Here is a 288,358-nt window from a genome sequence, read left to right as displayed (position 1 = left end):
ACCCACCAAGGAAATCTAAGACTCTTATCTTAGGCAGATTAGCTGAGCTTTTTAGAAGCATGTCAACGCCTAAGGACCTGTGACAAATTGCATCCAAGGAGCTGCTTGGATCTGAGGCCTGCGGGCTGTGATTGATGTGTGTGCTGTGTGAGTGGCAGGGAGGAATGAGATAGAGCCGTCATGGCCTTCCTCTCCACCATGTTGCCTTTGTTTGAGGGGTTTTCTCTGGGGAGAGTGCTGTCCAGTGAACAATATGGCAGAAGCTCCTTGGTGTGCAGGTTTTGTTAACTGGCCATTTGTAAGTGCCCATTTGGCATGGTGAGAACTGGTGGCTGGCAGCTGAAGCAGATTTCATGAAATTGAGTGCACCGCTAAGATGGACCCAGATGTTTATACAGCCTCATACACATTTCAGATAACCTTTGCACCAATTTGAAGTAAAACATCTTTTTACTACAGTTACTACCTTTTTACTATAATCAGTATCTGTAGAGAGGGCACTGGGCATACAAGTGATTTGCTCATGTCATGAATAGTAACTGAAAAACTTTAATTCCCATGTGTGAATGCTACCTTTTCCTGCCACAGGCAGCCTGCTGGGCTGCTGGCAGCCTATCAGCCGCGGTCTGACAGGTGATTGACATTAAAGAACTAAGGGATTCTGAGGTAGTTGTGAGGCAATGGTCTGAAGCTTTTTATGAAGCTTTTGTGAGATATTTTTGTGACATTGCAAGCAAGCAAACCTGTTTGGGTCTGTCTTGTCTATGTGAGTCTGTGTTTGGAGCCTCACAGCCTGGTTGGTGGGAGGATTAATTGGTAAGGCTCTGCATGCATCAGTACGATCTAATTTACCTCCATCAGTTGATACACAATAGTAAAGGTCCCTAAACAGGCAGTGGTGAAACACATCTGAAGGTCTTGTTCCTGTTCAATGTCTGGTCTGGTTAGTACAAGTGCAACCTGGCGCCTCTACTCAAGGCTGTCACTGAGGCCAGAGCAAAAACATCCTGCTATCTGACTGGAATCTAACACTTTCTTCATTCCATTTTAAATGTCAGGCCCAAAAGACAACATGGCTGAGTATTTGCTCGTCTACGCTCCAGATCCATACCATTAGCATAAATGGAGAATGAATTATTTCAGCCCTGATGGAGCTGATTATGCAGAGACAATAAAGGCAGAAGGAACGAGTCATAATTACAAGATGACCTATGTCGCTTTTGCACCATCACCAGTGTACCAGCTCTATGTTGGTATTTCAAGGGTGAGCCGGTAATTACCTGATAAGAACTGCTGGAAAAGTGGGAAAGCAGATTGGCCCCTTTTGCACATCTCTTTGAATACAGCACACTTGCATTGCAACATGGACAAACTCTGTAACTGATGCAGCCATGCTCCTACTACCCACTCACATGTCCTCTCTCAAAACACAAACAACACACACTCATCCTTCACAGCCACAAAAATGTTGACTCCACAATTTACATTTGACGTCAAATTTAACCAGTGTGTCAGAGTCTTCGTACTGCTGCCCATTTGATGATAATATCCAGCGTAGCGCTCTGTGGGCTGAGGAATACAATTCAAATGGCCCTATCTCCTGAGGCAGGGGTGCTGTGATGTGCCAGCCACTCAGCAGCACAGCCCACAACCAGCTAGTGCCATAGAAGTGGGGTTTGCCACTTCCATGTCAGAATGAGAGAGGGGGTAACAGAGAGGCAATGGGGAGGAGGGGTGAAGGGACCTGCTTCAAGGTTTATCTCCAGTATCTCTGCTGAATAAAAACCCAAGCTCATAAAATAATCTTTGCTGGATGCCAGAGGAAATGTCACAGAAGTAATATTAAAGAGCCACAACTGACAGTTTGAGAATTGTGCCCACGTCTTATATGTCGATTAAGACCAGAAGCACCCTCTGATCCATTAACCCTTCTGCTAAAATCAGCCAGCAGTCCCATCCCCCATCTTTGAATCAGTAGTGCTTTCTAGCGGACCACCAAGTCATTAAAAGCAGAATAATACTTTTTGCTTTAACTTTAAAAGACCCACAGCCTGCTGGAGTCATAGTGGGAAAAACACGGGGTAGCCCACTGAATTACGACTGAATGATATTAGCAAATGTGTTGCAAGATGTTATGAATTATTTACGTTGCTGGAAACACAGCATCCTCTTTTGAGGACGACTTAAAAGGCTCTCCTCTTCCTTACCCTCACAATAATGTTGACTATATTAGTGTAAGCAAGGAGCATGCAAGTGTGTGTGAGATCAGACACCTCTTCGTCATTTCTGCTCTGCCATCCCACAGCTTGCTTTGAAGGGCCTGGCTGCAAAGAATAATGAGAATGCAAGGTCATTTAGGATGGCTTGGGTACCAGCCCACACACACACACACACACACATAGACATAGAGAGAGAGCGAGAAACACCTCTCACCATAGAAGATCTAGAGAAATAGCTACAGAAGGAAGGTCTGAAAGTGTGTGTGTGCTGTGGAGGTAGAAAAAAAGATAGAAAATTAAACATTATATGGAGATAAAGGCAGAGAGCAGGTAGAGTCAAATAAAATTAGGTATATTATGACTGGTATTTGACATAATCACAATTGCAGGCCAAAACACTTGAAATGTATGAAAACACAGTGCATATCACACCTAAATGAAAGGTTGGATCCACAAGCATGAATGGGGTTGCTGAGTGAAACACAGTGCTGTAAGAGGGAGTCATAGCTGTTAATACAGTTTTCTATTCTTTTATAATTCAACCGGTGGAGGTTGTGCAAATTGAAGGTGGCATGCTTGTTTCCATGACGGACATAAGAATAAATATGACCTAATGGTATACCGTCCAATTGTTGGAAACTGACTTTTCTTCTTGCACATCTCCAACCAAAAAATGCCATTCAAATCATGCCACATTGCTGCCACCTTTCGAGACAGCTGGGAACAATTGTGTCTGGCAGATGTCAAGGCATCCTGGCAAAGCAACACAAATCTGGGACAGTTGGACTCAGGCAACAAACAGACGGGACATCTTCTAAATTCATGCCGCCACAAGAGGACACTGTTGATGTGTCAGCCCAGAGGCTTGTTTATTAATATTGATGTCCCCACCTTTTTTTTATAATTTCAAACTACTTGAGTTTAACATAACACATTCTAGATGAAAAGGTAAGTGGGAATATGTTTTCATCATCATCGGTAAATTGGGTTATTAAATAGTTGAGAGGCCTCTTATTTCATACTCTATCTGAGAGCGGGTGTGTGCGTGGAATAGTGTGGGGCTATATGGCTAGCTATTTCACTCTCTAATAACCTCTGTTGAAATGAGAGTTTTGGGGATTGAGATAACAGCCGATTATCACTCTGTGTTATTGTGATAAGCATGCACAGAAAACTACACAGAGACACAGGGCATAGCCAATTATGAATATGAAAACCTATTCATTGAGTCAAGCCCTATTCTTTTCAGACTGTAACCGCCTGACACAATAGATATCCTCTGCTGATTCCCAAATGACTTCCTGTCATGTTGATACAGATACAGGTTTAGTTTAAGTCCATGGGTGTGGTGAGTCATAAATATGGATGCCTAATCATTGAGCAAACACTATCAGGTTACAGTGCATTATTCTCTCATTCCCATAAACATTCAGTCATATTCGTACTCATTCATGCTGCATGAATGTCCATGAGGATGTGTAATTATGAACGAGGACACCTGGTAAATGGGAAAAAGGGAAACAGACTTCTCTGTTAAAGCTTTCTCATATATGCTGACACCTTGTTTTACTGTATTCCAGTCAAACAGATGCAAATGTCAGTCTAATGTATTTTTAAGGTGTCGTTATAAGCACGTGATGACTGAAAGTAATGAGCAACAGCACTTTGAACTCTATATTTCCATAAATATCCTATCATATTGATACACAATAAGGTTTAGTTGATGTCTGTGATTGTGGTGAGTTATCAGTGTGGACACTTAAATACAATGTCTTCTCCCAACAGTCCTATTAACTTACATTTATGTTAATGCAGACACAGGTTTATTGGGTATTTGTGGGTAAGGTGAATTATCACTGTGGACAGTTAAATACAGTTCTTTCTCCATATATTTCTCATTCATACAGGAACAGCTTTGTGTGGGGGGTTTTGAGTGTGGGGTATAATAACTCATAAATCCCACTTCCATACAATATACTAATTATACATGTTTGTCTATATACAGTATAGGTACTATTCTCATGGTACACTGTTTTCACATTAGTATACAAGAGGTCAATATACTTTTTTTTGTTTTGTACTAACAGGAAAAGATACAATACAAGCACTGACATACAACAATCATCCGGCAACAACAGAGTGCCATTGACCAATTGGAGCCTCTGCTGGTTGCCTGGCAACCTGATGGTGATGACAAGATTAGGGAGTCACTGCACCTGGCCAAGATACAGTCTGGCACATAAACTCCATAAAAACCACAACTTGTCTTCTTTACACTTCAGTTTTTGTAAAAATGAAACAAACCAGTTACCTTTGGACAGAAATATAAATATAAAAAGCAAAACCTTTCCAAAGATGTTTTACCACCATCTGCAATTATTTTATCTATTTTTTCAGCTGTGAATAGCTCTCCATTCATTGCATTGTATTGTGGAAGAGCAGCGTAGATTAACAGCAATTTAGCATTTTTTGCATACTGACTTTTTTGATTTATATACTCTAAACCTGTTTAGAAATAGTGTGTAGTATGGAACTTGGACTAAGGTATTAATTACAAAAAAAAACAGTGGGTTCTTAAAATGGGTTCTCATTTGTAGTACAACATCCAAATGAGAACATTTATAAATGAGAAGCCATTTACATTCCCATCAGGATAGGGAACTTCTACTGCTGTATTATTCTGCCGTTATGGTTAAGGTTATGGTTACTTCTATTATCTGCCATAGGAGACAATTGTCCCAGATTAAGGGAATTGCTGCATCAAAATCAAACATCACAATAAAACACATTAAATAAGAACACACATGCAAACCCTAGCCTGTGATAAAACAACCAAGCAAATGAGTCACAGAGCCATTCACTCAGTTAAGCAAGGTGTGCAGGTGAAGTGTTAAATACAAAACGAAATGAATAAAAATCAGTCTGGAATATACAACAGAACTTTCTAAGCGCTTCAAAAAAAGGTATAATATTGCAAAAATGGCATCATTTGTGATTTCTTATGTCAGCAACTTGGTTGTGATCTAGGATTGATCTAGGGATTAATCTATGGATTGATCTAGGGATTGATCTATGGATGGCTCCACCTACGTAGTTCCTCTGTCATGATCCCCTCCCAGGATTTCATGACATTGGAAGTTAAAGCCACTGGCCTATAGTCATTGGCTTTACCAGCCAGCTAGCCCGATCCAGACACTGTGCTTTCTCCCTGCATTCCCATCAACTTCCCCTCACATTAATGTCAATCCTGAAATTAAATGTCAGGATTCACCAGATATCTATTGCCGTCTCCACTGAGGTAAAATAGTGGGATGTGTTACATGGTTGCTCTTTAACCTCCAAATGCTTCCAATCCACTTTCCTAGAGCTAGTGCTCCCAGCTTCTTTTCTCTTCATCACAGAGCAGGTTCCCATGAATGCATGCTGACCCCACATGCTTCCTCAGTATGCAGGAGGTGTGTGTGTGTGTGTGTGTGTGTGTGTGTGTGTGTGTGTATGTGTGTGTGTGTGTGTGTGTGTGTGTGTATATCTAGATGGGTGTTGCTTTCTTACAGATTTTCTGAAGGCTGATTCATGACAGTGATATCAGTAAGCTGAAGCTGCTGATAGCTGATATTTGTACTTGTGTTATGCATTTCTAAATGTGACATTTCATTCTGCATTTTCTTTTATTAGTCCATTTGTAGGAACATTTGAAATTAACACAGTGCCACTTGAAGTGGTGGCAAACAGAATGAAGCACTGATGTTCTTTGTTGAGAGAGTATAACTCCTGTCCCTAGTTAGGCTTTCCCGAGAGACTAAACCAATTAAAGATTAAAATTGGTCAGTGCCTCCTCCAGACTTCTATTCCCTGAAGCAGCATTGACACTGTATTCGAAACTACCTACTACATACTACTGACAAACACAGTAATACTGCATACTACTGTGAAAAGCAGTATGCAGTATGAAACTGTCAAATCAATTAATATATAGCCGGTGCACAGTTTTGGAAAGTGGAAGTAAACAATAACACGGCTAATGACAAACCACCACTACAGTGTAGTATCCCCTGATGGACAAAGAAAAGAGAACTGGATCAAGGCTTACGTTATGGCTTTGTTATGGGTAGTAGGACAAATGTATTCGTTCGTTACAGATAGGCTGTAGCCTAATCACAATTATGACTTGTTCTCCTTACAGGAGATTAAATTAGAAAACAATGTTGTAAGTGATACTTACGTGTATATTCTTAGACACAGTAGGCGAGGTAGACTGATCTGATGCATCCGTGTATTTTTGGCATACTGTAGCTTTTTCTTTTGTTTGCATACTGCATGCTACATTTTGGCCACATTAGTATGTAATGCTAGTATAGTAGGTGGTTTCAAATACAGTATCCTACAGCAAACCATCACTAGAGCTATGTCCCAAATTAGTTCCATGTTTGCTCATTTGCTAAGCCATATATCAGTGGTTCCCAACCTTGGGGTCACGACTCAATCATGGGCTCCCAAGATAAATCTGAGGGGTCAAGACCATTGAACCGATGTAAAGGGAAAAAAAGTCTGTTTATTTCTTACTTTTCTCAAATTTTATTTCTTGTGAAATCCTGAATCCTTTAACCTCTTCAGACCTCTAAAAACCCTTCAAATGAAAAAAGGTATATTTATTTTTACAACTTATGTCTACAATAACCTGTGATGTGGTGTCAGATGTGAGGTCACAAGCGAAAAAGGTTGGGAACCACTGCCCTATGTCACAGACACTCAGTTTACTCAACAGTGTGCAGTAAATACAAATTTGGACACTTATCCTGTAAATCCCTGTCATTGCTGGCAGGTGCAGCGTCACACAGCTGTAATTTTCGCATGTATCTTGTTGTGTTAAGTTGCTCACAACAATGATGCTACTAGTACTTTTCGTTTCATTGTGGGATTTTTAAAGGCACTTTATAGTTCTCACTTTGGACTTTGAATTTGACTTGAATTTGGACATTTTTTTCAGCTTGTTATTCTAAGCAATAGGGATCCAACATGCACATACTATTTCCATAAATCTTTCCATAAAGATGAGAAATATCTGTATTTGTGTTTTTGCCAATGCTCTTTTTACTAGTCTGAAGTGGGCAGCCTAAAGTGGGAAAAGGTGATGTGACACACTGCCATGCACCGAGCAGGATTTAGCAGTATTTTTGAATCAAAATGTGATGACAGTTGTGGGGATGTTGTTTACGTATGTTGCCTCCATCTATCAAATCTGATCAAACCACACCCACACAATCCTGATGAAGCAGATTAGCTGAGTTTTTGAGTCTTTAATTCTTAATAAAAGACAACTAAGGATGTTTTTATGTATATATGAAGTTTGTAATGTTTTGCAGTGTGAGTTTATGCAGCTTTCAGTGTAGGTTTTGCAGACTGCAACCTCTGAAGCTGATGAGTAAACTCACTAAATCACATCCTCACCACAACCAGCTGTCTACTGATTTTCATGCAAGCCAATAAGTTCTGCGTGTATAGTATAGGTGGAACCACATACATTGTATTGCATTGCATTTTATTGTATTGTCCTGTGTGTGTATGTGCAAGTGATTTCTCTCTGGCTTATCATTTTGTGTGTGTGATTTTGAGTACTTGCATGTTTGTGTGTGTGTGTGTGTGTGTGTGTGTGCGTGCGTGTGCGTGTGTGTGTGTGCAGCGCCACTGACATGGCTGTCAACTTGGCCCAGGCCCAGGAAGCCACATCCAAACATTCACAGCTGTTGCGACTGTCCTCTGTGGCAATCCTGACACACTTTCATTCTGAAATACACACTCACAATTAATTCAGATTCTATTATGAGCTAACTCCATATCATGTTGGTTATGTGGAGGAAGAGCAGGAAACGCTGAACGTTAGAGAGCGTTAGTTCCTCCCCACATCTCCCTCTCATTACAATGCCTTTGATGAGTTCATCACATCAGGGCTGGCTAATGAGTTTGAAAGGAGAGTGTCTGCTTTGCTCAGGGCTTGCTGACAGCAATAAAAGTCTGTGAGTCCTCTGTGGTGATGCCTTAGATGTGGAGTGGCCTTGTCAGGGTTTGACAGCCCTGCACGATTGAAAAGCCACGCTGAATGCACTCTTTGTTATGAGCTAATCAATCTGAAACTGATCAATAATTTAGTTTCAGTCATTTTAGATGGTCTGATGGCTCTTTTTTTTCCACCCCTCTTCTCTTTTGTCCCATGTGTGTGTCTGGGTACAATATTTATATATGTATCCCTGCCACCTGCTCTTTGTATCTCTACTCTTTCCTTGCTTCTCTGTCTGTCTGTCTCTTGTCATATCTTTCTGCTTGTTGTTGTTGTTGTTTTCCATGCTGGGATGCTCCTACATGCAAAATGTTATTGGATTTTCATTAATAAATATGATACATGGCAAGTTTTATGGATAACATATCACATATTATATCATATCATAAAACCATTATGACTACATACTCATTTGACTATGTGTGCACTTCATTGCTAATCTGAAATGTGTTAAGGGCATTAGTCTTGAAAGGGAGGTTGGTCTGAGTCCAGAGAGGTGGTTGGGTCACTTTGACACATTTCAATCTGGGGCACTTGATTGCAGTAAACCAAGCAATCCCCATGGAAATAATCTAGGATTATCCTGTTGCAATGCTTATCCCCCACATCTCTGAAATGGATTTCCCCAAGACATCAACAAGCACATGGCTGCATACTGCTTAGACTGCAGCGCCTCATCTGTGATGCCATGTTTGTCCATATGTGAGAGTGAGATCTCAGAGGATTGGTTTATGCCAATACAGCCCCTGATGATCTCCCCTGTCTTTCAAGACCAGAGGCAATGGGCAGTGGCTCCACGCCAGTCACCATGGCATATCATTATGTCCATGTGTGAGTCCTCAGAGGGTTGTCTGCCAAAGGGCACACACTGCGGGTAGTGGGTATCTTCATCACAAAGCCCTAACACAAATCCAACTACTGCCTGCTTCCCTCAGACACTGGACCATGCCAGGCACTGCCAGCCAGCGCCTCTGTTGCTAGGCAGGGCTCAAAAGGTGCAGCACTTAACTCTTGAATTGACTTAGCTGACTTTGGCTTTACGTTGTATGTGTAAAAATAATAATCAACCAATTTGATTAAGTGATAACCCTTCCATTTGCCACAAACTGGCACATTTGATGAACAGTTATTTGGACTATGCATGACTATTGTTTGGCAAAAAGTAATTCACAAACAAACAAATGTAGAATATGTTATCCTGCTTAGTGACATTACTTATATGTGGGATCCCAGAGAGGTCCAACTCCTAAACCTCTCTCACAATCAAACAGTTACAAAATGTCAGTAACAAAAATCCAAATACACTGGGTGGTATGACAAATATGACGCATATGAAAATCCATTACATTTAACCATGTTTTACAGCAGATTGTGGATTTTCTATAGTGGACTTGAAACATGCTGTTAGTTCAAAATCATGTTGAAAAAAAAGCAAAAGTCACAAATTGCAGTGTACAAATTTGCTAAAGCATAGTGCAGTGGGATGTTAAGTGTGAAGCTGCCACTGCTTGAGGGATCCTATACCTCACACAGTCTGTGATTTACATGAAAAAAGACGCTATCACTCTGAGCTGTGTGAAAATCACATTCAATATATACTAGTTACACTCCAGAGAGACTTGAAGGGTTTAAATAAGCCCCGGAAATATTTGCAATTTTCTATCGGCCAACTCTTAAGAGGGGGGAACAAAACCATTTTTCTCTAACCACAATGATTAGAGAATCAGGCAGGTACAGTGCCAAGATAGACAGAAGAAATCTTTATGAAGTGTGAAAATATGAAAGCAAAGGTGTTCAAGTCTATCTATCTATCTATCTATCTATCTATCTATCTATCTATCTATCTATCTAAACAGAAAGTCTCAACCTGTCTAAGTGGCCAAACAAACGGTGGGACTGTTTGTGCTGCCCCTTGAATGACAAGTCAGAGTCGAGTGACCAGTGGGAACAGATGGATCGGGTTTGGAGGGGGCCCTGATGAACTCTGGCAGTGTCTCCGTCCCTCACAGTGTAACGTTGTCCTGGCAGTCGTGTGGGGTTTGTTCAACGTGCGTCATTGGTTCCGTGTGGAGAAAAGGGGCGTGGATGTAAGCAAACTTGACTCCCTACAGTACAAAATGTCTGACCTGCATTGGTTCTGCCGGATTGATTGGTGTTGTCTGCTACCTCTCACGAACCTGTTTGCGACGGGCCTTTTACAATCACGCTGAGAGTATCAGGCCTCTCTGCCTGACACAGATGAGCTCTGGAGCCCAGCCCAGGTAGAGGATGATGTAGGCTAGCCACAGGCCATCGATGAGCAGCTCTTGCTCCCAGTTCTTTCCTTCCATGCTTTCCATTTTTCCCTTCCTCCCTCTCTCCCGCACACTCCTCCCTCCAAGTCTCCTAGGCATGCTGCACCTGTCCCTGCACCAAAAATACCCAGGGATGCCAGCAACCCTGCAATCTGTCACCTCCAGGGCCTCACTGACATTTTTAATCAGAAAGTGATAGGATCACTGGTATAGACGATATTTACCCCCTTAGCAAACACACTCCCCATACTCAAGGCTTACCTAGGAGTGTGATTTGTGGGGATCATTGTTGTGAGAGTAGTACACACTGGTTTTGGAGAGAGGTAACAAAAACAGGAGCTGTGTTTCCATCTGAAGGCTTTTTGTCTCTGCACGGTCTGTGGGGTAGACGCAGCTTTGTGGTTACCAAGACAGAAATACATCAAAGGATACATGTGATGGAGTCCAATTATTGGAGTGTCGGGATTAAAAGCCAATATGTAAAACACACTTTGCACTTTCCCACCCTTTCATGCTTTCTTAGTCTCACACCAAGGGGGATAATGATTTCTCCACTCCAAAGAGAGGCTGTTTATGAGTAATGCTGTGAAAGCAATACAACAAACAGAGCATATTAGCAGCATTTAATAAAAATAGTAGATTTTGTGCTTAATCAGGCTCCAACATTGTTCATGCGAGTACCAAAGAGTGCTGTGTGAAGTCTGATAAGAAATGTTTTGTTCACACCTACCATACTGTATCTGTAACTGTATCTGTGCCAAAAAGTTTGCTACATCCCATTGGCAGTTTTTTAAAAAAATGTGTGCTGAAGGCAAATTTCCCTGGCCCCTCACTATGAAGCATTTCTTTTGTATCACGGGACGCTGCAGCCTCGGGAAACATAACAAAGAATCTCTTGAGCAAGGTATTCTAAATAAATCACAAATGGAAAATGCATCTTATTTTTTTTACCTCAGTGATGCAAATAGATAATTAATGCAAGAGTGAACAGGAGAATTGTCCTATATAGTCATTGTCAGGACGCAGCTGAGGAAAGGACTCACACACACAGGCAGATGTTACCCTTGGGCGACTGATCTACAATAGGATTTCTCTCTCCGCCCCCATCTTACCGTGGACAATAGGAAGCAAAATTATAAAATCATCTCTGGATCTGTGAGAGGAACAGTGTGCACATTCATTAGAGCAGCTGTGGGCTGTTGAGGCAGACAGGTGAACAGGGCAAGTAATCAAATAAGAAGTTCAAAAATCCACCAACCCCACCAGAGAGATAAGCTGTGCTCCTCAGTCGAACTTAGCTGCTGTATAATTAAGGGTTATGGAGTGTCTCTCATCTCACTATTTTCTATTGCTCTTTGTCAGAGGCAGCCTATATAGTCTGCTGTGGCTGTGTCCCATTTCCCAGATAAAAAATGGCTGGGTAAGGGAATGGCTGCCATTCCCTCTATGGTTGAATAATGGTGTGATGCCCTTGCCGCGCAGCCCCTTGGGGATTATGTTTCAACAGTAACCTGCCAGAGTAAAGGTTGTGGCAGTAATTAAAACCAAATATTTAAGAGTTGGCCAGCAGTCCGACGCTGAATTTTCAGATCAATGTGGGCCAAGCCCAAGGACCTTGTTGCCTGCCCAGGGCTCCATGTGCCCCACAGAGAAAGTCAAACAGATTGAGTCAGCTCAACTGCGGCTAACTCACTGAGCTGAAAGGCTACATGCCTGCTGGGACCTCTTGTTACAGAGCTGTATTCTTTTTCTCAATGTTTACTAAGGAGAAGAATGCGACACGCTGCTGACAGCTCTGAGCACTGGGCATGTTCACTGCACTGAGTTAAAAACATTTTTAACTTCAGCATAAAAGCAGGAGAATTTCCTCACAGATCTCTTGATGTGCTGTCTAAAAACACTTCTCATGTTGCACCTAGCCTGAGGCTAAACGCAAGCTAGAGCTTTTAACACTGTCCCCACCTAACCCAGACATTGGAAAACTGACATTTGACATACCAATTTGGGATATGATTGCATGTCTGCTGCGGAAAGGTGTGCGTTCTAACTACATTCAAGACTCATTCACACCAGACAAAACACAGCGTTATCCCTGGTCCTCACAGGTCACTCAAGATCCAGGTCTGCATCTGTAGTTCCATACATCACTGTGTTTACACATGTTTACGCCTAACATGGCAGAGAGGTGTAATTTTATTTGATATGTCTATTTGGTGACATTGTAGAAACTCAAAGCAGCAACCTACAGTGTGCAATCATTAAGTGCCTCTGAATGAAGAAGTCAACAACAACATTTGCTACATAATTACAGTAATTACTTAATAATTCTATTGTAACCTTATAGTAATCCTACAGTCATTATAGAAGCTTGTGTTCTCCCTTTTATCCAGAGCGGCGCAGCGTGAAAAGGTCAGGAGCAGGGTAAAGGTCAGGGTATGCTCAAAAAGAGCTAATTTGTATGAAGAAAAAAGTTTAGCTGTTACACACTGCCACGGTCGAAGGTGGGGTGAAAAGCTGGTCGTCATAGAGAGGGGCTGAAGGAGGATTGTTCAGATTTGGGGGGTAAAGGCGCACAGTCTCTTCTGGAAGGCATTCATGGTGTTGTACTCAGTTGTTCACATGAAAAGTGAAAGAAATAGTTGTGTAACAAATGACAACAGAGAGCTTGAGAGAGAAGTTCAAACCCTGGCTTCTTTCTTCTCGCCCCACAGCTGGCAAATTGCTGCTAAAATGGTCATGAAAGTCGGGTTGTCGGTTTTGGAAAGATGTCAGATGCAGCCCAACCAATTCTGACATCAGATAAATGTAGGGGGAGGGGGTCTCAGACGTTGTTTGACCAACCGACAAGCACTCCTGTTGGACTATACTGGCATCTTAACGAAGCGAGGTTGGAATCCAGATCGTCCCCTAACACAGGTTAATCCAACTGCATTGGACTGACAGTGTAAAAGTCACTCCAGCACAGAGCCTTCTATCTGTTAACCCAAATAGTTCCAGTTATTAACAGACTCATAGAGCATAATACCCAGCAAAGCCAGCATGAAAAAGTGCTTAATTGTCTTGTGAGATGATAAATATTGTGAAAAACATCCCATGGGATTTCCCCAGTAGCCGAATGGTTACAGCACATGCCACATAACCACAACGTCTCCCTCTCTGACCCCATGCTTCCTGTCTGCCGCTTCACTGTTGACTGTCCAATAAGGGAAAAATTGCCAAATAATTATAAAAAATCTCCCCAGCATCCCATTAAACTTCAATAGCTTCAGGGACACACTAATCCAAGTCTTGCAGTCCCTCATGAATTGAATTGGTCTTTTGATTCACTCACCTTAGTCAAAAATAATTCAGAAACCAAAAATCACAGGACGACTGCCAACTCAACTCCCTGGCAGCCTTCTCCTGAAGGCTGTTAGTGGGCTGGCAGATAACATCCTTTGAGGATCATCACATCCTCTCTACTTTTTCTTCAAGATGCTTCCCTTAGGCCAGAAAACTTAAGACTGCAACAATTCAAAATATATTTTTTTTCAATAATTTATACCCTCGGCAGTCACACATCTCAACACCTACAGGTTTAGAATAATGTACGTTACAGCAAAGCAGCTTTAACACACTTTGTTGCACATTGTTTGTTACATTTTCAGTATGTTTGTTGTCCTAATTTTGTACTGTTTGTCCATCGGCTGAGCATTTTTGATGTCAGCAAAACAAATGTTGACAATGTGTAACAAGATTCTTGATGAAATAATATCAATTTTTACAAGCATGTCTGCAGTTTGAGTGTGGAGTCAACATGGCATGTGCTGTTAGAAGAACAAATACTGTTGGTCATAATACCATAAAAATCAGCATTTAAAGCTGATGCAGGGAAGCGGGGTGTAGGAGTGGATTTGTGGAGAAAATGTAAACAATTACAACTCCTTTGTTGTGGATGGGCTTTTGAGCCCTGTGTTCAAAGTCTTCCCACCAAAGGAAATCCATACACACACACACACACACACACACACACACACAAACACAAACACACACACACAAACACACACAGGCTGGAAGTTCAAAAACAATAGCCCATGCATTCATTTACTTTATAATTCAAACAGCTACAGTTACAATAATAGCCTTAAGAATTTGCCCAACTAGTCTTTTGATTACAATTCCTTTTAATAGACTGCAGTTACAATAACTGTTTGATCATTCTTTTCAGCACAGTCACAGTTTCTCTTTAGCAAAACATAGATCCATATTACTGTGTGTACAAATGTTGACACATTTATTTAGCACCAGTGAAAGGTATTATTTACTTTTTTGTGCATGTTTGGAGCTTGGAGTTTTGGATGCTTTTCCTCTGATGAAGATGCCAGTTTTGCTTCAACTAGAGGATAGCTTATGAGGGGTGGAAGTAACAAAACAGATGGGTAAAATTGGATGTAAAATGAAAACTAGAGTGAGAAATTATCAATTGATTTGATAAACTTGATTGACATTATATTTCAAACAGTGTCTCTCTGATAATTGGTCTGTGTTACTGCCTACTGTCTGCCATTCATCATTCACAATACCCAACTGACATTTATCGTTTAAAACAAGCAATTCTTGTTATTTATGGCCAAAATGTCTATCAAAAACTACGCCCACTGACTAAGTGTGAGTTTTTAGGCCTGGCCTGCTTGTGAGCTTTTATCTTGACACGGCAGCGACAAATTGAGAGAGGGTAGTGAGAGTATTCATCCTACAAAAACTTTGATTTTGCTGAAACTTCTTAGATAGCCGTTCTACTACTAACCATGTGGTTCTCTATTACGTTGACTGGGGCGAAAATCTGCACTGATAGAAAAAGTCAAAGGCCACTTTCCTTAAATGATAAATGACAGTTTTGTGTTGTGAATGATAAATGTAAGAAAATTATGAGACATGGCTTTGTTTTCATCGCGAGTGTTTTAATCAAATTGGCTTTAAATGAATCAAATCACTTGATGATTTATCACTCCATTTTTCGATTCACATGCATTTTCATCACCTCCATTTTTATCAGTTAATTGTTGCTACTTCCACATAGATGGCTTGCCCTGATGTTGAATGTAATCAGCCATATCTTTCCTGTCTGGCTTCCATTTTCTTGACAACTGTCTTGTTGTGCCTACAAGAGAAGCAGCATCTCCTGCATCTTCATTCATCTACACTTTGCAGGAGAGAGCCTTGGAGAATTGGGTTCTTCAAAAATGTTTTTGTATATCCAGTCAAGGTCTGTTCCCCACCTTTGCTGCATACAGTCTGGGCGAAGTACTGCTTTCCCCTGAGTCATCTTAGTGTTTGCCAAAACTGTCTTGAGGACAACCAAAGGGCTCTCTCTTTGGCTTCCTCCCACACCACAGCTTTTGCTTCTTCAGCCATAGAAGTAGCAGTTCTTAGGACTGCGTGACACTTGGTCCATTTATAAACTTAAAAACAGTCCCCTTTTTTTAGATGCATGAAAAGACAGGCATGATGCTAAAGCCAAACAGCTGTCATCAAATCCTGAGCCAGAGAAGCCCATTCAGTTATTGTTGAATAGGACACACTGAGCAGTTCCTGTCAAAGTATTTCTATAGTCAGTCCAATCAGCAACTTTACTATGTTAGCTGCAGCATTGAGGACCACAAAGTGGCCTAAAGAAACACTGCTACACCTCTACTGACCATTAGCTGAGATTGTAATAACACCACAGTATATGCAAATCAATGTAAGGTCTGTCCAACTACTATTAACAAATGTTTACTCAACAATGATTTGATCTTTTAATGTTTTACTGTACTGGCTGCCTGTCTTTGCCATTATACAGGAACTGGCTGCGGTGAGACGCAGATCCAGACAGAGGCACTTGGCTGTAGCTGTCTGTTAGCGGTGATCGGCTGGGAGGAGCCAGACTGACCTGATTTAATTTGATCTAATGGGAACAGTGGTGTACATAGATTCTCTGAGGGACAGTGCCTAAAAAGAAAAAAGGTTGCCTCTTTTCCAGTGGTCTCGGGTCAGGGCTCATTTTGGTAATTTCACAGCAGCAGTAAAGCTATCCCGAGAGTTCAACAGGGCATCTGGACCGACCAGAGGGGCACTTAGGGAGACACTTAGGGCTGTACACAGAGGCATTTGAATTGACAAACATAACGCATCGAAGTGTCCTACATGACCTACTGTATATCATGGTTAATTAAATGCTTTTATTAAACAGGCACTCAAAAAGACAACCCTACTGAATGGGAATTGGAGCAAATATATAAGAATTGGTGTTAAAACAACAGCTTTAATGTCAGCACTCAAGCTTTTTTCAGAGCATTGTGTACTGCATGAGCCTAATTTTATTACATGACATTATTAACATAAAATCTGGGTCACTGTCATAAATATGGGGCAATTCATTGGTTTGATTTTAGGTCTCAGGAAGCAGACCCAGACCTGAAAAAAACAACAACAAAAAACCCAGGATGTATGGCTCTTCCACTGGGGCGACACCAAATAGAAATAAAATAACCACTGTGGGTTGAGATGCTTCAGGCTACACTTGAGTCTTGGGAGAGCATTTGAAAGGACAATATAAGTGCGCTTTCATTCAGCTAGCAACTTGATAAATTAGTCACAGGAGGTCCATTATTTTTTTCATCAACAGACAAATCTCCTCTGCTGTTTATATTTGTACAACAAACGTGCTACTTGTCTGAAAAACAAAGGTATGATACGGATACGTTGATTCATTTTGCCTTTAAATTTTAACCTTCAATGAAGACCACTGTAATAAACATCTTCATCATTCATTATAGTCAATAACGGCATTTACATGATCATTCAGTGTTTGCACCTGTGAAAGCATTTATCATTTAAAAACTGCATAGACAAATGTGTCAATCATATTGTAGGTATTGCATACAACCTGTACAAATCTGCTAAACTCCTCTTGTGCTGTCTGTACACCCAATGTGTAAAACCAGTCCATGTGATAGTGAAGTATATTGTAATTAGAGGGCTGACAAGCAACAAAATCTCTGCTTATGTTCATTTTTTTGTAGGATAAAGTTGTTCACAGCTCTCTCTCTTATTTATTTGTTTGTTTGCTTCACAGTGCAGCAAACTTTAGAGCAATGTTTTGGGCAACATCCAATTACTACAAATAGTACTGCTACATATCCTGCCTATTGCATGCAATTTAAAGCTTGTAATTAGCACTAAAGCTTGTAATTACAACATTGATTGGCCATTGGCCAGTAGCACGTCAATATTTGTGTTGGTGATGTGATTAAAGTAGTGTGGTAGTGTTGCTGGATCACCTGCTCTAAATATTGGTGCGTAAAGGGATTTGTGACTTAATAACATGTATAATTTTACTTTACGCTATTAATCTCATTCTCACTTGCTGCTAAAATGTTTTCCCATATCACATCTTGTGATATATGTGACAGTTTGCAGACAATTTTTGACTTTGACTTATTTCACACATTGCATACAAGTATTTATATTTTAGGGATTAACTTGATGTGCCTATCTATACAGTACAGTATTAGAAAATATTTAACTGCTTTATTCAATCGTAAGGAACCAATAGCAGGAGAACAGTACCCAGGTAGTACATGAGATATTTTTGTATTTGTGTGGTATTTTTGTATAATTTGGGTACCATGTGACACTAGAATATAAAATATTTGTATAGTAACTTTGCTTTTGGCTGTGCGTAATTGTGTGTGGCCACAGCACATCCAGTTTCCCAGCAGAATTACTGCATGCAAATGAAGTGAAAGTTTTACTGCTAATTGCTAACTCTGTTTATGTTGATTATTTCCTCTCTCAGTGAACTGATAAGAGCTATCTTCTATTAGAAAAATAATAAGGGGTGTGAGTTGTGGCATGGTTTGGGAGGGTGGCAAAGAAAAGGAAGATAGAATGGCAACTGTCTTGTGAATGCAAAGCCTGCGCCAACTACACGCGGATATAAGTCGAGGCAGAGTTTATCGGTAGCTTATGTCACGCATGGACAGTAATATGAAAACAGCATAATTTGAAAAATGTCTGGGACAGGAGCACGGAGTGAACACAACAAGCTAATGGCTTACATTTAAACGAAAGGTCCCTAAAATTGCACCCTTTCAGACTTAAAAGCTTTATATAAAATCACATGAAGACATAGCATTTGTAAATGCTAGAAAAGCGCAAGAAAATCTGTGTGTTTCATTTTTTTTTCTCTGGGGTGAGACCCAACCCCAAATCTATCTTTGTAGTATCAATAGTGTAGTAATGCTCACTCTATGCAGACTTTAAAGGTGGCTGTTAAATGTTCATAGTTTCCTCCTTCACAGAGAACAGCAGATTCAAAATGTATTCCTGTGGCAACAAGTGTTTATGACAAAAAATGTAACTATGGAGCGTCATGGTGGTCTGGTGGTTAAGACGCATAAATTATAAATGTTCCCAATTCAGTTCCCGCTGGGGACATTTGCTGGATGTCATTCCTCTCTCTCACCGTTTCCTGTCTACATCTCTACTGTGACCTATGTAAAAGTAAAAAATAAAACATCAAAAAATAGTGTTAAAAAAGTAACTATAATCACCATAGAAACTCCTCACACGACTCATGCAGCACAGTCCACTTCTTGGCTGAATACACTGCTTTCATCCACATGTGCAATCATGAAAGGGTATTTTTTAAAGAAATCATTCAAATAAACTTGTCAAATAGGTTGTTTCTCTGTTTCCTTAGTCTGCACAGAAAAACATTTACATTATCAGGGATTTCAATAGACGCACTTCCATGTAGAAACACTTATCATAGAAATCTGTAGGCCAGGTGATGGCTAATTTGTATTCTTTGACAGGTTGGGGAAAATAAATAAATTGGGATTGTGCCTTTGGTTTCAAGATTGTCTGAAGTCTGTTCATTGACACAAACTCTATGCAAGTGCAGAAAGTCTAGCAGAAAGTATCGAAGTGCATTTACTGTGTGCCCTCAGGAAGCTTGCAACAGTTTTTTTTAATTACAAAACAAAGTCTCTTTAAATCAATACTTTTTCATAGTTAATGATATCAAATGAGAAGTCTTTGAGTATTGAAATATTGAATCCTGTGGTCTTGAAACAGAGGAAAGTTCATGTTAAGACACCTATAAAAACAAATCTGAGACAAAACTGTCTTGACGCTGCAGTCGACGAAGAGACCAGTTTCAAGTACTGCAGCCCTCTCGTAATCATCTGACCCAAAGAAATAAACAGAAATCAAAATGCTTTTCTGTACAGTACATTTGATTGTCTTGGCAAGACCCGCAATTACTGTCACCTCGGGGGAGCACTAAAGTTGCTTTCTCACTGTTTGCTGCAGTCTGGTCACTACATGCCCAGTCTGGAGGAGCCAGGAAACAAGGGCAAATCAGCACCTCAGCCGATGACTCAACGGGAGGGGGCATCATGGCCTGATGAGACCCGCTTCCTGGATGACCATTCATTTACTGGGCCATCACAGAGACCTTGTACCCTCCAATCCTTCCTCCACATTATCCCATACGAGCAGGAAAACATTCTGAATCCTTTTCTTATTTCCCCTTTGTGTTTCTGTTCTGCAACAAATTTGGTGGTTGGTAGATTGCAGACTTAAAAAGGACGGGGCAGAGCTTTGAGGACACAAGGATTTTGAATAGAGAGCATGCCAGGAGTGTGTTGTGATTCATCCTAGGTAATCATCGAGGCTTTGTGCTGGAGCTTGGCAGATTGGTGTCCCGTTGATGTTTTTTTTTTTGTCTGATAATATGCATGGGTGCTGGGCCTAGAAGTGGAGCACAGAAATGGTCTGCTGAAAGGACTTATGTAGAGGTCATTAAGAACAGCATGAGGGTACGGCTCAAACAGTGAGCTACGCTGTTCTTCAGCCACTGATAAGTTCTTCACATCTTTCCAGTTTTATCTCCAACTTGACGCTATACATGTACCATTGCCTGTTGGGTTCAATGAGATGAACAAGGCACAAATAATGCTAGGGGGAGAATCGTGACCACCCCTGGGGCTACCAGAATTATACCTTTTTTTGTTACCGTTATTGGCATCTGGTGATGACAGGTGTTTTCTCCAAGTAAAACAGACTTTTGTGTTTGTTACTGGAGGATCAAGAAATACTGGGCCTCTCGGAGTAAGCAGATATTTAGTGACATAGTTGATGAGACAAATCTGCAGTAACTGAGAAAATATACAGATTATTAACTTAAACCTGCATTCATTTCTGGTAGCTGGTTGAGGTAAAGCTAGTTTTAACTACGTTATATACTTTTGAGTAGTTTCCTCTGCAAAAATGCATCATATTTTATAAAATAATTGTTGTCAAATCTGAATCTGCAAAGTAACTCTTACCTACATTTGCCAGTATAATTTGGTGACGAAGTACAATGTAGCATAAAATGGAAATACAGTAGATAACCTAAAAAATACACTGAAGTTACTTTCTACCACTGCATACAGTACATGATTTCTTGTATATGATTCCTGAATTAGGCCCTTGACATTATATAAAGCGATCTACATGGAACTGGACTAAAGCTGAATCTGACCGGTGTGACAGTGACAGGAGACAGTGGGGGTCCTATGCTCTCGCCCTTGCTCCCTGCCACCGACTCTACAGATAAAAGGGGCAGGGGGGGGGTGAGTGAGTCCTGTTGCTAGGATACGGAGCATGGATCTTAAAAGGGAGCAAGAAGAAAATGGTGAAGCGAATGATTCTCCCCACAAACAAACCTGGCTTTTCAGGCATTGCAAATATGTCACTGATCAATGACACCATCCACTTTGAAATGTGTGTCATCGGCACTGCCGGTGGCAACGACATTACCAGGTTCATCTTAGGCAAGGGGAGCAAATGATCCGTAGAAATTAAGGAATTCATTTATAATTCAAAAGGCATCAGTGATATTGACACATAGGGCCTATCAGAGGCACAATCATTAATTCTCCATTTTGTATTCTTTCATTGAATGCATTAAAAAAGCATTAAAGCTTTGTCTCGGTGCATCAAGCAACACCCTTTGTGCTGCAGCCAGGTGGTTGAAGTTCACGGCACTTTGTTAATGTGACTTTTTCTTCCCATCAATCAACAGCACTACTGACCCTAAAACCCCACGCCGTAATTGCCTTCAGGATTAAAATGGATTGGAGCCTCCGCTGAAATCCCGCATGCATTTTCCATTAGTTTTCACGAGCAGGAAGTTTGCAGATTCAGGCTGAAAGTAGGCACGCAAGGAAAATCTTGGATTAGTTTTTTTCCCTCTTTTTCATCTTTATGAATATTCAAAACACTTGTCAGGGAGTGTAAATAAAGCAGTACATGCCCCTATAAGCTGTTTACCATGCAGAGTATATAGGGCAGTTTTTTTGCTTAGGTAAAAAAAATGGCTGTCAAAACTCCATGTGATTTTTCACGTGTTTAATATTGTAATAGCCCTCTATTCGGAGATATGATCATTCCCTGCTTTGTGTTGTGTCTAGAGCGAGCAATAGATGTAATTACATCAAACATTAGATTACATAACATTAGATTACAGCTTGGTCCCTATTTTGAATACAGAGAAGGTCAAATGATTCACTAGACTGCCTGTAACATGATTACAGTTGAGTCAATGGAGGATAAGAATCCATGAAAATATGTTATCAAGTGCATGTCACAGAGGCAGTGACTTGTCGTTATGTACGCTGTGAAAGCCAATTTAAGAGATGCACTGTAAAAACAAGCAGTATCAAATGACGGACCATTTGCATATTTACGATACAAAGAACCCTAAGAATATTGTTCACACAGTAATTGGGGCTGAGCTTACTTGGCCATAAATAGAACACACAAATTACATGCAGCAGCTAAACATGTTCCACCCTTACATTAATGAATGTTTACTCCCCTCCCTCCGCCCGAGCTCATTGTTTATTTATTTCCACACAGAGTAAAGCAAGTCCTCGTGCAGCGCTGGGGAGGCAATGCAACCTGCTCCCATTAGGAGACAATGATGTGCTGAGCTGTGTTCTCCTCCAGTGACGGCTGTAGTTAACCTTGTGTGTGTGTGTGTGTGTGTGTGTGTGTGTGTGTGCTCATTATAGACAGGCTTTAGCATATGCCCTCAATCTATAGTTTACTGTGTACAGACCTGCCCCGAAAGAAAGCAGCAATGTGCCTCTTTCTATCCTGTCCGTCTATTACTCTCCCCCGTCCTCTCAGTCTGACTATTGCCATCTCTTTGACTCGTCCTCCAGGTCTAACCCCCTCTTTTCTTGACATCTCCATCAGCAACGCTGGATCGATAGATGTATGGGACCAGAAGGAACTGCATTTCTACTGAGACAACAGCAAAGTGCATTCAAAAACTGCTTGTTAGTCAAATGTTCCACTCTGCTGCCCTTTCCAGCTGATTCAGTCTTGTTTTCCTGACTCCCTCTCTGTCTTTCTCTTCTGTCTTGCATTAATTTCAGCAACCCCAAATCAATGTTTCTTTATTTCACAGAGAAAGAAAAAAATGTATCAGATAACTGTGTGGCAGAATATCTAAGCTCCACAAAGGCACATCTTGATTTCAGTTCTCTCAGTGGACTTGTGACTGATATTGACTGATATTTGTTATTGAAATCAAATGATCACATGCCACGGGACGAGGCTTTCAAACACACTGCCCTTGATAGGAAAGCGTTTACTCTAATCCCTCTCACCGAGTAGAGAAGATGTTTGATGTGGGTGTTGTGTCCAGCCAATCCTCACTGGGCCACTGAAGTCATATCTGTAAAAGCTGCTTGATGAATAACGTTTATGTAAAGTCTGTCTGCCGGGGCTTCAAACAGCCTGGTTTAGTGACCCGAACGTGCATCAGACTCTGCACACACTGCTCTGCGTGTCATTCCCCAGTCTGACAGGAAACATGAAAATACATTTTCTGCCTGTAATCACATAGCTTGGTCTGATTGCGTTGCAGTGTTGTGGTGTGTTTTTGCTGTTGTTGGCGGAGGGGTGTGGTAAGGTGAAAGGAACAAGCTGAAAGAAGCAATTTGATCCCCTGTCAGTTAGCTTCATGCATATTGCTCCTGTGGGAAAAACTGAAACAATTTGTTTTTGTGTTATTGAGCGGCGGCTGTAATGCCTGCATTTCTCGGCTGGTTTGACACTGAAATTTGTGTGTGGCAGTTCAACAGTGGAGTGCTGATCCAAATTGTTTTCATCCATAAACCAACATACATGCAGGACATTTTGAACCCGACACGGTTTCATAATCAGCATTCTTTTGTACCGCCATTGATCCTAACTCCAGAGTTTCTCCACTTCGGGTCATGAACCCACATGGGGTTGATTGATATGCAGGTGGGGTCCTGGGAGATTTCTAAGATTGATACATTGGTATGTGATTGATGTATTTTGGGCTCCCTAACCCTAACCCTAGAGATGGCAGTGTTGGTCAGTTGGCCTGTCGGTCCAACACTTTGATCCAGACTGACACATAGGGCATCACATGTAGCCATTGTAGCAAATGTTAGCATGCTAACATGCTAAACTAAGATGGTGAACATGATAAACGTCATACACCTGCGAAACATGAGCATGTTAACGTTGTCATTGTGAGCATGTTAGCATGCTGATATTAGCATTTAGCTCAAAGCACTGCTGTGTACATTACAGCCTCAAATCGAGTTAACTGATTTAAAATATATTTATTTCATGGTGGAGCTCATGTATTTTTCTCCTTCCTTTCAAACAGATAGAAGGCATGAGAGAAAGAAACATAAACAAACTTCTGGAGATTGAAAGTTCATTGTTGACCTGGAGTTGTCTAGGAAAGTAGATTTTCAAATTTAAATTTTTCCGAGCAATTTAAGGACTTCCTGTTGGCTTAAAAGGTGAGCTTCAAAGTTCATTCTTGACCTTGGAAATAGTAATGGACAAAACAATCTCACCTCAAGGTCTTCAATTTCATTACAACTGGGCAAACTCCATCACTGTGATGCAATCAAAAGCTCCAGAACAGCTACTAAATGGCCTCACTAATTATGTGATTATTGCTGCCTATAGCGTACCACCACTTAGCGACTGTGGAATTTTTGAAACAGTACATGTCAAAGTTTTCATTATACAGTGGAAGTGAATGTTCCTATCAACCACCTGCAAATGCCAAAGAATGTCCCCAAAGTAACTCGAAGTAATGGTCCTTCCTTTCCCATTCTGTACAAACGGCAACCAAAACAATGGCTGTGCTCACACCAGTCAATATATCATACAATGACACGTAGGCCTACTGTACAGGACAGTGCACCTATTAGCGTGTACCTAATGTGTCTAATCTATCACGGTGGACGTTCAATCGTTTCCTCTGCAGCTGTAGACAAAACATCACCTTAGTTAGCCGTCTTTTGTTCTCTCTTTTTGTCTTCCAGCTTTGACAGTATAGTGTGTGTCTCTTTTAGTCATATTTGATGACAGTGGAGTTAATGTGACAGGTGCCAATTCCAGCTTTCCTAGAAAACAGAGAGGCAGGCAGCCAGGCAGGCCACAGTGATTTAATTGGAATAATGTATGAAATGAGTCAGAGTCGCAGGCAGGGAGTGTTAACTCTCAGCTGTGCCAGCTTCGACAGAGATCAATGCACCTAACCTCAATTCAAGAAAACATTCTTTAATGGATCCCCCCGGGATCTGCGCAGAGCAGCCTCCCTTCTTCTCACTTATTTATTTATTTTAATCTTTTTTTTTTTTCCTTTCGACTGTGGCACACACTTTTTTAATTATCCGCCTGAGGATTACCAGGCCAGTGGGAGAGGATGATTTTTTATCCTGTCACACCAAACAATACAGTTTTTACCACGTTTCTTTTATTCAGGGTGCATACTCCTCTCCTCGTCTTATAAGGGTGTATACTCATGAATGTTTCACCTGACAGCATGTTAAGGTTACTCTTTGATCCTCTGCTGCCTTTACCTTGACCTCATGTTTTAGCATAAAAGTAGCACTAAAATATAATAAACCTTTTATGGGAAAATTGTAAAGCAATTCCGTATTTTTGTATGCGTGTGTGTCTTCAAGTTAAAATCCTTATCCTGTGTTTCATCACCACCATCATTTTCTTGCTTTGCTGTCCATTTCCTCTCTAACAATCACAAACTTGTGCAAAACTGAAACAAAATCAGACAAAAGGCCATTTTACAACATTTTATTGACTTATCACAGCCATTTGCTTCACACAGTTGCGGCAGCTCTCGTTGGAAAAAGAAAATGCTGTTATATTAGGTCTGCTGTTGGTTTAGTGCTTTTCTCGTGTGCTGACCTTTCAGCTGTATTTCTCCATGTCGTCGGGTGCATGGGAAGGCACATAGGAAAGTGAACATCAGAAACCACAAGACTTGAGTGACTAAATATTTGCAGATGTGACACAATGTGATGTGCTGCTCACTCACAGAGAAACAAATATGAGATAGGAACTGTCTTATAGTTTACATCTCGACTTTTTGTCCTCTTGGGAGTTATCAATTATTCATTGGAGTGATTTACTTACCAGTCAGGGAAAAGATCCCAAACAATGCCTGGATTTGACAAAGCTCCTCTACACAGTCACATTGCATCAGCGCTGTTTTTTCTCTTTTTTTTTCTCTCTGGTGTCTTTGACCATCAACACATTTAAAGTGAAATGCCAGAAGCGACTGTCCATTCAGGAGCTTGTGTGTCTCTTTTATGCCTTCTTTCATTACCAAAGACATCGCAATGCTTTTAGAGAGGAAAACAATTACAACACTTTTGACATTTACAACAATTAGACGCCTGCGGCTGTCAGAGATTGAATGAAACGATATAATAGTCTGTCGCGTTTTATACATTTCTTTGCAGACGTGCATACATTATGACATTGAGTTTGATCCGCCCTATTTGAAACATTGGATTTATAATATAATTATATAATATATAATATCATTGACACTTTAAACAAAATGTTAATGTGTCTTTCAGTTGCATGTTGGATGTTTCTATTTAGTGTTTCTCATCGAAACATATTGTGTGTATCCTTGAGGCCTGACAGATATGTTGAATGCATTTCCTTCCTCATAAAAAAACGTCAAAACCAGTTATGTGAACATTTTGAAACCTGCATTGTTTACATCCATGTCCATTGCAACGTTTGTTAAGGCGCTTATAGACTGTGCAATAACAACAGCCTTACCTAAGCTCACTGCATGTCATACTGTGCGAGGTGCGTCTAATAAAGTCACAATCTGAGTCAGACTGTTTTGAGGCATGTCATATGGTGCGTTGAATGCCTGGTGAATCGCAGCGCTGTGGTGTAACTAGAATAACAGATGCAAGCAGAGAAATGCCGTCGACTCGCACCATCTATCTCTGCTGCTCTCATGTTTCGAAAATGTAGCAAAACAACAGACAAGCTTTGATGATAGTGCTGGATTTTAGCCAGGGAGAAAAGCGCAAAACATGAACTCCTGATTTGCATGAGACACAAACAAAATGGTGACCCGCTCATCAAAACATTGCTCCATAGCTCCACTAGTGGTAAGAAGAACTCCTCAGGGTATTGTTAATTGGAATCTAATTCTCATCATATGATGACCGTAGAATTTACTGTATTATAAGTATGACATTGAACACCATCTTTGTTTTTAGTGGTCCTGATTGGCTGTCAGCTTAGGAGGAGAAGCCTTGTCTTGTTTGTTGACTCGGTGGTTTCTCGTTGAAGTGACAGTGTGTCCGGCCATCCCTGATGAACCGGTGTTTGTGACAGTGAAGGTGTCCTTTTCACACGTTTGGCTTGTGAAGCCGTTTGGTGGTGTCGCAGGACCAGCGACATGTCCAGGCAGGAAACAGGAGGCAAAGTTCGTACAGACTCTTTTATCGCCCGACAGCTAAACACAAGAAGAATACATTAAACAAGATGCTATATGAACAAGTTCCATCATGTTTCACTTCCTTGAATTTGTCAGCTTGGTTACATGTGACATAATCATCATTTAAACTGTGCTATTGCAAGTCACAATATATGGCTCACGTTGTTGCCACACAATAAATAAACAAATATATAAACAAATATATAAATAAACGTCGTACATGATGTGATGTTTTCAATATATTCATGCACCAGTGAACAGCCAGTGTACATGCTGACAGGAGGGCTGCGAGTAACAGATGTGACAAAGCCTTTCCTCGCTGTTCCTGTATGCATGGATCTCTTCATGTCACTCCAGTCCCACATCATCCACTGGCCACAACATGCCACACTGAGATGCGCTGATCAAAAGCCCGAGCTGTCACCATAACCTGACATTCCCATTCCTGTTTCCTCCCTCCCTCAGTGCCTTGTGAAAAAGAAAAAATCACAGACTGCTTTCTTCCAATAACAATATTAATAGTAATAACTAGAAAATAGAATTTCTCCTCAAAGCTTCTTTTTGTACTTTTGTGTTTTTTCATAGTCTGAGTTAAACCAAAAATAAATGCATACATACTGTACATAACTGAGAGAAGGAAGGACAGCAGCAGCAGGCTCCTTACATTAGCTCAGCGCAGCATAACTTAATTTGAACTACAATACCCATAATTCTATTCAGGTAACGTCTCATTGCTTAAGTCAGATTCACCCTCTGCGGAACAAAGCATAAATGACTGCTTTGTCCTCGATAAATTGAGGAGCCGAACTTCTCTCACATCTACTGCTACACGTGGCTGACTCTATTGTTGCTCAATTGTGATTTTCTGAATACTTTGATTACACCAATCTTGCCAGCCGAGGTATCTGCCCTCTGCTGATCCATATGGGACTTTTATTATAGTGCGACTTCACTTTCAGCTCATCTTGTCTTTCTTCTTGTAACGTTTTAAATCATACAGCGGGGATGGTTAGAGGAGAATGGAAGTGACATCATCTTGTGAAAAAGCATACAATTATCTCAACAATTTGAATCATTTAAGGAGAAACAATATTTAAATCACCACAAAATACTAAAGTTTTCCCTTGTAGCACAGCCCAGTATCCCTATGAATTATGTTCACACCATCTCATGATTTATGTGCAATGCCAACTTTCAGTGCCAAAGCAGGAAGTAGTGTGTCCCTTGTGTAGCAAGGTGGGAAGTGAGGGTGTGTGGTGGATGAGCATGTAGCACATTCGACTTTGCTGTTGGAGAGCAGAGTTTGCATCCTTGCACTGGCTTGCAATCAATGTTCCCTTCTTTGCGTGTGTTAGTTGCCTAACTTTAACTATAGTATAGTTTCCATGCACATATTTTGTGGAAAAGGCTTTTAAAAACATCAGCATTGAACAGTAATAAACATTTTCACTGAATATAATCCAGGGCTTTGCAAATTCCTTGTCTGGTGAGAAAGTTTCTGTAGCAAGGCCAAATGTATTGATTTAAAGATCCCCTCCAGGCATGTTCATGACATAAAAAATACCGCTACCCCTTCTCTCATTTAAAAATCCAGAATCTATGAATATGCAAATATTTTTTTCCACACTTTTATAAATTAGATGATGGACCATGATTGGCTTCCAAACTAGAAATCTAGAAGATAACTTTTTGTCATTTATTTTAGAAAATATAAACATTAAACAGAGGCCTGTTGGCTGTAATTCTTACTGTAAAACTTAACATTGGCATATGGTCCATATGAAAAAAGGAAACAAATGTTAATCTGCCAGTAATGGTTTAACTGTAAGATATCAACCTGCGTATTCACAAGTCTGAAGTGAAAAAAAAGTTTTAATGAACTTAAATCTTCAGTTGGTGCTAGCAGTCCACTTTAAGGGTTTTTACAATTCAACAGTTGTTGCTGGGATTATTCATGATTCAGTTGAGACTCACTTTATTTTCAAGTTTTATACTGTCTGGTAGTTGTTGGGCCCTCCATTTGCAGTGAGAGTGAGTGCTGTGGCTGTGGATAATTCCTGGATGACTCCAGCTTGTGCTCATTTATACAGGGTGGGCACAACAGACTGACATGTGACGCTCAAACCCTGTAATAGATTCGAGTGATGCTGTCGCAAATGGTTCAGCATAGACGATTGTTTCTGTTTCCAGTTACCCAACTTCAGTTCAACTGATAGGCAGACCGTTTTTATCTCTTCCACTTTTTGTCCAGTGTTGCAGTAATTCCCTGGGAGGCCATAATGTTTCCAACGCCATACTCGTACTTACTATAGGGTATAAGTGTTTAAAAGTATATGTAGCATGGCTATATCCTTCAAACCAGTTTTCCATACATACAGGGGGACCTGGTATATTGTTTGTAATAAAGCAGTTGCAGTGTCTCTGTCTTGAAATGGCACATTGTGAACATACTCCATGCACAATACATCATTTCAGTCATTTCAATGCTTGACACACAAAAATATAGTGTTATGTATTCATGCATATAGCAGAAAGATGGACAGCAGTATGTGCATGGATACATTTCTATTTCTGTCAAACATCTATCGCGCTGCATGCCTCATTCATTAGGCTGCATTGTTTTGGCTTTCCACTTATATCAGCCTCCACAGAGCATACCACTACGTCTAACTCATTTTGATTATTTACTGTCTGAGGCTTAAGAAGCACCACGGGCCAGCAGATCATTTGTAGCTGTTCCTTCTCCCCTAATTGAAAAGCAATGAGAAGCATGAGTAATATACACCCAGGTACCTCCTGGAATAAATTCACTTTACAGAGTTTCATATTAACAAGGTTTAAATATAGTTTGTGCTCTGTAACTGAAGATGGAGAGGGGTTGTGAATATTTTGATAGCAGCACTGGAGATAAGTGAGAAGGACGATGCTTCTACAAGAGTCAACCTAAATTAAGATTGAGCACAGCGCTTGCTCTGTTTATTGTAGTGTGAGCAAGGTGAACTGATGTGGGAGGTCTCGTCCGATGAAATGCCAAACAAATGGTTGGGCGTAAAAGCGTAAAAAAAAGCTCAAATAGAGAGATCTATGTGCAGAGACGCTGTGAGCGTGACGCAGTTGGCTTGTTAGCAGCAGAAGTGCCTCGATGCCTCTCATTAAAACATCTGGGGAACTTGTCTAGACAGTTATGTCGGATGATAGGGCAAAATGCCAGCCCATCTAGTCCATTTGTTTGTGCGCTGTTATTGTTTTCAATCACACCTACAAACATTATCCATTGTCCTCAGTGCTTTAAACTGGCCAGAGCTAAACCAATTATTATGGGCGACTATGAATTATGCTGTCAGTCAGCAGCTTCCTGCCAGGTTCTACAGGTCAGCCCGTCCTGGGGTTAAAATACAGTAGAGGACAGCGAATGAAAGAGATTGCTGAAGTGCGATTAACTGCAAGGCGCTGTGGACGAGCCGAGGTGAGGCCGGGAGGTCATTATTTATTTTACGCATCCGCCCTGAAATCATTAACGAGCCTCTGACTCCGCAGGCTGTAAAATAACAAACAAAAAAATTAACTCAAAGCATGAAATGGGGAGAGCAACAGCAAGCTCAGTGGTAACTGTCTGTTTAATTATGCAGCTATCGTTTCATTATGACTATAAAACTGAAACCCTGCTTCTGCACCGGTTCTGGTTCCACATGTAAATTTCCTGTTTATAGAAACCTTGTTATTCTCTAAGACGTTTCCTATAAATGTTCCTATCAGAGTGAAATGACCTGTAAACAGATACTGTAAGTGGTAACCACGATACAAGCTGATCCAACATGAAGGGAAGGTGATTCATTGCTTCCTTTCGTTTAGTCCTTTAGTCATATTTTTATGAAAGGAGTGTAGATATTGCAATCCCACAATCTTCTGCTTCATCTCTCCAGCTGTTTTCTACCTGTACAGTGAATGTGGTAACATCTTATAATGATCGGTTATTCTGTAACTTATCTGTAAACCAATTCATGATCAACAGTAAAGTTAAAAGTTAAAACTACTCATCAAAAAGTAATTTACAAAGAGTTGTAAATTATCAATGTATTGTTACTATTGTATGTATGTTAATATGTAAATATGTTTGATTATTATTCTTTGCATTGATAATATACTCATGTAGGTACAGCACAGTCCAGGCAACAGAAGCACATATCAATGCTCATAGCTTAGAGAAGAGGCTTTGATCTGAGGGACAAAGACCTCCCTTGGGACACGTTGTTAGCAAATATGTTTCATTCCTTAGACCATCTGTTTATTCATTTTAAACCCTGTCAGTGACTACAACAAAACCTTGTCACCAATTTTTACGTGAAACAAATACAGAGGTTTATTTGTAATATGGTGCAACTAGTGAAACATGCTGGGAAGCAACAAACAGTTGGTGTGAGAGTGCTCATCTCTTATCTAAAGGTAAAGGCCTCTGAAGTTTTGCCAGAACTGACTGCCAAGGCCTCACTATACAAAAGCGCTGAATGAAAAGCAACTGTTGCTTAGTGGCCTTACTGCCCCCCCCCCAAAAAAAAAACCCCACATAGAACATCTTTTAGAACACTTGCAAATCATACTTTATTCACAAAAACCCATTTAATTAATCATACATAAATAATAATTAAAAATGTTATCATAATATTTGTTTGTATATAAGTAATAGTAATCATTACAGCATTAATTAAGGGAAAGAAAAGTCCCTCCTGTTTCTCTGAGCTTTGGGAATACCCAGACTGAAGGCACCTTAGTAGTGATCACAAATGACTCCTATCAATTTGAACCAAACTTAATCTAATTTTCCATATAATTGTTTTCACTGCCTGTGAACATAAATGCGGCTCATCTCTGTATCCGAAAAACCAGAAACTTGATAAAGATCTTGTAAATATGATAAAAGGAATTCATATCTTTGAGGGGAAATGTCAAACGTTGCACCTTTAAATAAACTCAACTAAAAGCTTACAGTGTGCAGGAAGAATGACCCTCCATTTTTATAATGAGAAGCTCTCTCTGATCTACCTGAGTTTTCTCCAGCAGGCTACAACCAGTTGCAGCTCCTGGAGATAATTTCTCTGTTTCAAACACTGTGCTGTAAATGGGTCCGAGTTTACATCCCGTTGCCGTGTTTGTTAATGTCAACAGCTGGCAGGAAGTAAACCCTTACTCAAGCTGTTTCCTAGCAACAGAATGAGGATTCAATGGAACGGTCACCAGCAGCGTTTTGACTTTCCACTTAACGTTGATCCACAGATCCCTTTCTCCTCATTACAAGGCATTTCATTACATTTTGACTTACATTACATCACTTTAAAAGCCAAATGAGCAACATCTCATTACTAATTCATCACCTGACAAAGTAGTTTCTTCATGGTCTTCTGAATTTATACTGTAACCTTAATTTCACACGGTCCTTGCCCCATGTGTATATCTAGGCATGACTGACAAAGTAGTTTTAATTTGATCACCCCGGCAGAACCACTTTCACTCAGAGACTTTTGCCTTTTTGCACTTTGCCATTTTCCCCGTGTGTGTCCTCAGGGAGCATTTGTCAAGACAGCCAATTTATCAGATAATAAAATAATGATAATGGTAATTAGATTAATTCTCCTGATCATGACCCGTGCACTTTGAATGCCAATTCCCATGTAAACACAATCTCTGTGTGATTTTCCGCGCTGATAGCTGTGTGCCCAAATCAGAGCGCCACACATGTCTGTCCCAAGGTTTAATGAAATAATAACTTTGGCTGCTCAAGCATAGTCAAGTTTTACTTCTCCTTTTCATGCTACTGCACCACTAACAACAACTCTCCTGACTGCTACGAAACATTAGCCATCAATTATGTTGTAATTAAGAAATATCTAAGCTTTGGCACCTACGACCACATTACAAATTCTCCACAGCTGGCTGCCTTCAGAGTATCGAAAAAAGCAAATGCAAATAGGTTTTCAATTTGGAAAAGGGATGTAGGCTAATTGAGTTGACCTTAAAATTGTCTTTTATTTCAAATAAACACCAAAATGCGAAGCAGTGACTGTTTCATTGACAGTTACTCTTGCTAAATATGCTGCTATACTTCACCACAGCACCGACTTCTGCAATCTAGTCTTAGCACAAACATTTATTTTTCATTTCACGGCAAATAAACTACATGAGTAGACTACAACTGACATAATATTTGTTGCTCTGTCAGTTTTTGTTTGTGTCTTACAGCGCTGGCCTAATACTGGAAAATATCAACCTGAACAATTTTCTCTATGCAAATGCACATTTGTACAACACAGATTTCAAGTAGTGCACATGTTATAAAAGTTGACAGCAGGTTCACGAATGCACGGCCAGCTCGAGGAGGCCACCGGCATCAGAGTGAGCTCTTCATCTGAAGCAGGTGCACACACGCCTGGTCTCACACAGAGTTGCCCCTCAATCTAGCCACATTAGCTCAGCTGTTTATGCATTTAACACCAGCTACAGCTATACATGCAGCATGCCATGAATCACCGAGAGGACTTTTGGGTGGTATAAATCATTTATATTGTTAAGCTTTCAAGAGGACACAGTCATTTATCCTCCGTTCAAGGAGACACAGGCAACTTAAGACACTTGTCAATGACGTGTTTGGAGAGAGCTCATAACAGGCTGTCAAGCAGAGATGAGATGTATGCCGTGTACCAAGACGATGCTAAAACCAACATCTTCTTGCTTATCTGTGCCATAAAGGGATGCACACACACAGATGTAATGGATGGAGATTGTGCCAGCACTCCGCCCTGCAGCTGCCGTTGTAAATTATCACCTGTCACATCTGTGACATTTCAGCAAAGACACTTGATGTGGTGCTGGAGATATCAACTTTGGGGGGTTGTTCTGGGGGGAGTTTTAGACCCTGTGCAAGCATCTTGCATTTCAGGCGTTTCTCGCTGTTATCAGTCTATCTTAAGAAGATAGATCAAAACATGCAAACAGTGGCAGTATGTTGCCTGAACAGAGATAAGAGTAAGGATAGGTTGATCTGTAATTCACCATGCCTAATCTGCACCAGGAGAGATGTGTTTGTTGAAAAAAACAGCTCTCTGTGTTTGTGAGACATGAGTGCTGTTAACACTACACACAGGCAGTGCAGCTTCCCATATGTCCAGGTGGAAAGTTAAAACAGAAGCATATCCACGCAGGCCTTACATGAAAGTCTCAAAGTAATTAAATGATGCTTTATCTTTAAACATATGCCAGTGTCAAGAGAAAAGAGCCTCAATTCAGACGGCCAATAATGAGAAACACCTGTAATTACTTGGAAATGTCAAGTTCTGTGACAAAGCAAGGGAGCGTATGTGTTGGAGACGGTGGAGAGTTACAGCTCGTATAAAAGCTCACGTCTGGAGGTAAACTGCATGGTGAGTCATTTTGTATTGCGGGTTGCTTTTCTAATCGCCTTGTTTTTCTGTTGAAGTTTCTCCTGAGGGAGAGCTGGCCGAGTTCTGAGATGGAGACGACAGAGGGGGAGGACACACTATTCCCACATGGGATTGTTCTGTCTCTGCAGCGGTAGCAGGGAACCTTTCAGCCCACCAGCTCCACACGTTTCCACCGAATCAAATGCTGCCCACAAAATGCCAGTTAGCGTTCTGAGGAAAGCTTTCTGTTTTAACAAAGAGAAACGAGAGAGATCATGTGAGGTCCGTGTTTTTGAAAAACACTGAGCTCCATAATGAAAGGGTTTTTTTAAGGCAACACTTGCAGGAACATTTGAAAAAACATCAGTCCAGGTTGCCCTCAAACTTTGGGTTCTACCTTGCATTGTCTCCGCAAGTTCTCAAACCACAATGACAAAATATGGCGCTTGTCAGTATCTTCCAAAATGATCCAAATGACCTTTACTAGCAATGACTTCTGATCTGCCACCTCTATGGTTAAGGTCTGATTAAGATTATGGAAATAAAGCTACCATTGTTCACTGTTAGTGAAGACGGGATGGGAGCTGTTAAAATCACAGGCTTTGTTGAGCCAATCATCAACCTGCTTAACAGTTTCTCTGAGAAAAGGTCACATTACTTCCACCTTTGTTTCTAAAAGGGACAGTAATCTCTCTTGTGCCACAAGAAGTCACCCGTCAGGAAAGTGTAAACGTGTGTGTCATTTTGAGTATTTTGAAGTGTTTTGTACGTGTTTAAGTGTTAAAAGTGCTTATTCACTTTCTGGCAGAGAGTTAGATAAGAAGATTGATACCACTCTGTTGTTCTGTTTGTCCAGTAAATATAAGGCTATAGCCAGCAGATTTTAGTTGAAAGACTGTTTTTCGTTTTCTTTGATAAGCTAACAGGCTGCTGGTTGTAGCTTCATATTTACTGTACAGACTTGAGAGTGTTATCAACCATTTCATCTAACTCTCTGCAAGAAAGCAAATAAGTGCATTTCCTAAAATGTCAAAAATTCTTTGAGATTTGGGAATTAAAACTAGCTCTGATGAGCTTGGAAAAAGTTGTTCTGGTTAAAAGAAACCAATGTTGACTCTTGGTACTTGCATGAACTTTGAAAGTTACGTGCTTCGTTGAGCAAACCATCCACCCTGACCTTCTCTTTAGGATGTTTTGCAACAATTTAACGACACGGTACTTCCACCTTTTCTGCTTAGAAAGGATCGCACTTATGACGGCAAGTGGTCACTTGTCTGGAAAGTGTAACCACAGGTCATTTTAATGATCAATGCTGTCAGTCTCCTCTGTGGCTATATGTCTGAAAGTGCACATGAAGCTCTAATTTGCTTAAAAACTGCACATAACCTGCAAATTGCCACATTTGAAATGTATTAGACGTGCATTTTAAGAAAAATAGATTCTGGTTTTGAGTCAGTCAGATCAAAAACAACACCTGAAAAATCTTTTAGTAACTTTTGTCAAATGGTTTTGCAGAATGTTTGGGGATCTCACAAGGGCAGCTCTTATACTGATAAAAGCAAGTCATGGATTTGTTCAGAAAGTGCTGGTCTTTGCGACGCTTCACAACAATGAGCCACAAGCTCAAGTTTCGAAGGCCAGTCTTTATAGATTGTCATCTGTTTTGAAACAAAACACTACAGAAAAAAAACATTAACACTAATAATGAAAATAGAATATTAGGTTAGGTATCATAATTATGAAATACTAATAACTATTAAAAATCATGCCCTTGGAGGCTTGGTGGTGAGCAGGCAAGTGGACACGGGCAACTTGTTTTCTATGTAAGCTGACACTTTGCCATGCGTCGTCACAGGTTGACTGAGTTGTACTTCGACCTCAATTCTCCAGAAGAGCATCAATTTTATCACATTCGCTCCCTGGATTATTACATCCTGGCTACTGCACTTTGACCATTTCTTCTGCCTGTATGACGGGTTTGTTGAGTGCTACGGATGTCATTTGATGCGTGTGTGTCAAAACACGATGCTGCTTGATACAGTCGGTGTGTGTTGCACTGAAGGATGGATAACATAAGAAAACATAGGAATGAAATCCCAATTCAATTGTTCATCACAAAAGGCCTGCTGTACTGGAGCAGCAAAATGGGTGTCTAAAAATTAACCAACTTTTAGCTAATACAATACTAGTTTTGACACGTTTTTAAAAACGTACTCACTGTGAGCAGCATGCTGAGAAGATTGCAAAACTCCATATTTCAAACCTTTATATGTTGGCATGTTTTTTTCCTTCCTTTGTTTTGTTACTTTGAGCTATTATTTCCACTTTAATAGCATGCCATTCATTTGGGTACCATTTTCTTGTATAGAGAGGTGCCTAGTTAACAAAGGGAGAGGAAAATCCATTAAAATGGATGGCTTTCTAATCAACAGGACGCTACCAAAGCACAGAGGCACAAGTTGTTCTCTGAAACCTTCTTAATCATCCAACAAACACAATTATTCAGCATTATTATCAGCATTGTTTCCCTGTGAGCCGAGCTCATGTCGTTTGACATCTGAAGTCACATTTTCTACCAACTTGAATTCATGAATTAATTTAAAGTAGGACACCGAAAGATAAATCTAAACAAAAAGCTTTCAAGATGCGGAATGGCTCAGTTTGATCAATGATAGGATTGTCTCATATGTTTACTTGCATTTGTCTGTCTGAAATACAGTCCTGTGGTTGTTTTGTTTTTGCCACTTTGCTGCTATGAGAGAAGAAGAGAAGAAAAAAACTCATGACAGAGAAACTTGTGTTATCTCAGCAGGACGTCGTGCAGCAAGCTTCCTCTCTGTCGTATTTGTTCCCAGACCAGCAGATTCCACTTAGTTCATCTTCATTTAGAAATCTGGATGCTTGCTGAAGACGTGGTATGTCTGAGCCAAAGCGAGGGTTGTGTTTTATTATTTTTAATTCTTGGTGTTTATGAGAGATTATACATCACTGTCAAACCACAAATCTGCAGCAGCATATAGCTGGAAGCTGTTGCTAAATGAATGCCTCCATTTTCTCAACATACTCTATGTGCGTGTGCGTGTGTGTGTGTGTGAGGGGTGGGCTATGAAGGTGCACAACAGACATAACGTTACGATACATTCAACACTTCTGAGATTATATGAAGCTTGAGCAGTGCTTTTACAATTTAGGATCATATTATATGTGCACATTCAGTTCCAGGATTCGTGTAATTACCCCCTCTCATGGGCTGCCAGTTCATGGAAATGTGTGACAGTGTCGACAGTTCTGAAGCTATTCAGTGAAGTCCAACCGCTAGCTGTTGAGGACAAAAAACAAGACTTGATTAGCGACGCCTCTGCGGGGAATCTACTCTGTACAGCTGTACAGTTGTTCTGACAGCAAGGTATCAGCCAGATTCAAGTTGTCGAGGAAAAACAAGAAACTTAAGAGACGGAGAGGCATAACAAGGGAACCAGCTCAGCTCCACTTCTTTTTTAAGATGATTTTTTATTGTATTTTTTATTGGATGGTGACATTGACAGTGACACTGGAAAGGCAGGGTTGGATTCGAACCCAGGCTGCTGTGGTAAGGACAAAGGTGCCCTGACTCTGCTGCGCTCTTGTGCAAGCACCAGTCCTGCAGCTCCCTAGACAGCTATATTAGAGCTAATGACTACTCTGCGCTGGTGTTACTCTGTGGCACAGATGCACCTGGGCTGCACGACAGAACAATGGCTGGACCAGCGTGAAAGCATGTCGAATCACAATGAAGCCTTTTCACAGGAAAATTATACTGTACAAATACTTCTAATAAAGAATAAAATATTGCTGGGGTTAAAAATTAACAGTTTGATCTCCAGCCATTTCACAGACCTCTTTTTGCACTTACCCGACCTGTTGGTACCTCAAGTAAGATACCTCGGAAGATAATCTCATCACAAGGTCCTATTAGTATCTTTTCTGGAGTTATAATCCTTCAGATTTACATGAAATCAAACCTTCTTCATGATACTATTTATGGTAGTAGCCATTCAGTGTATTTACAATGTGTAATTTCTCTCTATAGTAGTTTTCATTGTTTGTTAGTTTCTTTATGTGTTTGATACTTGTACTTTACTTGAGCAATTCTGTTTTACTTTATTCTTTGACTCCACTATATTGTAGAGAGAAATATGGTATGTTTTATTCCACTAGATTAAGCTACACAGCAGCATTTAAAGTAACAGACCCACCCCACCTTTACCAGCTGCAACATTAAAGTGATGCGTACATTAATCTATCAATGATTATAATCCAATAATAACATTCCACTCATTTGGGGCATTTTGTCACAGTTTTAATCATTGACTGACTTCTTTATTAAACAAAGTGAGTTTGTTTGGCTGCGCTGTAAACAGATACACCAGTTGCTCTTCTGCTGTATTTCTGACAAAGTAGCTGCTCAAGTAGTGTTAAATTGTACTTACTGTTACCACGGTAACCACAAGGGTTGTAAATTCAACTTACATTTTAAGAGTGAATTTTAAACATATACATGGCCAAACTCAATTGAAGGCTCCAGAACAGCTACTTATTTATTTTGAGTTTTACTGCTGTTTCCAAGTTCAGGAAAGTTTAAGCTCATCTCTCAATAAAGATTCTGCCACTTCCAATTCTTCCATCAAATGTTGATTTTAAGTGCTGCAGGTGTGACGATTATTTGATGCTAAAATAATAAGTGACATTAATACTTTCGGCATCTAGATATCACCTGCAAATGTATTTAATTAAACTCTAAATGTCACCATCCGAGGAGGCGGTCTGAAGCCGACTTTGGGACTAAACACAGGCTTTAGTCGGTGGATAGACTCGTGAAATACTTTTGTGCTGTTGTTGAAATCCAGAGTGGGATCATATTGATATGATTTACAGAAACTTTAACTTTATGTGTTGGCTGCATATACATGATTCATATACATTATTTATATACAGGATTCATTGCAAGAAATGTTGTTCTATTCACACTTTTATTAAGAAATGAAATAGTGTAAATCCATGTTGTTGGAGGCACAGGTTATATAGCATTCGGAGCTCATGCTTTGACTCAATGTATGAATTTATTAATATTAGGGCTGCCCTGTAATAGTTGACCAAAATATTAGTCGATGAGAAGAGTCTAAGTTGATCCCGTTTTCATGGGTCGGTTAGTCACAGCTTGAGGTGGAGTCTGCAGCCAAAAATCACCCCAATCCGATCAGATTTGCCAAAGTTTCAGTAGAAAAACATATTTTTCACTTGGTAAGTAAAAAAGCAGTAAACCGACATGTGTTTTCTGTTTTTAGGGTAGGGTAAGGTAATGTTTATTTGCTGAAGACTGTAAATGTATATCATCTGTTTATAGAAATAAATGATTAAATTAATATCATATGCGACGACTTGACGACTAATGGCTTGAACTAACAACTACTAGTTGACTAGGAAAATGTTTGGTTGGGGGCAGCTCGAATTAATAATAGAGGAGAGCACAAAAGGAACCATTTCGTCTTAAAATATATGGACATGCTGGTCAATTTGAGGGGGTCTCGCACGTCTCCAGTTCTAAAGCACTGTTGGTTTGTAATGACTGCAAGAATCTATACAGCTTTTTATTAATTTAGGCCTACCACCATGGTGCGCAGGCACCACTGACAAGAGGCATTCGGGAAAATATGAAAACATTTCTATGAATAACACAATTTATTCCATAAATGATAGGCTGTGAAATATGGTGCACACCACTTCAGAGCCATCAAAAGGAAGCTTCAGGGAGAAACTGCATGAGGAGGCATTATCAGGCTTGTCAGCACGGCCTGTCTAAAATAAATACCATTTGCATCTTTCTTCTATTTATCATCTGTTGCATTATGCCTGCTGTCCTCTCTCGTTGCTGATTAAATTTCCATTAGCCATGCTTACTAGTTGTGCTGGGGAGGGAGCTCCTGAAAAATGCTCTTTGAATGTGATTGCTCTGAGAGAGTCGAGGTTGGGTAATGACATGGTGGCATGATTTTTTTTTGGGGGGGATATGCACCGTGTGACAGTGTGTCTTTTTCCAGTGCATTTCTGGCTTCTGTCTTGGAGGCTGGCAGCCGGAGAATGGAAATGCAAAGAAGGAGACTCTACAAGATTGAAGGGGTGGAATAGAGGGAAGATGGACGTTTCAATCGGAATGAAAACATCTTTTTGCGTACACCATTCTTGTATTAAGATGAGAACCACTGCTTGAGGGTGTTTCATAAAAAATAATCTCCCAGGAAGTGTGTGAGAAGTAATGCTAAGCCCTGCTTCTGCGTTTAAACATGAACATTAAATGTACCCAAATAATCTGTTTATGTCAACAATGTCATATAAATACTGTCGATGTGGATTCAGTTAAGGTCAAGTTATTTATTTATTTACCCCAAACCATGAATGTGTCTTATCTTAGACCCTCAATAAATGAATGAGTGTTATATGACAAATAATTCAGCTAATACCCAGGTTATGAAAACTCCTTCCTCTGGTCACGAGGAGTTCTGGGTTTTATGCTTTTGGTTCCAACAATAGCTTGTTTGGACTAAAAAGAAGGCGAAAAGGAGAGTTAATTTTAGCTGTAATAGGCTGGAAATGTGACAGAAATGTAATCAACAGGAAATTGAAAAGCCACAGATGTGGTCTGTGGGATGTGCAGCGTAAAAGCAAAAAAACATCTTATAGAAACAACAGATGACCACTTTCAGAAAGCAGACAGAGGTTTATGGAGGCATGAAGATGCAACTTTCTCTAACTAGCTGCAATCCTCCTCGGTTCCCTTAATGGCGAGCTGGATTGATTAGTGCAGGGAGGATGGGCGGCCGAGCGGCCTGCTGCCTCATTACTCTCAGTTTGCAGGTGTTCTCGATGCTTCGGTGCCCCTGTTGCCTTGGCACAGAGAAGACAGAGGACAGAGACCAGACCCACCTCGTTCATCTTGCACGCTGTGATGGAGGTCATGCAGGAAAGCACTCTTGCTCAGAATAAGTCGCTGGGAGTGACAGATGGAGTTGCAGAACGGGAGGGGAATCAGCTCAGCCTCAAAGTGTTTCATTTGTTTTTCATCTCAGGAAGGCGGCTGCAGGCACACTTTTGATGAAAGCCCCCGCCAGGCTTACTTTATGGTTATGTAAGGCACCCTGACTCTGTGTGTTTGAATTTTACTACATCTTGATGAAACTGCGAATGTGTGTACTGATTGCGTGTTTATTGTAGGTTCAGAACAGCACAATATGTCTGCGCTTTGGTATGTCTACTTTGCGAGAGCATGGCGACAGAAAAGCTGTGGTCGCCACATAATGAACATAAAAATGATGCATTCATGTCATTTTATCAAGATGTATTGAAGTGTAGAAGAATGCAAAATACACTCATGAGCACACACATGCTGGAGTCTAGAAATATGAGTCTAGGAGGTGACAAAGAGCTTTGATGAAGATTGACGATTTTACTGTTCAAGCCAAACCTGTGTCCTAGAAATTATGTTCATATTCTACTAATTTGTTTTGCCAGAATCAAAAAGTACAACCACTGGGTCTGCTGTTTAAACGCATTAAGATGAGGTAATACATCTCTTAGGGTGTTACAGATGTCCTTCTTTCGCAAGATACCTGATGGTTGGAGTCTATTTTCATTCGTAAGCTTGCCACTGTGTTTTCCATGACATACAGTGCACAGTTGAGTCTTGAGTCTTGGTTTTGTAACCAGAAAATAATATTCCTCTTTCTTACAGTAACATGTATTCATTGTTACCACAAGGACCATCAGCTGGTACATCTCTCAGTATAAAGCAGCACATCAATGTTTAAAATGGTTTTGATCTCAGCATGTATGCCTTGGTAGTACAAGCCAGCCAATTACAAAACATATGGGTGTGGTCACCAATTTGCCCACCGCCTCTCCTCTCCTCTGATGAATGTCACTACAGGTCTAAAATATCTTTTCTGTTTTTCGAGAGATTTTTGAAGAGTTTGCTAACTCATTGCACCACAGAGAGACCACACAGGAGAAGAGTTTGGAACGAGGTTATTAACGTTTCGGGGTCTTGGCAGACACGTTCATTAGCCGCATTTCCTCATTATGTGATAAAAAACCTAATCCGGGCTGCAATACGTTTCTATCAAAACGTATTTGCTGCTGCAAATTAGCAGTATATACTCGTAATTTCTCGGAGACAGGGTTGTTAAAGTACCTATTTGAATGTCATCAGTAGAGATATTTGAAATGAATGCAAAACAACAGAGATTTGTTCTTACAAGCTGCCTCGTCAAGTGACAAAATCTGAGGGCATAACATCAGCCAAATGGCCATCTAGCCTGTCACAGTTGTCCTAATTGCCGTGTTAGAGCAGGGATACGGCTGAGATGCAGGTCTCATTATTCTGACTTTCATTTCACGACTACTTTGCAAATTCTTTATTCCTGACTTCAACTGCCGTCACTTATTGTTCCATTTCTGAGCAGAGTAGTTCTGGATCATAAACTCCATCTCCTCACATTTGCATATCCTCTCCAGAGCCACAAAGTCTGCATTTACCTCAGCTGTCTCCTCAGGTGAGAGGGAAGACCATCCCTTAAAAAAAGACAAGTTTCTGGCTATGCCAATTGCAAGGACATTGCAATTAGGCAATGTGACCACACCTGTTGTTTAAGTCTCTTGAATTCATGCAGTTTATTGTTGCACGCTGCATTATCTTGACAATCTCCATGGGCTTTAATTATTGGAACACTTTAAGTGCATTGTAGAGTTCATCAGTGCTGTATAACACTCAACACCGGGCTGCCAAGAAAGAAACGAGTAGGTGGGCGGGGGGCAATTAGAGTGTAGAGTAGCTTCCACTCAACTCTTGTCCCAGAGGAATTCTGTCCTCACATTGTGGTTCCAGTCAATAATTCAGCCACTGGATTTAACCATTTGTCATCATATCAAACTCCCCATTGCAGCTGTAACTGGCTTTTAGAGGGGCTGGAAGAAAAGGGCTGTCAGGGTGGAACGGGGCATCCAGGTCGACTCATAACTAAAGAAACCGCAGAATGTCATGGCCAGAATTTTGTTGAGCAATTGATCATGTCCTCCAGACTAAACTTCCTTTCATTCATATTACAGTTGCTGATCTGGGAATGCTGTAGTTAAGGTTTGAGGGGGAGGTGAGGGAGAGATTGTGGTTTGGGCCAAAAAAACAAAACAAAAAAAACTTACTTAAATAAGTTAAGGATCTTAAGTTAATTCTTGACTTTAAAAACAGTAATTTTTAGTAGACAAAATAGTCATTAATTGATACATAACAGCAGTGATGCTTAACTTTTAATTCAACATGGACAAAAAGTCGTAAAAGTGCTTCTGTTGGTGGCAGTTACAGGTTAACTGGCATTGCTAATGTTCCGCCTTTTGTCAGATCTGTGACCAAGCAAATATTGACAGACGTGTTTTATTTTCTAAATGCCCCTGTTGGATCATTTTCTGCAGGTAATCTTTGTATTAAATTTTGTGATTGCTGATGTGTGATTCAGTATAATTTAATTCCCCTGCAGTTTGTTGCTAACCAAGCTAGCCACTATACTAGCTGACGTGTTGCTAATGCAGCATTCTAAGGTCACGTCTGAAATCGCATACTATGCATTACATACTCAATATGTGTACTATCGTTCAACATACTTTTGTGTAAATAAACAGTAGTATGTATCTTATCGGACACACGTAATTACCGCATCACTTTCTGAGCTCCTCCTTGCCAGTAGCCGTGGTAACCTGTGCCAACCTCACCTTCAGGCATCTGTAATACCTGACAGCACGCAAGATGAACCTCTTGAGCCGGCTGTTAGAAAATGCGAACCGCAAGCAAACTCGTGCATCTTGCAGGCATCTTCGCTGCCAGGTTATCCTAAAATTAGTGGAAAAGGTCCAGTGCTTGCGTACTCTAATATTATCACAGAAATAGTATTCATCTCACGGACTATTTGTTTCATACTACGGCTTCAGACATACTAAAAAATCTCGCATTCTGTTTTAGCGTACTAAATGGTATGTTTGTATGTAATTTCGGACGAAGCCTTAGTAACTGTTAGCCTATGTATTACACTTAAACTCTTGTGAACTCTGTGTGTATATTTAATAGATTTATTACAATGTTGTACTTACCACGGGGACTTGATGTTAATTATTCACTTGAATCCAAGTCATTGCCATGCTAACGACACGGCTCTATTGGTTAGATTGCCATGAACTTTGGTACAGGCATTCATGGTCACCAGAGTGATGAATCGAGCGGACTTTGGTGATCCCCTGACTTTTCCTCTATTACCACAGTGAGGTCAACCATGGTTTTAGGTGGAATGTCTATTTATATATAAAACTACTGTCATGACATTTGGGACAGATATTCATGTTGACCCTCAGGATGAATTACACTAACTTTGATGATCCTTTAACTTTTAATTTAGTGCCATCATCAGTTCAATATTTTAATTTGTCTAATCATTCTGTTTATGACCAAATACTTGCAGAACTAATGACTTCCTCGTCAGCCTCAGCTGCGGCTCAAAGCACTGCTGTACAGCCTTACAAAGCCACTAACATGGCTGTAGACTCTGTCTTGTTAGAATATAATATAGTATATATATAATATTACCACTGTTTAGTGTACCTTTGTATGATTTGTTGAATGTGCCATCCATTTCTGTTTTCACATTTCTACAACTGCTTCCATTAAAGACTTCACAGGCCAACTGCTGGATGGAATCATGTATGTTATTGTTTACCATAGTCCATAAATGTTTTTTAATTAGCCCACTAATGAATGTCAGGGACTTATTTATATAAAGGATATGACTCTGCCTCCCTTTTTACATCTAATAAATCACAAGTGATTTTACACACAAAGAACTATTTTGCTGCCAGAGTCGAGCCACTCGCAGGAAATCAAAAAATGATCTGCTCATTAAATGGATATTTTTAGTCTGTAGCATGTTGTTATGAATAAATTATCCTATTCCAGTGTGTAGTGAGTATGTTCTGTCAAACACTTTCCTTTTGAACAACATATAAATGCATGCCAGTGTTGTTGAGAGCAAAGAGCGTCGCTGTTGTAAAGGTCACATCAGTTCAACACAAACACAATTCCATCATCAACTGCCATTTATTAGTATCAAACCACTGCTACAAAATTACATCAAACATGATGAAAATGGACTTGCATACGTGCTATACACAATGTAAGCTTTAACATAATTAAAGTACATGAATTTTCTTATTTCTGGACAAATATCAATATATATTTATGTATATTATATATAGATATATCAATGCCACTTAAAGCCATATATATCATTCCAGTGATCTAGAGCCTATAAATGTACAACTATATCCCTGGTGGCTAAAGGACCTTCATACACATTTGAATAAACATTTCCATTCCAGACGTCTCATCACATTATTCTTCAGCATGATGATTTGAAGATTTAAATTACAAAAACAAATTTAAAAAAAAAAGAGAAAAGTCCATATAGAAAAAATGTAAGACGTTCCTGTCAACCATATAATGTCCGTTCCAATTTATTTGTAAAAAAAAAAAAAGAAAAAAAAAAAGGTAAGTAAATATATTCAATTTACAGAAACAAACAGAGGAAATGCTGCACCTCATACCCTGAACTCTGCCAGAGGTCACTCCATTTAAACCAATACAACACTGAAGACACATATGATGAACTGGTGCTACAAGGAACTGATTAGCTGTGTCGTTCAGTGTATATAAAACAATGTGTAATCTGCCTTCTGAGGCTTGAAAACAAAATAGGATTACATTTACTGTCAGTCAAATGATGACATGTTCTCTATGGCAACCCCCCGTTCAATCCTTCATGAAAACTGACAATTGCCTGGGAGCTTCACGTGAAAACACTTCGCAGCGTGTGATTCGGTCACCGGCGTCATGGAGAGACCTGGCTTAGATAGCTTGCTTTAAAACCCAGGCATTATCTCAGGCTCTGCATCATTGCCTGGCAACTTATTTTCCAGTTCAGTGGAAATAATGAGGGACAGGTTGACAAATACTTGATGCAACCTCTTTTTAAAATAGCACGTACCCCCCCCCCCCCCCCCCCCCCCACACATTGGCAGCTGCCACACTATCAGAGTGATTTCAAAGAAAATAGACAGTCAGAAATTACTCACTGTTTTTGCACCAATTGAAATGTTTCAGAGAAAAGAAAGACGACTATTTCAAAAAAACTGAACTTTTTTTCCCATTTAGAACTGAATCAAAGTTGCCCAGAGGCTGGTTATAGAGAAAGAAATCCAATGTGTTTTTTTCACTTTCTGCCTGTGTTTGAAAGGAAAGGATAGCTTTCGCCTGCTGTGCTACAAACATATCTACCAAACTGAATGCTGGCACTCAAGAAACAGAGTTTTTTTTGATACTGACAACTCAGTATGCTGCTCAGGGAAGTGAGATGGCGACTGCAGGAGCTCCAGTGTATGACACAATTTCCCAGTTAAAAGTGACAAAGGCACAGGAAGGGTTTCATTAACCACGGGGTTAGGAGGAATCCCTCTCTCACAACTCGTCCACTCTCCTCTCTCTGTTCATGCTGGCCGCAGACGACTTTGTGAACAACACTGACACCATGCTAATAATAGTAATACAGTGTATGCTGCCTTAATTTTTCTGCTGGATAACTCTGTTTTAACAAATTCATTTGCAGAATAAAAACTGCAAGCATCCAGTACTGGGTGGCCGAATAACAATAGACTGTAAAGCATTATGTGTATGCTGACCGGTTGAATATTTGTATTGGTTGCAACACAAAATGACTCATTGTCAGTATCTATTCATGTTTGTCTTTCAAGACTGTAAATGCAACTTGCGATATATTGCCTCACCTCCCCTACATCAGCTTTTATTGGTAGCACAGTGGGTGCGCTCCTGTTGGTGTCACAACAACAGTCTCTGAGTTTGTCATGATGTTTCCTACCATGACATCCAGAGTTACACATCATCATCCGCAAAATAAATCACTTGCTGTTTGTTTAAACTTTTTTTTTTCAGTACAGTATGTCAATCACAGAAAAGATTAATAAACCTGTCTTTCCAACACGTCCCTGCCCACACTGAAGAGGTGTGAGGATACTTTGTCTGTACAGTTTGACCTGATAATATCCAGGATGAAGATGATTTGAACCCTGCTTCTGTTTCCCTGGGAGATAAATACACATGACTACATTGAACTTTATATGCATCAATCACAATTAGTTTAATTATGATGACATTTAGCTATGTTTTTTTTTAATTTGTATTCTATGCTACTTGGGAGTTACATGTGTCAGAATAACTGTACATGTAATTATATGATATCTGTATGTGGAGTGCTGCAGTTTGCTTCTGTTTCGATATTGAATGTGTGGTTGATGTTATAAATAGCTAATGCAGTAAGAAACTTTATTTTTCACAGCTAAAAGACTGCGTACAGGAGCTTAAGCTTGTTGTGATAATAATGTTCTAAGTCAGGGATGGTCATGATTGATAATACTTTAAAGGCACATTCAGTACAGTACTTGTCCCCCTCCGAGAGCTTAAACAGCTCGTTCCATGATGCGAAAAAATCCAAACGTGTATTAAATACATTAAAACAGAACAGTATGATTCTGATATATATATCGGGGTGAGAGGAGGAGGATGCTTTGAAATGCGCAATTTAAAAATTCAGGGTGGGGATCGTGGGGGCCGTAATAATACGCGCTAGCATGAATATTTAAAATCCTCTTATCTTAAATTTAAAAGTGGAGAGATTTTTTTCCCCTCCGCTGTCAGCCGGGAGAGCGAGGTGAGGCAGTGATCTCTGCAGGTGGGTAGCGTGGCCTCTTTTCAGCTTGTACATCAACGTGACTTTTTCAACTGAACTTTTAAGAGGTAGGTCACACAACCCAGGGTGTTTTAGTCAAGAGTGTATTCAGGTCATAGGATACTTGAAAGCCCGGTGCTGTCGGGGAAAAAGGTATAATAGACCTCCAGATGCATTATTGGACGGGATGAGCAGTGGTTTATGTTTGAAAATATCTCCAGATCATATATACTGAGTGACACACTCAAGTCAATGATGGTGATGCCGTGCAAACAGTGGCTAATCCTATGTACTGTGGCATCTAGCCATCTGGACTCAGGAAGATTTATACAGTGTTTGAGGGCAGAGGGGAGGGGATCAAATATGCATGATACTGCAAAATTAAGATGACTCAATAACTCAAGTGACACTGTACGAACAGACTGATATGCCCCTCTAGCCTGGAGAATAGTTCCTGCAGTGTTAGAGTCAGGATTGTCCAGGAGAATCTAGAAAACCAGACCGATTTACTGTAGCTTACATTTAGCGATAATATGTAGCTACATTACCGTCATACATAAAATTACTTTTTTATTATTCTAATCATTTAAATTTAGTGTTCACTGCTTTGTAGTTGTCTACAAAAAATCTGGGAAGTCACATGTGACAATTAAAGCCGAAGATATCAGATAGCGTTAGCTAACGTAAGCTATGTTAGTCAACATTAGCTAACGTCACAATTTCATGGACTGACAGAACAAGCTGCCGCTCAGTTCTGAATTTTTCCTTTAGTTATGATTTAGGTGATTAAACAATTAGTGTGTGATGTTCTGAAAAGTATAACTGAGGGATTCTGACTATTATTTACGATCTGCCAGCTTTAGCCGTCAGTCAGCATTACGACGTACACTACGACGTACCGGGCTGGATTCTGACGTGTGCAGTTTACTGACCAACAGACTCATTCCTCAGCTGACCTTTTTGAACAAAAAAGACGTAATCCTTGTTAAGTTTTTTAAAATTGAAACAGTACAGAGTGGTTTTTTTTTCTTTGGCTGAGTGTACAGGCACCAGCTTGCCATGGGCGTTTAGGTGACAGCCAACAGTTCATTTTGTAGTTTAGCTAATCACGAGATAAATGTTGATGTTGAGCTTACAAAATCTAAAACTGGGAAACCTGCTAACAGCACTGATTCTACCCTCGATTTTAAGGGGGAAAATTGGGCACGGGGAGAATGTAGTGACGGGACATTTTATGTTTTAAGGAGGACATTGACGTACTCTGGTTCAAACCCTGTCCCGGTGATAATGACAACCCCTTTTGAGTGCTCATTAACTCAGATATGGGTTTATATTGTAACATGAAGACTTTTATTGCAAATAATAGTATTTCGATAAAAGGGACTTGTTAATACCATTATTCAAAATAATCAACATCCAGTACATTTCATATGGAATACTAGCATGGTCTTAACTGCTTAGACAAGCAACCAACATAACTCCAGACTGTCACCAATGTGCCACAATAATCATCATGACTCTGAATAGCAGTTGTTTTAGTTTATCAGCAAAGTTGATTCAAATAAATCACAAACAAACATAGCCTGGTGGTCTGTAGGAGGTATGCATTTTTAGACCAGGTTTAGGAACCAAACGTTTGGAAAAAACTGGTTCCATTCATAAAAAGTATGAATATCTGTAAAATGGCCACCTCAAAAACACAGGTTAACTTTGACATGCAGCACAACCATACTCTCTGCACATCGTCAAACACGCAAGTGTGTGAAAACTATGACTACACACTGGCTCTAAAGATCAAAAGGTATCCTATTTTCTCCAAATATACACACATTGATTCTGTTCTATAATACTGTTATATTGGTTCACACCCTCTCTGTTTCAAAAAGTAGGTAATTTGATTGCAAACATTGTTCTTTTTAATGTACTCGTCTGACAAAAAAATCAACAGTTATGGCATCTAAATGAACCCGACAACATTATAAACTATGCCATACTGTGCCTCATTCAAATAAATGTCACATATCCAGTTTTACATGTTTCAAATCTATTTTTTATACATTGTTTTCATAAAGGAAGAGAATAAATATACTTCTGACCCATTTTCATTATACATTAACATTTAAACAAGATCATATGGTGCAGTATTTTCATAATTTGTAAAAACAAGCGGATAACAATTTCAGTACAAACAATAAAAGAAAAATGTTTAGCAGACCTTAAAACAAATCATCACAAAACGTAAAAGTAAAACAGTGTTTGTGCTTTAAGTCTTTTAACTGCGATGGCTATTTCTCTATAGGTTTGCAGTTACAAGTTCATGTGAAAATACTGTGTGAACTCGGGTACTGATAGTCCCTCGATGGCAAGGGCAAAATATAACAATCCAAATCCAAACAAGACCTGCAAACATGTTAACCTGTATGACAAATACTGCATTTTTATCAGATGCAACTGGCTTATTTGAAAATACCTGCGAGAGCCGTACATTGAGAAAGTTTTAGTTTTTACTGAATAGAACGCCTAATTTGAAATATAAGTCAGCTATTGGTTTATGAACATTCAATAATCAGTAATATGTCAAACAAATGAGTTGTATCTTATTGAGAGCTTCTGGAAGTGTCCTTCTAAAGGAGGTTCATTTAATGTCTATGGTACTATTAAGGCATTGCAGTACAGTATCTCTGTTTACACCATGGATTGAAGATACTTGAGGATGAATGTGCCATGACAGTCTTGTCAAAAAGTAAACCCTTACAATAACATTGTTTTTGAGCCTTGATATGGTTAATTTCAGTGAAAAAAAAGCCACATTTTCTCCTATTAAACGACCTCATGGTTTAATTTATTCTCAACTTTGCTGCTGGACGTTCACTGGCCCTGTGGACACTGATCAGCTGTTTGAATAACACTCATCTTGGAGTTGCTGTTAGCACCTTAGGCCATGTTTGTAGTGATGAGTATGTTCATACACTTTATTTTGTGTAATTAACATGAGAAGGACTCAGATGGGAGTTTCAGGTTTCATAATTGTACTTTTTTTGTACTTAATCAAATCTGTTTATGTATTTACCAGAAATCTTCGTGGCCTTTGGCTCTCTGAATGTCCTTTATTTGTTAACTGGCACAATGAAGTAGATATATTTGCTATATACTACAAGTATTGAATTATCTGTAAAGAAAAACAGAGGAAGAAAATGCTGTGCTGCAGAATGCTGCCTTCCCAGAATCCATTATCAAAGTATCATGCCAAAAGTTGAAGCCAGAAACTTCGAGCGACCTACAGTGTGCAGTTGTGGGTTTTCAGCCAGTGGATGATCAGTAGGTACGCAGCAAATTCAGAGACAAAACGCTGCGCTCAGACACCCACTGGAAGTGGCATGTTTCAAAGAACTGCATCTTTAAAAGCTTAAAACAGTTGAACTTGGGCTCTGCTTTTTCTTCTCAGCTGCAACAGTTTGTTGTGACATTCATGTATGTGGACTCACTGATAAACAGATTATGGAGTATATACTGTAGTATTTATATTTTCAAGAAGAATGTAAACATAGGGCAGCGATGTTCCTCCCTTCATACTGTACAAAGTCATGAACTGTGTTAATGTTCTTGGTCGAATGAGAAAGGCTGGTCCCACTTTAAAACAAAAGCCTACACTATATTAAAATATAAAGATACAATACAGTATACTTTGCTACTTTGACGGCTGCCTGATCAAATCTGGCAGGTATAGTAACTGAAGGACCCATTTCAGAATACAACAAAGCACACCTTCAACACTGTTCATCCATCTATTGAGTAATCATGACAATACAGGTCCTGGAAAAGCCCTGCCTTTTTTGTTCTTTTGATTTTTTTTCTGGTTTTTTTTTCAGTATTTTTTAAGCACACTCCATAATCAGAATTTGTATTGTTAGGAATCTAAATGTCTTTCCTTTGTTTGACAACCCATAATACATTCAATACAACATTGGTATGGTAATTCTGTGTACTGAGAGACTTGGCACAATTGCTTCTTTTTAGCCATGTACAAAAAAAACGGATGAAAATGTCAATTCTGCGCCATCGCCTCCCAGAGAAAGAGGCATGAAAAGTAACTCATTTGGGAAGTTTTGGGGGGCTTTTGATATGAGTGGAGGTGGAGTGGGGCTGAGGGTGAGCACTTATTAACAAGGTGGTCAATCAATCAGAAAAGAAGAGAGGAAAAAATAATAATAATAAAAAAAAAAAACATCATAGTATTTACATGACAGAAATTCCACCAAAAAGCAAAGAAAAAAAATAAAATTTCCCCACACAAAGAAACGCTGATTATTTTCCCCTCACGGCTTTTCAACAAACTGTACCAGATTGGATTCCAGTCATCAGCAATGTCAAAAAGGATTCATAAATGCTCTCGACAGTCATTGTGTCTGGACTGGCCTCTGTTAGTACACGCTGATGAAGGAGGAGAGAGCCAGGACCAGGTATCGGCAGGCCAGCGGGACATATGCGCTTCCTGTGCTCCCATAGGGTGCAGTGTTGGGCGCTGTGGGCAGGAAACAAGAGAAGCAGTGATTAGTTGTGATTGCACTTTCACTCAGCAGCACCCACCGTTTGAAAACCTGCAGTCAGCTTGGTATGGTGCTTCCAAATGAGACTGTAAAACCTGCAATTACTGTGCCACTGCCACTGTTTTGAGTTGGTTTCTTGTAAGAGAAGCTCATACTTCTCATACTAAATGTTGACAGAGAGACGACAATGACTGAAACCTTAAAGCCCCTACACACCCGTCGTCCAGGTTACGGTTAGGGCTCTCTCACTATCCTGTTAGTGTGCTATAAGGGTTGGACAAGTTAGCCTGTTTTTAACATCATGTAATTCTCACCATAGCTCCACCCAGCTGACTAGTGGTCTTAATTGAAAGGCGTAATTGAAAACACGTGTGGGTATGCAGGGCCTTTAATCTGAAAACTATGATAATAAGTAACTACACCTCCCACATAAAGTGGAGTAAAAAAGTACATGTCAAGTAGCATTAAATAGAAATACTCAAATAAAGTAAATGGACCTGAAAATTGAAAATGAAAAGAAATTAAAAATGCCTTTTAAGCCCTCTTAGATCACATCCCCGGTCATACTGTGCACCTATAAATCATGTCTTTGTATTCTTATATCAAAATGCAATCATGTTTTCTTCCTGTAAAACAAAATATGACTTTCTTACATTCTTACATAAGCTGGAACCAACCAGTTTCAACCAATTCAACCCATCAATCAAACTTCAACTTTTAGCAGAGCTAAGATTCATTAGTTCACTTGCTAGCAACAGCATGGTATGTCCGTTATGACACGCCCACTTTTCAACGTTCAAATCAAATTCCTCCCAACGTTACGTGCCGCCTGCCTGTTCTGTTTCACTCAGAAATATGTCATGATACGGAAGCTAGATACTCTCAAAATGCCGCTTCGTCTCGACTAAGTGCGGTGCTTGATTAAATGTTCTTTGTGACTTTCCATCACAGATTCTAAAATACTTTTCTTCCATCTCATCACTTTCTAGTTGGATGTCAAAACACTTATTCCCCCTTTCCCCTCTTTCATGTTAGTGGTACAAAAAAAAGCCATCAGCAGTGAGAGGAGAATAGATGAGGGCAACATGAGGTCTTTTCTTCACATTCCTATCGAAAGGCGGCTTTGTTTTGTGCTGTTTGTGTTTCTCTGTCCAGCAGACAGCCACAGTAATATGAACAGGTCTCTCTGGAGAGCTGCGTCAGGCGGACAGAGAGAGAGAGGGCAGCCTTTCATTTGGAGGGGCTACTCTGCCTCCTCAACACAGACACACTCTTTTAGCTCAATAAAGCACACCTCACAGGTTACACAACATGCTCTGCCTCAGCACACACACACACACACACACACACACACACACACACATATAGTATACCTGCATGTACAGGTCACATGCATGGCTGCGCGCGCACACACACACACACACACACACACACACACACACACACACACACAGCACAGCACAGCGAGGCAGTCCAAACAGGCTCTGCTCTACCAGGGGAAATCATGTGGTGCACAGCCCATATCAGCAGGGTGCCTCTATTTACACGGCCATGTAATTAGTTCACAATGTAACTCCTATGATGTGGACCTCACGTTGCACAAACACACAGAGCAAAGCGAGCAGCTGCATATCAACACACACACACAGATGCAATCGTGAACATATACCGTACAGGTTAGGAACGACTCGTAGCTGCACGTTTTGCAGGAGACGACTGTTATCCCACTGTGCTGTTGTTATTGTGGACCGTGTATTTATTCAATAAGAACCTGCACTGGTTGTCATTAGAGTGGCATATGGCTGTTGTTGTGTTAAAATAAATACAATGATGCAGAGATTGATTTTTTTTTTTACCAACATAATAGCTTGTTGGTGACAATTTTCACAGGAGATGCCAAGGAGAGAGAGAGAGGGAGGGAAAAAAAGACACACATCCCATTATCACCTGACACAGCGCGGCTTTTACCTGATATTTTCAAGCATTATTTGTCAGCACTGAAGTTGTTTACCTATTAGAGTGAAAACTATAGCTCCGCTGACAGATGGAAAAGGGGGGAGAAAAAGGGAAAAGTGGTGAATAGAGGAGCACAAATGGGTGCAAATTTTGATGATGTATGTGTTAGATGCATGGCTGGCCTGTGTGAACTGCAGCCCCTCCTCTTCTTTCTCCTTGTCTCTGCCTTTCTATCTTTGTCTTCCCTTTCTACCTCATTCTCTCTCTTTGTATCCCTCCCCCTCCCCTCTCTCTCTCTCTCTCTCTCTCTCTCTCTCTCTCTCTCTCTCTCTCTCTTTTCTCCTATCCAAAGTACAGGATAATGACACAGTTTTCCTGGGCTTTGAGAGCGAGCCGAGAAATGGTAACCATAGCAACAGCTCCTGTCCTGCTCAGCCGGCCCACTGTTGCTGGAGCCTGAGTGCGCTGCATTGTGCTAGCCACGCTAGCAGAATCATTTGTGGTGTGTGTGAGTGCTTGTTTGTGTGTGTTTGTGGCGGTGGGTGGGGAATAGGCAGATGTCACTATTTCCCTCCTTCAGTTTCTCATCTGATCAGTGTCAGTGTAGTTTCTGGCTCAGTAAATGCTGCAGTAATCACATTAATATCTTGTACACAACTGCTTTTCATACAGCAGTTCAGGGAGCTCACAGGGTAATTACTGGGTTTCTGCTATGACTAATGTTGATTGGGCTGGAGAGCGTAAGAATAAACCGCTCAGTACTTCAGGAGGGGAAGTGTTAAGTGAGGTTGGGGGATAGTAGGTGTTACTGGGTTCCTGCGTCCTCACAGTGTTTGATTTTGGGCTTGTTTAATATCTCCCTGTGTCACTACGAAAAGCTGGGGCCTCCATTGTTTTGACTGTGTGGGTTGTAACTTGCCATTTTAATTAACTCCCCAACCAAGAACTGCCTGCAACACCATTATTCTGCTTATTAACATGAAGGGAATAGGAGGGGAGAGAAACAGAGACACACAGAAAGCCAGCGCCAAAGAAAGACAGATACAGGGGAGAAGAAGGGGGAATCAAAGGAAGAGAGAGCTGGGGAAAAAGACAGTGATTGAAAGGGGTGCGAGAGCAAGGCTGCAGCAGCAGCGGACTGGAGAGAGAGGAAAAGCGGGGGGGGGGGGGGGGGGGGGGCTCTGACTGAGCTCTACCTCTTTGGGGTTTGAATTTAATTGCCATGTACATCAGCACCGAGCTACAATGAAGTACCAGAATCCCAGACAATATATCATAGAGAAACCAACAGTGTCAAGATGCGCAAACGCTGAGAAGACAAGCAGCGCTCAAAAGGGAGAGGAGCGGAGGAGATAAGTGGAGATGAAAGCGATACGCTTCAATTATTGTTTTGCAACCGAATTGAAATGAAAAACTAGAGCCTCCCCGGCTCGAGCCAGAGTCATATGAAAATAACAATCCTTGGTTCTCTCCTCTGATTCTGGACTGGAGCCATCAGCTTTAAATAGTGTGCTGGGAGTATGAGCCACACTCTCTCTCTCTCTCTGTCGTCCTTCTTCCCTCCCCCTTCCCACCCAAATCTCCATCGACAGCAGTTTTGTCACCCACATATCATATGCACAACAAATGCTAAGGCCCTGAACCTCGGTCACTGTTGACACAGATAATGAATCATACTGAAATATGCAACAGTGACACTCGATGCGGGGTTTGTGTTGAGTATCATCTCGAGTGTTATGCGCTGCACTGTAATTCAGTGGAACATCATCATTCATTAAGTAATAGCGTGAGCTCCTTTCCCTTCCTCTTTTCAGCCCTTTAACCATCACACACGCTGGGTTTGTAAGGTCTGTGAAAACCCATTCAGAAATCCTCAAGCCGCTCGCCTTAAGTTTCACACATGTTCCATAAAGCACATGTGAAAATGCAAGAAGAATAGGAAAAAATCCCCCATGTTTTTGTGTTGGATTGAGTCTCCAATTCATTCATTTGTCGTTTAGTGGATGATTCATCCCCTTGAGTTGGTCGTATCCTCCAAGCAGGCTGTCACTAGCGGCGCACAGACGGCAGCCAGCCAGGCAGCATCCCAATCCCCCCGAGGACACGGCTTCAGAGATGGGCTCTTCTGAGCAGGGGTGGGGTGGGGGAGGGGTTCAGTGTCCTTGACCATCAATCAGTGGCCTCTGGTCCTCCCCCCGCAGCTCCCCTGAGAGAGCCCACATGAGACACTCCTGAGCCAGAACTGATCCTGTACACACCATGCTGTAAATCGGGCTAAATCCCTCTACATGCAAGGTTCACAGCAACCACCAAGGGTGTCTTTAACACAGTGCAGCACACACTAAAAGCAGTTTTTTGGGGGGGGGCACTGAGCTGGTGTTCGGCAAAGAGTCTAAATGTAATATCATGCAACGCTCATGACATTTGACGAGGGGACGCCGCGCCGTCAAAGACTGTGCTGCGCTTCATCGTCTTCTAAGTGCCTACACACCGGGAGTGTGCGAGCACTTTACAGAAGGCGATCAAGACATTTTCCATGCTTTACCTCACTTCAATCCACTGACAGTGAAATACACTTGTCCCCTCCGCCATTCATCTTGCACCCTTGTGCCTGCAGCAACCTGCCATATCGAGTTGGCGCACAATTGACTTGCCGACCCATCAGTTCATTCATCCATTTCTCCCTCTATTCCTCTTGTTCTTCTACAATCAAAACCTTCATCATGGCCAGATATGATGTTCAGAACTCATCGCCTTCGTCTCCCGCTATGATTATCACACACACACTGCTCCACAGAGCCCTCATTCACACGGACCTTCAAGCTCATTAGCCCCACCAATCGTTTGCATTAGTGCTAGTAATGAAAAGCCTCCATTAATAAGATGGCCTTCAGAGATCATTTACCCTCCTCCGCCTCCCAGTACTGCCATATCCTCACTCCACCTCCTCCCTCCCTCCACATCCTGGTACCTGCCGGGTTATCAACACCCAGCAGAATGCTTTTTGGGGCCTAATAGCTCCTCTCAGCATCAGTATCTAACTGGAGAGTGAATGAGCGAGACAGACGGGTCACCTGATAGCTTACTGAGTGAGCCGGGGGCTCTCGATTGCAGGCAGGCTTTGGCCTTCAGCTTGACTTAATCAACGCCTCTGTGGGGTATCTGGACACGTAAGAGGGCCCTCAGCACAGCGAGAGCTGGAGGAAGGAATCCCGACAGAGAGGACATTTCCTGCATTCTCCACACAGATACTGTTCCTTTTCATTATTGATCGACGTCTCATTTTTACAGTCTCCTCCTCCTCCTTATACAGAAAGTATTTGTGTGTTCCTCTTATTTGAAATGAATAGTGAAGTCTGGCATTCAAGAGAATCCAAAATTCAGAGTGACCTGCACGTATGTTTATTGCACCTATCAATTCAAGGACATGCTTTATGCAGGAAATCAATGAGCTTGCAAATGATGTACTTTATATGCACGTCTGATGGATAAATCTCCATTTCTAAAATGTTTTTTATGAATTTTCTCTTGTAGGTTTCTTTTTCTTTCTGTTTTTCTAAATTTAGAGGGTAAATCCACATCGGCACGTTCTTGGAATAAACAACAGTATAGTTGATACTTTAAGCAAGCGTTTTTTAATCACAGCATTTCCAAAAGCGTAATTACTCCACTCCTCGACTTTGGCTGCTCCAGCTAAAATCTGTTTAATGTTAGAGGCTTAATAAAATGCACAGGGACACAAACAAATAGCGTCAGCATGTAGCAAGTTCCTGCAGCCCCACTTTTCCTTTCTCTCCCTCTCTCTTCCTCTCACTGTCTCTATAATAGTCTCCCACTCATATGTTGGTCTCTCGCTCCCACTATCTCTAATAATCCCCCCATCCCCCGTCTCTCCCTCACTTTTTAATGCTTATCAGGGTTTTATTTCTGTGCGAGTCCTGCTGCAGGCCCAAGGTTTTGCTGAGTCAGCCGCTGCTTGGCTACTGCGCCCCTATGATGACGCCGACAATCTGGCCACTTATGAAGAATGTTGACAACAAAACCGACGCCACTTGCATCTCCACGAGCTGCTCCATCAATACAGCCCGATAACATCTGACCTCCAAGCAGGAGGCAACCCTCTCTTCCTGCCCTCTCCGTTCCGCCCATCTCCTTTGCCTGTAGCCTCCTAAAATGGCAATTCCCCGCCGTTATGTATGTAGGATTATGATAAGACAGCTCTCTTTTATCAATTTCCATTATGGTGCTGATAACACAGCAGGCCTGAATGTGGAGGGTTAAGTGCATTTTCTTCTTGATGGATATAGGATAACTTTATCACTGCAGACTGCCTGGTTATCACAGTTCACCTGGGGCTAGTCAAACCTGACTGGAATTTGCTCACGCTGAGCATCTCTGCACAAGCACACGAGCTGCAGCCAAAATTTGCTCAGATGGTCATGCTGTATGCAGAGCAATCCATATTTTTTGTTCATATTTACCTACCCTGAGCTGTTAATTGATTTCTCCCAGATCAATTCGGTGGTTTACAGAAATTGTTGGACCAAAAAGGGCCAAATCAATTGCCAAGTGATTAGCATGTGCAGTGGATTATTTCTAGCTGAGGCGCTGCACAACACTTGAGGCTGCGTGGAGGAGAGGCACAATTCAAAGCAGGCACACGCCATATGTTTACGTTAATTATTGCTAGCTCAAAGTCTGCTTTAGATAGTGTACGCCCATAGGCTGTGTGAGTGTCACACATGAAATATTCCTTTATTACGCCAAGACAGAACCTGAGGCGGTGAATGCACTCCAGTCTCTACTCCCCACCTTGTTGCTGACTGCCTGCGGGAGGTTCAGATAAAAGCTATAGTGTCCTGAAGTGAGCACCATTGATTCAGAGGGGTATTTTATACAGCCGTTTGAGATAGTACAGGCACTGCCTCTCTTACACACACACACACACACACACACACACAATACTACCAAGCCCAGCCTGGTCTGTGTGTGTGAATACCTTCCTTTTTAATTCACACACTGAGGAATCTAGTAGTTAACAGTTCATGGTCTCAGAGCTGGATATAAACATCCACAGCCTTCCAGCATCTCCTACCACAATGTCTGCTGCGGCGCCATGGACAATAAAAAACAAACAAAGCCAAACAAAACAAAACACAAAATGGCGCGCTAATGCTGCATAAATGACCCTCTTGACACATGTACCTTTGGGACATTGCAGTCTGGAATGGGAATGAATCCCTTTTTATACTGAAACTAGAAAACTAATTGTGCTGCTGTTAATTAATTCTTAATAGCTTCCGTCTGCCGTCCTGGAGATGGGCTGCACTAAAAGGGTAAACACTAAGTCAGATGCAGTTAATCAGGAGAGTGTATTTAAGGCAGAAATTAGGAGTGAACTTGATTTGTGTCACATTGATGCTCTTCCGTCTGACATTTCTGAGGGTTCACTGCAGAAACACAAAGGATCCAGCTTATTGAAGTTCTGATTCACATTACAATGGGTCAGCCTTCTTTAGGCAGTTCTACGGTACATATTATCAGATATTATATTATCGGGTTAAGCCAAAAAGGCTGGGAGTCATTGGTTTAATCTTTAACAATACATTGTATTACACTATAAGCTTATTTTTAGTTTTAGTTTCATGTAAAATCTTAAACTGAGAAGTAGCTAGGAACTACAGCTGTCAGATTAATGTATACACACAATGGAAATACTGAAACAAAGTACAAGTACCTCAAAACTTACTGTCCATCACTGTGTTTAGGCAGTATCCTTGTAAGCGTGATTGAGCTTAGCCGCACAGGTCTGACTGCTTCTTTGAATGCTTCAGAAAATCAAAACATTTTAAGAGTAGACACGTCAAGGTGGTTTGACGCACCACAAAATGCTGCCAAACAAAAACAATGGGTGCATTTGAAAGTTAAGTGTAACACATATCCAATTTGAGTGCGTTCCAGGCTTTAGACTATTGTTTGGAAGTGCTGAGCTGTGTGCACTCCGTTCAATGACAATAACTGTAGAACGACTTGATGTTATGGTTGTATGAATAAAAGGCAGACAATATCACCTCACACTGAAACGTGTCAGAGTCTAAAAAAAGCCCTTCACTCTTATCTGCGCCTCCGCATCCACTTTAGCCTTTCCTCTGTAGGCTTATCCTCTCTGCCGCGCTGACACTATCGATATGCAACTTTCATGGTTGCATTAATACCAGGATGGTGGCACCTGCGCTTTCCCTTTGATGTGGGACTTTGCTTGGTGACTGCAGCTTCTCAAGTATGTGAGTACCACTCTCTCCGCCTTTGTGTTCCTGTTTTTCACATGAGGTCAAACATTATTGACTGGAATCACTGAGGGGAATAAGTCTGCGTTTACCGACAAATTGGACCGGTGGATTGACCCCTGGTTCAACTCAGCTTGGTACCAGGAACAGCAAATATCAATGCACAGCACCCTTTGTAGCTGCAAACAGAGCAGGTGGATTCACATTTACATACAGTATTCATCATCAAGTTGACTCACTGCTCTTGTGACAGTGAATGTGAGCACGGGAAATGCCAGCTCAATTATATTGCATTCATACCATTAAAGGCAATTATGGCAGAATGTAAAGGGTCACAAAGTAGCCGTATAAAAGGGGCTAATGCCATCTGTCTAGAAAATAATGATCAAAGTTTCACCAGCAATTTCAAAAATGCTGTTTTATTGGTTAATAACACCCAGAATCCAATTACTGAGCTCCTCTGTTAATGTGTCCTGTATAATGTGTGAGGAGCAAAAGTGAACCAAGATCAATTGAATCTGCACTTTCTCATCAAGAATACTTAAAACACTATTTCCAAGTAAGGATGTTACACTATCCAAGCAACACATACTGAATAAAAGCATTTCTATATCAGCTAAAAATGTGATAAAATATGATGATAAAATATGATAACAATCACACCGATAACTGACTCTTTTAAAAAACATTCCTAGATTTAATTGCAGACTTGCTAAATTCACAGCGAGAGTTCACCACAGACTGTGTGAGGCAACAAATAACCATTAATTTCAACATGCCCGACTTGTACGATTCATGACAACTGTCTCGCTTCAGTCCGACAGTGTTCAGCATCATGTACACTGTAATTGAATAATTTTTCACCTTGAAAAGAGAATTAGTCAATCTGGAGCCCTGCATAGAGCATCTCCAGAAGTCTTCAGATGTCAGTTCTCTCCAGTATAAAATGTCCACACATGACGGATGCGGCTGGCGATATTCTATATTATTGTTGCTCAACCAACAATCAACCAAAAGACCAACAATGTGTTGGTCCGTCTCTCAATCCTTTCCGACTTCCTTCAGCCAGTCTATGGCACTTGGCCTCAAGCCCATTGGTTCCCACTGGAGTTGTACATCTTTGAAAACTTGTAAACATATAGTTTCATTTTTGAAAAAGGTTCAATAATTTCCTCAAAGAGCTGGGCACTGTAGTTTTTAGCAAACGTTACTCAAAAAGGAGTAAACACAATTGGAGCTCTGGTGAGTATTTACCGGCACCAGGATGGTGTATGTGGGATTGACTGAAAACAAACTGCAGTAATGAAGGAACATGTCAGGCAGAGCAACGATTTTGCTTATTAATGTGTTTTTAATAGTTTTTGGACAACAATGGAGCTCTATAGTACGGAGGGATGAGCTGCATCAGGTTTTAGATACACATATAATGTGCTTGTAGAAGATAACCAGAATTATTGTTTAAACACAATCTCCTGGAACAAGAGTTATTCATCAAAAATAACACTTCTTCCAAAAATAGCACATGATTTGATGTTTTACAGAGGCATGTTTAGTTCATTGAGTGAACATAGGGATATAATTAGATGGTTAATAAACCACCCAAGTAAATTCTTGGGTGGTTTATCAATCCTCTTTTGTCTGGCTCAGACTAAATCAAGATTTGGCCTGATTTAGAACAAAGAAGGGGATTGCTAGTCATTTCAAAACCCATATCAACCAGTCAAATGTCAACAAACAAAGCAAATTACACACTATTAAAATCTAATTCATAAAAGCAATGCAAATGAACTATCATGGAAGTGGGGAACATCCCTCTGATTGTGATCTGTGCTAGGATTCCTTACTGTTCTGGTGAGAAGCACATCAGCCCTCTTTTCCAGTCATTTTTTTGCTGTTTCATGTTAGGATGCAGATCTCTGGCTGGGGGCCCACTGGGAGCCACCCACCATCACTGAGATCTCCCCATGCTAGATGGCATTAGGAATAACAAATGTAAAGCAAAATGGTCTAATCCGCTCGACTCCTTTCAAATGTGCTCAGACAAAAGCGCCTGGGATTCTTCAGTGCTAATTAACAGTGTCAATGGTGACAGGACTCTGGCTTGTGAGTAGCTCAGCCCATTGATTGTTTCAAACACATTACAGTAATTCAGCAGGAAGGGGGGACTTGGATAAAAAAAGGGGCGTTTATCACTTCAGAGGCCAATACAGCCTTGGTGTATTGAGTCCCGAGATTATTTTGCCAAAGGCATCTCTCAGCGTATTCACTGACCTTTCTTCATCATTAGTGAATGTAAAGAGGGTGGATCCTTGTCAAAAGCCTTGAATAACTCATCAGCTGCAAGGCCAGGGGAATACTAAAGGGTTAATGGTTTCTGTTGGGGGCCTTCGAGGCTTTACCCTTAAGCACTTGCATTTCAATTCCTCCGTTGCATGAGAAGAACTGAGTAGGGGAGCGGGGAACTGAGATAGCAGTGAGCTGTGCAGGATGCATAAAAGTGTTTGTGTGTGTGCATGAAGAAGTGTATCATTAACTGTCACCAACAACCCCCCAGCCATCCACCACTAATGCACACATCCAAGCACGCACACACATACACACCACCACCGCCAAATAGGAACATACTCAGCTTGTAAGTGCTTATACAGTCCGTGTGTTTGCATGTGTGTGCATGTGTGTGCTGCACTCTTTATTAGCCTCTAGGGGAGTGTATCACACATGGTGACACCACTCCAACTTGCAATGAGAGCCTTTAGCATTAGCGGAGGGCCGGCCACTCTTGAGCAACACCGAAGACGGCAGACGGCTTGGAAATCGAGCCGATAGAACTAACCTTATTTAACGGCCAGACATCCAAGCCATTTCCCCAAAGAAAATGCCATGCCTGAATGTCATGACCTTTTCTAACCGCGTTTAAAAACCTCCAAGGTCTTCAAGGTGTGGTTTGTCAATAAAAAGATTTTGAAGACTCGTGAGGAGTGGTAAACAGAGAGGAAGGCGATGCATATGCTCAGCTTTTAATGGGTGGTTTATTGTAGATAGTGTCATCTGTTGTTGGGCTGATTGAGAGGTTTTTCCTGAGGCTTGTGACAGTGATTGAAGTGGTCTGTGTGTGTGTGTGATGAACTTTAGTGCAAGTCCACACAGTTTTAATAGCATAAATACAAGAGAAATGAAAAGAGAGAAAACGCTTTAGGGGTACCTGTTTGTGTCAGCATGATTTAGTGTGTGTTTGTGCATAGACGGGTGTGTGCCATTTAGTGGGTGATGGGCAGTGTGGACTGATTTAAGGGAAGGGGGAAATTGTCGTGAAGAGCAGCTCTCTCTGTTCAGGCGTCTCAGAGATAATTGTCTGCCAGAGTAAAACAACACTGTGCAGCAGCACTGCTGCACCGAGCACAGAGTTCATCCTGAGAGGGCGGAGGGGCGACACTGAAGACATCAAACTTGACAAAAGAAGTAAAGAAGGAATTAAAGAAAAGACGAAGGGGAAGTGTCTGGGGTGTGATTTGAGCAGACGGTGGACAAAAATCTTTGCTGTGCCATAAGGACAGCGCGTATGGATCCATGTAATCGATAACACAATGCGTTTGAAGGTGAATCAAGTACAGGAAGTCAACAGGACTCATTTAGAAAGCTCTCTCTGTGGACAGAGATAGGAAAGTGTGGAAAACCCTACTTAAGAATAGCACTAGTGAGCCCTCCTCCATCACATTTCCTCCAGTATGATCTTGCATACAAAGTGGAGACCAAATGCAGTTAGAGTTGTGCCGTTTGCGTCTGGGCTGTTGTGATTAAGACGAGATTGAATTCTGTTTCAGCCAAAGCTGGATGAAATGCAAATAAATAGCCAATACACTCACATCTCTGATGACTGACAGGCATTTACATGCAAGTGTTGTCAGTAGGAGTTAAAGTTCAATTGATGGAGCGAGCCGAAAACACAGCAGTTGAACTCAGGTGAGCTCTGAACAAACCTGTCATGTAAGTACTTTTCTTAGGTTTGTTTTAAAGTGAACCTGCTGAAAGCCAGAGCATGTCATCAAGCTGACTGGACTGTCTGACACAATCCCTTATTAAATGTATTTATATGCATTGTTTATATGCACATAATAATAACCAATCTCAATTGCATTTGGTTGTATGGGAAAAGGACCCCTATTTATCATTTAGAAGCACTATATACATAACTACATAACTTGATTATAACTTACAATATTTATGATATTGTCATTCATTATCTGTTTATAAAGCAGCCTCCACAAATTGTGCCATTGTATGAATTGATGGAGAAATACTGTAATATTTATCACACTAAAGAACTGAGGTGTGTAATATGGATATAAGATTATCTATCACTATGTAATTTTATATCACAATGTTTCATTGTGAAACTGTTTGTAGATAAAATAACCAGATGGGTGAATGAAAAAAAAAAAAAAAGAATATATATATATATATATATATATATATATATATATATATATATATATGCGAGATATAAAAGACAAAACTCCCTCTGTATAAATGGTATAATAAAATGTCTGATGCTGACACATTTCTATTGTGTTTCCCTCACATCATCCTTCTTAACAGCTCATACAGTAAACAGTTAATGATATGGATCCAATATTAGGTTGTTCCTCTATTTGCTTTTAGTCTACATCAAAATATACATAAATTAGTACATTTACTGTATGTTTTTATAGACTGTGAATACTTACAGTACAACTGAAAACAAACATACTGTATTCCCCCTCTGAGGTGTCACTAATCTGGTTGTGGAATTAAGAAGGAAAGAAAATGATTCAGCAACAGACTTAAACAATAAAACAGCAGCTTAAATGCATCTCCATATCATTAAGTCTGTATGTTTGATTTATACAAGTGAAACAAATCCTAGAATAATCATTTCTGTGCAAATTTGGGAGGCAAGGGTTTAGCAGAGGTTGCCTTAGGAGGCAGTGGGCACAGTATCTTTACTCCTCAGGCATCTTCCACTGTCAGTGTCAGTCAGGCTTTATTTTGAATGGGCAAACTAATTACTGTGTAATTCCTAACACTTATCATGGAGTGACATATAGGCACCCCGTCCTTCTAAGATTCAAATACATGGGAAGAAGACATGTCATGGGTGGGTAGAATTCCTGCGGTTTAAGTATTATCAGGATAGTTGGCAACAAAGACTCAACCCCTCTGGCACAATCACATGAAAGACCAGTAATCTGCTGGCAGCCAGCTGTCATATATGAATATATATGAAACCCCACAACAAGCTGCCCAGGCCTGACACTCCAAGTCAAAAGTGAAGCTCACAGGAAATGGTTGGAAATGCTAGATGTCTGACAGAGGCTGTGTAATAAAGGCTCAGTATTTTACAGTATTGTGAGGCAGTGTAACCTATGAGAACGGAAACTGTGACTAAATGTTTTTCAACAACAAATAAAAACTAAACTATAATACAAATGAACTACTGATTTAATGCAAAGTAATGTTAACTGGTATTATCTGTTCTTGGACAAAATAACAGATGGATGGACTAAACAATACATATATATACAATCACACTGAAAATTATACAAAATAGTAACAAAACAGTTGGGACAAACTGGAAGAACATGCAGGCCAGCACATTGACTTATCTAAAAAGGTAAGCTGATGTTAATGTAATAATTTCACTATCGCAGGATTTACTTCGGAGGTCAACATCAAAAGTTGTTTGCTAAAATTAGCATTGCAATTATGTCTGGATGTTTTCACTGCTCGTCTTGAGCTAAACCCAGACTGTGAATAGTACTTTAGTGAACTTGTGAGTGAATACAATGCGATGCATGCAGTGTGGAGCTCAGGTAGCAGCACTAAGTGAGTAGGAATGACAGGGAGTGATTGGTGTTACATTGAAATCTGTGACCCGAAAGATTATGTGACAGTAGAAGGTCAACTATAGGAATGACAACTGTGTTTACTAAGGAGACTATTATTTTACTGCAGCATGACACGGGCACTGGGTGCATTAACCATTACATGCTGTTATAAACAACTAATCAATGCCTTTTCTGCTAACCTAGTGAAAGCACAAGACATGTAACTATGGTAACTGTACACATCAAAGACGACAGGTGTAGCCTCAGAAAAGACATAAAAATTAAAAATGCATGATGAAAATGAGACTCACTTGTTGACTAAAACGACAGATAAACAATAATAATAATTGTTGTTAAAAGACGAAGATAAAAACTGAATTAAAATGCAAAAATGGAAACTGTTGTGAGGCTTTGTTAGATATGGCAGGACTATGCACCTTAAACCTGCAGGTCTGTGATATGCAGAGTCCAGCTGATGTCTTAATGAAAGCTACTGCCTCAGCTCTTCATCCCTCATGAGCTGAATACAAAACCTGAGAGTGATGCAGAGAGGAGCCTCCTAACAACTGAGCGAGGCCTGAAGAGTGCATTTACTGTATTTCCAAGGGCAATGACAACATGTCCACAGCCTTCTCTCCATTACTACTAAAAGTGTTCTCTCTTTTACCTCAAAATTACACCCATTTAACTCTGCTGAAGAGTGCTCTCTCCAGAGATGAGAGAGAGGGAAGACCTAAAGCACTGCACAGTGTGAACCCACTGCAATCTACAAGTTGGCCAAAAAGCCATCTTTTCTGATTTACCGCGGCCTCTACTGTAAGTGTGTGGCTTTCTTCAATCATCCTCCTTAATGCACTAACCATTAGAGTCTGTCCAGAAAGAGAATACACCCTGGTGTCTCAATTATAGACCAAGACTGAATCTCTACAGCAGCCTTTCGTGGCCATAAAAGGAAATGACTATCCATTTTCTGCTCCAGCTCTCACACGGCAACAGTGGAGTCCTGTCTGTTGTTGGGAGCACCAAAATTCATCTTTCCAACTGAATTGTCTTATTAATCACCCTGACCGCAGTGGCGAGAGGGCCAATTAAAGTTGGAAAAACATTTGAATTGACAAAAAACACTTTCCTTATTCCTTTAACAGTGACTTATCTTATGGGGTCTTTTATTCTTATTTGACAAACTTTAAATTCAAGAGTAAGAAAGCAGGTTTTTGAAAAACAGTTGTAAATACAACATCAAAAATGGGGAAGGATGTCACAGACCTGAAAGCGCTACAGTGCATAATGTGCTTTGATCTTCTGGGTACAGCGGTAGATGTGTGAGATTTGGTGATCTGCAAACTCTGAAAAGTTATGCTAGAAAAATATAAATATAAGTGACAACGACAGGGATAAAAGCACCGCCTGCAACAAGAGCTCAAATAAGAGGTGGGAATAAACACAAAAGAAAAAAAGACTCTTTGGCACAATTTAAAAACCGCAAAGGCTCTGACAGGTCTCAGTTTTAATACCCACCACCAATATTATCCTCACAAATACTGAGAAATATCCATGGAAGATGAACAAAGAAAAAAGTGAAGTCTGTGAAATAGTTTTCTTGTTCTTCTGAAGACAGTTATTACGGTTTTGGTGTGTGCTGCTGTGTTTCTTCTGTGTGTGCGTGGGACTGACAGCGCGACCGGGTTTGCATTTAATGGCCGACACTCCTGAGGCGATGCGAAGTGGGAGAGATAATCAGAGGTAGAGAGGAGAGCAGTACATGTGGGAGCAAGGGAACGAGAGCTGGAAACAGAGGCAGAGAGAGACTCAGTAAGAGAGATGTGGGGTAAGTAGAATAATCTGCTGACGTTTATACCAGAGACTGACAAACAGATGAAAAGCAGCCCTGAAAATGAGGCTTTGCAGGGGGGCAGAGAGGAACAGAGAAAAGGCTAAGGCCCATGAAATATGGATACTAATCTGTTTATATAGTTAGGATTGGAGGGAAGAGAGGTAAGTGGGCCTTTGTGGGAGTCCAAACTGTTTTCTGAATGCTTGATCTGGAATCAGAGAAATTAAATGAAAATTGGTGCTAAAGCAGACGTCCTCATACTGTAAGATGCTTTCCAACCCTATCACCTGAGAAGAAAAAGTCCAATGTCAACATTTTTAAACTCCTTGCTTTCTCCACCTTCAGTTGATTTGGTTTAACAAGGAAGTGAATTTCTAGTTATTACCCCTAGTGATCAGCTGTGGTACTGCACTAAAAATACCTGCCCTTAGATCTAAACCAGGAAGTAAGCTAGTTAATTGTGGACCACAAGGCAAATGCTGACACCGGGGGAAAAACAATGGAGCTTTGTCTTTCTGAGTGGACTTAGTCTGGTTGTTTATATGTCTACACCTTAGACACACAAAGAGGACAGTACACTATGCATAACAACTACGATGTCCTGCATGAAAGTCCGATATGCTACGTGCGTCCACCAACGACCTCCACACCCCTATAATCTGCTTAGCTACATATGGGACACACTCCTTCCTGCACTGGCACTGAACGTTGCCATTAGACGTAAATTGTGAGGTCTAAATCCTCCAATATGGACGTAATTCATTCAACCCATCCATGTATCACCATTTGTTTTGTGTATAGCAACAATTGCTCAATCAATATTCATTTCTGTTTCCTTGGCTTTTAAAAAAAGTTTCCTTTTTTGAAGTGTTTCATAATGAATTAACCAAAGCAAATACGGAGAAGGAGACACCACTTTGGTTTAGAGCACCCTTCCCAGCACAGTAAAACACAAAATCAATTTCATTGTCAGTGTCTTCCACATTTAACTGATCAGTATTAGCACTCGCAGTGTGTTTTAGGGCACTGTAATAAAAAGCCCACGCAGCCACAGCAAAGAGAACCTAACCCGTAATGACTAATATCACATAAACAACTGAGTACCAATCAGCCAAATAGCAAAAATAACACTTCCCTTGATTCATACTCATTAAAAGGAATTACAGAGTGAAAACAGAAGATCATAAGGCAATCATATTGTGTGCTATTGTAATATCAGAAGTAATGGCTTTCATTTCCAGAAAACATATGCTGTTACAGTGTGGTAATGCAAATGTTGTCATGAAGAATGCGAACTGTTGATTAATTAAATGAACTCTGGAAACACTGGCACACTTTGATATTTCAGAGGATCATGCTGTAAAGCTCAAGAGCGCTATAAAATGAGATAATTGGTGGTCTTACTGTAAGTGCTGGATGTTTCCTGTGTAATGTAGGGCATTATGAGGAGGTTTGTACACATAGTAACTACATAGTAGGGGTGTTTGTTTTCCTGTTTACTTTTCATTTGTTATATAATAAACATTTGAAAGGAGGAAATGCCAGTTTTAGTTCCTGAGCACAGCCTACGTGCCTTTGAACCAATTTACTGTAACAACAGGTTTTGGACTCACAGACTTCCAGTTCCACAGGACAAAACTCATCGTCTATTTACATTGTCCAGGGATCTAGGGGTCAAGTATGATAGATGACATGCCATCTGCTTATCAGGGCCTTCCAGAGGTGATTGGGGGAGTTAGCACTCGCTGAAAATGAAGGTCAGCGTATCACCTCAAAACAAACTGCATAGGACAAGAGTCGGGGTGGCGAGAGGAGGGTGCAGAAGGGGTTCACACGGCTCTTGATCTCGCCACCATATAACTGATAAGGCTGGTAGAAAATGCACTGCCAAAAAGGATTATCTGTGGGTAGCTCAGTGTGTCTGACACCAGGCATGCTGGGTAAAGAGAGGATGTTTACTGTAGGGGCTCCTCGAGTGGTTTAGTACTGTAGTCCAGTCCTCTAGGATTTACAGTACCAGTCTACTCACAGACAAGACCCCAACGTATGTTTATCAGCGGGAGATGTTCCATCCTCTTGAATATTTCATAAGAGCAGTGTATTTATACTGCCATTAGCTCGGGGTGACTCACAAACCTGAGCAGTCAGTAGTCTGATTGGTGACTATGTTGTAATTGCCACTTGACGCAGCTCAACTTCAGCACTTCTGGCTCGTGCTTCTGGCTACAGAAATGTAAATGAACAGTATACATTAGCACTATTAACACTAGGGCTGCAGCTAATGATTATTTTCATTATCGATTCATCTGCCAATTATTTTTAATAATTTAGTCTATAAAATGAAAAACAATTGTGAAAAATGCTCATCACAGTTTCCCAGAGCACAAAGTGACATCTTCAAATTGTTTCTTTTGTCCGACCAACAGTCGAAAACCCAAACACTCATTCACTCACTCATTTACTATCATAAATGACACCGAAAAGCAGCAAAACCTTACATTTAAGAAGCTGGAACCAGCAAACATTTTTGCTTGAAAAAAGGCTGAAACGATTAATCGATTATCAAAATAGTTGGCAATTAATTCTCTTTCGATCGACTAATGAATTAATCAACTAAATGTTGCGGCTCTAGTTAACACTGAGGTGTCTTTTTAAGCTTTTTTTGAAAACAGTTTCCCATGCTCAGGAGTTCTGCGTGCTTCACCTCATGATGAAGATTTCATTCATAACATCTGAGCGACAGCAAAAAACACACTGCCTTGGTATGTTTTTAGTTCAGTATAAGTTCGGGAACTTGGCTGTGGTTGATTTAGAGGATTTTGAGGGTTGCAGGAGAAAGGTGGCAGAGTCTGCGCTGTGTGTGAAGTTAGAGCCAAGGGATGGAAAAAAGCCCCCTTTAAAATCTGGTACCTGCTTCTATTTGAATCTCCTGGAGTGTCAGACTGCTTATCTGCTAAACTGGAAATGTCTGAAAAGACAACATATGGGATGTGAAGCACATTTGGTTTGAAAAGAACTGTGGAACAAATGAAGATTGCATTATGTAATTGTTACTGATTGACAGTGATCGGTGTGATTGATTGTGCCTGGGGTGAAACAAAGGACAGCCGGATCTATTCAGCTCATTCAATGACATCCAAGGAATTCAATATCAATCTCTACCTATCAGTGTTCTCCTGCACAATGTCAGAAATAATCCTGATGGAAATTAAGGACATGCTGTGGCAGCAGAAACTTACTGTGTCTGAAAGCCAAAGATACCTTTAATATTCTTTTAGTTTTTCCTTCCATGACTTTCGTGAATATTTTACTTTTTCCTGGGCACACCAGTAAATTCAGGATGACCTAGTATTTAGGTTATCAATAATAACCAGTCCACATGTCCATTGGAGCATATGTTTCAGAATATATTGCAAGTTAGTATGTATTGCTGCAGGGCCCAAGAGCAAGAACACTCTGCCCGTTAATTGTTAGTATTTTCAGTAAAAAGAGTTGCATGCTTTTCTGTTTTTAGAGCAATGAGCTCTGAGTTCAACATGTAAAATAATTTGCAGCGAGTTAGTGAATATGGGAGGCAGTTTCTCCATTTCACCAGCTCAGATGTTTAGGCTTTCATGTTGAAATACGACTAGAAATAGAACTTTTGTTTGATGTGACACCATATTGACAATAAGCCCCACAGACAAAGTAAAGATGCTGTTTCAAACAAAAAGAAATACAGTGAATCTCAAAGTCACTTTGCCTTTGTTACAAGCCAACAGCGATAGCAACCAATCTTCAGGGTCAGCAGAGAGGCTGGTCCTCATCCACAATGGAGTGCCTCAGTTGAACTGGGTGAACATCTGAGAACTTTTAATTTAAAATGTTACTTCAAACTGTTACTCTTTCATCAATTCCCACTGAGGCCAAACATGAAAAAAAAAAAAATATGATAAAAAAGTCCTGAAGTTATTAAACTTTAATGAACGCAGCTAAAGATGCATTATGTATTAGGGCTAAAGTTAGAAAATGTTGCAACAGTATTTTGAAAAACAGTCAGCTGCAGATTTAATCACCAAAGTAACGCATTACATGGTTTCAAAGACAGACTAAATGTGCTTATGAGCTTTTTCCAGTAATAGTTAGTCTAATATTTACAAAGTGATGGCCAAGAGAGAATATTAATTTAGAACTTAAGAGAAAAATGTTTATTTATTGAGAAGGCCTTGCACAGTGTAATATCAACAAAATGTGCCTCAGGGTCCAACTTGTACCAACATCAGATAAAGTAAAGAATTGAAAAAGGAAAAGCATAACCTAACCATGTTTAAAGTCATCTTCCAAAGACGACATTACCCCAATTTCAGACATAAATTAGCCAGATATCCTTTGATTAAAGAAGCTTTACATGCTCACTAAAATAATTTGATTAACACAGCTCCTTGAGCCCTGGGGAGCTGAGTGAGTGACTTTTGCATGTTGGAGGACTTCGGAAGAATACTTAATAAGGTAGATTATCTCTTTGATGTTGTGCTCTGGACCTCGAATAAAGAAAGATATATGACCTACCCTTGCTCTAAATCAATCAGAAAACGGTCTTCATTAAGCTGCTGAGACTTTCAATTTCAAAACATCTATACACAGAAACTGATTTGACTCTATTGTCTGCTAAAATGCATACACGCAAAATGCAGGGCACCATTTTGGATTAGAAGTTAACAATTCTTAAAGGTTGCTGCATCACGGCTCTTCTTCCGACCAACTCCACGATATTACCAAGACACATAAACCTTCATGGACTCATTAATCTCTTCTTCATATCTCCTAGTGCTTCATGCTGGGTCGGGGGGAGGGTCAAATAAATGCTTCACATGCCAGACTTTCAAGACGACACCATCAGAGTCATCTCCTCAGTAATTAGTTCTGATTATACCCGATATGAGAGAAATAAAAAAATAATCATGCACTATGAAAAATGAGGGCTAAGGACAGGATTAATAGGGGAGTGATCATCTTCACTTAGCTACACTCAGGCTGCCTGAATTTTGTTTATTTGGGAGTTAACATGACACATGGGAATCAGAGAGAGTCGCACACATTATGTTTAATGCATGTAATATTCCTTGAACCAGTAGCACAGTACACTGTGCCTCGCAAAGACAAGAAATGGGGCTCAGAACAGTGTTAAGAACATTGTTTTTCTACTGTCAAGTGATTTGCGGGAATAAACAGAAGTGAAAGCCTGTGGGAGCATATGCTATTATCACAGATCTACATTTCATTGGGATGACAGGGTGGCATCGAGCCAGCTGCTTTGGAGAATTGGAGCAGTGCGTTATGTTTAAGTAAATACATACAAATCCATATGCTTAAGATAAAAGGAGCTTAAGACCTTTATTGTCATTTTGAACATAGGCAGTGTAAACTTTCACAGCGCAGTATATAAAAAAAATCTGTCAAGAAGCAACGACAGATGGTTTCTATTTCTGTCTGTGGTTCACTAACAAGTATCTAGCATATCTGCATGACATTTTCGAGATAAGATACATTAAGAAAGGATAAGATAACATTTTATTGACCCCTGGAGTGAAACTCAAGTGCCAGAGGTCAAAAATACAGATATGCAGGTATAGAATTTTTTTTCATTTAAAAGCTATATACATTACAATATCCTACACCAGTTGAATGTCTGCAGGTAGTTCTGCAAAAATCTGTTTCTATCAGTAACTGACGGTGCGTTTTCGTTTTCGCCTGAATTATCAGAGTGGCATCAATCTTCTCATCTAACTCTTGGCAAGAAAGCAAATAATGCCTCTCTTAAAATGTCAAATTATTCCATTAGTACTACTACTAATAAGAATAATTATATAAATAATGGGTATAGCCATTATGGGTCATTGTTCAGCAGAAGTCCGTTTTTAACATCACAGAGTCTGGATGTTGGAGCAGTTAGAGATGAGAGCAGTGAGTGTGACAGGTCTGGCTGAGTGGGAGTGGGTTGGGTGGGGGGTCACAGCTGGCTTAGGCTGTGGTCACAGTTGCTGTTGTGGTGTCTGATAGCGAAGTGAACTCCTGAGGCGTGCCGCCTTGCTCTTTGATGGGATGAGCTGGTGGCTGAACGTGCTGTCCATCTGCCACAGTTCATCATCGAGCGGGTGGGAGGGGTTATTCAGAGCGGTGTTCATCGTGTCCATCATCCTCCTCTCTGCCACTGCCTCCAGACTGTGCAGTTCCAGCCCGACTACAGAGCTGGACTTCCTCACCAAATTTACTGGTGTCACCAGCCTTGATGCCGCCTCCCCAGCAGCCAAGAACAGTGCTCTGGCCTCCGCTGACTTTCAGCCGCCTGTTGCGTACACTGAAGGATCTCTGTTTCCTCATAGGATCTTTCTGCTATGGCCTTTCCTGAAAGCCAGTCAGTCCAAGTTTTTGTTGATTTAGACCCCAGGATGCCTGTATGAATCCGGCATCTCTACTTCTTCTCCCTGGATGATAATCGGGGCAGGGGGCTTCCTGCTTCTATGGGGGGTCAACTGTCAACTCTTAGGTTTTGTTTATAGAGTTTCAAGTCGCCCCTTGACAACTCAAGAAAAAAAACTCAGTGCATTGTGGTCAGTATTGCAGAGTAGTAAAGGGTGAATCTTTCAAATTGCATGTACAGCTTAATAGTCAGCTACCTTTTTGGTTAGTATAGATATATAATAAGATTATCAGATTAATTTAAAAGGCCACACTGCAGATTTTGGATGTCAAATCAACTTTAAATTGCATACACTTTCTGCTGCTGCTGTTTTCCAAATTTATTACTGAATTTTCTTTTTTTATTATCATTTCCCATCTTTCTGGTTTCAGTATTCCAGTATGCTTTCTCCTGAGCCTTGATGTTTGCTTAAAATATATCATCCATCAGACTTTTATCATTTTAAGTTACTGTTGGGTGGTAATACAGTTGCAAGCTGGGATCAATATGAAAACTATCCTTGTGGAACAAGGATGTCCACAGTTGTGTCTTTGAAAGATCAGAGTATACAAGCTCTGAGTCAAAACAATCTAATGTCTAACACACAAATAGGATCTAATTAACCTGCACATTAACATTTTTGCCCATCTGAACTGATTCTGAGTAGTACTGGCACAGCAAGGTTACATATAAAAGCACAGTGACTGATTACCTATTATCGTTATTTTCTCTTTGTAATTTGAATTTGTTTTGTCGTTTGCCCTTGATCAATGGCCTGAAACATGTGCTGCGGGGGATGAACAATTTTTTCCACCTCAGATCTCCCGATTCGCTTACCTTACAGAATTCTTATTTTGGTAGCACATCTTCCCAAACTCATTCACAGGAGAAATAAAAGCAGATAATAACCTGTTAAAATTAATTATGAAACTTGATTAAACAACAGTTGGGACAAAGACCCATTTGCAGGGATCTAAAATAATTCCCTTTGCCAAGCCACTTAGGGAGGGCACCATCAAAAAATTAACTTCAAATACAACTTGGAACAAAACAAGAACAGTGGGTCGCTGAGTGAGTTTATCTCCACGATTGAAACCACTGGTGTTCCTTTGGACCATGAAATTGTCATTTGTGCTGCAAGCGTTACATCAAATGAGAGTTCAGGGCCATGCCAGGACTGTTCATTGCTGCTGAGCTTATTTTAACTTGTTATCTGACAGAATCTCCATGGATAATTATATTTGGCTCAGATACACAGGTAGGGAATGCAGGCGAGCACGTGCTAATCCAGGGCTGTGGCTCCATAAAACGCAAGAGGAAAACGATGGCGTCTATCCACAGAGCTGGATGAAAAGTCACAAAAACGCTAAGCGGTCATGTTACAATATGAATTTTCACATGTGATTACATGCGAACTATAAGTGCAGGTGCATTTGAGCATGTTTGAATACTTCAGCCTGTTTTCGTTTCAGTGTATATTGTGTGTGTGTGTGCCCGTGCCAGAGAAAGCTTTTTAGTGTGAGTGCTTGTTTCTGTGCGCGTGAACAGCATTAAGCAAAAATAATGTAACCAGCATGAGAGATTACATTCGGTGACTTGCTTAAAACCATTAGAGAGGGAGAAAAGACGACCAGGCAGAGGGGATTACTCTGGGCTGGAATGTGGAAGCGAGCAGAATACAGTGCGGGAGGGGGCAGTGACAGTGTAGCGCCGACAACAGCTCTAGCAGATCAGGTTAAAGAGGGTGGCAGAGAGCCAGCTGATTGTTCTAGAAAGAGGAAAGAACAGAGAGAGAGAGGAATATAGGGAGATTAAGACACAGAAGAAGAGAGGGAGACGGAAAGGGAGTGATAAAAGTACAAAGACAGCAGAGATTCCATCTTGCAAACAACAAACCAAGGGCCTTTGCCACCAACAGCTTCCTGCCTTTGATGTGTACTGCATTTCGGTAGCACTGAGGAGCAAGAGTGGAAGAAGAAGAAGAAGAAGAAGAAGAAGAAGAAGAAGAAGAAGAAGAAGAAGAAGCCATCAGCATTATGAAAAGCATCAGACCCAGAGGCCTATGGAAGAGCCACTTTGATGACACTACTGTTAGCTCCACATGGGGGTGGTGGTGGTGGAGGCGGGGTTGTAATGGAAGGAAGGGGGGCGGGCGTGATGACACAGGCTGCACGAAGTATAGGTAGCCAGGCTGTAGAAGCCAACCCAAAATTAACAGGAAAAAAAACGAATGCAAATCAAATTAACAAACATACAATGAAGCTGTACACCCAGCAGGCATTCCAGCCAGCCAATTAAATAAATCAAGATGGAGGAAAGGATTTCAGCTCAGGTTAGTATGAGGCAGCGGACCTCTTTGCTAATTTGGTGTACAGCATGGTGACATATACTGACCTGGGCTTGAGACAGCACTAGTGGTGGTGGGTTCAATAATTGCTACAGGGGAGGAGAGGGGGGAAGAGGGAGGGGGAGGGAAAGAGGACATTCATGTATTATTAACAGAATGGAGACGTAAAAGAAAAAGAAAAATGCATGCAAGGACAAAAGGACAGGGGATGGAGACAAATCCTCTCCATGCATAAAGGACTGGTGTCTCTGTGGCAAGATGCAACCTCCACATGCGCATAAACAACACCTTTTATCCCCCCAGTTGCCTCGGATTTGCATGGGTTACTGCTAAGACAAAAAAATGAGGGGAACCTGGGAGCTGGGAGCTGGGGCTGCTCCAAAGCCCCAAGGGAGTTTTGTGATTGGCTGAAAAACTTTCATCACACTGCTTGTATGCTAAAAAACTGGCTGTTTCTCCATTTCGTGTCCTCCTTTTAGGTTGTATGAAGCGACCGTAGAATGAGCAAAAAAAAAAGAAGGGGAACTTTTAGTCTGCCTTTGATCCCTCTGAGGGGGGAACTCAGAGTCCCAATCTGATTACCTTATGAACTCATTTCAGGCTGAGCCACTGGTGGCATTTGGGAGATGGAATAATGTGACATCAAGAAATGTTCAGTTCAGTGTGTCAAACTACTGGAGCTGAGTGTGCCCGTGGACAGACAGCGACAAACCCATCTTCTTTACTTTTGAAGTGTATATGTAAAATGTCACACCAAGTAGATCTTATGCTTTGTCACATTTGATGTAAAGATTTCTGCAGATTTAACCAAAGAATTCACTCTGATGCAAGTAGGTGCAGAAAATAAAAGCAATATATAATTTTTTTTTTTTAACCATCACATTTAGGTGTTGATAAGGTTATTGATCAGACTTCCAAAACTCACAGTTAAAACCATACTGTTGCTGTGCAGCATGAATTATTCAATGCTAGTTTGGTATGAAGATATCACTGTAATGTAAACATTACTGTCCATTTGATCTGAAGTTTGCAACAAATAAATAAATAAATAACATGGCTTTCTGTTTGGTAAACAAGCACTTAATTCGAGACAAGCTGTGACCAGCTTTGTGCAGTGAATCACACGGGGGGCAAAGCAAAGCAAAGCAGAGCAAAGCTGTTCCTTACCACGAGAGCTCAACTCAAAGTGATGCAGTGGTTGGACTCGCAGGGTTTTTTTCAGCTTCGCCTTTTTGGCACACGAACAGTGTGACTTACACTTGCAGCTAAAAAACTATTTATACTCCTCACATTGGTATATACTACCATCTTCCAGAAGGCTTCATGGCGGAGGAGGAGCTTACCTGTCACAAGGGAAACCATGGCAGCCATGACTACAACTCACATATATTCACACAAAAAGAGAATACTTCTTAATGTTGTTGCAGTGAGCTGCTAAATCTAGGCCATGCAACAGTGCAGAAGCCTACTTAGACTCTCCATTTTAATCCATTTACATGGGAACTCAATATGGTAATTTCAGTTGAGGGGCAAAAGGGTGCACTGTCGTCCACGCCATGCTCTCAATCTGTGGCCTCTATGTCGCCTTACTGAAGCGCTCTAACAGCTGTTGCTGGTAACGGGCTACTGTTAGGCCAACAACAATAACACATTTGCTTTCATTTGATTTCATCATTCTTTTTGATGGGGAAATTGTGTAGGAATCAGTATTCATACGTGAAGTGATATGCCTTTTCCCTCGGTATATTGGTGGGGAAATGGTCGAATTCATCTTTTCTTCCACAAATGTTTCCACTTTAAGTACTCCTGGGGGAGCCGATATGTGAAGACAGTTTCTTTTTAGTTCTTTCTTCAAACAGGCAGGCGGGTGCTATCTGATTAATACTTGAGCATCAATTCACCAGTGAATCATTTCATGAGCTCTCAGACACTCGTCCATTACTGTGGAACATATCTTTTGACATGCAATCTCTCCCTCATAGCTCCACACTGACTCGGGCTCTTTCTCTCACTCAGCAGAGCAACGCATCATTTCACGCACTGTATATGGCAGTCAACCTCTTACACAGCCCGCTCACTTGCAAGATAAAACACATTAGTTTTCACAGCTATTTCATTTCATGAATTGCTATTCTCTTTGTTCTCTGTAGACGGGATAATGCGAGAGATTTATAGGACATGATTTGTAGGAACCAGTGTTCATGTGGGCCAGAGTTTAGCTCATCACATGCATAATGAGGAGTTAATATTAAAGCTGCACCCCATATTAGGACTCTAGACTGCTACTATACAGAATTTGGACTTGGGGTAGTCCTTAACATGAAGTGTGTTCGGAGTTACATTTTCACAATAGCAGAGACAAGGTAGCGAGCTAATATGACCAAAGATCCAAAAGTAACATGCAAGTAAGAGGCAAAATGTGTGTTTTTAAAGTCACTTTTCAAAGATAAAAATATGAGCACCTTGTGATTACATGCTGAGTCAGTAATGCTGATAAACAATCCTATCAACCCCGCGCAGATAGAATGTGACCATGTTTGTGCTATAGTGCAGTAGAAATCTTACTTAGCACCCCTTAAAGGAACAGGTAGGAAGAGGATGTTCCAAAGAAAATTTGCAATCTGGGCTATCAAAAGTGTCCAATTCATCTTCACTGCTCCATTTGAGTGCATTATAAAGTTATTGTTCATGCATTCCTTTTCAACATTTTCCTCACTGATCCCTCCTTGGTGATAGAAAAGTTGGAGTTAAAGAGTGTGTTAATGTGTGAGCCAGCTAATTAGTTATTCATCCTATGTCATTTTTAATGCTGCTCAGAGAGTGTGTCATCCTGTGAGCATCCACTGGGCTCAGTCATCCAGGGATGAACGTTCCTAGCAGTGCTTCTGGCCTCCTACAGGAGTCGGCAAGGGTGGGTGGGGTGTGGGTGGGTAGCGAGTCCATTGCCCGCTGGGCTGCAGGATGAACACTCTGCCACAGCACCAAACATTTCCTCATCGCAGCGCGACTGGAAAATGTTAATGGATTTTCTGATTGCCTAAATATGGAAATGCAGGCATTCAAATGACAGGTAAATGGCGCAACACTGTAAGGGTGCTTTTGGGGAAAATAAAGGACACTGCAACCTCCCCATGTTCAATTTATTCAGCATATTTTGATATGTGAGTATTTGAAAATGAAAATACCTAAAAGCTGTCTTAACACTAAAAAAAAAGTGCTCAACTTTAAAGTTTTACAACTGAAAAACAATCAGAAAACAACTGAATATTCCCAGAATCCACCTGATTTTATTACCAATGTAGACAAATAAATAGAAGATGAATACAACTCGCTAAGATGTGATACATTGCCCTCCATTCCCCACATGGCTTCAACATTACTTCCCTGCATTTTAAGCTGTTATCACACACCCACATTTCAGGTTTCACCTTTAGCTGCCATTTTCCTGCGTCTCTGCTCCATGACTCAGGTACAATCACACGGTGCGGGAACAAACAACATCATCAACAACAATGGCAGATGAGGAGACATGTCGAAATGACACCTACACATGCGGTGATTGATAAGCGTGACAAACGAACACGACGTTCATTAACCAAGTAGCCAGCAGTGTCTCTCTTGCCTGAGGGAGGCTGAGCAGTGACAGAGAGAGAGAGAGAGAGAGAGAGAGAGAGAGAGAGAGAGAGAGAGAGAGAGAGAGAGAGAGAGAGGAACTCTTTTTCTCCCCCATCAGTCTCTTCCGATTACTGCTCAGGGGGGGAGGAGGAGAGGAGGAGAAAGGAGGAAATGAAGGCAGAGGTATAGGCGGAGAAAATCTCCTCCAGGGCTAAGCCGAGGTGGGCTGGGGGATAAGAGCTTGACCAATTAAGATGGAGGACTCCTCAGAAAATAGGAGTGAACAGCCTCAGTCTTTTCATTGAAGTTCACTTCCATCTAGCACATGAAATGGGAAGTTGAAATAGGGATTGCCAGTTCGGTGATTGTTATACCTCAGCTCAAATCATGAGGTGTGTGTGAGTGTGTGGTGTACATTTAGTATATGTGTGCATACGCAAGGAGAAACTATCAGAAACTCAACCTGCAATGATGCTTTGGTACATTTAAAAATAATTCTGTATGTTAAATTAAACTGTTATTTACAGTATCTCTTTGGCTTGACAACAATCTAAAGCTGAACTTGGACGTATGACTCATAGATGACACAGCAGTAGCTCCAGTTTGTGGCTCATGTGTTACACTTACATTCAAGTCACAGAGTTGAGTTTAATGACAAATAAATACCAAGCAATCTTTGACTAACCGTTGATCTGAAGGAAATGACCGTTGCTCTTATTGTAAAATGCAAAATATGAACGCATTATTATGTACAAAACTATAAAACATTGTGAAGATTGGAAACATCAATATTCACCAATGTAACTGATAATATATATATTTCATTATCAGTTGTAAAATGTACAAACTGAGCAAGGACTTATGGCTTTTCTGGCTACCATCTTTGTTTGGATTACAAAAAAGAATCACAATTAAACAAATGGTTAAAAATCTTTTTAATTGTGTGGTAGATGGAATATATTTTTATCCAGATGGTTTGAGGAGTGTTTGAGGATTGTGGTGTGTTTTTTAAAACATGAATCATTAACTAAAGATTATGTGGACGAACAATTAACGCAGAACGTAATACGTACGTTTGTGATTCTCTGTTTTCATTAACGCTAGATTATCAAACCTTATCGCTACATTTTATCACAGTGTGTTGAATCTTATAGCATCCTTAAGAGTTTGGGCTGTGGGAGCTGCAGGTTTTGTTTGTCCTCTCTGTTTCTTTCATTTTAACTTCCTCCTCTGCTCTTCTTTGTTTTTTTCCCCTCCGTACTCCAAAACACAAAACATTGTGTTTTTTAGGATGACTTTGTAGTGTCAGTTAAGAGCAAATTTGATCTAGTTGCTACTAAACTGTCATTTGCACAGATGCTCATGTATAACTGTAGTCACCCATCACTTTTTACAAGCAAATCCAACTGAAATGTTCATACTGATGAGCCTGTCTTAGTAATTCCCACACAAACATTAGCAAAGCCAGCACTAATGGTACATAAACTTGTGGACACACAGCATATGAACAAAACTTATTGTACATAATAACAGACATCCTGACTGTAACATCTGGCCACAAAAAACAGCTACTAGGCTTGCTTTATAATACGCGCAGCCCCTGTAAAATACATTCAATAAGTAAATCAACAAACAAATAACAGCACATAACCTCCTATAGTTGGTGACTGCCTTAACTCACTCCTGCTTTTGTATAAAACTGGCATCTTTCTCAGAGTAAGAACAAATGCATCGACCCAGTTCCACTCTGCAGGTTTTGTTCAAGTCTTACTGCTTCGATTTTGTACAACTGCTAAAACAAACTGACTATTACGCTACAATTTTACTCAGAAAGCTGATACCTCATTAACTGAGATTACTTTTCTGTTGTAAAAGTGAAGCTATTGAGAGTAAGCCTGCCTTGTGATTAAATCTAGCTGATTGAAAATAACAAACTACACCTGCACAAGCTCGGGTTCACTTGTAATCAATTAAATACAAATAGTCCATCTGCAAACATGTAGAAGCACAAAAAGTCTCCCAAGTTATTTCTGAGTATTTCTATGCCATCATTCAAACCTATTATCCAGCTCAATTCATTACACCTTTATAACTTAACAATTGTGACAAGTGCTTTTCCACTTTATTATTTGTTCATTCGCTGATGACACTGGGTATTGTGTTATTCAAAAAACGATCAGGTATAAAAAGCTTTGTGCACACACAAACACACATACACATACACAACCACACACACACACACACGCACACACACACACACACACACACACACACACACACAGTGTACTCCAACAAGTAGTGACAAAGAGGTTGTATGCTTTCTTTCTGCTCCAAAGAACCCAGTTTGTGTTTTACCACAGCTTTAAACACACAGCTTAAAGTGGTACTTAGCTGAAAGAGATCACAATCCCTGACTAATGGTTTAACAGCACAAAAAACCCACATGGTCTAACACAACTGGCAGAATTGAATCCCAACCACCACAACAGCGTACAGTGAGGACAGCGGCAGAAATTAGTCAGAACCTGCCATGTCAACATGTGCACAAAGCCAGGATGCTAATTCAGTTTTTCATCCTTGTTTTATTTGAAACAGAAACCAAACTAGCTGTCCTCCAGTGGCTGCTTTGGATGGGAAGGCAAATGTGTTTACTTTCCCTCGGAGAAGGCTTTCCAGAGTCACAGTTCATCTCATCAGCGATAATGGCCAAGCCTTTTCCTGGACTGATTTAAAGTGACTCTGTTAGGTTAAGACAAAAAGGATTTACACTGCTGAGGGATAAGGACCTTTCAACTTCAGAATCTTGACAAGAGACTAATGAAACTGAGCCCTGAATGCTTAGAATTTAGGTTTACATTTTATCTTTTCCCCCAGTGGCTGTATTTCAAGAGGGCTTTTTGAATGGGGATGACCCTTACTTGACTTTATCAATTCACACACAGTTACTAAACCCCTCAGTGTAATGGAAACAACCAAAGAAACTACTGTATATATTTACATACTCCATTCTTTCACCGCAAACCACCCACATCGTGTTGCCATTTAAAATTCCCCTCAATGTATGATGCTCTATCAAATATGCCTGCCCCTTTCCCCCTTCCCATCTTGCTCATCAATAGCTATCGACTGGTTCTAAAATAGCAATCCAAAGTCACCCGTGGCGAAATCTAACCTCTGGGTTTTGTTATTTGCGTCAACATACCGGTGAGAGTGCGCTGCGGCGATTGCTTGCCATTTCTCATTAAGAGCGACAGCAGAATTGGCCTCTCTTCCATTAGTGGATATCATGGGAGAGAAAGGGAAGGAGAAGAGATGCTGTGTGTGTGTGTGTGTGTGTGTGTGTGTGTGAGACAAAGAGAGTGATAGAGAGGAAGAATGAGAGACAAGGGGGGAGAGAGGACAAAAGAGTGAGAGTAAGAGAGTGAGATAAGAGAATCCAGGAGACAAAGCCACGATAGGAAGACAGACAAAGAGATAAAGCGAGGCAATGGAAGAGAGAGAAGTTGGGGGTGGCAGCACAGGAAGCTGCCTCCTCTGACTATTCTGAGGGTTTCTTTGCCGCTCTGCCTTTGAGGCCTTGCTAGTGTCACATTAAGATCATCCATTTGAGGATCTGAGACAAGCCTTTGATGTTCTTTGTGCATACACAAACAGGAGAGTGGAGTGCTCCTTTGACAATTGCCAACTCTACAGAAATATCTTTTTGTATTCCAAGTCTCTGGCCTGCTAGGGACAATGTTATCATCAGAGAGTGCAGCGCAAACTGGTGAATAATTTAATTCACCTGCTCATATTTCATCACATACAGTACATTAAATGGATTTTTTTCACCCACTCTTGCTCTAAAACGTTGAGGGAAATATGTTCCCCCGACCCTTTGCTGTCATTGCTTTTTTTTTTGCTGCTTGGCAGGTACAGCGGGTGGACAAAATAACTGAAATGCCTAACAGCGTAGGAATATCAAATACCTACCGAGAGGTAGAAGGCTTAGGAAAAGTAGAGTGCTCTTGAGCAAGTTTGTGTATGTATGGATGGAGATTGTAACATTCTTCAAGAAGGAGAAGTGTCTTGTTCTTTCGGACATGAAAGTGGTGAAAGCCACTTCCCATAGAGACTAGATAGATGTGTATCTCCAGTGAGCGAAGCAGCTGTGGACTACAGACTCATCAAACCACTATGAAAAATGTTTAAATGAGTACAGAGGATTTCTTTTCTTGAAATATAGGAAGCATGAAGCAACCCTGTTTTGTGCACCAGGATCTGAAAAGCCTTGTATTCCTCGTCTGTTAATTGACCAGTTGCCAGACCTTGGCTGTTGAGCACTATAATGGGAATAAGCCTCAGGGCATTTTTAAGGCGCTTTTATCTTTTTTGATAATTTTGGTATTTTGAGCATCCCTGACATGACGGACCTTTGAAATCACCAGTTTGCCCTGTAATAGACTGATGACTTGTCACAGACAGTGTACACCCTGCCTCTTGCTGGGCTAGGCTCCAGTCAGTGGACCTTAAGACTATGAGAAGATGGCGTATAGTACAAATCTACCACTGCAGTGTTCTCAGCAGTTTGGCAATGTGTACTATTGTTTTTTTATGTGATGGCTTTCTTATCAAGCTTTTTCTGAATGATGGCTCCCATAATTACTAGCTTTGTTAAGCACATAATGTACAGTTTTGCTTTGGCTGTGTCACAGAGGTTTTGATCCAGTTTTCACGTTTTTCTCCACAATGGGCAATTGCAATTGTATCTTCATGACTGCTTACTCTATTGTTGGCCTGAGCAGGGAGTAGGCAGCAACACATGGAGTCCACCAGGCCTCATCAGGACAATGCAGCCAGAAGTTCACACTATCTCCCCCCTCTGTGCAGACAGCCTGACCTGCAGTGACATGGACATGACCCCTCACTGGCTTCCCACATGAACACTGCTATTTGTGTTTGTGGGAATGCACAACGCTGAAGCTCCCACTACCCAGGCATTGGGCATTGAACCTGGGTTTCTGCCATGATGGGCAGGTGATTTGTGGAAACTTTTGCTGTCTTTGTTTCGTGGTGTTAAGTTATTCTGATGTGTGTTTTTTCAGTACTTTATTGTGTGCAGAACTCTTCTCTAACCATATCAAACAATTCTGCAGTCTATCACTGATGCACCAGCAGTTTGGCCTCTGATTACTTGGCCTCTTTGGATCTCTGTTAGATGCCTCATGGCACTTTGAAAGGGCTGACTCTCAGACCTCTTCTGAATCTGAGTCATACTGCTACTTAGCATTCAACTTAGCATTACTGACCTGTGTAGCTGCCTTTGTAATTGTGATTCTGTTACCTCAAAGCTAAATTTTTCAGGTGGTGTTTTTGTCCAGTACACATGCAGATGATGTAGACTTTGAAAGCAGACACACACCAACAGACACACACCTACCCACACATATACAGACTGCAACCATGATAAACAATTGACGTCCACAAAACTGATGACTAGGACATAAGAAACCACTTCCACTGGTAATATGTGGGCACCCAGTTGCAGCACTGGGCTTAGCTTTAGCTTTTATCCTTATCAAGAATGCTGCAGCAAAAAGGAAAACATGTCTGAGGGCAAAAACCCCCACTGACATCCACAACACTCAGCACTCTGACTCTTCACCACTCCCGTTAGCCACAAGTAGGTAGATAGACAACTTACGAATGAGAGGCACACTGGCATTAGTCGTCCCTAGCTTGTTGGAGGCGACACACGTGTAGTTCCCGTAACGATCCTCTGTCATGTTGGTCACTGTGAGGACTGATCTGGAGCTGAGGCTCTTGATGTCGATGCCCTGACCCTTGATAATCCTGAAAACAGAGGACAACGACAACAAATGAAGCTTTTATTTCTCACCCACATACAAAATGTAAGGGGGGAAGTGGCATGAGTCAAGGACGATCCAAATGTTTGTCATCCTTTAGTGGATCTTCAGATTGTACAGTACTTCATCACCCTCTTCAACAGATCTATTTATCACTTGGTCTGTCGTGTCTGCCTTGGAGAGACACTTTGAAGGACTGAGAGGAGAGAGAAATGACCCAGAGGTGAACCAGCTGGGTGCCACTTGACATGTTGTTCATCGTTTTGTTGCAGGTGCAGAGGGATTACGATAAATCCTATTCCAGTTGTGCCTGGCATCTGTGCTGCGAAATTGACAAATGTTTAATTGTTTACTTTGGTGGTTGTGATGATCTTTAACAGCCTGTAGAGATTAAAATTCACGATGTAACGGCATATGCTGTGCATCCTGATTGTGAGATTATCGTAGGTATTACAGCTGAGTTTGTTTTCATCAGCGTGGTTTCTGTTACTGCTGCCGTTTCACATTTGGCATTATAAGCCATAATAAACCTCCAGCGAGGAGACATGTCTCTATCTTGGCCTTGCCTTGGCCCCCCATGATCTCTAGCTTGGCTCAAGTTGCTCTGAGAGGCAGTCTGAGCTGAAACACTATGTGTGACCTTATGTCCAGCAAATATTCGCAAATCTGTTGTCCCCTCTCCCACGGCGACCTCCTCAAATGTTAGCTGAACATTCACTGATAATCTCAGCGGGTGTCTCGCCTCTTCACTAGTTCAACATCAAACTAGTCAATGCTCCCCTCTGTCATAGTGAAAGAAACCCCTCAATCCCTGCAAACACACATAAACACTCACTCACTTCCATTACAGAATGAAAGCAGTGACACATCAAGAGAAAGATTTGCTTGTCAAAACTGTCACAGTACTTCCGATAGAGACAAACTGGCAGCAGTGCTGCACTGATCGTATGGCTGCATCAACACAGAGCCAAAATAAGAGGTGGCCTTCATTTCCCATACACAGGAAATGGGCAATAGAGTATTCACAGCCAGTGTTAATGTTGTACAGATGCTACACATGTTCTGTGCTTAAGTCCTTATACAAATGTCCTTTTCGTGATGAGGAGTAAATTAAGAAATCACCATTTAGCTATGTAAAAAGTCACAGAAAGAACAAGTCCTTAAATTAAGTAAAGACTAGAATCATGCCAACTTGCCTCCTTAGCAATTTGAATAAATTGAATCCACCCCATAATTACAATTAGCACAGTGTGAGCTGATGATTGAAATTGTGCTCACCAGGAGTGGGTAAATGATGGGTAATGGGGGTAATTTGGTTTTTAAATTCAAGAACTGACACTTGAATCTAGACTGATTGATGTATGTGCCACGAATGATTTAAGCCAGTTGCCAGCCAACATTTTATTAGGATGCAAGGTGAGGACAAGGAACAAATGACTCTTTATGTGGACTCTCCCCAGAGGCCGGCCGAATTGGAGAACAAACAAATGCATTGTCTCTGGGAAAGAGCAAACAAATAAAAACCTCCCCTTTCCCATCACACATTCACACTTGTCCACAAACAAGTATGACCTAATAATTGTCCAATGTCAGCATGGAAGATTTTAGCTCAGAGTCCGACTTTAAACACATCTTTACACCACCCTGTGAACCACAGTACAAATAGTAATTATAAATATTAATCAGCATTTGTTTATTGTACATATGCTTCAAATACAGGTTTGGTGGGTAATATAAAATCAGGACAATTCAGATTATGTCAACCACAAACAAAATATGTTTTCAAGGATATTTTAAACTTCATTTAATATCTTGTGTGGCAAGACGTATCCACTTGATAATGACATGAGCTAAAACAAACTATTTCAGACACTTCATTTCACCTATACAACAAACTGTATCCATTCATATTCATATTGGTGGACCAACCCCTAATGTCTATTGGATGCGGCTTCACCACAGCAGCTGGAGACGATCTCTTGCCATTGTAAACAGTGTGCTGATGTCTACCTGACGCGTGACCGAAGCGCCTCGCTCGCGGCTACAACACAGATCTTTTCTTTATTCCCCTATCTTTATGTATGAGTTTATTTTTGCCAGAGCAGCTCTCTGAAGTATGAAATTCACTTTTGAATGTACATAAATGCAGATATTTATTGACAATGTAATTAAAGCATTCAGAAAACACATGTGCAAAGTACAGGTAAGGTGGCATGTACAGTTATTAAGTACCTGTTTCCAAATGAATTAATTTCAAATGTGTTTTCAATATGTTGTAAAAAACTAAAAATGTGGCTGCTGAACAACTGACTGCTTTATGATCCTCCACTTCTGAAATGCTTCCATCATATTGCTGTGCAACGCGAAACGCGACGCAGCTGCATCCAGCGGACATCCCGGCGATGCTGCCAACACACTTTATCAAGACAACTCATACATTCATACTAGGCTCACCTTTTCTCACCCTTGTACCACTCGAATGTAGGAGAAGGCACAGCAGCTGCCTCGCACCTTAGCAGAGCTGTGCGTCCCAGACCAACTCCATGGCTTTTCATCTCGTGGATCGCTGGGGCAACTGGGGATAACAAAGAGATAAGTAGGCAGGTCACACATAGAGGTCAAAAGAAACATCTGTGTTATCACCAGCACAAGGACAATCTAAAGGAAAAAGTTGAAGTGATCATAAGACAAGGAGCACTGGTGAAGGAGGGTTTTTTAACTTGAAAATGACAACCTCTGACATTCTGGTCAGTGCACACATTACATAGTATAAACTCAACACTCAGAGCCAACAGAGGCGGAGTAGGGGAGGGGAGAGGGCATCCATCTCCAACGTTAGGAAAATGAAATGAATTGCACTGCATGGTGATAAATGGCTTAATGGAAGTTCAAAGACTCAATGGCACAGGCAGGTTCTGTGAATGCAAAATGAGGCTCCTTTCATGTGCTGAAATGTGGTGTAAATCTCTTTGCCAGTGTCATGAAGGCAGCTTTACATATGGACGGTTTCTAAAGCAGCCCGGGCCTTTTGTACTTCAAATATTTACTCTGCTTATAGTAACGCAGCCTTGAAAGAAATGAAATTAATGAATTGAAGTTATATAGACTTACAACAATGGCATTTTGTTGAATACAGTATGTGGTCGGAAAAAAACGACCAGCACTCTCACCATTCCCTTAGTCACATAATGGGAATACAAATGTTTCACTTGTTACATTTGTAATTATTGGCCATCATCAGAGTCATGCTAAATTCATAGATTTTGGAGGGTAAACAAAATAAAATAACCCTCTTTAAGAGGGTGCTTGCTGTAGGTAGCACTGTTCTTCACAGAACTGAATGCATACATGGGTTCATACCCACTGGTATTATCATGACTGGTTCTCCATGTATCAACAGAGGCAAGGAAACAGGAGAACCAATCATAATAAGGCACAGGGCTCAATCTGACATTGTGTATTGTCTAAACTTGGCCTGTCTCCCCAAATCCTGACAAACAATAAAACTGCTCTAAACACACAATCAGATGCACAGCCATCAGACATACAATACAAGCAAAATTACTTTGTCATTCATACAGATTCTGATTAAAAGTCTATGATACATGGAGGAGGCCCACACTCTCAGGGTCAGTCCTGCAGCTAGCAGCAAATTGCCCGGCCATGTCTGAAAGTAGAATGTGGACTATTTATATTCCTGACAATGAGCCTTTAAGAGCAAGCTGTCAGTCAGAGCTGTAGCCTGCATCCAGTGGAAGGGTTTGGCCAAGCGCCTGCAAGCCTTTACTTCCAATTGCATTTGGAGACGTTTCTAACGGATGACCTCAGTATGGACTCATGGACAACACAACCCTGAGGTACTAACTGGCATCAAACTCCCCAAGTTGCAAACAATGACACATTAATCTGATGAACACATCTGAAGAGTCTAATCCTACTGAATAAGATAGTTCTGATGTGTATTCCAGGTACAGTAGCAACATGCTTCATTATAGCGCATATGCACATTTTTGTGAGATAGAGATACTGTCAATGTCTGGGCTTCATTCTAATAAAGATAATGCAATATGGGCCCACTGTCTTCATGGGTTCTCTCCCGATTTGTGAGAGGCCACATAGATAGATGAGGTGGGATGCAACAGATCTGCGCAAGATGAAAAAGATACATGTGAGCATTTTTACATGTGCCGTCTGATCATGTAGGAGAGGCACACTGAGGTGACAGTGCGCTCTGTGATGATGGATGCCCATCCACCAACCTCCTTCTGCATCTTTATGAGCACATGACTAGTGTATGTTGATTTTCTGTCCTTGCATATGTGTGCCAATTATACCCTTATTTCCCCCGCTTCTGTGGCTGGTCTGAATAATCCGAAGGACTTGAAACAGTGAATCAAGCAATGGGTTACGCTAGGGCTTTTCCTGTTCATATATCACTGTATGAAATATCGGATGCCATGCTGGGGGGTATTAGTAGACCTTGACTGGATGTCTGTGCTGGCTGTGTGCGTGTGTGTGTGTGTGTGTGTGTGCAAGCTGTGGGTGTGTGTACCCTTGTGTTTATGCAATATCCAAAGTCAAAGTATCAACACTTTTCTAACTCAATCTCACTTCACAGATCTGTTCAAACTTCTCAGATTGCTTCAGATTTGTATCTCTTTTAATCACAACCAACAACCATTAATGGCACCACGAAGACATCCTGCAGAAAAAAGTCACAGGCCCTATCAGCATCTTTACTCAAGAGCTACAACAACCTGGAGCAAAGAATAAGAGGGCTTCTAAAGCTTCAGAGTGTTAGCATTTGACAATGTGCACCAGAGAAGAGCTGTACAATACTTAAAGAAAAGGAAGGGAACAAGGACAGAAAATTGTACTGTAACAGCACTCTCCAGCATAGAAATTTAAGCCAATAACAAAATCAATGCAGTATGCCGACCGACAGAGGCTTAGTGAAGCCTCGTAATCCTCCATTGGTGTCATTGTGCGGGCCATTGATTATCTGAAACCTCTGAAAGCGCCAGGGTGACCTGGCTGTCGTGCTGTACAGTTGCTAGGACAGTGGACATGGTGGCCCCGGCAGGTGTGTCAATACTTGAAACCTCACACATAGAGCCACTGTCTTTTATGTTAAAACTGAGAACACAAAACCACTGCCAAATTGTCCGTCTAAATGTGCTCCTTTCATTTAGCTGTTGTATTTTCTTTTTGGAAGAGGGAGCATTTTGATGTGTTTCCTTTTATTTAATACCAACTGGATCAGCTATTTGCCAAAAAGAACAGTGTGCTTTCTTCATTAGACTCAAAGGGTTTCCTATTTATGGTTACCTTGGATTTCTGCACTCTATTAGAAGTTGGTTAAAAATCCTGGCAAGCAAAATTAGATTAAAATAACAAAGGAATCAGGAAATAATTCTTGATATATTTTTCTTTTATTATCTTGTTGATCAACATGCAATACGAGCACTAGAGGCCATCCCTCCCAGTGCGTAACTAAGGACTGGTAACTATGAATATAAACCCAGATTTATAGCCAAATGAGTTGGTGTTGGACCAGGAATATGGATCATCTGTCATCATCTATCACCTTTCATAAAGGTTCACCAGAATGAGTGGAATTCAAAAGTAGTCTGGGTGTCCCTCTCACCACTCAAGTTGTACAACTGTTGTAAAATATTGGAAAAGAGAAAAATACAATTTTGTAGGTCGTCCAAAATGCTCTGATTTTATATGCATAAACAATATCAAGTCTTTCTAATTTAGATCCTGGCACTGAGATCTGTTAAGACAGATCACAGCCATAAAATCCAGTCCAATCCAACAATTCCAATTTCAACTTGCTGGCATGTCCTATATCATCATATATTGTGCAATACACCATCAGGATTTGGAGAGTAATGCAAAGTAGTGCACTAAAAATCATGAAGGTCCAATAATCCAGGTAATTTAGTGGCTAGAGAATGCTGTGGTGGTGCTGTAAATCATGCCTGGGGTAATGGTGACTCCAGCAGATGGGGGTAAGGGGTTGGGTCCAGGAATAGCACAGGCACGACAGGAAAAATGGGTGCTGGAAGGCCCTGTCGTCTGACAAATGGCCGATTGTGAGTCCCTCACAAACCGACTTCCATTACATCTGCATTATGCGGAGCTTGACGTCAAAACAAAGATGGTGTCTCCAATTGTACATCTCAACAAGGTGCATGAATACAAGCATGTTAAGGGAATAAAATATTTGACCTTCTCTCCATCTAATATTAATGGACAGGGTTTGTTCAGAAAGCATCACACCTTAATGCACAGGGCTTCACTGAGTCGCTTGCCTTAAGCAATCCTCATGTGACTATTAGTGATTAATTGGTGTGCTTCAAGACTGAATATGATTTATTTAGCTACAAACTATTGTTTGCCAAGAGAACTTAGAGAACGCAGGGTTTTTAATTAAAAGATCAATTAATAACCCTACCTCTTCAGCCAGATTTGAAAATGAGTTTTCATTGCAATTAAGAAATGGACTCATCAGTGCATGACTTATCAGCTTACACACAGAGACACTGTTCCCCACTGCCATCTGTGGGCTTCATTGTCCTGTTTTTTTGTCGGTCAGGAATGGTTCTGCTGCCAAGATTTATTAATTAATTAAGATTTCTATTCAGAACAGCTAGGGAACATTGTGTTCCTTCTTTTTATACAATGCAAGGCATATAAATAACCGGCTTAGTGTGCAGGACTGTGAGGCTCGACAGCACCAGGGATTCAATCTATTGTCTGAGTTTTACACTAAATGGTTCAAGGTACGCAAATCCCCACCTATGTTACTGAATTCAAGTAAGATGGTGGGTTTGCTCTGATGAAGACTACACCACAACCAGGATACATGGAGATATTATTAATACTACCAGTCAGTTCAGTAAGTCACCTCCAGCTGTGTAAGCATACAAATCATCCATGTTACAAACAGTTTGATGTTAAAGGCATTTGCCTTTTGTCAACGTTATAAAGACACAAAAAATTGCAGACCCAGCTAAAAGATGACGTGGCTGTGTGTCAATCTGGTTTAAAGTGGTACTAGCAAGAACATTTATTCTGCAGAAGATCAAGATTCTCACTTATTCATGCCCTGCATGCAGCAAGGAATCCAAATAGCAATCAAGACGAGAGCTTTGGAGAGATGTAGAGAGATGGATTTACATCCAAACAGCTCGAGGGTACTGGCTTTAACTCTACTTAGGATTGGATCAGAATCCAATTCTAGGAAGCCTTCTCTTTTGAATTGTAAGCCACAGTATTTCAATGGATACTGCAAACTGTCGACAAATGCTCAACTGAGACTCTATGCCTGATGTTAAAATACTTCCAATAATAGATTTCATTGAACTGTGGAATGAACATCTATTCTTTCTTTGATCCACCAGTACAATCCACCGCTGTGCTGAAGCAGGTCTGGACACACACGCTCACACAGTATGGAAGACATGCAATTTGTCAAATGTACATGCACAGCCAGGCAAATGTTTTAATGTATGATGATTCTGAATAAAAATAAATGCTAATACAGTGCAAACATGCTGACCCCACACTAACAGTTGTTTACTTTCTTGTCATTACTTGACATTGTAATGTTGGCTCATGAAGATGTGTCTCCTGACCACAAGTAAACAGGTTTTGCCTCTTATTTATTGTAGATGGCCATGACTCTCCTGAAAAACTCTGTCAGGGGAGTGAGGGGAGCATGTTGTGGGTGAATCAACCAGGGCAGGGCTTGAATCCCAAACAGGCCCAGATGACTGGGTCTTTAGAGGGAAAGGCAGGGTTGCAGCAAGCAAAAGACAAGGTGATGTAAAGAATTTGAAGCATTCACAGTATGCCCCTGCATTTCAATTATGCCCAGAAATGTATCAATACTATGGCTGTAATTTCTTCCAGCAGTTCTAAAGTGCAAGCTCATAATTAAAAACGATCACAGTTTTGTTGGCCAATTACTGTAAGCAGGAGAGAAAGTGAGGTGCTCTTCTTTTTATAAACACGGCTATGGTGAATATGTGAGCAGAATTCACAGCTGCAGGGTACTGGAGGAGGAAGGAGGCGTACAAATGGCTGGCAAACTCGGAAGCACACGGGGCACAGCTTCACTCTGCAAAGCAAGTGAAACCTTTGCGATGAAGGAAAACAAGTGATGTTGAAAAAGGAGAGACGCCTGCGCTGATTTATACCTGAACTCTACATCTAGATAGGAAGGGACGAGATCACAAAGACTCTCCCAGCAAACAGTTTGGAAAAAAACTGAAAACAAAGTTGAATCTAGTTTGTCAGGGTTACCCAATTAAACTTCCAGATGTATGCTATTGTAGCACTTTAAGGAGAGGTGCCTCAAGTCTGAATATTCTGCTCTAACTTTCCAAGAAATGTGGCCATTACATAAGCAGTGGCTTCATATAAAAAAATAAACCATAAAAGGCAAGGTCTTCCTACTCTACATCAATAATTCAAACATCTGTGGTGCTAACATGGAATCAACTAATCCGACTTCTTTACACGTTTACTTCCTGCAAATTGACTCGTGGCAGCTTTGTGATGATTACATGGACGGAGAGAGACGATCAGAACATCTGGCGTGGTTACAAACGGCTTTAGCTGAAGCATCTGAAACAGTGACGAGCAAATAAAATGTGGCACAATGACACAGCTGGTTGTCTGTGTACTTTCCACGTGTGACTAAAGTTTGTGCAAACTGTCAAATCCCATCTTGCAACATGATGGTGTTCAAACTCTGAAGTGTCACTCAGTAAGGAGTGAGAGCAGACAGCTCGCTCTCTCTGAACTACAGAGGAAGGTCAGACACGCGTGATCCCTCAGTTTGGAAAAGAAACAGCTTTTTTTGTTATTGTTTTATCTGTATCGTTAGTGATTGTACTACAACAAGGTGGCTTCATTAATTAATCAAACACTGGCTTTTTATCTCAGGCGGAGGTTTTCCATGGTTGTTTCCTTCTCATTCATCCGTCCGACTAAGCCACCTCGATGTGATATTTATGCCTTTGAGTCAAACTGTGCAGTGACAATTTCAGCCAATAATGGCACCCACCTGCAGTGAAGATGAATATGTAAATTTGAAAAGTGGGTCAGAGATCAAATTTCATCAGGTAAAATCGCTGCTGAAATATTCTTTTACCAAGCAGGGCTTTTCAGCCAATCTGATTCTTGCATGACCTTCTGGATGACTGCCATCTTTCAGGTTTAGCTCATAAAAGTATTCAGTCACCAATCATTCATCACTGGAAGTAGAAAGACAAGAGACGCAGGCAGGCCAGTAATTTAATTAATGCTGTCTAATCAGGGTAGTCTTTTGAGCCTTGGAGAAATTCAAGCAGAGGTTACATGTACTCGAGTTAGCGCTTGGAAATAGCTGCAGAATGACAAAGCCTCAAACCGTCTGCCTCTAAATCATCATATCATAGAAAGCCAAATGGCAGGTTTAGTGTTATGGAAGGCCTGGTGTTATTAAAACTCCAAACATGCTAGAGCTTAATTTTGTTTTCATTACTTTGGTTTGCTTATTTTAATTAGTGGCCTTAATCTGCAATTAGCCCAGAGGTCAACTATACTCTTAGCTTAAAAAAATGGCATTTTTTGAAAGCAGAGAGAGAAATTGTTTGGACATATATTTAATTAGACTGTTAACCCATGAAATGTCAGTGTCACTAACTCCTGTGCTGTCTTATTAGAACAATAAGCAAGAAATGCAGACATGACTGATTGATGTTTGTAACTTAATTTCATTTAACTGCTATTAACATGCAGGGATACTCTGAGAGGATCAGTGCACACAATGATAGCCTCACGCATAAATTACAACATCCAGTGAAACCTGAATATTTGTATGAAATAAGAGAATAATAGTCTCCTCATGCTGTGTGGTATCTTAAAAAGGTTATTTACCATAAAATCTTTAAAATGGCACATTTCATGTTGTTGACTCTCCCAAGAGAACCTTTACAGAGTTGAATGGCTGATTCTGCCAGCCAAGTAAAACAGCTGTTTGAACATGTGCCCATGCAGTGTAATATTTTTAATAAAGTTCATTTCTTGCTTCTTGCTTTGTAATTATCCTCTCTTGTTTGAGTTTCAGTGTCAGCTAACGTCTTTATCTTAATTCAGAATGTGGCACACTGAGCCCTCATCAATACCCCACGCTCCTGGGCTCTCGCTGAATATAGCTTGATGTGTGACAGTAGAGCATGAATGATACAGTAGATTGGGATATGGTCCAAATGCTTCTCTTTTTCCTTCAGAGAGGGAGAACTGCACCAGGGTGGAGAGGAGGCAGTGAAGAGTGGCCACCAGCTGGCTCAGGCTCTGCCTGCTGTGGCCACATCAGCCGCTCCAAAGGACAACTTTAATTCATTTATTCTGCCCCCTTATCTTTGGAAATGAGCACATCTGACACAAGTCTCCATGTAGGCAGAAGGGGGACGAGGCAGCTTTTGTGAAAAATCCGAACATAAAAAAACATATTTACTAAATGTTTTGAGAGCTGAAACGCTGACTATTTAAAGCTTCATGACACAAGGCACTGACTTTTTTAACAGCTACCTCTCGCTGCCATTTGAAGGCATCGACCACCAAAACGGATATGTGCTGCTTTAATGTCAGCGACATGTTTTGTTTATGCAGGTCTCATATTTGGGCAGCATTTCGAATGCTAAACAACCGCAATAAAACACAGGACCTTTCATGTGTAAGGTGCTTGTGAGGCCAGAAGTCTGACGCTATGGAGCTACATGTTGGCCATAGCTCACACTGGGTGTCAGAAACTATGAAATACTTATGAATTACGTGGGAGGGAGCTCTGAGATTTACACTTTCTGGAGACACAGGCTGCCCCATCACCTAAGCTAAACTAATTACTGCAGACAGAATAAAGACTTGCCAGAAAGACATGGCATATGTGTCAAAGAGCTGCTACAGGAGAGATTTAATGTCCACTGGAGCTACATCTCAACACTGTCTGATAAAACATGTACACTATCTCCATCTTTAATGATAAGATTTCAGATACATTTAAGACCACATGCTACTCCTCATTATCATCAAATCTTTTAAAAACCCACTGGATTAGTTGAAAGTATTGTCATAGATCCTGCTACAGGCTGTTTTACTTACGTCCTGAAAAGAAAGACTTTGGAGATAATTGTTTTTCAATGGACATCGACTCTTAGAGTCTCACTTCAGTGTATTAACTCAGGATCCTGCTGCTACTTTTGATAAAAGAATCCAACAAATTGACTTTATTTTATGTATTATAATCCATAGCATTTCCAAGAAGGGCCTGTGATGTGTTGCAATTAGGATGGGTGCGATACAGAACCTCAATTTTTCAGTCCAGAAGGCAAAAGTAATGTGTGTCTGAGTTTCTAACCTATTCAGTTACCTCCTTTACATTTATATTTATATTTTTCTATTTCTGAACTGAGCAACTAAATCTCTGCTATACCTAAAGGATTATGTAAAATATCATATTAAAGAGAAATCATAAACAGTTTTCAATTTTTAAACCATTAAAATTAGAAAAAAGTGTGGTACACGGTACACGTCACTAATAAAGAATGAGTAAGCGGTCAATGACAGGAACAGCTCTGTAGTTCTGTCAGCTTCAGATAACTCTGTGCAGCAGGCAAATACTGCCTTAACACATGATGAACTACAGTACACTCCCACCCAAAGTATCGCTCCGGTGCTCAGGCTGTGGTGACTTTGTCTGACAGCAAAAGGAAAGTCTTCCTAATCAATTCACTCTGTTTGGATACTGAACCCACGTACGCCTGCTGTCTCACTTTAAAACTCGGCGTCTGACTATGACACATGCCTTATCAATCATTGCGAATATCTCCTTTGTTCTGTAACATGAAGACATTGCCAGTTGTCAAAGAACTTTTCATTCTTGAACCCATGTCTCAGTAGAGCTATAAATTACTGGCCTCTGAAACTCCACTCAGACCCAGCTCATTAGAGCCAGGCATTACACAGAAATAATGGCCACAAGACTTTGTGTTATACCGAAGCCAGAATGAAAGCTGCCTTAACACAGAGAGGTGGAAAAAGGTTCAAGTAATATTGGACTCAAAGTTGTTGCAAAAAAGCTAAAAAATATGAAATGTGTATGAAATAAAAATAACTATATTTCTTAAAACTTGAATTAGAAAACTTGACTCAGTAAGTGGGCCAGGAGAAGCCTGTTTTCTTTCACTCTCTCCCCCCTATCTCTGTGGCTGACTGCCTGATAAGCTTTGCCAATAGTGAGATTTAGCACAGGGCATCTACGCAGAAAACCTCCATGAATAACAGTGAAGTAAAGGAGCACTTTAAAAAAGAGAGGGAATGGCAATAATTGTCAAGCATCCATTTCTGCTAATACTTACGAGTGGTGATTTCCACGTGACCACGACCAGCTAAAGCCCAGTATCATTCATTAATGCCCTGGCTCCTCATTACTGTCTCCTCACACTTTTGAAAGACTCATTACCTGCATAATGGAATAGTGCTTAGAACAGTCAGACCTTTCCTTAGTGTGAATTAATCACCTACATGCACAGACAAAAAGGGAATTCTCACATTAAATATTAAGAAACTTTGAGCTCTACATTTCTACTTTTTCAAACTTCTAGAAAGGTGTACTTTCAGGGACACGAGACTGGTATCATTGAAGGTAGCCAGTGCCACTGCCAAGGCCAGTGTGGAGGAAAAAAGAAGGGAAGGAAGGAGGAAGAAAGAGATATACTTACAGTTGACTGTGACTTTTACTGTTTTGGTGTCAGGAGAGGCGATGTCATTTAAAGCGCTGCATTCGTAGTCTCCAGCCTGGTCCCTTGTGATACCAGTGATGTTAAGATATTCACCACTGTCATGCTTCCTGGCTGGAAATAGAAAAATGCAAGTACTTAAGCAGTGTCGACAAAGAATACAAACACAGCACACATCCACACACACATATTCAGTGTCTACACATATATACAGTATACAGCATGTGGAAAGCCCTCATTTTATTTTGGTAATAAAAAGTTTTCAGGTTTAATGCTGAGTAGAAGATGCAATGCAATTAGGTATTGCACTGAACTCCTGATTACCTTCCTTGCAACCTATAATAGCAGTGGATTAACAGTGCATTGATCCATTCATATCAATATGGTGGCAGGAAATGAAATAGTGGTGTATTCCCAGTCATCCACTCATCATTTGCTTAACTCCACACAATGCAGTTAGAGCTACTTCCTGGAAGACAGACAAATCCGATGGCTCAGTGCACATGTCAGTGCTTTATAGTTAGCTAACGGAGCCAAAGGCAGTAGCAGCAAAGCACCATGACTGACATATTAGCAGGGGCGTAGTGCAGTTAAAAAGCTGGAGGGAGAACAAATCCACACAAACATGTCCACTGCAATCAACAAAGATATATTAAAATACTGTATAGTACCATAGTTACAGGTGACAGATGATAGATCTTTTGTAAACATGTTGAAATGAAAGTATAATAACTGAAAAGAAGCAATAATGAGATACAGTATGGTGTCAAGTTTAATTCAGTGAGAAAATCAGGACGAAATATATAAGTGATGGGAATTCAAGTAAAATATTATTATAAGTATTTTACATGTGATTGAAGTTAGCTTGTTACAGGCTGGAAGGACATGTGTGTGTGCTAGTGCAAAGCCAGAGGGACAAACACCTCTCTGGAAAGCAAACTCTATAATAAAGCAATCCTATGACTTTGACACAATTTTATATAGAACAAAAGAACAAATCAAGTTTGTCTCAATCAACAGTGCCAGGGGTCTTAACATGGGTATGCCACTCATTATATTATTTAACATTAAAGCTAAAATGAACAGTCGATTAATCGATTAGTTGATGGACAGAAACTTGAACTATCAACTATCTAAATAATCAATTAATTGTTTTAGCCATTTTTAAAGTAAAAATGCTGAACATTCCCTGGTCCCAGATTCTGGGACAGTGAGGATTTTCCACTTTTCTTTGTCATATATAATAGTAAAATTAATATCTTTGAGTTTATGAGTGTTTATCGTATGAAACAAGCTATATGAATACATCACCTTGGGCTGTGGGAAATTATAACAGGCACAGTATCAAAAATAATTAGTTGCAGCCCTATTGAACCTGTTAAAACTTAGGGACAGACAGACAGACAGACAGACAGATAGACAGATAGACAGTCAGATAGATAGATAGATAGATAGATAGATAGATAGATAGATAGATAGATAGATAGATAGATAGAAAGATATGAAATTGGGAATACTAACAATAAATCCAATTTGACTGGGTATAATAAACGGCTATAGGGTCTCAGCAGGCGGTACTGTGTATGCGTATTTGGGAGGCTGTGGCAGATTCTCCCCTGACCAGAATTAATTTCAACCCAGCGGTGCTCAGTGTGAAATCTATTTATATACAACTTTTCAGGGTGGTGACGGTAGTTTGGGATGGAATATGTGTGGATGTGTTTGCAAGGCATGGGGATCAAACAGAGTGCACAATCAAGCAAAACTGAGCTCAACATACTGTTCAGAAAGCCACAGAGACCAGACACTGACTCAGCAATATCTCATAAAAGAGGAGCCAGAATCAAGACAAACCATTCTTCAGGAGTGGAAATACTGCCATTCTGTGCTGCCAATCTCCCCGTACAAGTGAGCTGAATACTTATATAACACCACTTCCTTATTCTGCAACCCTGGTGGCTTTTTTATCTGCTAGCTACCATGTCACAAAACTTGAAACTGAAGGCACTGTCGATAATGAGCTTTCCTGTCTCTTCTCACACTGTTGTGGTGGCAACAATGGAGTCCAAGAGTCTTGGCAAAGATGTTGGTGGCTACACAAACAACGGCAAAGGAAAGCAAAATGTTTGAAGAAATGATCCATAAACAAGCCCCGGATGTGTCTGAAAAACAGAACAGTTAATATGCCAAGAGAGCACAGGGACGGAGACATAACACAAAGGGCTCTATTTTTGTGGCGGTGCATGGCTCATGGCAGGGCTTTGCACCAGTGAAGAAGCATTTTTTTTTTATTGGTTGCACACAGTTTTTAAAAAAAACAAAACTTAATCCCACTGATGTGGGAGGGGATGTGCAGTACAGAGTGTGTCATTATAGCGATCAAATGCTGCAGTGCAAGTTTGGTGTCAAAAATAACAGGGATTTGGGCAGACTAGGTTAACACGGTGCAATGCACAGTCATTTTCTACCTTGTATCTATGACTTAACCCAAGTGATGTGTACATAAACAGACATACCTACGCTTTTTGTGAATAATAGGCTGGGAAATTTGACTTTGGTTTACTTTTTCTGAGGCAGGAAATGAGTAAGAGAGCACTAGATTGAGAGATACAGCATGTTACTGTCAGCCACAATGTCTCTACATCTCTACAAGGGAACAGGAATCGAGCTATAAGGTACAACTAAGGGACAGTTTTTCTGCTCTAAATTTAATTTAAAATGAATTAATACACTGAAAGTAAACTGAACTTAAACAGTTTGGTCGATGTGTGAATTGTTCTTGCCATAGCTTCAGTGTAAGTCACTGCTTGTGCAGTAGGCCCTGCGGAGACCTATAGCCTGTGTAATATACCTAGAACTACAGCTATGACAGATGCAGAGGGATTGGATATTATCTGTATCACATCATCCTAAAAACTGTGCAGAGGAACAGTGAAACGAGAGCTTTTAAAGAAGAATGGACAGAGAAGTATGTGTTTATCTTACCGACCAGCTGTCTGTCTCACAACAATACTGCTCAGAAAATAATACTGTTTCAAAATAATGTAATCTCATTGTCATTTGTGTTCGAGAGAAGGAAATCTCTTTTTGTTAAGTAATACTGTGGAATTAAATGTGTGTTTGAAATAAAGAGACACAGTGTTGTTTAATTAATATGAAATGCTTTTAGTTATCATCCGTTATTTAACTGTTGATTAGACCTAATTTGAACACCATGCGCTGTCCATATTATGACTCTTAAAAAGCCTTGAGAACGGCAAAGAGCGAGGCACAGCATTGGCCTGCTCTCCACATGGTATTGATAATTAATGTAATTTTCACTTACATTTAAAATAGCCTTACATTTACATCTCTGCAGTAGACATCTGGAACATACTTGAACGTTATGATGTAGGCAAATGGGAGTCAAATCATTTAGGTTTGCTTTTTAATCACATTTGTCTCTTTAATTGATTAAATCAAGCATCAGCCATACTACACCTACTGATTCCCCCAAATATCCAACTGTTTCATAGCTTTGCTTTGCACCTGTAGCCACAACATTACCAAGATTCACTCTCCCGGCCATGTACCACTGACTTTCATAATGCACCACTGATTCATAGAAGGAGAGCAGGATGTGTACACTGGTATGTGTCAGAAGGACATGTCCACTGTACATGACAAAGCTAAAATCAGATATATTAATTGTAATGTCTTGTATGGTGAAGCACTTTGTGATGTCTGCTGTCATTTACCTATTTATGGATTCTAAAAGAACTACAGACTTTATGTCTCACTGCCCCCTCACACTAAGTAGTTACCTAACATGGTTGACCTACACACGGCACCTTATGCACAGCTCACATTGTAGTTCACTGTAATAGGGAATTGTGATACTCAGGGCCTGGAAATCCACAGTGTGCACTTGTCGTGTCTTTTACTAGGGCAATGAAATCAAAAGTACTGACCCATGAGGCCAAGTATGCTTGATGCTTCCAATACCATTTACCAAATGGCTCAATCAAATGCAGTTTCCACAGTAATGCGCGGAAACCTTTTTGTCGCATCTTGGGAAACACAATCAATCACTTATTTGCCACTGAGGGAAGTTGGTTGCATAGGGCACATTAAAACAATAAACGTAAAATAAAAATGAAAACTTCTATATGAAATATATACAAGTCATGTTCTATGAGATGGTTGTGTGGCATGGTGCGATCCTCAGCATGAGAACAGAGAAAAGCTTTCTTCCCTTCTGCCTAACAGTGTTGTACAGCCCCTTGGACCACAAATATTTTCATGGGCAAAAGGAGCTTGGATGCCACTGACTGCGATTTTGAAAAGAACCATTATTATTTCTAAGCCTTTATTTTTGTACTCTGTTTGACCTGAAATCGTGGTGGTGTTTCCATCTGCTTAGGAGAAATGAAAGTGCAAAGTTGACAGAAGTGCACACACAGACCAAAATCACAAACTCCTCTCATGTTGAGAGATCAATTTTTCATATCGCACACATTTAAATAAACACTAGAGTACACTTTTTAATGCAGTTAAGACAGAGTCTATACTACCAAAAATGTCATCCACACCTGCTTGCAGGATGTATATAGTCATTAACTGAATACCATTAGCCGTCAGACTCTGGTGTAAGAGAGCACGGATACATTAAAGGAGTAATTTCATTTTTAGTTAAATCTTCTGACATCTTGGTTTATGCAAACACAAGTCTGAACTTTTTTTTTAAATGGCAGAAATCAGAGCGGAAATGTTATTCTTGCCAGCAGAACACAACTTCACTCTACTGGATATGTCTGTTTCACCTGATACTGCCTGATTCAATTTGGTGGGAAGTTATTTTCCTCTCGACAGGCGGTCTGATGCCGCCTCACCTGATGGCCAGTTGTATGGCACCATAGACCAGACAATGTTTTTTTCCTGTGGCCTTTTAGTCCAAGGACTCATGCCACTTTGACTGAAGTCTGAGACCTAATTACTAAAACTATTAACTTAATTTAATTTCCTTTTAAAACACAAGACGCAAAATATGTATAGTACTGATGATGCAAATAAACACAGAGTGCCAAATACAGCTCAAGAATCAAGAGAGGAAAATGAAAGTGAGTTCAAAATGCTACAAACTGTAGCTTTCATGGAGAGTGGGTTGAAAATGGGTCACCTATGCTTGACCATATGATAGAAAAAAGCATGTCTGGTTGACTTTTGGGTGCCTCCAGCTACTATTTTGAAAAAGAGCACCATGTATTTGATTCAATATAAATGTAACTGACAAAGCGAGTTTAATATCACTGAACATTGAGGATGCAGAACAGATTAAAGATACACTCAGGCAACAACAACGAATGGAGATCATAATGTCATATATTTGTAATTAAGCCAGTTGAAAAAACAAGCCTTAATCATGTTAACTGACAACAAGGATTCAAACCATACATGAACCAAATGTTAAGATACAACTCCCTCTCACATTCCTCATGGGAACACACATGTTGAGTTACTCTACATAGATTCCTGAAAAGACCTTTTTCATTTAGGACATTTTGACTTGTCATGACATGTGAAGCACAGGCGTAATTGATGAAATTCATGATGTGCCAGTAAGCATGCATACACAACACCAATGCCTTAGAGCTGGTATTTCTAAATAGCCATTCATGTCAGCAGTCCTTCCTGTGGTTTTCCTGATAGTGCATGTGAAAATGTCTGCTGTGAAAGAGGCCTGTTCGGTTTTTTGCACAATTCATACACTATAAATGCAAGGCTCCATGTAACTGGCACAATCATGAGAAACAGGTGTGAGTAATAATGACTCCCACATTCAACAGTACCCTTTAGTGAAATCCACAGGTGGCATGCAGGCTCCCAATTAAACTGATGGAGCTAAATATTACAGTTTGCCAGTGCTCAGAAACATGAAGCAGGACGTTGTGCTGATGATTCAGCATGAAAATACCTTCTAATGACATCTTTGAGATCGTCAAACATTAGTCAAGCCTCCAAGATTAGTCAAACCAAATGAAGTAGGGTGGGAGATACAACGTTATCACCATGATTTTATACATTTTGCCAAGCCTTGCCAAGACTTTTATGGAGCTCTTACATCCCACATCCCTGTTCTTACAGTTCATCTGACATTGTTTTTGAGGAACTCTGCTTTTCTCTGCTTTTTCTGAGCTGTGCAGAAGTACGTTCCTCCCTCTGAAAGTTTTGGGCTGCTCCAACAATAAAAAAAAAAAGTTTTAAACAAACTAACAACCAGTATAGTCTTAATCACTCAATCAACACATTCATGCACGCAATATGCCTGCATCTTTTTCACATCTTGTATAACAACTATACAGCTGAATCACACTGTAAATTGCTTCACTAATGATGGTTCATACAACCTATAGTCCTACTGATGAGTGAAGTGAGGTTGAAGAGGTAAGATGATTAACCATTATGATGTGAGACTGTGTATAAGTGCACATAAAAAGTAAATCAGAAAAATAACTAGAGCTACTAGCATCAGTGCCAAGTATGAGTAAATCATAAGTAAATCAAGCGAGTACATTGCAGGCAGGTACAGTGAGGACTTGTCTTCCCACTGAGCAATTTTGATTATGACTGGAGAGGAAATGGAGAGATGTGGCTTACTCCCTGTTTCTGTCTTTGCTGCCAAATTAATTTTCACACCACAGACAAATTCTGTTGCTAAGCTGTAATAAAGACATCCAAAAGATGGTCCCCACTGCACCAAGTTATAATTGGATAAAATCTATAAGATAAGAAACAAAAATAAAGTTTTGACAAAACCCAGAATGGAGGCCAAATAAATTGACAATACTAAAAAGTGTTTAGGCTTAAGAAACTCAAGGGGAAAACAAGTTTGCTGGCAAGTGAAAAGATTTCAGTTTATAGGAAGAAATGTGAGTTCATATTTGGACCAATGTGGCGCTAGAGGGATTGTTTTATTGACCTCAAAATATGTATTTATAGATGTGTATTTTGTTGCATGATTTCTGTGTTCAGTGTTACAATTTTTATATAAAAAACTCAACCAACCAATTCTATGCTGCCATAGACGATTATTGCAAGACTACGACAGTACTGTAATTCAAATACTGTCCTGCAATGTAGTGAAAAGAATGTTTGAGTTTATTTTTATTTATTCGATGAAAATATTATGAAATGCTGACAGGTAATTATTTTGTGCCCATATCATCCACATCTAAACTGAAGTATGAAGTGTGGCGTAGTTATGACATATAATAAAAGATGTATTGTGTTTTAATACTGTAGCATCTATCTCATGACTGAGCTTTTTCCTAAGCATATGTGGTCTTACATTTGAACAAATACACAGATACAGATACTTTGGATACAAATGGACAAATTTCCATTTGAAAAAATCTAATTAGGCTTGAGTCTTTCTTGATAAATGAAAGCCAATATTTTTTTTTTCATGCAGGATCTAGTTGCATTGTGCTGTCATGGCTGCAAATGGTATTCCTATCGATTACAGCAGGAAGGGGGCCTTGCAAAGGTCATAGAAGCCATTAAATGAGAATCGTATCCTTGATATATACTTTGAAGAACATTATATGTTGAGTGCTCAACCTTGACATTACAGTAAACAAAAACAGGCACAGCATTATGTATCCTGAAAAAAACACGAAGAATAAGACTACCTAGGGACCTAACATGAGGTGAGTGCGAGTGCATGCTGAGAGACATTGAGGAGACTGACAAAGGCCCCTCTCACCTGAGCCAGATGTCACTCCAAGCAAATTAAAGAAATCATAGCAAGGTTAATTTCACATTCAGTACCAATGCTGGCTAAGTCCCGTTGCAGTAAGCAATTTCCCACATTGTGTAGGGGAGCTGTGAGTACACTTCCTTCAGGGCTGCAATACACCGATAGGGCAGGCATCGCTGAAGAATCCATTATAGCATAGAGCAGCATTTTCTACATCAATTTATCCTTTTAACTCCCGAAAATGGAGAACAACCCACGCTGCTACATTGTGTGCTGCTGCCTTCTGGCCCCAACTCAAGGTGTGGGCCAGAACTAGGGGTGGAATCACACACTGTGCAGGGCCTGCCTGCAAAACAGGCTGTTAGTCTGCCTTGATACATAACCCTTACCCTGCTCCCTGGCTGTCAATCTGAGGACCCTAAAATCCAGAGAGTGGAACTGGGCCAAAGGAGCCTTAAGTCATGTCTGATTGCATGTGCTGCCACCTCAGTGACCCGTAGAATTACCTCACTGTTACTTTCTATGCTGACATATTTAGCCAAATGCACTGTAGGCAGTGAAACACCATTTCAGCTGCTGGACCGAGCTGGGCTGAGAGGTCTATGTGATTCTGTGTGATTGGAGAACAGCTTAGACGAGGCAGAGAGTGGCATACATCATATAGCAAATATGGATTCTGAGTAACAAGCTTAAGAGAAAAACAAAGCAATTAATGTGAAAGAGGAAAAATTTGTTTTGTTTGATACAAAATATATCATGTGTCTCCATTATTGAGAGATTTGATCTGTTGACTTAAAAACAGCATGGTATATTTCCCAAATAAGGGGTGGATGAGGAAATATGTAGATAATAAGAACTAAATAAAATAGGTACTGGTAAATGAATCCCTCTATCTCAGAGGATTTGACTTTTATTCTACCATTAAATTGGAACATACTGTAGTATGTAACAACTGAAGTTGAGTCCATACCACAGCTCAACTATTCTTATTGTTTAATTAACTGTCTTGGCTGCCACAGTGCATGGAATTGAATCAATCTGTCGACCTTGGCCAATGCATGAACACACTGCAATAAGAGAGTGAATATAAGAAGAGAAAGTGCTTTTCCAAGATTTGATGAATTGCAACAAAAATGGAACATAAAAGGCGTCAAAAACAAATGCAGACATATCTGTCTATATATATCAACAAGGTTAGTATTAAAGTCATATAATGATCCAATTCAGAAGAATATCAAAGACTCAAACCAAATACTATCACTAACCTTTCTCCACCCACTTTTCCGCCCGTGGGAAGGAAGCACTTCGTGGCAGACTCTTATCTTTTCACTCTTATAGTGGTGTCTCCCCACCTTCAAAGTGGTTTGGCACCCCAACAATGTAATAAATCCTATAGAGCTGCAACGATCAGTCGCTGGACAGAAAATTAATTGGCTATTTTAATAAGTGATTTTAAGAAGAATGTCAAAATTCTTTTTTGAAAACACCACTTGAACATTTTTTACTATTTTTTGACACTTTGTATACAAAGGACAAATCGATTCATAATTAATAAATAATTAACAGATTTAACATCTACAGCGATTTAGCTTTTTTATCCAAAGCACAATTTACCTTTGGTTCACCCTTTCACACACATCCTCACAAAGCGATGGCAGCGAGCTACCATGCAAGCTGCTGGTCTGACAATTGGGAGCAATTTGGGGTTCAGCGGTTTGCTCAAGGACACTTCCAAATGTGGAGGGGATCGAACCTGCTGAGCCACAGCCACTTCATTATTAATCAATAATGAAAAGAATTAGCTCTAAAATCCTTGAAAACTGTGCAGTCCAAATTGTTGTCATCCACATGGGTCTAACAATCAAAAACTGTATTTTAGAGAAACCTCCTTCAAAAGTTGTGTGGGTGTTAAAAAAAAAGTCTCTAGAAAGAGATCATCTATGACTGCCAACTGCCACTAAAATATGTGTAGTGTGGCAGTAACTCAATATCACATTTCAGCTAAAAAAGGTCTACTATTCATCATATTACAGACACTACAATAAAGCGTGTGCCCATTGAGCACCTCTTTAGTTCGCAATACTCCGCTTAACAGCTGAATGGGGAAGTGTTAGACACGGCTCCTGCTGTTGATATCTGAAATTTGAAATGCAGCGCCTAACTCTTTATCTTTCACCTCCTATCGTGTTTAAAGCATGCTCAAGTGTCAGCCCTTGAACTCATAGTTCATGGCAAACTATGAGAAAAGGAACCTGGTGGTGAAAGAGAGATCCCTGGTGAACAGACCGCCAAAAAGTTGCTTAGCATCTCTTAAAGAGCTGCCACATTCCAGTACAACGTATCAGGAACAACTCAAGGATTGTAGCAGTGATATTAAGTCAAGTTTGAATAATTCATTGCAGCGTTCGCATAGAAACTGACTGTGCTTATGCACTTACTGTTACCACTGAGTTCAAGACCAAGCAAGTTCTGCTGGATCCAGCTTTAAGTAAGCTACAGTACAAATATTGTAGTGAGTTGTCAGTGTAGAGGATGCTGCTGTCTGTTTCCTGGGGGGATATTTTGGGGAAGATATGCCTTATGCACTTAAATGAAAAACAAAACATATACAGTACGTAGTTGATATGTACAGTAGCTGCTTGGAAAGAGAGAGAAAAATGTGTCCCAGCTGAGTCCTATCAGAGGAAACAATCAAATATGTATTCTAGTATTCTAGTCAGCCTTTTCAAAGGTCACACTTCTATCCCATGGATTCAAATCTCAATGGAAAAAGCTTATCAAAGCAATTTTGCCCAGCCATCCACCCAACCAAACTGGACTGAAACAGACTATGTTAAAGGCTATTTCACCCCCCTTCCCTCCCTATGACCTATGAAAGAGTGGTAAGGAACTGCAGCACATTACTCCATGCGTAAACAATACCCTGAAAGGCTGACATGTCACCCAAGCTATTGTAAGCTTTAGAGTAAAATAAATAATGATGTCAAGAGATAAATTAATAATGACAGAGCGGCTACTGGGAGTATTATCAATGCACGTCTTCTGGTGGCATATCTTGTTTAAATTCAGCTTTTATTTAACCATGCAAGATGATGGAGAACATCTTTTAATGGCAACAAAAGGCTGGGAGAGGAGCTGCAGGGTCAGATATCTCTGCATTGATACTCACAAACTAGGCAGTTTCAAATTAACTCTTTTCAACTGGTGACTGAGCTGCAGCACTGGAATAGTCGGGGGTACAATCCTTGCTCAAGGGTAAGGAGAGCATTAAACACTCACTTTGCACATCCAGATTTCACCAGCTGAAAAGGGGACTTGAGCGGGCTTTCCAGTCATAAGCACCCTTATCATGCAGCACTCACCCCAAACTCTGGAGGACTTTACTGTCAAGCAAAATTTTTACATGGGCAATTAAACTGTTACACAAAACAGCAATGACTCTTTAAGCACATTAAACTCCAGACATATGCTGGCACCATTCCTTCTCCTAGCAACATATCAACAATGATGATCTGTGTGTTACAAGTACTTGCTTCAGTTTGCATCTCTCTAATTGAGGAAAATGCATTGACTTTATATGCACACACACTGGGCCAAATTATCGTCTCAATAAACAGTTTATGGCCACACTTCACTGGATGCACAAAGTTTATTATTAGCTGGCAGTTTGCTGGTTGGCAGGAAGGGGAGAGAAGGAAAAAAATGCAAACACAAAACAGTCGGAGTGGGAATAGGAACTTGACAGTCAGTCAGGGCAATTTATCATTCTGTCAAACTTCACTGACTGCTGCAGCAGAACTATCTACAGTGCGAAAAAAACCCACCCCCACCCCAAAATGGCAGAGTGTTTAAGAGAGTAAGGCCAGCAAATAAAACTTGCCTTGTGGACATGTTTGTCACTTTGCAGCCATTTCACCTGCTTGGCCTTGTGTCAATGAAAGTGATTACTCCTACCAAATATAAATAGCCAAACTTATGCAAGTGTAAGGATACAATCAGGTATAATTGGTAGTGTATTGGCAGCACATTTCTTTATGGCCTGCATGTGTTGTCAATAGCAGAAAATGGCAAAGTTTCATTTTAGGTTGAGGTACATAAACCATTACTGAAGAAAATAAAAAAAACAAATGTGTTGGCCACAAACACCAATTTCCAAAGCAAATGTGGTACATGACAGAACTGTTTTAGAATTGATACAGTATATCAGTGTTTTTCTTTCCAAATTTCCCATCTGTTAAAAATTAAATTTTAGTTTGATTTTAGAACTTTCTTAACAGGATCCATTTACATTTTTTATTTTGTTTTTTGGTGCGTGTGGTAATGGTACTTCAAGTAGTTCAGTTAGTGGTAGCAGGTCTGCTTTTATCTGACGGGTCATAACTGAGATAAATATTTCCATATGCTGTGACTGCAGATTCGGGTAGCCTGTGCGCTGGTTGGAGTAGACTGTTCTGCATATCCAACAGATTTAATGGAATTCCATCGATAGGTAATTAGCCTATTACAACCTTTCAGTTGTACCACGTCCTTTGGACAAATCGCCCCTCACTACAATAGCCGACTCAAAGATCCCATGGCAAATGGCTTCTTTTCTGATGTGCTGGGAGACAGTCTGTGATTACATTTAGTCCTGGGCCCTTTCATTTGACCAGCATATCATTTCTTCCCTGGCATACTTCAAAGTGCGGACACTTCAAAGTAGAATGAGTGACTGCCACTCGGACTCTGAGGATGGCTCTTTTGATCATCTTCTGAAAACTCCCCTAACGCAATCAGGGCAAGCACCAGAGAGGAGGATTTGACAGCCATAAGATAAATGCAGTCATCCTCACAGCTATCAGATAAGCACAGCATGCTCTAATCCATTAATATGAAAATGAGGCAGGACTAGAAGTAGCTGGGTGGGGGCTTTGCAGCAACAGTTAAATGCTTTGGAATGAGTTTTCAAAGGGAGGATTCAGTATTCGAAGCACTTAATGATGTATGTGTGCCCTGACAAGCCTCCACCTAAATAAATTATAATGATAACAACAAAGATATTCTTCATTAATGCACCTTAAATCTGAGGTCTGCCTGCAGTAATGAGAGCTGCAGTTGTTATACTAGAAATCCTAAATACTCATCAACATGTTTGATTTTGTGGCAGAATGTGCTCTCGTAACACATTAACTACCGCCTTCAACGAGTAATAAAATCCATGGCTTAGAGTATCTTTTCATTGTTTGTCAACTCTCTAATTTCAAAGTGTAGAAGTAGCAACATTTTAGGAAATTTAATAATTTAACTTTTGAATACTGATACTTACAACCTGCAGAATATGGATCATTTTTCTAGGATAGATATAGTGTTTTTAAAGGGGATATCTTTTTCTTATGCTGATTTCACTCAGTCCTGCAGTTGAGATCATAGCCTCTAGCAGCTATAAATGCTTTAAGTTAGGAGTCCACAGAGTTCACAAGGTTTTCCTTTTTTATTTGATTCTTTTTAATTGACAATCATTTTTTATCATATAGGTTTTACCAAATACATTCTTGGATGGATTTGTCAAATAACATGCGGTCCATATCATCTTTATGCAAGTGCAACCGTGTCGTTGGGTTTTTTTCTTATATGGTCAGCCTGCAGCAGAATGTGGTTGCATTAGCTCGACAGGACTCATTATGTGGGGTGGACCAGTCTAAGGATGATTATGAACTATTATTTAATTGTAAAGATATCCATCCCAAAGGTTCAGCTTAGGTTGAGTGAGGATACATGCTATTTTTAGGCATGTAAACAAGTAGTTCCCTCAGTGTATCTCTCCAGGTGTTTAGAACTGTGACACTGTTGGTCAGTGGGTGGAAACTATTTTATAACTGATTCACAGAAAAAGAATGAGTTAGCCATTGCTTCTGCTCTCAAATACACAGCGCAGCGTCATTACAGGAGCTCAATATATACTCACTCTCTCCATGATACTGTATGTTCACTTGAATATATTGTAACATCTATCCATTCCCCCTCCCGCCTTGTGTCACAAATCCATCCAACCTCATCCATCTCTTGCATCCCTTCCCCCTTCCATCTCTTCATCTGCAACATAACTACCAGTCTTCTCTCGTCCTCACTCTATCACCTATTGATCCTGTCCATGCTTCCTCATTTCCTCTCTCTATTCATCCATCGCTCCGTCCGTCTATCCATTTATCCATCTGTCCATTCATTAGCATGGGTATGTGAGAGGTGAAGTGAACTCACCTAATGGGGTTATGTGTCTCCAGGAAATGGTCGGCTCAGGTTTCCCACTGGCTGTACAGATGAGCGACACATTGCTGCCCTCGTTTACCGTGATGTCGGAGGAAATGTCATATATCTTGGGAGGAACTAGGGAAAAAAAAGAAGTAAAGAAAATACAGAAACAAGATTAGCATTTCAAATCTGCAACCTCTGGTTCATCCACCAATATCATCTATATGTAATATTGCATAAGAGAGTAGAGGAAGGCATGGTTGGTATCTTAGCAGAGAGAAATGGCCTGTCTATGTTCCAGTTTTGAGCAAGGAGGTACAGCACATGTTATACTTAAATGACCCCTCACTTTAGGTAAAATAATACTAGATCGCTTATATTCAGACTCCATGATTCAGTCTGACATTGCCATCTTGTTAAATGTTCTCTGTAGGGGGGAGGATTTGGTTTTCCTCTTGTCAATCACTAGTTTCCAACCACTTAAACTGCCACAATGTACAGTTAGTGTATGTCAATTTGTTGGCGGAAAAACCAACAATGCAGGCACAGGTGTCTTGAAAATGGAAAATAATAGGCATTGCTTTTGTTTTTCTGGGGAAGGCCTGCTGTTATGGCATGGATACTAAAAAACTAAACAATGATGTTTTAATTAACCCAAAACAAATAATTGTTACCTTTTTAGCAGACAGAGAGTAAAATGCTGGTTAAGCTGGCAAGCTAACTAGCTAACTTAGCAAACTTATCAGCGGAACAGTCCCGCTTCCCCCCTGAGTCGAATATTTTCTCATGTTACTATAGTTTTTAGTTCTCAAGAGGAACAAACACTTAACTTGAGATTTGTCATGATAATAGGAGAAAAAAACAGAATGATTTGGACAGAAGCAGGACTCTAGTGGTTCCTTTCATGTTAGTTAACGTAGTTTGTTCGTAAATGTTAGCCTGCCAGTAAAGCCAGGCTTGTATTCAGTAGTCTGTGTCAGCAAACAGTGCATGATAAACACATCTCTCTTTTAAAACAATGAGATCATCATGGGCATGATACATTTGTGTTTTTTTAGTGAAATATATCATGAGCAGTGATTAAGTTTAATATTTCCTGACAGAGCTTGGCACACTCAGTTAATCCCACCCACAAAGGCTTCGATTGGCTCAGTTGTTTCTCAAACAGCTATTCACAAGAACAAAACCAGGCCTTTTTGAATCACTCAACAAAAATTGAGATGTGGGCAGTGATTCATAGCTCTGGAACCAGGCTGCACTTTAGGTGGTTTGGAGGCTGTGTATCATAAATCCAAAAGTCCTAAAAAGCATATTTTTCGAAAAAAGAAAAGTGAAGTTCTTTTCTTTTGAGGGCAGCTCATCAACAGTCGCTGCTGGACATCACTTACCATCATAATTTACAAGTTTCTGGGCACTTAAATCCTCTTGGAGCTTTGATGTTAAAAGCTTCGGTATTTAGGCTGCTCAAAACACACACAGACACACATGAAGCCACCCACAGAGGCATTTAAACACATTCAACTAAGCACACATGCAGGCACATGGGCGCGCACACACACACACACACACACACACACACACACACACACACACACACACACACAGGCTTATGAGACACTATTTTAATCGGCAAGATTTGAATCTCTGAGGGAGCTTTTCTGCAGTGGACTGTGGTATACAGTAATGGCTTCTCAGTCGTCTGGGGCTTCAAACTATTCTACCCTCTGATCCCTCCTGATGCCTGCTAAAAAACGAACAAAAAAAAAAGGTGATTCAACAATTTTACAGAGTTCCTCTTTAGACACACCAACACTTTTTGGAGTCACGTGGTCTCTTTTGTCATTGAGCTCTGCCCAGTTAAGCTGCAGCCACCCTCACTTGCTCCTCTTCACTCTATTATGAGCAACAATACAGAGGATGTTTCAAAGAACGTACAGTATGAATAATGACAATATCCACCATATTTAATTAATTTTACATGTTATTAGATATACCTTACTGCTCTTGGCTTTCCTCCTCAAATATTGTATAATTGAGTAAAAGAAAAGTAAAACACACAATTTTCTTTTCTTAACTGTGGTCTGGAGCCTGCAATATGTACCACTATAAAAAACTGTGAATCGATCATCTATCATCAACCTTAAGCCCATAAACAGTGCACTACAACGTGAATATACTTAATGTATGTCCACTAATTGTATATTAAGGGCAAATAGCCTACAGTCAGGATGGTGCATCATTAAAAGCATCAATACTCATATAAGTGGAACCTCTATGGCTCAAGAAAAAAAACCCATCTCTGATTCACAAATGGTACCACCCCGGTTTGTACTGACTCAGCCTCACACAGGCATTACCCTCAATGATAGCAGGGACTGCCCAGGACAACATTCCCATCACTGCCGTTTTCTGTTTTGGGGTGGGGGGGGGTAGGCGTCATTTTTGATCATCAGATCTGGATCTAAATGAGATGAAAGTGGCGGACCTTCAGTGGGAGAGGACCGGAGGCGATGTTGAATCTAGGTTATTGCTTGTCAGACTCCTGTGTTTACTTGCTGTAGGACCTCACTGTTGACACATCTCCTCAGTGTCTGATAGCACAAAATTGAAAATGTTGGGGTTGTCTACTGATCCTATCTCTCTGTGGCAGGGACTGAGAGGTTTTCAAAGGTTCAGATGAAGAGCCCTCAGTTTTTCAGCTCGGAGCCACTATAGCTGAGTTGCTTCAGTGTATAACACTGTTTGCTCCAGCAGAGAATAACAACCAAGTCCGGGAAACAGAATAAAAGATCAATAGACAGCAGTCAAACTTTAGACAAGAAGATGTGGCAAACTTTTAACATCTAAGGAATGGGGATGTCTGTGAAGAACAAACAGTAATTTATTCATCAGATAATAACCCATGCTCTTGTTCCATATCTTTAAAAACTATTGTATTTAGACACCATCAAACAGTTCAGACCTGAGACTGAGCTTGTGAACTTGTATAGATATTTGCTTTCTGCAACTTTGAGTCTCCACAAAAAGTACTTCCAAGTTTAAATTATGTTATTATTATATTAATAAATTCCAACAATACTACCAACAGTACTACGACTGACAGTTATGGTGCAAAATGATGACGATTCACATGTGATCTAAATCTCAATGTACTGCTCACTGTTAAGTTTGAAGCATTTATTATTATCTGGGGAATGGCAAAGAGTGATAGAGGGACTTTGGACACAGCTAATGCATGAACAAAATATGATACTGCCATCTGTTGTTTCTTATTTAAAAAAAAACCTAAACAAGATCTTATATAAGTGGGGGTCTCGTTGCTAGGTTACAGTGCTGAGACAATGCACACATTGTTGCTGAGAGGCCATAGGATGGACACTTGATATTGAGGGCTGAAGGGGGTTTCCATTTAGCAAATAGAAAGTTAAATCTATTTGAAATTCCACACCCACTAATGAGGAAATCTAGTTACAGTACCAAGAGGCTGCAAAAGTTTAAGTGTTCCATTTATGTCGACTTCTCGAAGTTGGCTCTCAATGGTGAAGCTGATTACTGGGTAATTTCAGACTGAATTATAATTGTTGATGTCACACATTAATTATTCATACGACTGTGTGTGTGTGTGTGTGTGTGTGTGTGTGAGTGGTGGTGTGAATAGCATTGTTCAGTTCAGTTAACATGCCATCAACAATGGCAATGTTAAAAGCCAACACAGCAGAGAAGGCCTTGTGAGAGGATAATGATGGTAAATGGGGTTTAAGGTAGCTCTGCCATTATCTTACTTGACAGCATTAAAGCGGTTTCACACCAGTCTGATGCAGAAACTCGTGTGCGAAAAATGTGCATACAGAATTACAGCATTTAACCTTTGGTTACACAGGCTCTGAACATTTTCTGCATTTTTGTGTTGCATTTCACACCGAAATAGAAACGAATGCACCTGGATTGGATGAAAGGACCAGAGTCTACAGGTGGTCTCAGCAATGACAATGTTCCTCTTTGAGCTAAAATGATACCATGGATTCTTTAGGCAGTGTATCTGAATGCCAGTGGTGGTTTAAAGCGTTTGTGGAAATGTTAGTCTCACACCTCAGAAGGCAACACAGTAAATACCTTGACCCAATCAGTGTTTGGCAGTGTGCTTCAGGTGCATATTTTCATCTATTTCTTACTGGAATAATTGGTATAGTACAGTATTACACAGCTGAAGTGCAATAAGTACTAACGGCTCACTCTGTGTTTCTGCTAAATGTTTAAAATAATCAGCTTTTACCACAATGTCCAAGGATCTTTGCCGTAGAAACACTGCAATGTTGTTAATATCAATATCCTCAAAAACTATTGATTGAATATTAACTTGTTCAAAAACTTTCTTAAAGGAATAGTTTCACATCTAGGCAGATACGTTTATTCGCTTTTGGAGATTTAATAATGCACCCATTGGTTAATGTTTCCAAGTTTAGGCAACTAAACTACTTAATTAATGTAAGGGTAAGATTGTGGTCATGGCAAATCCATTATAGTTAAGGTAAGGTTAAGTTAAAGTGCCTAAAAGCAACTACTTGGTTAGAGTATGGTGGAGAGAGATTGTGTTCACGTCTGAGGGGCAAATTATTCACATGGATGTTCCTCCCTGCTGTGAAAAGCCTTTTAGACGTGGGAATCCTCACTAGCAAATTTCTTGGTTGACACATTACCTTGAAAGCCTGCAAAGTCCATTACTATAATTTTTTTCTAGGCTGCTTCTCTCTGAGAGCTCTATATTATCCTTTTTACACCTCTTCCACCTCTTGAAACATCAGAGACAGTTGTGACTTGACTGCCCCTTCAAGAACAGAACATTATAACCCATCCCTCAATACCTACACACGCACAGCTTGTTGTTTTCTGTACGTGCTAATTCAGTAACGATGCTATGATTGTCGTGTTTGCCCATTCCACTCTAATTTCCCCTTCTCCAGACCTGCAGGAGGTGCAGAGAGTGAGCTGCCACAGCTGATCTGGGCGCCGTCATCTCCCTCCTGGCAGACGCCTCGGGTGAATAAATAAGACTCTAATGACGCCACCTTGAATTACGGAAATGCTTACAGCTGCACTATTAAAATGCAAGGGTTTTTTACTGGAGCAGCAAAGTGGGATGCACACAACTGGGCTCTTCTATGAATTCTGACAGGCCTCTCCAGGATGACTTCTGCTACCAAATTGCAGGACCCCATTACTGGCTAAACCTACTGCCATCCAGCTTTCCAATTAGAGCACGGAGGGGAAGCCCGGACACTTGTTGTAATGGATGGCAGTATGGGCGCTGCAAAGGTAGAGGAGTCAGGGAGAGCTGAGAGGGAAGGAGAAAAAGAGAGAAATTCCGGCTTCATTTTCTAGAATTCAAATCCTTCATTTGTCCACCATCATCCTACACAAACCGCAGAAATGGTAGAAGGTGCTGCCCCGAGATTGTTTCCCGTCCAAACATAGCGACGTAATGCTCTTAATAAAAACGCTGATGCTTACTGATCTGAGGACAGATATACCTTAATCAATGACATGCAGCACTTTGAAATTGGTTTAGGGACAGATTTTAGTTTTACTTTTCAGCTTTGCTTGATAGAGTGGAGAAATCCTGAGGAGATCTTTGAATAGCTCCGTGCAGTTCTAAAATTACCTACTCCAAAGCTTCCCCAAACCGCAGGCTGTTAGAGATGACATTGATACAGATGGATTGTAATATACCTGTAAAATATACCTGTGTTTGTGGGGCATAATATACACCTCAGTAATGAGACAGTTCCCACACAGCTATTCCTAAAGGTTTTCAATTCCCTTTCCTCACTGCAGGCAGCAAAAAAGAACCAACTTCCAGTCTGTTAATTAGGTGTCAGACACGGAAACTAAACATAAACAGCGACAGATTATATTACTCAAAGGGATTACTTCCATTTGTAGTGTGATAAAGCAAGCACAGATCATTTGTAGTACTTAACTTTGGGAAAAGTTCATCCAAGTAGAACGAGAAATCTGTCATTATTGGCAAGTTTCTTTCACTGTTCGTTCTAAAATCCTTGGTCTTCTAATCTAGCAATTTGGATTTTTTGACTGTAAAGATGGCTGGCTTTGTCTGTCACACCCATCATTTCATGGCCCTCAGGCTCAGACAGTTGACTTTTAATGTATTGTACAAAAATCTTCAGAAATATGTGTAATACTGAAGGAAAAAGGTTGACTTTTTGGGATATAAAATGTGTTCCAGGGACACCAGAATTGTGTGTGTGTGTGTGTGTGTGTGTGTGTGTGTGTGTGTTATGCACATGCTTATGTGCCAGCAGTGTGTGCTTTCAAACCATTAACATACAGTACTTGACTCCCAGCCCATAAACTTTGAAAGTCATTCAAGCTCTACCTCCAATATCACCTGCTGGTCTCTCATAGCATTATTAAAAATATGAATCTCAATCATTTTCAACAGGAAAACACACAACCATACGCCAATAATAAAAAAGCAATAAAAATGTTTGGGGAAAAAAAGGGATGTTTTCTTTTTCTTTCCATTTATTTGAGCCCAGCAGCAATAGAGAGGGTGGACTAAGTGCTGGAATGGCAGGGCCAAGACATAAAACTTCATCAGCCCTTATTGCTTATCTGTTTTTGGCATCTGATCATATTCTAAGACCTCCTCGTGGCTTAGAAGTTGGTATGGTTAATAAAGAAGACGTGAGGAGTTGTAGCAGACAGCAAACGGCTAAAGACACAAATAGATTCCCAGCAAGTGCACATTAGCTGATGAACATTTTCCATAATGGTATCATTACATATGATGAATCCAGTGATTTACTCTATTAATGTACTGCGGGAATTTGCCTGAGGATCGAGTGTGGGGAGAGCACAGTATGATGATAGACTGTATGACAAGCTTCAACTGCAAAAGATTAGATTGGTGTTTTTGATAAAAAAAAACATTTGTCTAATAAGTGCAAATTTCTCTGACATGGGATTCCTCTGTAGTAGCTTTTGTGTAGATGTGACCCAGTTATTATTTCCATTGCTGTGTCTCAATGAGCGCCTACACCTCACTGTATCACTGTAAATACACCTTGCAGAAATTCTTACAGTAAAATCTATGCACATTACGTTGAAGTTCTCTCAATTTATTTCAGTGGCCCACTTTTTTGGCTTCAAGGCAGCAGTCCTGGCTCTTACTGGAACAGAAATGACCCCAATACTGTGGTAACAATAATGTACTGGGGAGGCGGTGATAGCCTTAGAGAAACAGAAAACACGGACGTTGCCGGAGTCATATAGAGAAACAGTTTTCACCAAGTTCTTGGGTATAAACAGCCAAACAACAGCATCAGAATTTAAAGTGTGTAGGTTTAGGCTTGTTCAGTGTTGCATTTGTATATATTGGTCACACTTATTGTCTGTGAGTAATTATATTAATATGATGATGAAATGAATAAAATGTTTTACCATTGAACATGCTCAAAACTATTTTTTCTCCTTGCAGAAATCTGAGGAAACTATGAGCACTTTTGTTCAACTTGTAATTAACCATTAGTTTATGATAATATTCCTGTCATGACCTAATGGTGCAAAAATAACATGCTTCCGCAAATGTCACAACCGATACATATGATGAGTAATTGCCAATGAGGTTAACGATGCAGAAAGCGTGATTATGGAGAGCTTGTTACCAATTTCATGCACTTCTGGGGAATTCATGAATTAAGGGAAATCAATTGATGAAAATGAACTTTTCGAAATACCTTGTGAGAGGCAATTAATCTTGAATGGGAGAGCTGCACTGGGCATGTAATTCAAAGATAAGCTATCACCCACTTATTGAAATAGTTTCTAATTTATTCATGCTAATCAGTGTCTTTCAGCCTCAGCATCTTGCTTATGATAAACAAAATTCCTCTGCATGGGCCACTCTTGCTTTCGCTCTCAAGGATGATCACTGGTTTTTTAATTAGCAGCGTGGCTACAAAGTGTCTGCGGCCACGCACAAGTCTTATTTCAAATAGTTTATTGTCAAAATTAAACACTGAGATTGTCAGGGGGCACGCTGCTTTCCAACAACGAAATATCAGCCGGTGACCGAACGACCGTTGCTATGGGTGATCCTCAGCTCTCAGCGCATGTGTGAGGAGAGTGTTTCAGTGTGTGTGTGTGTGTGTGAAATGGAGGATCTGATGTGAGGACACAAAGCTCTGTCTCCATCTGTCACTGGGCCTTGATGCAGCGCTAAAGGTCAAAGTTCAAACTTTAGAACCCGGGTCGTGATTAATGGGGAGAGAGCAGTTGGCAGCTAGCAGACGCACGCTACACACAGTCACAGGGAAGGAGCTCAGCTCAGCGGGTGGCTGGATCTGCTCTTTACTGGCTCTTTGCTCATCAGTTTGTCATACTCCGAACATGCACTGAGTCAAGACAGACAAAAGGCTTTCGGTGCCACTGTTGTTGTAGTCAGGTTCACACGTTATCATTATCTATCACAATTCAGGGTCAAAATTCAAGGTCCTACAAACACTGTCGATACATTTAATCATAGCCCAACCCCATCAGAACAAGGCAGTGTATATGCAAGCTTTTATCTATAGCCTAATTAATCAGACATTTGATGTATATATATATAAAAAAAAACAACAACTTGCATCTGCGTTTTATTGAAACTCCCTAGTTGCTGCTGGGAAATGAATTCTCAGAGATGTGGAGAGCCTTTTTGGGCTGTCAACTGTCATACTTCTCAAAGTGCCCTTGATAGTTGTGATGAGTGCCTTTTAAAATATCCTAGTTTTGGGCTTTTCGAGGCCCCATCATCATCAGAGCAATGTGCAATGCCCTGTCTTTGTTCATCCATTTGTAATGACATTAAGCTATTACCTTGAAATATTAATATGTATCTCTGATAGAGTCATCTGGTAAAAAAGAAGAGTTTTCAGGAAGAGCACTGAATTGTCTGTGAACAAAGAAGTTTTGTGGATTGAGGGTCTAAACACATTCATGCATTGTTTGTCAAACTCTTCCTCTCTGTCTCTGTCTCTCTCTGTCCTGATTTATTTCTCTCATTGGTGAGTCATATAAGTCCATGATAAATAGCACTGGCTGCCAAACAATTCAAGGTTCAAGTGCTGAAGAGGATTAGTGATTATTCTCAGAGTGTGTGTGTGTGTGTGTGTGTGTGGTATGTGTGTTTGTGCACAGCCACAAAAACTGAAGGCATGTGCATTCAGAATGTGTATTGTTGCTTGTGTGTGTCAGCTGCCACATCCTCTGATGGTGCCCAGTATCGACTGCTTTTCTTCACGATGCGCCCCGTGGGCTGGTAGGAGAAGATTTTGGACTAAACAACACGTAGGTAATACAGGGCAATTTGTACCCACTGAGGGCTTTGGAAAGGCCAAAGTCATGACTATTCAATAAATTGCTCATTATTAAAAACCCTGAGCTTGTACTTTGCAGAATACAGATGTCAGTTCTTGCTATTTGTTTACGGTGTTGCTCTGGAGCGCTGAGTGTTAAAATAATGATGTTCATACAGAACATCAGTGACTCTGATCATTTTAAATAAGAAAGAGCCCTTTCTCTGATTTTGGTTTTTGTGTGTTCGATAATACATCCTCTGCTACACCGGTCTATAAATAAAGATAACCAGTGGGTTCTTTGACGAGGTAGGAGGGCTTCTGCAACTGGACCCTAATACAGCCACAAGTCAAGGAAGCAGACTGATGGAGGAAATGTCTCACTGCTCTTTAATTGCACTTTGGGCACCAGATGAATTTCAGGGATGAGACAGGCGGGCGGCACCCCACTGCTGGTGGTCAGTCTGCATTCAGGGTGATGTATGCAACAGTGCTCTAGGGCCAGGGAGCGCAGCCTGTGATATTTATCTGCCCAATTAAGGCCAGTGTATCTCTGAGAAGCCTGCCAATGCTTTACCCCCAGCAAATCTGTTTCACAGCCATCCCACTGTTGATGAAGGTTGTATTGTATGATAAACACTGCCTAGAGGATCGTGCTTGGATCCGCATAGAAGTGAGAGGACCCATGTCTCTGTTGTGATTTACACCTCTGAGAACCAACTGTTTAGCACCACAAAAGCCGTGGCCTAACACCACTGGTAGATGAAAATTCTGAATTTAGCTCGTTCTCACACTCAATTTGACCGTCTCATCTGCCGTGGTGTTTCCAGAGATGCCTGCATGTCCAGAATTCAACAAAAATAATTTTAGAGAGTAACTAATTTATTCAATTTTCTCTACATAACACACAGCCAAGAAAAAGGGCTACAGAAAGCGTTAGTACATGACCACCTGCCTTCTCCAGCACTTACGTATTTCACTGACACTTTTCAGTTCAAATTTCAGTTGACTGACACCCACACGCGCTTTAATTCATATACTTTTAAAACAAGACTGCAACAAGGATGATTAAGACTTTTGTGTGGGCAGTTAATGCTGGCAGATGTTATTTGAGGATAGACATCTTTTTAAAACCACCATGACACTAAAATAGATATGGATGAAAGCAAACAGGACTTGTGTCATTAGACGAGGGCTGCAACTAACGATTACTTTCATTATCCATTAATATAACTATTATTTATTTGAGTAATGGTTTGGACAAAAAAAAAAAGCCAGAAAATAGTGAAAAACGTCCATTGCGTTTCCCAGAGTCTGAGTTTTGTCTGGCCAACAGTCCAAAACCAATCAAAAAAGACATTTACTTTGTAGACTAAGAAAACCAGCAAATATTGACATTTGGAACCAGAACGGAGGCTAGAGGCAGTGAATTTTTGCTATTTTAGTTTAGAGGGTTCATGATTATCAACATGACGAATATCGAACAGTGAAAAGAATTTTGGATGCACCTCCTTAACCTCCATGATCTGCACTCTCAACTTGGATAAAGCTGATCTCCTTCCACCAGCCAGTGTGTCTGAATAGAAAGGCTGCCCACTCTGTTACTGTGTAAACAGATCCACACCATAAAGTAGAGTAGAGACAGAAGACTGCAAAGAGAAAGTTGGATGATGGCCAATTTGGACAGTGTGGAGAAACAGCATTAAACAAATTCAACTAAAGATGATGACTGTTATGACAATACAGTTCATGCATGTTGGACCAAGACTATGGCTTGTGTCAACACTGGTTAGCGTTTAGTGTGAAATACCAGCAGGGAGTGTTGAGCTTTATTAACACAGAGAAAAATAAAACCGACCTGCGCACTGATTTGAAATAACTAGTGATTGAGAACTACTATTTCTGTTGAAAAAGAGAGACTCAGAGCAAGCGTTGTGTGTAGTGGCATTAGTCTCTGAATTGCTGCCCACATCTCCTATTATTTAAGCGAGGTCTGTCGTTGTGCTCATTGACTTCTGTTTCCCCTGTTGAAAAAACAACCAGGCCAATCAGAGCTTTGTAGGTGGGAATAAGAGTGTGTCAGGGCCAGAAACTAGTTTATGCAATTATCAAGACAAACACACCTTCAAACAGAAAACAGCTAACATGAACAAGATGTCTGACTGAATAATGAAGGGATAATAAAATGGCAATTCAGTCTGATTTTCATAGCATAGTGTCTTATTTTTGTACACCATGACAACTTGCTGTGCTTCACTGAATGTTTACTACAATCAGCAACAGTGAGTGACAACTGAGATGAATATGTCCTGCCCATTAAACTTATGTTATCCATAGGTACAGACATGTAGAGAATACATTGGAAAAGGAAGAAGTGGGACAGCGTCCAAGAAAATTCTCAGGGAGTAAGTCTACATTTTCTGCTTTGGAACAACCCCATTACTATAATCTGAAGCATTTTGATGTACAATTGTAAACATGCATTTCAAGTACAAAGAGTACAAAAACATCACTCCGCTATTCACTGTGAGTAAAGTAGGTCCAGAATCATCACACAGAGAGCAATCAAGCTTTCCATGATAGATCACTCCGACATTTTGAGCTGCACTGCTTAAAGCAAATGTGCTAGAAGAAATGTGCAGCAGAGACAGTGTGCAGTCTGCCTTTATGTTAAACTGTTTTACCTGTAAAGACTATTCCAAATAAAAAATGCCTAAGTTACTCTCCACTCGTGTTGTATCTATTCCCTCTCTAGAGAGGAGAGACGTGAGAGCTGAGTGGCTGACCTTTGTCCTTACTCATTTTAATTAACCATAGCTAATATCAGCTATTTCCGTGATGAGGACTCACATTAGTGCGAGTGCACAAACACACAATCACCTACACACACGGGCATGAAGGCACGCATATATAACGCTGCATGCACATGCAAACACACAATAGAGGACAGAAATTTACAAGGGCTAAGATGGGGATTCACAAACTCACAACCACACACACACACACACACACACACACACACACACACACACACACACACACAAATGACAATGATTAGTGGCTAACTAAATGTCAGGGGCCATAATGGCAAATCTGTTCCTTTAGACACACTCATATTCTCTCTACACTTTCCCTGCAACATCAATGGCAGGCCGCATTGTTTTAATGCATTGTTATTCCACTGAGACTCTTCATACACAGTTATTCCAGCTGGAGATGGTAACACTGATTCACTATCCTCCTCTCACAGCACTCAAACATCTCATCACACATACAGTCATGAGGAACTATTGCATTAGGGTTGTCACAGATTGTTTACGTTGATACCATACAACAACTACAGTATATCATTATTTAATACAAAACTACAGATTTCCACATCATTATCTCTATTCACTAATATCCATATTTACATATTTACATTGCATATTCACAAGGTTTTAATAAAATTTGAGGACAATTGTTTTAATTGTAGCTGTAATGCCAGCTTAGTCGTTTCTAATTGGAATAATGTCACGTGCAACCATAGTGACATATCCTGGCTGTACCTGAAGGGGATGCGATGAAGGGATTTCTGTCATCCAGTCCACACTGCTTTACATATTTCTCAATGAGACCATGTATTATACAGTACATGTAAGCCTTTTTGTGAGAGGGGATAAACCGGGGGGGGGCAGTCATTAACTGTACTCAGCTGTCATTGACACTTAAAATGCATGGACTGCAGAGACATTACATAAGGGGTAGACTTCCAATTAAAGGGGATGAAGCCCAAAACTCTCTGAGAGAACTAAACAGAGAAATAAAGTCTGCCCTAATTTACTGAAATTACTTTATATGTTGTTTGCCTCATGTCTTTGTCCATTTTGACTCTATTGAAGACAGAAGTCGAAACTTTAATCTGTTTCCACAATTAAAGGCTGCCATTCAATCAGTGTGATCCAGTCTCTGGTTTTCCCTTGGAAGTTTGCTGTCCTCTAACTGAGAAACACCTGATTCAGCTGCATATTACTTGAAAATGCAGACAACTCTGTTTCTTACTGAAACGGTTACTCAGGTAAGAGAATGGCTTCTTCAGTTGTTTATTTTTTATGACACTTAAAGGCTATTATAGTAAATTGCCAGTCTAATAGCAGCATTCAATTTCATCTTTGGGTGAGTCACACAGACTATTGACAAAATGTCCTGCTATGTTTCAGTTTCAGTGAAATATAGAGAACTTCACATTAAACTGTTTAAGCTACTCGACATCTAGTTTAAATGGGAAATTGTTTAACCAATATGTTCACACAGTGCAATCTGTTTTTAATTGAATAAAGAGCAAGGTAGAGCTAGGTTGCAATTATGCTTAGACTTTATCGTATTGATATAGCTAATCCTCAAGAGCAATCCACACCAGTAAATGAGGGAGAAATGTCACAGAGAAGGTGTTCATTCTCTGGATTAACTCAGAGAGCTGCGTTAAAGTGTAGGTGACAGGACTATATTTTCAGACTCAGGTCAGGGACATGAAATCTATTTTAAGTGCACCCAGCAATTAATGAGAGTGACAGAATCATAGCATATTGAGAATAAACTGTGATTTTTCTGGGACTTTTTACGCCGTACTCTGTGATTAAACTCTATCTCCATCCTGACATCAAAGAGAGGAGGGATGACCTGGAGATTTAACCCTCCATTTCACTTCTTGCTGAGAAACACTCTCCCCAGACTGACTCACTCCATGGGCGTGGGCGATGAGTCTTCACTGTAGATCCGCTCTGATCCATATTAATGTCCAAAGCATTTTCATCACATACAGGATTATGCCTCACATTTTTGAAAACATTAACCCTATGAAGTACTACATCACTCTGAGGCATTACATAAAACCCTTTACAGATATACTGCATCACATGTACTGTATGTTGTTCATTTCTATGCTGCATGATCCTGTGATAGTTTGGTGTTGAGATGCATGCTGGGAAGAGGCACGTATTCTCACTACATGTCTATGTAGCAGGAAGAGTCCTCTGATTTAATTGTTAAGATCAAAATTGTTAAGCTTCACACACGTTACCAATGCCCATGTAGGCAGTTACTGGTGAAGGGAAGTATGCCTCCTTTCCCCCTCCTCGCTGTGACAAGATATTCTTAGATGAGAGGTGCTGTGCATATTTAATACATTATCACATCTACAATCTTAATTAACAGAGAGGGAGGAAAAAGAATGGCGACTGAGGAGGAGGGTAGTCATGTGATGTGTAGAAGGGGCGGGTTGGGCCTGATACCAATCTCTCATTCCTCTGTATCCTGCATCAGATAATGGTCAGGGTAGACTGTAAATAGGTCAGTGTATGCATGGTGCAGACGAGGCTATGCAGATGAAGACCAGGGGTACAGTACAGTAGTGAAACAAGAAGAGAGGAGCTGGGCTGATGTGGACCAGGAGTCGGTAATGATCGTAGTTCATGGTGTTGTCAGTCATGTCACTGGTGTTGCAGCTTTACTCAATAATCAGTGCACAGCCACAAGGCAGAACTCATTCAGTTTAGTCTTGTTAAGTCAAGTATTTAAAGGAAGGGTTTAATTGCTCAGCAGTTACCTGTGCCAAATGTACCTGGCGGAAAACATGGACCCTTTTAGTAATTTAGCAGACCCTGATGGCCCTGATGATTATTGCTTTTGGCTGAGATTATGTGAGAGACCCATTTAGGCACTGGTAGATCTGGAGTTGTACGTAGTGATAAACATTTTTAATCCCCAAATGATCAACTTTAACACTTTTGCAATAGCCATTGTTAAAATATTAGTTGTATATATTAGTCATCTATTCATCACTGTACAGAATGTTAATATTCTCATAGGTGTCTCTATATATAGTGGTGTATCATACTGACAATACTCTCACCTACTATATTGCATTGACTTATTTTCCATCATCAACACATGGAGCTTCAGATTTCTTTCATTTGCAACAGGAACGAAGTGCAAAAATATTCAGTCTGTGCCCTTTACTCCATGTGACTCTGAGCTGTAACACCAGTGCAATAGTGTGCTTTGAATTCCACAAATTTCTTACTTCTCATGGGCGCTGTTTAATGGCAATGAAGCAATGGGGGAGAGGCACAGATGCAAACGTCTAATTTGTTGAGGTGACACAAGGTCTCTGAGGGGGATAAATGTCACGCAGAGATTAAATGATTTCGAGAGATGAATGAGCAGTCACAGCCATATCTAACTTCCTGCCTCTAATGCAGCAGCATGCAATTCATGTGTTAAGAAGTGTGTCAATAGCTAAAGACTCCTGTTGCTGTAAAACTGTCGTGATGTCCAGGTAGGGGGAAACCCTATGGGTTGTGTTTAAAAAGAAAAAAATAATTTTTATAGCAAAATAAATGGCTATTTCTCGTTGCCATTATTTGTATTAACGTTTTTGCCGATACAGAGAGGGAGGACAAAACAAAGGGAACAACACATGGAGACTTTAACAATGACGTAGCACAATTACAAAAAAAGCTACACATTTCTCAGTGAACTTTCAGTGGCTTCCCGAATCACTAAGTCATCACTGATCAGGAATTTATGATTTTAGGGATTTATGAGGTAAAGTGCTAAGTATATTTCCATCTCCATCATCAGTTAAAGAAATGACGGCTTTCCCTAAAAAGACATCCTGTTTCCAGCTACAGTTGAATTTTAGTATTCTTCTACTCTGTCAATGCCCCACACAATGGTGACAATACTGAAATATACGTGTTGGAAGATTTGTAATGACATGAGCGAACACAAGAAAGCCATCCAGCACTGCTGTCATAGATACACGTTTCAGATAAGCATAATTGCTTGGAGGATCAGCTGGTCAAGGACCCTACCATGCACCTGAAATGGGTTGAGACCATTGCATATTTCCATATGTATAAAATAATCCCTTCTTGCTCCCATTTTCTGTGTTACTCCTCATGGTGCACTGTCTAGCAAAGCAAAGCAAGTGCCAAAAAAATCCAACGCCATGAAATCCTTTTACTTCAACTGTAACATTCGTGTTGCAGCATTAATAAATGTTGTATGCTTGGACTGAAAAGCCCAGATTAAAGTGTCTGGGTTTTTTTCTTAGCAAGTCTTCCCTTTCCTTTCAGCAGATGAAGAAAACGGTATGCTCCCAGAAGCCTCTGCAACATGACAGAGCTGCTCCCCTGCTACATCTCATCTGTAAAGAAATCCCTCTGTTCTCCGTGAGTGGGCTTAAGCATGTGTACACAAGCATCGCTCAGTGACAGGTAATGATTCACAACACACAGAGTTTTGACAAAGCAAATAAACAAAAGTACAATATGGTGTGAAGTTATGGAGGTGCCATAATGGCACACATGTGTTGTAGCTGTACATAAACAAATGACAGTGTGGCTGGCAAAATAATGAACCAAATTTTTAACTACCTTGAGTACCCTGTCGTGACCGTAGGCATTTATCAGCTGGAGTGAGTCATCTGCATTTTGACATACAGCCTGCCTGCAGCTCACACTCAGATACACAGCTCTGTCTCGCTGGCTGGCGACCCATTTGCCTGATGACTCAACAGTAGCAGATTTAAACAACACAATCATAACACCATCAAGCTTTACTAAGAGCTGATAACAGTAAAAGTAACACGTACAGAGCACATTTATGGGACTCTGTGTTCAACTTACACTGTTATATTGTCCAATCAAAGAAATACTGACCACATCTCTTTCTGTTGTATCACTTTATGATATTTTTGTTTTCTTATATATTATGTGTTATGAAGCTGGTGTTACAAAGTGTTATTTCTAAGCTTTATTTAACCAAATAAAGCTTGCTTCTGATGAATAAAAACGCCTCAGAGTGTAAGTGATAGACATCTGACTGAAATTACCAACATGTTACATTTGTGAACTGTAGAACAACAATTGGTATTTGTAGGTCAAACCGTTGCCAAATCTTAGCCACTAGGTCGCATCCATCAGGAATTCTGGGCAATGCAAAACGTATTATACAGCTGACAGCTGGCACATTAGCTTCGGTTTGATTGTGGCCATATGGTCAGCGGTGAGGAGCTGCCATGACCCCAAACACCCCTGGTAAGATTCCCAATACAGAATGTTCTTCAAAAAGCCAACATCTACAAAAACATGACGGTCCTGTAGTGACCATTACTGCCTGCCAAGCAGCTGACTATGGTTTATCACACGTATATTTAGAGGCATGGTGCACCTGTAAAGTGTAAAGCAGAGGCAACACACAAGTGTTTGTTAAAGCCAAAGCAGCTCTGCTCGCTGTCAGTGTGAATGTCATTAATTGTAACTCAGCCACTTGACAGTTCACTCACTCTCAGGACTGTACTTCAGGAACAATGGACAATGGAGCAATTTTGACAGCTGGAGCACAATAAGTTACAGTAAACAAACAAGTGGACATGGATGGGGCTTTATATAGCCAATACAGTTGAATAATCCTTCCCAGGAGTTTCTTGTTATAACAACTGCTTGCAGTTAGACCTTATTTTAACAATCTTTGGGCGTTTGATGATAAATACTTAACCCTAACCTCTGGGGATACACCAATATGACTTGTTCTCTCCTGAACCCTAAATTAGGGGTATCTGTTGTACCAAGCGCTGATGTGGTAATCGTGCTCTATTTTTAAAGACGTTCTCCTTTATTGATCTTTGTTAAACATGTGATAAAATCGAAAGTTACTATACTATAGATTTCTTTGACATGCAATGTTTCAAAATGACTGCTCTACAAACTGTGGATTGGTCGCATCTGGCCAACACCTGATCCACTGGATGAAGTCAGTATAAAAGCCAATGAAAAAGAGAAAGAAAAAGTGCAGTGCAAAACGAAGGGTTGCTTGCTTGCTTGAGGGAACTTTAACAGAACGTTATGAAGTTGATGGGCACTTTGGCAGTGGCCGAGATCACCCCTGTGACCTCTCAGTTACGGGACAGTCGCTGTAAAAGCACCATGGTGCTCTGACAAGTTGACAAGTGCTGATAGAGCATTGCATTGCATATTTTAGGCATCTAGCTAATGTGTATCCACATCAACAAGCAATAGGTGAGCCGGTAGACGTTCACTGTCTTAATCAAGGACACTTTCAAATTATGGAGGGTTTTGATTCTGTGACCCTCTGATAATGGGATAGGCTTGTTAACCATTTCAAAGGTGAGTGAGGTGAGTTGAACTCTTATCAGCAGCCATGTGCCTGCCAGCGTGATGGACAGCCACATAAACAACAACAGCTCAAAAGGCACTCAGGGCAAGTTCAAACCAACCACAACACCATCCTAGACCACCCTACACCCACTCAATTTAGTACAGTGCAAGAAGATGGATGTTGACGTTTTATAGCAAATAGCTTAAAAAATATAGAATAACAGAATGAGCTGAAAGCCCACTGCTGTCTGGGTTACTGCTCATGGTGTGCTATATTTTGATGTTTTCTTAACAGCTACGAACACCTGAGAAGGTAAATGATGATTTGTTTTGACTACTTTGTTCATTTTGTTCAACGAAATCTGCAACCTCACAGGATGAGAGTTTAGCAAAAACACTGTCCTGGCTGTTTGTGCATTGACTTTTTTTAAATAAACTCTAGTGCTGTGCCATGGCAGTGTGGATAAAGACAAAACAAATACTTTCAATTATGGTTCAGATCAAACAAAACAAACTGCAGGTATGATCGCACCCCTAAAATAATTTTCCTAAGCTTACTCCATATGTCATAACGGCAATGCCAGCTGGGGAGCTGTTTCCACTTGCACATTTCACATATTACAGCTCACACTTCTAAAAACAGTGTTTCTGACCCTTAACTCATCTATTAATACTATGCTGCCTGTGTGGAAGTATGCTTATTCCAACATTATGTTCCTTTGAAATGAAACCATTGCTTGAAAACAGAATAACTTGATATGCACTTGTGATTCATCTGATTCCCGCTCAGGGATACAACACGGGTGTTAACAGTGGGCAATGAATGTTGTCGTGAAATAAATACTGAAATTAAAAACAGACGGTAAAAAAAGTGTGTTTTCATCTGACAGGTTGTCTAATAGCATCACATCCTCATTAATATTCCAACCTAAATATACACAGAGCCAAGTGGACCACACATACTGTAAATCTTTGCATCAGCATATTAAAGAAATAGAACATGGCATTTGGAAGATGGGTTTCCAGAGGGGCTGCTAATCCTCAGTCTGAAGTATCAGCATACAAACTCAGCCACCATCCTATTACCCCAACAAGTAACAATTAGGATACTGCCGTCAATTAGCTCTCTGTGCCCACAACAGCCTCCTAAATGGCCCATAAAACACAAATACACCTATTGACCTTGTTAGACATGGAGATCCTCAAGATGAAGCCCAATTTGAACAGCCTCACTAGAGACTCAATGGCACTTTTGTTATGTTAAAGGGTTGAATTCAAAGCTTTAACACCTGTTAACCAATGCATGACATATACAGCATATCAGTAACTAGACAAAATGCATTCAAGAGTCTTAAGAATCACATCTTATTTTGTTACCTGCTGTGACAAAACCCAGGGAGGCTTGATGAAAGCTACACAGTCTGCCTCCAGTCATTTAAACCAACAATCTTCTATTTTGTGTTGCTTAGCCTACGGGCAGAAAATGTACTCTACAATGTCAGTTTGCCTCTGCAGAAGAAATTTCTCTGCTGAAAAGGTTGTATTATTTTACACAAAGCAGACTGGCTCAAGCCCCTGTTCTTACTCCGAATATAAGAGAATGACCGACATATTTGCAGCACAGATGGTGCCAGATACACCTGTGACCATTAGGTACATGGTCCACACAAGAATATTGTCGGATTCGCTTTTGGAAATTATGTTGGCTAAATGATCCGTGAAATAAGTAACAAACAAGATGTTTGATTAAAAAAAACGCAGAGGAGGACAGAAATCAGACATAAAAGTACAAAGCAATTATCCTTCAAAATATCGCGCCCCACTCATTAAATATCAGAGAGCTTGCCACATACAGGTGCAGGCAACTGACGCACATCAGTAACTACTCATGGAAAATGGGGTGAATCATTTAAACTAGTTCACACACATACAAAGAAAAGGACACACACACGTGGACAAGGACTACCTATACGCACCTTTTATGATTAGGTTGAGGAGCTTTGGCCGTGGGTTGCGCTCACTCTGAATGGAGCATGTGTACTGGCCATCATCAGTTACATCCACTTTCTGTATCTGAAGGCTGTACTCATGTTTGTCTCCGACGCTGGACACGATGGACACACGCGGGTCCACAGACCACTTGTCGTTCCCTGCGAATATGATGCTTGAGCGGTTCAGCCAGGCTCCTTTAGAGATCCCATCCAATAGGTAGCACCTACAGTGACAAGAGACACTTCAGTTAGATCAGGAGAAATGCTCTGACTCTGAAAAACAACTGAATGAAGTAGATGTTTTTGAAGTCATCTTGTTTGTTTGACTGAATACTATTTTATCCATTAGACACATTGCCGTTATCTCTCTTGCTAGTAAATAATCTCTCCCTCTCTAGCAGGCAGTTTTAGCTGTGCAGGATTGTGTGTGTCTGTAAGCTCTCCCAAGTTCTAAGTTTAACGTATATAAACAGACATCCTGAAAATATTTGCCCGATATTGAATTTTTGTGCAAGACCAGAGCATATGGACCAAAGGAAGTATTACATTTTAGTTATGTAGGCGTGAATGAGTAATGTGCTAGAAAGTGAGTCATAAAAGACAACTCGACCTGTTATACCTGCTTTAAGACTCAATTTGACTCAAGACTAAAATAACCAGAGTCATGAGTAATAGTGGGTAATAGGTACTTAAGGATGGCTGATCTGCTGTAAATTGCCATTTAGTACTTCTTTGTCTTTCTTTTCATTGACAAGTCAAAGACCTGGTTCAGCAGACATAAATATTTATATTCAAGCAGCTGATTAAGGGTATGTGCATCTACATTTATGGCTTCAGGTTTGAGATTTATATAAAAAGAAATTGTTTTAGCCTTAAACAACATAGTATCTGACCCCAGTTACTGCAATGTAAGAAACAACTTAAAAAACAGTTTATATAGAAAATAAGAAAAAAATAGAAAATATCTAGCTCCACTAGTAGCATCTTGTAATAGGGATTTTCACCTTTCGTATGCCTGAGAAGCTTAGATGTTAAGTTTTAACTGAATACGAAGATCTTTGACCTGCAACTTACAATACACAAAGTTTGTTAAAAGGTGCAGAATGCACCAAAAAATGGCCCCTCATAAATACTTGTGCAATACTTGTACAAGGTGGACAGAAAAATGGCACAAAAGACAGAATCAATCAGACCAAAGGTGCAAAGAAATGAAATGGAGGCTGACTGTAAAAACATGGTACAAAGTGTGTTTTTTTTCTTCACAATTCCAGCTCCTGGCTGTATCTGCACCATGTGATTATCAATGGAAAACCAAACATCTGGTAAACAAAGTATAGGCCTATAGTCCAACCACAAATAATTAAACATTAAACTGAATAGGCTGTATTCTAGGGCCGTACTCTGATTCCTCTGTGACCAGGAGGCAATACAATTTACTTTTGAAAGATAATTGCACAGAGACAAAGGGTCAGGAAATTGTATGACATGATGAGACTGGGGTCACCATTGTCAGAAGGCAGTTGTTTTACTCATCATTGCAACACTGTTTGGACTTAGGAAATCGCATCATATTCTGTGACAAACACTGTAATAATGAGTGGGAAAAGAGGCAATCAAGTTTGGCTCTTTAGCTGTTGTCAACATGCCACGCAGACTGCCAGCACCAGTAGTAAAGCCACCGAGGAAATCAGTTTGGCACTAACCACAAAGCTCTTTACCCTCTATGCCAAGAAAGTGTCTGTCAGGAAAGTGGGTAGAGGACAATGGTCTAGTCCATGCTGGTCTCCCCTTAGAGAAGGAACTGCCCTTGAGGTATTGTGACAAATAAGGGGCAATCAATGAAGAACGGATAGTAATAAAAACAACACAAGAGAGAAGTCCAGGTCCTCTGGAAAGTCCACGCGGGCCTGTCGGTTAGTTAGCCCATTGACCACCTGAGCGGTGTTCCTGGCCCTTAGGCAAGATTTAGTGAAGGAGCCTCGAGGCAAGTTTCACTCCTTCTCTGTTTTCTTGTCAACAAAACAGGAATGCACTTGACCTTAAAGAATTTAAGGACGCAGGTTATTTATCTTTTTTTTTTTGTTTTTTTTACAGATAATGATAGATCAACATGCTTCAAGTGCAAATGTAGCTCTCAGGATTTTGACACTTCACCATGACCTATGTAAAAATGCATTAAAATGACATAAATAAATTTCAAATGCATTTTTCTGCCTTTGAGAGTAACAGCCTAGTGTAGCACAGCTTGCTACCTACCTCAATGGGAACTTCAGTGACTAATAATTTAACACACTTTTGTGGGACTGCTGAGAGAGCTGGCTTAAGGCCTGAACATTTATACACAATGCACCTGTGTCCAACCCACAACCACTGATGTGAACAACTTGTCAACAACTTGCTGGGCTTTCATCATTGTAACCCTGTAAAACAGGGTAAGCATATAAAAAAACCTTTTCTCCTGGGCGGTTGCTATTGATTTCTCTGTATTCTCACCCAAAATTGTCCTTTCAGAATCAAACATTCACTCCATGTAGGCTTGAAAGGTGGCTGTTGTTCACGTTTACTCAGTTACAATGTACTTCAATGGTGACAGGTTTTTACGACTTGAAAAATCATCAAAAGGTCTCAAACCACTCCTGCAGCATGACCTGTCCATTCGTATGATCAGTTTGTTCAAAACACTCATATGTTTGCTATAATATGGTTATATAAACTGCTGACCACAGCTGCTGCTGTCCGTGAAGAAGGAAACAACAAACTTTTAACAGCCACCTTTCAAGGATAGATTTGGGATGAAGCATCACTTTATCAAAGCCGCAGTGCCACAAGTATGGCTGGAGGACACTTCACCCAGCCAGGTGCTGGACTGTGGACATTTTTCTTCATCTCGATGATCCGGTCCTTGATGTTCTTTCACTGTTTTTGCAGATTACTTATCACTGTTGAGTGTCTTTGCACTCTCCCTCAAAAAATTATTATTGTTATCTCCCTTCCCCTGTAATCTCACACCGAGGACTCATACAGATGCTTGTATCCATACACCTTCTCACAAAACGGTGTGTCAAAACAGGCCATTTTTACATTAGCACACTGTCTCAGGTGCTGTTGTTTACTTTGGCTGCTTCCTCCCTTAGTTGCTGCTGTCTTGCATAGGGACTACATGGGAACTCATTACAAGTTTGACAATCCGGTGTGGCGGATTTAGCCTGCTGTTAGGCCAAGCCATTTTGGCTGCCTGTGATATCAACCAATATGATGGAGTGCAGGCTGAGTGCAAAACAGTGATAAAAAACAAATGGATACAGACAACATGTAACAGTATTGTGATAAAATTATATAAGGCCTAAATCTGCTGCAAACATGAACTCCCTGAAATCACTTCTGTCAACTCGATATGTCTGCAATCATCAGAGATTCAACACTGGTTTACTTCAGTGCGTTCCCTGCAGATTATTACAAAGTAACTTTTACTCCTGCTTGTTTTTACTACATGGAGAGGTGTGTCATCACCAAGATGTTTACCTGCTTGTCATCTTCACATATAAACATAAACAAGAATAGATCCTGCTTAATGCCAAGGAAAAGCAAGGATTTTAGTGATTACAGAATATATTTTAAGTAGTTGGCTTAAGTAGGATTGCTTTGTCTTGTTTTTCCCCAATTATTTTAGAGGAATAATTATTTTTACTTGTTCTTTCATTCCATCCTTTGACACTTTCTGTCCAAAGTCATTTTGGAATATACCCTGAATATTAACTGGAGACAAAGCCATGTTATCAGCTGGGTGTTTCTTCTGCCACATATTCCTCGTTCATCCCCTCAATCAGACATAGCAGCACAAAACTAATAACAGCTACTGTAAGGTGGGCTCTGCTTACATCAAGCCCCTTTTCTGTGGGAGCCCACCAGGACACAGACTTCCCATGGTTTATACAAAGCTCAGGTAATTATTCCACAGACCTCAGAGCATCCACTCTGAAGCCGCTTTGACACCTAAAACATGCTTTAATTGATACCTTTATTTATCCCTGCTTCTGACGAGTGACTGCAGAGAAACCAGGCTCATTACACGCATTTTTTGTATTTTGGCTCACAAATAACAGAGTTCAATTCAAACCCCAGTGATTATGCACAATATGCAAAAAAAGAAAGTGATAAGCTGGTGTTTGAGCACCTCACATAAATGGAGAACGATGACAAACCATTAATTACAGTATGGCAGCTGGTAAGAGAAGCAGATTGTAATCCGTTTAGCCAAACTCATTCAAGCCCTTTGATCGGATGCCATAATTAACACTAGGGCATCATTCTGACCCAGCTTCTTATTTGCTTAATAAAATTGTTTTCTAGGTTCCTCAGCTGCAAATATTCTTCCTGGCACCAAATCCACATACCTCATCTTGCAAACATATTTCAATGTTTCACAGTTTAGCAGTTCACATTCATCTGTTTTTCTCTACATTTGGCAGAAGAAATGAATACACTTCTGGATGGGTCCCTCTGTAGTCTGAGAATTGTTGTTATGTAACTGTTATATAATAAACACACAGGACATTTAAACTTTAAGCCATGCAGACCCCATCTATTCTCAACGTTTTTCCTCACTCAATTTAAAAAGGGAAACAGCTCATCAGCATTACACCTCTTCCTATTTTCTCCAATAAATAAAGTAGATGAGATGTAGTCTTTTTATTTTTATTTTGTTTCTATTTTTGTCACAAGTGAAATGTTGAATAAGGCCCATGGGGTTTCTTGTTTTTCCTCCCTTTATCATTCACAATTTTATAAAATGTATTTGAACAAAACCTGCAAGCACACTTAATTTAGGTTGATGCAGCAAAAGGGGGAGGGGTTGGCCAACACTGACATATTATTACCTTATAAAAGTTGTTGTGGTTAACATGCTAGCCTATTTACACATCCAGCAGACATGAAACAAAATTAGTGCTCTAAAAGTAAAAGGGTTGACACTGAACCAAAGCAATAACGTTGCAGGCCGTAAACAATGAGCTCAGAGATGTTAAAACTCTCCATAGAGCTGAGAGGAGCTGCAGAGTCTGTCATCACAAGCGACCATTTTCACACTACACGCACTCATTTCATCCATTGTTAATACAAAAAATATGGATCAGTGCAGCTTTAACGTCAGCATTTCATTTAGTCATTGCTACATTTAATAGGCATATTAAGCATAAAAAAGGGCAATTTATTCTTCTGTTGACAGAACTTTGTCACATGATGGGTTATATTCATGGTACAGAGACAGCCTGCATTGTTACAATAGCAACCAAAGGTCCAGCCCAGCTATGGTTTCTTCAAAAGAAATAGTGGCACACAATAAGCAGAAAGCTTTGCATAATTAGGAAATATTTCAATTTTGTTAAAAAGGGCGAGGAGGACAACAAGGTGACTCCTTACTGCAACAAGGGAGGTACAAGAAAAATCTGAAAAATTCCCCTTCTACTTACAGCTTGCCTGACACGTATGATCACATCTGTGATCATTCAAAAGAAGCAACACTCTACACTCAAATCTATCAAAACAGCCCTGTATCATTTCTGTCCAGCGGCATGTTGAATGACACTTAATCACTGAAGTATAAATCAAGCTTCAGCCACTGAGAAGACCACCTGGAATATTTCACTCACCAGTCTGCGTTAAACTGGAGCAAGTAAGAAAATGAGTAGTGCACAGTATCACTGCAGTGGAACATCTGCTTAAAGACAATGCTATTGTGTTTCTGTTAATAGCGACACCCACTTAACCGACTTGAATGAAATAAGTGTTTTGAAGAGTGTAATGAGAGAGTGTGATACTGCCATAAAAATGTATGAAGTCAGGGGCAGATGTTTCATTCCATTTTAAGCCGTTTCACGTGTAATGAGAGAGATACTGTGATGATTGTACCTGCTCTGCAGCGACTCACTGCTCTGCAGCGACTCACTGCCCTCGACAGAGCTCAACTGTCCAATGAATCCTCATATGAGAAAACGCATTTCACACTGACTGACTGGATGTTGAAGTACTAGTGAAAGGAGGCCGGGTGTGATCAGTGTGTGAAAATCCGAGCTCTTTTCTGCTGTGAAGTCTTTTTTTTGGATTGCTATGGTACTTCTGCTTAATTGGTCACATTAAAAAATGACAGGAATTATGGAAATAAAGGAGGGGGTGACATATTTAAAAGGTAATACGTAGGGCAGCAATTAACACATTTTGCATTATCAATTAATCTGAAAATTACGTTTTTGATTAATTAATTAATTTATTATTAGGTTTAAAATGTCAGAAAATAGTGAGAAATCACAGTGTCACAAAGCTGAAACCAGTGATGTTTGCATTTTTGCTTAAAAAATGACATAAACAATTAATTGATTCAAAAACAATAGGTTAATTTCTGTCAATCAATCGATGAATCACCTAATACTTTAAGATTTTACCAGGTATCAACATGGAACATAGTGGAATGAAAACAAACTACTAAATATACATTTAGAAGCCAGTAAACTCAATACCTGTCAACTTAAAACTTTAAGCGTTATTTACTGCTGTGCCACATTTCAAGATATTTGCAACATGAAATACAGAATTATGACTGAAATAGTGGCAGATTGATGTGATCATATAAACTACTACACCAAACCATTTTTTATTATCTATTTCTATCACTTTTGTACTAATTAAGTGTCAAAAAAAGCCAACACCATCTGCCTCTGGCTGCAGATTTGCGCTGTGCCACTCTGCACCTCTCAAACAACAACGTGATTTCCTGGAGAAGCCGATTCTTAATTTGGTGAGCTGCTGTCATCATGCGTCACTGTGATTGGCACAGCTGTTTCAGAGCGATATGAACAGTGATGTGATTGGCTACGAGGATATTTATCAATCACCTCCCCCTCCGATTCATAATCACCTTCACCCAGCCCCTTTGCACTCTGCGCTGCTGCACCCACATGAACCAAAATAGCAGAAGTGCTTGGAGACACCCACACAGTCTGTGCGCCCAAGACCTCCCCCCAAGAGAAAGTAAACATTTTTGTTTATCATGTGTATGTGGATAGAACATAAACGTGAATACTCTGTGTTTCTTTTTCCTGTGTGTGGGAGTTTATTTGAAATTTTATACAGTACAAGTGGCCAGACAAAAATAGAAAGTGTGAAAAAAAAATGTGTTGAGCCTTGCACAACATAACCCTTAAAATTTTCTTTTCAAGCAGAAACCCAGGGATCAAGGTTTTTTTTTAGTCTGTCGCACTCAAACATTATTTTTGGAAAAATTACAAATACATATTTACTGCCCTAAACACCTTTGAAACACCTTGTGGAGCTGATTAGTTGATTATTCAAGTCGATTGACAGAAAATTAACTAGCAACTATTTAAAAATATATGAATCACTTAAAAAAACATTTTCTGCTTTTGTTTGTGACAGTAAACTGAATATCTGGGTTTTGAGCTGTCAAACAAGGGATTAAAATACATCCACTTGAACTTGACTGTTACATTTTTAAATTTTTCACAATTTCCTGACAAATATTCCTGTCAATTATTTGAGAAAATATTGAGAAGATAATTCAATAATTAAAACAATCGTTAGTTGTAGCACTATATATTTTGTACAATGTCAAATTGTACAATTTATAAACATGAAATAAGAACAATTCAAATATTTATGAATGTCCAATTCATCCATTATATTTGTTTTGTGTAGTGGTGGTGCTCCCTTGACCCCGGAGGATCAGTCCAGGTTTGCGTTTGGCTGCTGGAGGTTGGGTGTTTTAGGGGTGGGGCGTTGACTTGTTGCAGAGAATAAGGGAGAATGAGGACATACTGTAGTGCTGTGCAACCAAGGTACAGAGCACCAGGCTCTTAATCCCTAAAATAATCCTGTCGACTGTGGCCAGTGGGACACATCTGAAGCCTTCTAGCTATAATCCACACAGACCAAATGCTGAAACCAACACCTAACATCACAGACACAGAGAACAGTATAAAATCTGTCTCATAGCCATAAGAAACTTCAAAAATGTCACGTCAAGTGTTGAGACTTTGAAGTTGATTTATTCTGAATTATTTTTTTCAGTACATTATCATTGTTGTCTGAATTGACGTTGAGATGGAGCCTTTGACTGAGGGAGCAGCAAGAGTTTGTCAGACGCCCGACTACATATAAAATCAATGCCCCCACTCTGTTGTTACCACAGCAGTTATTACAACAAACCCTGTACAGCATCACCTTGTCCCCTCCAGCTTTGGGTCCCCCTAAGGTGCACCTGCCCTCCTCCCTGCCAACGCATACAAATGAAGTGACCCGCGCTTGAAAGGCTTTGGTTGAGCGGTTTTGTCTTGTTTCACATGCGTGGAAGCAGCTGAGTCAAAGCCGTCCGCAACATGTAACTAGGAAAAAGTCATCTCTCATATGTGAACAATGGTGAAAGGCAATGTTTGTACTGTAGCTCCTCTTTACCCTTGTTTCCACCCCTTACATGTGCAAGATTTCGCAAGCTGTTTATTTCAATTTGAGCGTAAGTCAACAGTCTTTCCACTACAACTAATTAATGTACACAAAATCATTCAAAGCTCTACGCCAGTAATCTCTGGATTAATTCACATTATTGATTCTTTTTTCAACAATTGACATTGACTCAATGAATTCAACTGCAAGTGAATAAAAATGAATGGGGCTTACAAATTAGTGGTTGAATAAAAGTTGAGAGCTGGAATTCTGAGAGGATAAAGAGCAGCCTTTGCTGGGGCATAATGGGTGAGCATTTTTCCACCCTAGACAATTCGTCCTTATAAATATGTGAATGAGCTCTGCGTAATACATTCACATCAAAGCTGAGTCCACTACACACGCAGATACTGGTAAATGTCACATTCAAAACCCAGCTAGACAAAGCATGATCAAACATTTAAGTAGTCTACTGCGGCATTATCGGTTAAACAAATAGTATATTGTTTAGGAATCCATTTCCTAAGGTAAACTCTACATTTATTCAATATCACTGGCAGATAGCACTAACACTATTGGACAACAAAGTCAGTACCATTGAATCAAAACCACTACATAAAGTTAACTGTATAGCGATTAGGATTACTCCAGCACCTTTGCTTAAACAGCATTCAGTCATCTTAAAAAAGATCTAAAGAATGGCCAGGAGCACACCGCCCAAACAGATTTACTGGTAAACAGTTCTCATTTGAACTTCCAGTAGCAATGACTCACAGTGGTAAACACTTAGGAGATAAATGAGTCTGCATTTCTTTCACGAAACTGAAGCATGCTGCAGGCCGAAGACACATCTTAAATCACTTCAGCTATTTTAGTTTGCTCCGGGCCTCCCGCAGTGAAAAGCAGGCACAACCTGCCTTTTTGGACAATACAGTACAAGCATTTTTAATTTCAGAAAGGCATTTAAAAAATGTTTTTTTTATCTACTCAAAAAGTAATCTGACAGTATCTCAAGCATCTCTGCTCCGAAGTGAGGAGTGAGCAAAGCGATGTGATCCACTATGCACTCGATGTTCAAGTAGAGCTGGGAGGGAGTGTCAATGGCCTTCAACAGTGTCTTTTCAGATCATCCTTCTTTCAATAATAATATTACACTTCCATAGTTTACAAAGGCTAACACTACCTTGAAGTGTCACTGCAAAGGAGAGCTGTTACTGAAAACGGAGTAAACAGGCCTTTACCCCTGCGATTAACAGGACTTTAACCTTGTGTTTCACTTTTAACACAGCCTTAAGGACTCCTGGTGGAGTGCTATGTGGGTATAGCTTGTATGTATCACTAATATGAGAGAGGGCTATAGAATAGCTAACTAAAAAGCACACTGATTTGTCCCTTTAGGTACCTGTCAGGTGACTGTACTACATTACTTGTGGATGCAGAGACCACCAACAATGTATCTCCCAAATCAAATTACCCTGTCCTTCAAAACCGATTGTTTCGACACTGCACACTGCCACCTCCCTGTGACTCCAGCATGAAGAGGGAATGACAATTTAGCAAATATTTTACGAGAAAGTCGTAAAAAAAATGTCTCACAAAGAGACACATTTGGGTCATCCTTGAAACCCAACTGCTGTCCACCAAAGAACAATGAGAGGCATTCAGGGCTGCACGTTTTTGCAATTTCTTATTAATGCACCAATTGTGAGCTATGTAATGACTGACTGGCATTTGACATTCACCATGAATACATGTCTGTGTAATTCCTCCCCTATGGAAATAAGGGAAGGGAGATTATATGCAATAGCCGGGAAGGAGAGGAGAATATAAATAAGGAAGATAACTGCATTTCTGCTGTGTATTAAAGACCCAGAGATCAAACTGAGGCAAGCAGTGGGCGGTTGACAAACCCCAGACAAGCAGACATGGAGTTCAGGGTGCTAGAATATTGCCTAGGCCGTGGGAGCCTTTTAATTATGCTTCATTTCATTTCAAATATGGTATAATGTGCGGACAGAAAACAGTACACCACATAGCTTATTGTGGGTTTTCTCTCCTCGCTGACTGGGGTTATTCATCTAGGACTCCAACTAACGATTATTTTCGCTATCAATTAATCTTTTGATTATTTTCTCAGTTAATCAATTAATCGTTTAGTATAAAATGTCAGAAAATAGTTTTAAAAAAATGACACATTTTCTAAAGCCAATTTCCCAAAGTCCAAGATGATGTGTTTAGCCTTTGACCTGCCCTACCAACTCTCCAACATTGAGTTTAATATCACATAAGATGAAGAAAAGCAGCAAGTTGTCACAATCAAGAAGTTGAAACTAGAAAAGTTACTTAAACGATTAGTCAATTATCAAAATTGCTAATTAATTTTCAATCAATCAACTAATCAATGAATGGACTAATGGTTTCAGCTCTAAGAATGCAAAGTAATACCCTTCACTGGCTTTAAATCTCAAATTTGTCAAACTGGCATTACAATATGTGCAAGTGGCTGCATCCACACACCACTAGACTGATAAAAAAAAAACTAAAGAAAACTCAAATTGAGACACAATTGTGAATTAGAGGACCACAATACCATCAGCACAAGACAATAGATGATATATCAGAAACTTTTATTTGGTAGTATGACCCCCCCCCCCCCCACCCAAGGTCCAAACAAGGTTTGTTCAGAACTAGTCTGACTCACCAGATGTAGGCTTCTAGGATAAGTCTGGCGACTATTTCAGTCACCACTCTCCTACCCTTTCGCTAACTGTGCGTTACTGTTTTGTTCCAAAACAAGTTCATCCCAGACACTATTTTGCAACTGTACCATCGCTGCATCCTGGGCTTAGCAACACAAGACAATTTTGATTGGTTTAAAGAAAAATAAACAAGCCAGAGCATTTTTTTCCCCCTATCCCAGAATCAATGGGTTGAGCGGAGAAAGGCCTGGCTATGCGAGACAAGTTCAGAACAGAAGCCAACAGAAAGCACCAGGCAAGAGATGCCATCACCAAGTATAGTAGCAAACTAGAGCATCTGAAGGGAAAAAATAATCAATCACAACAACCAGTAATGTATAGCCAGAAGGCCACATAAACACCAACAGTAGCTTAACAAGCTTGTCAGATTATAAAGGCCGCCTCGTTGTGTTGACTGAACGTGACTGATTGAAAAGAGAGGTGATACAGACCAGCTGGAGCTCAGAGCTCTGCCACAACTAACGAATAATGTTTCATTATTGTGCCACCAGGTCATTAGAACCAGTATAAGGTGCCCGGCTTATAAAACAATATATACTCATTTATTTATTCTTTTATTTGCCGTCCTATGAGAAGCCATGATGCCAAAACATCCATAGTGTTGTGCTGCTGAAATCATTTCAAAAGACACGAGTGCTGTTTTTACTGAAATGTTCAATTGCTCAAAAGACAAACACAAAATGTCAGTGAAGGCGATAGCATACAAAAAAAAATTTGTGTGAATGTTTTGGTGGATTTCAAACTTTCACTCAATTCTTCAGAGGGTTGCTGCCTGCGTTGTAGTGGTACTAGTGACATTTCCGAGCATGGAGCGCATTTTTTAGCATCTGCTTTACCAAATCTAGCCACCCGTTCTGAGGTAGCCTATTTGCTCTGCGTACTTCTGCTAGCATTTCTGAGCTGGCAGGGACTAGCCTGAACAGCTCAGCAGGGACATCTGCCTCCCACAGCCATCTGTGCCCAGGTCCTCCTAATCCCCCTCTCTCTGTCAACCTTTCTCTCTCTCCTTTCTCAGTGTTCTTGTGCTTGTACATTTACCACATCAGACACATACATACATACATACATACATACATGCACATGTACATAGTACATATGCACACCACACACACAGTGGAAAACTCATTATAGTCCTCAATCTAGGATGACAGCTAAAGGGTTTCACATCAGTTATGAATGACAGCTGTACTTCAGAGCACAAAAAGTGGGTCAGCATGTTTTATTGAAGTGCGAACAAGATGTCTACTAGGTGTAAGTAAGAAAACTAACCTACTAAGTAACAAGAAGAGCAAGAGAGATTTTGTTTAAAAGAGAAGGTTTGAATATCTCTGATTTAAGGAAGCCCTAAGGGGCAAAAAAGTCTGATTTAAATTGTTTTCTCTCCTGTGTTTATGACTTAAGAACTTACGTTTTTTAAGTTCCTTAATTTCTTTTTTTATCTGTGAAACAGGTGGGAAAGAAAGTTATGCCAGGTGAGTTTTACCTTCCTCTCAGGGCTTCCGCACTGATTAATGTCACACTTTACTTTTTTTTTTTTTTTTTAAATGGCTAATCCTTATTCCGGTCTGCTCCTCTACCTCGTTTGTTGTGCTTTGAAGTGTGTGTGTGTGTGTGTGTGTGAGGTGATTCCTTTCATCAGTATGTGCCTGGTAGGGTATTCTGCTGCCGAACAGTTTACCCACACCACTCACCACCCAAGTGACAGGTCAGGCTTGGCAGTGCGCCAGAGAGAGCGAGGGAAGTAGAGTCAGAGGGATAGGTGAAGGCTGGATGTGGGGTAGAGTCACTCACCGCCTGTTTGCCTGGGACTTCTAGGGTTTACAGATGAATTTACAGTGCTCAATAACAGAGCTTAAACCACAAGTTAAATCAGACAAACCCCAAACAAACGTGTTTGTGTACTGTCTAGACTGTGTGAAGACTCTTGAGATGACAAGGAAGGCCTTGCGTTTTTAAATGTCACTGCAAATGACTGCAATAAAGAGGAGGGGGTCATGCTGAGTCTCCTTAGCTGACAGTTATTTTACCTCATAACTTTAAAATGACCTTAGATCTCATGGGCAACTTCACTGCAGATGCAACAGTATTAGAATTAGAAAAAAAGCATCAGTATTACAAAAATCTGGGTTTTTCTTTTTCATCATTATCATGCAGAAATATTTCTTTCGTGATATTTATTCTGTTCCTGAAAAGAACAGAAAATAAAACAGACAGGGAATACAAAGACCAATTTACAGTAAGTTGAACTGCACCGATCGCAATAGAAGAAATGCGCAATTCAGAAAAGATATTGGAGGAATGTGACTGAAACAGGAATCATGTTTTAGAGGCCAGGATAGATATGTGTTCATGGTCCTACTCTCCTTACACCTTCACTCCACATTTTTGAATGAAACTCTTGCTTAATACTACGCAGACACCAGTTAATGAGGCCATCTGTACATTACCTGCATGCAACATTGTATTATCGGCGTGTTTATTTATCCCTTGTACTAACAACTCCTTCAGTTTTATTATTCGTTCCACACTAAGACATAAGTTTCTCACCTCACCTTTAAAAAGAATTTAAGAGCTGTCTTTTTCTACCTTGTTTACCTTTGTCTACCTTGTGATCTGTGTTGTCGCTTCATCAGGTGTTTGTATGCAATTCCACTGACTTTCTCGACTACTAACATCATAGTGGATCATAGTGTGTGTGCAGGTTTCTAGAAAGAAAATCAATGGCACCGCATACAGACGCTGGTGCAGTCACCAGGCCAGCTTTGGCATCTTTACAGACAATAACAGCTGAGGTGAAACAGTGTCTAAGCCTTTTTAACACGCAGGCAAACATCAACATTTGCCATAATTTGAATGCCAAACAGCCAACCAATGGCAAAAGGCTTAACTAACAGTGCAAAACATTTACGGGCTCAGATGTCTACAGGAAAGAAAGGAAATACCTTTTTTGTAGTAATGCAAAAGAAAGTATGGCATTGCTGTATCAATAACATACTGATCGGGCTGACAAGGGAAACACTAGATTTCAGGGCCTCATGAGGTTATGATGACGGCAGAAAAATGTTTATATATATTTAGATATTAGTGAAAGTGCTCCATTATGGGTGTAAAATGAGATAAATTGTGACTAGGTCGTGCACTCGTGAAAATTGTAAAACTTCCAAGAAAATCTGTGTATATATATATATATATATATATAATACCTTCGGGTGATTTTGTTAGTGTGATCAGAAAACCGGACTTCACTCTTGTTCCACAACTGTCACTGCTTTTGGGTGCCATCTCTGGTTACCATTTGTAGCCCATATTAACAATGTGATTCATCTCATGAACGGGTTACATAAAGCATAAACATACTTCATGTGCCATAGCTTCGGAAATGCTTTTGGTTACAAAAAGGTGGTGCTTATATTGACATCACTTATTCGCTACATCCCTTGTTGACATGGCTCATTTTAACTGAACATTGATAGATAAAAGATATTTGTGTGCCTATCGAGGCAAATGTCAGGTGATGTCAGGTCTGCAATGTATGCACATGACATGGTAAATGCTATGCTTTAAAATCCCTCAGTCATAAACAATGACAGTAACAAGGGAGTGTTTGTTATTGCTTTCCTGCAGGGTTTTATCCACCCTTTTTGATGTGCTCTGTCCATGGCACAAATGGACAATCCTTCATTGTCAGAGGACATTGGAACCCCTGCACAGTGCGATAGGTGCGACCACATTCATCATCCTGACAAAGGGAAATAAGCAATTGCCACAGCACTTAACTGCTTTCAGTCATCTGCAAATATTGGAATAAATACATTGAGCAGAGGAGAGGCCCCTTTGGGCATAGTCATATTTTACATGCCCTATTTGTACTTACGTGCTTGCTTCAGGGACAGGTTTCAGCATCCTGCTCTCACCACGAAGCATTAGGAAACACTTCATCCAAAACTCCTACTAATATCAGAGCTATGGAGCATAGACACGAGGTGTTTGAGGGAATGCCTGAAGCCTATAGCGCAAGTCCATACTTTATTTAGCATGCCAGAATTCAGCAGGTTTCTTAATGTAAGGCAAGAGTTCTGCATTGTGTCAAACTTTCTTATATATTATTCAAAAGCAGTGTTGTGAATACTGAAAAATGTTAAGGAATTTTAAGCATTCATATTTTTCTGTGTATGTATAAGTATGCATGTTAGCCTGTTTGTATGGGAGGAGGCGGCAGAGGGTTGGATGAATACAGAAATTCAATGAATGCTCCTCTGCTTAAAATGCAGAGCCTGTGTGTTGGCAGAGACCAAAAAGTCCTTAGTTAAGCTAATCGCCAGTCCATTTGGCAAGGATTATGCTCAGCTTAGGGTTCGTCCCAAGAACAGGGTCTCTGATTCATAACAGTGATTTGAGTAAGTAATTTTATTGATAGAGCAAATACTTCATTCCAGAGATTGCCTTAATCACTGTAAGGTCTCAATAGGAATACATCAATAAGAGTAAAATACTATTACAGCAATTAAAGATATCAATATGCCACTAGAGTGAGTGTGGGCGCTAGCTGGGTTGACTTGAGGACACGGTGAAAGGAGTAAGAAAGGAGTCAGCAAACCTAGAGTCTAAACACTAGTTCCTGATGACAGCCAACAGGGGGCACAACATGGGTTATGAGAGGCACTTATTTACCTCACTCCACCAAGGCTCAGAGCCTGTTGCACTTAACTCACTGAAGTGGTGGTCAGCAGGGTGAAAAACAATCCAATCCCTCCAGGAGTGTCAACACTGGTATACAGTTTTAAAGAAGCAGTCAAACAATCCAAAGCTCTGGCTGGTGCGTGCAAGGTAAGCTGGACCAAACAATTTGAGTCATTTGAACAATAAACAGACGACAGTTTTTAAGTTCCGTGCTTCCTCGTCAAGTTTTCCTTCTTGTTTACTTGCCTAAAATAAATTAACTTAAAAGGTGTGCCATGTTGACCAAGAATCTGCAGGTTTCTGTGAGAACCTGGCATTTTTTCTGGTTAGTTCCTCCTCTTGTTAAATGAAATCCCTGGGGCCTCTCGACACGGGAGATTATAAATTTGGCTTTTCCCGCACGTTCTATTTGGTCGGTCCTCAACAAATCAACATCTATGATGTGACCACGTGTTTGCATTTGCAAATGTATAATATTTTGTACAGTATGTCTACTTGGATTTCAAGAAACTGAGCCAATGACATTTCAAGTGCAAGATGTAGCCAGGAATAACAATTACAATAATTTACAATTTACATTATACTTAAACACCTGATTTTATCACAGGTACTTTACAAGTGCAAAATTTCTAGTGGTAATTTCCAACTTCTCAAGTTGACAAGACCACCCAAACATTACATCAAGTCTGGCTTTTCTGTCTCACTTAAGTAACTTAATATTCATGGTGGGGGAAAAAAGATGTCCATAGAAACTTCTCAAACCACTCCTGCAGCATAATACACCAGATGATCATATTTAACCAAAATATGACTAAATGCCCTGCTTCTGTCTGAATCTTAAGGTGTAAAGCTACTGAACTTCCAGACAGGCACTTGCATGTTGTTTGTTAGTGCTCTCCCATTGGTTCCACTTCCTCTATCCACATTCACTCATGAGCTCCCTAGCTGCCTGACGCTGCACTTTCTCTGAACAAAACAGCACAGCTGAGTAAAAGTCTGATGTGATTCTACTGGTGAGAAGCAGCAATTAACATTATGTTGAGACATGTAATGTTGACAATTGATTGACGGACATAAAAAAAAGAATATCGAAGGAAAAGCAAAGTTATATAATTTCAGTCTAAATGACATAATTGCATTTTGCATGATGGCATGGGCTTTTCCATTGTCATTTTTGTGACAGTTGCCTGTTACCAAATGACCTTGTTAAGCATAATTAGTTGGAGCTAAATGAGGGTACTGTTGTGTTGAGCAAGAAATTGCTCTTATTGTCTGGAAATGTTCTCCAGACAAGCTCCAATGCCTGTATTGAGAAAAAAAAAAGATTGGCAGTGAGTAGGAAACCAAATTATACAATACGTTTTGCATTAATGACAATAATCTTCCAACTTATTAAAACACAAAAAATCATCCAAGTGCAGCACACAAACATCACAATTTGGTTTAATTCAATAATCTACCAGAGTCCAGATCAATTGTTATTCTTCCCCTTAATCTCCTTGATGACAAAACCAATCAAAAATCCTGGAGAAAATTGTTCCTCTTGTTTAGCACATCCAATCAATTGCATTGAGTCATTGAAACATGTGCAGAGGCAGTGGCACAGCTCCAAAAGCAGCACCAGATTGGCACAAAAACATATTAACCAACATGATGTTGTTATCTAAAGCTTATTAAATGATGGATTTGGGCCTGATTCTTCTCCACCCATGCGCCAGTGGTGAAGGGAAATAGCAGGAGAATGCATGTCTAAGCGAACAGGTTCATTAAGCCCATGTAAATTGCTGCAGCATCCGGGACTTTAGCGTCTTGGCAACCAGGATAATAACAGTGAAAGAGAAACACCCAGCAGAGAAACCATCTCATCCCTTCCTTGGGCATTATTATGCCTCACCAGCTCTGGCTGCTCATTACCGACATCGCACACATTCAAATGAGCCAATGGCAAATGAGCACAAACACACAATACTGTACTCTGCGGGGTGTGAGGGGATGGGCTGATGATTCTGCATAAGATACAACAAACTCACCTCATCAACATCAAACACTGACAAGAAACACAACACTAAACTGATTCTGTGATTCCGACTCATTCCTTTTCATCATGCATATGACTGGGATCACAGCACTGGAGTGGCTTGTATACACCAAATCTAGCCCTCCCAAACCCAGTTTATAGAGTATGTAATTTCAGCTGAAGGTAAAATGGCTGATAAGAAGTAAAGTCAGCTAAGCTCCTAAATTGGATGGTTACAGAAGTACAGCAATCTAAATAAGATGTATGGGCTGCAGCCTGTAACCTGTGTGATTTTTCCTTATCAGTTTATGAAACATGCAATTAGTTGAAGATGGCCGGTGGTTGAAGGTTTACTGAATAACCCCATTAAAGAGAACAGTGTTAAATAGGAACGTGCCTCAAGGCAAATGTAATGGGTTTTTCCATTGACATGCTTTTTATTTGATGGGAGAGAATGCTTTCCTTGCTCTTAATTTGAGCCTTGGACACCTTGAGATGGATGGGAGGTATTTATTCCATAATATATGAATATAATACTCACTACATAAATGCTAAAACACAATCGAACCACTGCACATTGTTCATTTAACTGTAAACATCTGGAAGCAAGTGTGCCTTAAGAACCTGGAGGCAAAATTGCTAGCCTCCTTTTTAGGGTATGATTGGAGAAAATATTAAGCAAGAGTTATTGCAAGTACTCACACTATACATTGGGAAGCAAATCATATCAACACTGTGAAAATCAAGGCTTAATGGAATCTATTTTTAAACACAGCTTAGCATAGCATGGCTGAACAGAGCTCTGGTTGCTTTTTGCTTCTATCATCCGGGGGTTTGGTTACGTTGTGAACGAGCCAAGTCCTTCACAGCACAGACGTCTTTCCAGTGAGGTGCACTGACCGTCGACACTGTTGATCATATATATATTATAACAATTCTGTAAGATGTCTAGCCTCTACAAGGTATTTTAATCCTACACTTCCCAGTTTAACAAGGCATTGCATCCCACCCCCATATATGTATTTCAAAAATAGCCTGCTCATCTTCAAAGATACACTCATTGATTGTATTATAGCTCTAAAGGAATCCCTGATTTATGCCCCAGCTCACAATACAAAAACAAGAAATACATGGTGTCGGAAGGTTACCCCATTACTGCAGAACTACAGCACACAATACACACTTACTGTGTGGTTGAGCTCATTACCGCTTTTTTCTCTTATCTCAAGCAAGCACCCAAAATGTTTCTAGAACAATCAGGCAACATTAATGGTAGCAAACTCAGCTTTTTATCTTCTCTATTTGGAGCTGTAGTTACAGTGAGTTGTTGTTACAGACATTACATGTAAAAGAAGAGACTTTGGGACTGTTGGTTGGAGGAAGAAGCAATTTAAGGTGTTACTTTGGGCTCTGGGAAATTGTAAAGAGCATTTTTCACAATGTTTTGACATTTTATAGACAAAACGATTAATTGTGACAATAATCAGCAGATTAATCGATGATGAAATTTATCGTTAGTTGCAGCACTAGTTTACTGCATAACCACTGGGATGCACTCATGGATGTGTTAAGGGAGCTGGATATGGCGCAGCCTTGCTGCCATTTGCCCCAGTGGCCAATTGTGTTACTACATCAGAAAATCCTCTGGGGCACAAAAAGCATAGAAAAACAATTTTTGTGTGTATGACTTCCTCCCAATGTGTTTATGGGCTGAGCTGAACTGAGCAGGTGCAGCCAGGGAGACAAACACTAATGTACATGTGCAGTGGGCCACACCGCGCTGACGCAAACCCCGAAGCAAGAAAACTTTATGGGCTTGTGTGCTCAGTGAGCAATTGTCATTCAGATTAATGGGTGCCATCTTGGAGTCTGGCATTCAGTTCCCATAATACTGTACATCCATGGCTGCACTGTCATACCACCATGGTGAGAGGATCAACAATACCGCCAAAACCTTCATACCTGCATACCTGATGTAAGATGATTTTAAGTCAGTGTTATTAGGTGTCTGTTGTAATGATGTCTGTTTTGCTGTACAAAAGTGAGGGTATGCCAATGGGAAAGTATGGCACAGGAGTAGGAAAGATGAGCTAAAGATTTGTGTTTTATATAATCTTTTAATTTTCTGGCAATGCAACGCAAAGCCAGGGATAAAACAAAGCACCTGAGTAAGATAGCTGCGGGCACACCTGCTCTGGCATAGCAGGACCATCACTTGTAGGACAGCCTGCAAGTCAAAACAATAGAAACTGCTGAGTTATGGACAGTAATCTTACTGGCCCATGAGATTCAAAGTAGCTGTAGCAGCTCCTCCGGAAGGCAATCAACCAAAATTGCAATCAGCAGGTTAGCTGAGAAAATTCTAACTTTGCAGAATTGTGTAAAAAAAGCATGAGCTTGGGTCTGTGAGAACAAGCCCACAAAGGTATTAAAAAAGCAAAGTAAGGCAAAAATACTATATTATTTTTAATGCACTTTAGCTAACTGCTAAGGGTAGTGTTTGTTTTTATGTAACCACAAATATATCACAGACACATTTTGTCCCATAAAACCTGAGCAAGTTCAGAGAAAAAAGCATCATTTTATATTTCTCACTGTCCAACTAAATGCTGGGTAATGTTTTGATGCTGCTTTTGATCTCTCAACTGAGTGATTACTCTGCTCACAATGTGGCAATGGAATAAGTGGATTTTGCAGTCGGCGCTATGGTATATACTCATTTCTGGTAAGGCTATTTCAGTATTAAAGCCTGCAATCTGTTATCAACTCCCCGTGGACTAATGGGAGAGGCTAATTCCCAGGCTCAACATTAGTCCCAATCAAGCCGTAACCAAGCTGCTGTTTGACTGGCACACATACACACATACACACACACAGACGCCCCTCTTTTGGATTGAACCCGCACACACAGGGCTACATTATTTCTGAATAAATAAACAAATCTATTCATCATCATAACATTCAGCTGATGTTGGCCGCAAATGGTGGCTTCCTCGTAGGTCTGTTCTAAGACAGCTGCATTTCTGAATCTGACATGATATGATGGATGTTCGCTGGAATATAGGGTGTGTTTCAGTAAGCTCACTAGGTTGCCACTCTGTTATAAGCCTAGTAACCATTGACCTTGACAGCAAGATAGGACAGCCCTCATCCTGAAGGCGAGATTCTGATAACCATGTCATCCATCATAGTGGCACTGAACCAAACACACAGGTCAGAAACCTCACGGTGACAGTGAATCCTCACCTACACATAGTGTATAGTGGACACACACACACACACAGGCTTACAATAGAAGAAGCCGGCAGGATGGTCTCTTAGCCCTCAAAGGATACAGCAGAATGTTCATTTTTGTCAGCGATTAATGATGTATGGAGCTCCATAGTGTTGAGGGAGATAGGGCTGTCAGTCAACCCCTCCCACTGTCTCTCTCACATGTACACACACACAAGCACTGACACATATACACAGACAAACACACATCCATCTCTTGCACACAAACACGTTACACAATCATACATACAGACAAACACATGAGCTGGATAGTGTTTGGTCCCTTCTCACTCGCTCTCTTATTTTCTTCCTTGGGCTTTGCTGAGATAGTCTGCAGCTTCAACATATCACCTCCCGACAGAAAAGACCTCAATTCCCCGCCAGTACACACTAACAAGAGCGAGAATCCTCCTTACAGCATGTAGGTCAGCCCTGCCTTTCATGACTGTCGGTTAAAAGAAGAGGTTATTACCAATAGATCCGAGCTCTTCTCTCCCTCAGACGCTTTTTGTCTAAAACAGCATGCTTCTCCCACCTGAGTATGAGAGTTTATGAAGACCAAATGCTGCTATGATGTCACGCTCTCTGAACGCAGCCAAAGAAACTGAACTCTGACCTTAAAGGCTTAAAAAAAAAAAAAAAACCTGGCAAGCCTCAGTGATATCATGGTGTCACATCATTTGCTTTTCCCTAATCAAGAGAAATCTCCATTGGTGCAATAACATTTTATACCCCTGCCAGTGAGAGTGGTACGGTCATCACGAATGCCATATGGACATTAACATCAAGATAATGTTGTTGAGGATAATTTGTGAGTGATGAAATATTGCTCTAATGGAGGGACAAAAACTTAATTGCATAATTCAGCTAATGCTGATGACTGTTTTATGAAGGGTGGATGTCAGACAGTTGGACAGTAAGCCACAGGCCACATCATGTTTGCAAACCTGGTCCTGATATTACAGTCCAGAATGACCAATTTGAGCATGCGGATATTTTGAAAGGTTGAATTAAACCGTCAAATGCATTATCATCTAGCCAAATTCTCTCTATCATGGCCCTCGTCTCAATGCTCCATGTGAGGGCAGCTTCTGTTATATCCTGTATTATATTACTGTACACCTCCCTAAGGAGAGATTATCTTTAAGCATTTTCCACATGGACGTTTTCTGCTATAGAGCTGAGAGCATAAAACGAACAAAAGGACTCATGCCAGGAAATATAACCATAATTTTAATTTGAAAGTATAGGGCTTTGAGAAGTTTCATACATGATAAAACACCTCAAAGATAATATTCGAGAAGATTTTTTAGTCTTTCATTAGCGGGTATTGACACTGTCAGGACTGTGACAAAGCAGTGAGAAGAGTCACTAAGTGAGAGGCATTTTATATGATGATGAACTGTCATTATCATTATACCCTCCATACAGAGCTAAGTGCCCTTTTTTGGAAACGTTACAAATCTCTGAGCCAGTGTCACACAGTGTGTCAGTGTTAAAGCCAAGGAGGAACGGTTGGTTTAGACATGGCTGACACAAGAGGGAAGAGAGTCAGAGTAAACATTTGACAGCTTGGATGTACAATATTTGAGGTCATGATGCATGATGTTGCATACTGGCAGTGTTTGGTGATGGCAATCAATGACTACAGACACACACAATTAGTTATGTTCCATGATTTGCCATATTTCCTTTTTGGATCCGGTTTAACATAAATATAAATATAAAAATCACACTAATATTAGTAATATGTTGTCCTATTAATTATCATGAAGTCTTTTTTAAAACCTACATATTTTTTATGTATGTTTATGTAAACTTAAAAGGATGCGGCAGGTGATATTCTCTACTTTTTGCAACAAAACCCATTAAAAGACTGACTGATGTGTCTCTTAATCATTTCCAGCCTCCCCAGCCTGGTTGTGGATCTTCACCTCAAGGCCCTTAATTCCCACTTTAAGAATTCATCTTTAAAAACTGGTCACGAAAATATACAATATTTTTATATTAAAAACTAAACTAATAATGCATGCATTCATATAGCACTTTTATCAAAAGTGTTTTTCAATTTGTCTCTTATTCACCCGTTCACATATACACTGATGGCAGCGACCTGCCATGTAAGGCATGGCATAACCACTGGGAGCACTTTAGCGTTCAGTGACTTGATAAAACACTTCAGACATGGACACCAGGACCCTGGGATCAAACAACCAACCCTGCATTTAGTGGACAACAGACCTGTTTATCCACACGTGCCTCCCTTATGGCTAAATAACTTCCTAAAAGAGCTGAGCACTGTAGTTTAAAGCAAACAATACTCAAGCAGACTAAATAGTGCATTTGTTTGGTAGTGAGTATTTACAACAGTAATGGTGTATGTGGGATTGAACATATCACCAAGTGCATGATGTGACTCACTGATATGTTTCTCAATGGAGGTTTATGGCACAGATGAATAAGCTATACGGGCAATACCTGCTGTAAGTTAGTGATCAGTTCCTTGTTGGCTTTGCTCTTTTCATGGGATTGATCGAAAACAAGACAAATACAGAATATCACCAGACTTATCTTTTAACTACATGCATATTTTATGAATCTCCTCTGTGCGTCTACCTCTGAGGAAATACTGAAAAAAAAATGATCAAAAGAAATAATTGCCCTTTATTGATGCCCAGAGCTAGACTTTAATGCAGTCAGTTCCAGTGCAGTCTGTTGTCATTCCTGGAATTGGCTGGCCACCGTCATTCTCTCCTCCTATTTTCTCCTTCTGCCAGATATGGAAAAGGGTTGGAACAAGCCTGGAGCTGGAGTGATGATTGATGACACGCCTCCTCTGGTGCACACTTCCCTGCTGACGCACTGCTACACTTTTCAGCACTAATTGGGCAACCCTGCAAACTCCCCTACCAGTGTATGTGGGGCCTGGGTCTGAGCAAACCACCCACTCAGATAAGCGTGTGAGCTATACTGTTCTGATTAGGCACTGGCCACAAGCCCCCTAGCATGTCAGCAACACACCGTGGTCCTGTTTACTGTGTAGTGCACGTTTGCCAGACACAAAGGTGGGCACCACGTGCCATAAATATTGACAGAAGATGAGAACCTAAGAGTAACCCTTTGGAACAGTGGAACAATTTAAATCTACCTGCAAAAAAAGGGCCTCTGTGCACATACAGAATACATTACGATAGGGGCTCAAAACAATGACAAAGCAATTCAATCCAGACAACAGCCACTTGATATTCCCCAGCATTGCTTTGCGGGCCAAGGTGCTATCTGGGGCTCACATTGTTTGTTTCTCCTGACTTCATGGAGGGTGACTTACACAACCTATGATATGTGTATAATGCATTTATGAAGATGGATATTAACTGACACAATTGAGATTAAGTACCTCGCTCAAGGACACATCAGCAGTATCCTCAGCACCTGCGTATGAACTGACAACCTCAGGATCATTAATCCATTTAGGGCTCGGAGGGCTACAGCAGAGTAAACAGAAGGCCAGTGTCCTTTAGAACGGTTTGCTAAACACCACAGCATGTTCAGATCATGAATTCATCCACAATGTTCTGTAATGCAGGCGCAGGCAATTACTAAGCTTCCAAACCATATGGTTGGGAAGACATCTAATAAGTCTGCTGTATGTTCTCTGGTTTTCAATGAAGGACAAAGGTTCAGCTTGTGGGTTGAGAAATTGTTGGTGTGCACTGAGGCATGACTGATCTGTGCAATTGGTGAGCACAAAGAGCATTATGTAAAAAAAAAACCCTCCTGAATAAATATACCTGATGTGCCTCTAAATCTGATTATGATGTCGAAACAAGTCGAAAAAACCATTACTGTCATTTTGCTCTACATAAGCTCAATCTCTTGCCTGCTTTATCAGCAAACCCTACAAAATGTTTTTTTTTAAATCCCTTTTCTGTTTCATTTTCTCTCTTGCCTTTTTTTGTCTTGTCATTATTCTCCTCCTTTTATCTGCTGCTTTTATCCCTACGTAATTGTTAATGTTTAAGTGTCTCTGGGCCCCCAGACTGTATAATTAGAACCTGTCACTTCCTCAGTGGCAGAGTACACCAGCAGAGGCTTCAGCATGTCACGTCCAAGAGAAAATCATAAGAATTTCGATCGAGGAGGAGGTGGAGATGATATGGACTGAAGCCTTAGGATCTGGGCTTAAACAGGCACTTCTGAGGACGAACTCAGAACTTTAGGTAACTGCCTTGCCTTAGACAGCCTTGCTAGTTGATTAGCTGTTTCTAAGACCATTTATGGAAGCTTACAGCGTGAATTATTCTTATTCCATTTTTAATCTCTACAAAGGAAAGCGTGCATGAATTATTCATGCAGCTGTATACAGTATCCCCCTTATTATTAACTGTGAGATAAAAAATATATCTATCTGTGGAATAATTTAGTCGGCAAAGCAGCAGCTGAGTTAACACACAAGAAGCATACAGTCAAGCCGATCGCAGAAAATGAAAATCTATTTCGAGGAGCTGGCAAGTGTCCATATGAAGTGCGGTGAACATTCACTCACAGTGAAGGTTTTCTTGCCGTCAGATGTAGTACGGTGAAATGTGTACTTCAGCTATGCCTGCAGCATGTCACTATATCACTGCTGTGAAAAGTACTACAACTATACTGTATAAACAAAAACACACACCAGTATTCAATGTGTTAAGACTAACATATAATATTTGTCAGTCACTCAAAGCTATTTTACACTGTTGCCCAATACGTTTGATATTTTAGTAAAAGCTTTCACTTTATTCGTCCATTCCCATGGCAGCTGGAAAACCAAATCTGACACAGCATGTAAATAAATAGTTCCTGCAGCCAACAAACACATCCTGTCAACCCGAATTTTGTGTCAAGTGCCAGGGTTTAGGGCAAAATTAAACCTCGTGGATGGCAGGAGGCTTGTATCATTTACTATGCTGCACACTCCTTAGATAAGCAAGAACATTTTATTGATATAGATCTGTTTGAAATGTCTGTTGCACTACATGGATTACTATTTACATAAGCAATTCTTCTAAATCAGAGCATATTGGACTCCTACGCAAAACAAGGTTTTTCGTTGATACTTATTACCTGGGCAAAGTCTAACCTCTTTCCTTGAGCAGGGGAAATAGCTCCCTTACTGACTGAGAGTAATATCATGACCACTTATGTAACTCTCAACACATTGTCCTTCCTTATTTTAGCCTATTACACAATCATATTCTGAGATATGTCATAACTAAACCTTTTGCAAGGCTGGAATTTTGAGTTCAGTGGACATAATAATGTCAGGTCTGTTCTTTTCCTAATGAAATCACTGTTGTACCAATTTTACATTTCCCACTCTTTGTATAGATATCAAATCTTTTACCTTAGAAACATTGGTCACTGAAGAAAAGACTTACATGTTATAATAAACATGATGCATATCTAAAAGTTTGCAGAAATGTTTTGATTTTGTCTACTGGCCAAATAGAGTAGTATTAAGTCATTATATATTACTATTCACACTTTTGACCATAATACTGTTGTACAGGACTAATTACTCAGAGTCAAATAACTGATCATATTTAGGTGAGTTTGAGGAAACTACACTCTATGTCTAGTACGGCCACCTTTCTTTCGCACAATAATGTAAGTAACTCATGCCAGATGTCATTAAGATAGCTGATATATTGAGTCTAAAGGCATCATCACTGATCTTTTCTTTCTTCTCCTTAGTCTTTATTTATGTGACACTATTTGTATAGTACTATTTGTATTTCTTCATCATCATCAAATTAATTTCCATCCTTGAACTTAATGTGTTCATTACAGATTCAGTTCTTATGTATGTCCATGCAAAAACCTGGCTCACTTAACCTGTAGCCCAGTTTATTCTGCATTGTAATAATTATGCACACTTTTGGAAATATGACCAACTCTTTGTGTCATAAAAATACCTCATAAGTCTTGATATGCCTTCACATTTCTTTCAGACACTATGTTCTGGGACGAGCAAGGAAACCTTGGTTTTGCTTCGCTGTAAACACTTCTGACTCTAGAGCCTCTTTCTTACAATGATCTGTACTACATTACCTGAAAATATGTCCTCATCACAGGAAAGCATAAGATGCTCTTTTCCCACAGTCCTTACAATCAAATCAAACGTTGCCGCTCCCTCAAGGTGAATCATTTTGTTCCGAAGAAAGAAGTACCCAGCCAATACTGTGGAGTGGAAATCAGTGAAAATATGTGGCATCCACAGGGACCGTAAACTTAATCATCTTTGAATGGCCACATTGGCCTGTCAGGGAGAATATGGTTGTTTGTCAGGTGGTTGTTTTACATGTCAACACATCTGATGGAAAATTGGAAAACAAGCCAAAATTCATTGTGAAAGCAGTAATTTCCAGAGCACAACTGTTTCAAGAACCACCTCCCACCCCTGCACTTTTGTGTTGTGGCACACTGGCATCAGCATTAACACAACATAATAAAGCATCTGGCTCAGATATTCCCTTAAGTGAGCCAGAACATGCCACTGAAGTCATTCAGCACAGCACCTGCTTCCACGTGCAGCTCTGCCAGTGATGGCAGATATGGAACACAACAGCGAGAATGAACCTCACAAACACTGCGCTGCACTTTTCTTTTGAACTTGTTGAATGGCCCTGAGGTGGCCACGAAAACAAAGATGACAGGATTATCCTCGCCAGGCTTTGAAAAGACTACCCATTAGCAACTGCTCTGGCAAAAACGAGGGTGAATATGCTGAAATGAAAGTGACACTCGCACAGTGCAGAGAGGAAGGCAGCGGGGGCATTGTATTGGAATCAAAGACAGTGCCTGGATTGAGGTTTGCGGAAGAAAGACGGAGCCCACACACTTCCACCACAAGACAAGTGGCTGTTTTAGAGATTGCCGAATGCACTGTAGAATCTGGAAACTGATTGCATGCCTCAGGGAAGTTCTATTGTGGCACCTGACTGTGCCTCTCAAAATACAGTAAGATGAAACAGTGTGTGTTAAATCCAGCAACTGGCATGCGCATTTTAACATGACAGAGGTATGGTAGCTACATACACTGTCTACAAATACATTTCATTTGTAGCTCCTAGGGCATGATGCTAATTAGCTCGGCGCTGTAATCCCCCTTTTCATAATGCTAACTGGGTATAATAAAGAGGAGAAACTGAGTCCGACTGCACTACAGAGAACCCAACTGAGGTTAATTCCATGTTGTTCTGTAAAGCTTCATGTAAGTTTGATGGAGTTAAAGAGGATAGTTAAAATATCTCCTGAGAGAAATACTCTCCTTTTTCCTGATCAAAAAGCTTCTGATTTAGTAGCATAGTGCTAGTTAGTGCTACCAAGGCCTTACTCTGTGGGTTTGAGACACCAGTAGAAGACCAATGTATTAATTCTGCTGCAGCAATTCAAAGCTACAGCTGGTTGGGTGTCTATAAACATAAAGTCATTTTTAAATATACAGTATACATATGTATGTATATGTACATATATGTACTGAATTATGTATTTTGAAGTGATTGTTTAATGTACAAAATGGCAGATAAAATGTGAGAAAATGCCCATAAATCTTTCTAATCACTTGTTTTGTCTGACAATTCAACTTACAATGATGTCTGACAAAGAAGAGCAGCAAATCATCACTATAGAGGAGTGGGAAAAAGTGAATGTTGCTGTTTTTGCTTGAAGAATCAAAAATTGTTGCAGATAAGACAACACAGACATAGCTCTGTACAGTTTAGACAACAAAACTATGCATCTCACAAAACGTTCATCAGACCATACATGATGATGTAGGCCACAACAACTCCTCACCAAGAGATTTGTGAGTGGCTTTAGAAAACATAACCAGAGACAGTAAATAATACACATAATGAAATGCACAAGATCCATTCATATTGGAATATTAAATTTGCATTACCACGAGGTTAGATGGTTCAGTGGAAACACACAAATGGTGACGGTGATCCAGAATTAATTGAAAGGAAAAATCCATCATTAATTGGGTTACCGTCATGTACAGAAATTGAAAATTAGACTATAATTATGTCAGAAAGCAATGGAATCTAAGTTGGATACATTTTTGTTTTAATTTCTTTCTCTTCAGAAAGCACCCACTACTCACCATCAACCAGCAGGCAATGTCACAGAGAAGCAAAAATCTACTACTATTTTCTGCCACTGCTTCACAATGAAACTTATTCACTTATTGTGAAACAGCTATCGCTTCCTGTAGCCTTTGACAACAGCATATGCAACTGCTATGCTAACTCCTTTCTTGTATGAAAATAGGTCTACACCTTTTGTGTCAAAGTTTTAAGTTTTAAGTTTTGAGCTTTTGTAAAAGAAGAAACCGCCACAGTGAGCTCATAGCATGAAGAGGTGCATGTAACAGTCACTTTGGGTAAACATCAAACCTCCTTGAAAAGCATTTCACGAACTCTGATCATAGTTAGATTATCTGCAATACTGTCAATACTACATACTAACTCTAAATTGACCAGAGTAACTAGAGTAAAAAGATACTCTTCATAAAAAGCTTTTGTCAGTTGCATTTTGCCAAGAGGCTGAAGACCTACAGTACCACTGGTCAACACTGTAGCTATAGTAGAGGTTAACTTTTTGACAGCTATATAGCAAATATAAATGAAATGATTCACAAAATTAATGTGCCAAGTAGCAAAGAGGGTGGTTTTATTTATCTCTTTAGAATGCTTCAAGAATGAGTCCTAAAACCCGGAAATTAGTTAGCATTTTTACACTTCTGGTTCCCTCGTCTCAAAGTCAGTGGGTTTTTTTGAATGGGTTTTTAGATGCCTGAAATAAGGTCTGTGGTTAACACAAACTACGACATAAAATACATCAGTAGATACCCAACTCGTGAATTTTGAGGATTTTACATGTCTTAAAAAAGGCAGTTTCTAACAAGTGGCTAAATGAGACTACAGGGGTTGTCGCGGACGTTAACATCTTCATGCTGATATCGTCTTAAAAGTTAAGCTTTGTGGTGGTGACGTTGAAGTAATGTCACTATGGTGTAGTTCATTTATAGACTTGGCTATAAAACATTGGCTTTTTATTTCTGGCAATTCCATTTACAAAAAAACATAAGAGTGGTGTTCATTAGTGAAGATTACCTTGCTGAACAAAACGTTTTTGTTTGCCTCAAAGTTTATTTTCTGCAATAATCCAAAATCCAATAGAAAAATCCCACTGGCTTTTTGTCGAGGGAACCAGGGCAATGCTAACTTCCGTGTTTGCCTACAAAAATACATCATCCCTGCAACACTCTATTGTAATGGTGATATATGATGACGTGGTCTAAAAGCCTCCAGTCTCTGCCTCAAGTAATAATAATTGATAATATGATGACGGATATGGAAAGCAGTTTATTCGCTTTATTTTCCAGTCTCATTCAATGTGATTCCTTTGATCGAGCACAATGAGTTGACTGCTGAATATCACACAGAACAGAACACGGTTAAGCTAACATGCTGTATATGAGCAGACCAAATACTAAAAAGACAGAGCGAACTCTGGGGTGTTAGAGAGAATACCAGACAGCTCATCCATTACTAGGTAGCAACTGATCACGACTACATTTGCCTTGGCTGCTTACCTTTAGATGAAATTAAGCAACAGAGAGAAAGAGAGACATTGGTAGAGATAAGTTGAAACAGAGAGAGCGAGGGTGGAGAGTTAGAGACACAGAAGTGTGAAGCAAAGTCCTATCATGAATAGCGAAAAGCCCCCCCCCCCAGTCTAAAATTAGAATCCTAATGAGTGGCAGTCTCACAGATCAGCTGATGAATTCACTGTTTAACATTAGCACAGATTGACTCAATCTCCCTGCCATGGTGTGGTTGGGACAAAGCCTGGCAGCCTATTAATGTCACAGTGTTCCCTCTATGTTTAGATTATATCCTCTACATCACCAGTGTTTCCCCTACATGCAACAGCAGTGGAGTGTCGCTGCTATATAAAAAAACGCAATAAATAGAACACAATAGAATAGAACACACCCCATATATTGCCACCATTTAGCAGTCTGTCATTGGTTATAGGCCATTCGAATGTGCAGTCGGCGGCAACGAAGGCTCTGTTATTTAGCTAACTCAACGCCGTAACATACACACAGGGGACATCCACTTATTGAAATCCCATTTTTGTTCCCCACACCTTTTTTAATCCAGAGTAACACCATGGCGTCCAATATTCTAACGTTACGCCAGCGTATGTGTCTAAAGCCCTTCTCATGACAGCGGACATGCTAAATATCTTCCAGCGGCGCAAAATAAAACTCACACACTAAAACTTAAGCATCACTGCTTGGAAAAACCCTAGGGGAAACACTGATCACTAAACATGTTATTAGAGGTCGGGGGCCTTTTTAATAACACCACACCAAACTTTGTGACTGACGATACTGTTCTGTGTTCCCATAATAAGTTAAGTGCTGAGGGGACTGTTTGAAATTACACTTGAGAAACACCAGATTTTGTTGTTTAATTGGATCACTCTGCAGTAACAAACTACTTGTGCCATCTGTGCAAAGTAGCAAAGAGTTAATACATTGTCATGAATCTACAATTAAGCAGCAAGTATCCAGTAGGGGCATTTGACATGGCTGCCTTTCATCAACCACTAAATTAAATCTAAATTAAATGAAAAACTTTTCAGTACAATATGTTTCAGTGTTTCATCAGTACTGCAACATATAGATTATTACTTAATGTGCATAAAGTCTGGACAATATGAATGTATCAGTCTGATTTATTAATCTCTGTGCAGCCTGACACTTCTGTTACCTTAACTCCTGACCCCACTGGAAACAAAAGGTAGCACTATTCTCAGTGATATTGATTTGCTCCACTGCTTCTTTCTCCATTTACTAATAATTACCAATGCAACCAATTACTCTGCTCCAACAAACATTTACAGCAGTCTGAAATCCACACACTCATTATGCAGATGACAGAGAGAGAGAGAGAAAAAAAACAAAAAACAAAACCTGCTCAGAGCGACTCCAATTAAAATTCTTTAGCCATGCCAACATAGAGCCAAATGAATTATGACAATACGTACTTCCTTTAGCTGCTGGAGTTTCTAATCAATTGTGAGAGACCAGCCATCGTGAACATATGAGTGAGCTAACTGAAGTGCTAAAACAGAGATTACAGTCAATACTTCTTTCTTAATTTGAAGAATTTCCTTGACTGACAGTTGAACACTGACAAGGTAATTATAAAGATTTCTTAGAAAACCTGAGTAGTGAAATATGTGTGACTCATACAGTAAGAGACACTGAAATGTTTTGAATCAGAGGAGCTATGGGATCCAGTGGTAGTTTGATTGTAAAAGCTTTAAGGAGCAACTTGCAGGTTGAAAAGTTAATGCAGAATTGTGTGTGTCTTACAAGACATAATGGCAAAATTTCAGAGAAAGAAGTGGCCGTTTTGAGTAATGCTCTTAAAAAAACGCTCTTTTTTTCAACTTTTTCAACATTGCGTCATATTACGTTACTATAGTGTATATATATGTTTATGTATTTTTTTTTGAAAATCTAGTTTCTACATCATTTTCCTACACATTGATTAACTGGGGTCTCCAACCTGCAAGTTGCTTTTTAACAGTTAAGCTGTAAGTGTTAGCGTTGAAGAGGATGTGAGGTCACACATATCGTGATCAGGATGTAGTGGACAGCATGCAAGCCAGCTTTACTGTTCCTAACTGTGAAATCATGGTTCCTCAGAACAAAATGCGTGTTTCTAGTGTAAAACCCAAGATACAAGACTAATGTTGAATTTCATTAAAGGACAAGAAAATACCCTCTACAAGAGCTGAAATCCCTCTGGATTGTTTTAATTCACTGAAGGGCATCGCTAAGGTAACCATATGTCAACACTTGCTGATTTATTATTCCCATGGGACGAAACTAATGTTTACCTGTAGTCCCTCCAGCCTCAAACCATGCTCACACATAAAGATCTCGCATTGAAGATAATGACATCAACCACTCTATCCTATGGGAATATCTCCCATGATGATAATTCAGTCTCACTTCTGCAACGAACACTAGGAAATAGGCTTAAATCATTCAGAGTACAGATGGTCTTGGTGAGCAATATATGGAGATTTTGGTCAAACATATCATTGACAGATTCAGACAGGTTCACCTTCTGACTCGGACTGAACTTGAAGTTGAATTCAGGAATATATGATTATGCCTACTGTGGAGATTTCTGAGCAGGATTTTTTCCCAGAAGCTTACTAAGGGTTGAGGTGTTTTCCATGCTCAGCATACCAAGCAAAGTGTACCACCCATACGCCTGCGCTCTTTGTTTCAAAGCTTCGCCATCACTCCGGCTTCAAACTCTGATGTCAGCGAGTTTTGTCTATAACCTGCTGACATGAGAGGCATACCAAGACTTGCTGGTTTATAACTACGCTCAACGGAGGAGATTACGCAATGTTGTCAGAGTAGCACAACTAATTATCATGAAACACTAGGAGATGCTAACTGATTGATTAAGGATTTTAATTGAAGGGGCTCTGAGGAATCGTTTCGGCTCTCTGTGATGAAAGACTGGAAGTGTTGGCATATGATTTGGAGCAGAAAAGGCTGTACACTGTTCCACAAAAGAGCTGGTAAAAAGACATTTACTCTGAAATAGCTGTCAGAGAGAATAGCTTTATCTTCTACACAAAAAGACTTTACATATCCACAAGAACATGCACAGAAACTGCGTTATTTCTGACACAGCCTATTGAAAATCAATGCGCATGTCTACTATCTGCTTAAGCAGCCCGTAAAAACACTTGATTGAAAGTATTTACACTCGTATAATGAATACACTTGTAAATAGCAAGTGGGCAAATCACAGCGCAATGCTCAATTTAAACTGTAAACTGTTTCCAAGTCAAACCAAAGTCTCCCAACACAGTAGACATTGTTCGATTTCAAGTAACTTCACTTTAAAATTGCCCAAAAGATAACCTGTTATTGCCTCTCCAGTCACTCTCTGTCAAGTTTAATTGTGAGGCTTATAGCTTTCTCACAACACAAAAACACTCCTCTGAGATTTTCCTGTAGAATTATTGCAATTATGTGGATGCTTACAGCTGGGAACGGGTAAAAGCTCCATTTTCCACCCCAAATCATTTTCCCTATCCCCTATAATTGTAGTGATTATAAGAATATTAGAAAGATGCTTTAAAACCTAGCATAGCATCTATTTCCCTAGAAGGATTTACCTTGAGAAAGCATTTCCATTCAGGCCTTAATTCACCGGGGCACTCAATCACTTTAGTGCTAATTGAAATATATTAGAAATAGAAATGCTTAATTTTTAGACGGTACAATGGATTGACTTGCCTGACAAATGATGACTATAAATGTAATCCATTTTAAATGGTTTGCAGTGTGCAAATTCAGCTTTCAATATATACTATATAATATACTATATACTATATAGTTATAATATATACTACATAGTTACAACATGCGGCCATAAATCATGGCATGTAACTAAAAAGATCTGGCAGCATCCTAGAATGTGTTTTGTAGGAAGCCAGAAAAAAGTGAGTTGCCTTATCTTCCAACATTATTTTTTGTATATCTGTTGTAAAAAGTAATGAGAGCACTGCAACATATGCATCTGAATGGCTAACCTAGGCTAAATTGTAATCTGTAAAGATCATTTGATTTATCTCATGAGCAGTGTCCTTCTAGATTGATTGGATATGTATCGCTTGGCAAAAAAGAGTAAGACGTACACATATTTGAGATAATTTCTCCACATTGGGTGATGAATAAGGATCACTTTCAGAGGAACATTCATTACCAGAAGCCTTGATATTAAAATTGGCTACAAGGTTGTTCTGGGTAGTACTTGTTTTCATAGACAGCTTTGCAACTTTATACATTTTCATCTAAAAAGGAGATTAGGCTGCGTTCAGCAACAAGCTGAATGACAATTTAAAACAACTCTTGACAGGCTCTCAGTTACAAGTGGACGCTATGGAGGAGGTAAACTGGATGTCTTACAGGAGGCAGCTGCTATGAAAGCCTTCTTAGCCACTGCTCTGGCATGTCACCTTGTTGGCTGATTTTCATTTGTACTAAAGCACATCTATTGCACATGGACGCCAGAGTAATGAATCTGATGAATACTTTAGTATAGCCAGGTTCCCTTGGGCAACAGGAGACAGACTCTGACATTAGCAATATGCCTGCTTTCTACTGTTTAAAAGGAAAGGTCAGATATTTTGAGATAAGACAGTATGAGTTTCTGACCGTAATATCTGTGCTTGGATGGCTGCATCTGGGAGGCCCACCCTAAAAACAGCCCCTCCCCCACGCCCATTGTTTTACATCATGATAGCGTCTATTCACTTGCCAAAAAAATGAGGTCAAATGACTTGCCTAACATTTGATCCTTGTGATGTGGAGACCATAATGAGCATAAGGACTGTGAAAGAGAGCAACATTGTGCTGACAGCAACACAGATCCCATTAAACATGTGGTGCAGCAAACAGGCGAGAGGATTTTGGCATTTAATTAACAGTGACAGACTCAGGTGTGCCCACAGATGTGTCATAAGAGGTAAACCAGCTTTTTCCCCCAAATGAGTGCATGAAACTGCAGATATTTGGCAGCTAACTGATGTGTTCAGAGCACACTATATGCGCTATATCTCCAACCAAGCTGTTGGAGATGAAGTAGCCTTGCTTATACTTTTTTAACAGAACTGGCTGTGGCCTAATTAAAAAAGTGATGAAATGCAGAAAGTGAAGAGGATGCTTCTCAGCCATGGTTAGGGTATGCGTTGAGGAGATAGTCAACAATACCTCCTTTAAATTGTGTCCTGTGGTGTTTCAACAGTCGCTTAATATTTCTCGTTTCCATCTTAGCAGCGTTCGGGTGGGGACACCAAGCCATCTAAACTAGTTGTTGTCTCTGGCACAAGTGCTTATAGTAAATGTCAAGACCTTTCAGAGCCATAATAATGACACAGTTGAGGAAAATGATACATGGCACAGTTTTTTGTCCTGGATAAGGCTAGAAAACACAGCTCCAGTACAATCATGTACAGCCAGAAAAGATTTTCATCAACTGGTCTGTTGACATGAGGCAATGATTTTAGATTTATACGAATACCAGACTTTCAAACTAGTGACAGGTCAATTTTGTACCATTACAGAGACTAAGGCCTGTGGTGCAGGCCTTATTTTGTGGCTGAGGGCCAACTGTCAACTAAATAACAAAAATAAGCTAGGGTCATTGTCTTATTCTTGGTGTGTACACCCTCGCTCCTGGTTCCTGTTTTGTGCCTTTGTAGCACGTAAAATGTAGCTTTTAAAGCTCGATCAGTGTACCTTTTGTCTGGCTTTCACCCTATCATACATATTTCATTGGGAAAATAGAAATACAGCTGATGGGTAAAGCACAGAGCACCAAGATAGACAGGTAAACATACTTTCAGAATAGTACTGCAAATTGTAACTGTAGCAGCCTATGCTTAACATAAGACTATTTACAGACACTCGCTCTTTGCTGTTGATTACAGCTGCTTATCCATGTGGAAGAGGCTGCCACTGATACTGTGTGTTTCCTGACAGCACAGGGAACTGTTTTTTCATCTGGCTGTCCCCCTCAAATTCATAGCCAGATGAGTCATTTACCGGGAAGAGTCAAGGTTTATTCAACTGAATCCAGATGACATGAAACCTGTAAAAGGATGGGGAAGAAAGGGATGAGCAGCTCCTCTAAACAATGCGCTCCCTATGGAAGCTCCCAGTATGTGAAAAAAAAAAAACGCAGCATATGTGCATAACTTGAATGCACTCATGTAAGACACTGGAGAAGCAGCAGCACGACTCATTTCAAATACAAGAGTCTTTGTTAGAGGCTGAAAATGGCTGAGCTTTTAGGTAATCAAAAGATAACAGGGTGATGATACACATGTGGACCATTCCTCATCTTCAAGAGGCTCAAATCAATTAATTGATGTGGACCCACTGTCCAACATGAATCAGGGCAGCAGTAATGCAGTGCTAAGAATTGAAGAGGTGGGGGAAATGAACATGTGACAGCGGATGCCCCTCTCGGGAGCTACTCCATAATCCAGAGGCAGTGACTAATTGTGTGCTTCTGGGTTTGTCAGTATTTGAGAATGCTCACATTTTTTAGCCAGCAATCAGCTTTGGGGCAGAGCAAAACTGCCCTCTAATAGTCAGGGGTCTTGACAATAGGGAAACTCAACAAACAGGCACTGTTTTCTGCACTGACTTCTTAAAAGAAATGGTTCATGCTTTGATGCCTGGCTCTCAAGATCAGTGAAAACAAAGAAAGGAGGGGAAAAAAAGACAGAACCATGGCTCCTTGTGGTTTGAGAAAAATGACTGTGCCAAGACAGAGTAGGTCTTTGTCATCACTGTGGTGACAACAATGTTTTGCAATGAGATGCAATCCAGAGAGGCAAGCAGAGCAGTTTAAGAGGTTTACAATCTCTATTAGGCCAACAGGTGCGAGCACAGCAAAGAGATAACTTCACAGTGGCGGCATTCACATGAAGCCAATGAATGGTTACAGCGAGTGCTCAACAGCCCATTAATTAACTGTAAGAACCTGGCAATGAAAGCATCTTGAAAATGTTTTCCCTATCCATTTCCTAGATTTCTAGATGACATTTACTGAGGCGGTGACCCGCTTGTGGAGAGTGTTGCCTTATTCAAGGGGTGGGCGGCAACTTGTTTATTGAGCTGATTCATAGCACGGGGATAATCTCTGGTCCAATAAACCATCAGGATTGAGGCAAAGCTTCTGCCACTGATCACAGCCAAACTAGATTGACACCAGGGAATTAGACACCCTCTCTAAAGAGACAGTCAGAGGTGTAAGTCTCTTTGACGGGACAGCCCTTGGGAATTTAGGGAACATAGTAAAAATAGTGAGTGCCCCTTAGCTGTTGCCAAAGCAATTCTGTGATGAGCACCAACGTGTTTTAACCATCCACATAGTATGATACTCACCCCCATACAGCCACTGATAATGACCTTATGTTACAGAAACAATTCAGCTCTTCAGCAATCAAGTATGAGACAATAATGACTAAAAGCCAACCTGAGTGGAACTTTACACAGTTAGCTGGTCTGTATGCAGATCCACATTGAGCATCTCTCAGAGTCAACATCCACAGAATTCATATTGAAATGGGCCAGGCCTGCCCCCTCAGCCTTTCCTCTGAGCCATCAAAGCGGATATTTGATATTGGTAGAACAAGATATTATCACAGCCCTCCAAAGATTTTGCATCTCTTCAATCTGTGTTTTGTGTAAACCACAGCTTTTAATTTTCTGAGGGATTTAAACAGACTACACAGTCATTTTTGTGATGTTAGCCTACAGAGTGGTATACTGAAACTTATGCATTAAATTATCTTTTGAAAAGTACTATCACTATTTTGTCACTGTTTTTGGTTATATGCTGAAATTAAGAATATGTTGCAAACTCCTTAGTGTACTGGACCAAACCACGCCCATGCCTGTTAATTTAGTCCCTATAATGGGCAGCTACCTGAGCAGCTGGCATCTTAGCGTACGTGATGGAGGGGAGATAAAGCGTCATTGCCATAACTCGATCCTGATCAACGGCGACCACAAATGCTCTCTTCAGCCTCGTTTTGAAACTGCGACATCACTCTGCACATTCAGCAAAACTGACACAACAGCACTCAAAATAGCAGCTCTGCTCTGCATCTCCTGTTTCTGCACCCGCAACGTTTGAAACTGCGTGAATCAATGAGCATAATGTAGTCAAATAACACAGGCGACAGGCAGCGGGTTAGGCTAATGTTGGCAACTCGGGCGATATCGTCTCATCTCCGAGCAGCTATTAAATCAAACACACAACCAAATAACACATCATCTATGTTAGCTTCTGTACACGAAGGGAAAGTATGTTAGAAAACTTTAGCCGAGCTGCAAGACAGCGTCCTGTCGCCGCTCTGACCGCCCCCCTGTTAGGCGAAAACAAGGACGATATGGAGGGAAAATGGCCTGTTTATCTGGGGGATAAAACTAGTTCACAGACATCTTTCAAAAAAAATGATGAACTGGTGTTAAAAGAGTCGAGGTTTTAGCCGTGGACAACTCCGACAGACGGTGTGTGAGTGAGAGTGGGAGAAAGTGAAGTTGTGTTAGCTTGTTTTACCTCAGTAGAGCCGTGTCGCCTTGTCTGCTGACCACACTTTCAACCGAGGAATAGTCCACAGTTTGTCCAGCGGGCAAACAGGACGGCAGAAAGCAGCACAGGCTGAGAATTATCGCAGTAAGCCACTGACCAGAGACACAAGCATCCTGCACCGCAATCATTATGTCCATCACAGCTGTGTTTTGTTGCCGCTTTTTCCCCAAGTCTTCTTGTTGCAAAAAACAGAAAGCGTGCGGTTGGCTTTTACAAAAAAAAGGAAAACCTTGACGCGAACGACGCTTTATTTCCACACTTTTTCCTCCTCGGAGCCCCGTAAAGAAATGGTCCGCCGTATAGTTTCCCAGGTTTGTTTTTGCTGGATGTGGAGCCCACTGTGCGGGGAAGTGTACTCTCCAGTGGCTTGCACACCATCTAGTGAGGAAACGCGATGTAAAATGGGAGCAGACCTAGAAGCAGACAACCCCCAGGCTCTGATCCTGTTGCCATGCGGCCGTTTCCCGGGCAACCCGTTCCCAGTGGCTCGTGATGGAGCAGTAAAACCGGTAGGTATTGATACAACCCAGGAGCAATTAAAGATATCGACTGGAGAACCACCCCCTATTTATTCCCACATAAGGAAATGAACAATCTGGGAATTTGGTGGAAATGGAGTTTACTGCTGGTGACGCAGGTATATCCCATAGGAAAACTCTGGGGAAGATTTGAGACTCGTATAACAATATAACTGACAACTAATATTCAAAGGAGCATACTTTTATGTCATTTATACATCTATAAATGTGTAATTTTATATGAAATGTGGAAAAAAAAATCCACCAAATTCAATTAAAACTAAATTATTATAAAGTCCCTTTTGGGAGAAGTTGGGGGATATTAGAGTGATATTTCATTAAGCTAGGAAAACTGCAACAAGCATGTAGGAGCTCACACACACAAGGAGAGAGAGAGAGAGAGAGACATACAAAGTTTGTTTTAGGGCAGAATCCCTCTGCTTTGTGCTGCTCTAAGCCTTTTGACTTAGCCTACATAATACTTAACAGACTGTACGGCCGTAACCATGGAAATGACATACATTTCTATGAGGTGACGTGTTGGCATGGTGCCATGGAGATATTGTGGATGACACATGACTTGTTATGAACATAACATTAGAAGAAAAAAAAACTGTGGATTTTTTCATAGAATAGCAGCAGAAGGCACTAAATCTACCTTGTGTCTGAGAGCAAGTGCTTAAAATTGACTCAGTTTAAGATTAACAAAAATTAACAAAATTATTCTGTCGGGGATATTCTAATTTGGTACTGTAACAAGTATTAAAGTATTCAGCTGTTATGTCTGTTAATCCAGTGTAAGACGTCCCTATTGTTTTTTTTCACCCATGCAACAATTTCATGTTGTTGTTTCAGCGTTTTTATTTGTTGTTTTATTGCTGATTTTATTTTCCAGTTTTGAGTTTATTTCCTATATAAAACGTATCCTGCTCTTTTCCTCTGAACACTTTCCCCTTTACTTCTTTTTTTTTATTAATTTCCCCAAGAGGATCAATATAGTTCCATGATATCTTATCTTGAAATCTTATCTCACAGACCACAGAGCCAAGATTGCAGATTGTGTGATGTTATCAAGATGCACTGTCTGGAGCTGGTCCATTGAAATTAAATGGGGTGAGTGGCTGTGAACTCCTGAGCGCTTTGCTTCACTTTTTACACACCGAAAATGAGCTGTAGACTATCGCCCTGCCTTTGGTTTGAAATCAGAAAAGGAGCCTCGATCCTCTGTAAATTCATTCTGGGTGCTGTGAGAGTTGCCTTTTCTATCTTTGGTTATTATTTATCTGAGGAGATAAATTGTTTATCGCAGTGGTATATGAGAGGAGGAGTTGGGACACGTTTCTATTTGCGGGCCTAGCTGTGACAGAGAGCCAGGAAGCTGGTTTCCAGAGGTTACAAGGGACGTTTCGTTGTGCTGGAAATGAGTCAACAACCAATGTTCCATGACAAGCACCATTAAAAGAGGGGGGAGTGAAAAGTTCATCTTGTCACAAACACAGTTCCAATTTGCATAACTGAGGCTCCCTCTACTGTTAATAGCTGTGATAATACCATTAATACCAATACTTATACTCTGGTTTTGTGGCAGAGGTGTTTTGGGCTGAAACAGTGAGATATTTTCCATCCTTCTCTTGTCAGTCACGATGATTTTTTTTTCTTTTCTCTCAGCCCTTCAAGTTACCTCAGAAAATGAACCTTCCCATGCATGAAAGCTATAATTACAGTGACTCCATTTAGTGTTAGTGCACTGTGGGGGGATAAGGGTGGCAGCCTCTAATATTCAACTCATAATAACCTCAGGAATTATGAACAAGATGAAAGAGATCAGGCACTGGACTATCACAACGTCGGGGCAGGTTTTTATTTTTTAGAGTAATGGATACCTCAGATGTTTCTTCAGAGTTTTCATAATCACACGTCTTTTCAAAGCCACAATGAAATCAATGCATGCAATTTGCTTTAATAGGGAGTGAATGAAGTGACACATAAAGAAATTGAGCATTTTTCTCAGGACGACACATCTCCCTGGAAGGTTTAAATATATGCTTCTTCACCAGCATTATCAGCATCTTTGAAAGTGAATCATACACCCAAGAAGAATGGCCTTGTTTGTGTGTCTGTTTTAGTGGTTATGGAGACTATCTGCAGCATTAAAACTGCGGTTAATGTCTTAATTGTATGCTAACGATGTGGCAAGAAAACCACCGAAGCATGTGCTGCCTTATTTTGACCATTCTGAGTGAATGATGAGCTTGAACCAAAAAGCATTAGCAAAGAACCTTTATTGCTGCCACAGTATTTTGTTCAGGTATGTTTGGCTCTACACAACACCAAGCTCAGTTTATGGGCCTAATTTAACACAAGTAATGCAGCATATTGAAAGCTATTGTTTCCTGAAGTAGGTAAGTGCATGGTCATTTTTCTGTAATAGTGATTTGCTTGGCTATTATGATAATGGATGACATCCTGCAGGGAAGTGTGCCAATCGATCACAGCACACACCAAAATACGAATGCTGAGCAGTTCTATTAAATGCATCCCTGCAGCCTGCGTTTACGGGACATAAGAAAGATTCATGAGGACAAATGTAAGGATAATTGATCCCCCATTCAAAGGATCCATGTTTTCGTTACAAATATACTAAGACTGTATTTTGATTAATGAAATAATTGTAAAGCTCACTAACCATATGAATTATTAATTCAGGTTTTCTTTGACATCCTCTTGCACAAGGCAGCAAATCAGCCTTTTGAGGTGGAAGTCTACTTTTCCAGACTAACAATTAATATCAACTTTTCACTTGCCAGTGAAACTCTTCTACAACTTCTTATTAGCAGCTACCCCTGGTCATGAGGTCACAGCGCAGTGACTCCCTTCTCAGCACTGATGCCTCTGAAAATAAAGGCGAAACGACTCCAGTGGGGCCACATTCATTTAAAAATAATTAAAACCACGAGACAATGTCAGGCACAGAAGAGACATTAATTATATTTTACTGACATTCCAATAAAAGAGAATAAAATATGTCAAAGTGTAAGAATGTACCTGCAACAAGACAGTGGTTTGAAAGTCTATAACATGGTGTGTGATAAGCTTTCTGAAAGATGTTATACCTGTCGTTAACAGGCATATGATGACAGAATTACAGCAGAAAGTTGATTGAATGTCTCCACCTTCAAATTCAGAAATGACACCATCTCAGCTACGACATTCAGCTTTCAAAAATGGTTGACCTGACTTTCTAGGAAATACAAAACAAGGAAACCTTAATGCCTTTGAGTTCTTCACATAAGAAATTCGATTATGGTATAGTTCAACCACTGCCACCTGTCTGAGAAAAGAGTAATGTATTACATTTCTCAAACTGTACCTTACAGTCAAAGTCCAAATGCACATTTATAACATAGATATAGTGGACAAAACACATTTTGAATGAACTATAGAGTTTGATATATGTAGCCCTCCAGCAGTGATTTATTTTGAGCCTTTACTTTCTTTGCTTTTGCTGCACTGCCCATGTGGGACAAAACCTACAACACTCATGAGTCATATCTGATTTGTACTTTCAGACAGCACCTACCACATTTCATACATGGTGGATAGTTCGAAAAGCTCTCCTGAGTCATTAAATATAGCAAGAAACTGATCTTTTAGCCCCAAGAGTGGCATTAACTATAAACTTTTTCCTGGACAAGTGAAATTAAAAGAGGGAGGGTGTGAAAAGTTCATCTTGTCACAAAATACGTGGAGAATAGGCAGCGCTGGGACATTACTGACATCTTTATAGGACATGGTGTGGTTTCTTGTTAATTCTCATCGCTTAAATGTGGAGCAGCTGTCTGAAACAGTTGAGTGCCCAGTTGGCTGGATGCAGAGTGGTCCGTCGTGTATCAAGTGTGCTTTAGGCTACATAATAATGAGACTCTGGGAACCAACAGTGGATTAAGCCACAGATGAAACCATCATAACACTAAACTGATAATTTACTGATCATAAGCAGCCAAATGTGTTATTTCTAAGAATACAGTACAACAACTTGGACTTGCACTTGTGAATTCATTAGTCCCAAATAAACAAGAATTACTTGTAATATACAAATGTAAATGACTGGACCAGATAAGTAGGCAGTAAAATAAATGTCAAAATGTGCCCCCTTATGCTAAACTTTGCCAAAGGGCTCTTCTATTTATTTATTCCAAGATGACACTTATTTGTTCTTGAGGGGCAGGGGCAGCGATGATGACTGATTGTTCCAGAGATTTAGACCAAAGTCATCGAGTCAGACCACAGACTGGATGTAAAGTCATCACTTAGTCAGAAGCCACTTGGGGACCAATTGTAACCCTTTAAAGTTGTTATGTCAAACACTTAATACACATCCGGTGAACATGTAACAAAAGTCCAACATTCACTCTCCTTTTAGCTCAGTTTTTAGTCTCCACCAACTGTTTAGACTTTTTTTGCTGCTACATGCTCCTTTATGTTCACCAGCTAGTCACTAACTTCATCCATCTGCCTTTTGGTGCTGGGCAGGTAGTGCACAGTGGGTTTGCCAGAGCTTTTTTTTTGTTGCAAACAGCTGCCTGCTCCAACAAGGTTGACGAGAGTGGACTTTGATCCAGAATAGACTGAAGGCCTCCATTGAGCTGACAAGCAACCTCTTTCACATTACACATTCTGTAGGGATTTGATTGATTTGATTTGATTGTTATTATAAAAGATATTGATTAGTGCATCTTTAAGATTAGGCATATGACTCTGACATGATGACTGACAGGCGGATTCCTTCCTAAGTCTTTTTCAATATCAATTTCTCACCTTTACTCTTCAGTAGACAAACAAATGTGTTTTCTGTTTTATTCATTCTGTCTGAATTTATTGTAATGAACAAAGTTCTTTGTTTGCATAGCCGTGTAAACCATCTAAGAACCTCACTGTGTGGGAAAGAAAGTGTAACGCTGCCTTCCTGCTCCCCAGGTTTTCTTTTTTGTGTTCCGCTCAAACACCAGCCACAGGCAAAGCAGCAGCTCCTGTTTGTTTTCTTTGATTGTATGAACTAGCATGGAAAAGCCCCCCTCTGTATGTACCAAAAAGATTCTTTTTTTTTTTTACATTGGGTAAATGTTTAGCGTCTTTGCCAAGATTAAACACTTTGAATCACTGTTTCTTCAAAGAAACCCTCATAATAGTCATAATAAAATCAGCAGCAATATTTCTTGTGTTGGATACACGGTGTTCAACACAAGTCCATTCAAAATCCTAAATTACTTGAAAGTGACTCCTTTTCTGCTGTTTCACTGTGAAAACAAATCCGCCCTTTTATCAGGATGAGTAGATAGAAAAAAGGCACTCATACAGAAAGAAGTTTTAGCAGAACAGTCACCTCGGAAGTACTCTTCAGTTAGTTGTGCTTTATTGATTGCTGTTCTGCTGCATCTCTGAATGGATGTGGTCGAACTTTGGAGAGCACTTTCCAGACAACACATGTGTTGATATAAAAGGTTTAATAGCTAAAAAATATTATCTGCCATTATTATGCTGCCAGTAGCTGCTAGGGTGCTCAGCCCTCACTTGTATCGTGCCTTTTGTGCTGCCATCTTAGTCATAATCACAGTGAAAAAAGGTCCTTTCAGGTACTAACAGTATATCAAGCATCTAGAATCTTAGGATTTTTTAAGATATATCATTTTGGCTGTCATTTTTTCTGTAGTCACTTTGAAGCAGAGAATACAATAGACAAGCTCTGTGCAATACGTTTTTATACTGATGGATGATAGTGCCACCACTCTGTGTTACATCTTGAGTGTCAACTAAACTCTTAAGGCCAGATTCCATACGTGATCACAAAAACCAGGGAAAAGTGAGCATAAGCCCTGTTTAATACCAAGCTGTATCCTTGCTATGCATGCATTATTCCTTTTAGTTGCAGCTGACGCAGCTGAAGTTATGCATGCGAGGGTGATCTGTACTTTGATTGACACTCACCAGGTTTTCATCTTCATTCTTCATTATCATCTCTATTTCTAATACATTCCCGTGCTTGTCTGTGAACATATCATACAACATCATAATCACCTTCATTGATGCTTTCGGCTCCAGTGGAGGTTTCTTTGACTAGAGCTGGCTGAGCCTTGAGGCAGCGTTAATATTGCACGTAGCAAACCTGCAGGTGATTCTTTTATGGGAATTTTTTTTTTTAACGAAACAGTTTTCCTCTCGTCATTGCTACCTTGATAGTTTCTGCTTCAATTTTTTTTGCCTTTGCTCAAAGTTCTTGGTGCACTGAGGAATGTGAGCCTCAAGTTAAATGAGGATACCATATGTTTAATACGCCACTAAACTCTCACTGTGACTGAAATTGTTGTTTTATTGTAACAAGAGGGAGGGTGTCTTTCAAAGTAAACTTATTTTGAAATAATAAATGTGCTTATCGTACTTTTGACCCTTTTTATGTGGCAAGGCTGACAATAAAAAAACTTTTTGGGGGATTTTTGTTTAAAATTTCATCTGAAGGTTTCTTTCAAAACAAATGTAGGCATCATCAAATAACTACATGAATCCACTTTGAAGAAACTTATATGCAAATGAACAAAGTGAATGCTGATATCAATATAGCCATTTTCTTCCAATGCACCCTAACCTGTAAATGCCATGAATGCAGTAAAAACAATGCAGTTTTGTTATCTTATTCACTTTAAACATTACAAAAACATGTCTTGAGTTTATGTGTTGTAAATTACATCTTGTGCAATCAAATAAGCTTAAATGTCACCAACAAATTTAATTTGTTGGGAATTAATCGTAACGCGTAGATAGATGTGACCTTTTAAGGTATTCCAAACAACATCCAAGGTCATTAAAGATAATCATGTAATATTGAGCCCTTTTTTAAAGGGTGTGTCAAGTTTAAGGTGGAATCACTGACCAGCTCTGTAAGAGTGTAAGAAGATTGAAAGGGTTGCCTTAAGCCCTTGAATATCATCATTACATATATAATGTTATTACAATGTAAAGGACTACATTTATACTTTCAAAACTATCAGAACAAAATACCATTAATTGTAGTAATAATGTCAATGGAACTCTGTTTTATCTGTGATTATTCCAATGAAAAATGAGAGTGATAAGAGGGGCTAAGTTTGAATACAGGATGTGCACTGAGAGAAATGAGGGAGAGAAAATATTATCACCAAAGGGTGATTTGTCTCATTCAATACCAGACAGCAAAAGATATCTCTTTCATAATAGAGCTCAGGGTGAATCTGGTAATGTTCAATGCATGGTACTGAAATTCATATCTTTAATAGAGATGTAATTTTTATTAGATAGAAAACTCAAATGTTGCAGTAGCTTTAGCTAGATCTAAGCCTCAATGGTTGTGACATGCAAATGTACACTGCCTGTTGACTGGTGTGATGGCCGCACCAGCAGAGCAGCCACACACTGATCAACAAACATGGTGGTAACTCTTAGGTTTCTTCTCAACATGCACATATATATATATAAATAACTGGACACATAGACTTTAGTTTCATATAACATTCTCACAGTTTTATTAGCAATTTTTGACAACACAGTTGTCTCTTTGCACACATTTAATTAACTTTTGTTGTCAGTTTTGCTAATTAGTTTTATTAACTTAAGTTATTTAATTGTTCATGAAGTTAATTCAGTTTTCTTTGAGTTACCAGTGCCTGGGGTTTGCTGCTGGAGTTGTCTGGCTGGCCAACAAAAGGAGCCCCTGCTGCCTGAGACCTGCTTAAATGGTGTTGATAGCAAATTGGACTGCACCATGTTCCTCCTACACCATGGAGAGAGGCAGTGTTTTCTAGTTGTATTTTTGTTATTGTTTATTTGACAATTGTGATAGTTGATACATTAGTTTAATTATTTTTCCTTAGTTAATATTAGGTGGCACTTCACTGGCATGTTTTGTGATTATTGTAGTTTGTTTAGTGGTTAAGTGTTTGTCTTTCCCCCTTTGTGTCAAGATGGCCTGATCAGCCACTATATATGTTTCCCCCTTGTCTCAGTTTGACAGGTCAGTTTATGCAGCCCAGCTCTCTTTGGTTAGTGCTTGAGTTTAGTTTAGTTGTGTTATATTGTCAGCTATTGTTGTCAGAAATATTGCTTATTTTCTTTTTGTAAATTCAGAAGAAACATTTTTCCAAAAAAACACCTGTGTCTCTCCCAGCTCGGTCCTTGACAACTGGTGTCACTGTTCACTCAGCCGTTTTTGGCTTCAATCTTACCCCTTTGAATGTGTACCTCAAACTGCATCGATTACAAAGCGGCTGTTCTTTTTGCTACAAAAGCATGACCTTCACTCCAGAAGATGGGAAGTTAATTTTACATCTCATTGAGAGTTCAGTTTTAGAGCTGTGCGGCTCCCCTGCAGACAGCTGTCATAGAAAACTGGGATCTTCATAGCAGGGTTTAATCTGTCTGACCTTCTGGCACAGAGAAATAGATTACCTACCACACCTCCAGAGCCTCCGCGCTAACTACCTGCGTCACCTTATGCATACCAACAAGGACTTCAGGCTGGCTTCTCATTAGTAGCTTTGTGTACATCATTAGACGTATTTTGTATTTTATCAATATGAGAAACAATGGCGTCCATCTGTGTTCTTCAGAAACAAGTCTGTTTGATTATTGGATGAGCTTGTGTGCATTTGAACAATTGCTAATCATATCAAAACATGCAGAGGACCCCCCCCCCCCCCGTGTGTTCTTTTGAAAAAGGGGGTATGACCACACACAGCACAAAGTTTGTTACTGTCTGGATTCATCTCCTGCCTTTTCACATATTTCATCAACAGAAAAGAGAGATTTCTTCTCTTAAAAAAACAGCGGGCATTTATTAATGAAATCTCTATCTAATATCTAAACCCGCACCAAATAATAATTCAGTGGATTATAACAAACATGTGAATAAGCAACCGAATATGCCATCTGATGCGGTGAGAAAAAGTCTATAATTGAATAAAAAAGCTGTCACCCTCTGAACCCAGAGTGACAAAGGACTATCAGCTTCCTGCTCATTAACAGATGAATGAATGTTGAGGGGAATAAGGAAAGAATAACAAACGATGTGAATAAATAGCTCAGGAAACAACACCTAATGCTTTGCCTTTTTTTTTCTCCTGCCCAGTGTAACTTGCTAATTCAACCTCTGGAGAACAACGGCGCATTGTATTGTACCTCGAATTGGCTAGATTGGAAGATTCAGCAAGAAATAATGAGAAGTGATAAGCCAAAGCTTTGCCGGAGATGAAAAGCCTGAGGGTATCATGAATGCTCTAAAAAGTGCAGAGTAGTCTCCAGATTGGATGAGCCTTATATTCATGGCAAGCATATAAAATCCAATTTATTTGACAGCTACCAGCCCGCATGTGTGCTTTATTGGAAGGCTGACCCTGACATGACCAAAGACAAACAAAGCTACAGTATTGTTCACCCCTTGCATCTAAATACGAAGAGCAATGAAACAAGCCATTACAGTTTTATTCCTCCTATATAGCAAAACCTGTCCTTTTACACCCCCTGTGTTTACCCTTTACTTGAGGGTGATATAATTCCTCAGGCTATCTTGCAGCAAAACTGAGAGAGAGATAGAACAGGGACATTGAAATACAACAACATGAATAACTTTCCCGACTGGAGAGATCCAAACGATTTTGTTACCAGCTTTGCTATGTGGTCACAAATGTAGTTTTCACGTTGTTTTGACTCCAGCAAAAAGCTTGAGTTCCTTTTTCATTTCCCCACGGTTGACAACCCCAGCAACCCTCAGCGGGATGGTGAGGATAGAGGTGAATGTGTCAGTGTGAAATGAAATGCTCTCTATCTCCTGAGGGAGGTCCCTGCTCCATGTGGCCCGCCACTCAAGGAGAAATAACATTGCGGCGTACACGGATTTGTGAGGCAACCTGTGTGAAAACATGGACATTTGACTGTGAAGTGAAATCCCGTCAGTGCGCCGAGACGAGATTGGTGAAAACCTGCTCAAGTGTAGTTAACTAATCGTTCCATCTGTCTGTGTGTGTGATTGAACACCAGATTAGATCGCTAATCCGCGATCACTGATAGTAGATGATGCCTAATCCGTGAAGAATGTGATTGAGGCATCCTGTGTGAACATATTCGCTGGATACAATGCTTGACAGGCTCCTAAAATTACAATGTCAAGCTCCATGAGAAGAGACGGTGAGATTTAATGTGGTTGTCAAATGATTGAAATCATCGCTCCAGGTGAAACAAACTTTAATAGGTTTCTTTTTCATCAGATATACCGAAGCTTCCCCCACCTGATACTTGGAATATTCAAGTTCACAGTGTCAAGATATTTTTATTCACTGAGTCACAGATGCTTTTAATAATTGACCTGTCATGTGGTCCTGTCGCTCAGTGGGTGTGGCACTAACACTGTCAGGGTTAGGATACTATATGTCACTGAGTTACTGTTGCTACGCTCGTCAAACTTTCCATTCTTGTACAGATTATAATGAAAAATAAAATGGTCTTCATAAATGGTCTTCACTTATATAGCGCTTTTCAACCTTAACGGTTCCCAAAGCGATTCACACACTGATAGCGACCAAGCTGCCATGCGAAGTGCTGGCCTCCACCGGGAGCAACTAAGCGTTCAGTATCTTGCTCAAGACACCAACCTGCTCTACCTCCCGTGCAACAGTGCCAACCACTGCTCCACCATGCCGCCCAATTAACAATGGGTCCTTGATTTGAGACAAAGGCAGACAAAAGCAGGCTTCCATCAATTTTTCCGGCTGATTTCAGCTGTAGTTAGCTCGCTAATCAAGCTAACGTTAGGTCTGTGAGTAAAGATGAGTACCCTGAAGAGGTCTTAAGTATGTGGGCTTACATCAAAAGACTGAAGCTACATATCCCAAAAAATCTAAAAGATCGGACTCATATTTTGTTAGCCTGTTTGGGCTGCTTAGCTTATACATGTTTGTATTTCCAAACAATATGTTTTCACTTTTAACGTTACAAGAGAAAAGGCTTTTAGGATGAGGTAATTAGGGTAATGTCGGTTGCTGGAGTGTAAACTTCCTCAAATGCAAAAAAGAGCAGAGCTGCTAACGTTACCCTAAAGTTTTTTTTTTGTGTTCAACATAACATGTAACCCCACAAACTACTGGAATTAGTTAATGTTGCGGCCTTGGCAGTAACGCTTAGTTAGTACTGGAGTAGTAAGCTAGTTAGCCTGACATGCTAACAACAACCTCTTACTTTAATGCTGATAAACACACCATAGGATTACTAAACTATGACTGGACAATCGCTGTTTGAGGGAGGGATTTAGCAAACAGTTAATTCTCTACGGGACCACCGTTTTTTTCTTGTTTGGGATAGAAGTATTCACCAAATGTCTGAGTCATTTCCTAATTTGTAAAGATATAAAGACCTTCCAAGTGGTGATTATTATCATATTTTGTGAATGCCATACTAATTATATCATCACACTTAGAGGCCATCAGTATTCACAAGCACAACTTTCACAATAGAGGCACACATTTGCTATTTCACACACATCTTTTAAAGAGACCATTTCCAGAGTCGTGGCTATGTGTTTTTTAAATAATTAATTAACCTTTTACTTAATCTGAAATACAACACTTCCATTAGTGCTAATTTTTCCAACGTATATGATGCTTACTTTTAATTAAGAATGCTTTTAATTTGTGCTATATGTAAGTCCGTAAGCCTAGATGCCCCTTTTTAAATGTTTCCACATTTTAAAACATACAGTAACTCGTCTTTTTCGTGCTGTATTAAAGGCTTCACACTGAAGTTACTCTGTATTCTGAGAACAGTCAAGAGCTCCAATTTTCTTTCTCAACTGGACAGTTACAGTTGACCACACATTACTGCTAAAATGAGAAACCTCCTTATCTGTAGGCTCACGCTGCTTCTTTGTGCCATTATTTCAAGTCTTTCCCTTCTTACTGTCAGCCTTTTTTGTTGCCTAAGGCAATTATATCTTTAATTGAGCCTGTTCAGTGTTCAATTGAACACCTTTTCCCCATCATATAACATTATTTGCAATTTAATAAATATTTTTGAACTCTGTCAGGCACATAAAGACAGCCTCAAAATTACCTGACCACCTGCCAGAAAATGTGGCAGGAGCAAAATCAAACTGTTCTGACAAGTTTAAAATGTTAATAAAGAAATATTTTTATGGAAGTATCTGTGGTCGCTAGTTTTAATGAGGACAAATTCTAAGGTTAGGACATTTCATGTCCATCAATTGGAACAAGTTCTTTATGCCAAAAAGCTTGAGTTTAGCTAAAATAGATTGAAAATAGAAATCCATTCAGATCAAGACTTATATAAATAAATATAAATAATTTATTATATAAATGAATAATATTAAGAACACATCAACAAACAGTGATACAAATTAAGAACAGATCAAAACAAAAAAAAGAAAAAAGAAGTGGGAGTGATTCACATAAAAGCTTGTTTATCAAAGTGTGTTTTTAGAAGGAATTTAAAAGATGAATCTGATTTTGTTATCCCAATTTCCTCTTCTAGGCCACTCCACACTACAGGCGTCCAAATATGCCACCTTTAGTCTTGAGCCTGGACTGTGGAACAAACAAAAGGGCCGAACCAGCTCATAAAGGGTTAAAAGGTCAGCACTATAACTAGGGGCTAGACCTTTTTGTGTCATGGAAGTAATCAGTTAAATCTTAAAATCTATTCTGAAACTTACTGGTAGCCAGTGCAGGTGTGCTAAAACGGGTAATATGGTCTCTATGTTTAGTTAAAATGTTTAGTTCAGTTAAAAGTCTTGCTGCAGCATTTTGGACAGGCTTACATCAAAAGACTGCTCCATTCAGAATAAGTCTTTATCATTTGAAACGCAGCAATGACATGGAACAACCTGGTCCACCAGTCAGCAAATAATGTGGAGAATACTGATTCTCTATACTAAAATCTTTTCACTTTTGTCATATTCACAGAAAGGTCAGAGGTCAGCTCAGCTACAGAATAGCACCTATGGAGCTGTGAAAGATTCAGCGTCTTCAACCTGGAGCTGCCACAAGGTATGTGCCCATTAGTACTGAAATTATCAGTTTAAATCCCACAATCCTATCGATAAATGACATAAACACCATATTTCATTTTTTTTTAAAAAAAGAACAAAAAAATATCCACCGTTGTTTGAACAGCTGGATTCATGTGCTGGCTGTTATTAAAATAAGTGAAAACTGTGAGAGTGCAAATTACAAGCCTGAAGCGTGGGAGCACACAAGTAAATAATTTTATTTTCATTTACTACAGTGATGTTGTTAACCACATTAGTGTGTAGTTAATTTACTTTTATGATCAAAGAAAAACAAAGGAGTGGCTGCTTTGTTTCAAGCAAAAGAAAAACCTAATTTGATTGTCAGTAAAAATCAATGACCACACAACATTAAATTACAGAGATTAAATAGAGCTTAAAAGGAAAAAAAGACATAATAAATGAAATATAGATTGCCAAAGCCACCAATGATTGTACACGACAGCAGCAAGAGTAACTTGTAGTGTGTGTATCAGTTTCTCCTTCTGGTCAACTTATAACTTGTTGTATTTATGTTCCCAACTGAAAATCTATAAACTGTATAAAAACTATACTCTATACAAGCCAAACATGGTTTCCCATGATGAATTATTCAAAGATTTCTTCTTCAAGATCAAGTTATTCTTCAGTATAATTGCTTCGAAAGGAAAAGCTTTCACTGAGCCATGCTTGGGCCTTGACAGTTTATGAATTCAAAGTAGTCTGTCATCATATTTCCACATCTCTATTGCTATTTGGCAGTTCATAAAGTCAAGTTTTTAATGAGTGTCACATCAATAAACACTTAAAATCTATACAGAACACATTGACTGACTGACAGACTCTTACATGAAAATACACCCTGCAAAACCCCAAAGCAAACCTCAAAATGTATTCATATCCAGACACCTTCAAACCAGAAGTTTTAGCTTATCTCGCTGTGACAGAGGAAATTTCAAAGTGCATGCATGAGAGTTTCAATTCTAATAAAGTCAGCATTAAGGTATTTGGAGAAAAAGGAATTGTAATATGGTGGCCAAATCAAAATTAAAGGCCTTAAAAATCTAAATGTGTAAGATAGCTTCAAAAAATATTGGCACCTGATCTTGATAAGTCTTACTTTGTATTCAGGAGATAGCTAAGAAACATAATATACTCACACAGGATAGCTTACCTTGGAGCATTTGATTTTAGTGTATTTATTTGTACTTAAACCCCAAGGTACATAAAGGAAACAGTTCAAACATCAAAGGGGGTCTTCTCTCATCAGAGCTACTTATTGTTTATTCTTGGGAAAAAGCAATTTGAACCAAGTACACATCTAATAAATAATTGTGGAGTGGCCTGTGCCGGGGCTATATCCCTATAATATGAAGGCAATTTGTAGTAGAGGGATTCAAGACAACGTGAGGCCAGAGGAAATCAATAAAAAGGCAGAGCCTAATGATAGAGCTCCTAAAAACTCTTACATTACACCGCTGTCTCGAATGACTGTGCGAGACCCTGACACACATAATGAAAAGCTCCATTTGTATTCTGCACAGCGATCCTGTGGTACAGTGCAGACAATGCTTTGTCCTCTCACCTTTTCCAAATCAGTGTGGATTATACTCATGATTAATGTCATATCTGGTACCGACAAACTTATTTTAGTTCTACCCCCAAAAATGACAAATTGTAGGTTTTTCTGTTTTGGGGTGTGTGTGGGTGTGTGTGTGTGTGTGTGTATGCATGGTTTCATCTGGGTTATGTATCCAGGGCAACTCTGACCGATGTTCTCTTGTAAACCAGGGAGTAGGTACAATTTATCCCCTGTATGATCCTCACAACAGCTATTTTTCCGTTCTGCTGTGATTTGGTAGCATGGGAACTTGCTGTGTTAAGACACATGCGGAACCAGAATGGGCTTATAGACACACATACAGTACAGACCTGCTTATATGTAAATACTTACTGCAATTTGACCAACATGGACTTTGACCATTTTCATACCAAAAACATCACATACTGTATACTGAAGAGAAAACGCCTTTCACACTGTGCTCAGTGTTTTTGTTTTTGAAATTTCTAGGATACATCATATTGTACCTTTTAATTAAATGAGTGAATTAGTTTAATAAAATCAATAAATATAATGTGCAAAGGAAACAAAATGAGGCAAAATATCATTTGAACAAATAAGTAATACCTAAATCAAATTACAATGAATAAATGAAATATTGTTAACAGAATAACAAACATAATTGCAGGTTTTATATAGCACAAAATCCAAAATGACAAATTCACCCCAAAGAGCAACAGAAGAACTCATGCAACAGATGTCACGTGGACAGAGGAGACAGAAATAAAAACGGTAAAAATACAATATTAGATGGATTATCACATCAGAGGTGGGAATTCTGCATTTTCACGTTGCTTCCTCTTTTTTCCCCCACATCCGTGAATCTCTAGTGGTAGAACCATGTGTGTGCTGTGTGTCACCTGATGAAGTGTGCTCATATGGCAGCTTGCACCCCCCCGCATCCCACCTCATCCCACCCCCCCGGAGCAATGTCAGCCACGCATGTAGCTAGCAAGTGGAGGGGAGAGCTGGGCCAGGGGGGTAGAAGATGGAGTACGGCTCCTCCCTTTCTGTCTCAGGGTGACAAGCCTTCTCCTCCGCACCTTCACATTCATCTAATGAGGTGATAAAGTGAATGAATGAGGCATGAAAGGAGACATGCTGCTGAGGCCAGTGTGTTCCCAAGATGCCACTCCCCACCCCGCAACCTTTTCGCTTCTCTGTATTTTTTTGCGATTGAGGACAGTAGGAGAAAACACTCACAGGAGGATGAGGCAATTTCTGCAATGTGTCTGCAACATATTTATCAGTCCTGGGTGGCATGCGAGCAGCCTACATATGATATATGCTTGTTACAATCGAGGCTTTGGAACAGGAGTGAGGATCGTTGGGGAGTAAATCTTTACCTCAGTAAAATACTTCCCTGGCTGTGGTAGTTAAGCCAGTTTCAGTTAAATTGCTCCAAAAGGGAAATGCTTGTGCACCCCCCACCCCCAAAAAAGTATTGTTCACCCGACTTAACTCAGCACAAGTTCATACAAGGAACTTGGAGAATAATGCCAAGAAACTAAAGAGTCCCTTTCACTTTGACTGCTCAGCCATGTAAATGTTTCAGATTTGGCCAATTCTTTGTCATGCAAAGGAACACACTCAAAGCCTTTTTGTCGAGGGGCATGTGCAATCACTCTGAGAGATACCGGCGGAGTATGCCAAGCAGATTTATTAGGTGAAATTTAATTCAGACGAGTTATTTAAGGAAACACGGCGAGCTAAAATGACTTCTTTCAAAAGAAAAACAGAAGAAAGAAGTATTTTTTTTTGATTTGCTGTACAATACTGCGGGTCATTGTCAAGTTTCAGACAGCTAATCGTGCTGAGACAGAGGAAATTTCAAAGTGAATGCATTTATAATGTTTTCACATTCTTTTTTTCAAAAAAGGCTGTATTTTTAATTAGCAGTGTCAAATTCTAATAAACTCAGCATTAAAGTATTTCGGAAAAGAGAAATTGTGAAACGCTCTGATGATCACTTGTTAAAGCATAAAAAATCAAATGTAGCCCATGGCTCATCAGCACTCTCCAACAAAAAGCCAGGGGGTATTAATGACTAATAGAGTTACCTGAGTCATGCTCTTGTAGATGTGATTCAGATATTGATGTCGCTGCAATCACTTTTGTTAGTTTCATTCATGATGTGAATTCTGAAACAGTATCTTGTGGCTGGAGGGTAAGTAAAGGTCTCATTTTAGGAGGGCGACTGCAGATTAGTGTGCTTTCTGGAAGTAATGACTTTCTGCTAACAATCTAATCTGTCAGTCCAAACACTGGGAAAAGCTCTGTGTTTCACATCCCAGTGAACAGATTGGCGGATTGTCTGCAGCCAAGACAGACTGTAGATCACATCCTTGTGTTGCCACCCGGGAGCTACAGTGGAGCTCAGGCGCATTAACCAAATCCTCATATTAACGCAAACTAACCGGGAATCGTCAAGCGCGAGACAATCTCAATCACAAGAATCAGGTTTATGCTTTGTTCCCATCTGAGTTGCAAATGGGCTCCGACATAGGGACCCACAGTGTATGCACAGTGTCTACTTAAATGGCGAATGAATAACACTGAACCTGAACTTGAAGATAACAGTCCACCCAGGGAGCAGAAGTGCAAGTGCTTAGCCGGGAGGCAGGCCTGGGAGCAGGACGGCAGGAGAGCTCAATTGGTATTCCTGCTTGAGTTGCATCCCAGAAGGCCAGCCCTCATAAATAATATGATAATGCTGTATTTCCAGTGCTGCTGAGGTTAGCTGTACGGCAGGGGAGGAACAAAGCACAGTGGTGTGAGAGTGGCCCGAGGTGAGTGGCAGGGATCGGCAGCGGCAGTTGCATCCTGGGGTGATTGCGTTCGTCCACCCGTCGGAAGCTGAGGAGAAGCGTTGACAAGTTTAATCAAACTGTGTCAAGCTTGACAAGTGCAAGATTGGGACTGTAAAAGATGGCTGACAGGGGCCCATGTTTATGCAGAAAGCGCAGCGCCGCCAGTACAGATCATTTACCCAGGGTTTGGGATCTGCCTGAAGAACGCCTGGGCCCCTTGTTTAAGCAGAGGGGATCTTAAGCTGCTCCTGTCTTGACCCAATCTTTCAAAACAAACCCTGCTCCTGCCAGACAGGGTATAAGAGTGGAAACATCGAATTTAACACTGCCACGGGGGTGCATAGATGGGAAAATACAGGTTCAGTTTCTTCTTGCAGCTGCAGCATACAGAGGTGACTGCTCCCCGAAATCAACAGACACAGAAGCTTTTGAGGAGAGTGTAACTGCTCAGCCCGCTGTTTCTGCAGAGAACAGCTACAGATGCATATTTTGACATCCGTATATATTTATGAGCAGATTTCAACTGTAATGGCATTTTATCTGTTTGGGTTCACTGTAAGGATGATATGGATGTTCACAGTGTATGTACAGTTATTATTTTTATCTCCCCGTCTTACTGTGTCCTCTCATATCTTCCTCTCTTCTCTTCTAATGTCACATTTAGTGTTTGTGACATTTTTAGCTCAAGTGTTTGCATTCGCTGTCAATATGGATTTTGGATAAGGATTTTTTTTCAACATATCACCCAGCACACTACAGTGAAACCACTTTAATGTTTGCCAACTGAGATGGCATATGTAAACTGTAATTTGATATAGCGCAGAGTGTTCCTTAGTGTAATGGTTTCGTACTTCACTGCGATGAATATACTATATGTGGAGACATATCTTTTAACTTACATTGGGCTGCATGATATTTTACATTATTGTGCTTCGGAGGGTAGAGCTCTGATATGAATGCTGTGGTGCACTCCAACAGGCATATTTTTCCCCAAACAACAAGCCCAACACATTTTTATGATAGCTGAGACAGCATTATCTATATCACCCCATGATCACTCAAACTATTTTCAGGTCTTCAGAGCCTTATTTCGAACAACATTTCAAAGCTGAGAAGGCACATCTCCACATTAACATATCAATATCCAATTTTTTCTCCAAGTATATTGATGTGTTTTTGTTTACTGTCCCAAAAGAGCATTTTTATTTTTTCAAAAATCCTTCCACAAAAACAAGTTGCCTCATGAGATGGTTTACCACATTTTCACTGCTGTATAATATTCAACACTGAGTTACATATTAGACGATATGGCTGGCTTATGACATTTAGTGTTGTTGATTTGAACATAATTCCTTCATTATTTGTTTTGAGTAAATTACAAAAGCACAGTTGATATTTTCTGTTAGCTAACCTGTATTGACTGTGAATAATAATAGTATTATGATATTGTTGAACTGAAACATCGGTTAACCTTTCAGAGTTATGTTTAGGCTGCTTAAACTTTGAAACTACAACAACTTATTTATGGTTGAAAATGTATCTGACCCTCCACCACCTGAATCACAATGTCCTATTTTTCTTCCACACTGTATTTAAATGACAAACTGGGGCCTGTTTCTAATCATGTCTCCTACAGGTAATCCTTTCATGGCAGGAAAATGTATTCCTCTCACTTTTCATGCATGGAGCATGTATTTTCATTTTAAGACATATTGCTCATTTCAGAAAGAGACCAGCCTCTTAGTCATCCATCTCTCCTTCTACAGCACCCCATTCATCACTTCTGTTTTTACCTCCTTTAAAACTTGGGTTGCATATATTTAAGAAATCATTGCATACTGGAGATTGTTATCATGTTAATGGTAAAGTAGAAGTTGGACCTACGGCAAGGATGGTATGAGTTTTTAAAGTCGATGTGTTGGAGCAGAATTATCTATAATTAAACACATTTTTACTGTTTTTCATCTAAAACGGTGAATGTCTTCTGTGCATTGAGCTCACATCATGCAGTTTGTGCCACCAGGCAGCATCGAAACTTTATTTTCCCTCCACATTACAGTGAGATGCTACTGTATATTAGTGGTATACTTAACATTAGAAAATAATCTTCATGACATTCAAAAATGTCACGCGTCTGAAAAGTAAATCACATGTGACAATGTCAAGACAAAAAGTATCTGACATAATGTTGACAGCTCTCAGTTCCTCACTTTGCTCAAGCTGCTGAGCTTAAATGTTATGTTCAAGACTGAGATCAAGCTTAAAATATTAAGTATTGTGATAATTGGTAGATTTCAACCACTGCTACTTGCCAATATCTCAGTTGTCATGCAGCTAACTGCTAAGAGAGCTACAGCTTTGCATAACATTACAGTGACCGACCAGCACAACAGGTTTAAATTTACCAGACAACAGCTATGTTTCATTTTGTCTTTTGGCCAACTCACAGAATGAATGTCTATTAGCTACAGCTGATTAACTTGTAATTTCAGCTGATGGTTCAGCAGTTTCATTAAATGTAGCGACTATTTATACAAACATTGAACGGAAGGAGAAAACACTGTAAATCATCATTAAATACATGTTAAAAGAAGCTTAATGCTACATTTAAGGTCATTTGTGGCTTTAACATTATCTGTCCTTTAATTAATCATGTCTATTAATAATTTGAAGGATCAATAATATCAATGAATCAGTTAGTTAGTTGTCAGTTAGTCAGTTAGTTGGTCCCAGCCCTAGTTGTAACACTACCTATTGTAGCATTACAGTAAAACCCCTGGCTTGTTGCTAAACAGACCAACCTGCAGTGTCTTTTTCTATAATATGATGGCTCAGTGATCCAAAAGCTTTTGTCGTCTGCCACAAACATTCGTGGGGAGCAGAGCCAGTGCTGCAGCCGGAGTGTGTCAGAGTTGATTTCTGCCTGCGGTGAGGGCAACACTCAAACCGCTCGATTGACAAAGTCTGCCTGGAGGCTCCATTTTGAGACTTCCCCAAAAGGGGAGGACTTTATCTCACAGTGAGGACATGATGGAGAATTTTACCTTTGCAGTGGGTAAAACACCATGAAATTCATGGCAGAGTTAATATTGATCTGCTACAAAAGTCATTCTTTTCTCACCCTTGGAGGCAGAAACAAGGAAATCTGTTTCCCCCATTTATTCACCCACACAGGCTTATATAAATATATATTGCTACCCATATGTAGCTGTTAAAAGTACATTAAGTATGATTTTTAACATCCCACGGCAGAAAATGACCATAATAAGCGACATATCTGCAGGGGTTTAATAGCGTTGTGATTCATCACAGGCACTGAGCAGTCTGCTTTTCAAAACTTACATTACGACCTTTGCTCTTTTTCATGGATGAAAGTAGGCAAGTGACAAGGCAGTGCTGCAACAGAACAAATGACAATATTATCAAAACTATTTCACTTGTAATATATAGCACTATTTATTTCAATTAGTTACCTTGCTCCCTGGCCAACTCATCTCTATTAAGAAGATTTGACTTTAGTAATTGTATTATTTATAGGCCAGCAAGACCTTTTCCAAAGGCTTGTTGATGATGCTGCAGTTTCTGGGTACAGATAGAATCAAATTCTCCCTGTCTCCTAGAAATTAGGTTTATATAGCTATGTATTTTGTGATGAATGTAATCCCACCTGGATTATGGTTTTTATTAATAACATTTTTTACATATCTGGAGAGTCACAAAATGCTCACACTGGTTTTATCTGTAAAATGTATGGGTAATGTATTTTATTTGTTTTCCTTGAAATATCCGCACATAGCAAGTAAGCATGCTTAGCGTTTTCATGGTTTTGTTGTGGCAGCTCATAACACAGATTGTTGTCTTGGCTAAATAATGAAAAAGTCTATGGGGACACAAAACAGGACATGTTTGCCTTTTCAATATTTAACCAAAAACAGGATCTTTCGCTAACCTTAACCAAAGTGGGTTTTTAGCATAAATTTAACCACACGTGCAAAGGCTGAATTACCAACTAGACAAAGTGGGCAAGTGCCTCAAGACCCCACAACTCCGGGGGCTCTGTGGTTTACCGTGTGTCAAGTGCAGCTAATTTCATTGAAAATTAGTTTGGGAATATGTACTTCACAACAGGGCCTTTAAATAGGTCCTGCTTTATTATCTGATCTTGTAATCCTCTCTTGAAGGGGTAGTTTCAATGCCATCATTATGTCAGATTTGTGCTTACATGCTGCACATTCCTATAAAAAGAACTGTAATTGTTCAAAGCAAATCTGGAGCCTTCTAGTATTCCAGCATAGAAACACTGTACACATTGCACAGTGGGAGGAATGGGAGTCAATAGGGGCCCAGTAGTTTTGTTGTTTTTTTGACCAAGGGGCCCCCTAGCATAAATCCAGCCATGCACATGCATATGTGTGACACAGGACAAGAACAAAACACTTTCTGGCCTGGAAAAAACGTCGACAATGAACACAATCTCCATGGTCAGTCAAGTCACAGGTTACATAATGTCCCTTTAACTGTTGACCTGTAAAATGTAATCATTTACAAAGTAGTGATTGGGTTCCTTTGAGGATTTCATGTGGCTGTAGAGCATGACAAGGCTATGATGTGCTGAATTGTGACAGCATTGGTCACATTGCCAGGTGCTCTCCTCTCAATTCAGGTCAGCGCCAATGTGGGACGCTGTGGAGTCATTGGTGCGAGAACACTTGAACGTCCATCAATATGCTTCACTCAGAAGAGAGACGTGCTGAAAACCCCTGTAGAACCCGAGAAAAAGGGAGAATGAAGTATGTTATCGTAGAGGGAGAAAAAAGCCCACTGTGTGAATGACAAGCCTCAGTGAGGCACGAGGACATTGCATTGCCACGCTGACATTCACTCTCTGGTAGAGAGCTTATTGCCAAAGATATGGCAAGCCCTGTGGTGCTTTCACAGGGAGCAGCTAACACACACACACACACACACACATTGGTGGGCTTCAAAGCGCTTGTCAAGCCACTTTAACCTCACCCTCTCCGCACATAACCCTTAACCCTTACCTTTGTTTTGCTCCCAGAGTTTCCAAGCATCCCGTGCCAAGCCAGGTATTTCTAATTTGCCCCTGTGCCCTGCAGGCTCGGGGAGCTGCAGTGTGCTGGCTGTGAACCGTAGGTGTGACATGGCAGATGGAAGGAGCGGTGGGAGACTAGGTGAATCTTTCAGTCCTATGGCGAGTCCCCTGGGCTGCAAGTGGAAAGTGACCGCAGTAATTAATCCATTTTCACCACCTTTTTATCCTCCAAACATTGAGCCTCATGGGAAGAGTGTTCACTGAAGGACACAAGTACACAAAATTTCATTTCAGACTTTTTTTTTTGCTCTCTTGAAGTGGTGGGGGAAGGAGGGAGTTAGGTTGTGTAAGAGCTGGAAGGTAATGTGTGGTAACTGCATACAGCCATGTTAAATGGAGGTCATGGTGGTAACGTTCCAGCAGAATAAACTGAGAGAAATCCAAACATTTTAATGCATGGCTCAATTTTATGTAGATGTTCCTCATGTATCAATCAAGTCACACTGTAATACATAAAAGATTCCAAGGGACCGGAAAGCATAATCTTCTTAGAGAAAGTATTTGAATATTGGATGTGTTTGATGGATGTAGCCTTATGCTCGGTCTTCAACTAGGCTTGAACCTTTGTTGCATTAACTGCCATGCGGTTGAAATGTGCAAATCAAGTTTGCTGCCCACAGTTGGAGCACACCAGCCTCATTTTCTGTACCCACGAGCAGTTCCTCATACCATCACAGGGAAACCCAGAAATTGGTCGAAATAATCACATTTTTCTCCCCCTCCTGGCGATTCCCCTCGTGAAATCTGCTCAGATCTCGGAGGTTGCACAGAAATTTCCATGTTGCATCATAATGAAAACATTAGATCAAAGGAAGGAACTCTTTAAAATCTGTCTCTATAGATTAGCATTGTAACAGCAAGTATTAATTCACAGAGAACAAAGGGATGGTGTGCTATACAAGCGTGTACAAGACATAGAAGTTTGTAGAAGGCCAGGTGCACAGCAAAGTAAATCAGGAACATACACGAGGAAAATACATTTAAATTACTTCAGCAGCAGTTAGGAAATAATCAAATGTGATTCAGCACTCGGCCTTGATCAGCATTATCATCCCTTGAAGGGAAGTGACCTCAGGGGGCAAACAGTGCAAAGGTTAAGGCAGTAAACAAGAAATGCCCGGGGGGTTGACTGTGAACATTTTTCTAAACAGACGACTACTCTTGATGGAATTTCTCTTTTGACTTAAGGTTTAACTTTTTATTTCCTTATGAAGAAATTGACCCCGAATATGAAAACATATTGAAGTCTCTCTTTATCGAGGGTGTGCCTTATCGTGTTCCTCTGACACTGGAGGTTAACGCTGGTGAAAAACACATTTTATGAGGGTATTAATATAAAGTGCCTTTAGAATGAAAAATGTATTCTCTGAAGGACAGAGTGGGCTAACATTAGTAAATTAATCTATCTATCTATCTATCTATCTATCTATCTATCTATCTATCTATCTATCTATCTATCTAGCTATCTATCTATCTATCTATCTAATGTTTTATTTAGTTTTTACATTCATTAATAGATTAATTAACATTTTTATACACTCCTCCACCATCCATTTAAATGTTTTAATCCAGGTCAGTGCTTTAGAGAAATCTCTTTATGGGGGGCACCTTTCAAAGAAAGCAACATGAATGCACAGCTTGTTCAGAATGATAAAACAATCTACTGCTGGTTAGCATGCAGTTAAGATGGGGCATGATGGAATAGTGTATGAAATCAAAATCATACAAGAAAGTATCCTATTGTCTCGTACTTCAGTCAAGTCAAGGTCCACTGGATCAATATAAAATCAGCAGGTTCCTTCTTGCTGAGTCTTCCACTGTCATTAATTTATCTGTTCTCTTTTCAAACCAACCAACTTTAAACCATTTTGCAGTCATATTACACTTTCTCCAGTCGTTTTATATCTTTTACAATGCTAAATTTGTATATTTTGTGTAATATGTAAAACAAATATTTGTCATTAACAGTAATCTCTATCACATTGAAGAAATAATAAACCCATGAACACAACAACGCCATGATAATCTCAGATCATACGTAGTTTGAACTGAAACAGTGCAGCTTATAGAGCATTAAAAGCTGCTTAGAGATCTAAAGGCATCAGCATCATTAGCGAGACCAAATAACTGCATCATCGGTTTATTGTCAAAGATTAACATTTGACACATTTTGACATAGATCAACAATATAAATGGTTAAAAGAAGAGATCCAAGTGCAGAGCCCTAGAGCTGCTTTGATGACAGATAGAAATCTATGAAGCAAAAACATCAAACTGAGTCTGTCATCATTTACAAACCACAGCTCGGGCTGAAGACTCAGTGCCAAGTAATCTCTGTCAGAGAATACTGTGATCAACAGTATTAAAAGCCCTGGAAAGATCTATAAATAGGCAGCAATAATTAATTGTGAATTCAGTGAATGTCACTCTACCTGCCTCCCGACAGGCAGGCTTTGTCATACTCTGTACTTGCAGCGGTGACACGAGGAGGCAACACATCAGTTGAACTTTCACGTCAGTGGGTCGTATCTCACAATATTTTCTCTGAAATTTGCATTGTTCATTTTCCTCCGCATGTGGGGCCAGATCTGAAACACTGAGTGATATTTAATGTTCAGTTAACAGTGCTATTATGAAGAATATACTGTATTTTTTCTTTCAAAATAATTTTGCTTGATCTCAAACCTCATCCACCTGACAGAGGTTTACAAAAAATAAACTTTGAGGAGAGTTTTGAATAAATATTTTATACTTAAGACTTGATTTTTATGATATTGTGAGTGCTGATGCTACAGACACAAAATATGCAAACTTTTGACTGATTGCTGCTAATTTCCAGGGCTTTAAACATGGTAAATATATCCCAGGTATTTTGTTTATTTTGCAGAAAATTCTCAATCAAATCATTCCCATTCCAGCATCTGCAGGGATACTAGCTCATTTAATTTCACCTATCGATTCAATTCTGATACTAAGAATTTGCTGTACTGTATATAGCAGTGAATGAATCCAAAAATGGGCATGGGAGAGCTTCATCGAAGGATCACGGAAGATATGGCTTCAAAATTTGATGGCAGTTGTTGAGACATTTCACTCAAACCCACAAATGTCCTCATGGTGGCGCTAGAGGAAAAGTCAGCGGATCTTCTAAGTCATTAGGATTCATCCTCTGGGAACCATGAATGCCTGTACATAATTCTGTGCCAATCCGCCTGGCAGATGTTTGGCTATTTCACAGAATAAGTGAAAACTTTGACCTGCTGGTGGTCCGAGAGGAAAAGTCTCAGGAGTCATAGGATCAGCTAAGGATCAGGATTCATCCTCAGGGGATCATAAATGTGTGTAAAACATTTTGTGGCAATCCATCCAATACTTAGAGAAATATTTCAGTCTGGATCAAAGCGGTGGACTGATAAACCAACTGACCGACTTTGCCATCCCAAGAGCCACACCGCCAGCATGGCTAAAAACTCCTGAACCAAATTTTAAGTGCTTCTCGATGCAAACACTAAAGCAAAGTGACTGGAAGTGGGATGATTGGTACTGCTCAATTCACATTACTGTGTTTATGTTTTATTCATCCTATAACTGAAAAAATGTACAGAACAATCTGCAAACACAACAGATCCATCTAAATGTCACCTCAAGAGAATGTGCCTTAAATTATGATGACAGTAACACAAGTGCTAAAAGCTTGAAACCAAATACACAATAGATGTAGTTCATGAAATGTTTGGATTAGAATAGTGGATTAGAAGGTAAACATTCAATTATTCAGTTAAGTCTTGCATACACACATTACTTGTAAGATCTTACAGGATTCAGTGCATGCATATTATGTTTGCCTTAAGGCATTATAAATGAAGACAAGCAGAGAAGGGGCTTCTCCGCCAAGTCTATTAGTAACAAGCCCATTTATCCTGAACATGAATGCACAACATAATTATAGCCATTTAGTGACTTTTATGTCTTCACTTTTCCTGCATACTGTTTATGTGAAGTAATACTGACTATTTGTGACAACTGGAGGCTTAAGATCAGTCAGGTGAGACTTTTTTTAAAAGGGGTTCAGCAAGTTAGTCCCATTACTGAGGTTTGATTTGTTGGAATCATGTTCTCTGTCCTGTGCCAACAAATGAATCCATTGTAATCCAACCAAATGTCTTTGTTTGTATGTTTACTTGTTTGGAAAAGCGCTGAGATGCTCCCTGACATCAGTGACTTAAAATGTAGCATTTTCAATGTTACTTTCAGCAGCCACTTTGTGGACATTTGGGGAAACATTTGAAAAACAAGTTGTCTGTTTTAACTGTTAAACAACACTTTGAGTCTGCAGCTATGCTAGCAGCTCTGTGATGCTGTACTTAGGCACAGCGTTGATCTAAATGCTAATGACAGAATGCTAACATGCTCAAAGCAACAATGATAAAATGCTGATGTTTACCATGATTATCTTAGTTTAGCTTTTAGCATGCTAACATTAGCTGATTAGCACAAAATAAAGTACAGCTGAGGCTGATGGAAATGTTTTGTAGGTATTTGGTCATAAGCAAAAGACAAGTATTGGACACAGTAAAATTTTGACCTTATGTCAGGGAATCGCCAAAATAATGCAGTTCATCCTGTTGAAAACATAAAAGTGAACTAAATCAAATGGCAATCCAACCAATACTTGCCCGAGACATTTCACTCAAAACCACAAATGTAAACCTCATGGTGGTGCTAGAGGAAAAGTCAGGCAATCACCTGATTGATTGCAAAAAAATGTTCTGCTCTACCGAGCAGATGTTGAGATGCTTCACTGGATAAGCAAAAACCTTGATGGTGATGTGAGAGGAAAAATCCAGGGATCACCAAAGTCAGTGGGATTCATCCTCTGGGCACCATGGCCATGGCTGTACAAAATTTAATTGCAATCCCTTCAATAGCTAATAAGATATTTCAGTCTGGACTGACCAACATTGCCGCTGGCTTGGCTTAAAATGCTACAACTGCTTAGATTTCCAGGACTTCAGTGAATGAATGCAGGGACACACATATACAGATTATTCTGTCTTTTCAGTAACAGGTGTTGCTGATAGATGATCGGAATCCATGGCAGTCATATAAAATGATTATTCAACACATTGATGCAGTCGGTTCAGCTTTGTCACTCCAGAGAACCTGAGTGTGAAAAGTGTGAGGTGAGAAAAGCAGACTGGACTGCTTGCTCCAACACGATGAATATTCTCTGGCATATTATATTGGCACATTTTACCTGTGTCATTGTAAAGTTTGTCAAGGTAATCGTGTCAGATTATGATATTTATGTCTGTAATAGAGTGCTCATGTGCGTGCCTTGTGTTTCAGCAGATACCCTGGTGTGTGTGTTTCAGATTATACCTATTTATGTCTGAGGCAGAGCAGCCACAGTCAACTTGTCAAGTTGTTGTCTTAAGTGTAAGTTTGCTGCTACTTTAATCATTCTGCTTCACTGAGAGCAGACATGGCAGCATACCTGCAGTAAAATGCCAAGCACAGTGCAGATTAGACTCATCTTTCAGGGTGTCTAAAAATGTTTGGTAGTTGCAAAATTGAAATTCTCTCATTTATTTTACATGGTGACACAATAATTTATTATGCTACTTCTCATTAACGGTGTGTCAAATGAAGTTGACTGGTGGAGCACATTTGTAGCTTCATCATATCACAATATTTTGTATGGCTTGTCACAATATATAAATGGCAAACATATTGTATCATGCCTGCTCTATCAATTTGCATTCGAAATATTTATTGGAGCTATTAAGGTGATACAACCTGTAGCCAGTCGACATTAGCCACCAATGGAGCAACATAGTGCACGCACTTGAAATGGGTGTTAACAATCAATGAGTCTTACCTCTGACAAAGAATAGAATAGCTCTTATTAGCAAAGAGACAGCAACAAAACAAGTTTTAAGCATTTTTAGATGCTCTAATGGGCCTAAAAACACTGTAATTTTTGGCCATTATCTCAAATTGAACATGCCATTCTATGGATGTGGCAAGATCAAAAGCAAGAGTGCAGTCCTTCAACAAAGACCACTTTAGCTCAGTTTCCTATTATAGGTAATTGATGCAAGACTGAGTAACAAGAAAAGAAAATGCCATTTGGTCTGAAAACCTTTTAGGAAAGAAGGTAACTACTTCACACAGGTTTCAAAATACATCCCTGAGTGCGTTTTCTGAGCTAAACTCCCTCCCCATTAGTGAGCTGAGCTGCTCAATTACTGCAGGATGAACTCAGGTGTCACACTGAGTGTACCTGAGTGTTATGACTGTCATGCTTTTTTGGTGATTATTTTAGACATGCAGATATTAGGAGCAGCAGTTACACTAGTTCTAGTGCATGTTATCTTAAAGAGACCCTGACAACTGACATCTGCAAGGAACCTGTGCGAGCGTCAGCTTTCACTTTCTAAGTGGAATAGGAAGTTAACATCACAATGGGTCCTCCCAAATGTTGAATGTTCTAACGCTACAGTCGTCTTAAATCACTACATGACAAAAATGGGAAAGTGTCTTGCATCAATGTTCGTAGGCCACACAGGGCTATGACATGCTCCAGTTGTAGGGCACCACAGAAGTTGACAGCATGTCTCCTAGCAACAGCCGTTCAGTATCAGCCAACTGCATCGTGGGAAATGCTCACCCAGTGGCCTGAAGATTAGATGCTGTTTCCACAAATGTGTCAAGAAATGGCTCAAATGTCAAGTCGATTATATCGACTATATGATTATAGTCGATTATCTATATAGCTAGAGCCAGGAGTCAATTAGCTTAGCTTAGCATAAAGACTGGAAGCAGTGGGGCGACAGTAGCCTGGCTCTGTCAGAAAGCTCAATAATTAACACTTAGTGATTAGCATCCGTACACAAAAAATAGTTACGGCATGTACCTCCCTATGTTTAGTACATTACACTGTGTATGGATTAACAACAAAGATACAATGTGTTAACAAGTGAGCATTAGAGGTGTTGGTAGGCGTTATTTTATTTCTTACTTTGAATGGAGCCAGGCCCACTGCTTCCAGCCTTTATGCTAAGATAAGCTACACACAGATATTAGAGTGATATCATCTTCTCATCTAACTCTGTGCAAAAAAGCCAATAAGCATATTTAACGTTATTAGCATAATTGCATTGCAACCATACATTATTAATATAACTGGGATATTCAGCCTATCAAGTTGTACCAAACAGTGAGATTTCTCTTCCCCATCTCAATTCAGCATTTTGTTCTTATGAGTTAATCGTTCCTGTTGTAAGAAAACTCATTCATTGTGTCTTGTTATGGTAGGGTTGAATGAGCCACGGCATCAGTGTATTACACAGTGTAAATTCTGGTCTTTGAAGGGATCAAACCTGCAAGCCTGCAGTCATGCAGCTAATCTCTAATCACCCTGTCGCCCTGCCATATGCTCACCTCAGTATTTATATATTTACTAACTACGATATAAGCTGCCTGCTGCAATTATATATACTGCTTGAGCATATGTACACACTTTCACTTGACATCTGATGCTGTTTAGAGATCAATGCTAGAGGCCAACTAGACTTATCTCTCTTCGTAATGTGTTTTCTAACAATGCATTTGTACATGTGTGTAAATCACATGCGTGTGTGTGCAATGTCAGTCGACTCTCCTTCCCTTCATTGCCCTGAACCTTGATAAACTGTGGGGTTGCCATGGCAACCGCTCTTCACGGGCAGGCGGAAGAGTGGCCTTCTTTTGCAATAGATACAGAGCCTATAAGACTGCACATGAAGAATCGCTGTGTTCTTGCCTGCTGAATGTTTAAAGCTACTTCACTGCTGCTCTTTCACAGTGCAATTTCTGCTGCTCAATTATCAAAGATTTCTTGGCAGTAACAAAAGAGGAAGAGAGAGAGGGAATTGAGTTAGCTACCTTGGCAGTGGAGCAGGTTTTCACATTCCTGTCTTTATCCTTTAGGTAAAGTTTATGGAAAATAATCTTCTTTATATAGATATATGAAATGTTTGCAAGAGCCTTGCTGACAGCTCTCTGACAGGCAACTTTGTCAGTTAAAAAAAGCGTTTCATTCAAAAGATATAACATATATATATATTGGGATGTAAGGGGTGTTTCTAAGGTTTGAAATTGCATCCATATGTTCAGCTGTGTAAAGTATGATTTAAATTTTACATCATTCTGTGACATGACACCCGTTTTGTTGTACATATCTGAATTTCTGGGTCAAATGGGTGGAACAGGAGAATAGCACTGATCTGTACAGGAAGACATAAAATTTTCACAAGAAGTAAAAATAGAATAAAAGGCTCCACAAGTAAAGGCTCCTTACGTCACTGGTAGGATCAACATTGCCCCCTCCTGGTTGTCTCCTAAATGGTTGCTGGGGGAAACTGACTTACATCTAAAAGTTACATTGTGTTCGTCTGTAAAAATAGTGATTATGTCTGATCAGCTAAAAGAACCAAAGCAGACGATGCTGATGCCAAATGAGAGTAATGGATATTCAAAGCTTTGATGTATTTTGCCTGCTGTGCTATCAGTCACAATTACGGTGTTGGAGGATCAAATCAATCATGTATTGCCTACCAAGTTAATGTTTATCCAATCAGCCCTGAATGTGAAGAAAATTGCTCCTGTTACTCCCATGAAAACGTGTTACAAAAGCATGGCACCATAAACAAGGCTGGCACATTTTGGAAAACTCTTAAGTCATTAATACGACAGGCTCGATGACTCCAGTGCACCCGTGAACGTTTAGAGGGGCAGGGGCAGCCAACCATCCAAAATATGTTTCCTGTCTTTATCTCAACTGTCGCTATGCAATAAAAGCAAAAATGCCAACAAAAACAAAATCTTTAAACAGAAATGTAACGCCTAAGTTGAGTCAGGAGCATGTCCTTATTTTTTGCCACGTCTGCCTCTAGCTTTGAATATGTTAGGATATATACAGTATTAACATGTGCAGCAGTTACAGTAGGCAGTGGTATAAGTATAAATTATATAGTACAATATATAGTGCAAGTGTGTGTGCAGTAATGTGGCAGTGGTGAGTAATTGTGAGCCAGTGAGGCAGAGACAGTGCAAAATGAAATTTAATGTTCAGTGGTTGGACGTAGGTTTGTGGTGGTCCAGGGTGGAGGGGGGATGGTGGTGGTCAGTCTGTGGAGGAATCTGTGTGTGTGTGTGTGTGTGTGTGTGGAGGGAGGGGGTGGTCCATCACTGTGGTGCAGAGTTCAAGAGTTCAGCAGGGTGACGGCATATTTGAGTAGTCCTCCAAATGCCGGGCTTTCAGCAATGTCAGTTTATCAGTCGTTTTGACACATCGGGCTGCACACCTCACCCATGCTCTCACACCTTTATAGATCATTATTCTGAGGGTTTAGGTTGGGAAGCCTGACTGCAACTAGGGGCCACTGGCAGCATTTATGGTTTTATGGTTAACGATTTCTGATCCACTTTTTGGATAGCTGAGAGTAATCCAAAAATATTATAGAAGCAAAAGCTGCCTCAGTAAAACAGCCCTGGTATTTGGTGCTTCTCGTAGACATTCACACAATAATACACACAGACTGTTTAATTTACAGCACAGGTTAAAATACAGTCATAGAAACACCCTTACGGAGTGAGCAGGAAACATATCTGATAACATCCCTCGAAATATTTAAATTTGGATAATTATTCATTGACTGGAGGGGATTTTACAGCACACCTATTTTAGTAATGGACAAATGTCACAGACCTTCACTTTAGACAGAATCTGACAAGGATGTCGAGTTTCTTCATCTCTGTTTGGCATTTTTGTTGAGACACACCCTTCACTTAATCAGCCTATGTGCTGTCAATATATTATGCAGACATTATGTACACATTAGGTTCTCAAAAATCCCACCACAGTACACGTTGCTTCAAATCTTAAATATGCACTATGCATTTATTATGTAGTTGTCCAATCCTCATCACCACCTTCACCCACAAAACTGTTACATATAGTTTCTGTTGCGGTCTGTTTGCCTCTACTCAAAACAATAGACCTGTCAACAATGTAAGCACATTCTGCTGCTATAAAAATGACAGCTCTCCTCAAAATCTTTACCGCAGTCCAATACCCCCTCTAACTAAGTCGATTCTCTAGACTGTATAATAATGGAAAAACTGTGAAAAAAAGTCCTTGCCCAAAATAAGATTCACAGCCCTGCAGAAAAAACAGATCTTCATCAAACATTTATAATTGCTTTGTGGATAACCAAAGTTAGTGTGTTATCTGATGGATCCACCAGAACATGGTTTGAAATGTAACAGTAATATTCCAGTCTTAGGTCCACCTTTCATCAGCATATCAATATGTAAACCATTAATCCACTGATCTGGCCACTTTCCATACTCCTTGTCCTGTTAAGGGTCACACGGGGCTGGAGTCTATTCCAGCATGCAATTAAAAAACATCCTTGCTTCAAAGGCACTGCAGTCGTTGCAACTCTGACAGCTTGGGGCAATCCACAAAAAAAATCACTAATTTCACACAGGCTCTTAAGAACACCCCTATTTTTTTTTTTACTGAACAATAAACCACTGATCTTAATTAACTGGAAATAAAAAGGCTCATTACAACTCTATCAGGACAACTCTTTTCTAAACTTGCTACAAAACTGCACAGCGCGGTCTCATTTCATGTACATGTTATCTAAATAAAGATAACACTTAGTCTTAGTGCATTTTAATTTTCACGAAGCAATTATGTGTATGACTTTCTGTGAAGTGGCATCACATATTTTTTGCAAAATGCTTTCACATAGCATTAAATGGTCACTGCTAAAAAATCTTGAATTGAACACACTGCGATTGAATATTGTAGGTGGAATGATATTTCTGTAGCCTTCAGGCTGATAATATACCCTTTATCATCTTACAGCTCCTCAAATGATCAGCGTCTGCTCTGGCTCAATAGTAACTCAACCTGTGAGTTTCAGACGAGGAGCTGCAGCTCTCACAGCCCGTGGCATGAAAATCTCACTTCAGCCATCTGACCTCAGTTGGCTGTTCTGTTTATACAAAAGCCCCAAAGAGGCTGCCGCCACTGCTGCTGTTTGAAATGATAGCAATAGCACGGCATGATAATTGCATGTTATTACGATATTGACATAACAGTCTAAAATGTGCCGTTATCCTGATCATAAACACATTCCTATAAGATGACAGTAAGGTTTTAAATTAAGGGTCATGCTCTACTAAGCCTCTCAAGGGTAAGGTCTAAAGTGCAGGGCAACAAGATTTCTTGACGTCATTGCAACATGGCAACAATTTGGTGAGAGGGTGAAATTACTGGGTGAAATGATGTGAGTTCAGTGGAAGTCTAACAGCAGGCGCGATGTCAGATTTTGAGCCCTCTGGAGGTGTCATGAAGTGTCCGTGACAAGGTGTGCCCACTTGATAATGTCACTGATACAACCAGTCTCGCACAAGCCTTGTGTCCGTGTTCCTTAAATCAGATGGGGTAGGCAGTTTGTGTCAGATCATGTGTGCTGGTGAAAAACCAATCTGGTTTATGGCTCTTCCAAATTACCCGATTGATCATTCGCTAATGCTCCTCTTCACCTGACACCAAACCAGCTCCACTTGCTAATAAGAAGTCTGTATCAGCTAAGATATGAGAGATATGACAGTGCCCCTGCTAAGTGCTTAGTTTAGGACAATCCCCTTAACATATCTGTTTATTACTAAAGAAAAAGCATCCTTTAGATACTGTGGGTAGCACATTTTGTCAGTTAGTCAGTAAGTATTTTATTTTACATTTTTATATCACAATAAAATGTGTCCTCTCTTTGCAAGCCACAGAGTTGCGGGAGCAGTTTGACCCTGCCAAGACATATGTTTATTTATCCTCAAACTGTCAACATCCACTGCATAGCCCTCCCTTTGAACTGAACAAATACTGGTGCCAGGCTTTAAGCACTGTGCCAGGCATATTTTAATGTCTGGTAAACACTGTCCTCTAGTGCTCACACTCTGTCACACACACACACACACACACACACACACACACACACGCATACCACAGGATTATACTCTGTGTAGTTGATGCCAAAAATCAGGACTTTTCAAGAAATTGGATTTTACAGCATATTGTTTCATCTTTTAAAAAACACTACAGACCTCAAGGGGATTCCAAAATGCAATATATTCATCACAGATTATGTTATTCTTCTTAACGTACACTGTCACACACAAAAACTGCCCCCAATCATTTTCTCTAAGGAAGTGTCACTTGTTGAACTGGTGAGTTTTATAATAAAAGGCTTCAGACTTTTTGTGCCTCCACCGATGCTCTATGCGATGCACAAAACATGGAGTAATAGCTACAATTGGACAGAAATGTCTGTAGCCTTGGTTTTATTATCAGCTACCCTCAGGTGGCTTTTAGTAGGGCTGGTGTAGTCTGCCTAATGAAGCAAGCCACAATCACAGAGTGAGCAGCAGTAAAAAGGAGGGGATGGCCCATCCCTCCTCCTCCAAATTACCTGATCAATCATTTATTAATGCTTTCGAACCAGATGAATTCACCTGTCAGCACAAGGTCAGGGTGTCCTGATCTTCTAGATGACAGGAGCTGATGTGGATCTTGACGTAGGCACAACAGATTTGCAATCAGTCTGTCAACCGGCACTTGAAAGCCCGCAGGATATTAGAGATGTAAATGGAACATAATGGTGCTATTATAATTGTGCTCATCCCGCTCAGCCTGTGATGGCGATGTCTTTTCTCAGCAATTCAACACCATCTGGCTAAATCAGCGTAGGCACGAGAAGCAGAGCCAGCAGTAGTTAGGACAACCAGTCTTTGGTTAGGATGCAATCATTGTGTTTGGCTGGTGACACATCCCATTTGTTTGGGCCCAGTTCAGGAGCACCAATTAATGTTCATTAGGTTTCATCCATTCATAAAGCAACACTTCTGCTTTGAAATATCTGACTATTAAATGATGTCATCCAGCCATCCAATAAGCAGTGGACATGTTTTACTAAAGGGCACAGAGTGCAGTGAACTTTAAGGGCACGCATGGTGACATTGTGTACTGATATCTGCAAACAGTCCTGTTGGGTCAGTTGACCAAACAAACACAGCAGGTCGCACAGACCTTGTAAACATCCGTCGCTTTCAGTAGAAAGCCTCCAAAAAGGGCATTTACGATGCAGTTTATTGAATCCAAAACTCACCCACAACATTCAGTATTTTGACAATCACACAGGATACGGTAGAATATAACAGGACTTGTTAACAAAGACTGTTTATTTGCCAAATTGTTTGGCAGAGTAGACAAACCTGCCAGCCGGTTGGATTGTGTTTTCTGCTTCACCAGTTTCCACTCCATCTCTTACATATTGTAAGGAAAATTATATTTGGCAAATATAATGTCATGCAAATTGCTTTCTTTTTTTAGCGAAAGCAACAGCGTTTGCAACAGGCGAGGTTGACACTTAATTTAAAAAAAGTTTTTTGCAGTATTTGCAGTAGTTTGCAGTATTGTATTTATTAATGAGTCATATTGTACCTCAGTTAGTGTCACATCATATATCAATAATTTAGTTCTACTGTAACTACAATCCAGCTACTTCTTAATCTTTCTTAGTGCGTTAACAAGCAAAAACTGAACTTGGGGGAGATTCGTGAAATGTTAAGGTAAGAGGAAAAGTAAGAGGGAAAAAAACAGGTTGCTCTGTATTAATATCATGGAATACACAGATTTAACACAATGTTTGGATGAACAAAGGATTTATACTGACAGAATCAGAACAAAACAACAAAACTTCCAGTTTTTGGTAAATCCAGTATCATGAAGATACAACATTTTGGGGACATAAGCATGACTTTACACAATGTTTCTTCAAAAGAGGGTGTTCAAATATTAACATGCTTTCAAATGAATAAATCAGGACCTTTACAGGTTATTGCCAAACTGGTGACATCTGACGGATTACTGATGCATCTTTTATGATCCTCACTTTCATCACGGTGGTGGGATTTTTGGGTGCAGTGTTATCACTGTGAAAAGAGGCATCTGGCTCCCATCTGGGCTTTGTTGTCCTTCTGCAGCACAAAACATATTTTATGAAACGAGCTAAAACGACACAGCTCTTTGCTTGTTTTTGCTCATCTGCTTTGCATAGACGTCTGTCAAAACAATCCACTGCCACACACACACACACACAAGCTTACACACACAAACATACACAATATTCAAAAAGACACAGAAGATTTGTATGAACATTCAATTAAGCTTACTGTAATCAGACAGTGTTTTTATGTGCGTCCAAAGCTGTCTATTGTTGTGTTTCCGATGTCGTGTTGAAACTCCTGAAAACTGGAAGGTGGCAGTGGAACTGGGAAAGCCTGGCGGTAGACTGTGTACTAATGACAACACAGAAGAAATGACACATCCATGTAAACACAGCAGTCAAGATTAGTTATATAAAATGCAAGGATTTAGAAGTTTTGCATAAAAAATGTGAGTAGTGAATGTTGCCTCCAACACCTCTGGGAATTTAATCTTCACATCGACGCTGTCTGCTGAGGCGGCAACAACTGATGCAGAAACCTCCTGCTTGGCATTTCTCTCATGTTTCTGGGAGAAGCCGAGAAGGAAAGCCATGCCTGGGATGTAGCTATCAATTCTGGAAGAGGAAAAAAAGTGTCATAATCATAAACTGAAAATGTTTCCACCATGCTCTGTGAAGCAAAGTAAGCTGCTTCAAAATGTGAATCAAAGTCCTCTTCCACCTATCGTCTTCAGCTCACTCTCCTCTTCCTCCTCCTCACATTTTTCTTCCTTGATAGAAACTGCATCTTTATTCCACTGAGGCTCACCTTCTGCCCATCTCTGTCATGGTTTCTGGGATCTTGGTCCAGTGTACTTTGGCCTTGAGCGTCGGTTTGGAACCAGGCAGATGTGCAGTTGCACCTCTCAGTGACATTTCATAGGACTGACATTCAGCTCCCCATCTAATGTGTGCCTGGACCAAACACAAGAGATCAATCATGAAGCAAGTCTCTACAAACAAAACACTCTTTGGCCATGGTATGCAACATGCTACATAACAAAATACCTTAAACAGATTGTATGATTTTTAACATAGAAATTTAACCATCATACAGTGTATTTGAGCAGATTTATAGGACTGGATATCAAAACTGCCAAAATTCTCAAAACATTTTTGAGGCACAATTTTCTTTTCTGCCTATTTGACATTTTAAATTAAATAAAGGAATCAGACACTATTATTATTCCAGTCCTCAAACCTGCAATCACGGCCAACGGGGGTCAGCATTAGTCATGTGTTTGTCAGCATAAATGTACCAACATGTCAGGCAGTTAAGAGGAACCTTCACATATATAAAGTAGAGAAGTTGCACACATTATACATGTGAGATGTATGACGACTTTGGAGAAGGAGTGTATTTCTCCATGTCAAGAAAGATGGAAACAAAAATTGTTCAAGGTTTTTAAATGATAAAGCTAGCAATCATTGATCATTGCTGGATTAAGTCGTCTCAGAGAAATTGTTGATAGTAGCATAAGCTAACAACAGTATTATTGTAATATCTCTCAGCCTTTTAATCGCAGAATCAAACCATATTGTGCTAAAATCATCTCAGACCCAGATAAGAATAACAATTGCCCCTCCTGTGTTCCCTACCTTTGCCTCGGTGTGGGCATCCATATTGGTGTCAACGCACATCTTCCAGTTGGTGTCTTCTCCAACCTGGGACACAATCAATTGGGCGCTCTGAATGTTTGCCTCGGGCGTGTAGTAGATGGCCGCATCGTAACCCTCGGGCTTCTGGTTGCCACTCATGGCAAAGGCTTTGATATTGACTACAGCTTCAGGTGTTGAGTCCCAGGCCTGTTGAAAGGAACAGAAAACAGTCCACTAGACCGTAATGGATTTGTGTGCATCATGTCCAATATGTGGAGAGTATTGATCATCTTATCTGTCATGTGAGGACTCAATGGTCAATGGGGCTGGGGACTGTAAGAGTCAACAAGGCTGAAAACTGTATTTACTGTATATGTCAGATTGTTATTGACAATGAGCAGTCTTAATATGAATCACTTTCTTTTCATGGTGACCGTGGGATCCTGAATGATAATCACAGCTAAAACATCTTACATGATGACATTGCTCAGTACAAACTGTTTAATTTTTTTTAGCAGTGAACCATATTTTGTGTCACTCTCTGAGGAGCATGTTTAACATACTTCCATTATGCTGTCATGATGGCTGTGGTGAGAGCCTCTGACGCTTGAGGCTGAATCAGAGGACAGACGTACTTGCTGGGTGGCTTCCTGTAAACACAATTAAGCAACAGGAGAACGTGAATGGATACAACACCAGAGCAGGTGCAGAGATAATAACATTGCAAGGGTAGCCAAATACCTTGGAAAGCCTCCTCAGAGTCTCGAGCAGTTGGTGTGCGCTCATTGGATGTCTGCTCGGGCCGGCATTAACCTCAAAGTGGATTTTGTCAACAGCTTTGATTGCCTGGGCTAATAAAAGTGCACAGACTATGTTAGCAAAAAGGTAAGAAAGAAATGAATAAAGGCAGACACATTAATATAAACACCAGTATAATCTAATGCAAACCAATCTCTGCTTTGCCTGTCAAACCATTATTTTACTTTGATAATTATGCAAAACCAAAAAAAAAAGTGCATTCCAAGGTGTGTCAGTACACCGTGACATCACTGTTGGGCGTGGTTATCGGTGCATGCGATTTGAAACATTTAACCAGAGAAGTCAGCAACACACTGTTTGTCAGCCTGATGAAAGTTACTCCGAGGAATAAAAGCATCAGCATAACTTTGAGGTAGAACTAAACTCAAAAAGTTTTCCTGTTTTGTTGCAGCTTGGTGTCAGGTACAAATGTTAAAACCAAGAGGAATTCATACAGGCAATAACCCAAGCCAGCAAACCATCTTTAAGGCCTTGAATTGGCCGTTAAAAGCCAACAGTTCAATATTATGAGTTGAAGATATAGATATGAGTAATCATGTCAAAATTGCAAAATGCTGCAGCAGCTGCGATATCCATGGAGCAAAGACATATTATTTCCTTAACAAATGACTTGTCTGTAGGTCTGTGAGACTGGGTGGCAGGAGCAACAGTTGCAGCAAGGTTTGCAATAAAGTTTTCAGTTTCACTGAGTTTTGTGTCTCATGCAAGTTTAGCAGTGTGACTCCAGTTGTCTGTATTTGTTATAAATATTTGTTACATTCTTGAGGCCATATGTAAATTTGTGATGTTGTTTTGGATTGCACAGTACTGTATGGTGTTGGTGATGTGTTGGACTTGTTGTGCATACCTGGGGCTACTTTGAGTGCCACATGGGTGTATCCCAGGAAATAGTACAGAGGGTATTCCTCATGATAATAATCTCTCCTTAACTCAGATTCCACACAGAGACCGGCTCCATAAATGTTACTCTCGGCACACATTTTGGCTCTCGGGTGCCAGGTGTTTGGTCTCGGGATCTGTTGGATTGAAACAATCACAAAAATATTAATCTGCTTTCATTTCTGTAAATCTTGAATTTAAATCTTAAATCTTAAATCTTTCTTTAACAGTAATCTGAAGGTGTCGATTGTACCTGATATGACTCAGGCCTCACAACTGTGGGGCCTATGTGGACGACTTCATCATTGGAGTCAATAGCGTTGGGCATCATCGGAGTCATTTTAGCCAAAGCAAGCTCTTCAATGTTCCTGGAGACTGCGTACACGTTGGAGCTGTTGGTTGGAAAGGAAAATAAGAACTCTTAGACTTGGCATATTGGCTGCATTGTGGTTAGCATGTATAAAACTTAAAGCACAATTGTTTAACATAAACAGTATACATACTAGGTGTCGTAATCTCCAGATTTCAATTATTAGAGTCGTGATTTGATGCAGAATTGACTTTTGATTCAACATCAGTTCTTGAGTCAACAAATAGGTAACAGGCACTATTTCTAGGCTTTAACTCCAGTGTAGAGCATGACAAACCATTCAATTCATGTTTTCAGGCCACTGAGTTGCAATATGAAATATAGCTGGCAGTAAAGCTAGTTGGTCTTGATGTAGGTCAGTGTTTGACGCTGAACAGAACGTTTAGTTAACATAGCAAGGAGGAACCATAACGTTATTATTGATGTACAACAGTGGATTTTCGGATTTTGTGAATTCATTCAGTCTTGTAGAGGATACGAATCGTGATTCTTATGTGAATCCATTTTTCCCCTAAAACGTACCTGACTGAAAAGAGTTCAAACTCTTTCTTGCATGGAGGGATGTCGAGTTCAAACTTCTTTTCTCTGACATTGATCTTGGCAGCAAACTTCCACGGGATAGAAAGAGGCATTTTGCTCTTAAACTCAGAACCACACTGGAACAACTCTGTGTTGATCCCATAGAAAACCCAAAAATCCTTTGTGAAACTAAAAAAGGAAAAGTTTAATTCAGTAGTTGAAACTTCACAGTATGATTTTGAATAGTAAACAAAGGCAATTTGGCAATTATGATATGTAATATCTTCCTATTATATTTGCTTAACATGGTGGTAGTATATCTTCTTTGAATTAAATCAACTTATATATATAATATATATTATATATAATATTTCACCCAATAAAGCCATCAGTCTCCAGTGAAATTTCAGAAGTCAACAGTTGTCCAAGATGTTCAGTCATTGGTGGATTTACTGCAGCTTTAGCTTCATAAGAAAAAATGACAAGTAAAATAGATTTTTTAGTCATTAATAAATACTAATTTGATTTGTAAGGCAGTTGTATGCTGTATGATTTGACTCCTCACCATTAACAGTGATCCCATTGACGGATTCATAATATTTGCTAATCTCCAGTGGGAGACCCAGGGTGGTGGCTTGGAAGTAGCGAACCTCAAAGATTAAGAATGGCTTTGACTTATGCCATGATACTCCCCTCTGCAAATTCTCAATCGCAGCCCATACAGGGCTTTCTTTCCCTGCAGAAGGACTGACAGCCTGCCAGTAGGATCAGAGGAGAACAGCATGTACTATAACAGGCTTTGTACACTGCATGAAAATATGGCCCTTTTTGTTGACTGAACTGGCGTAGACATAAAAGGATTATTCTTTATGCAGGTTTTTTTTGTTCAATTATTCTCTCACCCTGATGATGTTCTCAATGAACTCTTTCTTAATATCAGCAAAGAACCACTCTTGTCCAGAGGCGCGTGTATAGGCAGAAATTATAGGCTTATCATTGGGCAGAATTTCCCAGTTTTGAAGCTGAAAATGACACAGCACAATAGTCACCCAAACAAATAAACTGACACATCATAGTACAGTTACAATACTGCCTCAAAGTCTACTCACCACATCGAAAATAGCCTGAAAGTCACTTAAACTAAGATTTCCTGTAAATCTGGGGATGCTGGTGCCAAGCAGCTCCTTAATTCCATCGGCATGGATACCCAACTTTAACACAAAAAAGACAAGAAGATGATTACTATTCATTATTGAGAAGACGCATTCATCTTCAATGAAAGTTTCAATGCTAATGTTTCACGCTGTACCTCCAGTAGCTGCAGAATTCTACCAATGAAATAAAATTTTCCTTTCATCATGATTTCAGTGGGAAAGATGTTCGTTGCACTTTTCAGCATGAAGACTTCTGCGGCTGTACCAATTAGGAAATCATCTATATTGGGAAAACAGCAAATTGTCATATAGCGGTGTCAGAGAAATTCAAGAGAGAATGTAGGACTTTGTATTTGAGCATACCATTAAACCAGTCCATGCGCATTGCTTTGCTGTAGTGATAGCTGAGCCGACCAAACTTAGGGGCCAGGATTTTCACGGCTACATTGCAGGCAGTTGAGCTATTGTAGAGAACGAAAAAGTTTAAAGCTGGAAATTATATGAAGTAAACAACAATAAACAGCACCCAACTGATGCATTGTTTTGCTCACAGGAAGTGATTGTTTGGAGTAGTGGATCTGGCAAAGCTCCTCAAGTAGGAGTATGCAAAACTAACAACATGGAGGTCTTTTTCCTCGTGTAGATGTGCCGTTACTGTGGACACCAGAGCCATTGGTGGCTTGGTGTCAAACAGGATCATAAAGGCCAGCATGCGTATCTCGGTGGGAAGGTTCTTCTGCAGGAACAGGCTCATGGTGTTGTCCTGAACCTGAAAACACAAGTATGATGATAAGACCGCACATTCAACCACCTGCTGCTCAGGACATTTCTCTTCTGTTCCAACACAATCTCTGTTATTTTGTCTGAACTGACGGCGAACTTTGAAAGGCAGATTACAGTAAATGTTGTAGACGTAAATATACCTCCACAATATAAAGATAACATTACAATAGCATAAATCAGACCTGCCATTTTCACATGATTGTTGAAAATGATTCTTGCCTGCCACAATGAAGACAATTATGATATGGTTTCCAGGATTAGAATAGTCCACTGTTTTGTGTGAATGTGTTGGCCTTATCAAAAAATGTAACTTTCAACTTGACTATGGAACACAGAGTATGAAATCACCAAAAACATGCTTTATATAAAAACCTACAATACAGCTGTGATAAGTGAGCACCTAAAAAGTCTTCTTTTATTCCTGCATGTACTATATAGTGGTGTTCTTACACTGTGAGGGTCTCTGGCAGCTATGAGTCTCATAGACTGCACAGCAGCACTCAGCACACGAGGCGGCAGATTCACAGGGGTGGCAGCAACTCCGGGGAGGAAGCGCATGATGGTTTTAATGCTGCCTGGATGACCTGCGTTCCCCAGAGCTTTCAGAGCGATGACCATGTCTGCCTCATTGCCATTCCTCAGACTTTCCGTGGCCATGTCCAGCAGCGGCTAGTACAGATGTTAAACAAATATGCAGTCAGCTTTTACAAGTGGTTTTTACATGTAATTATAGATACATATACTTATAATTTTACATACAGATAATTTATTCACTTTAGGTCTCACCACCTACCTAATGAACTGTGATGTGTTTCTATTTATTAAAGGAATGTGATTTATTTCTGCATTTGATTACCTGAACAGCAGTTACTGGACAAGGTGTATAATAGGCGCAGTGCTTGTACACCAGAGAGCCGTAGGTAAGCACCACAGTATGCCACAAATAGATATTGGATTTACTAAAGGGCATGTTCAGGAACATCTGTGAAAGAGAGACAGAGGCATTTTGACATGATCTTGTTTTGTAGAAAGTTTGCATGGTATCATCTCTCATATGCAAATATTTTCTCCGTCCTCAGAATTAACTCACTTTAGACATCTCAACCAGCTCAGGAATCGCCTGCAGATGGTTAATCGCCAGCACAACAGTTTCCAGAGCCTCAGCCGCAGACACATCTCCAGCCTGGAATCTGTTTTCCAGGAACTTCAGTATTCTGGCGTCGCTGACCTCAACAATCATGTCCAAAAACCAACGTCTAATAAGTGAAAGAAGAGAAAATGGATAAATCTGGCTGTGTTTAAGATAAGGATTATCCTCCAGATAAATCAAGAGAACAAAATTAAAACATAAAAGTGTAAAGGACAAGTTCAGGTCTCACGATTAATTGCACTTTCCCAGGATGAAATACAAGGTGTCAGTGCCTTAATCTTAATGAGCAAGGAAAGCAGTCTTTCAGTCGTCACATTTCTGTCATCACGCCTCACATGATAATAAATCACTCATCAATGGTAATGTGCCAGACTAAATCCTTCCTGAACTAAGAGGGAGGATACTCTTCAATTAGCTATTCAGTTGAGTGGATCAGTATCAGATTTGAGAGATGGCCTTGGACTATTTTGTTCACCATCTTATGATACTATAATGAAAAGCTTGGTTAAAGGATATCTGTGAATGATTTCCTCTTTCAAAGACATGTTGAATAAATGTACTAATAACTTTGGAATTAATAACTTTCTGGGTTCTGGGCTTGAATTTTTTTTTATCTCAAGATCACTAGTTAATTACTTGGGTTGATTATCGCGTTATCTTGAGATGACAAAGCTTTTTTTCTCATGTAAACAGGTTGATTATCACGTTTTCTCGAGATAATGAAATAATTAATTTCTGATCTCGAGATAACAACATTATAAACTATTTTGCAAACACAGCAGTTCTCAACTGAAGCAACTAAAACAATTTGGCCAAGATTAGTAAAAGATCGCGTTTGAGGCAACACTTACACACCTGTGCACCACCTGACCTCTACAACCTTCACAATACTTCCTGAACGGAAAATTGCAGTTCAACATTGCTCACTTTGTATAATCTAATCTTGGTAGATTACATTTTCCTCAAAGCATGAATAGTTGCATATGAATGTAATCCGTAGGATATTTAAGACAAGGCAGTCAGTTTTAAGGCCCCTGCTAATGTGCCTTTTTTTTAAAAATGTAGTCCACATATCTGAATATCTAAAAATGTGGCTTTTCATATATTTCTACAATCTCCTTTTGATATATGAAATGTATGTTAAATTCTTAATATTTCAAAGAATATATTGAAGCCCCATTTTCTTTCTGTTTTTGGACAGAAAATGAGCAGTGGTGGTATTTAGAAGTATTTAGATCTTTTGTAAAAGTACCACACTGTAAAAATGCTCTGTTACAAGTAAAAGTCCTGCATTCAAGAGTTTACTTAAGTACAAGTACAAAAGTATTGGTGACAACAAGTGTCAAAAGTAAAAGTACTTATTAGGCACCAGAATGGCCCCTTTCATTTCAGTGGTGTCATATCATGTGCTGTATTATGCCATTATTATTATTACTGTAGCATTATTATTAATGTTGTAGCTGGTTGAGGTGGAGCCAGTTTTAACTACCATACTTACCAACTCATTATAGGTTTTCTGTGCACAATTTTAATCTGAAAAAAAAGATTAGTGACTAAATCTGTCAGATAAATGTAGAGGAGTAAAAAGTACAATATTTCCCTGTGAAATGTGGAAAGTATAAAGTAGCTTCAAAGTACATCAAAATTGTACTTAATTACAGAATTTGAGTAAATGTACATTTCCACCACTGAAAATGAGAAGGGGTTCCATAATTGAAACACTGTGTGATAACCAAGTACTCACCTGTGCTCTACATTTCCTGCAAATTGCTTCCACATAACTTCTAATCCCTCGTAAGGCATCACTCGCAGGAGCTGATACAGCTTTATAGTGTCCTCAGTTGTTGCACTATCAATCTGATATTTATTAGCTTCAGCCAGATGCTTGATCAGCTCGATTGCCTGTAAAGAGAAACAGAGAGTACAGCTTTTGATTAGGTCGTCAGCGTACAAGATTATTGGATTTCTTTAGATTTAGTCCACAATGTAAGAGATAGTAAATGCTTTTCATTTCAGCTGATTTTAGAAAAGGAAAATCATTTTGTCATCATCATGTTTTTTTCTTGATTGTGAGGAATATAATTGATTTCATTTAATATTTTCCTGCTATTTCTATATTTATTTTAATGCAACTTAGTGTATCTTTTACAGTGCTTCCTGCTCCTTTCTGGAAAGATTTTTCAAAAATATGAAGTTTATATAGCAGCAGTATATCATTATTACCTTTGGCAGCGGGTCCTCCAGGTTCTGCATCATAATGGGGACATTAGCCTCTGCATTGACAAACTTATAAACAAGGTTGCCCTTGCTTTCCATTGGCCCATACGTGATGGCTCTAGCTGTGTCACTCACACCGAGCAGCACCATTTCCTTCCTGCAGGAGAGGTTATTTAAAGCAACCGATTTGTATTGCAGACAAGCACTGTGGATGAGCAGGCGTAATGTGCAGATATTTTCTTGTCTTACGTCGCTTGCATCTTGAAACTGCCGCCCTTCACATTGAAGGGACTGAAGTGCTGTCGCTCCAGGCCGTGAGCCCTGGTAATGAGACCTCCCTCTGCTGTTGGTTTGACTGTGTAAACATACCTCACTGTTGACACGACAGATTCCCCTCTCTAGACAAATAAAAATAGCACTGAGTTTGGTCTGTTTCATTTATAATTGTGGAATCAGATGCATCTGCAGTGAGATAAACAGACCTGTTTGGAGACTTTATCGAGCACAGCAGTAGCCATTCCCCTGTAGATTGCTGCTTTCTCCCTGCAGTCACTGACATCCACAACCTGAGTGATGGTCATGTCCTTTGTTTCCACGTTTTCCTCAGTAGCATAGTTACTCTGACACTTGCCATGGATGCCAACCTACAAACAAAGTTAAACTTTCTTTAATCTTTTACTGAAGACGGTGCAGAGAGAAGTTTATTTGTCAGCAGCGTCTTACCTCTTCAAGCTCATAGATCCTCTGTGTGGTCTTGACAGTGACTTGGAAGAAACCCAGTATCCCTCTCACAATGTTGACAACAGTGTCAGAAACCTCAGCAGAGGCGCGGATGTCACCAACGTGTCCACCGGCGTAGTCAAACATGAAGGGTTTGATGAGCTGGGCAGCAATACGCTGGGTGAGCTTTGGGGAGGCATTAAAGCCGTCTTTTCCCGGGAAGCCATTGAACTCCTCGAAGGTCAAATCTGAAACCTGTGAACCAGAGATGGAAATAAGCAGTTTTATTGCTCATGTACCACATTTTAAGAGTATTTGTAGAGAGTCCACATGAAAACACTTTCATTTTCTGCTCAGATTCATGTCAGATGAAACACCGGTGAAATGTATAACAACGACAGAAGTGGACACAAACTGGCATTTGGCTGCACTATTTTACTAAATTGTTTAAGCTTACTTAACTATAATTAGAATATTTCCAACAGGGTTTGAACGCAGCATCTGTTCATGACTGAAAGATGGCAAAAAGGTACAGGAAGATGACTGTTTGTGCATTATAGAAGATAGACACACACACTGCAACTGTTGACATGCAAACATTTGTAACAAACAATCTCTGAACTGAAGAATCTCAAAAGTTTCAACTCATTAGGTAGTTTACACACATCTACAACCTTTCAACAGATGTTTATTAAATTGACCTCCAAATAATTTATGAGACATGAATAAATGATAAATGACAAATGATGCACCACTGCTACTTTACTTGATTTATGACTCAGACATGACATTAAATGATTAACCACCAGTCATTGTTCATAGTGTGCTACTCAGTTACAGTATTTCTAATATATTTAAACAACATATTTTGCAGAAGTTTGCAATACCCTCTATTTTACCTGAAGGACGAATGTTTGTGCAGACACACCGATGATCTTGGCCTTGCACGTCATTCTTACGCCAGACTCCGCAAGGTTTGGCATGCCGAGGCCAAAATTCACCTCTCCCTCATATTTGTACTCGTAGGTTTTCTTGGGGTCCAGGCCGAGCTCTGGAATATGTTTCCACAATGAAATGTCATGTCACTTGTTCTTTATGGAAAGTGTTTGAAAAAGGTAAAAAGAAAAAGGTTTTCTTTTATGATGATGATAAAAAAGACTCACCATAATGGACACTTTGACATGCTAAAAGAAAATAAGTCAAACATAGTGTCAGCATTAAAACGTTTGTGAGCAAATCAGCAGATTTCTGTTTTGATTCGATTTATTTGTGATCTACAAAACACTCTAATCCAAGGGACAACATGTTAAAGGAAAAAGACATATTTCCATGAGCCCAAAACATGTAATAAAAAAATAAACAGTAGAATCTTAAAAAACTAAATAAACAACAGTGTAAACTAAACAAACATCCACATGAATATATCTAAATACAACAAAAATCTGATTGATAGCTGAAGTGAAATTCACATTACTCCATGAATGACACCTGACTCACCTCTAAAAGTCACTCTTGTTTTTTTATTCATGCCCAAATGACTTATGCTGATTATTCATGATTGATCAACTGCAAATAGATTAATATCTTAACTTTCTTAATATCCTTTTTTTTTTCTGATGAATGGTGGAATGAATTAAAATTGCAAATATGGGAAAAAAAAAAGAAATCAAAATAATTGAATCAACCTCAGGATTATGAGTCGTTTGCAAACTGAATTTAAAGAATTACGAGGCTGGACTGTGATATCATTCTTACAAGTAAAATAATGTGAATGAATAAATGAGAACTTACAGGCCAGGGCCACAAGGCAGCAGAGGAGGAGCCCCCGCATGGTGAAACGGAGGAGTGGGAGCTGATGTTTCAGATTGGTCCTTTATATACCAGCGTGGGTTTTGACTGCAGGGGGATCTGGCTGCATTGAGCCTTGTGAGCAGGGCAGAGGTCTGGTTTAAACAACTCACTGATTTAAAGTAAACACATGCTGTCTGCACCAGAGCCATGTTGATCTGTGACATTGTCAGAGTGACATTAATATGTGCAAGATAACCGTCTCAACTATCTATAATAAAAGAGCGGCTGTGACAGTTGTGTAAAATTAAAAACAAACAGCTGTGGCCTATTACTTATTGATGTGCATAAAAAAAAGGATTATATCACTTGTATCTGTGAGTCAAGGCAGGAATTTGTGTCGTGCTTTTTCTTGCATAAACACAGAACTCAAAACATGGCTTGTTTTGAGTATTAAATAATATCAAAGTTAAAACCTTGTTTTTAATCACTCAGAAAATTATGTAAACAAGTTTTTCCACAGCTGAATGAAGAGATAAACCCAGTGGGATCCACGTCTATTCCCTCGGTGAAGCCCACGTGGCATGAAGGAAGAGAAGATGCAGGCTGGTTTACTTCTTTAATATCAGTGCAACTCCTGGTCTTAAAATGTGTACGCTGTCCCCTGGCATCACAAAGCTCTCCTCTTGGATACAACAGAGTCAAACAGTGTGATGAATTGCTGCTCTTCATGCCAAATTTTAAAATCTGGCTGAGCCTAAAGGGCTCCACAAACAGCCCTTTTTGAATGTGCAGTTTGAGGGTGATGACATCAAGCAGCAATCAGCCTAAGAGTCTATTCTTGCTGTCTTTTAGGGTTACGTTCAGATTGCACAACACAGGGGTCCGTTGTGTAATCGCACTTATGTCGCTATGGGTCTCTCAATCAAAACAATAACAAAAGACATAGATTGATGGTGTCGTGAAGTAGCGCGGGATGATGGAAGTTGTTGTCGTCATTATCAAACAACCACCATTGCCGATGAAAATCTATCTGACATGATTCAGGCAGAAATCATGTTCAGGGACGAGGAAATGTACTAAAGTTTTATTCACAATACGTTTATTCACATTATGTCATTTCATTCTAATGAGATAGCTGCAAGTATCGTTCGCTAACATAACGATAACTTGCTAACTTACCATTAGATGAATACTACGCCTGAGGACCTCAAACTTTGCAAAGGTTCATAAGAGATTAAAGGGTCTAAAATATAATCAGGAGCCAGGTCATGAAGGTAACTTGAAGGTCATCAAAAGAATCTTAAAATCAAATCTAGAACAAACAGGGAGCTAATATAAAGAGGCCAAAACAGGTGTGATGTGATCGTACCTCTTGGTTCTGGTTAAAAGCCTATATGTCATATTTTACCTATAAGGATTCTTTCAGCCATCATACCTCTTTCAGGTCCAGGCCTCAATTCACTTCATTTCAACATTAGCCAGTAGAGGGCTCTAGCGTCACATTTTTGTTCTAAAATTGGATCAAGGAGCTTGGATGGTTTTGAATATTAAAAGACAAGCAAAGAGGAAAAAGAGCATTAAGAACACCTTTGAAGGTTAGTTGGCTTTAGTTATGTCATGATCTGAGTTTTAGTAACACCTTTGTAAGCCAAACCTGATACTTATATATAGTAAATTCTGGATTTCCCTCCGCTTTTTACAGTACTGAGACGGGATGAAACTAATTTTGTGCCACTACAAGAAGTCAAGGTCTAGCAGGGCTGTTTTTTCAGACTTGTAAATCTGGTTGGGTTTAAGTCAAAACAAGTCAACATTAAACAAAGTACACCAAACTGAGAACAAAAAAGAAAAAAGAAACAAAAAACAGTGCACACATCTTTGTCTGTTGTCGTGGGCTATTTGTTAATGTTTCTCACTGACCAACAGAGATGTAGACCAACAGCATCTGCAAGGACTCTATTAAACACTTAAGCATCCAACACATTATTGCCCAGAATTTAGACAAAATCAGTGCATACATAACATACCTGTGCATGTGTCAAAGGCAAACCAATCTTTAGACAACCAAGAAAAAAGTAAGAGGGTTAGTCAGTGAAGACTTGAGAGTCGGTGCAAAGATACAGTAGCACATGAGTACATATACAGTACATACTGCTGTCTTTCTAGTTCGAGACACCTAGTTCTAGACTGAGGGCTTTTTGGTTGAAGTCCTCGTAAAAAATCATTGGTTGTTGTACTGTAGATTTTCTTGATTTAATTGTCTGGGATTCAGACACGATTCAAGTCACGATGTAAGCAAATTTACTGACAGTACCAAATGAGGTTTTTTTAGTCCAGCCCTAGGCAGACGCTATGAGACAGCTTGTCTCACTTAAGGCAGGAATACTTTTCAGGTTCAACCACAATATTTACTTGTTTGTGTAAAAAGATATACAAAGAGGAACATTTCTCTGATCAGGCAGACAAATATAATAAATGGAGAGTGTTGCCAGCTATGAGTTTGTGTGTCAAGTGTTCAGGCTGACAGTGGACAAAGTGTTCCTCTTCATGTCCAGTAGATGGGGCCATTGGCCTTCCTAATTATCATCATGTGCGAGTCAAACGGTCCTCAAAACAATTAATCTTTAATTTACCGTACACTTAGTTGTGTGATGTTCAGAAAGAGAGGATGAAGAATGCATTAAAGAAGAGTATTGATTCTGCACATAAAAGAAGTGAGCAGCAGAGATGTGTGTTAATTTGCCACATTCATTTTAATAATTTACAAATCAATTTCAAACACAAGAAAGGAACAAAGACAACAGACTGCGGAGGTTATGTGAAGTGATAACTGCAAGGGCATTAAATTAAACTGAAAATATACAACATATTTTGATTCTTGTATTACTCTTAGAAAAATATGTTTTGTGAAAATGTTGATGAGAGTTTGTATTGTACAGAAAGATCCTGAACATAAAACAGGCTCATGTATAGATGATGGCAGTCTTTTAAAAAGAGAAACATGACGTTTACAAAGTACGAGTGCTACGTGTTTTCATTTATTAGACATCTGTATAAACAATTCCTCCCACATCATTTTCCAAAAGTGAAAGCATGAGTCACAGGATACTGCAGAGCTGTAGTGTCGACTGTTATTGTACAAGTGCAGAGGATCAGGCTTCAGTCGCGTTCATTCATCTCAGGCATTCAAAACAACATGGCACGTTTTTGAAAAGCCTGTAGTACTCCTCCTGAATCTGGAACAACATACACAAGAAGGTAGAATTTAGATGAAAACATACCTTTATTATAATATAATATGATATTATAATCAGTGGTGGAGTGTTACTAAGAACATTTGCACAAGTACGATAAATATAACAGTCTGAAAGGGGCTATTTTGCATAATGAGTACTATTATTTTTGATACTAATACTTTTGTTCTTTTATTTACTTGTTTCTTTCAATTTGCTATTTCTACCATAAGTAGAATATCTCAATGCTTCTTCTATCACCTAATAATATAATATAATATAATATAATATAACATGATGTAATATAACGTAATACAATATAATATTCAAGTACAATCTCCATTTTCTAAATACATAAAAAATAATAGATTTCCTATCTATCAATATACTATCATGATGCCTGTTAGCAAAGCATTTAACTCCCATTGTCTTGATCATTGTCACCTTTCTGGAGAGGACACAGAGGAAGATGAAGATGAACATCCCCTGGAAGGCGTTGGTGATGGTGAACAGATAGGCAGTGAGGGTGGTCTCATTGAGGATGTGCAGCACTCCGAAGGTCCAGGTGGCTCCCAGCACGAACAGCAGAGCCAAGGCACCACGGGCACAGGACCTGAGGGCGATAACGCTGGCTTTGACAGAGCGTGGGTGAGCGCAACAAACCTCTTCTTTTTTAAGTCAACAAAGAACTAATTGTAATGTGATAGTGCAAGGACGCCACACGACACCATAATAATCTGCCAGATGAGGAAGTTGCAGCTTGATTTTCTATATTCTTTTGACCTTCTCAACAAGAGCACAGATAATCCTACCTGATGTTTTCATAGTGGCTGATTTCAGGCTTTTTCACAGCAGTATGCCGGTACACTTTGTAGATGATTACTCCAAAAGCCAAGAGATTAACCTTTAGTGGAGACCGACCAAAAACAAACACGACAAACAAACACGATCAAATGAATATTTATTACTTTGAAACAATCCTTATTTGGTGATTTCGATTAATACTTGAACATGTGTTTTTAGGATGTTACAAAGACGTCTGATCTTACCAGAATGATCAAACACGCCGGCCCAATGAAACTCCATATGAAGTGGTTTTCTGTGCTCAGCCAGCATCTGTAACACAAATATAGAAAGTGATTTTATAAACACTTTTATTGACTGTGTGTTTTTAGGATCTCTTTGTTGCAATAATCCCTCCTCCTGCAGAAGCAATGGCTTACATCATTTTACCTCCGTCTGATCTCGCCTAATCTTAATTATGACAATATTGTATGGGCTAGTACATACCCTTCTTATCTTTCAAGTACAAATAAAACGATTGCTTAGAAAAGCTACCTCTGCTCACAGTAATGAACAATCAGCACTTCTTTTGCACAACCTCAATCTTTTCATTATATTTTGCATGAATAAACAACAGACTTTATAGACAACTGATTTATAGATTTCTATTCAAACTCTCCATGGTACCCTAAAACCTTCCAGAATTACTTTTACACTAATTCAGTTATTGCTTTACTCTCCACAAGCATCTTCTTCTACTTCCTTTATGTCCCTGCAGGCCAAATTTAATCTCTGTCCCCTTGTATTTATAATTAATGTAATTTGTTTATCTTTCTTCCCTGAAAAATGCTGAATGAGTTTAAAAAGAGGTCTTTGTAAAAGGCCTTTGTCTTCCCATCTCTCTGTAAAAAATATTTTCCACTTACACTTTATCAGTGCCGTAATACTTGTAGCCGAGGGTTGCTGAGATGGCCACCACCACTGCCGGGCTCCCATAGCCGAAGATGTAAAAGTTACGGTGCAGGAAGCCTTTGTTGTAGATGACGCCAACGACTATTAAGTACAGATGGATGCCCTCGATGCACATCCAGGCAAAGGCCGCGAGGAAGAAATAGTGCAGGAGCCCTGCAATAACGGAGCAGAAAAGCTGCCAAGAAACAGACAAAAGAAGAGAGAGCGAGAGAGAGAGAGAGAGAGAGAGAGACAGACAGAGAAAGAGAGAGAGGGAGAGAGAGAGAGAGAGATTTTATGATGCGAAATTACAGTTATTTTGTAAGAACTGTCATTTGCACATATTTGTTTGTTTGTTTAGCCTAATTTAGGAGATGTATTACTATTCTTCTAGCATTTCCATGTCAAAGACGCTTTTAAATATACAGAAATAATTCTGAGCGTTAAAGAGTAAGTGACATAAAAACACAACTCAAATGAGAATGAGGTTTTAAATCAGTGAACAGACAGAATAGTGAGTCAGGCGTACACACACACACACACACACACACACACACACACACACACACACAGGAGACTTCCTGCATCCAGAGCTCACCTTGTGTGTGTTCATGTTGATGCCCACCAGGAAGATGAACTCGGCCATGAAGAGGCTGCAGCACAGGTTCTTGTGGATGGTGGTTCTGGTGCTCTGGATCTCACTGAAGAACCAGAAGGTGAAGATGCACATGGACAGACAGATGAGGGAGATGATCATCCCCAGCTGGGTGATCCGGGTCAGGACGGTATAGTGGGCCACCAGCTGAGAAGCAAATGGAAAGGGAGGTGTTCCATTCACAGTTTCACGGTATACTGAAGTTGTAATTCGTGTTTTCTGCTCGGAATCATTTGATATAACATGGGTCCAGGCTGGGGTTACACCACTATGTTGGGTTGCAGGCATACTGGGCCAGTTCTGGTCCTGCTGTATCATATATCAGCCAGGTGTTGTTACATATAAAAGGTCATAAAAAAATATAAAAATAAAAGTTTTGGATGATTCATTCATTTCTTTATTCATAAATACACTCTGTGATTTAGTGAAAGCAGTGCCCCTAAATCTCAAGATTTCCCTCAACAAGTGAACTGGGAGAAAATCTAGGATTTGGGGGGCACCGTTGAGTGCTATAAAACAATGAGGAGTGTATCTTTAAAAGTTGAGGGTAGCTATCTCCCAGAGTTTCTTTGCCAGTCAATCCCTGTAGTGAGTCGCCTTGCCTTTAGGAGCTGCTAACCCTGACAGAGTTTCATTGTTTTTGGTTTCAGTGTAGACTTTGTGCTGTCTCACAACTTATCAAGAATATCCTTTGTGGAAGTCTTGGTATTGAAAAAAGAAGAAAGAAGTTAATATCATACATCAAAATCTAGCACAATGTGGTCAATCAGCTTCTTCAACATAAAAAATACTGGTATTGGCCTGTATTGGTGGAAAACAAGTGCACACAGAGGTACATCTACATAGCGTTTAATCTAAATATTGGAGAAACTTACAACATTATATTATAGGTAATACTCAAATTTTATAACAACAAAGATTTAGAATTTTATGAATTGAGGAAATTGTCCTATTTCTTTAGATGAATAAACCATCTAGAAACCCATTGGACTGTCTGAAAATGCATTGGCACAACGCTTTGGGCTCACGAGAAGTTGACATGAGCCCAAAGGGTTTTCACTGGACAGCAACAATATATGATCTAGGCACAAAAAACAACATATATCTTTTATTAAGAAGGTGAAATATACAGTATTTTGTGAACTACTTACTGTAAGCATTAAGCCATAGAAACATCAGAATATTTACTGGGTTTCATCACTTAGGTTGGGTTTATTAAAAATGTTACAATTAGCCATAGATCTAAGGCTCAATAATCTGTATCTCTTGAATAGAATTTAAATTAATAAATACGTTTATTAAGATGAAAATTAGAACAATTGAGGCGTCACTAAAAATATTACTTGCATAATCCAGATACAACTCTCAACTCTTGCCCTCACTTAAAATAAATTCGCTGACCATGATCGACCCTTTTTAACATGAAATAATAAATAATTTAAAGCCCCAGTTGGAAAATGCAAAAAAGGGAAACACCTTTGCACTGTTACAGTTGTATCTTGAATGTATGATCACTCACGTTGGCTCGCCCAGAGGACATGAGGATGGCAAAGTGTGTGAGGTGATCGCAGGAGCAGGTGGTCGCATTGCTGTTGACGCGAACGGTCTTGCAGCCGCGAGTGGCCCAGTGGCCCTGCAGGCTGTCCAGCTCGTACTCCCAGAAGGCGCACTTGGTCACATCAGCTTTAGTGTCTATGGGCTTTAGGGAGTAGAGAGGAACAAAGACGCTGTTAACTGTGGATGGAGCTGTTTTTATTAGTTTTTTGCAGTGCACTGTTTTGTGATACCACACCACCAGGGGGTTAAAAACATACTGTTTCATCAAAATAGCACTTAAAATGAATTACTGTATACTATAGAGTGCATCAGAAATCATAAATAGTTAATCAAAAATAGTCTGATTAAAATCTATAAACACACTGTTTTGCATTGACGTTTCTTATTATTCTTATTGTCTCACAACTTTATGACTAGAAATAAGATGCCAAATAATTATCATGCATGAGTTTGGGTCAAAATGAAAGGTGCAGGGTGCAGCCATGTGTGCTGCACACAAAGCCCCAAGGGGGTGGCAGCTCACTGTAGGTATTTTTGTGGCAAAGGAATCTCATTGGGATGTACAAATGTATAGCAGTCCGGATATGCTGAAAAGGGCACATTTGTTATCAATAAAATTCACAAACAAATTGAACATATTGAAAGCAAAGGTCAACATGTTTTCCATAAATTATTATGTGCAGTTTTACTTGAATTATAATTATCCACACATCGATAAAAAAAGGTACATTGTCATAAATAAATTTAATAATAATAACAATGTGGTGTAGTGTGTTTCAGGTTGCCTTTACTTTTATTCTCTAAATCTTTACTGTTTACATTCACATAGATTTATATGAAGCCCAGTTGGTGTAATGTTAATGATATGTTTTGTGTACAAATTAGTAATTTGTACCTTTGAATCATTTCAGCTTATTTCAAATTAATGTGTGCAGAGTGTTACAGAAATACTGGACAGTGCATCATGGGAAAATACCACTTGGCCAGCAGAAAGTGTCTGCACGGAACTGGAGCCCAAATTATTGATTGTTGCAATTTACAGAGGATTTTCACTGCTCGACATGAATCAACACCTCCTTTGTTAGGCTTACGCCTCAAGGGTCCAACAAAAATAATGATTTCACTTTCTCATACATTTTAATTATCTTAAAAGAAAATACCAGTACATTAACTTTTAGGGTTATTTCCCTCATTACTCGCTTGCCTCCATCATCTATTCACCTTTCCTCTTCCACTTCCCCTGAACTGAGAGGTCATTGCAGAAATACATGGAGCCAAATTTTAAAATTTCACAAAACTTTACACAAAGCACCAAATACTCCTCCCATGTGAGTCTGTTTAAATTAGACTTTAATGGAAACTCAGTTATCAAGTTACTGCCAGAGTCAGTCTGGGAATAAGGAAGCTATTCCTCACAGCAAATGAGAACGCAACGATGGCTCCAGTCTGACAAGGATATACAGTATATATGATGGGATATTGATGTTTCAAACTGAACAAGATCCTATTGGAAGCTAATGTTGATCAATTTATCATATATGACACAGAAAAGGAAGTAATGAGTTTAAGGTAGCAGGGAAGTGAAGAAAACCTTAACCTAGATTGAAAAAGTGGTACTTTAGTCTCATGATCAGTTTTAAAATGCCGAGGAATTGAAAATGAAGACTAACAAAGATCCACCAGCTGTAATCGGGTCATGATTTTCAAGAACATCCTAAAAAAAAAAGCAGCATACATTTTGAAGGTATACATTAGAAGTGCAGAAGTGAAAAAAACAATGTAGCCAGCCTCAGCACTCTGTGTAGTCTTTACCTCGTTGTGTCTCAGAGTGAAGGTGACATGGTCAAGTTGGTAAACGTCAGCAGGTTTGATGGCTGCTGCTATGACTTGGGAGTTGACAGTGATTTCCCCTGTTCCTGCATACCGCGAGTAGTCGGTGACACCTGGGTCGCTGCTCGGCTTCAGGATGTCACCGATGCTGTCATATCGCACAAACACCACTGACACACTTCCTGATGGACAAAAAAAGTTGAACAGAGACAGGTAGGGAATCAAACTTGTTGTATTTCTAATCAAACTTTGAATTGTCAATGAACACTGTGTCTTAGATCAAGGCAGGTCGAAAAGGGAGGTCATAAAAATGCTTTTTTGTACCCAAATATGTTTGACCCAAATTGCTGCTGCTGGTGTAACTGTTGCCATAAGGACAAGACAGACTGGCAGATTTTGTCCCAAAATCTGATTTTATTGGAGCTGATTTTAATATATGCCTCTGAAGGCATCAGCAAGAAATCTTGAAATAATTATAAAGACAGCATTGTATTTTTATATTTAGAATTAGAGAAAAAGAAAATGTGAATACCTACTGTTTTTGGTGTACTGTACAGCATACGTATACAGTATGTGGCATATGGCAACGCATAGCAAAACAGCACTCCCTGTGCACCCAGGCACACAGATGGTAACAACTTTGAAAAGGCATTTTTCATTTTACCGTGCTTTAAACATTTAAACTAGGCTGCTTTACCATTTCTGTCCTCCTCAGGTCTCAGTTTTGGAGTCAGATTTATGTGATCTCCTGCCATGGAAGCAGACAGTTTGGCTTTTGTGTGACGAGCATCAAAGGTGAAGAGTTTCAATTCTGTAGTTGAGGGGGGAAAAAAATAGTAATGGATATCAAGATATTAAAAGTATGAAAATTACAATTATCCAAAACCTCACTTTTCTGCTCACAGGTGGGAATAAATGGCAGGACAATTTATTATAATTTGAGTGTCTGTAAGAGCACTCTGCGTTAATAATTATCTCACCCATTTCTGTGGCTTTGATTTCGAGCTCAGTTGGAGTTTCGTAGTTGTTGGCCAGAGTCAGAGCACTTTCTTCAACAGTGTGCAGCAGCTTGGTGATGGTATGTTCACGACGCTCCTCTTTCATTCTGCTCCAAGCCGCCAGTTCATCCTTCTCCACCAAGTTGTTTACTGCTTTCACTAATTTCTGTTGAAAAGAAGATTTTTCAGTGTGACGTGTATAGCATCCCTATACTGCAATATGTTTTTAATTATGGCTAGAACATTATGCTAATGTATGTTTGTCTCTTTTGATAATTATAGATAAAGTAATAGATAATTACTGGATATGATTTTATTATTTTTGTTATCACAGATATTTCTCTGCTAGTGAGTCGTAGGATAGGTCATATTCCTTTTAAAAAGCAAAAGTACTAAAGTCTCAGAACACAGAAACAGGAAAAGAAGGAGCTGGATTGAATGTGCCATTTTCTTCCTAAACCAGTTCAAAGCATAACTTGCAGTTCAGGCAGAACTCCGAACATTGAAAGAGAAACAAGAATGGTAAACAAAGATTACTGTAAGAGTTGAGTTGATGACGGATGGTTTGACAGTGTAATCCTTTTCTCTGGCAGCCAGTGTTAATGCGGATCGACTCAAGGCCTCAACATATGCGATCACTTCCACTGAGGTGAGCTCGCCGGACGTCTGCTTGGCAATTTCTTTCAGTAGACTCTGGGGCTCTGTGAGGTTGCTCATCTAGGACGGGGGAAGAAAAAGCACTTGTGTTTGTATTGCAAGCATTTCAAAGAGTAAGTATTTAATGATATCACATTCCTCCAACATTCTCATATTACATCCAGTCCTTCATGGTTTCTTAACAAATATTCATATACTGTAGATTTCCCACAAGGAGGAGCTGTTTGGTCATTCTCAGAACAGACGTTACCAAATACAACGTATGAAAGAAAGGTTATAGGAGCAGTTTAGACATGTCAATACCTCTTACAAATAATGAAAGTAATAGCTAATTAAATGTTAACACATGTGCCACCTGCAGGGAATAAGCAATGCACTTTTTCTCCTTTTACAGCTGCTGTTTTGTTGGAGTGTGTTGTTGTCAAACAAAGCAGAAATGGAACATCATTTTCACACTCTGGACTTAACTGGAAAATGCTCTGACATGACAGACATGCATTGCATTTTTTTTGTTTATCAATTTAATATTTGTTTCCCTTTCTAAACATCTATGAGCGGAGCTTAACACTCAGGTTAAAGCTAGTGAACCGATGTTAATCATCTGTATAAATGGTTACCAAACCAGAGTTACATATTTTAATCTCCTTCCTTCTCCACTAACCAGGAGGACGGTCCTGGAGAATAGAGGATTCATGATGACACTCGTCCCAAAAAAAACTGAAACCGCCTGAAAAGTCCTGAAATACACACCGACACACACATTCACAGCTATTTTAAAAAAAAGAAAGAACTGTAACACCCCTTGCCTGCAGGTGTCCTTGAGCCAAAGTTGCAAAAACTATTACTTTCTTTGCCTGTAGATGGTGCACACTGACATGTCAGTCCTAAGCCACTGCTGCTGTTACTTTTCTTACCTGTAGGTGGTGCAACCAAGGTCCAGACCTGCAGGTTTGACACTGCTGGTACTGCAGGATAATAGTATTGTGTGTCCTTATGTGTGTATATATCTATATATATATATATATATAGATATATATATATATAGCTCATGTTTACATTACTCCTCTCCAACAGAGGGCAGTGTCACCACATCTATGTTTACCTTGTTAGGTTGAAATCCTGAGGAGGGGTACTTACATAGTCAAGTGTTTTGTTGACAGTCTGTGTGATGCACCCGATGTTGTCATGGCAGTATTTTTGGGGATGCTCTGGAAAACAACAATTACCAAAAGTATCTCTTTGATTGCTTAATTTATTTCCATAATTTCACCATAGCAAAGTCTGAATTGCATAAAACCTGCACAGGCATATCATCACATGGCTCCCTTTGTTATCAACATTGCTTAAAATATCACAAAATGTACAATTGCACCCTTTATTTGATGTATTGCATAATAGATTCTTCTTGTTTAAAACGGCTAGCTCTGCGTTTTTGTGTGGATGTGTGAGAGAGAAAGTTAAACAAAAAAAAGAGATGAAGAAAGATGTATGTCCCTGGATGTAAGTACCAGTGTGTGTGTGTGTGTGTGTGTGTGTGTGTGTGTGTGTGTGTGCGTGCGCACTCTTCCATCATCATACCGACCTTTACATCTTACACCTCTCTCTGGATGAAAGTGCTTAGTGTCTGAAGTTGGGACGTAATCACGCTGACAGGTGCAATAGAAGGATCCATTCGTATTATGGCAGTGTGAGTTCGGTCCACAGACCTGTCCTGACTTGCATTCATCAATATCTGAAAGATGCAAATGAAGAGTTCGGGTCCAATTAAAGATAAACACAATCTGATTGAAGTGACACTCTCAACATAACTGACGGCAAAATAAGCCAACCAATAAATGTAGACGTTAACAGACATGTCTCTAAAGTGTTCCTACCTCAAAGTTAGTGAAAGTGATACGCAAAGTGAAGTTAGTGATTTATCCTCGTACAAATACAGAATGTGGCATACAGCAAGCAGTCCCACTCATTACATTTAATACTCTGTATAATTGATTTTGGAAGAGAAACTTCAATTTTTGCACGCATGTTACACATCTGAATATTCATAAATCAGCTTCTAAAATCAGCAACATGCTTCTGCACTGTATTAAATGGTGTGTACCTCCCAGCTGGAAATACTTTACGCAACAGCATGGGTTAAAGGTGCTGCTCTTCTATTGCAAATGGAGCAAAAGATCTCAGGTGGTTACTCATAATAGCAGATGGGAAGTGAGGGAAAAACCGAGGGAAAAAAAACTCACCTTCAACATGTCTATCCTTCTCGGTAGAGTGAAAGAGAAAACAGCTCACACACACACACACACACACACACAATCTGGACGCCCCTCACAGCTGTGTGGTAACTGCTTTCACACTCTCTCATATACATGATATCTTGCCCAGTTGCATGTGAGCTCCTCTGTCAGTACAGTTTATAATGTGTTACTGATTATTACAGTGTGAGACCAGAACACATTTCTTGTACATAATAACACTGAGTGAGTGAATCGGACATTACCGATGCATTCAGTGCCATCGTTGGGCTGGAACTTGGCCAGTCCTGTCGATGTGTATCCAGAGACACATGTACAGTGGTAGCTGCCCGCTGTGTTGGTGCAGTTCCCCCTGTCCCCGCAGATATTAGTCACATTCTGGCACTCGTTGTCATCTGTGGTGAAAAGACGAGGATAGAAAGTAAACTTGGTTACAACAAAAAAACAAAAAAAACTCAAAGGCTTAAAACCTTTTGGCCTCTTTGAAAAAAAACCTAATTGGATGAGCAAATCTTTGCAGATTTAACATCTTTGCTTTCATGTGGCTGTGATTTGCCCAGGCAGTGGATGATATCAACTGACCAGCAGACTAATGACCAGAAACAACAGGAGAGCAGTTCAAGACTACTTAGACGTACACCTCGTTTTTGTCACAAATAAAAACCGATTGTATTTAGATTTACAAAAACGAACTAAAGAAAGTTAAAACTCATCATCTAATCCTTTATTTGGACAATGATATTTTTTATCCATTAAACTGTTAAATCATCAATTTATGATGTTTAATGCATTAAATACAGTATGTTCTTCCATTAACTGTTCTGTAATAGTTTCCTTTTTACTTTTGTTCAGTCTACCACGTCTCGGTCCTCCTTCTGCTTCATTACCTACATTTTTCAATGCACTCTGGTGAAATGCCTGAACATGCAGCAAGCAGCTGCTCTGTATGTCTCTGTCGGAGATACTTGGACCTAATTGTAGTTAAGTAATGACAAAGCACACGTGCAAGTTTATCAGAAGTGTATCTCTCCTTACTCAAAAAGATGAAAGTTTTGGGGCTGATTTGCATTTTGGCATACAGTTGGTGAAAAAAAATGAAATCTCTGCTCTGCCTCTTCAACAATGCATTCCTTCTTCTTTGACTGCAGAACATTATGCAAAATGGCTGGACTATCAGAAAGCCCTTGCTTTTTGACAGCAAAAACTGGTGTTAATCCTTTATGTTTAACTTAAAATAGAGCAGTGAGTTATCTCTGCTTGAGTAAAAGGAGAACACCACAAAACGCCAAAATTGCCATGACATGCTCAGGATATGGTGGCAGCATTTCTTCACATGACCATCTGTTTTCCAAAAAATAGAAACCAGAGCCATGATTTGGTGGGATTATTTCTAGAGTAACATTTCTTATATTAATCCACATATTAATGTTGAGAAAACTAACCCGATGCAATCACCATAGTAGCATATTTCCAGATTCAATCTCTATCAAACAGGCATTTGGGGCATTTTGGCTTTGAGTGCATGTTCACACAGATACTGATATGAACTGTCCTCCACAATTAGACTACTATTTACGAATCCCTAAATTTGATCCTGATCCTGGTCCAGTTGTGGTCTTGTCTCAGGCTCCACTAAGTTAGTCTAGTCTTGATTAAAGCCTTGGCTGGCTCTAACTTATATGCATTTTTTATTGATCACATTTGTGGTTGCTGAGCAGTTGTTTGCCTGTGTTTGATTTTGAGGAACTCAAATGACTTAAAATATTTTTCACTTTGTTGCCCAGGTTTAGAAAGCACCAGATATATAGCAGTTTGCTGCGGATGTGGCTGTGACCAACACATTACAGAAAGTGCTGTTCCAGCTTTATTTTCGAAACATACCTTCCGTCCCCCAGTTTATTGGAAATGACCTGGTAAGCCTTTCCATTGTTGTTTTCACTTGTCTAGGTATGATGGACGCTGTGCTCTTCCTCTCTTTTGTACCTTTTGCACAAAAGCTGTCCGATAAGGGAAATCCTCTGCTCTGATGAGGGAGGTGACTATATCCAAAGGGGAAATACCTCCATAACACAAGGGACCCTTGAACCGCCATTTTTGCACAAACATTTCACCCACATATTTTATGATTCACTTTGATGTCTTGGTTTTTATCTTCAAGTAGATTTTGTATTTCTGGGCTTTTGTCACTTTGTCACTTTTTTTTTGCATTTATTCCCCCACGTCTTCACACGCGAACATGAACTAATTCATGGCACTTAATTTCATGATTTTTTGTATTAAATTAACTCACACACCAAATGAACGTAATTATTTTAAAATTTACTACATAGGGACTCCATTAACCATGAACTTCACTGTGCCTTTTTTTTTTTTTTTTTTTTTTTAATCTTGTGTTTGTACTCCTCATAGTTTGATTTACTTTTGGCCCTTGAAATATGTAAGCTGCGCAGTGATTGTGATCAGGTTTGGTCAGGAAACAAAAAGAGTTCCAGGAATTCTAAACAGCCCAGAAACATAACAGGAGTAACAATGCTGACTGAGAGGCAACGCTGGCCATGAAAAATGTTATCAATAAAGCTGTACCGTGGAGATATTTTCTCACACTGCAGTGTTTTCTCTCTAATTAACTTTCAATGAGGTGAGCTGCCAACTACTTGGTATAGGCAATACAAAAATTGCAAGTTCCAAACCACCACAGCTGGTCGAACAAATACAAACTGCGTCTCAAAGAGTATTTGGTGGACACATAACAACACATAAGGTTGTTCAAATTACTCACACAGATCTTACTTAAACTCACCCACATGGTGCCTTCATGTTTTAAAATGGCCAAATTAATAATTAAGCTAAAAGCAAAATTAGATTGAAAGAAAATTAAATTTCTTTGCATGTAAATGTCACCAAGGTAGTTAATTCATTTCTAGGTCTGGGGACTAAGAAATGTACCATTTTTTAACATAATCTGATACATGTGTGACTTTTGCATGGCTAACCATCTCAAACAGATGAAGAAGAGCAATGCTGTGCTTGCTGATTTGTGTTAATCAAATCACAACAAATAGTGTTTTATTTGCGTTTATGTGTATATCTTTTTTAATTTTGTTAAAAATTGAATGGGTTGTTGTCATGAACAAGCATCTTAAGAGGTTTTAATACGTCTAGTGCCTGAGATATTTTTAACTGCTCACATACTAATTATTTTGCAGTGCACAGTGAATGCTCTACAAACATTACATTAACCCACATATGTACAAAGATCGGCCTAATGCTTCTGTCTGCTTATGACGAGCAGTCACAAACAACAAAGGCTTCCTAAAATAGTCAAGGCTTCCATGACAGCTCCACACAGGGCTGGTTTTACTCTTGCATCCTTGTAAATACTCAGTAACATATTGAGTGGCTTTGTGTGTTCATATTCACCATTGCAAAATGTTGTTCCATCTCCAGTATATCCATGTTTGCAGAAGCAGGCATTGTTTGATCCATTCAGGGCCTTGCATGTTGCAAGTTGGTGACAAGAACCACAAATGTCAGAGAGGCTGCATGGGTCCATCACACTGGAGAGCCATGCTGTGAAGACACAAGCACCAGAGACAAGAGTGTGTAAGTTTAACTTGTACCATGAAAATAATAATCCAAACCATGTCGTGATGCCACTGCTGCTTTTTTTTAGCATGTATGGTTCCAGTACAAATTGTATCTTTATCACTGGCTGCGCTCATGTAACCACACAGGATCCACTGAACGAATCCATTCAAATATAGTACAGACAAGTTTACAATACAGCACAAAAAATCTGTCGTAAGTGAAAAAAAATCTAGCATAATCTTAAAATGATTTACAAATCGTATGTCAATATCAACTGCGGCCCCATCACGTAGCCCAAACCTATTATAGTTAATATGGAGACCCCATGAATACAGATACATCTTCTACTGTCTACCTGTAAGACACCTGCCATGCTAGAGGATAGAAAAGCTTACGTACCTGTCAAAAGTACAAGTTTCATTGGCGACTTGAGCAAAGACTCCATACTTGCGCTGCGTCTGGATTTTACTTTTAGCACAGACTGTGGTGGGCTGGCTGGTGACGTAGCCCATTTCCTTGCATCAGTTTTCCTGTTTCCCTAAACCTGGCCCTTCCTGTCTTGATCTTTAATCTGCTTTCAAAAACATGCAGCCTTCACCCTCCCCTCACCAACCACTCCAACACAAAGCACCCTGTTCACTAATTTCATTTGGGTCCACTATACACTTAATATAAAAAGACGTTTTTAGCAGCATTCAGTCACTTTTTCTTGTTGCATTGTTGACACTGTGACTTATGTTGCCATTTTGGAAGCCTCCATGCCATTGTTCTCACTTGAACACATACAGTAGGCTATGTAAACACAGGCCAAAACAACACCGACTAACTTCACGGAAGGACGACCCCCTCCCTTCCGCAAAGGACTGGACACAAATTCACACACACACACACACACACACACACACACACACACACACACACACATGTTCCAGTGGTCAGTGGTCTTCAGACAGGCCTGATTACCTGTAACTCCTCCAGGCTTTTGCTGCTGAGACAAGTAGTAGTGTTTGATGTAAGCAGGTGTATGTATGTTTTCTTATATTATTATTATTAACAACTAAATTCTCGCCTCATTTGGTCATATACAGTACCTATGAGTCACACTTTGTTCAAATGAAAAGAAAGTGAAAGAAAAAAGGTCTTACTGAGTGTGTCTTTGAAGATAAGCGATAAAATAATACATTTTATTTTTGTTTCTCTGACACCTGTCATAGACTAATGACCCCATTCTCAGTGTGGGAAATGAGCAGGGCTGGGTGCCATTTAGTTTCTGTTGGTGGGTTACTGACCCACACAAAACAAAGTTGTGAGAAGCAGCTTTACCTAATGGCGCATGTCAGTTTTAAGAGGCCTCAAAGCCATCCATTTCAAGTGCAGATATTTATAATTTTGCTAATCCACCCTGTCCAGGAATATCAATACTCAGAATTGTTGTTTTAAGGTAGAATTTAACTGGCAGTGGCAGTTAGGAAACAGGTGAATTCAAATGTGGAACAGCGACAATAGTCAAAAAAGAGAAGTAGCCATTCAGGTGTAACTGAAGTCTTTTCAAGCCGTCTTCTACTTTTGGGCACACAAACACATTCATTGATGAATGATGAATAGTTTCACTTGGAAGATAAGTTCTTTGTTGACTGTATTGCAATCTTTGGAGGCGGTTTGAATTGCTTAGGCAAGGCGTTTAGTTTATTGCTGAGAAAGGCAGCTGCTTTGAATGACACCATTAGAATTGCACTGCATTACTGTCCTGGGAAAGTGCTGGGTGAAAACCGCATCTGAATGTCTCGCTCTGACACTTTCCTAATAGTAAGGAAGGAAGTGATGTTGTCTAGAACAAACCTGCACTGATTGCACCCTTCCTCCTCCGCTTTTTGGTCTCAGGAAATCTCTCATTTATTGAGAAATTCGTAAAGCCCTCACAGGAGCTTGCTTGCTCCACAATGACATTGTAAAAAAAAGACACCTAAAAGAGAAAAGATCTCTGCAACTGTGTGGAGGCAGTCTTGTGTAAATGTTTCCTCTTTTCCTTTCCTCTCTCATGGATATGGAAATTTTGACTCTGCAGTAGCAGAATTTTGCGTGGGTTTCTCTGTGTGTGTGTGTGTGTGTGAGCAAACCAAGAGTGGTGTTTATGCTATTCAGGCGATATTGAGATTTGCAATACAGAGTACACTGGAGAATCTATTTTGACACTTCTCACACATATCTGCTCTGATGTTGGCCTTATGTTCAGCCATGATGGGAGGACTGAGCGGAGGGGCACAGATGGCAGCAACTGTCTCATAAACTTGGAGCTCTTGAATATTTCAGTACACAAGGTTGAAGAGACAAAGCACGCTCTCTGCTCGGGTTCAGACATGCCAGCTGCTGTGCGAGTGGAGAACCCTACAACATTTACATTACACGTAAGGCAAGTATAGGTGGCACTGCTTGGACAAAACAGTCTGCAGTTCATTCAGAGGAAATATCCATCCTAAAAACTGAAAAACCCCCCACCTGTCAGGCATTACAAGAGTTAAAGGCAGTAACTTCAATTTTGGTTGAAAATGAGATTTTGTCATTTTTGTTTGTCAGCATTTGGTCTGGGGAAGATAAGAGGATCAAGAATATCCTCTTATGAAGTCAACAAATCACCACAATTTCAGAAGTCTTTTACAAGCTATTTGGCTGACCAGTAAAAAAGAAACCTGAAAAGCAATTTTTTGTCAGCTTAGGTGTTTTAAACTGTACTTCTGGCGACCAAAACCTCTCTCTTAAATACATATTGAAGATGATTCTATGTAACAAGACAATACTCATAAGCCTACTGTATTATAAATCATATAAGTGGCACACAGCTAACAACATAGTTGACAAAACTGTGTGAAAAGTAATATTAGATGTGTTTAACAAAGCGTTGTACTCTGATCTCCTACAGAAATTACCATATAACTCCTTTTTTTTTTTTTAATTTTGAAATCTACTCTGAACCCTGTTGACACTGAAAGAAGATCCTGGCAGGGTTTTTACTGGTAGGAAATGAAAGACACATTTGTTTTTATGGTAACATTACAAAAATAAATGATTAAAAAAGTCCATGTCAACCTTATTTTGTCTCATATTAGTCATAAAATGTAGTTCTACCAAAAGCAACTATTTCAGCCAGTCACTGATTATCAACAAAATGACTCCAGTTGTTGTGCAAAATCAAATTGTGACAAAAGTGAGATGAAAACTCTTGAGGGCCATTTTTGGGCATTGAGTAATTTTACTTTTAATACTTGAAGTGCAATTAACTTATTTACTTTCACTTAAGTACCATTTTCAATGCAGAGCCACACCATAGTCCCGAGCAGGAATCGAACCTACGCCGCTGCGATATGGAGTCAGCCTAGATTGCAAGCCTCCGCCAGGTGAACTATCGGGACGCCCATACGCACTTGACGTGACACTAGATTTACGACGAATAGCACGCCCATGACAGTGGCAATGGTCTTTAAGATAAGGGAGAGCACACAATGGAAGAAGCTACTTATTACGAGTGTTGTACCAGCCACTTTTATTTAACCCTCCGCTCCTCGTTGGAGTAGAAACTGCTCCACATAACAGGAATGTTTGCAGACAGTTAGGAGACAGGAGTCGATGGTAAGATTTGGAAGAAAACCTTATGAATTTATCATCTCATTAGCGATAGGGTGATAAGGGACCCCCCCCCCCCCCTTTAACTAGCTCTTTGTTGAATTAAATGATGTGACTATAAACCTGACAACAAAATGCCAGGCGGAGCAAACTGCCCAGATAAACAAGCTGAACTCGAAGAGCTCCTGTGACCACGGTTAGCATGTTCTCCGCTTGCTAGCGTGTTAGCCGTTAGCTCGGCAGCTATAGCAGCTCACCAACTAGTTCAGCCGTACTTTTAAGAGAGGGATGCGATAAGGGTTGTTTGTAGCTGGCTAGCGAGATTTGATTGAGTGTCTACAGTGTGTCTGCTAGAGTCAGTCCCAGTCCCCAACTCTGTCTAGTAATTTCCATTTTAACTTACCAGAGTGTTCTTCTGTGTCATGTGTTTTGCTGCCACAGATGGAGAGCATGAGTGGACTTTCTCACAGCAGAAATGGGCCGGACAGAACCGTTTGCAAACGACCATGGACATGCTAGAAGGTGGTAAGTCTAAAACACTCTACAAGTCTAAACGCTAACGTTATTAACCAGGGAAAACAGACAGTATACAACACACTACAGGTGTTTGTCTGCCACCACAATGATTGTGCCATTAACGTTATTACACTTTATTAAGGGCGGCAATAGTGAGGCTAGGCTTGGAGATGAGTAACTAAAGCAAGTAGCTGCAGTGAGAACCGTACAAATTTAATTAAATGTGTTTGACATTTGTGTGAATCTGTGATGTCCAAATCAACTAACAGTGGGACGAGTTTTTAAACATACAGTAACGTCACATAAACTACTGGAAGATTATGCTTGTTAGCTAGATGTTGCCTAGCAACCGAGGTGGCAGGAGTTGTGGATACAGAAACTATGGCTGTGTTCCCAATCACTCCCTATTTACTATATAATGCACTATATTTACTGTCTGCCATTTCCATGCCAAATGTCCAAGTGTGAAATTTATACCACATATAGTCTTCTAAAGAAGTCCCACAATAGGTCCTTTTCACAAAAGACATTTTTGCATGTGACAGTAGGAAAACTACAGGTGTAAAAAATGAAATTATTGATGACTGAATTCAGTTTCAGGGTCCTGGTATTGTGAATGCTTTCACATGTTATCAGTAACACCTGTGGCTTTCCTACTGTTACAGCTTATATTTATGAGAACAATTTATTTAGAACATGAAAGTTGGTTCTTTTTCACAGCAAGTTAATTCCCTTCCATTGTTTAAAAAGAAATTTGATTAAAAACAGCTTGCAGAATTTATATTTCCAGCAACAACTAACATGAAACAATGTTTTCTCTAACATGACAGAATAACACTTTCTAGTGTGACCTTAAGTTTAGTTTTGCCTCTTTACTCTCACTACTGTGGATGTGAAGGCAGACAGGAACTCCAGCACAACTCGGGATGTTAAAGTGTTGTTTGCTGTAAGTGTGTCTTCACCACCCACACACTGTATTGTTCCAGCAGATTTAGAGAGGTTGTGGAAAAAAGCGGGGTTTGGCTCTGGATTCAAGCAGCTGCCTGGTGGTCAGGAGTCAGGTTAGGGTATGCTTCCTCTCACATCCGGACAATAGGAACAGAGCAGCAGGCAGCATTGCCCTCTTCAGCCTGTGAGCGTGCCACACGGCTGCCATATTTCGTATGTAGTGTGAAGGGCCGGATTGTTCTATAACATACTCCAACTACTAAAGGTCTTCAACTCTGTTTTATCCTTTTTTGACCTTGAACCCTTGCTACAAGTTTAACTAGAAACAGTGTTGAAGTCTCTATTTAAATGTCACTGTAAAGGTAGTTCAGAGAAATTTGACTCAACTTAAACTTAAGTGAGAAAATATTTTCCATGCATTGCCACCAAGGACATTGTGGGTCACTACTATGCAGCATTTACAGAGTAATATGATAAATCAAATATTAAACAGTTCTGACATGTAACGCAGTAGTGTATGGATGATTTTGGAGTGGTAGTAGCTGGACTCTCAAAACTTTTATCCAATGATTTTTCAAAGAGCTTTTCATACACAAGGGGCTAAAAGCCCACATGTTATTTACAGACTAATATGACAGCCAAACAGTCAGCACACAAGCAGTGATTCCTCAACCAAGTTAAGCTTAAGAGATGCAAGGTTTTTGAGGCCACACATTTCCATTAGTTACATAGAAGCGTTCAAGGCCCGTGAAGCTACGATTTGCTAAATTGTTTTTTAGAGTCAAAGTGAATGTCCCTGGAAATATCAGGTCAGGTTTTGATAACACACTTGAAACCACTTGCCGTAATTGTAAAAGTAATTGGATGGGTCGCCAGATCAAAGTTTCTGTGTGTGATTATGAGGGAGCGGAATGGGGTCAGTGTTCTTGGACTGCAGTTTGGACATGTGGTGTACTGTGCAACTGACCAACACAAAGTCCATAATGAAAAGGTGCTTTATTTCACTTAGTTGAAAGGACTGCAGTTCATTTATAATAAAAAAGAAAGTGTCTCAATCTTATTTTTTTTCTTAACTTCCTTGATGGAACCTAACTTTAGTTTGACAGGGTCAGACCCAAGTTGGTATAGAGAGAATGACTCTGATCGGTTTCATAAGCACAAAGTCATGCAAGTAGCATTTTTAGCAAGTTCTGAATTTTTTGACCTTTTAGCCTTCTGTTTTACTTCCTGTTGTATAAGGTGATCTTATCCACATAGAATATTCACCTGCTGGTAAATATACCAATGATATATTTTCTAAATGTTCCTGACATATTCCTAAAAGCAGTCCCATTCAAAATGATGACAGCTGGAAAAAAAAACGTAGCATACCCTGCTAACACTAACATATTTTGACATAACCTTAAAAAGGGATTAAAAAAGGAGGTTAGGATACCACTAAAGTGAAGAAATACTGTTAAAACACTTGAGTTTTGTGCTCATTGCACTATTGGCAAATACTGAAATATACTTTACTCAGATTAAATCCCTGTGCAGTTGTATATATGAAATAGACTTTGTTCTGTGTCAATTGTGCATCTGGACTTGAATTTGAAAAAGGAGCAATTTCTCCAAAGATCGGTTGCAATTTACAAATGAATTTCCTTCACGCTCAACTGCTTCATAAAAGAATTTGTCCTGACTCAGATTGAACACAGTTGAATGATTCTATCCATATTCCCGACTTCTTTACAAGACAATGTTTTCCATTTTCTCAAACAGAAGTCTGAAATCTCCATGTTTTCAGGTGCAACAAGTGTTACTGATTGGGCCTTTTTTTTCTGCCACCAACCTCTTGTTAGGTTACAGACTGGAACAAAATGACACTGGAAAGAGCTTGTGCTCTTTCAAGGATAAAGGGGATCCCATTGAGGTGACAAAGCTTTACCCTGCCACTTTTCACAACTGCACAAAATAAAATGATCAGTATTGCTTTTATATTACGTTTCAACTGTATTCGAGTAGAAGTAAGAAGAAGTAAGACAACCGATCATATAATCAAAACCAACCAATTATGGCATCTAGTCCACTTGGAATATAATTCCTCCGGGTAGCTCACATCTGAACAATCTGAAATATCTACTTTTGTATTCTCTGTATGTAAGTGTGTAAGTAGGGCTGCAACTAACAGTTATTTACATTGTTGATGAATCTGATCATTATTTTCTTGATTATTTTGATTAATCATTTAGTCTAAAAATTGTTATATATTGTTATATGACAATGGTATTTTCCAGTGCCTGAATTGGACCAAAAAAGGTGCCAGTACCCTAATTCCGCAGTTGCCTGACATGCTCATCACATGTGTCTTGGATATATTTATATTTATACGCATATCTTGGTAATATATCCCACTTCAGATTTCTTTCTTTCTAAAACCAACTGAAAATGATATTTGTTGGCCTACAGATTAAATTGGATAATGAGAAGGAACACCAAAGGTAAGTCCATAATGTATGAGCAAGACTGTATGATGTAGTCGCATCAAATGTCACCTTGAAGTACAGTGTGTCAAATCAACATAAATTGAGTATAACTGAAAACTTATTTAAATTACTGCCTTTATCTTCTGGTAAATCAACATTTCCCCCTTGCAGTAACGTATATACATAGCGTGACAGAACAAAGAGGGAGAAAAGAGAAAGCACGAGAATAGTGTTTAACTTACTTACATTGTTGCATTGGCTCAGGCCTGAAAACATGCAGGCCTTCAGTGCTTTGTTGTCATGCTTTTTTTTTTTTACATGCTTTTTTAAAATTGGATAAAAGCAGATGAATTCCTTATAAGACCTATAGAAACCCTCGTCAGTTTCTTCGTTTTTTTCTTTTGCCGTTTTTTATCCATTTTAAGAAGGACATTGCCAGCGCTGTTTTCTCAGCGTTACGCTAGCTTTGTGTTTACACAGACATGCAGTTCAGCAGTAACATCTCACTCCTCATGCCTAAACCTAACCAACCAAACCAACGAACACTAGCCAATCAGAGGCAGACTAGGGCGGGTCTTCACGGAATACCGGTGGGGTAAAAAGTGTTTAGAGTGCGTACCTAGACTCACCAGGAGGTGGCGGTGCCCAATAAGAAGTAAGGGTACTCATGTGGACAAAAATCAGAAGCGCTGGTACTCACCGGTACTGAGTACACTGAGTACAGACACCAACAGTCAAAACCCGAAGATAAAGATTGAGATTTCTCACGTATGACCTCATACACCTGCCATTCACACTTCCAAAATTACTACATGATATGATGTTAAAAACTGCATTGATACATCTTGGCATGATGTGTACTAACCTTTGGTGCAATTGATTTATGCAAAGCTAAAGGTGAAGCCATTAGTTTCTGGTACGAGATCCCTCTGTGCGGCCGATTCTGAATTTATAAAATTTCAAGGAGCTCTGATAATTTTATTTGGAGTGCCCTTTTATAGGTTAGGTCACCTGCAGCGCGCCCTGCAAATTGAATAAAGAACAGTAATAGAAAACAGGATGTCAGGTGGGCTCCCTGCTTATAAAATCATTAACAACACTGTGTCTTTTCTCATAAAGCAGCCCATTTATTCTGAGGAGAAAACGTTATGAAAGTGTAGGGAGCAACTCAATTTATTTTTCATTAGAAATTAACTCAGGAGAATCACTGAGAGGGTTAATAGCTGTATGTGTACATCAGCAGTGTGAGCTAATAGGTTTGAGAAAAGCCTGTTCAAAAGGCTGCTGTACATTTTTTAAATAATGCTCTCACTTTGTTTGTAAGTTGCGGCCCCCATGTGTAGTATTAATGATGATGAATTAGTTAGAGCATATGCTTTATTCATAATGTATTTATTGTTCGCACAGCAGTATAATTTCATTCAGATTCTGAAATGATTGCTTCTTAACATAACAGAGATTTTCTTGTAAAGTCTGCATCTTCATTGTAAAGAGAAGGATAAGAGACAGACACAAGCTGCACCCCCTACACTGGTCTCATGCTGATGGCTTTGTTTGGGTCATATCAGAATAATGCAGCAGCTAGGTCAAATCCTCTCCGTCCTTAACAGACTTCCACAGAGCTCCTGGTGCTCCCAGCATGACTCGGGCCATGTACCGCAGGAGGTAGAAAACCCTGCCTAATCCTTTCAGTGCTTTTACAAATATCTATATTTACTCGCAGAGGAGATCTGAAGATTACTGCTACAGCCCATGTATTTGTGGACAATGAGTTATTATTGTACCCACATGGTGGTTTTTCATAGGCTCAGTAATCTATTTTGTGGCTCAAGCAGCTTTTCTAACATGGATCTTGGGAATACAGTACAGTACGCGCTACAGCAGCTGCAAGGCAAGAAGTGTGTCTTGTTGTTGTTTTTGGTTTACAGGCAAATATTACCTATTGTTTGCCCAAACACCATGAGCAAAATTCTCATTTGTAGTTGGGAGAATTTGTTCAATACTGAAATATTAAAACAACACGTTTTGGAACTATTATCTATCAATAGAGCAGGTGTGTTTTGGGAATCGTGTTTTGGCAAAGTCATGACTTTTTACAAAGCTGTTGTTAGCTGGAAGTTGACACTGAGTGAGAGCAGCAATGAGATCCTGCTTTGGACAATTTTGGACCCTCAGGCAAGACATTTGGTTTGTATGGAGAGCAGACCACTTATTGCCTGACATTGTTAAATTATTTTTGCCACATCATGCCATCTCCAAGTTACAAATACTGGATTTTTGGGGCAGATAATTTGAGATTTTTCAAAATGTGCTAAAGATATATGGGATATATGCAATTTCTTGTTGCTCATTTGCCGACACATATGCAGATATATCTGCGATCGGCCAGAATTGGGCCGGCTAAATTATTGGTTGTGCTTTACTCCAAATGACGATTAGAATAAATTAAACATTAGACAGTGCTGATTACACAGCACTTCATCTTATATGATCAATATACAGAAGAGATCCATGTATATTTCAAATCAAGGAAACTAGAACTGCAATAATTAGTCGGTTCATCAATATTTTGGATTTATTCTGCTGGGTCCAGCTTCTCAAATATGAGGTCTTTGGGTTTTGGAGTGATAAATAATAAAAACAATTGTTAATTGCAGCCGTAAAGGAACCCCCCCGCAATTGGAGTTATGAGATTTTCACCTGAACGCAGTGATTTGGCAGTGCAATCTCGACCACATACTTTATTTGTTAGCACATCCAAACTGAAGGGCTCATACATTATGCCTGGCTTTATTTCCTCTGCCTCTGCAGATGCAGTCTACATTTTAGGAAAAGAAAACTGCATGAAAATAGACAGATGTTTAACACACTGTCATCTGCATACATCATGAGTATATGCATATTGAGCGAAATGGAAGCCACTATTCCCCTGAGTTTATGTATGTTTTCATTATTGTTGTCTGCGATGTAAGATATGATTATAATGTAAGATTGAACACTGAGTATACACATATGGGTTATTCATGCAGTTTGTGTATTAATTAGTATAGTGCCTCTCTGGTGTGTTTCATTAGGGGCTGGGCGTTTGAAGTGTTTCGTTACCAGCAGAGGATGCTCATGGCATAACAGCCAACTCTGAAGAAGAAGAGCCTCTCTTCCTTTTTTTCCCTGGAAGTTCACCCTCCAGGGAGGCTCTGCTAATAAGTTCCCTGGGCTAAACCCAACCTGTTTTCAACCTCGTTCCCTGCAATGTAGAGAGAACTAAAGATGCAGTTGCTTTTGTAGACATTTCATAGAGCGCCTAACGGTTGTACAAAACATTTTGCTGCATAGGTTTGGACTTTAAAAATGAAGTATTTGTATCATGAAATATAAAAAAGCAAAAAACAGAGGTCAATATTTCGTCTTGCTGTCTCTGTGTTCACTTTCCTCACCATGGACTGGTCATATTTTTACAGCTTAAATCTGAATTAAAATGAGAGGCAATTATAACAGTTTTTAATATCACCATTATTCCATGGCGACTCTTCATTTCACACTGTTTGGGCACTTTGGTGAAAGCAGGTGTGTTGAAAGTCACACAGGCTTTTGTTTTTCTTTCTGTCTGTCTGAAAGGGGGACTTGTCTTTGCTTTGACCTCTCCGAGGAGCGCTTTGTGTGCTCACTTTCCTTCATTTTCAGCTGTGCCAGGGTCGGACTGTCCAGGAACAGTCACCCAATCTGCCCTGCTGACACAGAAGAGGGCTTTTTCAGGCTTCTGTGATTTCTTGGGGGGAATCACAATCTGAAGTGTCCACTATGGCCACTGAAAAGCTGCTGACAGCTGTCATTAATGTGATTTCTTTTTGCCTGAGAGAAAACTGACACTTAACCACCGATTTCAGTAAAATATAATAGTAATGGCATTACTCACCAAGGATTAGACTCCTTTCACCTGACTTCTTGATACTGTTTTCAAGAAGTAAATACATGTAAAAAAAAAAGAAAAAAAAAGAATGCATCAAAATTACACTTTAACATCTAAACTTTATGAAGTTGAAATTAGAATAAAACAATTAGGCTATTAATGGATTAGTTGATTGACAGAAATTGAATCTATAACAATTTTGATAATCAGTTAATCGTAATAATAAGTTTAAGTCCATATTTAAGGACAAATATTAAAAATTCCACTTCTCAAATGTAAATATTTGATGGGTTCTTAGTCTTCTGTTGTACATGGAATACTTTTGGGAAAATGTGATCAACGTTTTTCACAATTTTCTGACATTTTAAATACCAAACGATTAAATTACTTATCAAGAATATAATCGGCATATTAATCGATAATGAAAATAATCATTAGTTGCAGCCCTAGTTGAAACAGAGATGCAGAAGGTCCCATTTTCAAATCAGCATCTTAATTTCTTTTTAATTCATTCTTTCTTTGTATTTCACTGGCATTGTAAAGCCTTGAGCTCTCTCTTTGTTCTCTTTTTCCTCCTCAGTACATTTGTGTGAGAGTGATGCTTGTTGACACATATTTGGACAGGGCAGAGCCTCATCTATCGGTGGAAGGTGTCCACATGCTTGTGAAGTTATCACCTCCAACAGATCAAAGACAGTTGGCACATTATTTATGCATTGCTGAAAGGTGAGGTATTCAGTTGAAGTCGGGCAGCAAAGCATAGCTACCCCTTATTCTGAAGTAATGACTTCCTCTTGATTGGGTGCTCCTAGTCAAATTCAGATGCTCTGCTTTGTGTCCTTTTGGCTTTGGTCTGTGTCCTGAGAAAAAGAATCAGTATTGTGTATTCTTTTTGAAATGCCACAATGAACTATTTTCTCAGAGTAGCATCATTAAATTTCAAGCATCTCGTCAGACCACAAAAACTCTTCTCTGTTCTGTGACTATCTGAAAATAATCTTCAAAGTTTTCACCAAATTCCCCCAACCAAATTGTTGAGGGGGAGTGGACCTTACTTCTAGGTTACTTCCCCCAGACTCTGATGATCCTCAAAAAAACAATGTTTTGTAGAGGAAACAAAGTGGTGAGCCTGAGGCTACTTTTTTGCTCGTCTTTACTCTGAAGGCCTAAGGCAGCAACCTTAGTCAGTACTTTTCAACAGATTTTTAAAATCACAGTTATATGTATCCCTTGCCTTCATTTGTTGATCATCTGTTTCTTTATAAGGTCATATACTGCTTACTGTTTTGTTTATCTCAGCAGCTTGAGCTGATAGTGAACCAACATTAAAGGATCTGTGGCACTTTAAACAAATGTTTCTGACGACCAGTGGAGGCAGATTTAAGCAACTTGCTCACTCAGGACTATTTTCACTCAAAGGTCATCCAGGATAAGTGGGAAGAAGGAGGTACACCTCGTCACTTTTTGAAGGACTAAGTGTTCTGCACTGAAATAGACCACTGGGAGACTCAAATGACTCAAAAGGCTATATCAGCGAGCACTTGTGGTCGACGTTATTTATTTATTAATTTGAGGCCTGTCTACTGACACATCTGAGTGGTCTAATTGCTGCGAATTGACACCGGTTACTGTCCATAATGGGAGCTTGGGAGTCTTTCCTAACCGCGGTTCATTCAGCCGCCCCTCGCTGCAACTTAACTGCCCTTAAAATGTCTGATTGCAACACGGGAGCTGTGGGGCGAGACAGGATTATCAGTCTTTGTTGTGTGACTGTGTCTATTATCCTGACCTCTATTCACAGTGGGCCCTTAGGAGTGTCGCTTCCAGCCGCACAGCAAACTACCCCATCCCCGACAAACAACAAGTGAACCAGAGATCTCCCCCTGTCCCAATGCACTAGACACTTACAGCTCCAACACTGGGCAAAGCACTCCACTACAGGTAAGGCTATCAAATCCCTATTGATTTAATAAAGATAAATTGGAGGAACTTCCTTTCAATGTTATTGCAGCAGACGCGATTGATTGTTTGTGTTGACTGGTGATATTGTCACCACGCTGGGTGACTGCTGTTAGTTTAGGAAGTTGATTACTAGTGAGGAGCTGCTGGCAGAGTCTTTAATAGGGAGATAAAATGCAGCCAGGGCGTTTGGGCTGCTCTCATTGTGCTGTGTTGTTAAATGTGACCGTGGTGAACTGTGTAAGTTCTGTAGCTGTGTGTTTGTGTGTGTGTGCGCGCATGTGGTTTTGGTAGAGGGATGGGCACCTTGACATCACAATATTTTTTTGCAAAAAAAGCTAGCATGTGTGTCAGTTATACAGGATCCTCTATGGGTTTTATTTTGTGGGATCTACTTCTCTTATAGTATGTGTAACTAAGACAATTCATTTCTTGCATAATTTTATTTTACTTTATTTTGTTAATACATTTCCAGAGCAAATTGTTTTGAAGTTCTAATTATAATGCCTCAATTATAAACTAATTCCCCTAAAAACATAAATTATTTTAATGCGTGTTCAGTCACTAGATATTTGTAAAGTAAACCTGTGTTGAACAGAATAATAGAATGCATTTTGAGTAATAAATGATAAAAATGAATAAAGTGTTGAATTGCTATTATAATGTATTATTAATAATATGTTCTGGTGACCAACATTTAATTTGACATCTGAGGATATGGTTTTATATTGATAGCAAAATATAATAATAATGTGGATTAGATTGATAGAGTTCCTGAGTGGGTGGGTGGGGGGGTTATCTATGAAAAACCAGGAAGCAGGAATTTAAACTTATCTTCTCTTTTAGCATTTCATAAGATAAATATTTTGTGTGGTCACGTTTGTAGTAACATTTAATATAGTTATTTTTCAGGATGAAAATTAGGTTGCTATGCAAAGAAAAGTTGCAGAGCTTTTTCTCTTTGTGCTGCTGACATACGGTGATGAACAATGCCAAGGGACACAAATAAGGATCCTCGTCGCTGGATTGAGGTCTGGCACGACAGCACACAGACGTAGTAAGCTTTGAATCCAGTTCCATAAATACATAGCCATTAAAGCACAACTGATTAATTCATCGTGTTTATTTTCACGGTGGATGCCATGTAGCCTATATATATATAAACTCTCCGTAATCATAAAGATGTCAAAGCGCCAAAAGTTTTGAGGGCTTCTGTGGCATATTTTCGGCATTACATTTGACCTAAAACCTAAATACACACATGATGAATGAAGGATGAAGAGAGACAATGGATTTTTTCCCTTCTTTTGCGTTTAGTATCCGCATAGTCGATTGAAATGTCTATGCTGTCATGGCAGGTTAAAACGAGGAAAGGGCATTTGAAGTTAACATCATCATTCATTAAGCCTTTTTTAAAACCAAATATGGTAGTGCTTTGGTTTCCCTGAGCCTATTCTTTCAGGAAAACAGTGCGAGCATATTCTTCTCCATCTGTCTTTAGAACTTTCAACCACAGCAAGTGTGAATTCAATTTATTTCTGTGTGCCCTGATTCACCGCAAATTGCTTAATGGTTTGAAACTCACTCCTGACAGCACCATTAGAGACTTGTACAGAGATCATTTCCAGTGAGGGCCATTAGAGATGTTTTGTACTTTATGCAATTTTTCTTTTTTTTTTTTGCTGAAGAGTATTGAAATGGGGTCATCCTATGAATGTGCTCCGTTGGACAAAAGTGGAAAAAGAAAATATAAACCAATTTAAACCAGAATACTAATTACAGAAACCACAGATTTTGGAAACCCAAAGAAAAAAACAAACATTTTAAGATGAAAGCCAAATAAATAGACCAAACAGGGGCATCTGAAGGGCACCGTTCCACCTCATGCATACATGGTGTAATTAAACATAGCTTTAGACAATTGTTGAGAACAAAGTGGCAATGATTTGGCATCCTGTGATTACAGGAAATAACTCTTTAAACTCACTTGGTAGACTTGTTATTGCTGAAGTTATCTCAAACTTGTCTCACTGTCAAACAGAGCTGGTCCACAAACTGCGGAGCCTCACTTATCCTCCCACAGCCCACTACATCAGATGGGGATGATTGCAGTCTGGAAATCAATGAAACCACAAACCTCCCTGATAATATTCCCTCTTGGGGCGCAGTGGCAGATACAGCTGGGTCACTATTTATCCATCCACCGGAGTCTATACTGGAGTCATTTGTGGGCTCCGTTTGTGAACTGTACTTTATGATTTGATGCCTTAATTTGCATAATTATCAGAACTCTTAAAATGTGTATGAGCAGCACAGACATCACTTTATGGGGATAGAATAAGTCTATGATATGTAAATAATTAGCCTAATCCATCAATGTTTTATTGATGGAATCATTGATAATCCAATAACATCAAAACCTGCTAACTCAATGTTAACGTACAGTGAGTTAGCAGGTTTTGGTGTTTGTACTTTTTGTTCTTTCGTGTTGAGAGGAAACACTCAGGAACACTTGTACATGATGACACTTTTGTTCTTTTGGATTTTTGAGATCATGGCCCCTGGAGAAACATCCACGGATCTCTAAATGGACCAATTTGACAATATAAAAGTCTCTCAAGCCCTCCGATCAATCATTGCTTTCCACTGCATTATTCCCCAAACAATAAAAAGACATTATCAGATTAATATATAGTCTGTTCTTGGCCCGGATTTATCCTTGTGGAGCGGGCAACGTCCCCTTGTCTGAAGTCACCAAGCAGTAAGAAGGATTTGGTTGACAGAGCACAGCGGGCCAAGAGATGTCTCTGCATTTGAGGTCACTGGTGAATAGCAAAGTTATCTAAAGCCCCAGTTTGTGTCAATTTCCCACCCTTCCCGGAGTGACTGTCAGAGATTAGTGGTGCATCCATCCTCTGTGACCTCTAGGAGCTAAAGAGATACTGCGTTGCCATCTTGTGACGTGTCAAACAATGCAATGCCAAGACTGCCATTTCAATGCCATGCTACACCACTGGATGGCCCTTTTGTTAAATGCTTTAGAATGGTGGCCTTGCATATCATTTCAGCCAGTATGCACCATGATGGCCACCACCACCCCCCGTCCCCTGAACTGGCTTTTAGAGACTGCAAGGTTGTTCTGCAGAGGCATGTCCTGCAGTGGCATCACTAAGAGTAGGAATGCACAAGTTATGTGGGAATGTTTAGAAGAATTTGCAGTTGCCAGACATCTTGGGAGATCACAGGGTATTAGATTCTCTCTTTTAGATATTTTGACAGGAATATTTTGTTGTGATCTACCAATTTGGCAATCTGTCTTAGTTTTTTTTCTACAGCTTAGTTTTCTGCATAACAACAATTTCCTTTTTTAATTTCACCTCACATATGCATTGTCATTGTTACCCAATCTAATGTCAAAGCTTGCAAAAAGAAGCCACTTACTGGCTTCTCACTGACTTACTTGCTATTGCTTACTTATCTGAAACTGTTTACATAAATGTCAGTGCTAATCATACAGAACATGGCTGTTGTGTAAAAATCATGCATTTGGATCTTGCATTTTTTAGCATAATTAGTTATTTGATAAAGATCCACAGTCTGATGATTCATTGGTGGACCTTCACACATGATCAATAAACGATAAATGATTATTAGATATTCAGACATGAGATTCCAGCATCACTCTTATTTTGACTGACAAGCCAGTAGTGGAAATAGACTAAACTAATAGAAGTAGTGTCAAAATGTCATATGGACCATCTCTGAGAACATCAACGAAATGTCTGTAGTGAATCTCTCCAAGGCCTCAGTATTCCCTGGCCCAAACCACATAACTCAATACAACCAGAAAACTGGCATAAAAACCTCAGTTATATATCTGACATTCCCATTCTGAGGCTGTCAGGCCTTCTCCTGGTTCGGGCATTGTGTGATGTATAAATCGTTCCCCTAAGGAAGTGGAGTTACTCAGAACACCATAGATTCCATCCACCATGTTAGACGTGAGCATGTCAGGCTTAACAAAAAGCATATTTTACAATATCTTATGAAAAGATCTGCTGAGATGTGTCGAGGTGGGTATTGGCATGGTTAGAGCATTACCTCAGAGTAACAAATTGTCTTTTCTGAATATCACCAGTGATAGTAAAATCCTCGACACACTTTCAGTAATAAATATGAAATCGCCCTAACAAAAATGTAGAGCGGTGGAAATCACCTATTTTCTGAATACCATCCCTCCAAGTGTCTCCAGTGAAATCTTCTACTTTGAGAGAATGACTTTAAATGTACACCGTTGTCAGATTGAGACAGTTTTCTGATTTTGACGTATCACTATATTCTTGTGTCTGCCATATATAGTATAAATAACCTGTATAGTATTATGTTTTATTAATGCTTTGGCCAGTACATATATGGCCCAAAGTAAAACTCATAAACCCATCTCAGTAGGGACATGCAGAGCCTACTGAAGAGGTAAGTGCTTCAATAAAAAACAGGAAATCCCCTCACCTCCAGCATTTTTGGGGGTTTTCCACATTTTAAACAACAGTGTACAGTTGTATAGTTGGTTACTGTTATTCGCTGTATGCATCTGATTAGCTGTTACTTGTCTTTATCTAGATCTAGATCTGAATAATGAAATGTAGGTTTCTGTTCCAAAATGTCTGTATCTGCTTTGGCAAATCCGAAAAAGAAAAGAAAAACCATTACCTCAGGTAAACTCATGCAGTGAATTGAAACTCCTGTCAGTTAGTAATCTACTGTATTTAGATATCTTTCTTTTTAAAAGAGCAGAGTAAGGATGCTACAGTGAGGACATTTTCCCACTGGTTAATAAACTCACAACACCGGTGTTACAGATTACACAGGACATTTTACAAGAAAAGATATTAGTCGATGGCGCTTGCTGCGAGACGTGCCTCGGTCCTGAACATGCCAGACTGGCTCTCACTCCCTGGGCCAAGTGTCCCTGCTGTACACGCCTGCACGTGACGGACAAACAGAGGCGACCGGACGCCTTGGCAGCGTGGGAAACCAGGCGTCCTCACAGGTGCTTTTGCTTTTTTGCTTTGACACCAAATCCTCCGCCATCGTCATGTCGGAGCAGACACTTTCAGTTTATAATTGTAGTGTCTGTCATCTGACTAAGTATTGATTACACACTTAGTATTTTAGAAATGAGATGGCTTTTTTATGAACGTGTGGTGAAAAGGAACAACATGGGTTTTATTTCTATAAAAAAAAAAGCAAAACAATGGTGGGGGCAGTGGGCAAGCAATGTAACACTGTAATACTCATAACACAGACTACCGTGGCAACCTTACAGCACTGTCTTTATTAAAGGAGAGATTCAGCATTTTTAATTGATTGCACAGTATTATTTGTTTCAAAGAGTAATTGTCAACGTATGACTTTGGATGATATAGGGAGTTTTCATAAACAAGATGATGGAGTTTTCGACATTTCCACTGTACATTCACAGTTGTGTGGAAAGAGGGAATAATCATTTGGCAGGAAGAAATAAGTGTGGTCCATGATGCTGCACTATGCTAGGCAGCAAAGGTGTTTGAATTCAACTGGCTAATAGTATGAGACATGGCCCTTCAGGTCATCAATTATTATAAATTAATGATTTTAAAAACTGCAATTACACCGCGGGTGGTGAATTATTTAGAGAGCATTGATTAGAGGGACATTGTCCACTCTATCCAATTGTTTTCAAGCAGAGTGGTTTACTTGGAAGTTTTTTATTCTCTTATTTTCAATACATGGACGTTCAAGCACACTCAGAGAAAACATACCATACAAGAGTGATTCGTTTTTTTGACTTGGTTTAATAGAAAGCTATGAATAAACATGGGAATTAAGATTGTCTGTGCTTATTTTCTCTGAGCTTATTATTATTATTGATATTTTAGGCACTCCTGTAAGTCTTAACCACTTTTACCAGTCACGACACTCAGCAGCTGGATGCTTGCTTTAAGTTTAAAGTTTATTTTGTTCGGTTGTCTAGTTAATTTCAATGCAAATAACACAAGAGTTTCATATGTATATATTCACAGCAAAACAGATTGTGAATCTCACTGGCACGGAGCAGCATTTGTGTGTTAGTTTGTATTGTATATTGTACCAACTTATCGGTTCTGACTGATTCATACATATTGTAACCAGACATTTCTTAAGTTAAAACAAAATGTCACTCTTACAGTGCTGCTTTATTTAGTCTTTGCTGAAGGATGTGGAAGAAAGGACAGGCTTGGCTATTCCTACAGTAGACACTCAGGGTGAAGGAAAATAGGAGTTGCTTTTCATTATGCCCATGCTCTTGACTGGCAAAAAGCCTGGTGTGTGATGGGTCATGTTTATTGTGAAGGTGTCAGCAGGTCCATACAGCCAGACTGGACTGGTGTAATAACCATATAATTCGAGTTGTCAGCCCCTTTCCACATTGCAACATAGAGAAGAAACTGTCCATCAAGCGCTGCAGCTTTTAAATGGCCCTTTTCAAGTGATACTAGCCGCTCGGGCACTTGCATTCCAGTTTCATGCATGGCGCTTTCATTACATTACAATTTTAAGAGCAGTTTGAGGGCTGTTTAAGTAGTGTTTAAAAGGAAACTATTCGTATTACTCTTAACTGAGCGGAACAGGCAGTCAGGACCTGAGTCATACTACCAATGATATGGCCTTGCCTCAGTAAGGGCTTTAACAATATAGCTGGCAGTCAGGAGTTAATGATGAGTATTGGATGGAATGACATTATCTGCTTAGTGTTCATCTCCAAGAGCGCTGCCACATAATGTGCTACCTGGGCCCAAGGCAGAATCTGTGTTCGTACCTAGATAGGACCCCAGCTGTGTGTTCAACCGAGATAGCAAACCACAAAGGTAGCCATGACCAAAATGCTGATAATGGAATCAGTGACATTTGATGTGTTAGTTTAATCCCCCCACTTTGAGACTCCCTTACTTTATTTATCAATTCATTTTGTGGATTTGCTCCACCTTGGCTGAGAGGGGTTTGGATTTGTGGACTGTTGGTTGATTGATATGTTGTTCATATTAAACATGTCTTGATTCAGTGTTTATAACATTTCTGCCCTCAGTGGAAGGCATGGACTGTTATTCTTAATTCATGAGGAACTTCATGTAATAAAGAAACTGTTTTAATGTCTGCGATTTGTGACCCGTGACCCAGTTTTCAGGTCCCAAAATTCTCATGACCAACTCTCTCAGAGAGGTTGCCATGACACTTTTTGGTCAACAAAAAAGAAAACTGTAAATGAGCCTAGTCTCTGGCCAGATATTAAAAAGGCACACTTAAAAAAAAGAGTGAAATTCATACACACAACACGATAAAGATGCACAAATAAACATAGTACACATCCACCAATTGAGAATGACACATGTTCTATTTTCAAGAGCATTGATAGTTCAACTATTTCATTTTATTTTTTCTATAAAAGAACAGTCATAGTGTCCAAAAATGTAATCTCTCCATCTGCAAATCAAATTACCCTTTGTGGTGTGCCAACCTCAAGGAGAAACTGAGCACTAAACCAAGAAATGCTAGTTGCTAAGTGACTAGTTAGCTGGTTTCTAGTTGCTATCACTTGGTCAACATGAAGAGAAGAAATTCAAAATGTCCTATTATTATTATTCGTGATTTTGCAGTATAGGTCACAGTTTACAAGCTAGTATTAAGAGATAAATTTGGAGAAATGTTTTACTTTTGTCCTAAAAGCCAGACAGAGACCAACCACACTGTAACTTATAGTAGCATCATTTTTATTAATGTAAAATAACTCCTTAAAAAAAGTAGTACAACTACATTACAGCCAAATCCCTCACTAATGAGAAAAGCAGCTGCAACAAGGAAATAGAAGATGATGAATATGAAAAATCAATGAATAAGTTGTATGAAGAGCCCAGATATCATAGGCTGCTACTGTACATGTAGTATGGGCTTATGTGAGCTGCATGAGATTACTATGCTATTACTGTGCTTTCTTCCTTGAATCGACTTCAGAGCAGACTGTTTTCAGATACCTCTCCAAGTTCTACCACATGCCATGATTAATTCAGCTGTAATGTATGTTAATGTATGTTAATCTGTGTCACTGATATGCTAATGAATACCTAACTCCCACAATCCAACTTGTCCGTGGTGGCAACACACACTCATTGAAGGAGGTGCCATGTTGAAATTCGGAGGAAGGATCGCGCAAATTGTATTTATACAGTAGGCCTGTGCTGCTTTGTGAGTTGTTTGTGGCAAACATGAGGCTTGCCTTTAATATTGTCCGGCATTTCTACAAAATTATGAAATGGAAACACACCAGGCCTATGGTAATATAAATTATATTCATGTAAAATAAGATGTCAGATTCATGTGGTCTTTTTCTTCTTCGTTTGGTAAGGTTCATCATACAGTAAGCAATATGGCAGATTTTGTAATAGTATGCGGAGAAATCTAAATGTATTTTGGACTACTGTAAAAAATGGGCAAAATAGAGAGTACATTTAAATATGGTATTTAAAATGTGAGCTGCCCTGCTCTGTGTTGTTTTTCAAGTGCATAACATCCCCAAGCAATATGATCTCTATATTAACAGTAGATGGCACCAAGTCATCGTGATGTAAAGGGTGAGATTTAACCCAACTATTATTTTGTATCCAGTTCCACTATGAATAACTGGGTTATGGGGGGAAAAGAGATAAAAGATATGTGCCCATCCAAATCCATGGGATAGAATAATTTCCCTTTTTTGCATTTTAAACTTCCACATTTAGAAATGAAGACATGAAACACCAGCGCAGTTTAGCTAATTTGGAAAAAAAAGTCTGTAATCAGATCAATCTGGTACAGTTTGGGAGCGAGCATGCTGATATTGTTATTATGCAGGTGAGGTTTATTGGAGCTGAAAGCTGTGTTGCTATGTTGCTGTTATTTCTTGAGTGCGAGATGCTCACTAGAAGGGTTGGAGAGGTGTTTACAACTACACCAAAATATAATCACTGTAAAATATGTTGCAGCACCAACTAGAAGGAATGTCAGGGACAGGGAGTGAAGGTTTGTGTTTGCGGGAGATAACTCGCTTTTGAACTTTGACCTGAAGGCTTCTTAGCCGCTTTTACATGCTGCACTTGAAGACCTGAATGCCTTGATGGTATCTGGTCGACATTCTTCAGCTGTGATGCATGTTGTAAGAGGAAAAAAAAATAAAATAAAAAAGCGAAAGCATGACACAGTTCTTCCACGCACTTATTATTTGTTGTCCTCTTAGCTTAGAGTTCATGGTCAAACTACCTTATCTCGACGAGGACACCTGCATCCATGTAAAATGACTTTGGAATTCATAATTTCCAGGCCAACACTCGAGTGAATATTTTATGATTCTATTCCACTCTATTTGTCTTGGTTTGTGACAATCAAGCCTTTGGAAAACAGTTATCAATTATTCACATTCGCTCAACAGGCTCATCAAAATCATCAAAATGGCCAAATGACGAGACACCTAGTAATACAGGAAAAAAGCTGTTGAACATTTTTGTTTTCATAATTACGTTTTTGAAGACAATGTGAAAACAGAAGAATTAATGAGGACAAGGTACAAGATGTTTGATAATGATATTGTTGGTTCAGAGGCGCAATGAGCGAGTAAGAAATATGAGTGAGTGTTCAAGGTGAAGATTTGACTCATGTCTAGTTAACTTTCTATACAGTACATTTTACAATTATCATATTTTTTATTTGTTCTTAACGCTTTTAATTAGTTCTTTGTCTTTCATTTCTTGTAGTAATAGCTCCTGAATTTAAATCTTACGTTTTACTTTTTACATTTTTGAAAAAAATACATAATTATACTGCACATGACCTGGTGCAGTTGAACAATTCTTGGGCAACATCAAAAATTGTCAGGGCTCGTTTCTAATATCAATGCAGTGGTTTAATTTGATAACGAAAGCTCTTTGCAAAATGATTAAATGACAATTAAATATAACTTTCTGTATTAAGATTTTTATGCGTTATTGCACCTGTGTGTGTGATGCAGTCTTTCTTTTCTTGTTTCATTTCTCTTCATAAACTTTTTGGCAAACTATTAATGATCAGGAAAACAGAGCTTACATTCGCACTCACAAACACACTCTGGCCATTTGCTTAGTCAATGTTGTAAAAGATAATGACATGTTGGAAATAAATGAGCCCACTCATAATCATGCCTAATCTGCCATTGCAGCCCTTCTTGCGACAGACATTAATCACGTCTGAATCCTGTGGGATATTTTATTTGCAATGCCTCGGGATAGGCAAGTGAGTGTAGACACTTCAGCCAGATTTGAGCTGCACCGACTATAATACAATGACCACTAATTGCTAATTATGAAATTCTCTGATGGGCAGAAGCACAGTGGGTTCATCCCATTATTGTTTATTCCTCATTATGTTGAGCTTTGTGTTAATGATTCCATTTTATTCACAGCACATATGCTGAAGAGTTAACCCACTGTCACGTGCAATATGTGTACTATGTTGGATATAGTCATTGCACATAGGTCAAGAATTCACGAAAACAAAGCTTTAAAAGGACTGTTTTCAACGGTGTCATTTCATAGTCTTAATTGAATTTAAACGATTGTTTGCTTAGAGGGCCATAAAGTCCCTCAACAAAATGCCTCTTGAATGGAGCCATAACATCAAGTGAAGTCTTTAAAACAGTCAAGGAGACATAACAACAAATCTCTGAACAGCTCAACTGTAAAAACTAATTGTTATTGTTTGTGGAAAACTCTTCCACAAGGCAATTCGGCTTTGAATCAAGACAAGATCTAAGCCAATATATGGAATGTAATTTTACAGCTTAGTTGTGTTCCTGCAATTCCCAAATGGTCACCCTCCGGATAGACTAAAGATTGCACCACAGCGGGGCCACTAATGACTCTAATAGTTTTGCCATTGTGAAAATACTGCTCAGCAACCAGCACTGATCATACTATCTGAGCTTTTGAACATGCAGAGCAGACAATTACTGCATATCGATGCCGTAATACATAGAGTTTCACAGTAGGTCCCTGCCACGTTTCCAGGAGGCAGCAATACAGCAGATCACCCTCGCAGGGCCACTCTTCAGCACTTCTGCTGCCAGACAGTATCATTACTAATGACTCCTAAACCTGTCATCAATTTCCATCAGACCATCTGCTTGCTCTTTGCCCTTTACATATTACAGGTTCATGTAAAAGTCATTAACTCTATTTAGATATAGAGAAGCACGTGTCAATAACATCAATGTGGGAGGGAGCTACGTCTCACTCAGTTTCTCTTTGAAGTCAGCATTGATCTTGAATTTGTATTTCTGTTATCTTGGTAACACACCTGAAGACAATCTCAAGGTACATGAGTGTATATGCAGTAAAAATGATGTAAATTCAGTAATTATGCTTCATGAAAGCAGTAATTCTGCTACCTTGAACCCGCTAATGTGTCACAAATGTACTTTGTCACAACAGTGTGTAGTTACATAAGGACAATTGCAGTTCTGATGTTCTGGAGCAAGTGATTTCTTTGCAAGCATATGAGCTTCAGCTCATTTATTAAAGTAGGACACCCCTGCGCAGCCTGCCGCTCTGCTCTGCGGTGTACAGTACAAGAAGCGTGACGTGACAAGAATAGCAATTTGTTCAAGGAGGCATTTTGCTCTGAGATTGACAGTAACTTCTTATTAAGTATATTGCTTCGTGCTTGTGTATGCTGTTTGAAGGGCATCTATGGAGTTTTTAAGGGAAACTCCTGCAGGCCAGGTTTTGTCTTTGTTCTTGTGTTAATAGAAGAGCCACTCTCTAATATGGACTCGGGCAAAGTGAAGAACAACACACCAGCTTGTGAACCACTGCACAGCATATGTCCATTGACACTTACCAGGATTAAATCTTAAGCATTTCTCTATAGCATTAAAAATACATGACTAACTAAGCATCAATCGAAGTTAGTACAGAAAAAAAACATCATATTTATCATTTCGTATTTAACACTCAACATTTCAGCCAATCTGCTTCATCAGGACTGTGTGGATGTGGTTTCATCAGATTTGATTGACAGTAACTGTAACTGCTGGATCCTGATTGGTGCACGGAGATATGTGACATCAGCTCTTTCCAACTGCTCCCCGCCCACTTCAAATCAGTCAGAAAAGCATAGAGGGAAAAATAAGAAATACAGAAATCTCTTATATGAATTAACCATAACTGTTCTAGCTTTGGCAGATAATAGTGTGGTCTTGTATAACTCCATCACTCATATGTAAGAAGCAGATTGAGAAAATAGGTTTTCAGGCCATTTAAAGGTTGGAATGAGTCGGCATAGGGGGTGAAGGTGCTTGTTTGGCCAGTTCTCCACTCTGCTCAGTCCTGTACCTTTAGAACCTTTAGAGCTTTAAGTCTGCTCAAAGCCGGATCACATGATAAGATTTTTAGGTTTGGATTTGGATTAAATTGTGACCAAATTCAATTAGAAAGTGAATTTCTTCAGAGCTTCTTTGTGACGAACATTAGATAACCAAAGCTACAGGGATTGTCTCAATCAATTTAGCTTCACCTGACCTATTTATTGCATTCAAATAACTGGGGAGTAAAGCTAATTTAGATACTGGAGAGTTCATGTTTGTTTCACCCTTGGCTATTGAGTGGGCCTTTTAATATACAGTATACATCCTCGATAGAAGTGGCTCTTTGTTGTCAAGGAAATATCTCCACTGTGGTGTCGTCATGGCAGGGTCAGAAGGCTCCTTTTGCAGCATCTATGCTCCAGTCTATAAGTATTAAAAGATATTCTGCAGTTTAACACTTGCTCTCACATATTATTTCACATGTCTGTGTATAGTGCCATTACATGTCTCTGTAAAAACATTTACTGCAGAAATCACAGTAATAACCCTGTTTCTATGGCATTGAAAAGCAGGAGCAGTGATTAACAGGATGCTTTTTCGACAAATATATTGTATTTTTATAGTTGGAAGCAGATAAGTGCTCTGAATATTTTGAGATTACTTTGTTATTGAGAGTAAAATAATCTCTGTTCAAGTATCTGAAGTTGTCTGAACCTGACTGAAAGTTGCTAACATTTATTTCATATGGCATTTACAACGCAGTGAGATACAGTATCTCATATCATCCATCCATCCATCATTCATTTTTTATGTAATTGCTTCAGGGTAAAGAATGAAAAAGACCAGAATTCAATTGCAGTTTGATTTTTCAGGTTTTCAAGAGGAGTCATTTTTGTATCAAGTTTGCAATGGCTATAATTTGATTGAATCCCTGCCACCAGCTCAACTATTATATTCCACAACACCTCTGTTCTTCTATACTTCTTCATTTCTGACATTCCAATTATCTTTGCATCAATCATTAAAATCTATTAATATTTCATGTGTTTTTTTATGGATTATCTTATGCTGCAGTTCTAGTCTTAATGCTGAAAGATTTTTCTGACAGAATAAAATTTTTACTGCTCATTATATTTGATTCTTTGTGTCACTATATCATGCAACATCGAAATGGACTCATATACATTTCCTCTTAATCGTGATATAGCAGTATCTGGTGTTTTATGATACGCAGCTTTAATTAAAATTGAAGGTGTTTTTCTCCTTCCAACTTAGAGGATAGAAAGTAACGCTGCATTTTGAACTTGAGCTATTCTGTGAATTAACAACTGTATTGCATTGTGTATTTCTCTTTAAGACGTGTGTCACCAGTAGTTTTTAGTACTTTTTTAACGGTCTGATTTAGCAGACACAGTATTAAATCTGAAGGCATTGCCAATTAGAGCTATCATGTTTCTCTGAATACCATTTTGTTTAGATCATTTCAGAAAAGTATCTGCATTTCTGCACTTTTTCTGTTGCTACGTACCTGAGAAAATAAATCAGTTCTAAGCAGGTTAAAACCTTTAGACTGTGTAGGAAATTAGGGCTGCAAATAAAGATTATTTTGATAGTCAATGTTCCGTTTGTTTTCTCGATTAATTTTTTGGTCTATAAAATGTCAGAATTATAAAATGGTTTTCACACGTCTTGCTTTATCCAACCAGCAATTCAAAACTCAAAGATATTCAATTCACAATGATATTAAACCGAGAAAAGCAGAATATCCTCACATTTGAGAAGCTGGAACCAGAGAATGTTTGACATTTTTGCTTGAAAAATGACTTAATTAATCAATTATCAATATAGTTGCCAATTGATTTTCTGTTGATCGACTTAATCGATTAATTAAATAATCGTGCAGATCTAGAGTTAATATATTTAACCAGTACAGTACATGCATTTGTGACACCATGTGCCAAACATCCTTCACCATTTCATAAGTTAATACTTACAGATCGACTAGTTTTATTTCACTTCCCTGCACTCCAGAGTTGACTCGACACATTGATGCTATTGTATGACAAAGACATTTTTGTCCTTATTCCTTCGGAAGCTGTCACTCTTTGGGTTGCTTTCCAGAGAAACCCCATGGTAAGATTCATTACAGCCAGGAAGCGGATCAGGGCTGAATAACTAGCTCACGATGGCTTTTAAAGGCCGCCGACCTCCGCAACAACAGGAACCTGAAACTCTATACCCTCTCCATTAAGTGCATAACTTAGGATGGACAACACCTCCACTGAATGAACTAGATAGGGTTATATTTGTCAGCAGAGGATCAGTGTCAGGGGTCAGACTTGGGTCTAATTTCCAGTATTGTGTAGATTTGTGGAGTTTCAGAGTTTTCTTGAAAAACTTAAAGTCAGAAATGAACTTAAAATCATGTAATGTTATACCACAAGATATTAAAACGGTGAAAGAGGAAAAAGATCTGTTGCTGGTAAGTCCAGTATAGTTTGATTGGAGCTCACCTGCTGCTGTTTTGACATGATACCACTGATGGAATGTAACTATAGTACATGCAAACAATTCTGAGGGTACTGAAGTATTTCCCTTTTGTGCTTCTTTGTACTTCTGCTCCAACATTTCAGAGAGAAATATTGTACTTTGTACTTCACCACATTTATTTGAGAGCTATAGTTACTTAGCAAGATTTAGATTGCACATACAAAACGTGATCACTTCATAAAATAGGATTCATACACGTTGATTAAACTACCAAACACTATGATAAGAAGTTAAAATGAGCTCCACCTTTAGCAGCCACAACATACTGCAATGATATATATGAAATATATAATATGTAATGATTGTAATGCTGGCGAGGCCATTGTTAATAAGTACTTACTTTTGATACTTGAAGTACATTTTATTAAAATAATATTCTGATTGTAGGAATGTTCATACTTCTTCCACCGCTGCATAATCCCACAGCTTCACTTAGAGGAGATAATACATCCACATGCTATGATTTCGGCTGACAAGATTTTAGGTGCAAGTAAGTCTCTCTTGTATGTCTCTTGCTCACTCACGTTATTAGTCTTTCATTTGATCACTTGCCGCCTTTCATTATCTCACATATGTACTTTCACACACATACCTGCACTCTTCTTCTCTGGCTCCTGCAGTTAATGTAGTATATCAAAGAAAGGCCACAGAGGCCTTCATCTGAAAAAGAGCAGATTGCAAACTGTTTCTTTTCACAGATGCAAATACATTTAAACAGTTCTGAAATTAAATTAAAAGAAAAATGAATGAGAATGAAAGAAGGTCCTTGGGAAAGTAATACACAGTTTTTATACTCTTGTAATGAAAAAACAAACAAAAAAAAAACAGCTCAGTGCCAGTCAAAGAGATTGATTTCCATGTTCACAGGGGGGTCAGCTTTCATATCAAAGACGCTGAGATGCGATTTTGATTATGACTGCTTCAGTGCCACCCTACTGAGATGATGTTTTGGGTTGCTGTCTCAGACATTTGAAAGTGCTTAAACAACAAAATGAACTGACAAACAGACACTGACAGACATTCAAGAGAGCAGATAAAGGACTAAAACCAATTTCCTAATTAATTACCTTTCAATTGTACCGTCAGTTAATAAGTGCTTGCATGGTATTCGGAGTTTACAAAAGTTCTTGTGTCACTGTAGAGCAATTGTAGTGTTAATGGGAATAATGAAAGGGCAGTGGTATTCTTAGTTTCCTCCTTTGTATTGCAACAGAGACCTCTCTCAATGCCAATGTGAAGACATCCAATTAAAATCAGAAAATATGGCCTTTGAGTGCAAGGTTACTGCTCCCAATGGTGTTCTACAAACAATGATTTCATGGACAAATGTCTGTCGATAGAAATAAATATACTTCACATTCAGTGGCTTTGTGTGTGTGACTCCAAATAATGGCAGGCCTGATTGCAACTCAGTATTTTCCACTGTAGTGTGGTTATACAGTTTGTTATGGCAGCAACATAATACTTTGATGAAGCGCCAGCTCACAATTACAGGGGAATATGTCAGTTTTGTGGTGCTTTAGAGATGAGTTGATAACGTTTTTTATACTGTAGAATAGAGAAACTGTTCAGTGGTATATGAGGATGAATGTAAAAATCCACAGCCACCCAAGTGTATTGCAGTGCAGTCTATGATTAACTTCCTTTACAAGATCCATGGGGTTAGATGTGAGTTTGTGTGTATAATTAATCACCTCAAATTAAATTCATGGTGATGAAGTCATTATGAGATTGATCATTTAAAAAAAAGTGAGGGCGCTGTGGTCACTGTAAATCAGTGGAGCTGTCACAAACATCTCAATCATAATGGTTATGGTTAAATATAATGGGTGTTCCAACAGTAGACTGACCGACACTTGGTCTGCGAATGCTTTACACCTTGTATGAATTAGTTCAGCTTTGCCTCCATGCCTGTAATTACTGCCCCCATCTGAATGGGCTTAGCAGGCTAGTGTGAAGGAGTCCCAGTGGGGCCCAGCGTGGGTCCTTTCAGCCTTGTATATTCCAGCCGTGCCATTTCAAAAAAATGTATTACCGCCTCGCAGCTCTGGTAAATGTCATGCCATTCTCTCCTGTGTGGGAGGAATAGCAGCCATGGCGGTGGTCAAAGAACCCCAGTCCTCAAACCAACAGGAGGCCGGGCATTTTGAGAAATTGGAATAGATGAGCGGACAATACATCTTGTTCATTTTTCTTTTTCTTTTCTTTTACTTTTCTGGAAATGGAAGAGAGAGAGAGATTACAATATACTGGAATAGATGTAACAGAAGTTGCTCAATTAATTTACAGAAGAAAGGCAGTAATAAGCTCCACATTGTCATAGAATGTGAAATTTGCACATGGTCCTTTTTTGTGAGGTATCAACTCTGTGAGGCCATTTTTATTATACTGTAACCCTGTCTCCTAGAAATTACGTGTATATATTACTAATTTGTTTTGCCAAATACATTTTGAACCTGATTGCTGCCTGGGTTATGTTCACTAGCAACGTTTTTTGCAAGTGCTACGTTATTGAACCGCACTGAAGTTGTGTGGACATAGAGTTCGTATTCAGAGTCCTGCGTGCAAGAGATACTATTATATTAGTGCGAGGAGAAGATACTCTGCATCCTGAAGCCTTTTCTCTCGTAAAAGTGAAACATAAAATACTTAACACAAACCCCAAATTTGTTTGTGTAGTTCATCAGTCACATACTCAAAACCGTATGACGTCCCTGGGTCTTGTTGCATATTAACAGATAGCTGATGAGTTGATGTTGGCTTTCAGAGATGATCTCTCTACCTCATCTCATTTGACTGTCACTGAACATTGCGTTGGGAACTTGAGTTTTGCTCATTATCAAAGGTGCTCCGCCAAAGAGGTATTTAGAGTGGCTTAGCTCTGTGGATGATGTATGTGTTTATGTCATGCCACACTGAGCCTGAGGAATGACTTGGAACCAGAATGAATGAGCCGTTGTGGTGTTTATAAAGACAAAAAAACCCACCAGATTGCCGGAGGTAATTGCAGCTTTTTGACTGCCTCGTAATCTCCAAGCACATAAAATTGTCATGTTGCAAAACTCAAATGGCATAAAGCAATACACATGTAGTCTTTTTTTTTTTCATCCGTGTAAGATATCAATATTAGTCAAACATCATTAAAAATAAAGGCCAAAGTTTATTTAAAATGTGTAGTTGTAGATGCGTTCCAGTTAGAAAAATAAATCAGAAAGATCAAATGAATCATCTATATATGCTGAGGCAATTAGGCAAGCAAGGAGGTCTCCCATGTGCCAGAGGATTCAAAGTGTGTATTTTTACTCAAAAGTGAACATTCATCATATCGCAGCTTGGTTTCCTGATCAGCTTAAAGTGTCCCTTAGGTGATTCTTCTTTAAAGACATTAATCATGAATGCTTATTACACATGACCTGCTGATACCAGGTTTTCTCCATTTATCTCAGGAAGGAAGACTCCCCTTGTGCGCGGTCAAATACTTACACCTGATCCCTCTAAACCCTGGGAACACCCCCCATCCCGCTCCTCATCCCCCAGATGAGGAGAAACAACTGTGGTATATACTGTAGGACTGGTGAAACATTTCAATGGTAAAACAAAAGACAAGACACTTTATACAACATGTTAACAAAACTACTAAAAATAACAGCGCTGAGAACAAAACTAAAAATAACTTTATTTTGAAATAATTGAACATTTACTGTAACACAACAATAACTGCAAAGTCTTTATATATTTGGAATATACAAATAGGTTGAATATTATTCATATTATCAAATATTGTTACCAAGTCATAGAACAGTAACATCATATTTTCCAATGTTTTACCTGCTACCACTGCACAGAAAGTGAACACAGTGATTATCATGTTGGAGGAGAGACAACCATTTTACACAACCTCTCTATTGCTGTTTGTGTAACTACCACATTCTACCTATTTTTATTACAAGTAAATCACTGTTGCCACTTCCTGAATTGAAAATAAACACACCATTTCTCCAGTGAGTTTCCTAGGAAACATCTACAACTGACTATGAGTGCTTACAGTAGTAAATGTCAACATGTTAAGTGTCAAGTTAATATTGTGTAATATAATTCAGGTTTAAAATACACATACAGGCATAGTTCAGTTTACTGTGGAATTTACCACATTTCCAAATTAAAGAAGGTACATATGTTGAATGATGACATTAGTCTATTTGAATGCAATTCTGTGTCAATGGGAGCAAATTGCTGCTCCTTTCAAAAGTAAGAAAAATACATCTTCCAGTCATGAGGGATTCAACAGTTTGTATTAGTTAGCCTAGCATTAACATTTCTTACATCTATCATGTACAAACCCTTATAATAACACTTTTTTCCAAGTATTCTCCGGACCCTGCTATACTGTGGGTACATCCATGGGCACCGGGCTATGTTTCATAATGAGGGAGCAAACTTGAAAAGATACATAACTGGCAGGAGGCGTTCCTCTCCCAGAATAAATATTGTAATTTAAAACAAATACCCTGCCTTTCTACACCACCTAACCTCAGTCAGGTGGGTAAACTGTGTTCATGTGCGTTTACCCTCCACTAAATCCCAAATAATAAAATCAGCAGGGCTAATACAAAATATTAATAGCCACATTAATAGCCAATCGCCACAGCTGAATCCTGTCTGATCAGCGAGGTATCGTTAGGTGGGTGGGTTGGCATTAGCTAATGTTGACTCGCAAATACATGTAGAGGTGGATTATATGCATTATTACAATATATAATCTCATTGATTTATTAGCTTGCAACGCTTTAGCTTAAGTACATTGTGTGGTATAATTAGACCTCCGTTTTATCTGTCAAACATCCAGAATTTGCGCTACGTACGTCTTTGTAGCATTAAGTCAAAACTGCATGCAGAGACTTAACAAAAATGCATCTGAGAATTAATTTGACTCTGGATATGTAGGAAAAATAGAGAAATCACTAAAGCGTAACTTTACCTTTACAAGAAAATGTCATTAAGTATTACTTAATGATTGAGAAGGAAACATGATTCGGATAAACATTCAAATTCTGAATATGAATTGTGAATAACAATAACCCTACAATAGATACTACCTTTTGTGAGGCTTATAATATTTAACATTTGCTGAGACAGAGAAGTGTAAGAGATTGTTTTCTAACCTTTGTACCTAGTGAATGTGGACAGAATGACAGACACTCATTGCAATGTAATGCAATCTCATAACACCAGAATGTGATTTCTTAAGAAGTGCCATAGAATTAAATCAGTGGCTCTCTGACACAACAAACTGTAGTATTTACTGCAGGGCTATTTTACTTGATTGCATTATTTCATAAGGTGTTCCTGTTTTCTGTAATTCCATTATCTTATGTGATTAATGGGATATTAAAACTTATTTTATTGCCTTCTTATGGCCTTAGGAATGACACTGGTGAAGAGACACTGCTGAAGATCCCACTCTTTTAGCCTGCTAGCTTGAATTGTCTACACCTCCAAGCTTTAGGACATAGAGCTACCAGGCAAAGAGTGTGTCTGTTTCAGAGGCTTGTATACAGGGAGGGTGAAACAAAGGTTACGGAAGCTCTTCAATATTTTACAGGGGAACCCCTCCCTTGCCATAATTAGACAGATTACCTGTTAGCCATGCTCCTGTGTGCAGAAATGTTTTTAAATTGCTCTATCCTCCAGGCAAATGGAAAGGAAAGTCAAAAAGAATTACACGCTGTCCGGGCAACAGTGAATGCGCTATTAAGGACCACTGCCAAAGCAAAAAAAAAAAAGACAGAGTAACTTTCTCATGTCGAGTAGTGATTAATTTTTTACTGGTTTGGAGTACAAAAGGTTTGGTTAAAAATTTAAAGGCCTTGTGGCGGACAGTGGCAGTCTCATGTCAAGACAGTTCAATCACTCCTATGCAGACTCTGCGCTGTGGTTCCACATGGGCTTCACAAATAATGTTTATCATTTATACCTACAATACAGTACCATGCAGTGTAATACAATACAAAAACAAATGCTGTTGTGACTTACAAAAACAACCAGGTTTCCATGTGTAAAGTTACAGCAGTACCATCAGCTGTCAGCTTTCTGTCACAACTGAAACATGACCTACCAAAACAGTAAACAGTTGCAGAGCTGTGCTTTTCAGTCAGACAGCATATTATATGCTACTTTTGCACACATTAAGATTTCTATTCCCAACTACACTTTTTAACGTTCACACTGAGGATTTTAAGCATGCATGTATTTATTTCAAACTTTTGTCATATTGATTGTATCCACTTGTATGGTAGAAATTGGGTCATAGAGATTACTGCATGTCATGTACCTTTTTTGAGTACTTGCCTCCAATTCTTACTTGTTTCAGTGCACAGATTTCAACATGCGCTTCTACATTAAATTATTTGAATGATTTACAAAATATAGATTTTAAGGTCAAATATTTGTATGTTTATTAAACACAGGTCCTTTAACATGCTGATAAATTATCTGTAACAGCACTGCACATTCCATTGAAAGTTTGTGCAGACACATTTTACTTTACTGCTTTATACACCAATTCAATGTTGACTTTTCCTAGTCCTATAAGTCCATTCTTATTGTAGTCAAAAGCAAACGATGATGTTTAATGCTCAAAATTACATGGCTGCGCATCTTTGTACATCACTGTGTACATGGGAAAATTTGTCTGTGATTATAAAGTGTAGCCTGTTAAAACTATTGATTTAAAAAAATGGGCCTCTATGTTGCAACATGTGTGTGCACATAGGTTTGTCCTTTTGTTTCTTTGTGTACATTTCAGTGTGGATGGTTTCCTAACCCTTGCAAGTAACAAAGTATCAAATCACATATATTTTACATCGCTGCTGATCATTTTCAATAACGTACTGTGTAATGTCCAAGTTATGTTGTTGTTGCATGGAAACACAGTTTCTAGCATACCAGTTTTGTGTGGCTGGTTGAGAGGTGAGTAGCCAGGTTGGTGGTGCTGGTGTAACTGGTCAGTTGATGGCAGGCCACCATAGCCATGCTGGTGTAACTGGTCAGATGGTGGTACCTGCTGGTGCATCTGTTCTGGTCTGAGATGACCGATCAGGTGGTGATGATTTCAGTGGGTCACCTTTCTTAAAATGTTCCATAAACGCCATTTAATATGCTTCGTTGTATGAAGTGAAAAGTATTTCCCTCATACCGAGCTGGAGTAATTAATTGCTTCCTACTTTTCCAATATAATCACGTATGCTATATTTAAACCAAGTACAGTCTGTATGATGTTTCCCCTGTGGACAGCAGGGCCATCTGTGTTGTCATTTCTTTTTTTACTGATGACAACAGTACTTCAGTAGCACAACAATGTTTCTAAACTTGGCCCAGGCTGGATGCAATTGCCCTGCTTGTCTGTTGTCTCACATGTCTTCACAGGATCCTCTTGTTCTCAGAGGTGAGCACTTGCATTAGGTCAGATGTTTTTCTATCTGTTTTCCCGATTGTGAGTCCTAGTAGCCAAATGAATTTGTGTCCATCATGTTTCAGTTTGTAAAATATGTGGGAGCATAACTGGTGGATGCTGCTGATGGATGCTTCTCTGCAGCAGGCCCTGGAACCTCTTCACATAGTCAAGCCTGTAATCACTGCCTCTACTAAATATTAACTTGAAAGGGGTAAATACTTGCAATTGGATATTTAGCATTTTACACTTTTACTTTTTTTTAAGATACGTTTCTGTTCATCAGTCTCCAAAAAGCCCCACTATGTCCTCTGTGATTCATAAACATTAGACATTTTCAGGAGGGTGAACACTTTCAAGGGAGCTTGTATATGATCATGTGTACATGTGCCCTTCATATAACTTAATTGAGTTTTAATCTATAATGCTGCCGGCTTGCTGCAGTAAGGGTAAATGAACCCTTGCCAATTAGACTTAGTATAGATAAGGCTCAGATATTTAAATCACCAAACAGTGATTTCTGTCATCTTGTATTCATCATGCACTGACACCAGACCCCTGCCTCGGGTGCTTTGATTGAATTTTATGGAGGTCAATTGTAAACGGCAGGAGGGGTTTTAAAAATAAAAGTGCGAATGAAATCCTGATGCAATATTTCATGTTGCAGAGGCCAGATAAAGCCTAATGAAAAGCGAACGCATCACTGTATACTGTGCTGCTCGAATGGCAGCTGCACGCCTCCACACTTAGTCCATCAGTATGCAAAGCATTGGACAAGAGGATCCAGAATCGCAAGTCTCATGGGACGCCACCACAGAAGGGTTGAGAACATGCAAGTACCTTTCTCACATTTAACTAAACCATTCCTTTTCTCAGAGCACGGAGAAAAGGGGAATTGCGTAAAGAGATGTCAGATCCAAAGAAAGGCAACGAGATATGCAATGTCACCGCCAGGCTATCAGGAGACTCTTTCTTTTTAATCAAAGGCCCCCATCATAATGTCCACAAGCCTCTGCCTGTTCATTTGCAGCGGTCTGTGCAGAGTTGCAAAACTGCTAGCATACTGAAAGCTCTCGCTCTCTCCCCGCTGCGATTCTCTGTAGATCATCTTTGATTGACCCAATTAGGCGAGTCCACCGGGTGATGCTTGCTGCTTATTAGTGTTTCACATTGGCTTAATCATTGGACGCAGTACGTGAATGAGGTGCAGAGCAACCTGGCAGAGGGCTGACACAGGCCCCCTTTTAAGTGCAAATGAAACCGAAGGATGGTAACCTGTGGTAACTTTAACAGCTGCTTTGAGTACTTATCAAAACCAGTCTCAATACTATTTAGTAGGTCACTGGTTAGGAGACATATTTAAGGAACCTTTATAAAGTACAGTAGGACTATTGCTTGACATTCATTATATTAATTCTCAGACAAGCGAGCAGGCTAGCCAATCTAATTTTCTCCCCAGTGACAGTTTTAAGTGTGTGTCAGCTAACATTTTTTGTGCATTATTTAAAATTCGCAGCATTTGTGACATTCTTTCAAGACATAATGAAGCAATATTTTATGAGATGAGCTGTAGGGAAGTGGGATGTGAAAGAAGTGAGCAGCAGAGCATTGTGCTACAGATGCAGGTGAACTCCCTTGTGTGACGGATGGAGGGGAAAAGGTAATTTGTGAAGAGACCTACCTGCCAAGATGATGAAGAGTCCTCCTTTGTTGATTTTCCCAAAAGTGTCTCCCAGTCAGGAGTCATAAGAGAGCAGAGCTTACAGTGACACCTTGACAATCAGGGAGAGGTAGTCCATTGTTGAAGCTTTGTGTGTGTTTAAAATAAAGAATATCATTATGTTTTTATAGGAATTGTCTGTCATTTGCAGAGGTAATTCCTCTTCTCTGCGTGACATTGTTGCCTTTGGGCTTACTGTATGACAGTATTTGTAAATAGATTAAACTTTCCTTAAGGAATGCAATAGGCATTCACTAACCAAGACAATAGCTCCTTATTTGGAAAAGAAGATACGCAAGGTGTTCATGCTGCTTGCTGTTTGAAACGTGAAGAGTGATTGATGCCTGGAACTTAAACCCAGAGGTTGTGAATATTGTGACGATCATTATATAAACTAATTATCATAAACTCCGAAGAATAAAGTTGTGTTTTTGAAAGTTAAATGTCATCTTTCAGATTTCACTGTCCAAGGACAAACATGCATATCCAACTGTGCATGCATAGAATTACCAGAATTATTTCAGGAATACATTTTCATTGTAGTTTCAGTCGGTATCCACTATTCAGTTTGAGTGCGACTCATAGTTTGGGGCTTTGTCTAAAATCTGACTGTACTTTGGCCCCTGCATGTTTGTTTTATTGTATTTAATAAGGTGTTCACAGAGCTGAGGCATCATTGCCATTGCCCATGGCATTTTTTATGTGTTCACCACAACACAGAGGAAAAGAACAAAAAGACCCTTGATGGTTTTTGCTTCAAACATATCTGTTACGGTGTACCAATGAGCCTGGAGAAGTTACGTTCTATATATTCTTCTGTGGCCACTTCAGCTTCAACAGAGACCCTCTCTGTGATGCTGCAGTGTATAAATCTGATCTAATCACTCATATTCTTCACTGTGTCCTCAGATATTAATGATAGAAAGATGGTTATGCGTTGGTAGCAGGTTTGTTATGCACATGACAGTTTTATAATTATTTGAAGTGTGGTGAAGTGCGTGTGAGCTATTTATTCAGGTCACTGCAAGGTGTCTGTAATCTGAATATTGTATTCAGACACCATTGTTTTACTCGGCTAGTTTTTAAATTCAACCACTTTTGAAACGTTTGTATATCTGTTCAAGCTCCTGTATGTTGCATGTGTTACGTTCAAAGTCGAGCTATTTGCTGTTTCATTCAGAATTTAATCACGCTCACACTTAATTAGGTGATTACTTGGAACTAAAATGACAAGATTTCAGTGGCACCAGTGTTGCATATGGCAATAGGTGTTTGTGTAGAAGTACTTCTAGTACTATTTCACGCAGACAGGTGCTGTTTTATCAAACAGCATGCACCTAAGCATGTCCCTTAAGTGAGATGCAGTCAGGAACACATCAGGATCCCCATCTGTCATAAAAAGAGGAACTCACACAGGTAGACTCAGTAAAATCAATAGCACTCTCTATGCATGTGTAATGTGCTGTCATGAACGACATGATGGTGCAACATCCTAATTTTTTCCCAATCAAATTTAATTAGAAGTTGTAAAGGCATCATGACACACCTCCTTTGAGCAAACTGTTCAGAGCTGTAGTGAAGTTGGAACTGCCTTGACAAAGCATAGACAACACTTAATGGAAATGTTTATTATTACAATTGTGTCATATACTGTATTTCTTAAAGAGCCAATGAAGGGTTCCTCATTCTGTTCACTGTTCAGCGATGAATGTCAGGTAAATGAATTGAAAAGCTGCCAACAGATCTCTACAGTAATTTCATTTCTGGGACTGTGAACCTGAAAAGAATAGACTCAAGTGAAACGTACTGTTTCATCATTTTCTGTTAAAACAGCCTGCTTTATGTTGCGAATAGAACTGCAACGTTCTCTTCTCTATATCTAAATAGAAGCCAGATTCCTCACAGATTAGATTAACATCTTGCTGTGAGTGGAGTGATAGTCAGGCATGGTCAGGAATATCTGACCAGGATACTATTCACTCATTGATACAGTGTCCCATTCTACTGCAAGAGCTGTTTGAGGCAACAAGAACTGCATTTATACTCTTATAAATGTATATTCTTATACAACTTATCTCAACATGTAGGAAATACAGGACAAGTTGCGGCTTTGTGAGTACAACAATAGTAAGTACAATGGTAAGAAGCTGTGAATCTGAATTCCTTTCTCACTTGTCAAACATGTCCAAAGAGTTTTTGTATTGTAGGTTTCTAGAACCATGAAAAGTAAGAATCTATCAAACAAACAATTAAATGTTAGGAATAGGTAAGTTAAACATTTCCATTAACACTTTTTTTGGTTTCATTATTATTCTGTTATTTTGGGTTGATTTGGTTTGGTCTTTGTTTACGCTGCTCTGTTTTGAGTGTGAGCTCAGCCATGGTCTACCGCTCAGCATGCTAACTACCCAGTTCTTCTTATGTTTATTGCAGACCAATTTGTGTCATTGCTAATGGAAGCTAAAATGCATTTGTTCTGCTGCATCAATGGATATACAGATGGGTGACAAATGAAAGGAAAAACCAACATGACTGTCTTAGTATGGAGTCAGGCCACCACGAGGCTTCAGAACAGCTTCAGTGCTCCTTGCCAAGTCTGGAACTGGAACTCATCATTCCTCCACAAGATATTCCCTCATTTCCGATCTCTTTTGCAAGGTTCAGGTTTTTCCTTTAATTTGTACCCCGTCTGTATCAGTTTAACATTAGATTTAGAATTGAAATGTTCAAGCTTTCACAGTTTCAATGCCTATAAACTGTCAAGCAGAAACAGCCACAGATTTGTGTATTATTATTTTAAGTGTTTATTTCAGGGTTATTCATTGTTAACTTGAAATATCACCAGTGCTAAAGAAAACCCATTTGCTCTATTTGGTATCCATAATGCTGTCTGTCAGAGGAGTGCCCTCTCACAGTTGTCACAAGTGCTCTGTCTCGTGTCTCCCCTCGGACTGCATTAGTGTCAGCATGCGCTCTGCTCTCCTCATTGTGTGTAATCATTGCTTTGTCTCTGGTGCCCTGACACACACCTCACTGCATGCAACTTCCGCAGTCCCACTGGTTCCCTACCACCAAATCTCTTGCCGTCCCCTGCGCCACTGAGCTGCAGTCGCCTCACACCTAAAGGGATTGCTGTCACGTTGAAAAGGCCACGCTTGCTATGCCTGACAACTTGCGTATTTGTACGCCGCGATGCAAATGTTTCCCCACTGATGTTGTTTTGTCACTTAATGGTGACCCCCACTAGTGCGCTTGGCATTCCACAGTCTCACAGAAAGGAGGCGTTTCTGTAAACTCGTCCCCATAGGACATTTTCAATACTTGTCCTTCTTGTTATCTACGTGCCATTGTATGCTGCACAAACCCATTTTCTGCTTTATTCGTCCCCCGCTGCATGATGTTGCTAGGAACCCATGGGGGGGTGACAAGAGCCCTTCACCACATTCTCACTGAAAACTTTCTGCTTTTGTCTATGGTCTTATTTCTGTGTTAAGATGACACCTGGGAATAATCCCGGGGGTTTTGACATAAATGGAATTCAAATTAACTGGATTAAATGCTATAATCATAACAGGCATAATAACTATTAACTTTTTGGATTTGGATTTTCACCTTTTTTAGAACTCTGAATAAAGCAACATATTGTATGGAATCAGATCTTAGATATTAACAAAATGTTCTACAAGGAAAAAAAATGTCTACTCATTTAAAAAATACACTTTAAATGGAAGTTGGACTACTTGTATATAAACCCAATTATTCCAAATTTGTAAACTTAATATGATTGATGTGACCCCCCAAAAAGAATCAGCAAAAACTATTGCATTGAAACCATTTATGTTGAATATGAACAGTAATAAATCATGTGTTCTGCTTTCCAATGCAGTGTGCAACATATGAGCCATATGGTGCCATATTCTTTTGCTGCCGCATGAGGGACTGGCCTGTCTCCATGGCGCACAAAGTTTACCCTGTTACCTGTCACCACCTCAGCTTTGAGAGACATCGTGTCAGCAATCACTGTCACGAGTCACATGGTTATGAATAAATAGTAGTGATAACGCTTTGAGCCTTTCACTTCTGTTGGTGGTGTGCAGGCAAAGCTGTCACGAAACCCTTTCGAGTTTCATTTTTGGCCGAGATTTTTAAAGCTCTCCATGTAACATTTTTTTCCCATCATTATTGTAATTTAGCTTGCTGCCTGTTGATAGCCACAGCAAAGATATCATGGTATTATGAACTGTTATCAATAAAAACACTCCAAGTTTGAGAGGGCTGGCTTATCCTTGAAAGTTAATAACTTGTCTAAAGCGGTGTGTTTTCACAATGTAGGGATTTCAAATTGTTTTGCACACCGTCTTTCTGCGCTGATATCAAGTTGGTTGTACGGAGCTCGGGTAAGCAAGGGTTTCTTGTCATCTTGTGAAACGTTCACTAAAGGTCAGAAAGATTAATTGAATGTATTCCACTTTTCCATTCGATTGCTCTACAACAATGAGAGGCCTTGTCTCCATTTTATGCAAAAGTTGAGGATGTGTTGAGGGAAAAAAAGTATGCTGTCTGTTGAAACCTTGCTGCTTTCAAGGACATGCCATACATAACACATAAATACCTGGGGGGATATGTTATTTTCCCTTAATAGTACATTTTTTTTACAGTATATAGAATGAAGTGCACCCTGTTTCATCCCCTTTTTAATTAATTGTGAAGACTATGATACTTGCATACTCATGTGGACGCAGTTTCTAAATAGGTAGAGGGAGCAGAGGAGCCATATGGCGTTGTCTGACATGAAGAAATTAGGCCACCAATGCTGTCTGTTCATTGTCATCAACCTGGCCACCTGCTTTGCCTCTGCGGCGGGTAAACTAGTGTAGACCCCCTCCCTCTGCCTCCTCCCCAGTCCAACTTGTTATATCTTTATTAAACAAGCTTTAACAGAAAACCAAACTTATTCAGGGATAAGTCATATTTTGATACAAATTAGCTAGAAAGGCCAGTGGAGGTTGTCTGGCTTTACTCCAGCGGGTTCAGTAGTTCCGTCTAATATTAAAAGCAAACAGATATGTTTGTTTGTGGCTTGAGCGTGATGATACAGATGGTTAGATTGGCCCCTGCCATATCCTCTTAGGTTGTGTCCTTGACGTAGGGATTCTGAGTGGTAGTGCCAAAGCCCACACACTGAGTAGCCTTACTTTTAAAGCGGTATCCAACAAGGATTTTTTTTCCACTATAGTCAGAATAAACAGGACATTTTTTTATTTTTGCTTTCCTCTGAGACAAATATACATGCACACTTTTCACCAGACCCTCCAAGACATTCTTGCTCTCCGGGCACCTTGCTACTCTTTGTTTGCAATGTAGTCATTTACTGGAATTTACTGAGTTGTGATATGCCGGTGAGAAAACATATGGTGAGAGTAAAGCTCAGACTAGCAGACAGTTACTTAGGTCGCATTACAAGCTGCTGGGTTCCACTCAGAATAGACACATTTAAAGCAGACCTCAATGCCGAGCGAGCAACCTCTGGGGACAGACTACACACTCTTCCTGAGGCACTTAATTTTTTTTGGTGTCTGAATTAATTTTTCATCATAGTGCTCTAGACTCAGCGAAGCTCCATGGTCTCACTGATCTACAGTGCAGCGAACTGTCATATCCATTTGGCAACAACTCACAGGCTACACCCAGCTGCTATGTTAGTGGCTTTGCTACGATGATACAGATAGTTATTTAGATTGTCCTCTGTCGTTTCAGCTTAGTCTTTGTCCTTGACTTTTGGATGCTGGGAAAACGTGCCAAAGCCCACTCAACACCAGGCAGCTTTAGTTTTAAAACTCCTTCCAACTAATTCTTAACTCTTTGCTGCCAATACTGAATTCCATTACATTTGACGGGTAGCGGGTTTTGCTTTGAATGTTTACCAAAAATAACCGCAAAATGGAATTATTTACCAATTTCAGCACATTATCAATGCTGTCTATGATTACATTTAAATTTAATTATTTATGTAAAATGTCTTGAATGCCTGAATATACTTAATTCGTACCTCCTTTGAATTGCAGAACATAACCATGGCTAAATACGGTGCATGGTTATGTCTTGTAAACAGTGTGATGTATTATTTCTATGATCTGCCACAAAGCTCTAAAGAGGCTTGCCAAAAACCTTTAGTCCAGATTGAAGATGGGTATTGGTACATGACTCACCCATTGGGTAGAAAGAGTTAAAAGGTCTCCTCAGTTGATTTGGCCCCATCAACTGTCAACAAGTCTTCTAGGCCTTTGCTTGAACCTTGAATGTGCTGGATTCCGGCCTCGTTCGGGCTTTGCATGGAGGTTTTTACTCACTGCGGCCCCACGGAGCCTGAGGAAGGATTAAAGATTGATGAGAGCTCTCAGAATCAGTTTATTGCTCCAGAGATCCTCACATCTGTTATGAGTGGGAAGATTGTGTTGCTGTTTTGCCTCATAGAAGTTCATGAGGCTGGCACAGCACTGAAGTGTTTGACAATCAAGGTTGGACTGTTTTTTTGTGTGTTTTTTTTTTTAGCACAGCAGATAGCCTTTGGATTACCAGAGAGCTCTGAGTAGGCAACAGTACAGTATATTCTGATGTGAAATGTGATGAAATGCTTGTGCTATCAGGAAGAGAGGCTTTCATATTTCCAGACGCATGCATTTTGCCAGCCTTCAAAGTTGATAAGGGCCACACTCACTCACTATTGCAGATAATACCTGGACCATCTTGAATAAATTCTCACTTTTGCCCCTTTGCTGCACTACATCTGTCTGAAGAACATGAACTGTATCCGTTCAGCTTCAGTGGAGGAATATAATGCATTTCAATACAGCTGGATTCTGAGGTACTTATGTTTAGACTCAGTGCTGTTTATGAACTCATACAAGAACACGCCATGCATAGAGAAGTTACTGAGGCCATAACTGGAAAAACTTGTTTGACATTTAGTGTGTTTCTATCTACCTGTTTTTATGCGCATTTTCAGTTTGCGAAAAAAGAAACCTGAGTGGAAACACCAGAAGTCTTTAATACACTGAAATATTGTTTTGGAGTGTTGATAAAAGCCAAATCCAAAAGTCCACTGAAGCTACAGCTCCACAGAAGAGACAGACTAAAACATCAGACCTGTTTGGATGTTTGAGGATACTGTAACCTTCCTCAAACTAATACATGAAACATAAATAATTACCATATTTCCATTATGTTTTCCCCATCATCTCATTGCCCTTCTTTTTCTGCAATGGTTTAACAGCACCTGACAGGATTTAGTGCCACCAACTGTTTACCTTGATGCAACCAACTCCTAATATTCACATAGGAGGTGTGGGTGGAAACGCACATTAATTTGATTTTATTATTGCCAATTTTCTGGAAATTCTGTTAAAATTTGTGTTACATTTGGATGGAAACTAGACTTTTGTAAGCCACTGAATTCTGTTTAGAACAGATGAACTCAGTGTGTAAGACTGATATTTTAGTTTGCCATTAGTGCTAATTTAATGGACAGTCTTCTCAGACCGCAGCTACATAAAAAAAATTATTTTTCTTTGCATATTTTCTTTGTCCACTATTGAAATATTTTTTTTTAAATTTAAAATGAAGTCTGTTGTTTCCCACTTTGCCTACAAGTAAGCCCACTTACTAGCTTTTTCTGGAGCTTTGAACCGCATCTCACGGTATTAATCAGCAGATGGAGTTAGCTCAGTTGTCATTCAGTAACTTCAATTTAAATACTCATATCTGTCAAGTCTTAATGGGTACATCTGAGGCAGACCTGAAGCAGTGATAGAAATCTCTATGGGGACAAATAACAGACTGTATTACAACGCGTTAATTTTTTGGTGTTGAGTTTAATTTTTCATCCATGTGCTATAGACTCAGCATGGCTCCGTGGTTTCACTGATGAACAGTGGAGCAAACTGTCATCTCCACTTGGCAACCACTCACAAGCTACACCCAGCTGCATCCTACGGCACAGGGTATAAGGGGGAAGGGGGGCCTGCTAACAACACAGGGCTTTATTACCTGGGAAATTAATGATCTGAGAGACTAAGATGTAATGGCTGAACCATCTGCAAGAAATCTTCCTAGAGAGGACCTATCCCCTTTCCTATCTGTATCTTTCTATTCAGCCGTAATGCTCCAGGAACATAAATCAGTGAGCTAATTCATACTGTTAAGGTGAAGACAGCACAGTTAGCAAACACAACCTTATGATTGATTACCTGCAATTATATTTAAGTAGGTTAAGTTAAGTTATGTTTTGAGGCTTTTGATGTTTTTTCTTTGTAATTTACAAATGTGATTACTGACTGAAATTAGAAATATATGTTCCTGAAATATATGGATAAATACATGTATGTTTTGTTGATTTTTTGTTTTGTTTGTGTTTTTTCACCACTCTTTTGTCATACTACTTTGTGACCTTTTCAAAATATGCAGTATACTGTGTGCGTTACTGAGAAGACTGGAGCTCAATGAATTTGGAGTTGATGTCATTACTGGTGCAGACCTGGTTTCTATGGAATGGTAGAGCTGGGCCAATGATGATTGGCTGACAGGGTGTTGGAAAGAGCCAATAGGATCACTGAGGCTTATGTGTGGAGCGTACACACACCAATAGTGAGTGAAGAGGCACCCCCTGTTGCACAGTTGTAGAATTTATTCTCGGCTCATCTTCAGCCCTGCTGGAGCGGGCTAGTCCACAGTTTTTAGAGATTAAAACCTACAGTAACGGACCACAATGCCTCGAGGCCTCAACAGTATTCTACTTTAGATTTACTTTGTAAACCCTGAGGATCCTGTAGCTGGATTTTGTTGCACTGCTGGTGTATGTGCATGATCTGTTCTGTGAAGTAGGCATTGTGAGCTCAGAGTCGGGAGAAAGGACTTGATGAAAATCAGTCATTTGCACCATGGCTGGGAAAAAAAAGCTTTGGCCTTTCACAGTGAAATTGGATAGGATTATGCATATGATCGCACTATGGGAATGGAGCCTGACACCAAACTTTCTCCATCTCTATTAATTGCCACAAGGGTCCATACGGTATTTGCAGAATTTGAAACCTAACAATTTAGTCCTTAGAAGGCCATTTTTGCCCAAGATTAAATAATACGTTATTAATTTGATGAATTCCATTATTGCCTATTAACTATTTAAACATGGTAATACATCATTTGCTAACTTGCGAGGAGAAGAAATGAAATGGTTTGGTCAGATTTGAACAAAAACTGCTTTCAGTGGCCATAAGTGTTTAATCTTTCTCACCGGCAGAATCTTGATTCCTTTCTCGTTGGTTCGATATCTCACACGATAAAAATATCTTCAGCTCCTGCAGAGTTGGCAAAATCACTTCTACAACCCGCAACTTTCTCCCCAGCTGCTAATCATCTCCTCCAGACCATCCACACCTTTTTTCAGTGAGACCATGTTGTAGCTGCTGTTTGTCATATGTCTCATGAACACATCCTCACTTAGACATCCTTGTCTGTTTAATTGAGCTGTTAGCCAGACTGCCATTCAGTCTGCCTTATATACTGTACACGTCCCCTCAGCTGACGGGGAGCATAACCAGGAGGTTCCTCATATGAAAAGCTCTGACCTTTCTTTTGTGGTGCAATCAAATGGGGCTGCCTTGGTCCTTGGCTCTGAATAATTAATTCCTCCCCTCAGTAGGAGTGTTTGCTAAACAGTGGGGTCCTCTGCAGTTCACTTTTTCTGCACCACTGCCACTGCACCCTAGGGGAGAGACGAGTGTATGCTTTAGTCAGACCTAAGATGTGCCTTTCAGAGAAAAGAGAGACAGTCAGGAGATATTGGAAAGCCTCTTTTTTCTTTTTTCTCTGCAGAGAAAAGACAACTGCATACAAAGGAAGGTAGTGAGCAAACTTCGCGTAATTCTTTGCTCCTTTTTATGCTGTTTACAACAGCGGGACTATTTGTTGTCAAAATTAGTTCAAAATGGGACTCATCACACTTTTTTTTTTTTCTTCTTCAAAGATTAAGCTCCTTATCATAGCAGTGTGTGCGTGTCCTGGTAGAGTAAATGTCTGTGTAATGTCAGCTTACTCACTAACACATCCATGACAAGAGTTCATTTTGCTTTAGAGTCCTAATGTAATGGTCAGCCCTGGAGTGGATTGGTTTGCAGTACAACCCTAACCTAAACCATTTGTTACTTTTGCCGTCCTGAAAACCAATCCCCTGTGAGGGAGGCCCAATGTAACGCCCCCTACTGCATTTGCCTCGTAACAGTGTCATCTCCACCCCCAGTATACAGTCTTTCATCATCCATAGAGGAATAATATATTGTAGGGAGATGCTCCTGAACCGTCCTCCACTGGCAGTGTGTGTGACAGCCACTTTGATCTCAATGTGAGGGGCTGAAGCTCCAGGAGAAATTATCAATGAGATGGGGAAAGAGAGAGAGAGAGACAGGAAAAGAGAGGTGGGAGTGGTGCATGGTGGTGTGTGTGTGTGTGTTGGGGGTTTTAAAAGTGGCCCATCCAATTAGAAAGTGCTATGTATTATTTAATGCCCACGGCTTATGAGCCTGGGCAAAATGAAAAAAAAAAAAATAAACACATTTATAAAAAAGTTATTATTTGCTATTCAGTGCTCTGAAATTATAAACATACAATAGAAGTTGCTTTTGTGGCAACTTACCAAAATATAAATGTTCCCTGCACCCTGCAAGCATCTAGCTCAGTGTATGCAAGGGGGCAGTACAGGACTTCATTAGAGGAGACAAAAACCTCTAACTGCTCAACTTCCATGAAAGCTTCATTTAAGCTAAACTCTGTGATGAAGCATTAGCAGTGATCCAGCTCCGCACTGGGTCTGCATAAAAGCCAGTGGATTCTGTCACAGGGTGGATAATGACCTAACCTACTTCTCACTGGCAAATATCGGAT

General features: G+C 39.7%; 3 protein-coding genes across 3 annotated transcripts; all 3 read right to left on the bottom strand.

Annotated features, from left to right (window-relative positions):
• Window positions 1–53,121: 53,121 nt before the first annotated feature.
• Window positions 53,122–174,292, bottom strand: negr1 (neuronal growth regulator 1). Its single transcript, XM_070908559.1, has 8 exons — window positions 174,123–174,292; window positions 134,692–134,930; window positions 114,208–114,333; window positions 100,215–100,346; window positions 89,890–90,010; window positions 87,273–87,421; window positions 78,022–78,063; window positions 53,122–53,222 (listed from the first exon to the last, which is right to left on the bottom strand). The coding sequence occupies exons 1-8, from the start codon at window positions 174,290–174,292 to the stop codon at window positions 53,122–53,124; spliced, it is 1,080 nt and encodes a 359-aa protein (XP_070764660.1).
• Window positions 174,293–211,605: 37,313 nt separating this feature from the next.
• Window positions 211,606–223,456, bottom strand: vtg3 (vitellogenin 3, phosvitinless). The gene is made up of 27 exons (XM_070908913.1): window positions 223,402–223,456; window positions 222,774–222,794; window positions 222,510–222,661; window positions 221,614–221,865; window positions 221,373–221,534; window positions 221,140–221,288; window positions 220,897–221,047; window positions 220,418–220,575; window positions 218,614–218,779; window positions 218,380–218,505; window positions 217,974–218,192; window positions 217,292–217,509; window positions 217,104–217,201; window positions 216,896–217,020; window positions 216,696–216,797; window positions 216,489–216,608; window positions 216,152–216,341; window positions 215,963–216,050; window positions 215,590–215,775; window positions 214,951–215,089; window positions 214,666–214,834; window positions 213,741–213,850; window positions 213,563–213,649; window positions 213,000–213,206; window positions 212,170–212,315; window positions 211,838–211,976; window positions 211,606–211,713 (listed from the first exon to the last, which is right to left on the bottom strand). The coding sequence occupies exons 1-27, from the start codon at window positions 223,439–223,441 to the stop codon at window positions 211,606–211,608; spliced, it is 3,828 nt and encodes a 1,275-aa protein (XP_070765014.1). The 5' UTR covers window positions 223,442–223,456.
• Window positions 223,457–226,148: 2,692 nt separating this feature from the next.
• Window positions 226,149–240,368, bottom strand: adgrl4 (adhesion G protein-coupled receptor L4). Its single transcript, XM_070909127.1, has 16 exons — window positions 240,305–240,368; window positions 239,738–239,887; window positions 236,563–236,712; window positions 235,648–235,797; window positions 235,203–235,273; window positions 233,946–234,125; window positions 233,391–233,574; window positions 233,108–233,221; window positions 232,393–232,592; window positions 230,543–230,722; window positions 228,967–229,170; window positions 228,344–228,564; window positions 227,684–227,750; window positions 227,447–227,538; window positions 227,079–227,247; window positions 226,149–226,637 (listed from the first exon to the last, which is right to left on the bottom strand). Exons 1-16 carry the CDS (start codon window positions 240,348–240,350, stop codon window positions 226,575–226,577), a joined length of 2,241 nt encoding a protein of 746 aa, XP_070765228.1. The 5' UTR covers window positions 240,351–240,368; the 3' UTR covers window positions 226,149–226,574.
• Between the last annotated feature and the right edge of the window lie 47,990 nt (window positions 240,369–288,358).

This window comes from Enoplosus armatus, chromosome 7, assembly GCF_043641665.1.
Source record: "Enoplosus armatus isolate fEnoArm2 chromosome 7, fEnoArm2.hap1, whole genome shotgun sequence".
In the NCBI taxonomy this organism is placed as follows: Eukaryota; Metazoa; Chordata; class Actinopteri; order Centrarchiformes; family Enoplosidae; genus Enoplosus; species Enoplosus armatus.
Note: the sequence above shows the minus strand (reverse complement) of the source record. Positions and strands in the feature narration are given on the sequence as shown.

Excerpts from the sequence above, each read along its gene's own strand:
- negr1 (XM_070908559.1), bottom strand. The coding sequence starts at position 174,292 with ATGGACATAATGATTGCGGTGCAGGATGCTTGTGTCTCTGGTCAGTGG. Across the intron at positions 134,931-174,122 it reads GGCGACACGGCTCTACTGAG|GTGCTACCTATTGGATGGGA; the intron begins GTAAAACAAGCT and ends TTGTCACTGTAG. Across the intron at positions 114,334-134,691 it reads CCTCAACCTAATCATAAAAG|TTCCTCCCAAGATATATGAC; the intron begins GTGCGTATAGGT and ends TTTTTTCCCTAG.
- vtg3 (XM_070908913.1), bottom strand. The coding sequence starts at position 223,441 with ATGCGGGGGCTCCTCCTCTGCTGCCTTGTGGCCCTGGCCT. Across the intron at positions 222,795-223,401 it reads CTGCCTTGTGGCCCTGGCCT|CATGTCAAAGTGTCCATTAT; the intron begins GTAAGTTCTCAT and ends ATTTTCTTTTAG. Across the intron at positions 218,780-220,417 it reads GCAGGAAATGTAGAGCACAG|ACGTTGGTTTTTGGACATGA; the intron begins GTGAGTACTTGG and ends TTCACTTATTAG.
- adgrl4 (XM_070909127.1), bottom strand. The coding sequence starts at position 240,350 with ATGGAGTCTTTGCTCAAGTCGCCAATGAAACTTGTACTTTTGACAG. Across the intron at positions 227,751-228,343 it reads TATTACGGCACTGATAAAGT|ATGCTGGCTGAGCACAGAAA; the intron begins GTAAGTGGAAAA and ends TTTGTGTTACAG. Across the intron at positions 226,638-227,078 it reads TCTGTGTCCTCTCCAGAAAG|ATTCAGGAGGAGTACTACAG; the intron begins GTGACAATGATC and ends ATGTTGTTCCAG.